The sequence below is a fragment of the Megascapheus bottae genome, chromosome 9 (genome assembly GCF_031878675.1).
Source record: "Megascapheus bottae isolate mThoBot1 chromosome 9, mThoBot2.hap1, whole genome shotgun sequence".
NCBI lineage: Eukaryota > Metazoa > Chordata > Mammalia > Rodentia > Geomyidae > Megascapheus > Megascapheus bottae.
Window position 1 is genome coordinate 60,519,608 of NC_143517.1, and position 288,358 is coordinate 60,807,965.

The 288,358-nt window shown below is 40.4% G+C and overlaps 1 protein-coding gene across 2 annotated transcripts; it reads right to left on the minus strand.

Moving 5' to 3' along the window:
• Positions 1-30,480: 30,480 nt before the first annotated feature.
• Positions 30,481-222,244, minus strand: Adcy8 (adenylate cyclase 8). 2 transcript variants are annotated; one of them, XM_090339405.1, is made up of 18 exons: positions 221,009-222,244; positions 177,262-177,411; positions 138,270-138,400; positions 133,676-133,787; positions 127,023-127,150; positions 116,987-117,145; positions 112,124-112,394; positions 96,083-96,280; positions 83,192-83,292; positions 74,502-74,703; positions 72,387-72,476; positions 63,243-63,415; positions 54,673-54,751; positions 45,734-45,892; positions 37,376-37,522; positions 35,871-35,963; positions 33,990-34,104; positions 30,481-31,053 (listed from the first exon to the last, which is right to left on the minus strand). In XM_090339405.1, exons 1-18 carry the CDS (start codon positions 221,975-221,977, stop codon positions 30,566-30,568), a joined length of 3,765 nt encoding a protein of 1,254 aa, XP_090195531.1. In that variant the 5' UTR covers positions 221,978-222,244; the 3' UTR covers positions 30,481-30,565. The 2 variants fall into 2 exon arrangements, with proteins under 2 accessions (XP_090195531.1, XP_090195532.1); XM_090339406.1 differs by lacking the exon at positions 96,083-96,280.
• Positions 222,245-288,358: the final 66,114 nt, after the last annotated feature.

The window sequence follows — 288,358 nt, forward strand, 5'->3', positions numbered from 1 at the left end:
TCACCATGGTGATAGTGCTTCGAGGTGGTGTCTGCAAGAGATGGTTAAGTCAGGAGGGTGGAGCCCTCACAAGTGATATTAGGATCTTATACACCAGATGCCAGAGAGCTCTCCACCGCTAATGTACAGGGACCATCCCGGAAGCAGAGCCATCTTTGCCAGACTCTGGATCAGCTGGTACCTTGATCTTGGACTGGATTCCAGCCGTCAGAAATACAAGTAATACTTTTTGTTACTTGTTAATTACCCAGTCTAAGCTAACCCAGTCTGTTAGTGTATCTGCACAGGGCAGTGCTGGGAAACATCTGATCAGCGAACAGGAAGGAGTACAGCCAGCACATTCATTTTTCTGTGGGGATTAGCATGCTGATCCTTTGTTGGAGGACAGGGATGAGATCCTCTAACTACAAATGCACAGGCCAGGGCAGGGCGAGACATGGCAGAAGCTGTTGCAACTGGGCATTCAAGATGAAGATGGCACCTTTGAAAGCTCAGGACTTGATTCTACCAGTTCATCCAAATGGAACTGTTTTCAGGGTCGACCTCACACCATCAAAACTGCCAAGCGCCTGCAGGATAAACCAATATGCCACATTAATGTTTTCCTCTGTGACATTTATAGGATTTGAGAACTAGGACAGAGAGTATTCACAAAACTCTTCCCCCAGGGGGAAATATCCTCCCCTCCCCATGGACCAAACCACTGACCACAAGAAAGCTGAACTCAGAATGAGAGAGATAAAGAGTCATCAGAGATATGTGCATTGAGGCACTGTGAAATGTATTTCCTTTTGCTGTTTTGCAAACATTTCTGCTCATTTGTCTATTTATTTGCTTATATCACATCTTCTGAGACTACCCAGGGCTAGGAACTGAAATGACTGTGAATATATTTCTCTCTCTGTCCCTAAAAGAGTCCCAGCGCAGTGGAGATGATAAAAGAAAAATAGCACACTTGAACCTCCTTCATCTTGAAATGCTACTGAATTTAAGATGCACCATTACTTTACTCACAGCTTCTGAGAACAAATGCAATCCTAGGTTAAGTGTACGCGATGCTAGGTTGCGTGTACACAGTGCTTGGAAGAGACATTTCAATGTAGAAGAATGTATAGACTTGAGGAAGCATGGTTCTTATGATAGTGTGTGAAACGCTGAGAAGGAGTGACAAACCTTGGTCCACCTTGGTGGTGGAGAGTGCCCTGCCACTGGGGTGGTGCCCTCCATTATCTACAGGAACTGCCATGGCAGGACTGTCTGTGCTCCCCAAATTTACATGTTGAAATACAATATCCACTGTAATAGTGTCAGGCGTCCAGGTGACTAGATGATGAGGAGCCAGGGACCCTCACGAATGGAACTGGTTCCTGGGTGGGATGAGCTGGGCAGAACACACAGCACCACATAAGATAGATTTTCATCCATGAGGGACGAGTCCTCACCACACACCCAGTCTGCTGACGTCTGGTGCCCTGACCTTGGGCTTCCCAGCGTCAGGGACTGTGGGTAATGAATTATTGCTGTTTATAAATGCCAGGTGTAAGGGTGTGTTTTATGACTAAGGGACATTCACATTTGTGCTTCTAAGAACGCTCTAGAAAGGCCCAGGTCTCATATGGAAGGGAAGCTACTCAAGGAGAAAAATGCAGACAACACTTTTTCTTCTTGGCATCTTCTGAACACACACACACACACAGTCTAAGATCAGAAACAAGTCAGAACACAATGAAAGGCTGCTTACGTGTGTTTTAGGGCAGAATTTCCACAAGTTCTTTCTTTGCCTTGACACTCGCTAGGGATTTTGACTTTCCAATGACTGTCTCAGAGGCCTGTGCCAAAGGCGTATGAGAAACATGTCTAGCACCTTGTCTGTCTATCTTGGAGTTTTGTGAACGTCGCACGTCATGCTTAGCACTGTGCTGGGTTCATGTGCTGTTTCTCTAAGTTGAGCTGTCAAGACTCACCCTTTCTCCCTGCAGGCATTTGCAGCACTTCCAAGGAATAACTTGGGTTCCAGTAAAATACTGTTTGCATGAGTCCCTGCAAACTGTTCCAGTCTTGCCCTTATATTTTCTCACCCTCCTTTTCTTTTTGCACATTGACTTGTCAGAATCAGAAGCTACATTGTTGTGACAGATTTACTTCTGAGTTCCAGGTCAATGGAGACAATGGCTTGAGGGACTCTGGAGCTTTCTAGAAATGATGAGAATCAAAGACTCTTAGGATTCCAAGGATGGAAGGGACTTTTGGTACCCCTGGGACTGGCCACAAAGAAAGATGCCCAGGTGTTGGCAGGTGTTTCAATCTCTTCAAAGATGGAGAAATCCCTGATTGTCTAGGCGGCTTATTCTGTTTGAAGACGCTAATGGTATAAAAATATTTTGTTTGGTTTTGTTTATTTTCACTCATGACTCATCCAATGGCACTTACTCTATAATTGGTCCCCATTCTGGGCATCAGATACTGTTTTGAACCCTAGGGAAACAACAGTGAGCAAAAAAAAAAAGAACAAAAATTCATACTGTGTGCTTTATATTCTAGCAGAGGGAAATCATAAATAAGAACACTGGAGTTTTAGTCCACAGTGTGGTAGGTGTAAAGTAATAGGAATACATGTTAAAGGGCTTGGGGAATTTTTGAGAAGTTAAATTAATGTGAAGATTTGAATGGAATAGAAAACGAGTCAGTTGTGCGAAAGAACTCCTGAAGCAGTTATGAGCCTGGTATGCTCAAGAAACAGTAAGGGAGAAAAGTTACTGGAATGAGCAAGAGGGAAATGAGATGTTTCAAAGCAAAGTAAGGAAGCCTTCACATTATATTTAGGGTATCATAAGGCTACAAGGGTTGCTTGGATTAAATCAAAGATTTAAGGGTTTCAATGATTGAAAGGGGAAGCTCTTAGTAGATTTTAAGCTCTACTAAGATCCTAAGAAGTAGAGCTGAGTCTTAAGGAAGTATCAAGTAGAGAAACATGGGGAAATTTAATGTTCCAGATCAGGTCAGTGTGAGAGAGACATGAGGTCACATGGAGTCAGAAAGAAAAGGTGCTTACGGAGTGAGGGGTGGTGAGGTGGCCCAGGAGCCTGGTGAGTTGTGTTAAGGAATATTTCCACACCGTTGGGGGTTAGATTTTCACTCAAATGAACCAATAGTGCACATAGATTTTTATTTCAGAAAGAATATTCTTTTTTAAAATTAAGATTGTTGTTATAAAAGTGATGTACAGAGGAGTTACAGTTATATAAGTCAGATAAAAAGTCCATTTCTTTTTCATAGTTTTATCCCTTCCCTTGCTCTCTACCTGCTTTCCCCTCCCATCCCTACCCACCAGTTGTGTGGTTCATTTCCAACTTAGTGTCTAGTGAGCACCACTGTTGAATTTGTTTACTTTTTGTCTCCCCCCAGTACTCTTAACTATATGTGGGACAGTGAAGAAATGATTACAGGGTGAAAGTTAGGAGTTATAATAATCCAGGCAAAACTCTGCAATCGCAAGGGGAATGGAAGATGGACAGGATGGGGATGTGGGATAGAAGAGCCTGGGGTAGGGTCGCATCAGGGAGGGTAATGGTGGAGGTGAATTTACAAGACTAGATTTTATGAACTTAAGTGATATGAAAAATGTCCCTGACACATGCTCCTTACGAATATTAAATCATAAAGAAATAGAAAAGGCACAAAAAGACCAATCAGAACTGATGAATTGAGGGCCGGGAGTTTGGCCTAGTGTTAGAGAGCTTGCCTAGCATGCACGAAGACCCAGGGACCCAGGTTCGATTCCTCGGTACCACGTACATAGAAAAAGCCAGAAGTGGTGCAGTGGCTCAGGGTAGAACACTAGCCTTGAGGAAAGCCCAAGGACAGTGCTCAGGCCCTGAGCTCAAGCCCAGGACTGGCAAAAAAAAAAAAAAAGAACTGATGAATTGAATCATAGTATCTCTCCAAGGAAAAGCCCTGAATCGGATGATTTCCCTATTTAGCACTCAAAATATCTAAAGATAAATGAATCTAAATTTAAAAAATCATTCAAAAAAGTAGGAGTAGGAAATTAATTTAAACTCACTTGATGAAGCCAGAATTATCTTGATACTAAAACCCATGAAATAAATCAATACTCTTGATAAATATAAATGCTGAAGTTGTCAACCAAATGCTAGCAAATTAAATCCAATGGTAAATTAAAATATTATTCATCATACTCATCCATGCAGGGATGGATGTAAAGATGGTTTAGCATTTGTACATCAATTAACATAATTCATTGTATCAACAGAATAATAGTTGAAAACCATATAACTATCTCAATCAATGCATATAACTATCTCAATCAATGCAGCAAAAGCATTTGATAAAAACCAATATGCTTCCATAGTAAAATCTTTTAACAAATTATGTATAGAAAACAAAATAAAGGCCATTTGCAACAAGTCCACAGTTATTCTATTGAAGTAGAAATGAAAGTCCTATTCAGAGCAATAAGTGATAATAAAAGCATCTACATTGGAAAGGAGAAAGTCAAAATGTTGGTTTTCAGATGCACGGGATTGAAGAATGTGTACATGCACATACACACAAGATGGAAAGTTATCTCTTATTCTCGATTAAAAGAATTAATATTTTAAAAGTTCATACTACATAAGGTGATCTACAGAATATGGAAGATATGAAAGAGGAATTCAATAAAGACAAAAACCAAATGAAGTGAACTCTAGGATATGGAAACAAGAAGTTTATCTTCGTGATTGTTGTAATGTACTATGTGAAGTTATTTCTTTTCTCTTTTTTTCCCTTATGGTTAATCTCATGTGGCTAATGTATCTGACTTTGTTATCTGGTATATTGTATATATGTTTATTTAAAATAGGAAAGGGAAGGGGAAAAATAAGATGATTGGGAGGGGGTAGGAGGAGGGAAGGGTTTACAAAAAGATGAGAAGGGGCATCAAGGTTCAAGAAGTAGTGCACCCATTTCCTGATGAATGTAACTGTAACCTCTCTATACTTTATTCTGACAATAAAACACAACTGAAAAAACCCTGAGTCAAACTGAAATTGTAGTTCAGTACATGAAATTTAAAACTATGCAAAGTTCTTCCAGAAGATTGTATCAAATTGAAGACAGAATATCAGTGATCAGGGACAGACATCAGAAATAAATAAATAAAGAAGCAAAAATGACGTAAAAAAACCCTAGTATTATTATTAAGAGACCAAACATTGGGATTACGGGCAAAGAAGATAAAAAAATGAAAGCTAAAGGGATAGAAATATATTGACAAAAGAACAGAAGAAAAAAATCCCTGAATCTTGAAGAAGCAACCATTATTGCTTGTAGTACACTGGACAGGCAATATAGGAAAAGAAGTACCCCAAGACATATCACATATGAAACATAAAATATGCAGAATGAGGAAAGATCTGTAAGAATAGAATTTCCAAGTCACATACACTCAAAATAACACATACACATTCAAAGCAAGGAGTTCAGGAAATGATATATTTATGAAGCAGTATGTCATCACTTGGGAAAAAAGCAATGGATATAAATGGATTGAAAAAAATCAATGTTCATATGTGAAAGGTATCAATGTATGGGAATTAATGCACCATCTATCTGGCAAATACCATGTAACCCTTCTATTAATTACAATAAAAATATATGAAAAAAATCAATGTTCAACAAGTATTTGAAAATCATTTAATATAATTTACCATACGTGAGATACAAATCAAAACCACATTGTAATATCACTTCATCCTGCAGACTAATACAAAAACATAACCAGGTCTGGTGGCTCACACCTGTAATCCTAACTATTCAGGAGATCCTCAGATCTCAGGAAAGCCTGTGAAACTCTTACCTTCAATTAATTACCCAGAAAAACAGAACTGGAGCTGTGGCTCAAGGGGTAGAATACTAGTCTTGAGCAAAAAGGTTTAGAGACAGTGTCCAGGCCCCGAGTTTAAGCCCCAGGGCTGACTCCCCTCCACCCCCAGACACACATACAGAAGCACAGACAGACAGACAGAGAGACAGCAAAAAAAAAAATAAATGCAGATAAAGATATACAAGGGAATCCTTGCATAGTTGGTGGGAATGTAAATTAGCACAAAAATATGGAGTTTCTTAAGAAAATAGAACTATTATATGATTTATCAATCCTACTACTGGCTATGTATCTAAAGAAATGACATGGCTGAGTGCAGTGGCTTATGCCTGGAATCCTATCTGCTCAGGAGACAGAGCTCTGAGTAGTATGGTTCAAAAGAGCCTGGGTGGAAAAGTCCATGAGACTTCTATCTCCAATTAACAACCACCAAAAGAAAGAAAGCTGAAAGTGGAGCTGTGGCTAAAGTGGTAGAGTGCTATCTTTGAGCAAAAAAAAAAGCCCAGGAATAATTCCCTGGCCTGAGTTTTAGCCCCAGAATCAGCAGAGAGAGAGAAAGAGAGGCAGAGAGAGAGAGAGAGAGAGAGAGAAAGAGAGAGAGAGAGAGAGAGAGAGAGAGAGAGAGAGAGAGAGAGAGAGAGATGATTCATATGTATATATGTTGAAGCTTGTCAGTATGTCAAAGACACTTGGAGTCCCATGTTTAGTGCTATTCACAATAGTAAAAAAAAAAAAATCAGAGGGCTGGGATGTAGCTTAGTAGCAAGGCACTTGCCTAGCAAGTGCATTGTCCTGGGTTTGATTCCCAGGGCTGGCTTTGAACCTTGATCCTCAGATCTTAGCCTCTCGAGTAGCTAGGATTACAGGCATGAGCCACTCCGCCTGACCAGATACAGATTTTTTTCCCATATATTTTTATTGTAATTAATAGAAGGGTTACATTATATTCACCAGATAGAAGGTGCATTACTTCACAAACATTGATACCCTTTCTCATGTCTTGGTCCCCATTTCCCTCCCCTCACCCCCACCCCTCATCTTGTTTTCCCCGCTTCCCTATCATATTTCAATTAACCAAATACACATATATGCAATATATCAGATAACAAGGTGAAATACTGTAACAGTATGAGATAACCAAGGGACAGCAAAAGAGATGAGAGATAACATAGTACATTAAGGACAACAATCACTCATTATATGGCTTTTTTTCCTATATCCTGGAGGCCCTTTCATTTAGCGTCATACTATATGGCCTTATGTATCTAGGTTTTGTTCTATTGTAAATCTCTGCTAGGAGAGGCCGAGGTTTCTACTGATTATTACAAATGAGGGAAACCATTGACCCGATGTTCCTTTGAGTCTGACTTACTTCACTTAATATGATTTTTTCTAAGTCTTTCCATTTCCTTACAAATGGGGTGATGTCATTCTTTCTGACAGCAGCATAGAATTCCATTGTGTATAAATACCACATCTTGTTGATCCACTCAACAACTGAGGGGCACCAGATACATTTTTTAATGACTATTTCAGCTGAGTTTCAGGAAATCACAGACAGCTAACCAATCAGAGCATATTCAAATGAGACAATGCTGAGCTGCAACTATTCAAGCTATTTCTTGCTGCTATTTTCTATCAATAAATATTTCCTGCTCACATTGCAGGGCAAAGCTCTCTTGGTTTTGAGTGCTGCCCAAAGCAATTCATTCTTTGTTCAATGACGTTCTCCTAAGTTTAACTTTCTTGAGTTTATCCTTTAACAAGGGGATGTGGAGCTACTGTTCTTATAGCCAACAGAGCAATTCAAAGGAGGAATTATTTATTTTGGTTCATGGTTTCGGAAGGTTCCATTCATAGTCACTAGGCCCGCCCCATGGGCTAGGGCAGAAAATCAGGGTGGATCTATTGGAGGAAATCCCTCAACTCTTGGCTGAAGGAAGCAGAGAGTGAAGAAGGGGCTGGGGTCAGATGTAATCTCTTGTGACCTACTTTGATCAACAAGGTCCTACCTCCTAAGGTTTTCAGAACTTCTCGAACACTATCAGCATTCAACAGGGGACTTGGGGGCAATTCACATTTAAGCAATAACTAGGAGGAAAGTTAGGCAACATACTGTATACTGTAAATACACTTTAATACATTAATCATTTCAATCATCATTAATAATAAGGGAATGCCCTATTAACACTATTAAATTAAGATGAATGTATAGAAAACATTATCTTGCTTCCCTCTTCTCTTCTATAGACCCCTGGGAAGGGCAATGCAAGGTTTTTGGGGATCTGGTTTGTCTCCCCTGCAGCTCAAGTGTTATAAGCTGGGACCTCAGGGTGGCAGTGTGAAGGTGTGAAGAAAAGGTGGCACCTTTAAGAAGTTGTCCTGGTGAAGGGCCTCATGTCAATTAAGAGCATGCCCTAAGAAGAAACTGAGGTATTTTAAATGAGATCCTAATTACTTCTCCCGAGAAGATTGTTATAAAAGCCTGAATCTGGATCCATCCAGTCTTTCTGTGGCTCTGAAATGTGATCCCCCTATTTTACATGCTTATGCAGTAAAGAAGCTATGGATGAGTTAGTACAGACATCAGGCCCTTGAACCTCTAAAGCTGGGAGCTAAGAAACCTCTAATGAAGCCTTGTTTCAAAAAAAAATGGTATTTGTTACACTGGGAAGAGTTCTCTTTATCGGAAACCTTGACAGACTATTGTTTGGAAAGGTGGTGATCTTAATTCCTTGCTCAAATGTAGGAGAGAACTTTGACAAATGTAAGCTATAGGCTAAGGAAATAACGAGGAAAATCAGAGTGTAGATGGGGGGTAACCAAATCTAACCCCCCCACCATGAAGGAAGTGCAGTATATGACCAGACTTAGGATAATTTATTTGCTTTTATCCTAATTAGGACCAGTTAGTGGCAAATAATGACTTTAATCCCACCGCAAAAGTGCCTTTCAAATATTTTTTTGTGTATGTGGAAATACTGCATGTAGGTTGTCAATGGACTGGAACCAGTGACAATCCGCTACTCTCCAGGTTTTGTCTCTAAAAAAACCTCCCAACTTCACAGCAAGTATTGAAGATGCAGAAGTTAGTTCTTTGCTGGGAAGCAGAACAAATTCCAGTGTCTTATGATACAATCAAGCATCAAACATCTGTAAAAGCTACGTACAGGGAATAAAAATAAACTAGCAATGCTCTACTTCTTCAAAAAAAAAAAGAAGTCTTGTTTTGTTATAAAGTTACTCAGCCACAGCCACTTCAACATAGCAATGAAAATGGACTAACACGGATGGTGAGACCTAGAAAGTGGTTCACTTACCCATACTGGTCTGATCTACAGCAAACTCTCAACCATGAGGTCCACGTTATGAGGACGACTTTTAGGGGAGGTACAATTCTGCACATTGGATACTTTGGGTTTGTATCCTGCCAAGATGCTCTATCCCCACAGGAACTGCTGCCAGTCAGGTGAGTGGGCACCCAGCCTGCAAGAACAGCTGGGAGGAGGTGGGGTGGAGGTGGTGCAGCAAGACACAGTCTGTATCCTTCCTAAAAATGACTCTCCTGGGAGAAAATTACTAATCACTGCCATTATTCTGCATGCGGTGCTAATTATTCCAGGTAAGGACACTATAAATGGAATGTTAAGTTCTTAATTTAGGATGTCTGGGTGGGGGACGTTGTTCATTTTATTAGTCACTATTCAAGACATTGAAAAGAGCAAGAAGTTTTGATGTTAAAGAGACTAGCTAACTTAGAAGGGCTCAAAAATTTGTCTTTTCAATACCCTGGTGCGCTATTAAAAGCATTTCAATGGAGCCTTTGCTGATTGTAGAGGTGTTTGGTATGTTCTAGGAGGGCAGCCGAGAGGAGTGAGGGTAAGTAACAAGGATACCATTGACCCTCATGGCTCTCCTGTTCCCACATGGTCACCGTCCAAGCCCATTCTCCACATGGTAGCCACAGTGGTCCTCTCAGAGCAGAGCTGACAATGATGTTCTCATGACATTGGGCATAATCCGTTTTTTTTCCCTTCATACTTAAGAGCCTAGACAGCTTAAACCTCTACCTCCATCATCTCTTGCATATTGTCTTAGTGTTCTAAGCTCCAGTCGTAGTAGTCTCTTTCTACCACCCGAACCAAGGTAATCTTATTTCTGTATCTGCAACATCCTCCCTTAGTCCTCCCTTAGTCCTTTAGTTCACAGCTTCAGTGATCTCCTGAGGGAGGATTTTCCTCCTCACCATTTAAAATGGAGGGTCTCTTACCACTTTCCATTTCAACAACTCATGTGTTCCTTCCTAAGTAGATGTGCCTCTCTACAAGCTCTAAGATGGAAGAAAGTATATTTGACCTTTTATTGTTTAAAAATGGGTCTCCAGGACCAAATACATCATTAGTGGAAGTAGGACCAGGCTTGAACAAATTCCAAAGGCAGAAGTAACTTAGACAAGTGGCCCAGATTTTGTGTCCGCAATTGCTGTGTAATCACCTCCCCTTCCATCAGACCTTTTGTTTCATAGTTCCCATGACCAGCTCCTACAGGACACTTAGGGGTTTTGGTTCACAGGTGTTTAACTCTGTGCAGATGCAAACCCAAAGTAAGCTATCATTGCATTACAATGTAAGAGAGGGGGTTCCTTCCCAACCACTCTATATGCAAAAGGAAGTGTCCTATGTTCAGTGGAACCAGAGGCTCAAACCCAATACTTCTCGCTTTCTGGCTCGGGGTGTCTGCCCACTGACCGGCATGAAGTCACGGAACTTCGCTTGCTGTTCTGTAATAAGCGTTAGTATTGTACTTGATGTCCATTAGCATTGTAAGCATTTTGTAAACTTTAGCTACCCTCACAATCTTTCTATCACAGGAACTCTTAAAAATGCTCCTGTGCTGTGGAGTTGATGAGTTGATTGAATCTGGTTGTCCTTTCTTGAGGAGGACGGAACTAATAATATTCTCTGCTGACATTTTCTAATGGACAAAAGCAGAGAGCTTTAGAATGGAGTTTGAAATATTTTCAGCATAGCAAACAGAGTATTCCTGTATGAGGCTCCAGGCATGATTCTGTTTGTGCTTTCTTTGGTCTAGTAGTACTATTGAGAGGCTACAACCTGAATGTAATTAATCAAAATGGAGAATGATGCAAAGATAATTTTTTTGGTGCTGGTCCTGGGGCTTGAACTCAGGGAATGGACATTGTCTCTGAGCATTTTGCTCAGCACCAATGCTCTACTGCTTGAGCCATAGCTCAACTTTCCGTCCTCCCTCCCTCCCTCTCTTCCTCCCTTCCTTCCTTCCTCCCTCCCTTCCTACCTTCCTCCCTCCCTCCCTCTCCTCCTCCTCCTCCTCCTCCTCCTCCTCCTCCTCCTCCTCCTCCTCCTCCTCCTCCTTCTCCTCCTTCTCCTCCTCCTTTTTCTTCTTCCTGATTGGAAATAAGAGTCTCATGGACTTTTCTGCCTGGGTTGGATTTAAACTATGGTATCTAGATCTCAGTCTTCTGAGTGGCTAGGATTACTGGTGTGAACCACAGGCACAGGGCAAGATAAATTTAAAAAAATATTTTATTCTATTTTCAGAGTGATTATAGAGGACTTACATTTGTCAGGTAGTGAGTAAATTGCTTCTTGAACATTGTTACAAGAAGTAACATGTTTCCCATGCTTTTCTTCCACTTTCCCTCCCCTCATACCCTCCCAAGTTGTCAAGTAAAATATACAGTAAAATATACAGGGCTTCCAAATAGGGCTCTGATCGCATCTTGTTCTATGCTTTGTGCCTCATTAATGAGGTACATCTCTGAAATGTAGGCCCCAGTTCTACTATTCCTACTATTACAGAAGCATGGAAGGAAAGACTAGAGACTAGCCCAAAGGCAGAACTTCCACCTACTGTGTACACTGATGCTTAATTTTGGGAGTGCAGGCCCTGGAGAGTTAGTTATCTTAGAATAATAGTCTGTTTGGCATATCCTAGTTTTAAGATCTCAGAACAGGAGATTCCAGAGAGCTACCTGTGTCTTCTATCATATAAACACACAACAAGAAGGTGCCATCAATCAGCCATGAATCATAGCCCATCGAGAAGCAATATATCAGAATATTTACCTTAGACTTCTCATCACAACTATGGGAATAGCTTTCTCTAAGCTCTGGCAACCATGGATCATCTAACTGTCTTTATAACTTTGCCTTTTCCACAATGTTATACATGTGGGATCACATGATATGTAGCTTTTCTAGATTGTTTTCTTTTCATTTAGTAATAGGCAGCTTCTTTTATGCCTTTTCATAACTTGATAGCTCCTCATTATTTTTTGCATGAAATAGTACTCCTCATTCTGGCTACATCACAGTTAATGTATTCATTCACGTCCTGAAGGTCATCTTTCTTGGTGGCTTCCAATTTTTCACACTGCTGAATCAAGCTTTACTAAATTCCCATATTGCAAGATTTTTGTGGAGCTAATCTTCCTTCTTTTCTTTGTTTCTTTCTTTTTTTTGGATATTGTTCATCATGTTTTTATTTTTTAATATATTTTTATTGTAATTAATAAAAGGGTTACATGATATTTGCCAGATAGAAGGTGCATTAATTCACATATATTGATACCCTTTCACATGTCTTGGTCCCCATCACCCTTCCCTCCAGCCCCACCCATCTTGGTTTTCCCCCCTTCCCTATCAAATTTCAAATAGTCAAATACAAATAAATCCAATATATCAGATAACAAAGTGAGATACTGTAACAATATGAAATAACCAAGGGACAGCAAAAGAGATGAGAGATAACTTAGTACATTAAGGACAACAATCATTCATTGTATGGCTTTTGTTTCAATATCCTGGAGGTCTTTTCAATTAGCTTCAATATGGCCTTATGTATCAAGGATTTGCTCTATTGCAGGTCTCTGCTAGTAGAGCCCAAGGTTTCTACTGATTATGACAAATGAGGGAAACCATTGAGCCTAAGTTCCTTTGAGTTTGGCTTACTTCACTTAATATGATTTTTTCTAAGACTTTCCGTTTCCTAACAAATGGGGCGATGTTGTTTCTTTCTTTTCTTTCTTTCCTTCTTTCTTCCTTTCTCCTTTCTTCTTCCTTCCCTCCCTCCCTCTCTCCCTCCTTCCTTCCTTCCTTCCTTCTTTCCTTCCTCCCCATCTTCCTTCCTTTTCATCAAATGTCCCATTTTGCTAATTATTGCCCTTTGTCTGTTTCCTGCTGATATCAGAGCATAATTGAGACTGGGTAATTTATTTATTTGTTTTTTACATATATTTTTATTGTAATTAATAGAAGGGTTACATTATATTCACCAGATAGAGGGTACATTACTTCATATACATTCATACCCTTTCTCATGTCTTGGTCCCCATTTCCTCCCCCCACCCCCACCCCCATCTTGTTTTTCCCCCTTCCCTATCCAATTTCAAATAACCAAATATGCATATATACAATATATCAGATAACCAGGTGAAATACTGTAACAATATGAGATAACCAAGGGACAGCAAAAGAGATGGGAGATAACATAGTACATTAAGGACAACAATCACTCATTATATGGCTTTTGTTTATCCTGGACCTGGTCATTCTAACTGGAGTGAGGTGGAATCTTAGAGCTGTTTTGATTTACATTTCTTTTATGGGAGACTGGGTAATTTATAAAGAACATAAATTTGTTAGCTCACTTTATGTAAATCCCAAGGATGGTAATACAATTTTATTGTAGAAAATTCAGAAACTTTACTAAGGAAAATGAAGAAAATCAAAATATAATCTAGCCTCCTGGAACACCATTTTTCAAATTTCTTTCTGATCTTTGTGGATAGAAGTAGATGGGGCATTGTGACTTCGTATTTGACAACCACTGTGATACGCTGGGTCACAGAACATTCCCTTCCCTTACTTTGTGCCCAGAGTCTGCATTCCCATTTGAAACAAGTGCTTCACTGAGTTGTAAACCCACAGGATACCAGTTGTGTTAAACACAATGCCCAAACGTAAATTACTGCTAACTGAGAAGAGTCCTGGATCCCAGCCTTCTCCTCTTACTGCTATCTCTCCCTGCCCTTTAATTCACCATCTTCCAGAACTTCCTAAGATAGTTTAGAACAGATTTAAGTGCTGGTTAGAATATGGAGAATCTTTCCTGACAGCACTGCTCAGAGGTGATATGTCCAGGGGGTCAGGACATTTTCACATCTCATAGCCCAAGTTCCCTTCCAGATGCCAGCATCCTTCATAGACCCATTGGCGTAAATCCCCCTCCACTTCTTCCAGCATCTTCAAAACATCCCGCATCTAATTATAGGTGGTTGAAATTTTAGGAAGAGGGAGAGACCACAGAAAGCAGCCAGCTTCATCTACCCAGCTCCCGCATACTTTCCCCTAAGAGATCCAAGCTGATCATTCCCAAAGAACTTGATGTACACATTGGACAGGACCTGAAAACTGGGCTGTGGAGTTAGAGGTGTTACTGATTTTCCTAGAGCTTTCAAGTTGCTCAGAGGCTTTGGATGCCCTTGAGAACCAGAGCGTCTAGATGTGGTAGCACACTGTGATTACATAAACGTGGTGCTGCAAACACAGGAAAATGACTAATCTCAGCTGTAAACATCTAAGAGAGGCTGAGTCCAGAGGAACTTAAAGCCCTCCCACACCATTTGCTTAAAGAAAATTGCTGTGTCTTATACTTCTCTCACTGTAGGAGGCACCCTGCATTTCTGTAATTGCTTGCCTTTGTTTTTTTTTGCCTATGTGTAGGTTGAGGAGAGATTGTAATTTTTTCTTCTACATTTAAAACATTTGCAGAGTTACTACGTATTTTTTAAAAATGAGTGAATGAATGAATGAACAAGTCTTGGGTGTGGTGACACAGCTCTAACTCAGGCCAACTATGGAGCTTTTGGAGCACTGCTTAGTGGAACAAACTGCAGAGAAGTGCAAACTAAAAGCAGAGAGGGAAGACCTTTATCACACTTCTTCCCCTTCCTTGATCACCTTCTCTTATGTCTACTTGACAGGAGTGATCTGGAGGATTGCTGACCAAAAGAAATTTACTGCTAGCTGAGAAAAGTGCTGTATCCCAACCTTCTCCTCTCACTGTTGTCTGCTCGCTGCCCAATTTTCAAATGGAAACACTGGCAATAGATCCACATTTTCTTCACATACATTCACATATTTTAGACTTTATATCACTCGGGTGAGAAGTATTTGATGCAGTTTGAACAAACAGTATTCTGCTTGTTATTTCAGGCAAAAGCAAGAACACACACACACACACACACACACACACACACACCATACACACACAGAATCAGTAGACAAAGTTACAAATAACTTATAACTTTGTGTTTCTAAAAGAATTTTGAGCCTTTTGGTTTGGTGGTAGGTAGAAGAGCTGGGTGGATACCTGGACAACCTTATCCATAAAGCAGTGGAGACAGTGGAAGTGATAGCCCCTGTCAGAAGCAGACTCACAGGGAGAGAGGGAGGAAACAGATGTCATAACAGCAACAGGGACAGATGTCACATTTTAGCTAGACTCTGTAGGTAGTACGAGGGACTGGAGAGTTGGCTCTAAGGAGATGCCATTGTAAGACATTGGCTGGTAGTGCTTTGCCAGGGCTGCTGGCTGGAGCAGGATGGGAATAAGGAGAGTGCTTTCTACTGACTGATCACGGGGACTACTTGAAGTCCTGAAGAATGGGATGACAGGAGGAAAGAGACAGACCAGAAGGACCTGAGCCAATATTTCTAAAGAGCAGTGTTTCATGGGATGAAGCATGAAGAGAACAAAGATCACAAACCCACGATCCCAACACAATGGCCACACATGCATGTGGTCAATAAATGGCGGAGGTGGAATAGATTGACCATAGGTATAAGATCTTGTTATGCTAAGACTGCAGTCTTCTGTTTATGGCTACACTGTCAAAAAGTAGGCCAAGACTTGATCTGGTGTCTCCAGAGTCCTGGCCCAGTACTCTGTCCTCTCAGCTTTCTTCTGTTCCCTTAGAACTGCCTCCTGGAACCCCAGAATCACACCCAACACCCCGGCTTCTTGACAGACGTATAGCAAATAAGACACCTTGCACAATGCAATCTCAGGTCAATTTCTACTTTTCCATTTGGCAGTTGTAAATACTGGGCTTGTTTAAACCTTGTCAAGTAGGAATGATTTTGCCTTTGCCCTGATGTATCTCAACAACCACCTATATTATAAGCTGCAGGAGGGCAGGACTCTTGTCTTATATTACCTTCTTGGTCTCCACCACCGGGATTGGGAACAGTGCCTACCCATTCTGTTGTGGGTTTTCACTTAAGACTGTTGTTCCTCAGTTGAACCACAAGATGGGAGCAAAGGAAAGCCTATCCTAATGGTCAGGGTATATTAGTCTTCAGGCTCTCTGGAGGGTTCCAGATGGCTTGTCTTTTGTATCAGGAAATGAAGAACTTTCATTGACTGTAGAGTCTTCTTACCTATGGGCCGCTGTGGAGACTACCTACTATACCTGTGGCTGCCCAAGTGGGAAGGGGAAGCAAATTTCATGAGGTGATTTCTGGACTCCATTCAGCTGGGGCCTAGGATGTCTTCACAAGAAAAGCCAATGGTCTTAGTTCCTAAATCATCCCCACTGGGGCACTGGAATGGAGATGAAGAGTCCAGTGGAGCATGGCTGTGATGTTGGCATTAGGGATGTTGGAATAGCTCTGTGAGCCTACACACAGCGATCATTCCCTCATTTAAATTGCTCCACTTTCTAGCTCACTTCTCAGAAGCATTTACCATGATCAGGAGTGATCCTAGTTGTTTATTCTGTCAGTTGCTTCTGTGTACTTGTGGTCTCCCAGTTGCTAGGATGTCTGGAATAGAACTGGTCAGGTTTCCTGGACCATCTTCAGAGGCTGAACACGGGCTGGCATCTAGGCCAATGCTTGGGCAAGAATTGATGAATATTGAAAATAAATTCTACTTCTTTGCTATTGTTCTCATTCATGGTATCCCAAAGTTTATGTTATAGGAGAAACACAATATATCTGGTGTTCATCTATTGGGGGTTCTTGTTAACTAGTCTGTTTGTTCCCCTGGGCTCTGAAAGATCACAAAGGCAAGGACTCTACCTGTCTTGAATTTGAGCATGGTGAATCGTAGAAGTAATGGACAGGAGCAAGTCACTCTTCATGTATGTCTACAGACGTAGAATTTACATTGGGTAAAGCTCAAAATGATCACTTTGCGGTCATTGAGATTTGGAGTCATGGACTGATCAAAGAATTTATCAAAACAGGAGAATAAGAGAGGAAAGGATCAATGGTGGGCAAATAGCTGCACTGTTGCTGCTGCTGAAAGCATGTGGGGTGGGGGAAGGCTTCCAAGTGGTTGGTGGTGCTTTTTCTGATTGACTGTGGTTTCTTTTCATGGACTCTGTAGATTTGGCTGTCTCCTTTTTTTCAGACCACAGTTTGCAGCTCACCTCTAGGAACATCTTGAGAGCTGTTTCCACATCTGTATTCCATCTGACTGTTTCCCAAGTTCTGCTCGCTTCTCATTGTCTGCCGTTCACTTTCTGTGTTTGGCTCACTTACACTTTCCATCAGGCCATGCATGTTTCTGTGTCCACCATGTCTTCTTATCTTGGAGTCTCCTCCATAACCAAGAAGCATTGGAATCCAGGAGGGCGCATTACTGTCCCACAATCCACAACCTTACCCTCCCTCATTTTTTATCGGTTGTGAAACTTGAACTCTGGGCCTGGACGCTGTTCCTGAGCTCTTCAGCGTAAGGATACCACCCTACCCCTTGAGCACAGTGCCACTTCTGGTTTTCTGGTGGTTAATTGGAGAGAAGAGTCTCAGGACTTCAGTGTCTGGCTGGCTTTGGATCGTTGATCCTCAGATCTCAGCCTCCCGAGTAGCTAGGATTACAGGTGTGAGCCACTGTGCCTGGCCTAACCCCTTTCTTGTATGCCTTCATTGGCCTCTCTCTGCTCTGAGCCACTAGCCTTGTGAGGGACCCATAAACCACTTGGCTCACTACTCTTTTTCTACATAAGTGGGACACTGAGACCCAGAGATATGAAATATATATTTGACACATGTTGGTTTAGAAAAGGTGGAGATGGCGGGGGGAAGTGGGACTCCTATCCTTCTGAACGTAATGTCATGTAAGGAAAGAGATAAGTGCGAAGATTCTGCCTTTTGCTGAATCTCTCTCTCATCTTGGTTCTTTTCCTGTGCTGCTTTTCTACCTTTCCTTCCCATTATCTGACATTTTAGCCTCCAAAGATGACTCCAATCATCTTGTCTCAGGGGCATTTTAAGCCTGCTGCTTGCGCTCCCTGTAATTGCTAGTGTTATACATATTTGAAACAGTCCCTTCTTCTGCCTTCTCTGCCTCCATTTTTGTGTCCTGCAGAAAAGCATTGCTAGTGCTTCTCAGCCTCTCAGGAACTGGATCCTGCTTTTAGAAAGGAACGAGCTTTACCCCTAGGCTTTCCTGTTCCTTAGGGGCCACCTCTCTCCTTGGCTGTGCAGGAGCTCAGCCAGGAGCAGATTCTAGCTTCCCTTCCTGCAGGATGAATTGAAAGCTAATGGCATTTCCTCTGCAGGCCTTGGTGATCTGCCACACAGCCCCCTCACAGCTTTGGCAGCTCCTCTCTCAGCCTTCACCAAAACAAATGGAAAAAGGAAATTAAAAGAAGACCAGCCAAGAATGAATCTAATGAGCAGGGGAAAGCCTGTAATCTGAGACTAAGGCTAGAGCTAAATGGGACTGTGGGATCTTTAAGCAGCAGAGAAAATCAACACTCCTGGCAAAGCAAAAATAGTCCCTGGAGGCCCTGGGTTTTAGCCAGAGGCCATCTCATAAACCAACGATTTTATCTAAAGAGATTCTACTGACCCTCACTTCTGGCAGAGGGCAGACGGAATGCTTCAAAGTCTATTCTCTTTTCACAGCCATCCCCATCTTCTTGCTAAGAAGCTTCCTCAGATGACTTTCTATTTGTCTTTGGTCCCTTTGGAAAATTGCAGTGGTCGGTGTTGCACCCCAGAAACAACTTCCGTCTAAGCAGAGCCTTCTCCATCTAGTGGGACCTCTGGAATAAAGTGAGCAGAAGAAAAGAGATAGTCAGGTCTCAATTTGGAGGTGGAAGGGGAATTCCTGACTTAGTTTACCACTTCCAGAAAGTAGAAGCAAAGAGCCCAGGAAGGTTTTCTTTCCACTGTGGTGTGGTGGTCCTGCCAGCTAGCAGAGAATGTCCTGAGCTGTCACGAGCAGCAGCCCTTCTCCTTCCCTTCAGGGAGAGAGCTCCAACAAGATTCTGGTTATTTCTTACTTCTGTCAAACTCAGATTGTCTTTATTTCCTGGGGCCGACTCTAGATTGTGTGAGATATGAGAGAACTACACCCTTGTTATCACTTAAGGATGCATTTTTCTACAAGTGGCAGAAATTTTAGTGATAAAGCCTTCTCATATGTGATAAGAAGTTATGTAAGAAGTTATTCACTTGGACTCAGTGACTTTATGACGGGACACTTGCTTTCTCAGGAGAAGATGGAGACAGTTGAGTGATGCTGGAGACAGACAGTCATCCAGGAGCATCTGTTCAGTCACCTTCTCCAAGTGGCCTCCACCCCTGCCAGTGGTGCTGCTTGGGAGTGCTTTATAATAAAGTTGTAGGTGAAGTGTGGGAACACACTCCTGTGTGTGTGTGTGTGTGTGTGTGTGTGTGTGTGTGTGTGTGTGTGACGGGGGGGGGGGAGAGATTGGGAGAGAGAGATTGGGGGAGAGAGAGAAGGGGGAGGGAGGGAGGGGAGGGAAGCAGAAACTGATGTGCAACGTGCAGTGTGGGTGAGAGGGACACAGGTGGTGTGCTGTTTGGAGGCTGTCACCGTGCCACCAACAGGACACCGTGGTCCCATGTGGTGTCACCATCAGGAATAGGACTCTAGGAGCCTTGGACTAAAGTTTTCCAGTGGGTAGGATTTTGAGGAGTTTGGGGTCTGATCAGGGAAGCCGTTGTGACCTTAGGTGTCAGAAGTCCACTCAGCTCTGCAGGGTGGCAAGGGTCAGAGGGACACGGGTAGCCAGGTCATGCCTCACACCCAGGGAGGAGGTGCTAGCTGGAAGGACCCCGAAAGGCCGCAGTGGCTTGAGTCTTACCACTCCGTGTCATCAGGGTTAGCTGGCGCTGGATGTGGATATGTGAGTTACACTCCCAGGAAGGCCATCACTGGTCACAGATTGGCTGATTGGGCCTGTTTGGAAAACAATCAGCTATGTAAAAACTTGAGTTTGACACTGACAGACTTTCTTTTTTGTGATACTAGAGACTGAATGCCAGGTAAGTGAGTGTTCTGGTACTTGACCACTGCCCCAGTCCTTTTGCTTATAGTTTGTTTTCAGTTGAGGTCTTATGTTTTTGTCTAGGTTGGGCATAGTCCCATAGTCCTTTGACTTTTATCTCCAGAGTGTCTGATGGAATATAGGCAGACGCCATCACATCCAGCTTACCGGCTGAGGGTCTCATTAACTTTTGCCTGGGCTGGCCTCACATCTTGATTTTCCCGTCTTCACCTCCTGAGTAGTGGATCTGGCTTCCTGATCTTCCTTTCTGCTGTTCTGCACTCCACAGAGTGTACACTAAATTCCAGCTCAAGCCTCACTCTTCTGGTGAGGTCAGTGTTTTGAGCCTTCATTTTATTTTATTTTTTTTTAAGTAGAATGGAGCTGATGCGATTCCCATGCATGTTTTCATGTGAGATAGTCCCGCAAGAACATTCTGGTGTCCAGCAGTTAGCAGATGCACAATCAATATTGCTCTTTTCCCTTCAGTGCTGTGCTTTGGAGCTGCCTGATGGACATGAGTGAGTAGAGGGAGAGTATGAAAACACGAGTCTGCTGCTGTGGGTGTTGGTAACACTTCTCATTCCACCAGAGCACAAAGTAGCACTCTTGCTCAGGGCAGAGATGGATGGGCACTCAAAAGTTAGTGTGATGGGATAAAGGGAAAAGGAGCGTGCAGTTGTGTAAGGAAACATGGAGGTGTTTTGTACGCCTTTCCACTGTTAGTTTGTGCTGCAGATTGCAGAGGAGGACGGCACTATACCCCCCTGGCTGTCTGACGCTCCTTAACTTGCAGAGACCTCAGCTGATGTCAGCCTGACTAAGTGCTGATAGCACATTCAATTACTGCTGTAAAGATCCTTGGATGCAAAAGGTCAGAACTACTGGAGTGTACCACCAAGTTAGCGCGGCATATCTCAAGCCCTGTTCAATGGTCTGAAGCTGTGGCTTTAGATGTATCAAATGAGGGAGAGAAATATTAATCAGATAGATCAAGCGTTTCTGCTAGAGATCCCTTCTGCTGGTCTTTGCTGCAGATCCAATCAGCTGGAGTCTAAATGGCCCTAGCAATGTGTCCACAGATATTCTTCTCCAACAAGGGGTGAACGAAGACAGATGCTTACATTAGCTGCTGTTTATGGACTCTTTGTCCTGTGCAAGGCATGTAGTTTTGCACACAATTTCTTGTGAAATCTCTCCAAGTTTCTTCACAAGTATTTTTTTTTACTACTTCCATGCACGCCTGTTGGAACAGAGACTGAGTCACTCTGACCCTTGTCTTGGGTCCCTCAGCAAGAAATGGCAGAGTTTAGATTCTACCCACACGGCTGTGTGCCAAGCAACTTGTGCTCACTGTCATGTATGGTCCGTTCCCACACAGCCTGGCAGTGGCTGTGGCCTCTATGGCTTGCTCGTTGGACCTGGTTAGCAGCTCTTATTTCTATGGGTGTAGTCTGCATACTTGGTGGGATGCCTTCATAGGACTTCCCTTCTGTTTATTTAGGACCCATAATGAATGTTCAGGAAGTCTGGTCCATTCTGAGTTTATCTTCTCTATAAAACAAGTGCCCTCCAGCTCTGGCTCATTTTAGTCTGTGGCTGGGCAGATTCTATGACACTAGCTTGCCCAAGTAGTCTATTTTTTTTTCCAACAACAAATGAAAGCTATGTGGTGTACAACGTGATTCCTGAAAAGAAGAATACATTGGGGAATAGCTCAGTTGGACTAATTATCCTGTGCATAAAGTCTAGGCCAGCCCGGGCCAGCTAGTGAAATCCCGTTCCCTTGCCCTCCCCAAAAGTGTAGTAAATTGCCCAGCATAACCGAGCTAGGAGATGGATTCCAGTCCAGCTCAACTTGCTTCTATAACCCACAAGTTAACCAGTAGATGACGTGGCTCTGTTTGATTCCAGGAAGGCAGGCCTCAACTCAGACAAACATTTCAGAAAGGAAAAATCAGGAATAATTTCTCTCTCTCTCTCTCTCTCTCTCTCTCTCTCTCTCTCTCTCTCTCTCTCTCTCTCTCTCTCTCTCTCTCTGTGTGTGTGTTTGTGTGTGTTGTTGTTGTTGTTGTTGTTGTTGTTGAAAGGGATCAAGAGCAGGAGGGGAAAAGAGAAGGAGGAAGAGAGGCTGGAGAATCTGCAAGTTATCCCTTAGCAGGACTAGGATGTAACCAGCTGTCCAGGAAACAGCAAGTTTGCAGCCACGGTGGTGCTTTTGACCGCAGGTTTAAAGTATATCCAGGCAGGGCCGTCCTGGAAATGCTTAGACATTTGACTTCCCAGGCCACTTCGACTTGAGAATTATCAGCAGAGGTGGTGATTGATGTCTGGAGGTACTGGGGTTGCATAGCACATGGGTGGCTGCAAATGAAGATGTAGGAAACCCCGTGGAGTGGTGTGGCAGACAGAGGGGAAGAGGTGTTCTGGACATCGTGACCTACAGTTGATGGAACCAGGAAGAAGGCAGTGCTTGCTCGGCTTGAATGCTCCCTTCAGGATCAAGCAGGTCAAGGCGCACAGGCTGCAGTGCAACCACTCACATCCAGATCAGCATCAGGCATCTGAGCTCCACTAATCTGCAACAAACCTCCCCTGGTCTGAAGATCATTTGCATTTGCTGCTCCCTTTGATATATGAGCAAGAAGCATCCTTCTAACCCTGAGACTCCAAACCTGGGGCCATCTCACCTCTTGCATCCAATTCACCTTCCAAAATTATGAGCTCAGCCTAGACTCTTACCTCCTGTCATCACTCCAGGCCTCCACTTTGAGGTTGAGTACATCTAGCTCACCAGGCTGCTCTCCAGATCCAGCTCAGCTCTGCTTCCGTGTTGACCTTTACTGCAGCATCATGATGTGGCAAAGAGAGGGTTGCTGCAAAAGGAATGGGAATCCTTCCGACCTGCACCTCCCTGTCCAAGCCTGGGGGTCCTCCTCCTCCTCCTCCTCAAAAGGTACTAACTGATCCCAAGGGCAGGTAACACCTGCAAAGGATTGTTAACTTTCACCGGAGCAGATGTTTATTTCAGAAGGAGGGCGGTGAAAGTGTCAGGGGAGGAGTCCCAGCAGAGGTGTTTTCCAGGATGGTAAGGTCTCCCTTGCTGTTGTGCAGTCTCAGGGGCCATCTGTCCTGCAGTTTCTCAGAGCTACCTTGAATGGGTATTGTCCTCATAGCTGGTACGTGAAGCATAGTGTCACAGTGGCCTATAGCCTGGATAGGTTCAATGGTTTTTTGGGTCATTTCTGCAGGGTTGGAATCTATCTCTCAAAAAGACCCTTGACAAGTTGTTCGATGATGATTCCAGGAGATCCAACTGCTCCCTTCCTCAATTCCTGGCGACCATTGCCCTGTGGTGGTGGGGCTGTAGCTGGAGGTGAGATGGCATTCAGGAGGAAAGGCGTAGGCCATCCGTCATTGGCAGTAACCACTGGCTTTCCCAGTGCGGGTAAGAGGGAGGGAAAAAAACGAACAAGGGAAGTTTCCCAGGGAAGAGCTTTTCTCCATTTTTCTTCGGTTGCTGAAATATTTCAATTGTGAAATTTCAATTGTGGTACTTCCTTGGTTATAGAGGAAGTGTGAGGATGGTGTAATAGCCCTCTCTCATGGCACACATCCCACACGTGTGTGCTTGAGTGTGCGTGTGTAGGATACTAAACCTTTGAAACAGCAGGCCTTATAGAATGCCATGGGGAAGCGGGTGAGGAGGGCCCAGGGAGGGATAGAAGCATTTTGAATGGATTCCTTTGCTGAGCTGTTTCTAAAAAATTTTGATGCAAGGAGAGAGCCGTGTCCCTGAAGGAATAGTTCTATGGATAAGGAAGACAGCATAGAATGTAATGCATTAAGGTAAAAAAAAAATTTAAAGCACCTTTATACCTTAAGTTAGAATTCGCTCCTTAAATGGAAATTCCTCAAGGGGATCACATCAAACTAAAAAGTCACTAGACTAAATAGTCACTAGACTTCAGAAACAGATAACAGAATGTGAGAAACTGCCAGCTACGCATCTGACAAGGAATTAGTACGAAGAATATATAGGGAGCTCTAAATGAAACTTCTCAGGGATCAACAGCGCAACTCATAAGTGGGCAATTGAACAGAACAGACAATTCTCAAAAGAAGTGAAAATGACCAGGAAGTACTCAAGGAAACACTCACCATCCCTGGACATAAAGGAAATGCAAATCAAAGGGACATTGAAATCCCGTCTCACTCAGTTAGAATAACCACCATTTTGGTGTTGGGGGAATGTGTATGTGTAAGATTACGCATGCATATATATGTGTGTGTGTGTGTGTGTGTGTGTGTGTAGGACTGTGAACATGTGAAAATGTGAATGTGGGTAAGTGTGTGAGTGCATGTGTGTGTTGTATATGAGCATACAAGTGTGTCATCAGTATATTGCGTATGAGAATAGGAACGAGGGTGCATGTGAGTGTCTAAGTGTAAAATAGAAGTGTGAACATATGAGAGAGTCAAGCTGTGGGAGCATGTGTGTCTATATCCAAGTGTGAGGTAGTGTGAGCATTTATGCACCTTTGAGAAGAGAGCATTGGCTAAGCTTTGTGTTATTTGTTGTGGAGACAGGACACTAGGCTGGCCTGTTTGTGGAAGCAGAGAGAAAGATCAGAGCAAGGAATCAGGGTCTCTGGCCTGTTATTAAATAAGATTGGACCACACAAGACCATCAACTTCTTTTCAGATTTAACAGTGCCTGTTTAGATAGAGCTTTGCCTTACAGTTTATTTTTATTACTTTTTATGAGCCCTGGTTTCCTGGAAAACTGGGATAATAATCTCTCTGTCTGAGGGCTTGTTATGAAGAGCAGTTGAAATCATACTTGGAAAATAAACGAGTTTGCTTCTGTAAACTCTGAACTATAAAGCACTCTGAAAATGTTAGTTCTCATGATGATGATAATGATAATGTCATAGTAGGGTTCTGCCTATCAAGAGAAGATCACGAGTGAACTGATTACTTCTAAACAGAAACAAGATTGCTGTTGTCATGTTTTCTATTATATAAAACGTCAAGTCAGGTTCACAGAGTCAACTAGAAATGCTTGGATGTTCCCCCAAGGAATGGCCATTTGATCTTCTGGGCTGGTGGGGTAGGAGCTGCAAGTGTGAGGCCAAGATACAGTTAATAATTCAAATAGGTACTCACTGTTAGTCTGCAGGGCATTGTGCCCTGGTAAACCATCAATAAAATATTGGGCTCAGTGGTTTGGAGCCCACAGCTAATGCGAGAGCAACATTTTCACTTGGAAATGATGGCAGACACTGGGCCAGGGTGTCAGGAAAGCCTATGGTCTGGAATAAAAATGTTAAGGGAGGAAATAAGCATCAACACCCTTTCTCTTACTGGATCTAGAAGGGGAAGGCTGCAGCAGTAACGGAGGCTCTGGAACTCCTTTCACACACCGGGACACTCTGTGGAGCTCCATGCCAGTACTTATTTGTGCTGGTCCTGGGGCTTAAACTCAAAGTCTGGGCACTGTCCCTGAGCTTTTCTGCTAAAGACTTGCACTCTGTCACTTGAGTCACAGCTCTGCTTCAGGCTTTTTAGGTGGTTGATTGGAGACAAGAGCCTCAAGGACATTCCTACCCAGGCTGGTTTCCACTGTGAGATCTCAGCCTCCTGAGTTGCTAGATTACAGGTGTGAACTGCCAGTGCCTCTCTTGGGAGGCTTTATTTTGAAGTTAAAACTCCCCAAATCCTGTCTCTGCACAAATGCCTTTGAGTACATTGCTGGTGCTGTAGCAGGGTTGGTTTTTACTATTTTGTCAACATCTTATAGGATACTAGATTCCCTATACAGGGTGATAAATGGCAGATAATGTCTATCAACCTGCATTAGTCCCCAAAGATTAAATCAAGAATGCAAAGCTATTGAAGGTTTTTTTTGGGGGGATCTGTGCATAGTTTTCTTACATCAGGGATACACTTGATTTCTAGTTATATCTTACCTCAGGGATACACTTGATTTCTAGTTATATCTTACCTCACGGATACACTTGATTTCTAGTTATATCTTACATCAGGGATACAGTTGATTTCTAGTTATATCTTGCCATTTTAGACTCTTTTCCTTCAGCATAAGTACTTTCTTGCTATTTCTATCCTTATGCCATAGGTCTTCCATGTAGAGCTTAGGAGACAGAGGGTAAAGTTGACATTCTAGGATGGCCTGGTTTCTGAGTTATACTGACTTTCTAGAAATCACTGGATATTTCCAGTTCTTTTAGTAAGTGATTTGAGCATACCAAAAGAGCAGGCAACCAGAATTATACCTCCAGTTTCAGTAAGATACTTTGCTCTCACTGCTTCCTCTTGACTGTACATGAAGCCAAAGAAGAGACTCGATCATTTGCTTCTAACCACAGTTCAGTTGCCAACCTGTCTCTTGTTCCTCAATATGGAAAGCTAGGGATTCAGCACTTTGGCATGGATGCATTGGCACTTACGCCAGATACCCATGTGGTAGGTTTTCATTACTCTAATGGAGAGTCTCAGCACCCTCTTGTCTTGTGTCTGTTTGATTTGTCCCTGAATGAAGCCACACCTCCCAGGATGGACTATCTGTCTCCATCTTTTCTATTTGGAATCTCCTTATCACTGAGTCAGGGAGAAGCTCAGGGAGAAGTGTCCCAGTGGCACCCCTCTAATCACCATGTTGGCAGCATCCATAGGCCTAATGTTTCCTATCTTAGTTTCCTCTGAATTCAAACTCAACTTTTCATCCAGGGATTTTTCCTAAGTCCCAGGTCAAGGTTCAGAAACCTTGCCTGTGCCTGGAAGCCTTCCTTCCTGGGCTGGCTCCAGCTCACCATGGCTTGATTGCTTTGGTGGAGCTTAAAGCTTGATAATTCACAACATTTTTTCTATGTTTGCTAAATCCTATGCCCTCAAAGCTGATGTGCTTTTCCTAAGACCTGCTTCTCTACTAGAGTTGCTTGTTGAGCTCATAACCTAGTTGTCTCAGCTCCCTGTCTCCAGGGTCCTGTGATGCCAAGTCTATATCTTGTTGAAATATCCTCATCAGGTTAGACTGAAGGACCCTGGGGATTCTCAGAACCCTGAACCCGAGATTCTCAAAGATGAAATTATAATGACTCTTGGTTTTGATAGAGGAGTTTTATAGATTACAGACATGTTGGACATGAAATATTCCCTTCCCCAAAGGCTTATATATCGAAAGCTTGATCCCCAATGCAGTGCTCAGAGGTGGAGGTCTTAGGGAAATGAATGGATTTTAAAGATGCTGATATTACCAATGTATGAAAACATTCATGGATTCAAAATAGAACAGATGTTTGGAAGGTAGTCAGAACACCTGTTAGAGAAAGTGGATCACAAGAGGGGCAAGTTTTGGAGGGTTATGTCCCCAACTAGGATGCTAATTCTATGAAGGATAAACTTTTTCCAGGGTTTCTTTGAAGCACAGGACAGCATAAGAACATTGTAGGTGTTAAACAGCCAGTCCTTTGATGAACATACAGGTATGAAAATTTCAAGAAGTCATGATTTAAAGAGTTTGTATTTGTCCAGACATAAGAAAAGTGCTGAAAATGGCAACTATTCCTTTAGTGTCTGACTTTGTTTGTTTCTCATTTTAATTTAGCTATAAATCTTTCAAAATCAGAAACTAGGTCATAATTATCTGTAATTCCCAACATATTCTGGATGCAAGTGGGGCTCAATGGCCAATTGACTTATGAAGAAGTGCTTAGCATCTCTGACCATAAAGGAAATGCAAATCAAAACAACACAGATTCTACCCTACCCCAGTTACAAGGGCGATCATTAAGAAATGTCAGTAACAAGTGCTGGCATCCTTGCCAGAAGGGAACTCTGTAAACTTGCTCAATCACTCTGGAAAGCAGTATGGAATTTCCTCAAAAACCACCACCACCACCACCAACAAACGAACCCAAACAACAACAACAACAACAAAAAACAATAATAAAAAACTACACAAGAACTACTCCTATGAGCCAGAAATTCTACCCCTGGTCACGTATCTAATAGAATACAAACAAGGTTGCAATAAAGCCAGCAACACAAGCATGTTCATTGTAATATTATTCATATAGTTTAGATCATGGACTTAACCTAGATGCCCCTTAGTAGATGAATGGTTCAAGAAAATGTGAAATACATATGTACACACACACACACACACACACACACACACACACACACACACATACACACACAATGGAATTTTAATCATTCACTAGAAAGAATGATATTGTACCATTCCTAAGGAAATGGAAGAAATTTGGAAAAAATTATGTTAAGTGTCCCTATAAATCTGTAAGTGTATGGATTAGGTGGCATGCAAGTGGTTGCAGGAGAATTCATTGAAGTGTATTTAATAGACTCCTAGCTGTTGGCATAGGAGCCCAGGCTGCTCACCACCTGTGCTTCCCTGACTCATTGCTGGACACTCAGTGAAGGAAGCAGTCCAGGGCCAGAGGACGCCTGGCCCCTCCCTCCTCGAGCAGGAGCTGGGGCGTGTCTCAGGACACCATTGACTGACAGTTGCATTTGAGAAAGACCCAATAACTGCCACCGCTCGATCTGGATTTAGTGAGCACGTTTTCTAAAATAAAGTTAGATTGAAGGGACCCCTTTCTTGACTTCCCAAAATCCATCCACTCTAGGCATTTCCCATCTTTATGACAAAGGACTTGACCTGAGGCAGGGGCTGCAGAATCTGATAACAGCTCAGATTCCAAGAACAGCTAAACCAGGTGGAGTTACCAGAATTCCCCCCCACCTCACCCCCCTTGGCCTGCCAGGGAATTCCCTCCCCTTCCTTTGTCGTCAGAGCAGTGTGCCAGAAGCCCACTGAAATGATAGGTCCGTTCAAACAGCAAAGGTATCAGTGGTTGCCCCAGCCATCAATCAACCATGTTGAATTCCATTGGCCACCTGTATATGGCCAGCCCAACCACATGGCTGGGGCCTATAAAAGTATGCTGTCTCACTCACATCTTAGAGGAGGCCCTGACCGGTCAGTATGATTCTCGATGCTAGGGGCGGAATAAAACTCTGTTTAACTTAACTTCCAAATTCCGCTTTTGTGTCAGACTCGTTCCTTTGATCACGGACCCTAACAAGATCTGCACCAAGAGTCTGGTCTCCTGAGTCTGTGTTCCCAGGATTATTCGTGGGTTCCATTGCCATTTTACCCCCCCTCGTAAATGCCTGAGAAGGACCCCAACACACACACACACACACACACACACACACACACACACACACACACACACACATATATATGTGTGTGTGTATATATATATATATAATTTTTTTTTTAGAAAGACCAGGTAAAAGCCCAACAAAGTCAACACCAGGAAATGCGAGCATCTAAGGGGGCTGGCACCATGGGGAGAGGGACAGAAAGGTGAGGGGGAAGGGGAAGAATGTGGTAAAGAATCCACTGTATATATCACAACATTAAGGAAAGTAAAGAAAGAGCTAGGTCGAAGGGGGGGTGAGAATGTTGAAGGGGTGACACTAATCTGTTAGGGTCCGTGATCAAAGGAACGAGTCTGACACAAAAGCGGAATTTGGAAGTTAAGTTAAACAGAGTTTTATTCTGCCCCTAGCATCGAGAATCATACTGACCGGTCAGGGCCGCCTCTAAGATGTGAGTGAGACAGCGACCCCGCCTGATCTTACAGGCTACTTTTATAGGCCCCAGCCATGTGGTTGGGCTGGCCATATACAGGTGGCCAATGGAATTCAACATGGTTGATTGATGGCTGGGGCAACCACTGATACCTTTGCTGTTTGAACTGACCTATCATCTCGGTGGGCTTCTGGCACACTGCTCTGACAAAGGAAGGGGAGGGAATTCCCTGGCAGGCCAAGGGGGGTGGGGTGGGGGGGGGGAATTCTGGTAACTCCAAATGGTTTAGCTGCTCTTGTAATCTGAGCTGTTATCAGAGATTCTGCAGCCCCTGCCTCAGGTCAAGTCCTTTGTCATAAAGATGGGAAATGCCTAGAGTGGATGGATTTTGGGAAGTCAAGAAAGGGGTCCCTTCATAATCAAGATGCGCTGTACTCATAGACTGTTTTGTTATGTGGCACTTCCTTTGTACAACTACTTGATGATCATAAAAAGTTAAAAGAAAAAAAGATGGGATTAGTGTTTGCAAGTGAAAAGAAAGTTATATTATCCATGACTGAGTACATTCAAAGACAAATGAAACCATTCTTGTTCTAAAAAAAATTAAACCTTTTTATTAGTATATTTATTTTATATATAAAAGAAATACAAAAAAAAAAGAAACACAATGAAAATGCTTTTATGGCAAATCAGATTTGTCAGTGCCTTCAGCTTGGGCTCCAGGCTCTGGTCCACTTGGGGTCAACAAAGTCCGTCGGTTGTAATGGCCCTTGATGATACCTGTGTTGTTGTTTTCATTGAGTAGCTGCTTCTGCCTTTGCCTGTTGAGGGACTGGACAAGGCCCAGAACGACTGCAGCCAGCGAGTACTGCCCGGGCAGTCTTCTGGGGGGTAAGATGAATGGGTTGGGTTGGACTCGTCCCAGGAGAAAGTACGTTTTGATTTTTCCCTCCTGCTCACTGATGCCCTTCACGTAGATCTCTCCTCGGTAGTCAAAGGCAAAGCCTTGATCTTTCAGGATCAGGTAGGTCTCCTCTGGGACTTGGATCCGGCCACTCACCCCTGTGCTGTCCATTCGGCTCGCCAGGTTCACGGTTTTACCCCAAATATCATACTGTGGTTTTTTAGCGCCAATCACACCAGCTACCACGGAGCCGTGGCTGATGCCTGTAAGTGAACCAAAGGAGCAAGCTATCAGGGAGGTGAGGGGGCAGCCTGGTGTCCTGTTCTACTAGGAGTTCATGCGTGTGAACTCTCTGGGTGCCTCCGTTCCTTATTTGCTGTGTGTCGTGGGCCAGTTACTTAACTATGTAGATCTCACTTTTCCCATGTAAAGCAGATACTGATCAGCCTAGTCCCTGATAGCCAGAGAGAGCTCGACACAGCACCTCAGCTTTGTTCCACAGGCACACTGGCTTCTCCTGGCCCATGAAGGAGAGTAAAGCCCTGATGGGATCTCCCCCTTCCGCTGACACTGCTTGAACAGCTCTGGCAGACCTTTTCCTTCTCTATTTCCACCCATCAGCAGCGACCCCTCAGTCCATGCTGATGGCTTTCTGATGGGGTTCTGTATCTCCCCCTTGTCCGTTTGAAGCCTGTGATTCCCACTGCTGCAGGGGGGCACGGGTCTTTTGGAGAGGCACAATCTGATCTAGTGACAGCCCACCAGGACTCCTTGCCCCAGGATTAGGATGGTGCTTCCTGGATCACAAGCCAGGAAGTCTCTGATCTGACTTTTGCCTAACTTGCCTCTCAGTTTCCTCTGCTCAGTGCTACACTTCTCTGTTAGTTGTTTACCTAACCTGTTGTCATATAAACCTTGGCACCTTAGTCCTGCCTCTCTTTCTGCATGGAATCTGATTTTCCCCAAGCCCATAGTTTTTGGAAAACCCATTTTTTGTCAATACTGGAGTTTAAACTCAGGGCTTTGTGCTTACTAGTCAGGGGCTCAACCACTCAGTCCCATGTCTAGATCTTTTTGCTATCTTGAGATAGGACCTCAGTTTTTGCTGGGGGGGGCAGTGCATGGACTATGATATACCTAATTTACACTCCCTGTTGTAGTGGTTGCACAGTTCGTGGTGTGAGCGTGGGTGTCCAGCTTCTTTTATTGATATGAAGTCTCAAGGAATTTTCTGTCCAGACTGGCCTAGATCCATCTATGTAGCTGACACAACAGGTGCATGCCATGGTACCCAGGTTTTAGTTGAGAAGGAGACTCATCCTTCCAAGTAGCTAGGATTATAGATATGATCGAGCAATGATTTGTTATTTGCCAGCTGCTGAGTGAATGCTTTCAAAAATAGCTTAAATGCCTTCTTCTTTAAGAAGCCCAACTCTTCTTTTAAGACATGATAGCCTTTCACTAAATGTGTCAGCAGACATGTCTGTCTCCTCTAATAGATTGAGAGATTTTTTTTATCATTTATAAACATTTACTGGGCCCCTGCTCTGTGTGGGAAATGGTGGGAAGACAGAGAGGTCTAAGCTGGCACTCATGGGGCCTGCTTTCTACTGATAAGAGACAAAAAAAAAACCCATAAAAGCAGGTAATATAGTATCAGTAAGTAAATGCAAAATCAATTAGGGTATAAGGATAGGGAAAGATGGATGGAGTGCATTTGGCAGGAAGGTATGCAGGAAAGACTTTGTGAGCAGAAATTTGAGGAAAATGATAGGAGCAGCGCGTGCGTGCGTGCGTGCGAGCACACACACACACACACACACACACACACACACACACTCTACAGAAGGCATGGCACCATGGTGGATGCACTTTGAGAACCATTGTCCTATTTGATTCTCATAAGGTAGGAAGGCAAGGATGCTGATAAATAAACAACATCCAACCTATATAAAAGGACACTGAAGCTCAGAGAGCTTAAATGTCTCCTCCAAAGTCATAGAGCTCGTTCGAGCAGACATGTAACATAGTTTGAGATGTTTTGGCTAGTTGAGAAACATATTTTCTAAGCTCTGAGATCAGTGAATCAATGTCAGCCATTGAGTACCATGCCAAAGACTGGATCCCAATGTCTTTGGACTTTACTTAGAACATCTCTTTCTTCAGGATTAAAGGCCTCTTTTTATTCCTGGCTCAATAGTGTTGTCCATTGCTTCAGAAGGGATATGCAGAGTTGAAGGAAGACATAGGAACAAGCCTGGAATACCTTACCAATAGAGAAAAATCATAAACTATAACTTATTTTATCCCAAAGAGCAAAAACAGATGGTATTCATCAACTCTAACCAGTCAGCTATTGGTATCTCTTGACATTTTTCTTGGAATTCACTAAAGGAAAACCTATTGAAATTAAATAGCAAGTCAGCCAGAGGACATCCGTAATAGAAAGACAGCAGAAAAAGTTATTTTAAACTGCTTTTTGGCAGCCAGAATACCATTCATCTCTGAGCCAGGAAGCTTGGAACAGCTACTGGCATGACTCTGGCTGTGTGATGCTAGGATCGTTAGTTCCCTTTTCTGGGCCTGAATTTACTTATGAACAAAACAAAAACGTGGACTGGAGCAGAAAGTTTCAGATTAAGTTTTCTAAGGCTCTAGAGACTCAGCAGAGACACAGAATTGGAAAATTATGCAAATTACAAGAGATGTTAAACTGCAATGATTACTGTGTTGCTACTTTGCACAAAACATCCCTGTGACTGAGTATGGTGGGCTGAATGGACAAGAAATATTCTGTAAGGCTCTCTGCTGGTTGCTTGCTATACAACACCCTCAGGAGTGGAATTCTCCTTTGGCCTGAGGTCATTTTATCTATAATAACCTAAGAATAATACACTGACTTTACCACCACTGATCATCATGGAAGGCAGAATTAAATAATTTTTGGCTTGTTAGTGACCACTGCACAGGTACAAAGGAGACTAGGTAAGGATCTTAGAAGCTATGTTAGCCACAGCCTAGGATTTGCTTTGTGTTTGTGCAACCCTACCAGATTTTTTGTTCTTGTTTTACTGTCATGAGTGAGCAGAAGCTTAGTAAGGTTATGCTATATCGCCTAGAAAAGCTTCTCTGGTTTGATGCCCAAGACATGGGAGGGACTGCTGCAGCTCTGTGGAGTTCTGTCCCAGCCCCTGCTTACCGATCCGAAGTTCAAAGTTGTTAAATGAATGCTTGTTGATCTCCTGTATGCTTTCAGTGAGGGCAAGAGAGAAGTCGGCCAGGGCACACAAATGTTCCCACTTGTCTTCACATTGCTGCAGCCAGAAAGAAACATGATCAATTGTTTGTAACCAATACTGGCATGTCTGCACTCAGAGTTTTCTATCCTAATCCCCCCTCCCACCACCTGAACAGTTTCCTTAGAAGAAAACAACCACATTCCTGAGCCTCTGTAAACCAAGCTGTCAGCACTCCAGATTCTGGGGTCACAGGAGAGCGCAGGGGGTGTGGCTCACGTCCTTCTTGCACAGCTGTTGCTATTGAGAATTCTTCTGTGGGTTTACTGATGTGGGCTGATGTGGTGGTGGTGGTGGTGATGGTGGTGGTGGTGGTGTGTGTGTGTATGATTGTGTACATGTATATGCTCTTCTGCTTATACACACTGGTCTTCCCCACCCAGGAGTTGTGTCTGATTTCTTCGCAAGTATTCCATTCAGGGGATGTTTCATATAAACATCTGTTCATGGAACTCCCAAGAGAACTTTGTGACCCTCCGAATCAACCTCAGTTTCTAAATCTATAGAATGGTGACAGGTAGGCTAGGCCTGGATATTTGACTGAGATTAAACATGCAAGGTAATTTTATGCTACAGTAGAACAGAGGTTGGGAAAATAGTTTGAGTAAAGGGCCAGAGTGCAAATATTTTAGGTTTTACAGACGACAGTCTTCATTGTAAGCAATTCAATACTACCCTTTGCTTTGAAAGACACAAAGAATATATTATAAATGAATGGGCATGGCTGTGTTCCAAAAAAATTTATTTCCAAAATCAAGAGGGTGGGACAGGTTCTGTCACGTGAACTCTATTCCTCAGACTTCTGCTATAAAGGCCACATGCATATACAAGCATGATGTCTCCTCAGAGCTTACTCTCGGAACATTCAAGAAACTTCAGCTGGAAGGTGAGCAGGAAGGATAAGAAAGATTTAATGAGGATTGAATCTCCCAGAGTAACTTAGATTTATATTTAATTAACAGTTGTTGAGGATTTGCTGAACGCAATGCTTTAGACGGAAGCACAAAACATCCAAGTTAACCCACCCATTAGTCCCAGAGAATAGACCATATAATCCTGGCAATTGGTAAACAGTCAGACACTTCACAAAGAAGGAAGGAATTATGATGTTGATGATGATGAATTTGAAGGAAAAGATGAATCTAAGCATCAGAAAATAAGCTAGCTCACAGTTTAACAAAATGAAAAGTACGAAGCTAAAATGTGTTTCGTCAAGAGGGTTGTGGGAGAGAGGGAAGATGAATAAACAAAAGAAAGGGTGGAGAAATATAGTCATGCTCTTCATGGGACATATGTGAAAACAGACCTGGTAATGTAAGAGGATAGGTGGACAGATAAATGGGAGATGAATGGAATGGGTAGCATTGATCAAGATGTATTGTACACATAAACCAACTAAAATCAAACCCCTTTCATACGACTAAAAATAATTTAAAAAGAGAAAAAAACAGCACTCATAAAATAATTGGAAAAGTAAAGATACAGAGAGTAACCTAATTTGAGGAGCTAGGTCATCTCTACAACTAAATCCTGATGGGAGTATTTCTTCGCTCAGACCTTTGTGAGTAAAGAATTTCAGTGAGCAGCCTAGACATTCCTCAGCAGAGCAGTAACATTTCCCCCAGCAGCCCTCCCTGCCTGGGGCCAACAGTACATCCCCTGACTGTCACAGCCCCATTCTGCCCAGCTCATCACTGCTCCCTTGTCTCCTGGTGACAGGGGCTTACCAGCTGCAGCCACATGGTATACCTGTCTAGACGTGACTGAGTGCAAGAGACCTGTACCTGTTTTTCGGGGGACAAGCCTGACACAGCCATGTAGGTGCTACCAATGGTCTTAATCTTCTCAATGTCTTGAAAGCGGTCTTCTCCAAGCAGCTGAAACACACCCAGACAGGTTATTAGTCCTGGTGTCCTGGACAATTGGCTCACCATGCAAAACAACAACAACAAAAAAAAAAAAAACAGGGATAACCCTAAGGACTGGGAACACTTGATCTGCTGCTTTTTTCTACAGTCAGGCATTCAGTCAACATGTGTTTGTTAAGCACATGTCAAGTTTGCTTTGAGCCTGGATGAGTGTGAATGGATACCCTTGAAAAAAGTGTGCTGCTGTGACTAAAATAAGTCTACTTGATTAGCTTCAAAAAGCAATCACCAATGTTCTAAGTTCAACAAGCATTTTTGGCTTTCTTTTCATCATGCATTTGGACTCGGTACTTGTGCATTTCCCTCTGGCACCCTAGCCTGAGCCATTCTCAGATTTCAGCTGGGCCTGCTCCTGCCTCTGCTCCCAGCATGGTGGCTAGAACGATGCCACTGACAAGTGAGTCAGACCAAGTCCTTGCATTGTGCAGAATGCTCTCATAATATCCAGTTCCAGTGAGGGTCAGAGCTGGTCTTCACTGTCATCTACAAGGCATGCTCTAACTTGTTCCCTCCCCATTCATCTCTGCTGCTCATGGACAGAAGAGCTTGGCCCATTCTTCCCAGACAACATATCAGATGTTAGTTAGCAGAAAGTGGGCAAACTGTACTTGTGTTGTGGCAGAGGGAGAAATGTGGACAGATGAAGCCAGCCCAAGATTGACCTTTCATAGCCAAAGTTCTAGTAACAGCTGAAAGGCCAAACATGAGGGATGTCTGAAGATCTGCATTGCATACCTTGCATACAATCTCAGTAAGGACAGAAGAGTTGCTTCTCATTGGCTCAAGATAAACAAATAGTGTGCATATACAAACATAGCCACAAAATGAGGAGCTCCAATTATTTGTTAAGAGAGAGAGAAAGAGAGAGAGAGAGAGAGAGAGAGAGAGAGAGAGAGAGAGAGAGAGAGAGAGAGAGAGAGAGAGAGAGAGAAATAAACATGGGTAGACCTGTATATACTATAACTAAATATCTGGTAAGAAGCTTGTTCATATTTTGGTTAGACAGGAGGAATAAGGAATCTGTTGCACACTCTGGTAGCTAGAGCTAATAATAATGTGTTATGTACTTGACAATTGTTAAGAGACTAGATTTTAGGTGTTTTTCCTCATTGAAATGGTAATAATGTGAAATGTAGTTTGATTTAATCATTCTACAATGTGCATATTCATCAAAACATCAATTAGCTCAGGTGGTAACTGTGATAGCAATAAATGAATCAGATATTATATAACCACATTTATAATGCAGCCAAGAATTCTGTAAAGGTGAAAAGCTAAGGTCATCCCTTCAATAAACAATATGATGCTCTACCACCAATGATGCATACTTGGAATTGTAAATTTGAGAGGCTGAGATTTACCTCATCAAAGTCAGCAATGATTTCATTCAGCAAGCGCAGGCATTCCACTCCCTGGTTATTCATTTCAGTCTGAGAGTAAAAGTCTGCAAATCCCGGAATGGAGGCAAACATCACTCCAACAGCATCATAGGACTGAGAATATAGCTCCTGGGCAGAGAGACAAAAGAGTGAGCCAGAATGATCATCATAGGTTAGGTTCTGCCGTGATGTTTCCTGCACACACGTATGTACCTGTAGATATATATGTGTGTACTTGGGTACACATGCACACACAGATAACCCATGAGAGGATGAAAATGAGACTCAGACACCATCACACCAATACTCAATATCTTAGCATGTTCAGGCTCCTGTAACAGCACACCTTAGACTGGATTGTTATAAACAACAGAAAATTATTATTCACATTTCTAGATGCTGGGAAGCCTAATATCAAAGCACAGGAAGATTCAATGTCTGGTAAGAATCCACTTTAGTTTTCATCGATGGCACCTCCTAGCTCTCTTTCCACATGGTAGGCGGAAAGGCCACTCTGCAGGGTCTCTTTCAGAAAAGCCCCAATCCCAAATTTACAGTCTGTCTGTGAAGTCTTCCACAATAGACAAAGGCATTGAAGATGTGAGGTCGGAGGTTGGATTCAGATTATTGAGCACAAACTTATCCTTTCACATTTTCATCAGTGAATCTGATGGGGATTTCGGCTATGATAAAATAATGAAGAGATAGCAGGAAGTAGAATTTGGCCTAGTGGGAGGAGGGAGATCACTGAGAGTATATCCTGCAAAGATTTCCCTGGTCCCCAGCTCTTTCCTGTCTGCTTCCTGGCTGCCATGATGTGAGCAGCTCTGCTCCACCACATTCTTCCGCTCTGATGCTCTGCCTTCCTGTAGGCCCAGACACAATGGACGGAAATCTCTGAAATCAGAAGCCCAAAGAAATGATTCACTTCTCTCAGGTGTTTGCCCAGATGCTAAAAAGCAAATTAACATACCTAGTCACAAGAGCTCTGCCCTTGTGACCTTGTCACCTTCCCAAGCCCCTACTCCTAATACAACCACGTGAGGGTAGGGATTTCAACACAGGAGTTTTGAAGGACGTAAGCATCCCATTCATTGCACTGTAATAATAGCATCACCATTCGTATGGATTAGGACCATCCAAGATAAATGGTTTCATCTCATCGAGCTCTGACTTCTGAATTCCAATTCATTTGTCCTTCACACCTCCTTCTTCTGTTTTCAATGGCTGTTCCAGCTCTTACCACTCTTCTTCACTTACTCCTCCACTTTTTCCCTCTTGGCAGATGACTTTACTCCTGCCTCACTGAGTGAGTTGTGTGGTGCCTTGCTCTGTTCTAAGCCACATAGTCATGCTATACACATGTCTACAGTCATGTTTTTGAATTTTTTCCTTTGACTCTACATCCTGTAGAGAAAGCAGAAAGTTGCTGCTTCTCATGGGCTCCTGAGCGCCTTAGCAATGTACTCCCTTAGCAATTCTTTTCTTTCTTTCTCTTTCCTTTCTCCTGTCCAAGAACCTCTCTTCTTTCTCCTCTTCTTCCTCTTATAAGAGAAAGAGAAGCATGTCCTAAATCTACATACTTGTGTCCATCAACCAGTCCTTCTTCATCCTTATTTCCTACCTTATCAAGTTAGTTTTCTCATTTTTTATTCCCATCTCAAGCTGGAATGAGATCATTCTATAAAACTGAAGCATGCATACCAATGCATATTTAACTGGCCGCTCTTAGTATATTGTGTACTCAGGGTCTTGATTCTCTTGATGTACTATGCTTGACCAAGTTGCTTTATTTTCTTTGCTTTCTGTCTCCAAGGATGTTTATTGCTTTTCCTCCATGTTTAATGTTGATGATTGCTATGGTTTTGACCTTGACCCAGTGAATACTTTTTTTTTTCCCAGTGAATACTTTACACAAGTATCTGTTCCATTTCAGCATTCTTACCATGTATGGCAGTTTCTAAATTTACATCTTCAGGTCAGTTTTCCTTGGTTTTTGAATATCCGTATCTGGGTTACCCTCACGCTCCTCAAATCACACTGTAAAACCCAGTGCCTCTTCTTTCTAACTGGTCTGTGTCTGCTCCTTAGTTCTATTGAAATTGGTAGTTTATCAAACTTACACACAACCTCAAAATCAGCTCTGGCTCTCCATCGTGCCCAGATTCAATACATTACCAAGTTCTTCTGGTTTGGTTTTAGTCTCCTAAAATTAAGTAATTTCTATTACGTTTGAAAACCCAGCCCCTCCCAGTTTCTTCCTTGAGCACAGGCAGGTATGAGAGCCTCCTACTTGAAGTAAAGACATGGGACAGATCTTGACTGGGTCTCTTTCATTCTAACAATCCTGCAATGGTCCACCTTGGCTTTTGGGATGAAGTGCAATGTGGCGGTATAGCATGTATCCATCCCTCACTACCACCTGCCTTTTTAGACTCATTAGTGATAATGAGTTATATATAATTAGCTATAATGTTATAATTCCCCAAGCTGGACCTTGGGTTCCAGAAGTACATGCTGCTGCCTCCTCCTCCTCCTCCTCCTCCTCCTCCTCCTCCTCCTCCTCCTCCTCCTGTTCCTCCTCCTCCTTCTCCTCCTCCTCCTCCTCCTTCTCCTCCTCTTGTTCCTCCTCCTCCTTCTCCTCCTCTTCCTCCTTCTCCTCCTTTTCCTCATGTTGGTCTTGGGGCTTGGACTCGGCCTGGGCGCTGTCCCTGAGCTCTTCAGCACAAGGCTACCACTCTACCCTTGGGCCTGGGAATTGTCCCTAAGCTCTTCTGCTCAAGGTCACCGCCCTAACCTTGAGCCACAGCATCACTTCTGCTTTTCTAGTGGGTTAACTGGAGATAAGAGTCTCACTGTCTTTAGTACTTTAGAGTCCTGGCTGGCTTGGAGCCGTGATCCTCAGATCTCAGCCTCCTGAGTAGCTAGGATTACAGGCGTGAGCCACCGAGTCCCGCGTGCCTACTTCTATAATAGAGACTATGGGCTCCCTTGACTACTACTCTCCCTCACCCAAGATCCAATTGTTAGAATGTTTGCTTCTCACATAGCTTTACTCTGGACATTAGAGGGCACTCTGCCCAAATGAGCAGCATCCCGCAAGTACCAGAAAATCAGAGCCCCTCAGATGCACTCTCAGTAACTGGAAATGTATAGCATCCAGCAACTTGGCACCTTTTCCTAAGAAATGGTGAGGTATGCTCTTGCAACATTTCCTAGATTTCCTCTGCTCATCAGTCTCCAGATGAGCACAGTGTAGACAGCGGATATGATGATACCTGGGTTGTCAGTTGTTTCCCTTTCCACTCCCTTACATCCCTAGACTTCCCAGTGGTGACACCAGCCACCATCCTCCACGATCTCTGCCTCCCATGTAGCTAGAATGACAGGTGTGGTCCACTGGCTCTTGGCTAAAGATCTCTTCTCATGCATCCCCTTCCACACCTTCTACTGGGTGCTAGAGTACAGAGACGGTTGTTGAAGTAGCCCAGGAAGATCAGCCCTCCCCTGCAAAGCCTGGGCAGGAGGATGAAGGGCACATGGAGGCACATATGGAAGATCTCCAGTCCACCCACCCATCCCTCCAGAGATGCTTTCCTTATTCAACTCACTCTAATTAACTACTTTCAGTATCCCATCTGTCTCCTGCTATTTTGGGCTTAAAGAAGATAAAAACACACTGTAAACCTGGGAGGGACTGATGAATATAGAAAGGCTCTCACTGTTTTATTTTCACTCTTCTTGGTGGAAAATGACAGTTTGGACTTTTATAGAGGATTTTGAACACGTGTATCCACCCCCCGTAGATGTCACGTGTCTCAGTGTGAGCAGTTTGCTCTCCTCTTTGCTCAGATACATGCAATCTGATCTTTCATCTGTGCAGACCTGTTTCATTCAAAGTCATCTACTTCTTATAACCCTCTCTGCAGGAAAAACCAGTACCAGAGATCTGTTAGCTTTACAGATATCCTTTCATTTCATTCAGCTCTCCGCTTTTATGATGGTGTCTCAGAACACCTTCCTTGAGACTGTGGTTTGAATATGCCTCCCAAAATTCATATGCTGAAACAATCACAATGTAACACAACTGTGCTAAGAGGTAAGGCCTTTAGGAGATGAGGAAGCCACAGGTTAGAGCTTTCATAAACACAATTAGAACCTTTAGGGAGATGATGAACAATGTCTTCCTTCTGCCATGTGAGAATTCAGCACTGAAAGTACCATCTTGGAAGCAGAGATTTGACATCACCAGATACCAAACATGCTGTACTTAATCTTAGTCTACTCAGCCTTCTGAATTGTAAGGAAAACAATTTTCTCTGTTGTATAAATGAGTCAGTCTCAGGTTTTTTTTTTGATATAATAGTACTAATAGACCACAATGCTAAGGTCTTTCAGCATCTTTCCAGTGTTTCATTATTTAGCTGTTTGTTTAGGTCATCCCTATAGTTTATCTTGACTGGCACTATTTGAGTATTTGTTTGGCCTTCTATCTTCTTATGAGAATCACTGCTTCATCATAGCAAAGACTTTTCCTAATCTGTTCTTTGTTTGAATCCAATTCTCTAGAATGACACTGGCATGTAATTGTCCCTTGAGGAATACAAACGGAATGAGTGGGTGTTGCTAGGTGGGGCTCTTATCAGGAAGGAGCAGAAACAATAACAGCACACATTACTCAAAGATTACAGTAGCTAACAGTGTGCCCTCCATATTTGCCAAGCTCTATGCAAGGGCTTTATGCACACAGGCCCATGTAAGTGTGGCCCCAGTCAGGCAGGCTGGGAGCAGGTGCTGTAGGGGAGGACCACAGAGTCCAGAAGGCTCATCACTTGCACAAAGTCCTTCTGTAGCTATCAAAGAAACATGGAGTCAGCTGTGTGACACTGAGGACTTACTTCAGAGGCGGACACTCACTGGAGCAGGGATCACTGCTCTCCTTCTTTGCACCTACTTAGAGTAAGGGAGAGGAGAGAAAAAAGTCTCTGGTGTACATGCCTAGGTCTGAAGTTCTGTTCACTCACTGGCTTTATTAACTTCAGCAACTTCTTTTCTGGCTCTAGCCTCAGTTTCCCATTCTGTGAAGTGGGGATCATAATTCGAGTCTCCCTCCTTATTTCGTATGGAATATAGCTCAAACTCCCACACTACCCTTCAAGGCTTGTTGGTTGGCTCTGCCTTTTGCCCTTCATCAGCACACGTCCTGCAGCACTGTGGCACTCTCATCTTTATTTGAATGTGAGTCTGAAATACTTTCCCTCTACTTCCTTGCCTGGTGAACATCTGGGTGCTAAAAGCATGGGTACATTTAGAGCCATTTTACAGTCCAGGAAACTGAGGCTTAGGGGAATTAACTAATATGAGTCAGGTCACACAGCTAGTGAAGGGCAGAGATGGGGAACTCATGTCTGGCTCAGTAGCTTGGGCTTCTCCCTCTAGCTCACACGGCCTCCCTTGGAATGCCTTAAGAAGGGAGAGGGGAGGGGCTTGCAAGCCCGGTATCTGTGATGTCCTAGCACTCCCCTGACTGCAGCTACCTCGTAGATGCACATGGAGGATGTGAAAAATCAGTTGGTTTTGCTGGACACCCGGCGTCTTCCCCTTTTCCATTGGTGATAATGGGTGAGGCAACTCCACATTCTTTCTGTCTTGGTAGGCCTGCCGAAAGGATCTCGTAACAAAGTTTCTTGCCTTAGAGGCCTTGAGAAAACTGGGCCTGAACTCAATTCCAGAGAATTCTATCCATTGAGGAGGATGGATAGTGCTTTGATTGGCACCTGAGAGAGGCTTCAAGACCTAAGTGCATGAAAATCTGATTATTCCAGCTGCCACTTGCTCATCCCTTTGTCTTCTATTTCACTTTTTCTTCAGTGGCTTGGATGCGACATGAAGCTCACAGGACTCTGCTAGTTCTGTACCCCAGGGTCCCAAGGTGAGCTTCAAGGTCTTCTGGGGTTGGTGCTTCTGTCAATTGGTTGAGAAGGGGTTTCATGTGTGTGCACAGCCTGGCTTCAAACAATAACCATCTTGATCTCAGCTCCCCAAGTAGCTCCACATCGGATTATAGCTGTGAGCCCTGGCACTCAGCTTTCACTTCCTCCTTTGGTAGCTTTCCTTCGGAGGTTACATAGTGAGCTCAGTGGTTTGAGATTTTTCATATCTCACTTTTTACGTCTACAACATTATTACATGCTATAGGGCATGCTCTACTAGTCTCTGTAGGAACCTGTCTTTATTTTCATTGCCACCATCTTCCAACTAACCAGGGTCTTACCTGAACTATTCTGGGGTCTGTAACTGACTTTTGGTCCTGTGAAATTCCTCTTCATTATTCCTCTTCAGTAATTAGCTGTCTTACCAGCAGCTAATTAATTAGGCTATACTTGAATTTTCTCCTTGCTCTCATTCCTCTTAAACATGCTCCTAAGCCTGCTTCCTGCCATAAGATTTGATGAACAGACTCTGCCAAGATTTCTGCTCCCATTACTTGACATTCTACCTTCAAACTTGTCATGGGTAAATAGTGTTTTATTAAAATTCATGCCTATCGGGAACACCAGAACACGGTCTTTGGAAATGTTGTCCTGTAGATATAATTTAGTTAAGATGAATTCATAATGGATGAGGGTGGAACCTAAACCTTATGACTGCTACCTTGAGAGGAGGGAAGAGAAAGCCTATCCTTACAAGAAGGACCTTAAAAAGATGAAGGTACAGATTAAAATGATGTGGCCATAGGCCAAGGAAGAGCTGGAAGAGGCAGTGAACATTTCTTTCCTAGATCCTCAAGGTCCTTGATTTTTATGTTACTGACAGTGAGTGGCCCTCAGTTATAAAAGGAGCAGTGTGTGTGGGTCTACTAAATGCCAGGAAATGTGTTCAGAATATACACATCTCTTTATCCTCCATATATATGTATGTGGGATATACGCATATATATATATATATATCATACGTCTATTTTTATAGAGTTCACTTTTATTTTATTTTGGTTTTGATGCCATTGCTGGAACTTAAACTCAAAGTAGGAACATTGTCTTGGAGCTTTTTTGTTCAAGGCTAGTGGAGCCACAGCTCCATTTTTTGGCTTTTTGGTGGTTAATTGGAGATAATAGTCACATAGATTTTCCTGAATTGGCTTGCACTGAACTGTGATTCTCAGATCTCTGCATAGTTAGAATCACAAGTGTGAGATACCAGTGCCTGGCCATCTGTACTGTAAAATGCTATACAATATAGGTAACACACAATTTACCATCGTTCATGGCCTTAAGTACATTTGCCTTATGGGTTAAATATTACCACATCCTAGAACTTTCTTTAACCTTCTAAATCTGAAGTTCACTATCCATGAAACAATCATTTCATTCATTAATCCTCCAGACCCTAGAAAGCACTCTTCTAATTTCTAAGAATTTGACTCCTAGGTTTCTCACACAGGGGGTATATTTTTGTACCTTTTATGACTGGTTTATTTCATTTAGCAAAGGCTTGTACACGCTATAGCATGTATTAGAGTTTCCTTTCTTTCTGTGGCTGGAAAATATTTAATGCATGTATACGTCATGTTTTGTCAACCCAAGCATCCGGCTGGGTTTCTTCCACCTTTTCCTTATTTTCTTCTCTCCCATTTTTAGTAGCATATATTAGTTGTATAAGAGAGTTCTATTGAGGTATTTTCGTATATAAATACAGTCTGCTCTAATCAAATTTGCTCTATGACTTCTGCTCCTTCTCTCTCTGTTTCTTAAAAAAATGGAGCGAGTTTCTGTTCTGTGCTTAGACATTTGCGTAGAGTGCTTCTGCCATATTCATCCCTACTGGTACCCTAACACTCCTTGGTGTGAAAATACTTCAGGTATATATCCAAAAGTGGAACTGTTGGGGGCGTGTGTGTGTGTGTGTGTGTGTGTGTGTGTGTGTGTGCGTGCATGCATGTGTGTGTTTGTGTGGGTATTATGCATGTGTATAGTGTATATTATGTGAGCATATATATATATATATACACATACTCACACGCATGTACAAATGTGTACATAGTGTATATGTATGATACAAATACATCTCGCTGTACACACATATACATATATGCACATATGTGCATAAAGTTTGCAATTGCAATTTGGCCTTGTAATTGTGATTTTATCTGCACCTAATAAATGAAATGAATGAGGTTCTGGAGCCAGGTAAGGCTGTGTGTAGACATCACAACTGACCAATTTGGTAGAAGACTATAGGTTTGATTCTCATATCCCCACACAAAGAAGGAGAAATTCTCCCAGAGTCATGTGAGCAATTATTCCCCCTCATCTTCTTCATGGCTGGGGAAGCCTAGCTCACCTCATTGTCTCGGTCTTTCTCCAGGAAATGGCGGGCCACATGACTGGGTAAGATGTTTCGGAGCATGTTCTCGTTGTGCTCTCTTAGCTCCTTCATCTCGTTGATCTCCTCTTTAGCCTGTACTCGCCACAGGAAGTCCAAGCGGGCTGTGTACTCCAGCTGCAGTTTGTGGGTGAGAGAGAGAAGCAGCAGTCAACGTCTGGGCCCCAGGCCTTAGGCACACATATCTGGAAGAGAGGCTCTGGGACTTCCCACAAATGAAGTAGAGCCTGATCTAAATGCCTTTGGGAGTGTTTGCTTCCAGAAACCAGGAGATCAGGGACAGCGGGACCCCACAAGAACATGTTCATACCCAACCTGGCATTCGTATATCTCTGATTTTATTCTCATTTCTGAGAGTGTCTGAGCCTATATCATCTGCTAGACAATAGGTATTCTGTGGTCTTGGCTTCTATCAGATGCATAATACTATGCCCTTAGCTTTAGGGACTGTTTGCAATTGCTTCTTCACCAAATTTGTAGGGTGAAACCCTAGTTCCTGATGTTATGGAATTTGGAGATGGGACTTGGGGAAGTAATTAGATCACAGAAGGCCTTAGAAATGGAGACTTTGTGATGACATGACTGCCTGTCATAGGAGAGACAAAGAGACCTTGCTTTTCTTCTTCCAAGTACACACTCTGAAAAAAGGCCATAGGTGCAGAATGAATGTGGGGGCCCGCCTGCTAGGAGAGCCCACCCCAGGTGCCAAACCTGGCTGGATCTTGATGGCAGACCTTCCAGGCTGCAGAACTGGGAGGAAATAAAGTTCAGTTGTTCAAACCACCTGGGCTATGGCATTTTGGTAAAGCAGCGTGAGGTGACCAACCTACATATCATGTGGTAACAGGTCTGGCATGGGGTAGGTGCTCAAATCAATATTTATTGTCTCTACTCCATCAATGAAAAACAAAGCTAGACAGCACTGGTGGTATTAGGTGAGAAGATGTGTGATATGCAGCATACGATTTTAAACGCTTACTCCAAACATGACTCCTGATAGGAAGATAATTGTGTCCTTGTCCCCTTCACTCTGAGATGAAGGCCTGTGGCCACTAAGCGGTGAACAGAAGCTATTTAGGAACTTCTAGATAAAAGGCACATGAAGAGACTCAGTACCCCCAGAGGTCCCTCTTGTCCTGGCTTTTTTTTGTGTGTTGCCAATGATCTTTTTCCCTTCCAGAGCAGCTCACAAATCATTTTCATCACATCTTTGGAGATACCATTATTTCAAAATCTTTAACAACTAAAGCAAACAATATACGACCCTCTGTTAAATGCATGGTTAGAAATCTTGAATTCAAGGTTCAAAACATTCAGCTACTTTCTTTCGTTTGTCTCTCGTTTCCACAATTCAGTAGCTAGCAAAATCAGGAAATGATACATGCCCAAGGTTATTCATTCAGCAGTATCTGTAACAGCAAAATCTGGAAGCAATCTAAATGTTTATTTTGTCGACTGAACAAACTATACTACATGCACACAAAAGAATATGATGCAGCTATAAAAGGAAATTAGAAGTATTGCTCTATATTCTGAAATGTGGGCTTCTAAAGGGGAAATGTCTGTAGCAATGTTATCCCTCTCTCTCTCCCTCTCTCTCTCTCTCTCTCTCTCTCTCTCTCTCTCTCTCTCTCTCTCTCTCTCTCTTTCATTTTCTCTGCATCTCTCTCTTCACATACACATATATACACTTACATAGAACTTCATTTTTAAATTACAAGTATAGACAACAAGTGCTTATCTAGGAGGCAAGGAAGGCGGTGAGCATGACCGTATTGGTTGCAGGTGTCCTTGACTTTAGAATCTGGGAAATGTTTTCTGTCAGTACAAAATTAAATGGATTTAAAAATTCACTTTCACTACAAGCAAATAAGGAAAAGAACCCTCGCACCGTGCCATGCAGAGATGATATGCATACCCGATGCCTTTTACAAAATTGTTTAATTAAAATTATTCAGTAGTTCAATTGATTATGTGATAGATAAGATTCTTGGTGTCATTTACCCTTCTGGTCCCCTCGGCTTTTTTTTTTATCACCATAAGGTGAGCAGTTTCTCTGGCACATGCCTTTCAGGAACTTCCCATGAGACACTGATTTGATAACAGGCCCAATGGATGGGGCAAAGTTACCAAGGACTCAAACCATCAGCCAGAAATACTCTTCTCAGGTAACATGTCCCAGCAGTGTATGATCAGTTTTAACATTCTGTTTTTTTTTAGTTTTACATTTTTTTGAATGGGTTTTATCCTTAAGGTATTTGATAACACATTTCTAAAGAGAAATACTGTAGGAATAAAAAGAACTGAAAGGGAAGTTAAAACTGTTTATAATAATAGCATAAGTAGAAATATTTACATACTAGCCTTATGCTATTGTCTTTTTTTTTTTTTGGTTGTGGGGCTTGAACTCTAAGCCTGGGTGCTGTCCCTGAGCTCTTCAGCCTAAGGCTAGCACTTTACTACTTGAACCACAGTGCCACTTCCAGTTTTCTGGTGGTGCATTGGAGATAAAAGTCTCCTGGACTTTTGCACATGGGCTGGCTTTGAATCGTGATCCTCCAGAACTCAGCCTCCTGAGTAGCTAGGATTACAGGCATGAGCCACTGTGCTCAGCCTAGTCTTATACTATTATATATGAATTCTATGGTAAAGCAAGAAGGTTGTGTTGCTGCCATTCATAATTAGCTTTTGGGGGAAGAGAAAAATGAGTCAATGATGTAGACTTGATGAGGTTTAAAAGCTTATGGCCTTCAGTATGCATAGGAATATTCTTATGAAGGTCTGGTATGTAATTATTAGTACCTGCCATTGAAATCAAGGCCTGGACATAATGATAATCTAGCAACAAGCACTTCCAGTTTCAGATTTGTGGCCTCAAGATGTCATTTTCTAGAAACATAATTCTTACAGGTAAAGGAATGATGGGTAGAGGAAGAGAGTTGAATAAAAGAATGTTCTGTTTTAGCAAGTTTCTGTGTGAACTTGGAAAGATTGGATTTCCTTTTAATAACTAAGTAAATGAGTATTAGTAAAGAACCCAAAACTTCCTTTTTGACTACCACAAACAGTCTATTGGAAGCTTCTGCTGTTACATCAAAAGGATCCCAAAGCCATCTGCAGTAGGTTCCTAGCTGTCAAACATGTGACAAATTGAGCTTTGGTAAGAGTAACAGTCTCAGTGAGTGGAAACACAGGAGATATGGGAAAATGTGTAAATTCACAGCGATGCTTAAAATCTTAGCTGTCATCTCTGAATGATGCTAGGGAACAAATTCATTGGAAAACTTTCAGGGAAGCATTCCACATTTATCTTTGCTTTAAATGTTGTACTTCCAGGTGCCAGATAGCTAGGAAGGAATAGCTCTCTTTTGTAATACTTAGGTTATTCTTGATAGGATTAGAATATCACTATCTATAAATTAAATGAATATAGGCTGATATTATTAACAGCTGTTAACCTCATCCAAAACAGAGTCCAGGAGACATTATGTATCCTGAATTATAATTCATAATTCAGCCAACTAAACAAGCTTATTGAAAACATTTGAAAATCTCACCATACTTCTAGACATATTAACTAACACAAGATAAATAAGAGAGAAGGGAAAGTGTTGCATGGTCCTAGAGAATGCAATGGACAAACTCTCGACTAGGAGACATTTTTGAAATCAGAGTTCTAATAAACAAAGATGGAGAGTCCTCCCAAAGATTTGAAGATAGATCTTTAGAAATAGATCAAATCAGTAGGTACACATCAACATAATGTGATCTCAATCCAGATCAACAAACTCCAAAAACACAGCAATAAGCCAATAAAGACATAGAAATACTGCCTAGAGCTTTGACAACACTAATGAATTGCTGCTTTCTCTTAAAAGTATGTTATCAGTATTGTGACTAGGTTGAACAGCTCCTACTTTTTAGAAGTGTTTATTGCACTGTTTAGAAGATGAAATAGAAGGATGTTGATTCAAAAAAATTGAATGGAAAAACGAAAAAGGATACGAGGAAAAAAGGTTGGACATGAGTTGGTGGTATTGGAGATCTGAGTTCATGACAGTATTTTATTCTCTTTTTTATGTTTGAAAGTTTCCATACAAGAAAAATAAAAAAGTACAAGTGGTAGCATCAGACTGTGTAGAAAGAAGAATGCATGTCTTGATGGCTTCACTAATCCTTTGTGTGACCTTGGGAAAGTCCTTCATCCTGTCTGACTTCTTTCTAAAAAATGAGGACAATTGAGCCTGTGTGTCTAATTTAGGATATACATATGTATATATAATGTGTGGCTCTATTACATGGACCAGGAGATATGATAATGCACAAAAGCATTCTGAAATGTCTACAATATAGATTCGCTAGGTATTCCTATCATTTAACAATTTGTAGATGACACCAAACCTAGGCTTTAATTTCCTCTATGTCAGGTTTTCATATGTCAGGCTCCAGAAAAATATTTTCTTATACACAACCATTTCCAAACAATGTCTTCTTTTCTCCTTAAAAATATGTACTCTGAAACACAGGCGCTTGTTTATTCTTTTCCTGAAATACGCAGAGCCAGAAGTAGGGAGATCTGCAGAAGGCTGAAGTTGACCTAACCATGGTTTTATTTTTTTTTGCCAGTCATAAGAGTAGGACACAGTTTACTCTTCAGCCTGGTGGCTCCAGGCGTCTGTAAACACGGTCCTCCAGGAGATAGTGATCTAGTCCAAGTGCAGCCCAAGGTCTTGGAAAAGCCAGTTCTTAAAGGCAGGTACCACACACTATGAACTTCCCCAGAAGAAAACATTTTTCTTCAGTGTTTAACAATCTGCTGTAGCTACTTCCTGCTGGGTGCCAGGCAAAGGAAGATCTATGAGACTCAGGCTCTGTCTCATTGCTGAGTGGTGGCCAGAGGGCACAGAAAGAAAAAGTCAAGAGTATGAAGGACATGGACATGGTATTTTTTTCCAGTCCTGGGGCCTGAACTCAGGATCTGTGAGCACTGTCCTTGGACTTTTTCAAGGCTAGCACTCTACCACTTGAGCCACAGCATGACTTCCAGCTTTTTTTTATGTATGTGGTACCAACGAATTGCCTTCAGAGCACTTACCCACCTCCAATGAGGAGGAAGTGCATGTCAGCAAACGTGCAAAAATGAAAGTCTCCAATTATTCAGTTACGTAACCTCCTCCGTCATTCTGGAGATGTATAATTACGCATGCTCTCACTGGACATGGTGGCGTACTAGGCATCAATGGGCATTGTTCAGCTTTTATTAAAAATAGAGAGCCTCTGACTCATAAAGGGAACCTGAAAGAGGCAGGGAGCAAGCCCAGGAGTGGGCAGACTCTATCCAGGCTGAACAGGCCCTGCTGGATGCTATAGATAGACATTCAAATGATGCAATTCTGCAGAGAGCTGCCTCTAACACAGCCAGGCAGCCACCATCTGCAGAGACAGAATACCACCCAAAGTGCATTTGGGTTCCTGTGACAGTCTGGCTTTTACTGATGACCTCAAGGGGGCTTGGGTTTTTGCTTTGATCTTTGAACAAGATAGGTGAACAATGCCTTCTCTGGGTCACTGGCTTTGTTTTAAAGTAAAATGCTAATATGTAACAATTTTGAGCACTTATTGTGCTAGCATATATTAGTAGTATATTCTTATATAAGATCAAATTAGCCCAGTAAAATAAAACCTGCTAATAGGATGTCCACTTAATAAATAGACAGGGAAATTGAGATTCAGAAAGTTAGGTAGACTGCTTAAAATTACTAACTCATAGAGTTTTGGTTGAAGATCATCTGCCCAAGTCCAAAGTCTATACCTGTGACAGCTACAGTTGTAGTTGCACTTGTGTTTTTTCAAAGCCCTTACAAAGAAAGAAGAACAAAAATATTGAATGCTACAAATTACTAGGCCCTCAAGAAACACATACTCTGGGCCAGAAATTTGGTCCAGTGGTAAGAGTGCTTGCCTACCATGCACAAAGACCTGGGTTCAATTCCTCAGTACCAAATACATAGAAAAAAAGCTGGAAGTGGTGCTGTGGCTCAAGTGGTAGAGTTCTAGCCTTGAGAAAGTCCAAGGACAGTGCTCAGGCCCTGAATTCAGTCTCCACGACTGGCAAACAAACAAACAAACAAACAAACAAAAAACATACTCTTACTTTTTACATAATCTTAAAACAATAAATCCCTCTGTTTCCTTCAGAAAAATGCTACTAGAGTATATTTAATCAATAAGCTATAAGAGCAGCATTTGAGGAAGAGATTGAAGAATGATAATTCTTTAAGATGATGGAGGAGGCAGAAACATGCTTATAATTATGGGAATGGTGACCCTCACCCTGAACTTGGCTTCTTAGCTTCTTCTAGGAATTTCTTACCTGTAATTTAAAACTGGGAGATAGAAGGCAGGTACTGGGATCCACAGCAGGGGTGGGGAGGTGGGGAGGGGAGAATGAAGAGAGGTGTGGCATTGTGTATACAAACTGACAAGTTGAATTGAAACCCCTTTGTACAGTTATTCTAAAAAAAGACCCTGGAGTCTGGAGTATGGAATGAGCATCTAGTTGTTCCATAGTGTTCTTTTGTTTAATTCTTTGTTCATAGCTCTCAAATGGATTGTAATTTGCATATGAGACAAAGGAGTTTCCCCTATAAATAGAAGCCTAGACACCTGTCTTTGGAGATAGCCAGGAAGACCTAAATACAGGCATTTTGGAAATGGCTGTGCTTTTACACTGTACTTATCTTTTTTTTTTAAATTGTATTTTATTGTCAGGGTGATGTATTGAGGGGCTACAGTTACATTGGTCAGGTAGTGGGTATATTACTTCTTGAACATTGATACCCCTTCCCATATTTTTCTCCCCCCACCCCCTCCCAATCAGCTTGTTTTTCCCCTTCCTTTCTGCTTTTAAATAAACAAATACTTGTATGTATATATATATATATATATGTATGTATGGTACTAAGGTCAGATATAGTAACATTTGATGTACCATAATGGGGAAAAAAGAGAAAAGAAATTACTTCACATAGTGCATTAAGAACAACAGTCACAAAGATAAACCTCTTATTTCCATATCCTGGAGTTCATTTTGCTTAGCCTCATCCTACATGTGCATCACTTTTGAGATATTGTGATCCTCTGCTAGAAGAATCGTAGAAGTATTCTAATGATTACAATCAGGCAAACCCTGGAGCCTATGTTTTGTACTTCTTATCTTATCATAAATTCAAGAAAAGCCATTCTTTAGAGCTGAATGCCTGGGTTCCCAGGTCATGGAGTTGATATGGAGACGGTAGTGGTGTTGCTCTGCTTTATTCTGATGAAGTATGAGCTTTGGAAATGTATCTGGATTCAGCTCTATTAGCTGAATAATTTCCTTTCTCATTTATAAGATGAAAATGATAATAATAATACCAGTCCAGGTTATCAGCAGGAATTAGGCACATAGTAAAAACTTACTAGCTGTTCTTTCCCCATTCTTTCCCATTTCCAAGATTTTTGCCCATTATTTTCTTGACTTCATCATCTTCCCTTGTTACAAATATATATATATATATATATTATCTCTGCATTTGTGGGAATTTTGACTGTTTCATTCCTAGTGTTCCAGGGTTTGGTACCTCTCTGTTTCCATGGAGATTTCCTAGCGATATGTTTCTATTTCTGCTCTGGCCAACAGTCTTCCTAACTTGTTTTCCTCTTTTTCTGCTTATGCTTTTTGGGATGCATCTAGACCAGAAAAAGATGGACTGGAATCTAGAGTAGAGCAATGAGACTGGCAGGACCTAGTGTCTAGTGGAAGTAAAATCTCAAGCGAGAAGGGGTGTCACTGTTCATGGTCTGGTGTGTAGAGGGATCTTACTTTTTTTTTTTTGAGAAAGCAAGCAATACCTCTTTGTGAAATCTGCCACGACATACCTATTAATTTCCTTTCTTGAAGAACCTGGACAAGCTAGATGCAGGTACCTCACACTTATAATCTAAGCTATTCAGGAGGCTGAGATCTGAGGATCATAGTTAGAAGCCAGCCTGGGCAATTTCTCCAGTTAACTACTAGAATTTTGGAAGTGGAACTGTGCCTCAAAGTGGTAGAGTGCTAGCTTTGAGCAAAACAGGGACAGTGCCCAGGATGTGAGTTCAAGACCAATGACTGACAAAAACAAACAAACAAAAAAACAAGCTTGGGCAAATGCATTTCATATACAACACTCCTGTGTTATTTGAGACTCTCCTAGGAATGCAGCTTTTGTTCAGTCCTGCTCATTGCACATCCTAGTAACTAATAAGATCCTAGAGCAAAAATAGAATCTACATAGTTGGTGCTTTATTAATGAGGACAAATCCATAGTAATGTTCTTATATATGTACATATATTATATACATATATTGAATATTGTGCACCATAATTTCAAATTATTCCTTAAGCTGGCTCTATTTAGATATTAGTCCGCTATTTTACAGTTGAGGAAACTGAGGCTCAAGGAGATAACCATCTTGCCAAAGGCCACAGACTGGAGAAGATGAGCTGGGATCAAGCCCTCGCATAGCTAATCTTCAACCTACTTATTTAGTACAACATATATATTTTCTATTGATATTTTTATCCAAACAATGGAATTGGTAAGGAGCCCAGTTTCTCTCAGGCAGAAGTTCAAAGCTCTTTTATTAGGACAAGGGTCTTTCTGAGAGGATAATGTGAAGGCTTTGACAGCTACGCTACTGACTCCCCAAGTCATCTTCTCCAGCTTACGTTGTTCATTATGTGGTCTTTATTAGAACTTGCTTCATTAAAAATCACCACTTGATCCACGCAGTTAGGACCTGGAGGAGGCCTTTCAGAGAAGGGCTGTGGTGTCAGGTAGCACAGGGTGGCCAGAGCAAACATGTTCCTTTACCTGCTGTCCGTGGTAGAAAACAGCCAGGAGAAACATGGTCATCAGCAACAGAGACGCCTCCTTGGTCCCCAAGAAATCTCTGTGAAAAGAAGGAAAACAGTGATACAGTTATTTATAACCATGGGGATTTCAAGGACATCAGGGTGATACTAGGGTTCAGAAAGGAGAGGGAGGAGGAAAACATTGGGGGCTGCTCTGAGGGGATGTCTGCCCACTCAGAAGCCAGGTGACTTCTGAGCATATGCTCCAATGAAAGAGATTCTAGATCTAGCCTCTAGACAATGTATTTACATGAATAGCAATGGCTTCCATCTGCACAACCATTTTTGTTGATCTTGAAGATTTTATACAGTCTCATAATAAATATCCACTCTTTCTCCCTGTTTTAGAAATTATTTTGCTTCATGAGACAGTATGCAATGTTGACTATGTGAAGGTTTTTATTTTTAGTACCTTCCTGATTTGATTCTTATATCCATCCAATGAATTGGATCCTGCCTTAGCTCTTAACATTAGTTTCTAAAGTATATTAATTTTGTGATTTGAGGAATGATGGTATGCTCATTTTCATGGAACAATGGCTTTTTTCCTCTGGTGCCATTCTCCTAAGAGTAAACCTACAACACTCAATCCACAATCCTTGTGGGTTAAAATGTGGGGCGTCATTGACATAGACTTTCTTGGGCTTTTTAGAGACCAAAATTAATTAGTAGTAAGGTTGTAAATAAAACCTGGGGATGACTATCAGCCATAAGAGGAATTTAGAAGACCAGAAATCTCTCATTTGAGTCTGAATTCTTTCTCTTTTCCATGTGGGTTCGGCTCCAAGTTGTCTCAGGTCATTTTTAGGCCAGCCAGAAGGTAAATAATTTGTGAGGAGCAACATGGGATGTCTAAGTTGGACATACATATGTGAAATGTGACAATCAAGTGCCCACTTGGCAGGACTATGGGCTGAAGAGGAAACCCCGGAGAGAAATATTCCAGTCCAGTCACCTCTCCACATGCTCAGGTCCCATGCTTCTTTCCCTTTGCTTCTCCATCCCAGGCAATGCTCCCTCTTCCACATTCCTCTGTGTACTTGAGTCAAAAGCAGAAAGAAAACTGGGCCTGGGTCCTCACTAACTCATCAACCCACAGCCAAATCCTGTCTTCTCTGACACTCATATTTCACCTCCACATACCCACTTCTCTTCACATTCACCTCTACTTCCTGAGCACATCAGCCATTACCTCCATGTTCCTCCCCACACTGCCTCCCACAATCTGTTTTCTATAATATTGCCAGACTGTTACCACATCAGTCCCTTTTTAGTTGTCTCCCAACCATAAGCACATGTATAGCTGGAACTCACTCTGAAGTAACCCTGATGTGGCCCAAAGATACAAGAGAGACATCATAAATGGGATGCATTGTCCAGAGGGAAGAACAGAAGGAGTCCCCCTCTGGCTCCAGCAAGATTTCCTCCAGTTGGAGGCTAGCAGGTGCAGCATAGGGCTCAGGGAAATGGGGCAGGAGTCTAGCTGCTAGCTCGATGTTTTCAGTTGAACTGATAAAACAGGCCTTCTTAGTTTAATGGGAGCCAGGCTTGGTCCAGTGTATCAGGAATGGCCACGCACCCAGGAGTGGTAACGCGCATTATTGTGAGGAAATACTGAGCATGTGAACAGCAAGAGGGTCAAAGAAGTGTGGAGGCTGGAGGAAGATTTGGATCTGTGAGTTCCGCGTTCTATCAGCTTTTCCTTGGAGATAAGATGCTAATAATAGAGCTCATCATTACAGTTCTTATCAATAGCTCCAGAGAAGCTCATAATTATTAAGTATCTGTGGTTGCCAGACATATGTAGGGAAAGGAACATTGTCTCTGGCCTCAAATTTGTCCAGTAGGAGAAAGAATGAAATAGAGATAATTTTATAATATGATGAACTCCATGGCACGGAGACAACCCTGTTGCCATGGAAATACTTGAAAGGATAAAGTAACTGAGGATGAGAGTTTAGAGGAGACTTACAGGATGGGATGACTTCAGATGCAGAAGGTGGGGTGAAGTTCTGCAGAAGGAAGCTATGTGTCTTGGTTATGTCATGGTTTACAAATCTCTAGCCCAGGGATGATAAATAAATGTCATAAACCATGCTTGAGGTTGCTTGAAGCCTAAGAAAGAGGCCAGCTGCATTTTCCTGGTGATCACGATTAGTGCTGAACTGAGGAGAGTAGCCTATTATTTATGTACTGTCACTTCTGCATTTAGGCATGGAGAATCCTTTGTTCTGTCTTTTATTTCCCACTGAACTTGTTCTGAGAGTCCAGGTACATTTTCAATACCATTCTTTCCTATCTCTTTGTTCTCTAGCCTTGGAAATATAATGACCTCTATAAAAATGGACATGAACTTTGAACTCATGCAGAACCTGGTTTCTTTCTCCATTCTAAACTGATCAGTTTTCTGATCTTGAACGAGCTGCTTAATTTCTCAGTTTCTTTATCTGTTATGACTCTAATAACCCCCATAGCTGCAAGGATTAAATGGACACTCAAGATAATGTGCTGGCATGGAGCCAGGCTGGTATCTTCTTTGCAATATCCTCTGAAACACTTGGCACATTATCTTACTTGTGGTGATATTGTTCAAAAAATAACTCACCAGTTCACATTGCTTAGGTAGAATGGGAGCTATCCTATGCTTAGCTCCACCAATGAGTCCATGCATCTGTGCCAAACTCCTGCTCTCCCTGGCACTTCTGATATTGTCTTCTTTGTGATGCTGGAAGATTTTTTTTTAAAATTTGCTTGAACTCAGGGCTTGGGCACTGTCCTTGGGCTTTCTCAAGGCTAACACTCTACCACTTGAGCCACAGCATCACTTCCAGCTTTTTCTATGTATGTGGTACCGAGGAATTGAACCCGGGTCTTTATGCATGTTCTGCAAGCACTCTACCACTAGGCCAAACTCCTGGCCCAAAAGAAATTTATTTTAAGGCGTGCACTTTATCATTTGAAGCATATTTTCAAGAGAAAACACAAATAGTCCTTGAATCATTTTGAGAACAGTGATTGATCAAAAAATATAGAGATGATTAAACTCTACCCAGAATGAAGGTATAAGAAAATTATGAGCAATTTCTGAGAGTTCAGCCATATTCCAAATGAAAAAGCATAGTCTGAGTAAGGACTGCAGAATCTGCATAGCTATTTGGCTAGGTTAAGAATCATCCAATTGCATCCAGTTTGCAATTGCCTTTAACTTATGATATTTGACTAGCTTCTAAGGAGACCTATGTGGCCAAATTCAAGTTGTATTATAATGTTTTATTTACAACTAAATATCAGCGACTTAGAACCAAGAACATTTTGAACTGATCTATTTTTGTTAAAGAAACACTGAGATAGCTGGATGGCTCATACCTATAATCCTAGCTACTCAGGAGTCTAAGATCTGAGGATCAGGGTTCAAAGCCAGCTGGGGAACAAAAGGACCTGAGACTCGAGATAATAAGACCATTTTTTTTTATACATCAGCTGATACTTGTTTGGCTTTAAGTTCCTAAAGGGAATGCCTTGAGGGAAATCAGTGTCTTGTTTTTGAAGCTGTAGACCTGGCTAGAACCCGCAGTGAGAGTTTTATCATATCTGTATCCTCCCTGGACTGATAGAGGTTATATAATGTTGAACAGATGCTATTTGGCTTTTACCCAATATGCGGGTTCTAGCCTGACTATTTGTTCCTCATCTCCACTGTGAGCTCTCATGTCCATGAATGCAGTAGTCAGACCTGGCTTCATATTTGGTGGTGGTGAGTCCAAAAAGAGAAATACTGAGATACCTGGATAAAAATAAAAAAATTCAAGGGACTGGCATGATGGTACATACTTGAAATCCCAGGAAACTTGGCAGGCAGAGATTAGATGAATTGTGTTTTAAGGCCAGTCTAGGAAAAAGGTTAGCAGGTCTTATTTCAACAAATAAAAAAATGGCATGTTGTCATATGCCTTATATCCAGGTACGTGTGAGGAATTCGCTAGATTCCCATCTGGGATCAACCTAGGCAAAAACCTGGACTTTATCTGAAAAAAAAATAGCCTAAAGCAAAATGACTGCCTACCTAGAGAAAGCCTTATGTTTAAACCCTGGCATTGAAGAGAGGGTGGAGGAGGATTGAGGACAAGTGAGTGAGTGAGAGCTAGAGAGCAAGAAAGAGCAGCAAGAGTGAGAAAATGAACTAGAATGAGAACGAGTGAGCGAGCGAGCGAGGGGAGAAGAGGGAGAGACAGAGACAGAGAATGAATTTCAAGACAGTGTCAGCAGGGCATTAAATTAGAAGCCTCTGAGTGCAAAAGAGGGATCCAAAATCACAAAAACAAGAGGATAACTGTTTGTATTCCACATGGCTTCTAGACCCTGCCAGCATCAAATTTATTTGGTTCTCACTAAATGATTTGTGTGGATTGTTCTTGACATTATCTCTTCCCATGCATTCTCACTTGTGAGAGATTCATCTGGCAGCACATTTTTCTATGTTTGAAATGTCTTTAATATCTACCACTATTGATATCACCTTCTCATCATGGTTTTTGATAACCATGACTTATTTGTAGCCTGGAGATCTCTAGAAATGAATGCTGTTTGGTTTCCAGATGCCAGAGAAGGAGAAAAGGCATTAGGATGCACAGGTGTGCCTCTGGCATGGGGTGGGAAGCAGGTTGGATAGCTGAATATGGAAATAACAGAGATGGTGTTCCTTCCTTTTGGAAGCACCTACTTTCTAACAATAGCTGTGGGGTGGATCTTGAGTAAGTTATTTGAATTAAATGTTCTTCTGGAAAGAAAGCAAAACCATAAATTTATCATGATCAGTTCCAAAATTCAGCCTGGTGCCATTACTTACAAAATGGGGTAGGTATTGCTAGAGGGGGAAAAGGAGATGCTCTTGGTAAGAATACAGTGTTGCTTTTTTACATTAATGAGGTGTTACCTGAAAAGTGAAAGCAAGAATCAGAACTTGTTTGTAAGTTTTTGGACCCCTAATTTATTCTATTGACTATATTTCAGGAAGTCCACAGGTGACAAAGAAATAGTATCTCCCAATTCTATGTTAGGATATACAGAAAATAAAGACTATGAGAGGATGAGGAGCATCAATGTACTGGAACAACCTAGAAAGGTCAGCCAAATGAAGTCATTAATTGTAAAGCTTGTCACTTAAGTGCAAAATCAAGTCGTGCCTACAGGATAGGGAAAAGATGTTGAAGGAAACTAGTAAGAGTTGTAGGAATTATGGATGATAGCTTATTGTGAATCAATAGTGCTGTATGATTCACAAGGTGCCAGAATACTCGCTCATTTAGTACTTCTTTTCACAAACTTTTCATTGGACACTTCCTTCTAAGATAATGCCAGGAATATGAACATGATTACTGATCTTTCCTTTAGAAATATTGTTTCTTCCTTAAGAATATAGATATTTCCTGTTTTCATGGTAGAGGAAGACATGGAACTTAATGACTCCAACATGGAAAGGTGAGTGCAATAATAAAAATTTACTTACATGGATTAGAGAAAGTAGATGATGTGGCCTTTTCTTTTTTACTCAAGGCGATTGTCCTTGAACTGCGTCTAGAAAATGATTGGTTGGATTTGGAAGCAAGGGACATCAGGCAGGGAAATGTATGGGCAGAAGGTCTTTTAAGAAACAGTATGTGATTTCCTGTGGCTAGAGTATGAGCCATAAAAGGAGTTTTAGGGGACAAGACTGAAGAAGCCAGCATGGGAACCGGGGCAAACCACTTGCACTTCTAGCTTCTTAGAGACAACAGGTAGCCTCTGAAAGGCTTTTGGGAGGAGTGCGCATGAGCAGATTTTGAGCTAGAAGAAACAAAAATAGATTCTGGGGTAACAGAAGACTGAAATCCTAAAATGAGGATTCACAGAAATACCTGCATTCATAGCATGGAAAAGCCCTGTCTACATGACAAATGTGGACAGTAATCAACTGCTTGTCTATGCCCGTCCTTGTGCTAAATTTCTATGAACAAGTTTGAACCATTTATACTCTTTCAGCATGGGACCTATTCAAATTCGCCCTTCGCTGATGAGAAACGCTAAATCACCATAAGTTAATTTGATCAAGAGCACACATCTAGTTAATGGAAGAACTGAGATTTGGTTCCAGGTAGCTAACTCCTAAAATATGCTCCTACACGATGTGAGATATTGACCTTCTGTAAGGTAAATATCTGCAAGGAAGGTTAATCCCTAGTGTTTGAGAAGACACTGGAGATGAGGTGTACCTCCTGTCTGGGACCAGAATTATCTATGAGCCAGGGAGTTGGCATGCAGAGGTGAATGAGAAGACTGGAAGATGCCAATCTGAAGTATTTGAGGCCATTCCAATGAAGAAGCAGCAAGACTACCCCATCCCAGCTTCTTTGTGGTCTTCACATTTTACATTTTATGTTTCCACATTACAATCAGGAGCAAGCTGAAGAGATCTCCCCCGAGCGTGAGCTCCTAAAGTGCAGATTAATGCTCACCAGCCAGTGACTGCAGAGTGGACACATAGTGACTTGGGTTGTTCCGTAACCACCCCAGACTGTATTGAGTACAAGGATACAGTGAGCTGGCTGACTGAGTGCTTTCACCTCTTATTAGGTAAATGCTGTTGACAGCAGAGAGTGAGATGGCACATGAGGCCTGATCAGTGACTGGCTATGGATAAGGGAAAGTCAAAGCGTTAGATCAGGTGCAAGTGTCTTTGGGATGATCTTTATATTTACAACACTTACTTAAAATGGAACTACAATGTTTTCCTGAAGGCGCTGAGTCTGAATTTAGAGCTAAACTTTTTAAAAGGGAAAAGATGAAGAATGTACATATATTAAATATCTACTATGTGGCAGACACATTATGGCCCAATAATTGTTCTGATCGACTGAATTATGTGAACAGTAAAGGAGAAAACTGACGAGATGCCTTTGAAAATCAGGTAAGAGGAATTCAAATGGGCCAATAAATAAACAAAAAGATTCATAAAGTCCCTCTACTCAGGGACTGGTATAGTGAGATAAAATATCCTCCCATAAGTTCAGCAGGATCTAAAACGTCTACAGCTGGTGTGGGCAGGAATGAGAAGCTATAGAACCACCGCGTACTGGAGGAAAATCATTTCAATCATGATGGAGAGCAATTTGGCAATATGATATTTTCTAAAGTAGTGAGGATGGGACCCCTACAATCCAGCAAAAGTGCTCTTTTCTAGTGCCCCGGGAGATGTGAATGGGGTGCTTCTTTAATGATAGGAAAACCAGACTGAATGTCTGTTAACACTTACATGATGAAATATATGTTCACATGTACAGAAAGTGGGGAAAATGAATTAAATTTATAGATATCACATTTTTACATATTTAAAAATAGCAATATTGTTTGGCAAAAAGTAATATAATGTATAGTCATAGACATAGGAGATATATATTAAACGCCATAGATGGAAGGGATATATATTAAGTGTAATAGGAATTGGCCCTTAGGAGAACCATTTATGAAATATTTAATTCTTTTATAAATGCAAAAGAAAAGATGAATAAGTTTATTGTTGCTTATTTCCAGGGGTTGGTTCTTAGAGGTTTATACATTATTTTTTTTAGCCATTTTGAATTATTGTGGCCATTATTTTTTCACTGTTGGCCATTATTCTGGTCTTGGCTAGACTTGTATGTTTCTCACCCCAGAACCCAGTCAGTCTGGCAATGGTGGATAGTGGGTTCCTCTTAGTATTTCCTTGTTGAGGTCTTTTTTTCCCTCAGGCTGTGGAATAGGACAAGTGATGTCACCTGCAAGTGTATCCAGAAACTGAATGGTGTCAGAGTCAAGAAGAGTGAGGGAGCCAGAAACACAGGCTTCTGCCTTCCTCTGTTCCTAGACATTCTGTCCATCCCCCCACGCCCTCCCAGCCTCAGAAGCTGTCCAAAGACAATCATATGACTGACTTAGTGGCTCTTCCAAGGTATGGGCTGAATTAATTCACAATTTCTGCTGCTGGCATCATAGGGCCTGAGCTCACATTCATCACCCATTCTCTTCTTACTTCCTCCCTTTCTCACTCCCTTGCACTGCCTTGGGTTAAATTAGCACTTAAACTTGGCTTTGTGCTCTTTTTTGTTCCCCCAAGAACTCTATGTGAAGATTTTCCTTTTTATACCTTCTCATATTTCAAAAGTAACATCATAAAAGCCGAGCTCATTCGACAATGACTGCTGATATTAATATTGCTATAGCTCCATTGACATTAGATCCTGCAAGTCTTGAATAAACGTTAACTTATCAGGTTTGAAAGAAATCTGAAGTACTATTCAAATACTATTTAAAAAGTCTAAATTACAAATAGTTTATCTATTTGCAATTCGTCTAAATAGTATAACTAAAAAGTGAGGATTTTGCCTGGGCTTGCACGCTAAACCAAGCCCAAGGTGAGACGTAACCCAACATCAAATCAATTGTTTTAATAACCCTGCCTCCCTTCCTCCAGGGGTTCCGTATCCCATGAAAGCCAAGCCCTGTTGGAACACTCACTCTCCACTGTGGTTCAGGTTGTCATAACGCAGAAAGAGCCCTGCATAGATGGTCTCTGTCAGTAGGGCATAGATGGCAATCATGATGAGAAGGACAGCCAGCTTCAGGACAGAGTTCAGTCGGAGGAACACTGCACAGGTCACCATAGCCAACACTCCCGTGAAGACGAAGTACTGTGAACAAAGAAGGCAGGCTGTTAGATTCCGTAGGGATCACAGGGCTCCCTCTCCTAGCTGTGGACAGATGTGTGCTGAGCGTTTCCCCTTGGAGATCAGACCCTCACGAAGATCAGAGGATTCCATGGGGTCCTTCATTTTCCTTCCCTCAAACCCATGCCTCTCATGTCTATGAAGGCCGTCACACATCACATCGTCATGCAAAGTGGAAACTTCACTTTGGTCTATGTTACTTTCTCTTATCTACATTCCACAAGCTAGCCATTCTAAGTCTATTAGAGCTTCTTCCTTAGCATCTAATGACCTTCTTCCTTCTGTCTTCTTTTCAGTTCTCAGGGACAATTCTTGCATGGTTTATTTGCAGCTGGACTAGTTAGTTGTTAGGCACAAGTCCCCATCCAACACCTCTGGACACTTTTTACGTCACGCCTATGTGAAATCACCGCATTGCTGTCTGTTCCCTCATATTGTTGCTTCTGAGTATCGGAGCTCATAGACTACTGGACAGCGACAGCCCTCTCTAGATGTCTTCAACTCTCAGCCATGTGATTAAGCCTTCTTCCTCTGACAAATGTCAACTCAGACGTACTTCTGGAAAGCCTTTGTGAGCATCTGGATCCTGCCTCATTCCCCCAGAACACCCTGGAAAGACCACAGTGACTTCTGTTACCTTATGGCTGAAGTAAATTTTCTACCTGAAAATTGGAATTGCCCAAGAGCTGGAAACCTGAAGAAACCTCCAGTCTCAGTCTACCCAGTTAGATTCCAGCCTTCTACATGAGGCTTGTCACTGTATTGTCCATATAGAAGTATCCCGATAGACTATGCTTGGTGATGGGTTAGGATTGTCACTATCCAATGGATACAAAAGCTAAAACTTACATGTCATAGCAATGCTTATGATCTTAATATTGCTCTATGCCTGTTCTCTTGTGTTATTCAGAATAAGTGGCTTGAAGGGAATCATTAATTCCCATTCGTAGATTTAAAATGTGAGGCACATCAAGTTTAAGCAAATTGTTCAAAATCTTGGAGCTAGACAGTGACATCTAGGCCATCTGAATATAGCCAGTTTGAGTGCATGTGACTGGTGACAGTATTGGCTGCATTTGGTAATATCCAAGCTGAACTCATTATTCAAGATATATTTATGACTTCTTAAGCCACATTGACTCATTCACGCACTTTTTTCACTAATGGTGATGTAAACAAAGGTGGATAACAGCTTGACCTAGTAGGATTCTGTGGTTTTGTGGTGGAGAGGGTAGTCGTGGATTGAATATTGACTCTGTGTTCCAGGAGCCTGTCTGGTACATCCTTTCCTTTAATCTCTTCTTTTACTAAAAAAATTCTGTAGGACACTGCATATGAAGTGACCAGGCAAAAGTAAGAATTTTTTCCCATCCAGAGAAACTTTCCAGACTTCATTTTCGCAGCAGCCAAATAAAAAGTAAGATCTAAAGATTCCTTGTTCCTTGTCACTTGTATTAGAACAAAGGTCCAAGCAAGTTGTAATCAGTGCAATGAGCCATGTGTTAGATCAAAACTTACCACCATGACTGTGCCTTCAATATTTATGGTGGCACAACAGTTTGAGTTAAAAATATTAAATAAGTGGGCCAGGAGTTTGGCCTAGTGGTAGAGTGCTTGCCTAGCATGCTTAAAGACCCAGGTTCGATTCCTCAGTACCACATACATAGAAAAAGCCAGAAGTGATGCTGTGGCTCCAGTGGTAGAGCTCTAGCCTTGAGAAAGTCCAAGGAGAATGCTCAGACCTTGAGCTCAAAGCCCAGAACTGGCAAAAAAATAAAATCAAATTAGCATTTTTTGAGTGCCTATCCTAACTAAGGCATGTGGTAGACACTGGAAATCCAAAGGGAAACGAGAGATGGTCTAAGCCTAGAGAAAATTCTGGTCAAGAATATAAACCAACATGAAAATGTCAACAGTAATATGCCATGGAAAGCCCTTTTCCATCCATGTGATCAGTAATAGGAAAGAGATCAAACATTCTTTGAGGAGAAGATGTGTCTGGGATAAGCTGGGCAGGTAAGGTTGATGTGACCAGAACTTCAACAGACACAGAGGATGTCACACAACAGAAAATGGGAAGACATACTAGCACGGATGCAGAAGTATTAAGAAGAAAGGTGTCAGGAGAATGAATCTCTCAAGTTAGACAGGGAATCATGAAATAATCAGAGCAGGCAGACAGTTTGTATGAGTCTTCTTCCTCTTTTTCCATCAAGCCTCCTAAAAGAGGAGCCTCTCTTTGGAGGAGAATCGCTTTGATGACTTTGGTGGGACCTCAAAGCTTCTACTTTAATGTGTGCAGTCAAACCTGTGGCAGTGCTAACAGCCAGGAGGCATCAAAGACAAGGACCTGCACAATTCTGGGACCATTTCTCCCCTGCCACTTACACTCTGAGTGAATAGTAGGAATGGGTCTATAAAGTTGGAAAACAGGAGGCTGTAGAAGGTTATGGTTCCATGAAGGTCTTTCTGTGGAACCCTCTCTTTCTATGGGCACAGATCCATCAAGTCTTGGTTCCTAGAACTTGGGAAGATTCTAGACCAGAAGGTACTATGGTGTTTTTGTTAAACAGCAAATGGATTGTGTATTCTCTATGTTATCTCAGGAAGACATGTGCTCTTGAGTTGCACACTTTCCCTTGGTACAGGTATGGAAGAAATCATCCAAACAGAAATATAGAAACAAAGCCAGAAGACCCAAAGAGTAAAATACAGCAACTACCATGTTTAATGTTATGTAGTGGGTGCTCAAAAACTATCTTCCTATAGTATGGATGAGAACCACTCAGCGATGTCAACCCCAAAGTCAGAAATCACGGTGCTTGTGGCTCATGCCTCCTCCTGAGGCTCTGAAAGGCATACTCTGCTGTGTGAGTTATGACCCCAGACTGAACACATCATCTTTGGACATTAATAATTTTGAATGCTACCATGTGCTTTAGCAATTTCTGCTCCAAATTAGGAAAAAGAGGTTACAGGCAATTTAGTAGCTAGGATGGTCTGTGGAGAGAAGATATACAATGACTAGAGGTGTGAGGCAGACCTGGTTTGTATGTTAGAAGAGATAAAGCTGGATGGGGCTTTAGCTTGAGGATGCTTATGCATAAGGGTTAAGGTGATAGAGAGCAGATGCAATCATTTCAACTAAACACTTACTCGTCATGTATTCCATGCAAAGTCCTCAACTTCATGTTCCTCATCTTATTAAGACCAGGTACTATTCTATGGCTGCTCTCCGCCTCCTCCTCCTCCTCCTCCTCCTCCTCCTCCTCCTCCTCCTCCTCCTCCTCCTCCTCCTCCTCCTCCGCCTCCTCTTCCTCCTCCTTCTTTTCCTTCCCTCCACCTGCTCCTTCTCTACCCTCCCTCCTCTAACCTCTTCTCCTCTTTTTCTTTTCCTTTCTTTTTCTGCTGTGGTACTGGGGTTTTGGAACCTAGACTCTCACATATGCTAGGCCAGCACTCAACCAGTTGAACTACATTTCCAGAGGGTTTTTTTTGAAAACTATTATATTTATTGTTGTTACTTTTAAGATAGCGTCTGGCAATTTCTACCCACAACTGGCTCAGTTGGAATTCTTCTGATCTTTGCTTCCCATGTACCTAGGATTCTAGATTCTGGATTATATGCGTAGCTCATTTGTTGAGACTAGGTTGGGATAAGGTGTCATGAATTTTTCACCCAGGTTGACCTTGACCACTGAGCCTCCCAATATCTGCCTCCTGAGTATCTGGAATACAGGAACGAACCACATCTAGCCTTTCTACCTGTTCTACAGAAGAAGGAAAGCACAGAGAACAACTTTCTGTTTCTAAATACTCAGTTTTCTTTTCTCAAATGATAGACTGGACTTGGAAATCACAAATAAGGCATGTTTTTTTCTAAGTTGGAAAAGGCACTGAAATTCCATGGCTTGATTATGAGTTGAGAAAAATAGTATCTTATGACATAGATAAAATTATTTACTTAAGAATCCGCAATGGTTAATTGAGTATTTGCTATGTACCGAAAATAATGCCAAGCTGGAGGTTACAGCACTAATATTAGGACAGTGTAATAATAGGCGATCAATTGCCTTCACAATATGTGTACATTTTCCCCTTAGAAGAAAATTTCACACAGTGATGATCAAAGGAGAAGTTGCACATCAACCCACATGGATCTCATGGACCAGAAGGTCTGTGACTATTTGGTTTACTATCTAGATCCTAGGCATCACAAAAGGAAACCAAACAGGCTGTTGTCAAAAGACTGTAGAGTTCAAAGAAAACCGAAACAATGATCAACTCATTCACAACCCAACTAGAGCAATCACAGGTCTCAGTGCAAGCAGCACACTCAACTTGGTGCATGCATGCTTAAGATGAGGCTACTTTTGTGGTGAACACAGAGTTGGCCTTCTCCTGGGTTCAACAAACCTTGACAGAACAGGGGTGTCATGATCCTGGGGTGTTAGGGGTAGATTGGGGAAGACTGGTCTGATATGCTAAGCTATGCAGTGAATCATGTTGTATTAGGAAAGGAACATTTATTTTATGTTCAGCACTCTGTATTAAGACTTTGTTTGGTTTAATCTAAATTCTGGTTCCCACCATTCATTTTAAAAATAATTTTCTGTCAGTATATAGCTTCTTCAGTATGTAACACATTTCCCCTGTTCTTATTTCCTTTAAGATTTTGGTCTTTATTACTGGTTTTAAGAAATTTGATTGCAGTGTGTGTGTGTGTGTGTGTGTGTGTGTGTGTGTGTGTGTGTGTGTGTGTGTGTGTATGTTTCACACTTTAAAGGCTGTGGATTTATAGTCTTCATCAAATTTTGAAAACTTTGGCTATGAGTTCTTTAAGTAAATGCATTTCCCATCTTCTTTCTCTTTTTGCTTTCGTGTGTGTGTGTGTGTGTGTGTGTGTGTGTGTGTGTGTGTTTGTGTGTGTGTGTGTGTTAGGGTGTGTGTATGGGTATGTATGTGGTAGGAAAAAAGCTCCAATTATCTATTATCCAATTGTTCTTAATTGTGCTTTATGTTGAATTTCAGCTTTGTTTTCATCTTTTATTTGGGATATTTCTATTGGTATGTCATTGGTGTCACTAACTTTGTTCTAGGATTTGAAACTTCCTGCCTATCACAGTTTTCTCATACTCAGGTATTCACTATGGACCATTTTTATACACCTTCCAAGTTCCTAAAGTTTGGAATATGTAGAATATTTAAAATAAATATTTTATTGTCCATATTTTATAATTATAGCACACAAAGCCATTTTTTGGTGGGTCACAGGGCTTGAATTCGGCCTGGGCACTGTCCCTGAGCTCTTCAGCTCAAGGTTACCACCCTACCCCTGGGCCTGGGCATTGTCCCTGAGTTTAATTGAGATAAGAGTCTTGGGTCCTTTTGTGCCCAGACTGGCTTTGAACCTTGATCCTCAGATCTCAGCCTCCTGAGTAGCTAGGATTACAGGCGTGAGCCACCACGCCTCCATGCCCAGCCACAAGGCCAATTCTTGCCTGATTGATGTTAGCTTATTACCTCACCATTTTCAGCCATATTTTCCTACTTTCAGTGTCTGGTAATCTTTGATTGAATGCTAGTTATTGTAAATTTACCTTGAGGAAATCCTAGATTTTTACTAGCCTTATAAAGTCTTGCTGGGTTGGGTGGCTCACACCTGTAATCCTAGCTACTCAGGAGGCTGAGATCTGAGGATTGTGGTTCAGAGTTCATGAGATTCTTATCTCCAATTAATCACCAGAAAACTTGAAGTGGCAAGTGGCGTTGTGGCTCAAGGGGTAGGGTGGTAGCCTTGAGCTGAAGAGCTCAGGGACAGTGCTCAGGCCCAGAGTTCAAGTCCTAGATCAACAACAACAACAACAAAAAACAGTCTTGAAATTTGGTATGGGAGATAACCAAACTCTATGGAAATAGCTTGATTGTTTTGGGTCTTAGAATTTATAATTTTTAGAAAAGCACTAAAGCAGGATATATGGTCAAGAAATATCTATGAATGAGGCAAGGCTTCTTCTGACTGCCAGGTGTCCCATGACTTGAGGTTTCTTCAGTTTAACTTGTAGAGATAGACATTATTTCCAGCCTTGTGTCTCCCAGGCACCGATTTCTTGGTGATTCTTTTCCTAGCATCAGTTTGTTTCCATGCAGATTTTCACCAACTGGATCTTCAGCAAATCTCTGAGTTTATCTCTGTGCAAGTCTTTGCTTTCCAGTAGCATGATCTACGGACTCTAGCGCTGTCCCCCAACCTGCCTGCACTCTCAGATAGCTATTTCCAAATGAAGACATCAGATTTATTTGAGAATCCCTTGGGAAGTCTCCATCTGGAAGACTGGGTCTCCTTCCAGATGTGGTCTGAAAATCCTCATATAGCCACAGTGGAGCTCAGGCAACCCCAGACCCCACTTCACTTGCTTCCTGTCTCCCAGGGCTCCTTGGCTTTCCTTGCTGGAAACTAACTTCCCATGGAACCTGCTGGAAACCATATCCAATGACACTCTGAGTTCACAGCTGTGTGATCTTCGTTCATGTCTTCTCCTTCCTCTACACTGCTTCTCACAATTGGAACTTGGCTTTCTTTAATCATTTCCTCAATCTTTACTCTTTTTCAGAAAATGACAGACTTCTGATTCAGAATTTAACTATTCTTTACAGATACCTACTATAATAGTTTCTTGTTTTTATCACATCATCCAATTTAATGATGTGGTTTTGGACTGGGCATGGTTTCTCATGTGGTAAGGCAGAAACATTTTGTCCACAGTTGAGGAACCATGGTTCAGAAAGATGGTATGTTTATTGGGACACACACACTAGTGAGGACAGAGGTTACTTTCCAGTGTGGTAAATAGATCTTCTGACTGAGCTATACCTGGTGGGCTGGTAAAGGGTCTGTCAAATGAGGTAGTTGTATCAACTGGTAAATTTATTCTGAGGCCACACTGTTCTCACCATTGAACAAGATGGCACTCTAGTTAGCTATGGGAGAAAATATTAAAAATTAAACTAGTATTTATTTGCTCCAACTTAAATGTTATTTCTCTTTTTTAAGTATGTTTATTTATAACATATATTGACAATGTGTGCTTAGAATTATATTAGTGGGAATCATGGCTTATATTCTTTTGTACTAGATGTGATCCTAAATGATTAAAGGAATTAATTCTCTTAACACTTGGAACAATTCAATAGTGGATTTATGGATAAAGAAACTGAGGCAAGAAACTGAGTAATCAAAGATTCCAGTGCTTTAGGACCAACAAATCTGTAAGTACTTTGTCCTGGGATTAGAGTCTCAGGTGTACAGGGCAAGGGTACACACTGTTGATTTAGAGTGCATGAGGAATAGCTGGATAGCAAGTTCACATACTTCATTACAAACCAGGCACTTGCCAACTCATCCAGGCAGGCAGCATGCAAACATTTTATTTAGCTCCAAAATAGGCATTCATTTCCCCAGTTTATAGATGAGGAAACTGACTTTCTGGGAGAGTAAGAACTGGCTTGATTGGAAATAAAAATCTATCTTTTCCTAACTCTGGCCTATTTACTTACATGTCAATTTAGGACATCCTCCATGCCCACTGAATCAAGAGGTTAGTGGGAAGCTGGCATCCCATAGAGTCCTCTACTCTGACCAGGAAGTTCCAGGTCACATGGTTGTGCTGTTAACCCTATGTATCCTTAGGGAGGGTCTAATTCTCCCTCCAGGGTCTGGGGACAAGGATAAGGCAGAAATGGCTTGAAATATAATACTAAGTCATGATAACTCAGAAGGAGAAGGAAGGAAGGACAGAAAGATATGAGGAAGAAAGGAAGGGAGGCAGAGTGAAGCTGAATGCCCTAAGCAAGTTACTTTCTAAGCCCTAATTTCATCTTTTGTAAGGTGAAGGTAGTTCTGCACGTACTCCATACACATAGGCAAAGTGAGGTGAGACTTAGCTCTTTTTCAAAATCTCTTCAGACCATTTCTCAGGCCTACAAGACACCACAGATTCTTTCCTCCTCTCAGATGATGGAGATCTTTGTGACGGTAGCAGTCTTTAACTAAAGGACAAGTTTATCTGGACTCCTCAGGGCACTGTAACCCATCAATCATTCATCTTGATCCCAAAACAAACATCTACCAATATAAGATGCCAAAGACCCTAAGATAGACCAGTGGTTGCAGAAACAAAAGAAGGTCAGAAATGTGTTGCAATGATAGGTAAATTCTCCTGACCCACCCAGTGGTACACTGGGCACTCTTCCTACAACTTTGATTTGTTTAGTTGTGATTTTTCCATCCTTGGGCCTTGCCTTGCCTTGCCTTGCCTTGCCTTTCTTCTTCTTCTTCTTCCTCCTCCTCCTCCTCCTCATCCTCCTCCTTCTTCTTCTTCTTCTTCTTCTTCTTCTTCTTCTTCTTCTTCTTCTTCTTCTTCTTCTTCCTCCTCCTCCTCCTCCTCCTCCTTCTTCTTTTTCTTCTTCTTCTTCTTCTTCTTCTTCTTCTTCTTCTTCTTCTTCTTCTTCTTCTTCTTTTTTCTTCTTTCTTCTTCTTTTATTTAAATACAGCAAATACAGTTTCAGAAACTACTTTGCCTGACAACAGAGAATCTGTCACAGTCTGCTGTAGGATTTTTGCAGGTAATCTGGAATATTTCCCCTAGTAGGGGAAGAAGAGATAAGGGAAAGAGATATAGAAAAAGAGGAGAAAGAAGGAAGTAACCAAAAAGGCAGATATGGGAAAGGAAGAAGAGGGAGCAGGAGAGAATGGGAAAGGAAAAAAGAATATGTAAGGGAAAAAGGAATGGCAGAAAAGGTGAGAAAGAAGAAGAAAGCAGAAGAAAGAAAATGGCTTCTGGGGCATTCCAGTAGTCCTTTGGCCAGTCTACACATCGGACTAGAGGAGTTACCTATGTTCAACTCTCATGAAGGGGCGCTTGTAAATAAATACCTCTGGGTAGGAGCAGATATCTGTAAACACAGCTGAGGAATTGAAAGTCAGGTTCTTCAAGGGTATCGACTTGTCAAAATCACACCACAGCTGCGGATTAAAAAAAAAAAGAACAACAACAAAAAACAAAAAGACACAGGAACAACAAAGTCAGTGTGAATGCTGGAAATGAAGCAGCGTGCTGTCAGCTGTGGGGCTTCCACAGAAGCCTGGGGCAGACAAGCTCTAGGGGGTCTCAACTTCAGAACAGAGGTGCCAGCTCTGATTGCCTCTTTTATTTAAAATAACAAGTGCTGGTTCAGAAAATACTTTTTGGATGCTAGTCACGAAACCAGGCTAAGACTGCTGTGTTCACTCTGTTGCTTAGGGTGGCTAAAATGCATTGTGGGACTCAGAAGAGAGAGTGAGATGTTGGGAGAAGAGATTGCAGGTAAGCTCGCAGTCTGTCTCCAGATCAATGGCTGGGAGGAGTGAGGGATAGGAATGGGCACGTTTTCCAGAAAGACTTTTAGCAGCAGGGTGATGAACACTTCGGGGGACAGATGCTGCTGCTGGAGATTACTTAGTACTCAGAAAAAATAAATAAATAAAAGTTTGCTGTGGGCTGAATGCCTCCTCTGTGCCAGACACTGTACAATCACCTTGGGATGTAGCTAAGATTTGAATCCCCATTTTACAACTGGAAAATAGGAAACTCTGAGAAGTAAAGTAACTTGTCCAGGATCACCGAGCTGGTGACTGTAAGAGCTGAGATTTGAACACCAGTCTATCTGACTCCAAAGTCTCTAATCTTCCTGCCATACCTCTTTGGTACAGTCACCCTGTCCAAGAGCCTTTCCAAACCCTGAAAATCAAGAATATCTGCTTTATGACTAAGATTTGAGATCCTGTCCACCACGCCCAGCCTGAGACCAGGAACCCTACATCTTCCTATTACAATCACCATGATGGATAAAATGTTCCTGAAATGGTGAGCTTTGTGAAGTGATGGTTTTCCCTTTTTTTTTGAAAATGTCATTTACCCCTTCCCTACAAGGATAGCCATTGAGCTTGAATAAGGTATCTTGTGTCTCTAATTTGGACAGTGAACTACAACCAGAATAAGTCTCCAAACCACAGGTCCAAAATTGTGGGAATTTTCTCCTCTGGTGACTGGATATTCAAGGACATTCCCTCACAATGATGGGTTCAACCATAAGATAATGCCTCAACTAGTATGTCTTTGCATGTCAAGTTTAAGACCTGAAATTAGAGCAAACATCTCTAGAATTTCACTGCCTGAGTCACAGACAATACAGTTTGAGTACACATAGAAAACACCTATCACTACTATATTGCAATTCTAGAGAGAAGACAAAATTAAAAAATAAATGGATCACCAAATGAAAAGCAATGAGGAGTATGATGGCGGGAGGAATTTCAAATACAAATCCTTAGAGAATCATAGGCAAGATACTCATCCTTCCTGAAATTCAGTTTCCCTTCTCCATCACATGGGGACAAGAATACCTACCTGTGATGCACAGTAGGTGCTGAGGAAATGGCAGATATTTCATTCCCATTTTCCCATCACCATCCCCTCTCCCAGTAATACATTATAGTATCTTAGAATGAGCATGGGGCATGGAGTCAGACAGATCTTACTAGCAAGTTATTTCATGTCTCTGAGCCTCAGTTTTCTTAGCCATAAAGTGGGGATAAAAGAGACTTACCTCACGGGATGTATGTGAGGAGTAAGTACAAAAAATATGCACTAATATCCCTTAGTGCATGGCACATAGCAGGTAGATATTGGCACGTAAAAACTAAAGAGTAAATGTCATTTCTTCTTACAATTGATTGGTAATTGACCATACAAAACGGGGTGGTGGGGGGAGTTGTTGGAGCTCCTCTGAAGCAAATATTCTCCCCTTCTGGGAAAGACAGTTTTTAACCATAACAGTCACACAGTTCTGACAGCAGCCACAATTTCGCACTTGGTCCCTAGGCTTGGGGCTGAACTGGCACACTGAGGTAACACATCAAGGAAGGGCAAGACAAACAACTGTGTGCTCCATGATTTACTTTCTCATTTTCCACTAGACACCAGAGGGCTGGAGGGTTTGAGATGCTTACGATATTTAGGACAGCACCCAGGAAATTAATCAGGATGGATGCGAAGATGACGATGTTCCGGGCCAAGTAGGTTTCATTAATCCAACAGCAAGTTTTCCGGAGGATGAGGGGCAGACACTTATAATCCTCAGCTGTGGTGATGAGGACCAGAGCTGTGTGCAGCATAATCAGGATGGAAAACTGGACGGTCATAGGCATCACTCTGCAGGAAACAGAAAATAGGGTCACTGAATGCCACTTGCTTAACAGTCCTGGAAGTCATGAGCGTGCTCGGTGCCCCCACTCAGTGTACTGAGTTCTGACTATAGCTTGGTATTAAGCTCAGCAATTTGACTGTAATACTGAGTGTGTTATTCAGAATAATTCTAAGAGGAATTTTGATCTCTTTTCCCAGGTGGAGACTGAAGGCTCGTGAGAAAGCAGTTTCCCCTGGGTCATTTAGTAGGTGAGTGTCAAATCAGAACTGCAGTTCTGTTCTTCTCATCACTTAGCTAAGTACCAATACTTGTATTAGCAGTAATCTCTTTTATGCTTTTGCTGTTTCATCATTCAGTTCTTCCATTCAATAAGTTTTCTTCTCAGGCACAAAGTAGGCATTGGGATACTAGGATCAAAGGTAGATTTCCTTATCTTCTTGGAGACTATATCCAGAGGGGAATGAAGACATATGAACGATGAACTAATCTATAATACACTGGTGTTCCATAGGGAGTTATGAACAGCCATGGTTTGGAAAACAGGAAAAGGAATCATGGGAGGCATCATGAAAGAGAAGACATTTAGAACAACCCTAGTAGGCTAGAGAGAATGAGTTTAATGTGCAGATGAATGAACAGTGTTAACAAAGCATCTAAAGAATGATGGTGGGGTGGCTACATTTCTCTCTCTGTCTCTCTCTCTCTGTCACTCTCTCTTGTCTCTGTCTCTGTCTCTTTGACTCTCTCTCTGGCGCGCTCTCTCTCTCTCTCTCTCTCTCTCTCTCTCTCTCTCTCTCTCTCTCTCTCTCTCTCTCTCTCTCTCTCTCTCTCTCTCTCTCTCTCATCAGTCATGGGGTTTGAGCTCTGGTCCTGGACACTCCCTGAGCTCTTCAGCTCAAGGCTACTATTCTACCATTTGAGCCACAGTCCCACTTCTGGTTTTCTGGTGGTTTATTGGAGATAAGAGTTTCATTGACTTCAGTGCCCAGGCTGGCTCTGAACTGTGACTCTCAGATCTCAGCCTCCTGGAGTAGCTATTTTCTCATTTTCATGAACATCTATCTGTTGTACAAAGAAGTTACATTGTGATATTTCATACATGTATGAAATATGCTATGTACCTTGATTGATTAAACAGTTATGGCCACGTTGCAGTTCGGAAGTCTGTCAAGCATCTTTCAAACTCACCTTTCCCAGGTTTATTTCTGCCTCATACTTGGAAACAAGACATGGTTGTTCTCCATGGATGCTTCACAATATTGAGACACATCATCCTTAGAACTGGCTCCTTCTCTCATGGGACTTCCTGACAAACTGGTCTGCTTGCATTCTTCTCCATTGGAGAATGAACCTCCCTCAGATACCAAGGGTAACGGAAGCTGGGAGTGTTCCTCTAGCCTGCTGTGGATGTGTGTGCTGGCAGACCCATCTGCCTAGAGCCTCAGGGATCTCACTGCTACTTCTTATCTACAACTCCTGCAGAGAATTTTGGTCAAGGTGATCTTTCAAATCAAAACTGTGCAAATATTAAAGAACACACACACACACACACACACACACACACACACACACAGTAGCTACAACTATGAGAGGAGTCTTCCTATTGTTTTAGAGGAAGTTTACAATCTTGGTTACTTCCTGACTTTACATTTCCTAACCACCCTCTCCCTGTCCCCACTGCAAGGATGCCAGGCACTCTTGCTCTTCAGCTTATCTGATCACATTTTCTAAATATCCTCTGTTGTTTTTGCTTCAGGTAACCCATTTATAGCTTTGAATCATTTTGCTTCTTTTTGTATACACCCTGATTGGACATGGTATTTCCAAATCTTTGAATATCACCTACCTGCTCTAGCCCCAAAGTTCTATAATCTTCCTTCAGATTGAGTAGATATTTAGCTATCTCCAACCAGATAATCCACGAATAACAGCTAGACTGTCCCTCGTATGGGCTCTAAATGGCAGCTTTTGGTTCTCTCTCCTGCCTAATATATCAAATAGACATGTCTTCTGCCCCACAGTTTTACTGCTTTCTCTGTGAGTACGTCTCTTGAGGTACTTCCTGTTCATCTTGTAGGGCTCACATTTCTTTTGGATTCTTCCAAAGAAAGATTTTTCTTTTCCTTGTGGTACTGAACACAGGGCCTTGAGCATGCACTCTACCATTCAGCTACATCTCCAGCCCATGGAATAGAGCCATGTTTACAGAAGGTGCTCAGTGAATATCCACTCAGACAGCCTTTCTGTAATGAATGAAGACACTGCAGCTCCCCTCCCTTGCCTGCTAAAGAAGAACTCCTACCAACTGTCTTAGACTCTCCACACTGGATGGTCTTCCCCAAAGAGGGAATGGCTGACGCAGTCATTTTGGACTAGTGGGTGTGTTGGAGAACTTCTACTAACATACTCAGACTCTCACCCCACTTGCCGGATTTTGTCCAAGAAGGAGGAGGGCTGATATTTTCATCTTGGCACTGGAGGGTGTGTCTTGTGCTGATCTATTCTAACATCACAGCAGTGAGATGGGTCTCAAACTAAGCAAAGATGGAGACCATGTGTTCTCTTGACTGTAGCCATAGCCTGTATTCTTCTTTTAATCACAACTTTATATAAGCATTTAGACATTTGTTTGGAAATCTATAAAAATAATTGCTCTGTTGCCCACTTGAATCTTGAGCTTTTCCAGAGGCTCTAGCAGGAGAGGGAAGATATCAGAGCATATTGAAGGGTGTATGTGACAATTTGCACTCAGAACCCCTTTGATTCCTGACAGAATTCTAAATGACTCCTTAAAAATAGAAAGAGAAGTGAAAGATAGGTAATGCAGTCCAGCGGAATAAAAAAAACTAAACCCTTGTAGAAAGTAATTTATCAGGTTGGGCATTGTTTTGGATTTGGGGGTCTGCTTTGTAAAGGAGGAGTCTCTGAAGTTAAATAAGGTAATACATTAGCATAACAATATATCAAAAGACATGTTAGCTCTCTTTCTCTATTCATGGTAAAATAGAAGAGATCAAAGGCATTAAAAAACACTATTGCAAGAATATGTGATACTTGGATTTGAACTTGACTTTGGTTGCTAAACATGATTTTGAGGTAAAACCATTTCTTGCAAATAATGTGCCATTTTTACTTATTTTATTTTATTTTATTTATTTATTTATAGTCCATAGTGTACATGTATGTATGTATATATATATATATACATATACCATATTTTCTTTTTCATTCAACAATTTTTGGGTTCTTTGCTTGATTCAATAGCTTGGCTATTACGAACAGTACTGTAATAAAATAGCTATTTAGGTATCTTTTTAATGTATTGATGGACTCTTCTTCAGATATGCATGCCCAGTATTTGTATAATGGGGTCATAAAGCAGGTCTGATTTTAGTTTTTGAGGAAGCTCCATGCTGAGTTTTCTAGTGGCTGCACTAGATTACATGGCCACCAGCCCCCTGTATAGGTCCCTTTCCCTACATTCCTACCAGTATTTGTGTGACGATTACCATTCTGACTTTGAGAAGATGAAATCTTGGTGTCGTTTTGAAGTGTATTTCTTTTATGGGTAAGGATGTCAAACATTTCTTCATTTACTTATTAGCTAGCTGTTTGTATCAGATTTTAATGTATGCCACTTCAACAATAATTTTAAAAAAACTTGATGAGAATAGTACTAATTACAAAATAGGCTAGCCATGGAAGGTTCTTGAACTCTGTTCAAATTCCTCTGGAGATTACTGCAGCAGGTCCTCAATATTCATTTATTTCTGCACATATAAAAATTACAACATGGGATTGCAAATTCTACCTAATTATAGAGCTATTTAGTCATCCGGGGGCTCTTGAATTTGCTTTTGCCTTGTTGGTGCACATAAAAAGGAGGAAACCTTTCATTTTTGAAATCGTGTCTCAAAAAGAATGACAAGGGATTTGCAAACAGCTCTATGCCAATCACTCAGAGATGTTAAGTCCTAATTGTTCTCTGTAGCATAACTTTGGGCTGATATCACCACGACATTTGCTATGGGAGCAGCAATCAGTGTAGACTAGAAACCAGCATATAGCAGCATGTGGGGTGACAGCGAACAGGAACTTAGATCATACCAAACGATGACATTTGGATGGTACTTTATAATCTGTGAAGAGCCTGTGAGCAGAGTTATGCATTTGATCCCGGTAGCAACTGTGAGTGGCAGATATTCTTGGCTATTTAAGCAGCTGAAAATGATGTGACTTATGAAGAAAGGAGTGAGGAGTTACCCCAAATGGGCCTGGTTAATGGAATTCTGTCTGTACTCCTGAGATGTGGTCATTATCATTCCTATATTACAGATAAGGAAACTGAGGCTTCAGAGAGGTTAAATGCATGGGCATAGTTAGTAAGATGCATAGGAAGCATCCAGCCAATTGATCTTTTCTTTTCTTTATGTCCTCCCTCTTTTAAATGCCTCTTTCTCTCCTTTCCCTTTCCCTTTTCGCTCCATCACTGTCTGTCTCTGGGCATTGTTCTATAATGGCAAGATGTATCTTCTCGTCTTCCCTTAGTCTCCCCTTCTGGGATAGAAAGCTAGGTAACTGCTGTTGTTTGCCTTTGCCAGTGTTCATTCAGCTCTGTCTCAGAGATTGGGAATTAACTGTGATCATGTAAATAGAGATTCCTTCATGTTCAAAAAGATCTATGACAGAAGCCATGTGAGGAAAAGGCATCATTCCTCTGTTTGGTTGAAGGCCTCAATCAGCAGCAAAATGAGTTGGAGAGAAAGCCATCCTAACCACACTAAAGAGAGTTGCTGTGTCCAGAGCAGATGGGTGGCTTTGGGCTCACAAGATGGGGATTGCCTGTTCAACTTTGCAGTTTCTGTTATGGCCAGGTTAAGTGACGTCTGAATGCTTGCTGAATTGAAGATCCGGATGGAAACTCAGGGCTTTTTTCCATGCTAGGTAAGGTCCCAGTTCTCTTTTCCTTAAACCCAGCAATCAGGATATCTTCGCTGGTTCCCTTTCTCTGGTTGTATCACTTGCAAAGGGAACCTCAGCAGGCAGGCTAGAAGGTACGCTTCCCAGAAGACAGTGACCTCTTCTACCAAGTCAACATCCTCAAGGTTGTGGAGGTCTTCCCACAAGCAACACATCATCAGGAACTCTTACCTCCCTGCCTAATACCTGGCCTCTCCTCTCCTGTCTATTCCACAGCCAATTTCTTATCCTTCTAACTTAAAGGTTCGCAACTCCAGATCTCACTTCCATGTCCTGTGAGCACAAATCAAATCCCATTACTTCTGTGCCAACCCTTTCCCATTTCTTCACAAGGCTTTCACACTGTGTCCAGTGTATCCAGAACACAGTTTCTAACTCTTTTTCCTTTAGCTCTCCTCAGTCCTTTATATGGATTGCTTGATCCTTCTGGAGGGTTGAATTGTCCCTGTTTCCACTTTTAGAAGTGTTGGCTTTGCCTCCAGCCTGTATCCTTATCCCACTTTACATCCTACCCGACTTGATCACAGTACTCACAGCCTTATTAGAGCTGCTAATTGTTCTGCTTTGGCTTCCAACAGGCTATACGTCTTAAAGTGCTAGTGGATCTCTGCAGTTCAACCCAGATGGGTACACAGTAAGTACTCAGAGTACTGTGTTTCAGGAGTCCAGAGGGATTATTCTGCCTTCCCTAGCTTCTACATCACTGACAGGAGTGAAGAAGGCTGTCTAGAAAGTTTGGATGAGTCTAGGAAGATCCCACCAACGCTTCCAGCTCATGACTCTGAAGCTGTAAAGCTATTAAGTAGTCAGGAAACCAATTCTCTCGTGCATTCTCTGGTGCTCCCCTCTGATTTGTTACTTATTATTGTGTAGCAAATACATATCTATGTATATAGATCATATATAGATATGATGTATATATACAGCCTAGAAGGAATGACTTATATAGCAACAGAGCTAGGTACGTGCTTATCAATTATTTCTTTGTCTATTCCAGCAGATTATGAGACCCATGAGATTAGAGATTTGTGCCTTTTATGATTTTTATTCTTCATGCAGAGAAGTGTTCCTATGATATATGTCCAGCAGTTATCCACTTAAGTGTTCATTGGCAGAATGGCAGAAGGTTTCTGTCTGTCTGTCTTTGTTTCTCTTTCTTTCTTCCCCTGTTACATCCAGAATTTTTCATAAGTTATATAGTGATGCATAATGAAAGCCACAAAGAATAGCCTAATTAGTTACTCTAATAAAGAATTTGTATAAACCACACAACGACTGAAGTGTACTGGGGGAACAATAGTCCTGTCTCAATCACAACACTTGTCCCAATCACATTCACCACCATTTTCTTTGCAGTTTTAGAATTCATTTGTTAATACTCTAATTTCACTGATTTTTAAAAAATCTATTTTAATTTGCCATTTTATTAATTTAACTTTACATCTTAGAAGCCTTTTATGTTTTCTCTCGATCCTTTATTTTACTTGTACTTTATTTATTGAAGACTAGCTGTCTTTGAAGTGGAACATTTTCTACTCTGTGTGTTAGTGTTACATACTCAAGCAACATCTTCTGAGCCTAGCAATTCCTGAAAACTGAAAAGTTTAGGCTTGCTGCTCTTTTTTGTGAGATCATAGGTGGTTCCATGGTGTTTCATCAGGAAGTGTGATGGTCTTTCCCTTTTGTGATGATACCACTTCTTAGTTCTCAGTTCCTAGATCCATTAATTCATTAGTGGTGGGAAAATGATACTTTAATTCTATCATTTATTAAGACATTTTAAGCTGGACTGATGTTTATGCTATTGCCCTTCTCTATTATTCAGTGACCATGTGGCAGAACTCATACAAGAAAGAAGAAGAAAAACACGTTTATCTATTTTTGCATGCTTCTAAGATAATCAACAATTTTCCTACTTCTCACCAGAGTATAGGTTGAAGGGAGTAAAAATGTTGAAGTGGAGTGACACAGATCACAATGCATTGTATGCTTTGTCACACGGTAAAAAAATTCAATTCATATCCTGCAAACTAAGAAGAGTCAAGGATGGGGTGGGTTGGGAGGTTTGGGTGAGAATGTTGATCAAGACTCACTGTATTCATAAACTGCTCAGCTGAATGGCAACTCCTTGACTTAAAGATAACAAAAACATTTAAAAATGCACAATAAACCCATGGAATCCAATGTAGTTGCTAGATTTGATTGTATTTAAAATGGTTATCCATACAGAAGCCTGGATTACCCCATCTTTGGACACTGGGACCTTCTGGAGTTCTTTCTGGTATGATTCTAATAGTGCTTGATGGTCTTCTTCTGCTTTCTCACAGGACACAATGCTGCAGACTTCATTAGCCAGGGTTCTCCAGAAGAGCAGAACTCCTGCTCTTGATGTAGTATAATCTTATCCTCCTCATAGGATAGATGTGAGTATAAGTGATCTATTAGTCTGATTTGGCTCATCACTGATCCAGTGGTCCCACAGTAGCTGTCTACAGGCAGAAGAGGCAGGAGAAACCAGTGTCCACTCTGTCCAAGAAGTTGGAGGCTTCAGAACAAAAGGGACTCCACATGTAGCCCCAGTCTAAGTCTGAAGTCCCAGAAGCCCCTTGGAGCACTGCTGGTGGAGTCTGTTTACAGACTGGAGCATCTCGAGTGTGATGTAGCAGCAGTGAAAACGGGGCTGCTGCTTCCTTGTTGTTATACGTGGGTCACTCTCCTGTTTGGGGATTCTGCTTGCACTCAGGGCAGTAAACATCTCCACTTCCCTGAGGGTCCATTTTCCTCACTGTCTCTGAAAATGCCTTTCACTGAAACACCCAATTTTGTAGGGTGGTCTCTCAATGCAGGCAAGTTGACAACTTGACCACTCATTCTAAGACTTATCTTGTGTGCTTCCTGCTCCAACTCTTGTCAGAAACTCAAAGCTAGATTTTCTTTATTTTTGAGTTTGAATCCAAGCTCTCACACATTTCAACTGTAAGATCTTGGCCAGATTATTTCACAACTCTGAGCTTTAGTGTCCTCTTCTTTCTAGTGAGGACAAGACTAGCATCTAGCTCAGAGGTTGCAATGGAGATCTCATTCTTGACTTATGGTAGATAAAGTATTTGGAAGTAACTGGTCAACACATAGGTGTTTCGGTGCTTTTGAGATGGCCATTTTATTGACCTAGGAAGCTACAATGCTTTACTTATAAATAACTCAAGGAAAAGTGAGCAAGTAAATACTCGCTAAAGCTCTTAGTCATTTTCTGCATTTATGGGTGTGATAGTCAATAAAATGACCTACTTGAATTTTAGTTTTATTAAGATTTGGGAAAAGAGTCTTGCTTTGGCAGTGCAATTAGATTTCATGCAGAATAGGACAATAAAAACAAATGTTAAGTTGTTCAAATATCCCAGACCCAATTATTTTAAAATCTGCTTCGTCAAAAAGGGCAACTAGCTAGTCCCAGGTGAGGGTTCATTATCACACAGAGACATTCACCCAAAAACTGGGTCCATTCATATTTACCTTGAGGAGGGAAGCAAACTTTGTATTGCTGTGATAAATAGAAGAACGATGAATGCGCAGACCAAGTTTGACTTGAATACTTCATCCCTCATTTGAGAGTACTGCAGTTAAAAAAAGAAAGAAGTAGGAATTACTTTACAGAAGAGTTTGGCTTTGGAGGAGTATAGCTTTAGCAGTGTTTAAGATAACGGGAAATAGTAAGAAGAAACAAGACCGTTAAATCTTCTTTAAAAATTTAAGAGGAATCCATCTAAAACTTCATAAAACCTTCATGAAGTGCTAACTCCATCACTCCCGCCAACTTTCCAGTCCAAGTAAACACAACTCCTTCTACTGGGAAGGGTTTGGGGGGAACTTTGCATGAGGTAATCCAACTCTCCTTTTCCCTGAAAACCACCATCATTTAAAAAGAACAGATGATCACATATATGCAGTAAATCAAATTCATATGGATTTTCTTCCTGACTAAACTTAATTAAGGCCCTCACTCTATTTCTTATCAGACTTGGGGACAGGGGAAATGTTTTACTAGAGAGCCTCTCCCTCCCTCCCTCTCCCTCTCCCTCTCCATCCCCCCCCCCACATCACCGAAAACAAACTCATAACTCTTAGACTAGAATGTAGCCTATGAGATTTACTTACAACCCAAACCAAGCTTTTCTCTCACAGAAGAGACTCCCAGATGGAAAGGTCAATATGTCTGCTGCTCTTCTGTTGTGTGCTTGAACAGCCTTGGGGTATGGTGGTGACTTTATTTTGATTACTCAGGGTACTCAGTAATTTCATTGTCTCATTTAAAAAGCTTCTGGAAGATTAGTATTGAATGTGTACTTGCTCACTCCTGCCTGGTCTCTCAAACCATCATGGAGCCACTAAGCTGAAGAATTATCTACTTTTAGAGAAGAGTTCATAAGAACTCTTTTGTTCTAAGAACAAAAGACACTAGAACTAACCTAAACCAGGCATTTCATTGTGACCTAATGCAAGAGAGGGAGAGTAACTTGCTATAGATCACACAGCATACAGATCATTTTATTTTGAGGTTTGGGAAGTGACAGAAAACCAAACCTGCCAATGGAACTTTGTGATACTTGATTTGAATTTCAGCATGAATTTTCCCTGAAAGCTGATAAACAGCCTTCCTGTAGTCTCTCAGGATCTGTTCCAATAGTTCAGGTGTAAGATTCTAGGCAAGTCATTTAAAGAAAGTTTAGCTTGTTAGGAAATTTACAATGGTACTTGCAGGATTTTTACTCTCTCACAGAGCACTGTATGCAGTCCAGGTTTAGGATGAAGTTTGATGTTGAGTGTCACAGCTAAAGTTTGGGGATGGACAGAAGCTGGTAGCTGCAGAGGCGAAGCCCCATGCCGTGCAGAAGCCACACATTCACAGTTCTTGCAAGGCAATGCCTTTTCCAAGCTTGCTGCTGTACTGATGCTTCTGGTCAGTCGCTGACAACCTGCTCATTCTCCTGAGAGAATGCAGGAAATCACCTTGAAGGGTCACCATAGACCCGCCTCCCTCCTGATGAGGACAAAGAAAACCCACACCACTTGTCATTATTTATAGTGCCACCTGAGAATGGGGCACAAGTGCAGACACAGCTATGAGCTTGGAAATAAGTTCTGCAACTACAAAAAAGTTAATTCTTTGAATAAATTGTACACTTATTAAAATAGTATTCAAATAATTGTGCCTGGCAAGGGTGATATTTTTTGAGCGAGCCTTTGCTTGAGATTAGAGTCAAGGTTACCTTTGAACTTAGAATCCTCCTGCCTCTGCTTCCTGAGTAGCTGTGATTATAGGCATGAACCACCAGGCCCAGTATGACAATGGGATTTCAAAATACATCAGCTATAAGTTTTGGGTCTTAGTCTTCCTCTTCCTTCTTATCTATTGTCATTATCACGCTCATCATCATCACAGGAGGCTGCAGTTATAATGAATGCTGCCTTCCTAGTTCTGGAATAATTTCCACAATATCATTAATATCTACTCAAATGACGCTGATAATCATCAGATGACCTGTCTCGTCTCACCTTCAACTTAAAACACACCCAGTTGCCTAAGCTTACGGGCTCAGTCTTTTCATAAGATTCCTTCTTGTTACTGGCTTCTTTCACTGGGAAAAGATCATTTATTATACATGTCTCTGTGACTCCTTCCCTGAATGTTTCTTATTGATGCCTTAAAATAACTTATATTCATTATCTATCCAGACTAAAGTTGCATAACATTTTGGTTTTCATTTTCTTCAGCGAGCAAGCTGGTTGAGGCAAATAGAAGGACTTCTAGCTCTGTCAAGGTTTCCCGGAAAGAGAATAAATCTCTTTCGATCTTACTCCTTTTCTCTAAATACCGGGTTTCAGCACAGAAGGCATTGTTAATTTGAAACACTGGGAAAGGAGTTCTGTGAAAATTCCTACTGGGTATAAGATGGTGAGAGCACCAGGCTTGAGGGAGTGATTCATTTAGCTTCTATTTGATTTGGGAAGACCTTCAAGACTAGATGAAGTTAATTGAACACAGGCCACATCTCCCTCTATTCTGTTCTCACCTGGCACTATGTGGCCATTCATTTAGATTTTAGTTGTCATTGTGGATCCCTCTAGGAGAACATTATCTGAATTTGAATCTCATCTTCAACACGTACAATGCCTACAACCTTGAACAGGTTTACTAAGCTTTCCATGGTTTAGTCTTCTCAGTTTCATAGGTGTTGTTGAAACAATGAAAGGTGAAGAATTTGGCCTAGTGGTAGAGTGCTTGCCTAGCATGCACGAGGACCTGGGTTGGTCTTTGTACCAACATAGAAAAAGTAAAAAATGGTGCTGTGGCTCAAGTGGTAGAGCTCTAGCTTTGAGAAAGCCCAAGAATAGTGCTCAGTCCCTGAGTTCAAGGTCCAGGACTGGAAAAAACAAAAGAAGGATACAAGTTACTAGAGAGAGCAAGGGAAGGGGTGACATGACCTGACTAATGTAACTGTCACCCTCTGTACATCACCATTACAATAACAAAATATTAAAAAGTTAATATTTGCAAAGTGCTTGCATCAGTCGCCCTCATATGACTCTGTAAAAGTACTTCCCGTAACTAAGCAATGAATTCTGTAGCACTGCTAAGTATTTTTTATCTTTGTAAACCACGGTCAACTGTCATGTGAGTTATCCTTTTCAACCCTGGTGTTTCCTTCTAGAATGTTGCTCTCTATCTCTCTGTAAAAATCTGTACCTCAAGCTCAGCAGAGACCCCCCCCCCCAAAGTGTAACTAACTGGTACACACCCCATGCTTACAAAGGATTCTTCGATAGGGATTATTTCTTGTGAGTGGCCTTTTTGATGGGAAATACATTGCTCTTATTTTTCTCCTTTCTTCCTCAAGTATTTCCTAGAACAGATGGAATTCTTTGCTTCTCGAGGGACCCATAGGAAAAATGTGCTTGGAAATGACCACTAAACCTTCATAACTCATAGTGTCTTTTGTTCTGAAAGGAACTGTGACTGGTGTGTGTGTGTGTGTGTGTGTGTGTGTGTGTGTGTGTGTGTGTGTGTGTGCATGCTTATGCATGTGCATGGACATATGTGTGTATGTGTGGTATATATGTCATTGTTTTGTTATTTTTTTCCCCTGATGAGAAACCTGAGGATCAAAGATGGGTAAAGGTTTGTCAAGGTCAATTTGCTTGTGGAAAGGTTCAGACAAGAAAGCATATCACTTTACTGTCATTATATTCCTTCCATGAGACTTCTGTATATGGGAGGCAATGGCCAAGGCAGTAGCTGAGCCAATTATAAAAAAATCTCATACAAATTTAAAGAACAAGTCAGCTGGACTTTGGTGGCCATTGCCTGTAATCTTACTCAGCAGGCTAATATCTGAGGCTCATGGTTCAAAGCCAGTGTGGGCAGGAAAGTCTGTGAGGCTCATCTCCAATTAATGTCTAAAAAGCTAGGTGCAGCTCAAAGTGGTAGAGCAATAGCTTTGCACATAGTTCTTTCAAGGCAAAAAGTTAAGCACAAAAATCTTGAGCACTAAAGCTCAGGGATAGTGCCTAAGCCTGGAGTTCAAACCCTAACACTGGCACGCGCGTGCGCGCGCGCGCACACACACACACACACACACACACACACACCTGCCCCCTATAAAAACCCCCCAAAATCTAACAAGGGCAAAATACTTGGAATGAATTATAAAACATCTTTTGAGACCTTAAATTCAATTGTTGAATAGTGTTTTCAGTCTCTAGAGTTTAGATTGGTGTATTGGAAAGGTCACTATCTAATTTAACATTTTTAAATAATAATGAGTTATATCTAGTATGAGCCAGGTGCTATTGCATATGCTTTATGTGGATGATCCTATTTGTCATTGAGGAAATCCATCCTCTTTTGCAGATAAATAAACTGAGGACAAACCTGAGAAACTCAGGTTCAGGTCCACAGATGCTAACTGAGGGCTCCAAACTATTTGACTCTGGAGTAGGAGATCTCACTGGTATAATATGGACTGGGATTTTTCTGCAGTCAGGGTAATACTTTGTTCACAGTGCACACAACAATATTTCTTGGTCTATTTCAGTGATGTGATTTATGATACAGAGAAAGGAAACATCAGAAAAGTTTGGATCTGTGTAAATCTTGGCTAGAATAAAAATGAATCGGTCTCTGGGCAATGTATAGCCTTCAGAAACATTGCATGAATTAGTTTAGTAAAATGACGCTGTTGAATTTCCATGGTTGATGGATGAATCCCCAGCATAGTGCACTATGAAAGAAAGATCCCTTTCCTTAGGCCTGATTTAATGGGTGAATTGGCATCAGAGAATATCAAAGAAATTTGTAGGTTTTATTTGAATGAAACAAGAGAGGGATTACAGGCTGAATGACTATAACATAATTTCAGAAATGAAATCTCTGAGTTGATTTAATGCAGTTGGACTTGAACTTTCCTCCATTGATATAATACGGGAAGAACTTTTATTCCATTTGTTTATGGTTGGAATGTTGGCCCTGCGTTCTCTCAAAAGTTATTTTCAGAACTGAAGCCAGAGCTGGGCACACTGGCTCTCACCTGTAATCCTAGCTACACAGGAGGCTGAGATCTGAGGCTCAAGTTTCAAAGCCAGCCCTGGCACAAAAGGACCTGAGACTCTTATCTCCAATTAACCTCTAGAAAAAGGGGAAGTGGGGCTTGGCTCAAGGGTAGGGTGGTAGCCTTAAGCTGAAGAGCTCAGGGACAATGCCCAGCCAAGATCAAGCCTTATGACCCCCCCCCCCCCAAAAAAAAAGAAGAATTGAAGTCAGAGCCAGAAAGGTCAGTGGGTTGTAGATCTGTCACAAGGAAATACCGAAGTCAGGTTGTATGAAGGAAAAATCCATTCTAGTTTCTCCTTCCACAGAGAGACAAGCAATCAAATTAGACTTCGAGGTGGTAGAAAGAACCTTCATCCTCTTTGTTCTTTGCCTGAACTGGCCCTTCCTCCATGAGGTAGGGGAACTCAACCCCACATTCCTGGACCTAACATTTCAACTATAAGCTAGAAGATGAGGAGTAAATCCTTACATCTCTACAAAATATGGCAGATGCTTCCATTATAGCAATTAGTTCACATTATAAGTAGACTGTATTCTTATTCAAGTCAGGGTGATATTATAAAAGCCTGAAGTAGAGTGGTTTGAATTTGATTTCCTGGTCCAACCTTTATTAATGCTATTATCACTCAATAATATTGCTTTGAAATAGGCCATCGAGTCAGGCTCAGATCCTTCCAATGACTATTACATCTTTGGATACATCTAGCTTGAAAACTCTAACACATCTTTCATTAGTATAAATTAATGTTGATTAACATAAAAAGACGTTTGACATCACTAATCTGCTCATTTTGCATAAGTGAAGAAATTTAATTGCTGTACTCTTGTTAAATTCATTCATTGTAAAGTATGTCAATGGAATACTATATAATATTGAAGTTAAATATATGTGAATAACATATAATTGCAATAAAAGAGTGAAATTTGTTATAGTATTTGAGTTTATGGAATCATTTTTTTTCTATTTTTATGTTATTTGCAATCAAATCAACAACCAGCGTAATTCTTTGAGTAACAGGTGAGTTTGTGGAATTTTCCTTCTCCCATACTTCTGTTTAAGTAGTCTAACCTTTGAATGAAGGTGCATTTCTTCATGTTTCATTGACTCACAAGGAAATGTGTTGACATGTATCTAGGATGAACAGGTGGGAAGACCTGTGACCCTGATGATAGAAGCCACTCTGAATGATGGTGTGTTTTCAAACATTAAACTCTTTCTTGGTTAGAAGGGCTAGATAGAACAGTTTCCAAAGCCAAGGTAAAGTTAAGGATCAGTGACTACTTTTCTGTGTTCTTTGTCTCAAACCATTTCAAAGGTTGTAGTTGATGATGAGCATGAAGCATGTTCACATACAAAGTATTAGAATGATTTCAAAGATTGGGCCAATGAATTTTATATTGAAACTAGCATGATTTTGTATTTCTGTTTCATACCTCTGTGGGTGAGGTTGGTCCTTCTGACTAAAATTGCTAGCTTTCTCAAAGTAGAGTGGATTAATTGGTCTGATAAAAAGATACAAAATAAATGGCTGTTGCAATCATTTTGAGGTTGATGTAAATGGCAGTCATTTTACAAGATAATATCTAGAATGTAAAGGAATGTCATAAAGCTGCTGTTTTAATAAGCAATGTATTTCTTCCCTGAGCCTCTTTGAAATCTCTTCTTCATACTTAAAGAAGACTTGAATATTCCTGCTATTTTAGCACTTACCAGGGCACCAAAAACTTAAAAGAAGTTTGACATTAAAACAGAATAAATTCTTCAGAAGCAAGCCTAAAAATAAGAACATGAAAATAACCAGAAAATATCTGATTTGGAAAAATGTAGAACATCTGAGAAATTTAGTTCAACTTCTCTTCTATCTGCACTTGAATAAGAAGAGTAGCTTAGTAATGTCTGAATGTTTCAAAGACAAGAAACTGTACATTTTTCTCATTACCCAATTCCATAGGGCAATATTGTAACCCAACAGAAAGCTACTGCATTTGCATTCTGTTCTTTGCCAAGTTCCTCCTTTATTATCATATCCTAACCATTATAATTCAAATAAGAGTTCATGAGAAGACCTCTTCAAAGTTTGTGATATATTTTTACTGGACTCTTTTAAAAGCTTTAACTTTTGGTTTTCTGTATAAAGGAGAAGAATTTTGAACAGAGATAAGAATGGCTTACACTCAGAGATAGGATCATCTAGGTTATTTTGGGACAAATTCTAGCTTTTATGTGTCAGAAGTAATATCAAATGAATGCTTTGAAAATATTCAGTGTAGGACTTATTCACAGTAAGCACAATGATGCTATCATTATTAAATAGGAAATGTGCAAAACAGATAGCAGATTTATACATAAAACACAAAGCTCCCCACGGTTTGAGTTAATGTATCTTTTATCCTTTTGGGAGGCCATCTCTGGTTTGGCTGTCTTCTCCAACCATGTAGCCTCATATCTAACTCCTTGACTGCTTGCACAATCTGCCTTTTTTTGGACACACAGCTCAGATTTGAATCTAGCAGCATTCCTATTCCCTTCATCACAAGAGCAAAGGTGTCTACTGTATTTACTCACTCGCTTATTTGATTTTCAACGATCATAGCTGACTAGGGGGATGGAATTGTCTTGTTATCTTTATCACAATTCTGGGAATGTGTGATAGATCATTTGTACATGTGTGTGCCTACATGGACATCTGTGTGCGTCCATTTATGTGTGAATAGGAGTGGGTTCAGAGAGAAAGAGAGAAATGACTATGTCTTTCATTTTGCTCTTTTATTTCCTCTAAGGTATTGGCCCCATGAATTTTCCTATGGTCTCCACTCCTCTGTCTGCATCATTAAAGAATGCTAAACTGCATGGACAACAGGCTCTAAAGAAATGGCTAGGGTTTCCAGGAAATATCGCTCATTGCGTGGCCTTGGAGAGCAGAGACTTGAATGAGGCCACATCCCTCATTCAGATCCCTTGAATGAGATCTGCTGCCTTCAAGTTTGTGACTTGGAAATGCTTTCCGAGTACTACAGAGCTTTTTCATATGAAAAAATAATAATATGGATACTTACTTCAAATAGTTTTGTAACCAAGAAATTGATTCAGTGAGTTAACCAGCCTAGCATATTGATAATATGTTGCAATCACCTGTAAGCTCTGAGGCACATACCAAGGATTAACTGCATCATCTGCAGTTAATGGATTCCCATTTTCAGGAAAGCAGGTGTAATAACTTGGTTGAGATCACAAAGGGAAATGCAAGTTTGAGGGAGCAGGGGCCGTGGCTTGCTGTCTCCCTCCTGCATGTATATGGCATCTGACTGGGTGCCCAGAAGGACAGCACAAACAGAGGATGGCAAATGTTCTGAGCCATGCCAGATGGACTTCCCATCAGAACCACAGGAGGAGTGGCTAGAAGTCACCTCTTGTTGTAGCATAAAGAAACCCATGTATAAAATGATAGGAAAATCCTTGGCTCTCTTGTCTTTATCTGAAGGAAGATATACTTTTGGAAAATGATTAAACAATTATAAGGGCAATGAATGCCTTCATCAGCCCCTTTTTTTTCTTATCTGGTTTGGAAGATGGTGACAACGGGAAATATTGACTGATCCAATCAGTTAGAAAAAAAGATGCTTACCTAGGAAAGCAAATCTCAAGGGTGCTGGCTACTTGTGTTTGAATTATCTGAGGGCATCGGGAATGGTTTTCTCCATGGTCAAAAAGTTCCACCCAATATGCTGCATGAAGGTTAGGGACTTGGTGCCCTTATCACTAAAATGCATTAGGATTCCTCTTTCCCACCACTTTTTATGAAGTAGGTTCTTTAAAAAAAGATTAGGGGCCGGGAGTTTGGCCTAGTGGTAGAGTGCTTGCCTAGCATGCATGAAGATCCAGGTTCAATTCCTTGGTACCACATACATAGCAAAAAGCCAGAAGTGGTGCTGTGGCTCAAATGGTAGTGCCCTAGCCTTGAGAAAATCCAGGGACAGTGCGCAGGCCCTGAGCTCATGCCCAGGACTGGCAAAAAAAAATAAAAATAAAAAAGATTTTTGTACTTACTCAAACACCTATTATATGACTATTATGTTATCTAAATTTCACACCAAACCTCTGTGGGGCAAGTGCTTGCTTGTCAACATCTGAGTGAGATCAAGTCCTTCAATTCTATTTCCTAACTAGTAAATGGCAGGAATTGTGCTCAAGTCATGTCTACCCAGCAAGTAAATCTCTACTCTATTTTTCTGTCCTTTTACAAAGACAGAAACAGCATGAAGCTATTGCAGCTGGGTAGAGATGTCTTTTGTGTGACAGAGATACCAATCTGTCACCATCTAGTACTGTAAATTATCCAATATTCACTGTACCCACTGTTATTTCCAAAGTAAGATTTGAACCAACATCTATTTTCCCTTTGGTCCACAGCAAATCTTAGAGACATCCTTTCCAGGGCTGTCAAGGGCCTTGTGGGTGCAAGTATGGGGTCTTCTGATGCGATCAGACCTTATAGAGTTGGGGGAAGTGAGAAACCTAATCCTATATGGTCAGCCAAGGACAAAGGCAGAGGCTGGAAATGCTCAATAACCTAGCCCTAAATGAGTGTTTCTTGGAATGCAGGACTCCTTCGGAAAACCAGAACCTTGGTGACAGATAATTTTCTTTTGAGCAAGATCTTCTGTCATCCTCAAGTCTGAAAGTTATTGGTCTGGGACAAAGAATGTTTATTGTTTCAATTTGTCCAAAGGATAAAAGGAGGGAGGCTTCTTCTGGAAGAAATTTCAAAATTTAGTAGGAGGATGAATGTGGAAAGACAGAGGAAAATCTGATCTTCATTGACATGGTTTGATTTTAATGTGTGATTTTTAGGATCTATCGTAAAATGTCTATACATTTCAATGGGATTTTGTGCTAATTCACTTGTACAGAGGCAAACAAGTTCTTACTCATATTGCTTCTTTTTGTTCAAATAGAATGAAGTCTTTCCCACTGTATATAACTTTGCAAGGGTTCAAGCATTGCTTCCATGTCTAATTTTTTTTTTCTTCAAAGAAGCAGAGTAGGACAGAGGGGTAAAAGGTGAATCTGAAGTCATAAATACTGCACGTATGTCTGTCCCATGTTCTGAGATGGATTTTTTCAATGAATATGGGCAGTTTTTGATAACATTGTGCACATTCACATTTCTGAAGTCAGAATGAATCTCTGTGTTAATGGAATCTTAGAACATTAAGCTCTTTCCAGTGAGGTATGTGATTGCTTGTGCTGGTCACCAGGTGGCAGTATTGACCCAGGCCCAATTTAGATTAAAGTCTTTGCTCAAGGCTTTTTTTATTTTATTTTTTCTACGATCAATGTATGTATTCAGTCTATAAACCTATTCAGAATCTATTTTGGAGCTTAAATGTCAAGGAGCTTTTTTTCCTACCTATATGTAGTAAATACCAGGTGAATGCATCCAGGTTTTCTTACTGCTGGTGGGTAGTGGATATTTCTTTCCTGTTCATTCTTACCTTGAGACTGTAACCTCAGGTAGCCCACTTTCATGTGCTTATGCATGTGTGCATGTGTATTTTTTTATACTCCTACTGGGAGAATATGATAGTGGGCTAATAATGTTTCTTGGAGGAAATAGCAAATGCAAATGTATAACCCCAAAGACTAGCTGCATTCTGACACTGCTTTCTGATTTTAGGGTACTGTGATTTGAGTGCCTTGCTTTTACTGTGCAAATTTAAGACTGCTTCCTAGCTTACTTCTCCATCCAGCCTATTCTTGGGGCCAAAGTTCAAAGAGGGTAGGATGAAGCTGGAAAGAATGGTCTTTTTCATGCCAGTTCCTGGAGGCTGTGGGCAGAGGCAATAATGTGATTGACAAGGGTTGGCTTTAGTGTCACAGATGAGTCAGCCCCAGGCCGTTTGCTGACAGCTTTTTGGACAGGCTTCAAAATTATTTCTGTATGGTTCTTCTCACCAAATGTAAGACAAGGCTCATAATAATATGTACTTTGTTCTGTTATTTGGGTCAATTTGTGCTAACAGCTAAGAAATGGTGCGTTGTACTTGGAACTCAGTTGATATTATTATATACTCTCTACTTAACAGTAATCTGGTTGTTACAAAGGGTCTCAGAGGAGTCCATGAGGAGTGCCTCGGGGCCATGAGGGAGGGGACTGAATGTCTTCGGATGTGACCATTACCCTTAGACCACACGGAACATACACCATGCAGAACACACTCTAGGTTGCACATAGCTAGACTGTCAATGGGAAAATCCATGTCCTTCCAGAATGCCATCCTCTGGTCCTGAGGAACCTTTCCTGGTCCCAGAAACCAGCTTCAGATATACTGTGCCTCCTGTACTCCAGTTCTTGTTTGACCATCAAGAGTCTATAGACTCTAGTCTATAGACTAGAAGTGGATCCTATAATTACATAACTCACACTAGAAACCTATAGTCTCGAGGAGTTAGGTCATTAATGAAGTAAGTACATTTTTTGGCCAGAATGAACAAAAGAATTATCTAGCTTTGAAGATTCTTTGTAAAGATACCCTGCTCATTGCTATAACCTTAGCTACTTCTACTTGGTATCCAGAAAAGAAAATGCATTTCATTTGGACCTTAAACCCTTAATAATATTGTGAATAAGTAAAGCACATCTGCTATTTTGTTGGGCACTGAATGAGGCTAAATATTTCTTTTCCTCCTGTGTGGTCGCTACATACACACAATGCAGTTCGAACTGGGAATTGTAAGGGAAGGTATGAAGTTTGGAATGTGCAATCTGTTTGTAGTTATCACAAAAACTCATTGGGAATGGTGCATGGGCACAGAAGTGTGAATTCTCCAAACCGAGGCAAGCAGAATCTCCCAGGCAGCTGAGCAAACCCAGGAAAGAATTGCTCACTGGAGCCTTACAAAGCTTTGGATCAAACCCCTGAAATTTGCTTTCAAACTCCCTGCTGTTCTTGCCTGAGGCTCCTGCAGATGCCAAACACTGCCTGTGTTCAGTCAAGGAAAGTCTGCTTTCATCAGTGTAAAAGAAAAAGCCCCATTAACTAGGGACAGAGACTTCCTGTTCTCACCTGCCCTGTCCCCTTTAGAGTTCATACGAAGAAGAGAGAAGGAAATGGAAGAAAAATCATCAATATGGTGATGGGTTCCATCTTTGTGTGTGCCACCTAAACAAGCCACATTCCTGGAGCTTTTCATAGTCCCCTGTGAAGGAGACACATTACTTGTCTTCATTGGACAGAAAGGAATTTGTGCTCAGCAAGGTTGCTTTATTCAGTGAAGTTGCATAGCTTATAAGCAGCAGGGTAGACCTGATGATGAATATACAAATTTTCATTTCTTTACTAGACCTGGATGGGGTGGCTGTGAACCTACACACCATTGGGAAAATTAAGTAACAGCTGTAACAGAAAGATGTGTTTAACCCCTGCTTACATAGGACTGTTGAGTGTTCTCTTATGTAAATTCACACAGGTGGGTATCACTGCCAATTGGCTTAATCATCTTAAAGAAGGTATAATTTTGGTTGTTTACTAAGTTAGGAACTCTTTGTTCTTTTAGGCATCTTTTTCTTAAAGTACAAAGCAAAGGCTCTTTTTCATTAACTAGCATCTCTTCTCATGGCCTTCAGTCTAGTCCTGGTTTTCAAGAACCATAAGGAAAGACAATATCAAACCAAACCAAACTAACAGCAAATAATGACACCAAAACCACAGCTCTTAGGTGTTCTTTCCAGTCCCACAAACATGAATAATAATTTGACTTCAGTAAAAGAGCCACCATGGAGAGTTAGCTCTACCTTGTGCTCCAGGCTGGAGTCTTTAAACATCAGTGAGAATGGCTTGATATGCTCTCTTCTCAATTTATCACCACTCCGCAAGTCGATGGTATGTTCTATTCTCTTGTTAATTTCCTCAGGCCCAGACTGGACATGCAAAGCTTGTGCAAGATGGTTTGGAAGCAGATTTATTGAATTTCTTGTTAGGGCAGCCAGAGTCTAGAGGGAAAGCACATGCAAACACAATAAACCTGCTAGTCCCCTTTGGATCAAAAAGAAATGCAATGTTTTTAGATCATGTGGCATTGCAAATAGTAATAGCATTCCATGCAGTTATACTCCGTGAAACCTGAGACATAGGATCAGTTAGCATTTGCTTTAGAGAGACAAAAACTGGCAAAAGCTCACCTTAGGGGGAACAAATCCCCTTTCTTCTTGGTAGGTACACTGAACCCCTTTGGTTGAGGCATTTGGAGAATTGTTGCCTTAGAAATGTTAATCATGACTCTTTCTCTAGGCACATTCCAAGAATGAGAGAAAGAGGACCAAAGAAGGTGCAGGAAAGCAATATATTTGAGAAGCCCACCAAGCAGATTCTACATTCTCAGATGGTCTTCCCATGAAAGATACTGGGACTTGGGAGTTGTCTAGGGCTTGCATTTTCTTTGTAATCATTCCTCAAGACAGACAGACAGACAGTTAAATGTGCCAGGCTGTGTGCTCTTTAAAATAGACAAATATTGTTAAGGTTTAGCTTTGCATAAATATGTCTCCTCATCTCAAGGATCATTATATATCTATATGTTTATATAGATATATGTGTATTGTTTCCTTTTGGTAAAAAAATGCAAGCAGTCCCAGTCTCTCACTGTCTTCTAGGGTTACACAGCATGAGGTGTGGAAAAGCACAATCCTCATGGCTGGTAAACAGGTGGTAAACACAGATGTAGAGGTTGCATTGGCTGCTGAGGATATACCACGTAGGGCTTTGAGACTTTGATGATTCAACAGCTAGTGATAAAAAAAAAAAATCAATGGCTGACTCTAGCCAATGCAATACTTGGTCACAGCTCCCATTGAAGACAGATTCTTTGAAGAACAACAACACACAGTCAATCAGACCTGAAGGGATATAGGGACAGAGAAGCCCATACTATCTCTTAGAGGACAGACAGAGGTTGCAATATACCTGTACAGTGAGGAAATGGAAACTCTTCCTCCGTGTACTCTCAAAGCCACCTTGGCTTTGCCATGCCAGCCTATCAGCTTGGCTAGGTTTAGAATTTCATCCAGACTGAGGATAAGCTTATGGAGCTACTACATGGCAGCATGTGAGAGGTGAGGAAGGACTTTGGGGAATCTTCCTGCCCTAGCTCTTCATGTGTCAAGGCTTGCTCAAGAGCCATGAGCTCACTGGGAACTAAACCAGATCTTGACTCTAAGGCCAGAGCTGGAGTCAAGAGCTTTGACCTCTTTGAATTATTGGGTGCCAGGAATAAGGATCCTTCCCATGATATTGCTAGACACTCCTTTGAATCTTCATGAGAACTGTCACTGTGTTCTAAGTTTGAGGTCTCTAAAAAAAAAAAATCACAGTAAGGCCTCATCACCACCAGGAAAATGAACTGAAACCTCTTTTCCAGCCCTAGGATAAAAGACAGAGTCAAAGTAAAATATATACCCCTAGGTCACTGAGGTGGTTGATATGGGCTCTGAGTCCCCAGGGGATGGTTACAGAGGAAAAGATAGATGTTAATGGGCGGCATAGCAGGCTGAGAGGCAAGGAGGCTGTAATGGAGAAAAGGATGCAGAGACCAATGTGGCAGAGAATTAGACAGGTGGATCCATGCAGGGCTAGAGGCCTAGAGAATTTGGGAATAAATGTGATTTTTTTTCAGCATCCCAGTAAAGCGGAGGAGTGGCAGCAACCCACTGGATTTCCCATGGTTTCTTGGGAAGAAATTCTTTCCACACAGTTTGAAACATGGCAAAAACTTAACCCTGTAGCTTGGAGGGGAGAGGGCAATATCTATGCATATCACATTCAGGCACCTCTAACACGCTCTGTCATTTTAATTTTGAATAGTTTTTAGGTTTTGAATTAAGTTGACCTAATCCAGTCTATAAATTCCTCTTGCCTTCAGTGGCTCTGAGATTTCTATTTCCCATAGCATGGAGGTTTCAAACATACTTTTTGGGGGACTGGTCTATATAAAGCATAGAAGTAGCAGCAGCAGCAGCTATGTAGCAGCAATGAGAATCATGGTAGCTCTAAAATAGGACCATTATTTCCTAAAAGGAAATCTGTATTTTTTTCCAACCAGAATGTCATAATCCCCACGTAAAAGGCAATCTTTCCCATTGAATGTATTCAATTGAATGAATCATTCTCTACTTTTCCTTTCACTTTTCTTAGGCTAGACAGAAGTGGACTGCTGAAAATGTCATCAGGGACAGATGTTAGTCTGCAGGAGACACTAGGAGAAGGACTGCTTCCTGGCTGCCAAAGCAAGTATTCACCAGAGAAGGATGCTTTGCTGCCATTGGCTGGCTCTGTAGGGCAGAGACCAATGGAACCTCTTTTCAGGCCACCCCTGGTATTTGCCCCATTCTATTGGATGACTGTGTGATTGCTTCAAGAGGGAATGAATTGGGAATCTTCCCTCATTCCTTTATCATTGCTGGCCAGGAAGGAGGTCGAAAACATACGGAAAATTCGTTCCCTAGCTAAGCAGTTATTTTTATTCCTCATAATTATATTACTGAGACTGAATAGAGTCGACTTTCAGTAATGCTTTTCTCCCATGTTTCCTGTTAATTCCATATGGCATTTAATGATAGGTGCTGTCTGACTAGCAATCTCTCTAGTACTTATTTCATCCTTTCTGGACACAGGCGTTCAAGAAGCTGCATCTGGTGATAGAGATCAGCTAAGGAGGCATTGTAAAAACACCAGTGAAAAGGGCACATGATCTCAGGGTGACAAGTTTGGAAACTCTGCGGTACTGTCCTACTCTTCATCAGTGAAGGAAAAAAATGGGCAGTGTTTATCTTTCTAGGATAAGGGATAATTCTGCCAACCTCAGAAATCCAGGCACCAGTATCTCTACAGTGATTTATTTGAAAGCAAGACTAGGGAATTTTATAAAATATTTTTTTGCCTATATAAAGTCATAATGTTAGGAGCTATTTTTAATTGAATAGAACTTTCCATTGTAAGTGTTACGGTATTACTATGAGCCAGATTTGTATCAGGTTAAAATAATTGCTTATGTTTTCAAATGTGACTTTTAGAGGTTTAAAATTGACCTTCAAACTGCTGAAATGGTTTATTCATATAAACAGTTGGCCAGAGAGTAAGAAAAATAAGTGCATAAGATGGAAGGAAATAAAAAAATTCCATCAGAATATATATATGTGTATAGCTACACATATTACAAATATAAATGAAGGCACACATTAAACATACATCTCAATACATAATTATATACACAATATGTATAATTATTTACATATATTAGTGCTTGTAGATTTGAGAGGTCAGATTAGAGTATCTATTTTATAACTATTCAATATTTATACTTCTACTATAATGTGATATATTATAATGTGAGAAATAATGTTATAAATAGTGCTATTTATTTGATTTAGCTTGTGTTTTAACTATTTGAGAGCTTATTAAAGAGCAGCAGAAATGTTAAAGGTTTTGGATGGGTTGAACTCTAAATGCTCTAAATGTAGAGCTTCTTTACAAAATAGCTAATCTTAAGTGTCAGAAATTACTTCTTCCCTTATAGGCGTATGAGACAAATGAAAGCCACGATGTGAACACAGTCCTTTCTACAGCCTAGTTTCTGCAGACAGTCTCAGGTTAGAGTCTAGGAGGGCTAATGAAAATTGCAATGACAGAGAATGGGTAGCTCTTTGCATTGAGTGGGTCAAGAAGGTCATGGATTCTGTAAGCTCAACATTAAAAAAATGATGTTAAAAATGCTTTTTTGGGCTTTGCTTTGTATCTATGTACCTACTGAAACCCTATTTTTTCAGGTATGTTCCATCACTTTATGGATGATCATAAACTGTACCACTCTCCCATCTGCTTGTTAGAGCCAATAACATCTTAATTGGATTTCAGGTAGAAGGTGTTCTAGGCAAATACATTCAGTTTTATTAAAACCAAAAATTCTGCCACACTTATGGATCGTATATTCCACTATCAAGGTATCTGCTACAGAATCCCAGTGGATGGTGTCAGTCAGCTCAAATGGTTTTAGTGCTGGAGGTTTCGTTTCATTACTAGGGTATCTTGACTCACTCTTTCCCAAAAAATGTGTTCTAAGAAACAAGAGTGTCAGAATACATCATTACAGAAAGGATCTGAGGATTCGTTAGTTTAGAAAGGATAAATCTCTCATTGGTTTGTTGTTTTGCTTCATTGATCCCCTTAAGGCAAGATACTGAGTCTCAAAAATAGAGAGAGAGACTTGGTCCCTTTGGTTTGTTTCTTTGGCACCAGTGCCTATGTTAAGTGAACAAGTTACTAAACTCTCTGCTGAAATATCACACTCAGGACTCAAGACAAAGATACTGATACATCCCACAAAACTGTTGTCCTACCTGCTCAGGAGGCTAAGACCTGAGGATCCTGTTTAGAAGCCAGCCTGAGCAGGAAAGTCCAGGAGGCTCTCATCTCCAATAAAATACCCAGAAAAAAACCCCCAAAGCGGTGCTCTGGCTCAAGTGGTAAAGTACTAGCCTTGAGCACAAAGATGCTCAGAGAGCCAGCATAAAAAAATCTGTATTGTAAATTCGCATGGTATCCTTAATATGTGCTATTAGATCCAAACAGTACAAGAGCGCGGACTCAATATTTGCATACCCAATGTTATGGACATGGTATTGGAAATATAAACACAACTGTATAGACATAAAAACCTATGACTCTATAGACATAATGTTTTATTACATAAATTAATAAGTATCTATGATATACAAACCCTTAGTCTAATTTTGATTATGTTCTAAAAACTAAGTGCCAGTGATTATACACAGAGATTCCCTTCTTGAACACTCATTTGTTAAACATGTCATTTGAAATATGATGTAAAACTCAACGTTAATAAATTCTTTAATAAAAAATCTGTATTGTGAAAATATTTTTCTTCACCATGAAGCCTCCTTTTCTTGAGTTACTTCTATGCTCCATGTTACATGAAATGCCATTTGAGAAAAAGTACTCTACAGCTCTTGCTCTCATTCCAGCCTCCAATGAGTAACTTGAAAGACTGGATGTCTTTGTAGGAAGAGTATTTCTTGCTAGTGTTTCTGCTGTTTTGCTACCATAAGTCTGTTGCTTTTCCCTCTGTCTCTCAAATGGACCTTAAATTTAGAAAGATTTCATTTGTTAAATTCTATTAAGTAAAATGTAGTCTCCAGCTGAGTATTCATCCTAATGGCAAGTTGTGGTCCAGCATGAAATCAAAGGCACTTCTATGCCAGCTGGTTTTCCAGCCAAGAGTAAGAATCCTTCTCCACGGCTCATGATGATTTTCAATGCAATGTTTCACTCGGATTCTTGGAATCTTGACACTGCTTCCTCCATGACAATCTCCCCCCACCACACACACACTATTTTTTGGCTTCTAGGTTACTAGAGGTCATGTATTAGAAAGTGATTACCATGACCCTTCAGCTTAAGTGTTTTCCATAAACAGGTTTGCAAAAAGTTCAAGCCATTAATGAATAGCTATTATCATTTTTCAGCTCCCCAGAGAGATGATCATGGAGGCCTTGGGAGGCTATAGGGAATTGTGACAGAGGTCCCAGAAAGAAACTGGAGAGAAGGCCAAGTTCAGGCATGCGGGTGCTATCCTTATATACTTCTTTCTTGTATGTGGAGAGGGGCTATACTTCCCCTATGGCCTATACATTCCTATTCCAAGTTCTAGGGTGGAGTAGAAGGGACAATGACCCTTAACTGATTCTCAGACCATGTTTACCATCCTTTCAGGGCAGCATCTCTTGGGCCTGACTTAACCTTGTCTGAGGCTTCTTCGCAAACTCACCACTCATGGGACTGAGTTGTAGAAAAGGCAAAGACCTTTACAGTTCTTTTGCAATTCTGTCATCCTATAGAACACAGGACTAACAATAAGGTTGAGTAAGAGCATCTCATCTGCATAGGAAACCAACTCCTTTCCAATATTGTTGGTGAAAATCCATATCCAATTTTCAAAAGAGAAGGGTCTTTGTTTAAGAAATCAAATTGTTTTGTGTTCTTTCATGACAATTTATAATTATACATAATTGCAGGGTACAGTGATGTTATGTATATAGTTGGATAATTGACTCAATCTCATTTACATATTCATCACCTTTGCTGATTATCATTCATTTTAAGAACACTAACTCTTTGGGAAGGTCTAGAGGTGATCTAGTTTGCAATGGCTTCCTGAGACAAAAAATGAGACTGTGTTTTGGGGGGGTTAGAGAGCAGAAATTTACTTAAACATGAGTATTAATTCTTTCATGGTAATAAAAGGCAAAAAGTGACATTGAGGTGACTCTTTGGAAAGTATCTGCATAGGGTCTTCAAGAACCTAAATACAACTTTCATTCTTACAGCAATGGAGGTGGTTTAAAAGAAAACATCCCCTATAAGCAAGGTAGTGAGACAAAACTGTTATGACTTTCCCTGTCTGATGAAGAAGAAAAAAATGTCAAGCTCAAATGTATTTTACTTTCTCTGTCTTTGTCTCTCTCTCCTTCCCTTCTACCCTCTCTCCCTGTCCTCCTCTTTTCTTCTCTTCCTCCCTTCTAGAGTCTTTTCCTCCATCCCTTTCTTTTTTCTTTTCCTTTCTTTCTTTCCTTTTTCTTTCTCTCTTCCTTTCTTTTTCTTTCTCTTTCTTTTTCTTTCTTTTCTTCCTTTTCCTCCCTCCCTTCCCTCTCTTTCTTCTTCCTTCCTTTCTTTCTTTCTTTCTTTCTTTCTTTCTTTCTTTCTTTCTTTCTTTCTTTCTCTCTTTCTCTTCCTTCTTTCTTTCTTTTCTCTTTCTCTCCCTTTCTCTCCCTTTCTCTCTCTTTCTTTCTTATCATCTATTTTGCAAGAAAGGACTGTATAATGAGGATCTGCTTTGGGAGGATATTCTATTACATAGGTATCTGTGCAATTTTTATGATAGTCTCATAGCTTCTGCAATGGGAAATGACATAATAAAGATCAGAATGACATGGCATTTGAACTATGATGTAAAAACCAGTGTTAATAAAATCTTTTAATAAAAAATTAAAAAACAAAATAAGCTTCTTTATCAAAAAATAAAATTAAGATCAGAATGCCTTGTCTGTTTTCTGAAAGAAGAATCCAGGTGTTTCTAACCAACTGAGTAAGAGATTCCAGTGGCCAAATGATCTAGGCTTAAGGCCCAGGTCTTTAGATCTATTGCTGCTCCCTAGATAAAACTAGGAGTTATCAAATATGGTCTGGATGTTTCAGTTGATAAGGGCTAAGAGACTGATGAACTGTGCCGGGTCATGTTGTATCTTGAGATTTTTAGTGTCTTTGTGATGAAGAGAAAAACATGCCGAAGGCAAGAATCTCCTTGTGCTTTCTGGCTATTTTAGCTGGAAGGATCTCTACTCATCTGAACTCCACTCCCTCGCCACTGATCCTTCAATTAATATTAGTAAGTTATATCATTAAAATGGTGTACCCTCCATTGTGTTTAAGCTTATGAATATTTAAGTATATGCTAGTAGGTGCTTTCCTGGCTGGCATCCCAATTCTCTCCTCTTGCTTCTGTTGATCCTACTTGAGATCATGGCTTGAGGCATTCACTCTGGTGTCATTCTTTTCAGATGTAATGATGGCATGTCTCCAAGATGGCAGAACTTCCAGGCCCAACCACGATTCAAAGTGTCAGGGTGGATATCTCAGGGTAGAGGATTAAGAGCCCAGAGGACTCTCCAATATCCTGGAATTTTATTCCCAACCCCTGAGCCAAGAATCTCAGCGAGGATAACATGGGTAAATAGCTTCTAATACTGGTTGGATCATTCACTTCCATATGAACACTTGGAAGTCACATGGTTGGAAGCAAAGTGTGAACAGAAGTTTTAAAATGTTAAATGTCAAATTGTGATGTACGATGGATACACAAAGTCAGCCTTACATTCATCTTGTGCCTAAGGTAGCTAAGACCCAGGTGGAAGGATTCCTCTTTCACATATGACTTGGAGTTGAGGAAAGGACATTGAGAATTTAATGATTTGTCTACAGGGATGCAGAATAGAGGTGAGTCAAAGTACTTGTAGCCCTGACATACTGGGTTAAAATGTCATAGGCTAGGGCTAGAGTGGGAGAATCATCTTTATCCCATTGAATGACCATGAGTGAGTTCCCAGTTTGGGGAATTTCAGTCCAGAAAGTGAGTAAACAAAGATACAGCAGAGAGTAATTTACTCAGCTTTCTTGTGAACCCCAAAGATGACCATGATATACATATAACATTCACTAAAACTGTTAAAAAGGGGAACAGAGAATAAGAAAAAATAAATGGGGAAATGGCCAAAGTACAATTACATGCATTCATAGAAATATCATAAAATCCCTTTCACACAATTAATATACACTGATAAAAATTAAATTATAAATGTTTTTAAAGCCAGAAATACCAATGCTATGGGAGAAAAGAAAGGCCATGTGGGTGTGCATATGTATATATTTAGATGTGTGCATTTTCTTAGTGAAATTTCAGAGAAAATTTAGACATAAGAAATGCATAAATTTAGCTCTTTTAAGGTTCAGAAGTAACTTTTTATCTAAACAGATGGGAAAAACATTCCATATAGAGTTACTGACCACATGGTCGTGGTAAATATTTTAAGTTTATCAGGATGAGTGGAGTCGGACTCCTATTATACAACCTGCTATCAGATTTAGATATTATTCCTTTCCTTAATTTCCTTCCAAAGGAGCTACAAATTTCTGGTCCTAAAAAAACCAGGTTCTCCCAATTTGTGCTGTTGTGGTATGCAGGGAAAAACTGAAACCAGAAGAAAAATCCATGTTGCAGTCAAACTATTATATTATTAGGACCTTCTGGCCTCCACTGCCAATCCTTACTGCTTGCTCTTCCTGTTCTTTCAGCTTCCAGTTCCTGACCTTGCAGTTTCCTCTTTCTGTTACCTTAACCTCTCAAACATTCACTTTTCTTTTGGAAATGTGTAATTAATTTAGCACTCTACATTGTTGTCATCCTCAGCATTCATTTCAGAGTTTATCTCTTAAGAATGAGCCAGCAGTTTGATACTACTATTGATTGGAATCTAGTGTGTGGGAGGGGGTGGGGAAGTGATGTCATATATTATGCATCCAAACCCCAACTATCTCATGGGATGGAAGATTCTTTAAGGGGCTAACAGTGACCAAGGTCACAGAATGAAAAGATACTTTAGGAAATTTTGTCGTTCAGAACTAGGCATTCACACTGGTAGCTGGGGACATTTGAGAAGGGTCAGGAATTTGAAAGGAGCTCCTTCAGGGCTGTGCATTTCTCCAAGGTAAGCCACCATCCTTCCTTTCTTTTTCCTATACTAATTAAAGTAAAACTAAGCACATACATATATAAGCCAGATGTGGTTGTTCAGGTGTCAAAATATGACTCATCTGTCAGGAAGAATAATATTAGGTCCTTTTAAGGGAAATAGATAATGCTCAATAAAGCTTGTTAGGCTCAGACAGACAAAGGGTTTATGTTTGCTGTTCTTTGTGGAAGACAGATCTAAGTTACAAACATACGTGAAAACATGCACAAGGTCATATGTATATAGCAACAAACAAATTAACAAAAATGAAATCAGGAAGCTGAAGCATGTGCTGTTGGGAGGGTAGGTAGACAAAAGGAGAGGAAGGGTGGACGAATTCAGTCATAACATTCAATATATGTGAAAATGGAAGTAGGGGCGTTCAAATGAATGGGGAAGAATGAGGAAACGAAGAATATTGACCAAGATTCATTGTTCTCATAAACTGATGCATTGATTTGTGATCTCTTGATACAACTACCTATATAAAAAAGAAAACCAAGGGGAAAATAAAGAAATATCAAGTGTTTTAGCTTTGATTGGAATTCAATCACTTGAGAGCATTGAGAAGTTGTGTGTGTGTGTGTGTGTGTGTGTGTGTGTGTGTTGGAGCGATCAGTAACACTGTGCTGCATGACACATGGTCCAAGTCTCCCATGAACAAAACATAATGCAAAAGTCAGCTATACTAATTACAATGTGTGTGGGAAAGAAACCTCTTGTTGATCTCAACTGCACTAGGCCAAAAACAATGTAAGGGCTCCTGGTACCAAAAAAAAAAAAAAAAAAAAAAGAAAGAAAGAAAAAAGGTGACGAAATTGTCCATCTCAGCACAGTGTCAAGATGGATACGCTTTATTAGTATAAAGTATATCTCGTTTCTTTGCTTTCAAATTGGAAAAAATAAAGCAAGATAATAAATAATAAGGATTTTTGCTCTATTTTTTCATATTTAAAAATAGTTTCTCTCCCATCCCTCCTCCTCCTCTCTCTCTTTGCCGGTTATGGGGATTGAATTCAAGGTCTGAGCACTCAGCTTTCTCAGAGCTAGTATTCTACCAGCTTGAGTCACAGCATCTCTTCTGGCCTTTTCTGTGTATGTGGTACTGAAGAATCAAACCCAGGGCTTCATACGTGCTCGGCATCCTACCACTAGGCTATACTCCCTGCGCTTCTGTCTCATTTTGAGAGCACTGTTTACATATTTGTCGACACCTGTTTGTTAGGGGAATATTTTTTGATTTTCAAGTAATCCTTGAGTCATATTAGTTTAACTAGAAAATTTTCAGTCCTTTAGTCGCTTCAGAGTTATGACAAGCTGCACATTGCAATGTTTGCCAATGAAAGAGGTGGGGTGGGTTCACAGAGAAATAGGTGGGCACATGAAGAGAAGCAGAGGGGGAGAATGCAGTCAACAATCTAATATATATTCCATAAAATTAAGAAGAGTGAGTGAAAGGGTGGGTCATGAGGGGAAAGATAGTTGAGAATGTAGAAGGGGTGATGTTGATCAAGATATATTGTATTCATATACTGCTTTCTTAAATGGCAATTCGTTTGCACAACTACTTAAAAATAAAAAGAAATTTAAAAAGCAGAATTCTACTGGAGATACCTACTCATATCTCCCTTTATCTTTTCCATCTCCATTTATCCCAGGAACCTTGCTGAAAGCAAGGATAATTAGTCTAAGTTAATAGCTCAAATTGCCTGCTTAATCTACTCAATGCTCCTTAGAAGGCTTCAGATCCATTTCCCTTTTTGAACAATGTGAAAAACCAGACTCCTCTAGTGAGTCTCCCCAGCTGAACTCAGCAGCTCTCTTCAGTGTCGGAGCTAAGAGCAGCCGAGGGAGTTGTATCATCAGACAAAATTATGACACCAGAAGAGAACAGACTGACTGCAGGGAAATTCCCAAAGCCTTTTGTGTTTTCAACCCTAAGCCCGCAGGTGTCTAATCCCATGATCCAATGCTACAGTCATTAAAAACAAATTACCTATGGAGAAATATTTGCCTCTAAATTTCTGCACCCTGAGACTGAAGATTAGGTATCACAGAAGCAGTAAACTCTAAAAATGCACAGTGCCTTTTAAGACCAGCATCCGATACAGGTTTGTGTTGCAACTAATATCCATTCTGAGATATTAGATCTTACAGTAACTGTGAGATCTAATATTGGATATCAGCTACCTAAATAGGTAATTTTTGTGCATGGATGGATATATACAGAAGGTTCAGGGTAAGTTGTGGTTGGGTGAAGTCTATGCTTTGGTTTTGAGTAGTATGGTGTCAGGTTCATGACAGAGTAATTTTGCTTTCTTCTGGTTTTCTTCCCTCCTTCCTAGCTTCTGTCCTCCTGTAACTCTGGGCTGAAGTATCCCTCCACTGTAAAGGTCTTCCCAAGTATCCTTGGTTCAATTCTAGATATTTCTCAGTGTTCCAGGCACTATTCACTAGCCACATAGGTCTTCTATTTTTCTAACACACCACACTCTACCTCGGGCCTTTGTACAAGCTATTTTCTTTATTTACAGTGTTGTCCACTGGGTTTCACATGTATGACCCTCCTAGCACTTAGCACCATCTTTGGGAAGGCTCTCTGACACTATCATCTGCAAGGATTCTGATCGCTTTTTGATCCTGTAAATCTATTTCTTTTGTAACACACATGGTTTGGTTAATTATCTGTGTCTTACTTTCCTAAAATTAAAGACAGGGACCAAGTTTTCCTTTGCATAATTGTGTCACCAGGCATCAAAAAGACTTCACCTGTAGGTGAAAATACGATTTTTAGTATGAGGACCATTTTAAATGTCTTCCTTTCATGCTCAAAGTTTTAGAGATACTAGGGTTAATTTTGTTCTTATTCTGAATGATCCTTGAAATTTCTGGACATCCTTTACCAATCTGTGAAATGCCCCTTTTGGTTACTTCACCAACCTATATTTGTTTCTGGGACCTGCAATTCCACTAGTCTATGTGTGAACATAAACTTGTCTTCTAATATTCTTTCTCTCCACTTGGAAGATCAGGGCCTGGGAGGCCAGGGTGGTGACTGAGCCAAGGTCTAGGAAATCAAGTCATCATTCCATGGGCAGAGAAACTGTGCGCATCTGGAGTGTCTCAGATGGACCCTAACACCCAGCCTGGCTCAACTCGGCAATCGGACCCACATAGAGAGGAGAGTGGAGATGCCCAAGAACTAGTGAAGGGAGAGGGCCATAGGCAGGGACCAGAAAACTCATAGAGGGGTCAGAAATGACAAGGACATTCTGTGGTCTCAGGTCACTGAAATACACATGGAGGAGAGGGCACAAATAGTGTTGGAGTTCTTGGAAATTCAGAGCCTTCTCTTATCCACCATGGCAACCTAGCCTGACTTCACCATGTTATCAACTCTTCCTCAGTTCGGTGGTACTCTTAAAATAATTCTGATTCCAGGCTGCCATGGGTATACTTGGCTTTGCTGAGGATCCCACAGTCTCAAAATGTCCCATTCCTGTGATGTCACCCTACCTCAATCTCGTCTAGCCACCGCTTTGTCAATGGCTCCTTGGCACCATCCATCTGGTGTGTCTACTCATTTGTGAGTTTCACATATTCCCTGAAGTGATTTCTGTCACTCTCCCGGCTTCTGGAATCACTAAAATTATAATGAGGGCCAAATCTAGCTTCCTTGCCCAGATCCTTTCTTCTGAGATTCCAGAAGCATGCATGCAGCCATCTTCTGACCCTTCTTCTCTGGATTCTCAGAGGCCAGTAGGTCCTAAATGAAATTTCTTATCTCCCCTTGTCAGTCAGTCTCCTTCCATTCCAGTATTGCTTGTTTTAAATCATAGATCCAGCATTCTTCCAGACACTTGAACAAAAGCCCTCGTTGGTATGCTTCCTGGGCTATTCTTATCTATTAGTTCACTAATTCATTCAAGAAAGTTCAGTCAAAGCATGAGATTTATCAAATATTATTTTGGGGGGGGATAAACCAGATATTATTCTAACTGTAGGTTGAACAGTGTCATTCATAGGGCGTGTTACACACTGGCTGACCTTAACTCTAAATGTTTCCTTACTTTCCTCTCCTACTTTCTTCCTCTCCCTTTCTCTCTCTTGTCTCCTTCTTCTCCTTGGAGTTGGCCTTAAATAGATGTTAAGTTAATCTCTAGTGAATGAGTGAATGTCATATCTGCACATCTGTTGTACACACAGCACAGAATGTTACACAACAATGCAATATAATTAAAATATTTCACAGCACACAATGTAAATAAATAGGAGACAGAACATCTGGCCAGTTTAGCTGGAAAATTGCCAATTTAGGATTAGTATATTTTATCTGTGTTACATACAAATATTCGGAAGGCCTGGGCTTTCATGGAATGAATTCACTTGCATGTTTTAGCACCAGGTAAGCTAGGCCAAGGATATGTCATGTATCACAATTGTGCACATGGTTTACTGACTTTTGGAGGGAAGCACAAGTATGAACTCTAAATGGCTGTGATCGTTTTAATTTGTTCTCTCGCTTTAATGATGTTATTAGTGTCACAAGGTTATTTGTGAATGTCAGCACACATTCACTGGCTCTAAAGTCCAAAGAAGTCAAAATCAATTGAGATTATTTGTGCAGAAAGCATCACAGCTCAGGCTTCATAAGAAACACATGCTATATTTAGACCCCAAGAACAATGAGCTTTGGCTAATATAACAACTTCTAGAACAACCATTTGATGACACCAACAAACATCTTTAGGAAACCGGCAAAGAAATACTTCAATTATTCTCATACAATTTTACCTGATGAAGTAATAATGAAATGAAATGGAGTAGCTGTATCTCTCTTCTTGACTCTTAATTATTAGTAGCAAGGGTAAGTACAAGTGAGATTAGACTCAAGGAATCATTTCAGTTCTCCAAATCAGCTTTTTAAAAATAAAAAATGAAATAAAATACCAAGAGTCAAGAAGGAGAAAATTATACAAAATTACTGAGGTATTCGGGGTAAAGCATACAGCTCCTTCTCTGTAAATAACCAGCCTTCAGACTCAAGCTAAAAGTAGGCAGAAGAAGCAGAGAGGACACTGTCAGCTGGCCATGCACCCACTCTTAGTGTCATGTGACCATTGTTTTATAAAATAGCAAATTGCTCCATGCACAACAATTCAGGAATGGAAAGAAGTAGGCCTGGAAATGGGTGATGACTTGTGTGGGAACAATATTGTTTTTTTGTATGAAAATTAAACACTCAGAAAAGAGCAGTCTTTTCCAAGACATGTAGACCTAGATTCTACTTGCAGGCTTTCTAGTGAAATCCTGCATAACTTCATTCCAGAGAACTGGAAGGAAAGACCAGTGAACCTAAATTCAGAAAGCTTCACCCATCTTTCAGATGCAGAAGAGAGAGAGAGAGAGAGAGAGAGAGAGAGAGAGAGAGAGAGAGAGAGAGAGAGAGAGAGAGAGAGAGCGCTTCAGCATTTTAACCTTTTCAACTTTAAATCTCTTCAAGACAGATGACTTTTGATGTACATGTTAATGAGAACTGTTCAGCTTTATCTTGGTAAATTCCAAATGCTATCGGTCTGTACTGTTACTCCATAGTTCTTTCCCTTTCCTGGTCTTGAGGCACATCAGAAAAGTGTGAGATAACTCTCATATATTGGCTATCCCCATTATTCTATTGAAAAAGTATACCACAGTTACATAATTTATGACATAAATTCAACAATATCTGCTCAGTTTAAAGGCCGGAAGGGAAGAGATTACAGGGCAGGGGAACTGCAGGTTCTCTGAATGTAGACATTGACTTCGCTCAGCTTTAATTTTCTGGGCTTCTCAGAATCTAAGCATGATCACTGGGTTTAATGTGATTCTGAAATTCAATGAAATAGCTTGAAATAATTTTGGTTATTCTCCATTTCTTTCTCATGTATGAACGTCACAGACTGTCCTTTATGTAAGAAATAAACCTCAAGAGGCACCTCATTCATTGGGTGGCAGTGGGAATGAATGCATGTCACTATTGCATCTTCTTGCCCTTACTTTGAGCATCTATTTCCAAATCAACAGTGGCTTCTTGATTTTGACCGATAGAGGGAAACTCACAATTTTCTGAGTGCCAGCTGCCTGAAAACCAGGTATTCGTACCTTCTCTTGACCTCCTCCCTTAGTTCAATAATATCACGATTACCTTTTTCAATACAGACGATACTTTTGATAAAAGTTATAATTCAGCTCTATAGGACACTTAAATTTAGCTCAAGAGAAGAGAAAGGGAGATTAAAAACACCCTTGGGCATTTCTTCCATTTCCTGAAATTATGTACGTAGGTTCGTTCTATCCCTTAAGAGAATGCTTAATCACTTGAAATTAGAGAGCTAGTGGAGAAAAGGTTAAAGACGAATGGGTTTTCTTTGCAATATCAGGTTGTAGGTGCACTCAGGCATTCATTTGCTGAGGAAGGAAAAGAGGAGGGGAGAGACTTACATTCTGTTTTCCCACGATGTTATCAAAGGGAAGCTCAGGACTCCAGGATCCTTCGGTGAATGTTGCTCCACTGTTACTCCGGTCTGTGGAGCTCACTGACTCCTTAACAATGTCCTCAGGCAGGGACAGTAAATTCTCTTCAGGTTGCTTAATCAAGTATGTCTCTATGTTATGCTTCCTCAAGAACTCATTCCTCTCTTTACCATGGCCCTCTTCTACATTGTAGTCACCATTGAGGCAGTCCAGTGTGGCTTTGGAAATGTGAATCCTCCTGTGTACATACAGAACATGGGTTACCTATCACATGATGTTTCTCGAACTGTGCAAAGCCAATATCAAGGCTGCACCTAAAAAGATACATCCTCAAGGACCCTCTGAAAGTAAGGATGTGAACACTGAGGATGTGTAGGCATAAATCTACCAACCAGTTAACATTGGCTACTCCAAGAGCCATTGCAGACTCTACCCAGCCCTACTGATCAGAACCAAGCATCTCTGTTGATTTTTCTTATGATTATCAGCATCCTTCAATAATAAAAACATCCTGTATATAAAGGAGCATCAAAGTGAAACTCCTCTGCAAAATGAATATATGTTAACACAAATGGGGAAAAAAGGAATAGAAAAGATCTTGATCTGCCCCCAAGGGTTTTGATCATATGAAAATAAATGGCATGTATCTGTACCTCCAAAACAATGACTGGCCAAATTATCAGGCAACAATAGTCTTCTTATTGTCCTGGAGCTTTATCTATCATTTCACTTTCATATCCAGCAATCTAATTTCTGCAACTGGGCTATAATCATCTTAAGAGCAAGGTTAAGGTTTTAAGTCCCTGGAGCTACACTGAAGGTCTTTTGGGAAAAACCTCAGTAAAATAAAATTCCCCCCCACCACCATGTGGCTTGCAAGAAGTACAGGGTCCAGTTTAGCTCACATGCATGCTGACAGGTGGCTAGACTTACAAGTTAGACAATTCATTTCTGCCACAGTAGCTCATCATTCAAGATGGGTTTTTTGAATGACGAATGCCTTAAGGAGCAAATTTGATTTGTGGGACTCAAGTACTTCTTTGTGGAGAAGAGTTTTTCTGTTTTCAACCAGGTAACTTGTGATCTCTACCATGACCTTGACCGACAATCAGGGCACTTGTGAGCATGGACTTTGTTGCTCCATTGCTTGGATTCAGATCCATGAGCTACCACTTACTAGCTGAGAAGTCTTTAGACAATTGCTTCTGAGATCATTTTCTTACCCACAAAATGGCAAAAACAATATACCTCTCTCATAAGTTAATTACGATAAGTAGGATTAGTCAATTTTCGTGAAGTAGTTAGAACAGCATGTGGTACATTGTGCATGCTATAAAAGCAGATAATTAGTGGTATTCTCAAAGATGCCACAGAAATCACATTATTATTGTGTATTCCATGCTTTCTGAAGGACTCACAGGAGACCATCCACTGTTTATTCTTTTCTTGAATATTTTTCTTATCTTTAAGTAGTTGTGGAGTTGCCATTTATTAAAGCAGTTTATGAATACAGTACATCTTGATCAATGTCACCCTTTTAATATTCTCACCCACCTCTCACCTCACTTATCCTAATTTTATGTTATATATTTACCTTTTTTGGCTTTTAAGAAAGCAATTTATGTGTACAATGCTTTTTGATCTGTGTCACCACTCCAGCATCTTTCCCTCCCCTTTAACCCACCCCTTCCCTTACATTTCTCAATGCTGTGGTATACACAAGGAATTCTTGCCTGCTCTGATTCCCCCTGAGACCATCTAGTTGCTGAATGGTGCCTTACTGCAATTATTCTCTGACCCTGTCACTTCAAAGCTCCGTTACCTGACAATCCTTCATTACTGCTCCCCATGCTTTGCTTTTTTCCCTAAATATATATTTTATTGTTATTGTAAAGGTGACATACAGAGGGGTTATAGTTACACAAGTCAGGCAATGAGTACATTTGTTTTTCAATGGTGTCATCCCTTCCCTCCCTGTTTTCCAGTCTTTCCCTCCTGATGCTCTTCCTCCACAAGTTGTATGGTTCATTTTCAACATAGTGTCTAGTGAACACCACTGCTGCATTTGTTCACTCTTTGTCCCCCCATTTCTGTGATCCCCTCAACGCCCTCCCCTCCAAAGACAGATAAATAATCAAATAAGTAATCAAACAAGACTAAAGGTAAAGAAAACCAAAACAGCAACACAGGAAAAAAACCGTCTTACTTCCATTCCTGGAATTCATATGAATAAACATTTTTTATATAATCATAGATACACGGTGTTTGTGATCCCCTTCTAAGAATACCTTCTTTTGGTCCCACTGTGTGAATGCCCAGAGACCTGCATAGTTTATCATGGATCAAAAATAAATAAACACAATGGAATTCTACTCTTCCATTAGAAAGAATGATATTGCACCATTTTTAAGGAAATGGAAAGACTTGGGAAAAATTATATTCAGAGAAATAAGCCAGATCTGAAGAAGCATAGGCTGCATGGGTTCCCTCATTTGTGGTAACCAGAATGTGCCTATAAACCTACAAGTAAACACAATGGATGGTAAAGGATTCAAACAAATAGACTGGGACACAAGAAATTGTTCAGGCCCCCATGCTTTTCTTTTAGCTATTCAAGTAATTAGTGCTGCTTTCAGTTCTGCACACAATTGTGTGCTTGCTAGCAGAGTCTGATTGTCTGATTCAGTTTAAAAGTCCCTCAAGCCAATTCTGTATTCCTTAGAGTGAATGAATGAATAAGGTAGATACCTAATTCTTACTTGGATGTTTGTGATTCTGAAAATAATGCTCAGGGGAAAAAAACCCGTTGAGATTCTTTATTTTTCTCTGGTTTTAAGAGTGACATTTTCAGTGTACTTCATTTTCAGTTTTTTGCCTACCTTTCCTCTCACTCTCGTAGCTTATTCTGCCAAATTCTTGCATAGAGAGAGAACAGTTCATTGCACCAAGGAAGAGAAAACTACACACAATGAATTTCTGTCCATTTAGAATAAATTATCGCTAGCTTCCTGATCAACAGATTTTAACTACAAGGTATTAAAAATAAATGTGTGAAAGATATTTGAGCTCTCTTGGTAAATGTGCTAAAGAAATAAGTATACAATATTCCTATAATGTATTTTGCTAATGATATATGTGAACTCTATCACATTGGCCTTGGAGAACTGTACATCATTTGACTTTCCATGGTCCTGGTCTGCCTTTTTGGTTGAAGATCACATTTAGGCGACAGAAGGCTGCCTTTTTGTCTAAGCAAAAAGATCTTCCTAGAACAGTTATATAAGTGGATGGGTAAGTTTCTTTAAAAATAACCAAATTAAATATCCAACCTGTTTGGAATTTCATTTGGATTGTATATTTTATTATGCTGTCAGGCATAGAAAAATAACACATTCAGGGACTTGCATATGCTAAATCAATATCATGTTTTCAGTCCTGAAAGACACCTTCAACTTCGTTCATTCCTGATTCTTCTGCTGAAGTTTTAATCAATATACACTGAAATGTTTTGATAGAAACTGTGTTTCAGATGTTTCTTTTTTATCTCTGATACTAACTTGAGCTTTGGGTTAAGGCATTTGCAAAGCTGAGAGTTGGGTGATTGCATTTCCCTCCAAGGAAATGAATCAGTTCTCAGCAAATATTCTCATATATTGAATCTCAGGTAAGCCTGGCATTTTCTGATGGCTTTTAAATGCCAGGATATAATAATGACAGCGACGGCAGTAGATAAGAGCTAACAACTGTATAATGCTTCTTTTGCATAAATGTTATTTTGCATCCAGAAATATAACTGTGTGTTTGGTATGGACACTTTCATATAATTTCCATTTTCAATAGCCTTAAGTAATATTCATTTCTTTTTCTATCTTGTTTTGCCCTTGTTCAGATGCTGGAACTGGTCCAGGAGTAATGAGGATGTACCTAGCCCAAAGCTTATAAGAATTTGATAGCGGTGCTGGCTAGACACAAGAACAGCTTAATGATCAAGACCATGCCACTGAATCATAGGGTAACTTCTATAACTAAAATTGTGATTAATATCTAATGAGCATAAGACAAAAGAGTCTGTATACATTACCTCACTTAACAAAAGCTCAAGAGTATATTTAAGTATGCAGGTATACATTTATGCATACATGCACAACTCATTCTTCCTTTCCTTCTCATCCTCCCTCCCTCCCTCCCAACCTCCCTCCCCCCTCCTGCCCTCCTGCCCTCCTTTCCTTCTTTCTTTCTTTCCATATATCTGCTTCAGGCTGAAGCAAGTCAGTATAACTCACTAGCTCATGCATATTTTCAGATCATGTTATTTCTAATCGTCATACTATGTAAGTTACTAGCCTCTCCGCAGGTTGCATATTAAGTCACCTTGACTGCCAAAGTAGGAGTGTGGATGAATTTTCAAGAAAAGCCCTGCATTTCTGAAGGTGAGCCCAGGATCACATTTACATAGATGATCAGAAGATCTTAACCTTGGCTTTCCATTAGAATTGGTTCAAGATCTTAGAATATATTCTATGTAGGTTTGGCTTTCGGTGAATTGCTGCGGAGTCTGAACCCGAGCATTCTTACAACCTTTTCATTCTTCTGTGTAGCCAAGTGTGAGAAGCACTGCTTGGCAGGCCAGAAACCTGAGCACCCCAGCGCTCTCTCACAATCCCTCCTGCTTCTGGGGCAACTCATTCAATGTTTAAGGGCCAATATCAATGTCAGCTCTCCTCCCAAATAATTGCTTCTTTGACTTTTATCTCTGGTTTCTACCCACAGGACATCTGCTATTACAATAGTAGCAAACAAATTACAAGCAAGAGAAGAGGCTTTGCTTACCCGGGGATTCCTCCTGATTCTAGCTTGTTCGCAATGTCCACATCCCAAGACCAGACGTCAAACTGCCACTTCCTCAGGCCCAGCACACCACACAACACTGACCCCGAGTGGATTCCGATCCGCATGTCCACATCGTGCTTGGTCCTGGACCGCACGTACCTGTTGCCATAGATGAATGGAGATGCACATTTGTAAGGGCGGAATGAGCATCCTTGGACTCTGGGGGAAATTCCAGCCTCGCCTGTTCCATATATTTGTCACCCGCTCTTTCTAATGTCCCTTTTTTCCCAAGGCCTTTTTTTCTCCTTGAGACACCAGTGGTTTTTGATCTGTGCCTTTTAAATGTTCTTCCATGCTCACTGATGAATACACATAGGTGACTGATTCTATAATATTTTGGACTTTGGATTTCCAGATAATGCAACAACAACAAAAAGAGAGAAATCCTTATTCTTTTCTTCCTGGTAGCTCCTCCATGGACCCTCTGGTTCAAGCTAAGTCCACACCTCAGGCTGGCATCTGTTTCCCTGGGCCCTGGCAGGCCCAGGGGGACCTGGGGACCAGAGGCTCCCTCTCCACACACGTGGGGCCTCATTGTCACTTCCTGTTTAAAATTCTTCCCTGACCTCCTAGCAGTGTTCTTTCAAACACAGGGCTCACCAATTATGGAGCTGAAGGAAGAAAAGGGAGGCCTTTTATTCACAACTTTCAGTTCTTAACCCTGGAGGGTATTTGTCAAAATTCAACTCCAACAGTCTAATGGGTTTCATACCAGACTGGCCTAGGCAAACTCTTCAAAAGAAGAGTTACTATCACTATTTCCACCCCCCCATATACCCAATAATTTTAGCTGGTGGTTGATAAATAACATTTATGTAGAGGTTCAAATGGCAGACTATAATACTTTGAAAGAGAGCAGCTAGAAAAATTACCATCATCACAAAAATGACAATAAATATTTTACTTCATAATGCTTGATGGCTGTCAAAGATGAGTTATTCTTTTTTTTCTTCTTAAAAAAAGATCCCTTGAAATAGTCCACAATTTCTGACTTTTGTATAATGGGTTGCTATTAATATTTACTATCCCTCTAGCTAATATTTGAGTAGGAAAGCCCAGTCAGCTTAATTTGATTCGCCAGACTCAAGATGATGGTGTAAAGTAATGTGGGAGAAAGTAACCCATTTTCAAAAAAAATTAATGCTCTAGAAAAGAGAAGTTTGGAAATATTTTAATGTTGGCAGGATTTTGTTTTCAAAGCTAAGTTATAGTATGCCATTTATCAAATCTGCGCACTTTTTAGGCTGCTTTAATATGTCTTCCAATGAAGCCATTTTTAAACAATATAAAAATATATTGCCTTCTAAGGAGTTGGTAAGACTGATAGATGACAAAGAAGAAAAGATTTACCAACTGGATTTGCACAGCACTTATATTAGCCAAGAATGCAAATCAGGTCCTACTCAGGGACAAATCTGTCTGTCTATCTGTCTGTCTGCTATCTATCATCTATCTATTTATCTATCTATCTATCTATCTATCTATCTATCTATCTATCTATTGTCTGTCATGTATTTTACTTCTATAAAGTGGTTCATTGTGATATTTCCACACACATATATAATTTACTTTGGTCATACTTGTCCCCATATTACTCTTTTTTTTATTTCCCTGCTTCCTTATTTTTTATTGTAATTAATAGAAGGGTTACATGATACTTGCCAGATAGAAGGTGCGTTAATTCACATAGTGCTTCCTTATTTTTAAAAATACTTTTTTTGCTAGTCCTGGGCATGAACTCAGGGCCTGAGCACTGTCCTTGGACTTTCTCAAGGCTAGAGCTCTACCACTTGTTCCTCAACACCACTTCCGACTTTTTCTATGTATGTGGTACTGCGGAATCAAACCCAGGTCTTGGTGTATGGTGGGCAAGCACTCTACCACTAGGCAAAACTCCCGGCCCCTTAAAAATAATTTTAACAGATTCCATTATTGTGTTTTCATAATACATATAATGTATTTAAATCTGTTCATCTCACTCTCTTCTCATCCCTGCTAATTCCCATTAAATAGTCCTGCTTTTATATTCATGTTATCATTTGTTAAAGGCGTGCATTCTGCATTTGAGAGAAAACACATCTAATCTTGATTGTCGTCCTTCCTTCCTTCCTTCCTTCCTTCCTTCCTTCCTTCCTTCCTTCCTTCCTTCCTTCCTTCCTTCCTTCCTTCCCTGTCTCTGTCTCTGTCTCCGTCTCCGTCTCCGTCTCTGTCTCTGTCTCTTTCTTTTTTAAAAAAACTTCATTATGAGGATAATGCATAGAGGCATTAGAGGGGTTACAATTACATTCATCAGGTAGTAGGTCCATTACTTCTTGCACACTGATACCCCTTCTCATGTTTTTGTCCCCGTTTCCCTCCCCCCAGCCTCTTTTGTCTCTGTTTCTGTCTCTTAGGAGAAATGAACATTTGAATCAGAAGAATTTGAATTAAACAGATTACCCTCCATGTGGGTTGGCTTAATTTAGTCAGTTGAAAACTTCACCGATGAGAAGATAGACTTTCTCTAAGAAAGATGGAGTCACGCTATAGCAGCAACCCTTACCTGAAGCTCCAACTTCCTGGTTAATTCCACAGTTAACTTTACAAGTCTCCACAATTATATGAAACAACTCCTTAAACTAAGTGTTTCTTCATAGGCACCTATCTCTTAGTGACTGGCCGAGATACCTTTTGATTAATGCAGTATTAGGTAATTTTTACCACTTTATGAGTGTTTTAATGTGGCATACAGGAGGGAAAATGCTCTAATCTTACCTCTTCTACTCTAGGCAGGAAAATAGTAGGCAATACCATAAGGAATATAATTTCATGGAAGTAGGTCTGTTTTGCTGACACACACACATACACATACAGCCTTTGTTCTATTTTTCTGGATCACTAACACAAATGGGCTCATCTTCTCTGTCAAAGCTTCTTTTATCTTTCAAATAACACATACTTTTTCTAGTTACATCATATACATGATTATTTCTGAAAAACTGAAAATACAGAAGAGAGTGAAGACCATCCATTTTTTCATCACAGAGCTGGATGACCTTCATTCTTCCTGTAAAAACAGAGTTTTTAAAAACCTGAGCTTTCCCTAAGTATAGGTGTACATTACCCATACATTCTTCTTTACATTTATATGCATTTTTCATGCCATTGAATATTAACCTCCCTGTTGAAGTCTAGGGGCTAGCCCTTTTTTAGTTCTACTTGGCCATCAAAACAGAATTTATTAACTATTCTCACACCCTGGCCATTTGTGGAGTCTAATGAACTTAGCTCAGGGCTTCCTTGTTCTGCCACTTTCAAGCTGCATGTCTTTGGTCACAAGTATGTCTTATCCTCCCCGAGCTAGCATTGCATCTGAAAAGGGGAGAAACCCACTTCCTGACAAGGTTCCAGTACTAAATGAAATAAGCCAAGACAATTATTCAGTATCATGTCTACCACAGTGGACATTTCATTATTATTAGCTTTACTAACTATTACATCTAGATTCCATCTCTAACAAGAGTGAAGACTTGTGAATGCTGTGTTGATATTGGAAGAGAGGGAGGAGAGAGTGGGGGAGAGAAAGAGGGGAGGGGAGAGAGAAAGGGGAAGAAGAGGGAGAGAAGGGGAACGGGAATGGGAGAGGGCGAGTTGGAGAGAGCTAGAAACAGAAATGGGGGAGAGACAGAAAGGAATAAGAAGGAGCAAGAAAAAGGGAAAGCATGGGCATTCTTGCCTTGAATGAAGAAAAGAGAAATAAAGCCTATTTTTAAGTCATTGCTCTGCCACTTTGATTAGCAAGGCATTCTTGCTACAAGATTAGGACTTTTGCTCTAATTAACCGCCTGGGAAAAAACCAGTTCCTACTTGGCATTCTGGTGTCATTCCTGTGACTTTTTAGCAATTGCACTGAAAGGACTTGGCTCTACAGTTTTCATTAAGATTCATCAAGGACATCTTGAATAGATCATTAATAAAGATATCGCATATAACAGAGCCCAGCACGGATGCTGGCATCTACTTAACTATCATGACTTCCCAAAATAGACCTAGGGTATGTTAAGAGGAGCCACTTTCCCATCTCTGTAATAGAAACGATTATCTAAGCTGATTTTAGATAAATTAATTTTTGAGACGATATTCAGAAATAAAGTTATAGTGTCTCTTTTCTTCATTTGTCTAGTTAATATCATGTTGCTAAAATCAAATATTCACATAGAATGAATGTACTGTGAGTCCTTGGATGAGGGCTTCTTCTTGTTATTTGCAGGTGATCACTGGATTTTCCCCCTTGTAGAGTTAGCGCCTCCTTTGGGGACTGATGAAAGATTCTAATCACTAGGGGAAGATGCATAAACCTAGAGCTGGGAGGCCAGGTTGCATATCTAATAAGACCAATGGCTTTGGAATCACAGTGCTCCATATTAGCAGCCTTCTGTGGCCACCGATGATATTTGCTGGGCACTTATGGTAACCAGATACCATTTTACCATCCCGTCTCCTTGTTGGAAACATGGAACTGATTTCCAGTGTTTTCATCTGTCAGCTGTCTTAGTTGTCTGTGATTGATGTCATTCTAATTGGAGGGTCTGGACTAGTCACACTGTAACTGTGCTTCATGCTCTAATATTTGCCTGCCTGCCTGCCTAACATCTAGAATTCTTATGGCCATTGAAGGAGGGAATGCATGTAAAGTGTTTAATAAACTTGCTACTACTGTTATCTTTGTAGCATAGAAAGGAAGACCTGATTAAAAATATAGGCCTCAAATTTAATTAAGTTACAGATTGAGTCAAATTTTCTAATATTCTAACTCAGTGCTATACTACTTGCAAGATTCTATTAAAAAATATTTCTGTGGGAACAATGTGTGTGTCATTTACTGTTGGTTTTGTCCATTGTGGGGCTTGAACTCTGGGCCTGAGTACTCTCCTTGAGCTCTTCAGCTCAAGGCTAGTGCTCTACCACTTGAGCCACAGTGCCATTTCTGGTTTCTGGTGGTTAATTGGAGATAAGAGTCTCACGGACTTTCATGGCCTACCTCGATTTGAACCGTGATCTTCAGATCTTAGCCTCCTGAGTAGCTAGGCTTACAGGTGTGAGCCACTGCGCCCAGCTTCCTAGAGTTTTTAAAGGAGTGGTCTGAGCGGGGGATCTGGATGTTCTTATATTCCAGAAGAGGCCAAGGAGGCTCCAAGTTGAGTCAGCCACCTACGTGAGGTACTTTTCAAAGGCAGAGGTGGGAAAACTGCAGCAGGCCAAGAGATCCCCCATTCCTCCAGCACAGTTCTCCAGGCACTCAGAAATAAGCCAATAATTAGCATGATCACATCCGACAACAGGTTACGTATTTAAGAAACTGGAGTTCCGACTAAAATTCTTAGAGGATTGCCCTTTGGAAAAACAAATAAATTTAATGCTATGGTAAATATTTGATTTGGCAAACATCTCTGTATGGCATGTTGTCTCTTTTATGACTTTCAGGATCTCCGTTCTGAACTACTTGTCTTCCGTCTCATGACTTCACAGCTGCAGTTTCTCTCTCTCCTATACTGGAACAACATTATCTCCCAACATTTCCTTCCAATCAACCTCAAGCTCGCGAGGCAAGTGCTCTACTAAATGTGCCACAACAGCCCATCTTTTACTTTTACTTTGTTTAGCCTATAGGGTTTAATGCTTTTGTGTCTGCTGACTTTGGACTCTTTCTACAGCACATGCATCCTCAGTTTCCATTTGAGTGGCATCACCTGGTATTGTTTTTTTCTCCTTGGCTTATTTGACCTAATATAATGGTCTGAACATTTATGCATCTTGTTGTAAATGGCAATATTCCCTTTATTTTGTTGGTGGAATTGTCTGTCTGTATATGTAAATGCCATCTCACACCTGTTGAAATGGCTTATTATCAAAAGGTCAGAAAGATAACAAGTGCTGATGAGAATGTGGAGAAAAGGAATTCCTTGCACACTGTGAGTGGGAATGTGTGTGTGCATTACATTTATGTGTGTTTTTATGCTTTTATCACATTCAGCCACTAAAGGATTTTTAGCTATTGTGAATAATGCTACAGTAAGCATGAGAGAGTTCAGATACTGTTGGCATGCTGATTTCATTTAATTTGGATATCTATCTGTCTGTCTGTCTATCTATCTATCTATCTATCTATCTATCTATCTATCTATCTATCTATCTCTATCTCCATAAATGATATTGGTGAGTTTGGTGAGTCATATGGTAGCTATATCTATTTTTTTATTGCCAGTCCTGGGGCTTGAACTCAGGACCTGGGCACTATCCTTGGGTTATGTCAAGGCTAACGCTCTACGACTTGAGCCACAGCAATACTTGCAGCTTTTTCTGTGTATATGGTACCGAAGAATTGAACCCAGGCCTTTGTACATGCTAGGTAAGCACTCTACCACTAGGCCACACTCCCGGCCCTATCCATCACTTTTTGAGGAACTTCTGCATATTCTTTTCCATATTGTCTGCTCATTTACAGTCCCAGTATATCTGAATTCCAGCATGCAATAATTCCCTTTTTTCACACCCTCACCAAAATTTGTCTTTCTGATCTTTTGATAATAAGCTGACCTGACAAGATGAGAGGACATTTCATTATGAATTCAATCTATATTTTCCTGTTAGTTGTGTGTCTTAGTTTGAGAAATGTCTGCGTGGATCCTTTGCTCATTAAAGAATTGTCATCAGTTAATTTTAGAAATGAATGTCATCAGTGCTATGTTTCTATTACTGTTTGTAGTGATAGTGTGTAGTGATCAAATCTAACCACAAACTTTCTACCCAGATGCCTCTATCTTTATTCACTTCACAGTTCCTGTTAGTCATGACTCTACTTTCAGCTTCATACTATTTTGGCTTCCACAGTGGAGGTTAATAAAGAGCTGTTTCTTGTGTAACCATTGGTTAAGATTACTGAATTTTTGGTTAAGCTATGTAAGTTGGATTCTTTTCTACATGTAAAAACCTGAAAATATTACCCACCAGTCATTCCTTAGACTGTAATGTATGTCAGCAAGTATGGATGTTTAATAAGTCAGAGCCAATTGTAATTACAGCTTGCTTAATCCCAGAGCTCTGCTTTATTCCTCTATGCTAAGCTTTCTTATTATCTGGAAGACTTAATGCTGGACCTCAGGTCTCCTACATTATAGACAAGAACTTCTGCAGGTATTAATAGACTCTGATTTATGCAGTTAAGCCATGGGTGACCAAATTGCCTTATTTTAAGGAATTAAATTTAGTTCTTAATAAACAGATAAAAGGCAATGTCATTTAACAGAAATCATTGTGTCTCACTATTCCAAGTTTCCAGAAAGACCTTCCATCAATAATAATGATACTAGAAAGAGAAATGATAAGGTTGTAAGTATCTTAAAGGATTTTCATAATGGGTGATCCATTTCTTTAAACAAAATTATCTCTGCAGTATAATTTCTGATTCAGATCAAGATAAAAGAACACCTATGGAAAGTGTAGAAAGTTTTGCTTCTTAAAGTTAAGCTTATATGATAACAACTTGTAGCTTCTTCATCCCATACAGGGGCATCAGAAATGGGCAGTCCAATTTCCTCACTTTATAGGTAGCAAATCCAGATGACCTTCCCAAGGTCAAACACGGGCATAGATCCCTGGAAAATGTGTTTGGTGCTGTATTTACAGAGCTTTGTACAGTTTCTTTCTGATCCAGGCTAACACCCAGAAAACCAACATTGACACCAAGGCTGATTTACTGGCTGAATAAATTTCTTATAGGTACTTAGTGGTAGCAATCTCTAGCCTACTGTGTACCCACTTATGCTGGGTAGCTTGAGGCTAAGACTCACAGAGGGCTAGGAAACTTGGCCAGATGATGCTTTTTTTAGACATAGCATTAAATGCAAGAAGAGGTTTTCAAGAATGGTTTTGTTTCCTGATTCTTAAATTCTTTTCTTTTTTAAAGAATAAAACAAATATTGTGTCCAGATAAGGCAGGAACACAAAAATTTAGCCTTGAAATATCTTGATACCCACGATGAGTTTTCTTGACCATCTATCTTCTCTGTACATCAGTCCTGGTGGATTCTTGCTTTCCTTTTAGTGTTTTGTCTGCTGACAAGTGCTCATTTGAGTCCAGAATCCTGCAGTTCACTAACAGTGTTCTACTTAAAGTTCTGTTAAATGACTACCTCTGTCACTTAACTTATATTTAGAGGGCATCCACTATTTCCAATGCTCATCAAATTATTCTTTCCAAAAAAAGGGGATATTTTCACTCGGGATGTTCATGACTGATTTGGAAAGAATCTAACATCTTACGTTCTCGAGCCCGTTTCCTTCGGGAAAACAGAGCTAGCTATAAAAATCTTTTACTATCACCCAAGTGGCACTGTTCAGGAATCTCCATGCTGTGCAGCTTCAGGTTAACCACGTATTTCTTTCCAGTTACTTTTGCCTCATGTGTTTTGATTCCACCTGAATAATTCTCTATTTTTTTCATTTTATTTTTTATTATCGAGGTAATGTATAGAGGGGTTACAGTTACATTCACCAAATAGTGGGTGCATTATTTCTCACACATTGATATCCCTTCTTATGATTTGTCTCCATTTCCCTCCCCATACTTATCCCCTCATCCTGTTTTCTCCTCTTCCCTTTCCTTTTTCAAATAAACAAATAAACTTATATACAATATACCAAGTAACAAAGTCATATACAGTAACAATATGAGACTAACCAAAGGGCAACAAAGGAGAAGAGAAATAACATAGTACATTAAGAACAATCACTCAAGATAAAGCTCTGATTTCCATATCCTAGAGCTCCTTTCATTTAGTCCCATCCTATATGACCTTATGTATCTAGGGCTTGAGCTATTGTAATCCTCTGCTAGAAGAGTCCTAGGTTTGTACTAATTATTACAAATGAGGGAAACCATTGAACCTATGTTCATTTTTTCCAAGTCTTTCCATTTCCTTACAAATGGGCCAATATCTTTCTTTCTGATGGAAGCATAGACTTCCATTGTGTATAAATACCATGTCTTCTTGATCCAGTCATCTACTGAGGGGCATCTGGGTTGGTTTCAAAGCTTTGATATGGTAAACAGTGCTGCAGTGAACATCGTTGTACTAGTGGCTTTAGTATGTCCTTGTTTCTGGATTTTGGGGTAAATGCCGAGGAGTGGGTTACAAGTTTTTTATTTTTTCTGAAGGAAGTGGTTTACAAAATACTAGCCTCTGCCTTAGACAAATCACATCTGATAATTTTAGACACTGATCAAGTAAGCACTGATTATCGATCTGTCTGTCTGTCTGCCTGTCTGTCTGTCTGCTTGTTTTTCTATATACTTACCTACTTACCTCCCTATCCACCTACCTACTGAATGTCAAGATGAAGGCTTTCCTGTCTTTGCATTTGTCTGTCACCTCTCACCTCTCTTAGCATTCTAGGCCTCACTACATGCTACATGCTGTGGTTACAATCCTGACCTCTACATATGTCCATCCTCTCTCCTGAAATCTCTCCATTCTACCTCCAGAATCATGCTAAAGTCTGCTCACATTTCAGGAAACAAATCAGACATCTCTATTCTGGAAGATTCTCCATCCATATCTGATGGAGTTAGCTGTTCCTCTGTGCTACCACCAAAGCATCACTGAGTTTTCCAGATTAAGATTGTTCATTTCCACCTCTCCTTTTCCTTCAGCCTCACTGAAGGCCAGGACTATGATCATCTTGTTCTTTGCTGTAAGCCCACAAGGACAATTATAATTAAAATTTCTTGCACTGATAATTGAAAGGGAAACATAATTGGATAATAAGGAATCTGGCTAGCCACTGGTTTACCTGAGGGAATCAATGGGTAAGTAGTTTTTGTGAAATAAATCAAAGGGCTTTGTCTTTCACAACACTCCACAAATTCCTTCCCTGTACAGATGGGGCTATGTGCCTTTCTCATCACACTCATATGGAGGAGGAGATGACGAATTACCTGATGGTTTTGATCATGCTGAGACCCATCTCGACGCAGCAGTGGGCATGGTCCTGGCGCGGCTCTGGAAGTCCAGACACGCAGTAGTAGCAGTCCCCCAGGATTTTAATGCGAAGGCAGTGATGCTCCTGGAAGGGACAGAAGAGAAAGGGTTGTGTCAGCGGGAGGACCAGGTCTTTAGAATGCCTGGCGAGAGATACAAGCGGGGTCAGGGCATCTGTACCATGGGGTCAGATGTGCTCACCTTTAAAATGAACTTCTAGTTTTTCTATAGTTTGGACCTGAAATAGCCCCCAAAGATCTATTTAAGGTCTATTAAAGGTTAGTCCCCAGGCTTGGTGCTTTGGTGAGTGAGGTACTGGAAACTTTAAGAGACAGGGTCTAGTCGGAAGTCTTCCAGTCTTTGGGGGATGTGCCATTGAAAAGGAGCTTGGGACCCTCCCCTTCCTCTTATTCTCTGTCTGCCAGCCACCAAGGGTTTAACAGTCTGCATCACAATCTGCATTGCCCTGCCACACCGTGCTGCTTTGCCTAAAGCAATGACACTAATCAGTCATAGTCTGAATCTTCCAAACTGTGCATCCAAACAAACCTTTTAGCTTTATAAGTTAGCTGTCTCAGTCATGTATGAAACAATGAGGGATTGCTGACTAAAGCAATCAATTGGATGAATCATTGGGGCTGAATGACTCAGATGATACTTTCTAAATAGAGTCATAATGAAATATGACTCTCAGATATTCTCAGGAAAATAAAGCCTTGGGCTTGGGAAGGGGAGTTGTTAATAGAAAGAAAGTCACCCCAGTTGTTACCCTTAAAGTGTATACTGAAATGTACTGACTTAGTTAGTTTTCTAATTTTAATAACAAATGCATCAGATCATCTTTTCAATGAAAAATAAATATAATGCAAGGAAGTGAGAACACACTGGTGGCTCCTAGTTTGTGTCAGATTTGTGGGACAACCTCCCTGAAGGAGCCCGGAGGTATTGAACAGGACTTTGTGGCTGCCATGCCCTTCCCAGGCAATCTGGACACTGATGTTTCTCATGAAGATGAAAATCTGGTTGGTGGGCCGGGAGTTTGGCCTAGGGGTAGAGTGCTTTCCTAGCATGCACAAAGACCGGGGTTTGATTCCTCAGTACCACATACACAGAAAAAAGCCAGAAGTGGTGCTGAGGCTCAAGTGGTAAAGCTCTAGCGTTGAGAAAGGCCAAGGACAATGCTCAGGCCCTGAGTTCAAGCCCAGGACTGGCCACAAAAAAGAAAGAAAGAAAGAAAGAAAGAAAGAAAGAAAGAAAGAAAGAAAGAAAGAAAGAAAGAAAGAAAGAAGGAAGGAAGGAAGGAAGGAAGGAAAGAAAGAAAGAAAAGAAAAGAAAGTCTGGTTGATAAGACAAGTCAAAGCTTTCCACTTCTTTATGAAAAATGTAGTTCTATTATTATTAGGTGTTGCAAAGAGGAACTACTATTTAGAAGTCAAATAATGAGTACATTTCTTTCTTTTGGACAACATCACCACTTACGTCACTCTTCCCCCACTTCCTTCAAGCCTTTTAAGACCCCTAGAATGTCATGGCTGACATGCTATTTAGAGATTACCTTTTTCACTGGAACAGCTGTGGATTTATGGTGTCTATGGAACCATTATTCAAAAAAAATAATTGAAGGGCTTTAATGACTGTCACAAGTATAATTATTTCAAAATCTTGTCAAAGGACCATGGAACAACCTATCAACAAACACCTAAAACAATAATGGGAGTATCTATTAGACACATCACTATATGACCCATGTCAAGGGCATTCTTAATATCAAAAGATAGCACGATAAATTCTTAGAGTAATTCTTTACTCGAATAAGTTCAACATTATAAAAACAATAAATTTCTCCCATCATGGTCGATCTATGCTCACAAGTCAAAAATGTCCCCAATTCTGCTTGTGTGAGTATGAGGACTAATGTTCTAATCCTTTGCTCTGTTGCAGGCCAGGGCAGTAGGGTGAATGATTTCCTCTCAAAATTGTCACTGAAGGTTGTCTGGTGCTGTCAGAAACTGGGAACACAGATAGACCAACTCGTTATGTGAAAGGAGAAAAGACAGAAAGGACTTTAGCAGAAAATGCTTTTGTCTAAGCATCTGAAATCTGCATATCTGCATTCTGGTTAAATTTACTAATTGTAAAACCTTGTCTAAGCCCCTAAATCCACTGATAAGTTTCAATTTTCTGTATGTCACAAGTGTCAAAATAACCCATCTTATTAATGCATAACTGAGTAGGTAAGCATGTCTGTCATTTAACAATGATAATGAAAACTGGTACTTGGAAAGTAGCCTTGTCTGTTTTCAACAAGATTCTCCTTATCTTTTTTTTTCTTTTTTGGTGAGTCTCTCATTACAGCCCTGAACAGTCAGGACCAGTAGATATGATACCTATTTTATGGATATGTAAATCCTACTATGAGAGGTTGAAAATACTTCACATGCCTCAGACAAGCTAGCTCAAGTCACACAGATCTAAGGGAGAGATAAAACTGACACTCTTGAGCACTAGCAAGTGTCAAGCAAGGTGTGGCATGTATCTCATTTTCTTTGTGTCTTCTCCCAACCACTCCTACGTTATGTGATATTTTATGGACAAGGAGTTGCAGATGTCAGGTGGTGAAGGCCAAAGTGCAAGTGAGAGGCAGAAGAAGAATGAAACCTATGTCAGACTGTCGTAGGGGCTCCATCTTCAGTTTCTTCTAAAGCGTAAAAATTATACAAAGTCCAAAATGTCAGGCCTCTTGACAAAAACATGTTATGCAAGGAAACTGTATAAAGTAATTTATTATCCTACCGGGTAGACACTGAACAATGATGTGAAAATGTTCATGTCAAGTATTTATTTTCCTTGTCAACAAAAGATTAAGCTGGTAGATGTGGTAAAAATCTATGCTTTATAAAATGGAAATTTCTGTCTATCTATCATCTACTTATCTATACATGTACTGAGATACATATTCACATATTAAACAGAAAATATTTTGGGTATAAATTAAAACATATATGATTTATTTTATATATATATATATAAACATATATAAATATCTAAATTACTACCTCTCTCTTTTTCTTTCTTTTTCCCTTTCTGTAAGAGAAAGGCCTTGGTTCTTTTCTGTCAAGTTCTGTCAATTTGCAGGCACATTCTTCATATGAATTATCAAATGTATTCACAGAATTTTTGAAGTAAGTTCTTTCTGCCACAGACTGCTTCAACATGATCATATTCAAGAAACTAGATTGCTTTCGGAAAAGGTATTTTAAAAAAATAAAATAAGGTGAGCACCTTTTTGTAAACTCCATCAAGTTGGTCTTATACTAATCCTTTCATTCTGATCTTGATGACTTTGATAGTATACTTTATGATAAATCAAAAAAGCATATTAAACCACTTATATAGAAAGTAGGTAAAATTGGGAGATATATGCACCAAGTTATTAAAGATGGCTATATTTAGGGGTAGGTTGATATTATAAGGGTGACTGGTATGTTATGTATGTCTTAAATGTGCCAGTTTTATAATGAATATCTGTTCATTTAATAAGCAGAAGAGCATCAGCAAGGAAATGTTCTCAAAGCAAAATCATTAATGCCTCTAATGTACTAAAAAAACAGGCTTAAAACCAACAAATCTTATAGTGTATTATCTAATTATACTCATACAAGTAGTATATGACTACATTTTTCTAGTTAAGATTTAAACTTTAGATAAGGTTAAAAATCCTCTTGTGCATTTCTGGGCATCAAACCAACAGTGGCCTGGAGGCCTAGAGGCCTGGCTGCTTCTCACAGGCTTCCATGTAGTTACAATGTACACAGCAGTGTCAGGTTCATACTTGGTGCCTATGGTACATCAAACCATACTTATAGACCTCAAATAGACTTTCACGCAGGAATACATCATGGAATCTATCCATGTCTATACATGGAAATGTGGTCTCATTTTTGCTAATCTCTTGATCAGCTCTCCATACCCTTGGGTTTTAACGAAGCAGTGAAAAAATGGTAGGGTGAATGCCATATACATGTGAGGTGGGTTCTCTGCTCTTTGTTATGGAAATCTAGAGCAAACCGTTAAGACAAGTACGATTAGACAGTATTACAGAACCACTGAACATTAGTGGTAGAAGATATTCCTCAAATGCAAATCCAATTTCCTTTTATTTGTGAGCATAGTAAGATCCCTGGTTACAAACACACAATTAAGGCTGGTTGAATAACTTGCATCAAATTTTACTTTGCTACTTTTTCTCTGGGTCAGTGACATTGACTGAGACAAAAGAAATTGACTTTGAACACATCTTTAATTTCTCATTTGTGGGCTATTTTTATCTTTCCATCTTTTAGCAAAACCATGTAGAACTGCGATACAAAGGGGAACAATTTCTGGGTGCAGTGGCTCACAACTCTAGTACTAGCTTCTCAGGAGGTTGAGATCTGAGGATCATGGTTCAGAGCCAGCCTGGGCACAAAAGTCCATGAAATTCTTATCTCCAATTAACCACCGGAAAACCAGAAGTCATGCTGTGGCAATAGCCTTGACCTGAAGAACTCAGGGAGAACACCCAGGCCCAGAGTTCAAACCCCACGACCAAAAAAGAAAAACAACAAAAACAAGGGGGGAACAATTAAGTACCAACCAGTGCTCTTCAGTGACTATGTAAATGGAGATAGCATTTCCCACAATGGTGAGTTCCAGGTAAATCTAACCATTCTGTGGGGAGGAGACCTCAGTTTTCTCCTCCTGCTGCTGTTAGTTTTTTCTCTGACAGTGTGTCCAGAGGCTACAGTTCTCAGTTCAGCTTCCATGTCACTCCCCTGTCTGCCTGTGTCTCATCACCACTTCCTACCTTTCTTTTTCTTCTCTAGCCATCTCTCTGTTCTGTATATACAGAATCACATCTATATTTTGGTTTTCCCTTCCACATAAATAGCCTCCTTGGTTTATTTGGCTTGCTAATTAGTGTTTAATGCACAGTAAATTTTCCCTTGACAAATCCATACCACTATGCAATCAGCATAATTGTGATGCAAAGCAGCCATGTTTCTCCTCAAGCTCCTCAACCCCATGCAACTGTGCTAGCCATTTTCCATTCCCATCCCAGTACTCCTTGCAACTTCTTATCTGATTTTACTCTGTAATTTGTCTCTGTAATTTTGCTTTGTAAGATGAGTTATGTATAGTGTCAAAACACATCTACTTGTGTGTGTGTGTGTGTGTGTGTGTGTGTGTGTGTGTGTGTGTGCATGCGCTTGTGTGCTAGTACTGGGGTTTGATGTGATGGCCCGGGCACTGTATCTTAGCTTTTATACTCAAGGTTGGTACTCTACCACTTGAGCCACAGCTCTGCTTCTGGATTTTGGTAGTTAATTGGATGTAAGTCTTATGGACTTTTGTGCATGTGCTTGCTTTGAACTGTGATCTTCAGATCCCTTTGAGTAGCTAGGATTACAGGTATGAGCCAGCAGTTTCCAGCTAAACATAACTAGATTTTGTGCCTCACATCTTTCAGTTGGCACTGTTGTATTTAGGATTCATTGATGATGGATACATCAGCGGATCCTTCATTCATTGCTGAATAGTACCCTGTTGCATTCATTTATCACATTTTAAAGAATCAGTTTAAGTCACTTGCTCTAAGAAGCCTTGTGATGGAGGGTTGTGTGTTATGGTTTCCCTTGGCTCCCAGACTTATCTTCTGTGCTGCGACTATCCATGGTTGTATCCCTTATCACACTTAACTTTAGGAAAGGAGGACAGGTGATATCATCATTCTCATATGCCAACATGGAGCACCATGAAGAATATGGAATAGATGCTCAGATTCAAGCATAAATAGATCTCTCTTGGAATGAAGTCACTTTAAAGTTGGACTGACTTGCTTTAAAGTTGGACTTACTTGATATATTTGATACAGTCATAACTAGTCTCCCGACAACCTGTAAAGTTGGCACTACTATCTATTTTCTATAAAGCAGGAACTTAAGTCATTACTATTTCAACCCAAAGTCCCTACTAAAACATAGTGTGGCATGGTATCCATTCCTCTGTAGCTTGAGTAGCGATGATAAGAATATACATCAGGGTTTTGATAACAATTGTCTGTCTCCTTTCCTCTGCTCTCCGGCTGAGCTCTGATCAAATAAGGTTAGTGCCAGTAAGATAATGGTGGGATGGGCCAAAGATTCCTGCTTCCCAGGAGCAGGCTAATTCACTGCAGATGGCTGGGCTTGGCTAGGAAACAACATGCAGCCATCTTTGTATGTGTGTGAGCCCCATGAGCACCAAGCTTGCAGCTGGATGGCACCTGGGTATGTGCAGGAGGAAATAATGATGGGCCAGTGGAAAGCAGAGTAAAAAGGCTAGTTTGACTGCCACTCAACTAGCTCTCTCTCACTTCTGAAAATTAATCTGGCAACGTCCCACCTGAGACAGATAAATAACCAACATCAGCCCCCAGCATATGAGAGTGTCGGGGGGAGGGTCCATGATTAAGGTCAAGATGGAGGATGAAAACAGCATTGATAATGAAGACTGTATCCTTTCCCTTTCTAATTCTACATGCAGCAACTCACTTCTGCAAAAGACCATAAGGGAATTAAATTCGACTCACATGGGCCAGTCGATCAAATCTGGCAAAGAGCTCGTTGAGCATCCTGACCAGCTCCTGAGCAGACAAGGTTGTAGAGAGGTTGGTAAATCCTTTAACATCTGCAAAAAGAATACTAAACAACCGGGGAAAGGGGAGGGGTGGGAGAAAGCATATTAATATTTTAATTCATTCTGAGAGACACATCAACTACATTCAAATAAATCAACTCTATCTGTAGTCTGAGATTTTAACATTCTTTGTCGTTAGCATCCAGAGAGATGTCTCAGTGTTTAACAAATAGTTCAGCAGGGGATCCATCCAGAAATCAGACAGGACAAAAAGACAACTAAAGGCCAGTCTTCCTGTGCAAGACAGTGGAGTAGGTAATACAAATCACTCCAAAGGGAACTGAACAGATCAATGAAAGGTGGCTGATGAAAGGTTGTGAAAGGTGGCTGAAACCAGGAATGAGCTGTGTATTATCCCCATGAATAGCAGTGTAGACGCTGGGAACAGACAGATAAACAGGGAGAACATCACAAGCACAGGGACTTGTGCTGGACATGGCAGACTGGATTCAGGCTTTCTCAAAAACTCAGAGACTGGGTGGCAAAGCTCAGAGGCATCTGAGCAATGCAGTCACTACAATGTTCCAGTAAGGTGAGGTCTTACACTGCACATGGCTTGGTATCTGGGAAGGGGCAGTCTTTGAAACTCTGGGCACTGCATGGGTACTGCACTGGCACTTTTTTTAGTTAATGTGGCCAGTAATCTTATGAGACTGGGATTCCTTATGGCCATTCACCTTGCCATGCCTTCCCAGGAAGTTCTGAAAGGAAGGGAGGAATAGGACGCCATAGGATACCACATCGATTGTGTTTCAGCTAGAAAAGTCAGAAGGGTACATCCTACACCGGTGTCTTCACACATGCTATATTCACTCCCTAGCATCACTTTGGTTCCTTTTACCGCCTTGCAAAATCCTCTGTCCTTCATGGTATTACCAATACATAATGGCTGTGCTTTTAAGGGAGTTACTCAGGCATAGTCAGGCACCCCTCCTGTGGGCTCTGCCCAACCCGTGTCCATCTGTTGTGGCATTTAACAACAGAAGAGTCACAGGGATTCAGGAGCTCCATCTATTAGAAACAGTCAACTCTGGGGTCACTGCCAAGAGAGCTCATTATACATTTTCTCAATCTACTCAACAGAAATCTTTCAAATAAATAAATAGATCCTCCTTCCTCTGAGTCTAGTGATTGCTAGAACTGCCCCAGCTTTCTTCTAGGCCTGCACTGTTAGCATTTGCCTCAGCAAGGGCACTTGGTCATTGGAGCATGCCTTGGAGTTTGAGAAACGTGGGTGGAAGACACAGCTGCACAACAGTGGTTCTGTATAGTGACATCAAGATAGAGGCAGAACCCAGGGCTCTGTTCTCATTTTATTGCTCATTCTACTTCTCCTAAGTGCTGGGCTCAAGGTTATCAGCATGACCTTTGAAGACTTCTGACATGGGTAAATCATACCCTTTATGGATAGAAGGAGGGAATTGCATGGTACATTATTAAGACTGAAAGGTATAAGATGCAGTTTTTATGGAAGGTCCATCCAAAGAATCAAGATGCAAAGAAACAAACCCATAAAGTTAAATTAAAAAAAAGTCAATAGAGAAGGAAGAATGAGCAGGGGTGTTGGTGGGATCGTTTGCCATGAAGAGGATGAGAGGATTGGAAATAACTTCAAAGATACTTGCAGCACTGTTGTGGGTTGGCTTCAGGGCTAGAGAGGGGATGTAGCAGCCTGGTTTTGTTTCCACACACAGGCTAAGAACAGTTCTTTGTCCTGTTTTTCTTGTCTCTGGTCTTATTTTAGCACCTGGAATCCTTAAGGGCATGGTAGATATGGGGTGGATGCCGGGGAGACTATTCTGCCCCTGATTAACTCCATCCTCCCATATGGTGAGAGCCTCAGGACATGACATCTCCCAATATGCTGAGAAGAACTGGAGATGCCTGTGGGTTACTGGGATAGGGATGGAGCTTGGGGATGTACAGAGTTTTATCTCTTAGAAACTCTGCCCAGGACACTGAGAATGTAAGGCAGGAAGCTATATGTTAATTTGGAATGGTGCTAACTTCTGGCAAAGGATCTCCAGTTGACAATGATTGAAATGAGGGGACAGAGAGCCAGAGGGCAGCAGCAGACAGCCAGTAATCAGGACTGGACTAAAAGGAGCATAGGAAAACAATCAGCACAGGCCGTAAGCCAAACATGGCCTTTTCTGAACTTGAGGCTCCCCAGTTGTGAAGTTGTGGGTGCATGGGTTTGTTAATTGTGTTTTTCCTTAGCTTTTTTCTTTTTTTAAAATAGCTATATTCTCTTCCTTCTTTCTCCCAGGTGACAGGTACTTCATATGTATAGAACTGTATCTATCTATCTATATATATATATCTTTGTGTAATTCACATATATTTATATGCTAATGTGTAATGATTTATTTTCTTTCAGAATGTTCGCCTAATTTCTGCTGTCTCTGAACCAGCTCTGATGCTCAAGCCACTTTGCCACCCATGGAAGTAACACAGAGGACAAATTATTGTCAGCCTGGACCAAGACTCTCACTTCATTACAGCAAAGCCTTTGGTCTATAATTGATATATTTGCATTCTCCCTTGGCTGACACTACCTCAGAAAAGGCCAGTAAGGGTCATTCATTCTAAAAAGCCTTCTGACCACCCACAACTTCCAACTCTTAAATGCTTCTTCCTGTCTTTTGTAGTCAGCTGTTCACTTTGCCTAGAATTTAGTAAAAACGTTCCATAGTATGTTGATGAACAGGTACTCTTAGCCTAGACACAGCATGGGTGAGCTCTTATCTTCTGTTACAGCCTTCCTACCTGAGGGTGGCATCTCTTACTGAGTTATATTACAGCGAAAGGCTACTGAGGGTGCTGCCATGCCTGCTGAAGTGCTGTGTCAGCATAATCAGACTCTGCTGAACATGGTATTGAAATGCACAGGTCACTGCCTGCAAGGCAGACAACACGAGGAGAAAAAGGCTTGCACTTCTTACCAAGCATGGGGAAAATTTCACTTTAACTCTGTCTCTCCCTCTCCCTCTCCCTCTCCTTCTCTCTCTCTCTCTCTCTCTCTCTCTCTCTCTCTCTCTCTCTCTCTCTCTCTCTCTCTCTCTCTCTCCCTCCCTCCTCCCCCTCTCCTCTCTCTCTCATACACAAATACCCTCATTTATTTCTTGATGGCAATGGTGTTTAAACAGCTTCATTTGCTCTTCCTCTTGGTCCATATGGTATTCTGCCACCTGAAACACACGTTCATGGGGCACTATGACAGGACACAGCTCTTGGTAGCATAGTTCTAAGATAGAGGCAATGAGGCTCCAACTGGCCTAGTGGCTCACTTCATTCTAGTCCATTTCCTCAGTCAGCATCTCCAGTCTCCCTATGAGTTGCCACATAGCTCTTCACTACATTCCTTTTGAGTCAGTGGTAGTTGGATTATATTGTTTACAAATAAAAATCATGTCAGTGTAGTATGCTTGGTACTCTCCTACATGTCTAGACCTATGTTTTGTATATAGCTTCATGCATACAATCTATAGAAAATCCCACGTGGTACCTAATAAGATTCTTGTTTTAAAAAGTAGGACAGGCTGGGAGCATGGCCTAGTGGTAGAGTGCTTGCCTAGCATGCATGAAGCCCAGGGTTCAATTCCTCGGTACCACATACACAGAAAAACCTGGAAGTGGTGCTGTGGCTCCAGCGTTAGCCTTGAGAAAGCCCTAGGATAGTGCCCAGGCCCTGAGTTCAAGTCCCAGGACTGGCCAAAAATAAAATTAATTAATTAAAAAGTAGGACTTACATAAAATTCAGATAAGTAAACTGCCCAAGGTTCCACAGAAGGGAGGGCAAAATCATGACCCTAAAGCTAGCATTTCTCACCATGGAGTCAGAGCTTTGAATTTTAGTATAGTGTTGGGCACAAAGTGCACACTCAGGTACAGATGGAATGGTAGGTAGATAGGTGAGTATGTGGAAAGATGGATGGGTGGGTGGACAGTGAGTGAACAGACACACTGATAGGTGGGTGATTAAGACCGGGTAGATAGGTGAGTGTATGGATAGTGGGGGCAATGGATAGATAGGTGTATGAATGGATGGGTGGATGGATGGATGATTAAATGGATGATGGGTAGATACATTCATGAATGGCGGATGGTTGCCTAACAAAGTTTGCAAAGGGAAAGAAACTGTAGTCCTTTGTTGGATTGTTTTAGACATGAAAGGAGGAAAGCTATGTGTATACTGAAGACTTAAGATCTCATTTTGGGATTATTTTTCCTTTCCTACTGAAACTATAGCAAGCCAACAGTATTACTGGAAAACTGTAAGTCAACAAGAAAACATAACCAATTCTCTGCCATTCTCCAGTATCTGTTTGGACGTGCAGAACTCGGTGATGAAACATCACGAGTTCATGAATTCATCAGCCAAGTGAAGAAAGGCATTGCTATCCACGCGGACAGCAGTCACGGTGGTGAGATATAGGTGGCCAGCGGCTGGATGGTTACAAGGTGACTGGGGCAGGAAGGCTCACCTGACGTTCTCATAGCGATGGATGTAGATCCGGTGAAACTGGTGCTGCAGATGCTCATCCTCTACGTTAGTCATGTCATTGATCATTTCCAGAACCACAAACCGGGGGAGCACGGACAGCACGAGCCGCTCCTGGGAGACACAGGGGAGATGGGAAGTCTCGTTAGCCTGGTCCAGTGAGTGCCAATGGATGTGGGGGAGCCCGTGAACTCTTAGGTGAACTTCTCAAGGAATTCCTAATTCCAGATCAGCCTGTGGACTTGTCCGACGTCTGTGGAGTGCTTGATATTTTTCACTGTGGACTGGTTGTTGGGTATTAAATGGTGAATTAAGTGAATGTGGGTCCTATTGTGAAAATTTACATTCTAATACACAAGAAACTTCCTATCACAACCAACCAACACACACACACACACACACACACACACACACACAAAGTGTGACTAATGGTATGTAAACACAAAGCATGATAAAAGTATAACGTATCTTTGTTGGTGACCTGATTTGAATCAGAGCTTACGAGTGGCATCTCTTTGGAATTATGTTTAAACTGAAACCTGAAAATGAGCCACACTGGTGTAGGTCAAGAAATCCAGGAAGTGTGAAAAATGACAGCTGCAAGTGGCCTGAGACAGAAATGAGCAATGTGACAGGTGGGATGTGGTAACCATGAGGAAGGATAGCAAAATGGATCTTGTAGCATAAGATGTTTGCTTGTAATTTCAATTATCATGGGGGACCACTAGGTGGTACTAAGCAGAAAGGTGAGATATAGGGATCCACATTATATTTTAAACTATGGATTGTGGGGAGATGTCCACCAGTGGGGAAGTTCTTTCAGTGGTCTTTCTGAGAGTCGTGCTGGAGATCAGATCCACAGGGTTGGTATCCAATAGAGATGTTAGGAAGGAAAGAGGGCAGCTTCTGGTAGGGAAGCTGTGATATGAATGTGGAGCCAAGTAATACAGGCTAGACACACAGTTTAAGAGACATTAACTCCTTATAGTAGATGAGAAGAAATGAGCCACATGCAGCCTGGAAGTGGGACCCAAACACCAGACAGGACAACCTTCTTTAGAAAGTAGCTAGTTACCTAGCAACACTAACTAAATCCCAGAATCCCATCCTGTTGAGATCATCATGGGAAAGTCCAGCTTCTGACACATGGTTTTCTGTGGAGGTGAGCTGAGGTTAAGGCAGGTATGTTCTAATTGATGTAGTTTCTCCTACCTCTGTAGTTACAAGTGGATGTTAACATTGTCATTATGAAACAGGTTTCATACAAAACTATGAAAATGAACATGGGAAAATAACTTTCACTGCATGGGATTGATGAGTCTAGATTAAACAACTTTGCACAATTGGAGAAGAGAATACAACCATGTATCCTGTTATTCCCTGCTGGGATTCTTGGTGAGATGAAAAAACCCTGGATTTTGAGTCAGATGGTGTCATTTGAATCCCACTTCCCACCACTTAATAGAGATGCAGCATTCAGGGAGGGACAGGAACTCTCCCTGCCTTTGTCTCTTAAGGTGGCAAATAGCAAAATAAATAAATAAATAAATAAATAAAATAAAATAAATCATCTGCTTTGTGGAGTGGTTATGAGAATTTAATGAAATGAAAGATGTAAGGGACATAGCATTGTTTCCTCTTTCCATTTTCCTCGACTTAATCTTGCATCTCAAGCAAAGAGTTTTATTAATGAAGTGTTCACTGAGTGTTATATGATGGTACTTTTCTCTCTCTTGAAAGCTGTCCATTCTGGGTCTCAAAGGTGTGTATTTTGTATGTGCACCTACAACGTGTTCCTTGTGTGATCACTCATGCCATTTACCTATTTCCTAAGTCCTTGTGACTGTGGGTACCCCCAATGCTTCTGAGTGGGGTCAGGTGCAGACCACGGCTGTGAGGGTCTCTGTACCTTGGGGGATGTATCATCAAGACACCATCCATAACACTATGAATAGCCTGCATAAGCAAAGCCATGAATGGGAGTACAAAGTTTGTGCTCCACCTAGGACTCTGAGGTCAGATTGTAAAAGTGTTTAGTTGTACCTTGTGTTTTCACCCATGACACATTAGGGGTGGTATCTAAGTAAGGCTGAGGCAAATATAAAGAACAAAGGGCTTGTGCCAGTAGGAGAGCCACCCCAGAACATGGCGAGGTGACGATGCTGAGCATTAAATAATCTGGGAGTGGGCAAGAGAGGAAAGGCATTTGTTCCAAGGCATGATTAAGAAGAAAATGTTCCCTGAAACCCAAATGTGTTTATGTGGTTCTCTTGTGGATCTTACACTCTAAGCATCCAGCTTTGTAAGAATAAAGCTGCACAGGCATCCAAGACCCACTGAACTGGAGTCCAGGGAGAGGGGTGAGACAATGGTGAAGATGGTTGAGACACGTAGGCAGGATCAGGAACAGTTGGCCTACTGTGAATCAAGTGTATGACCACTCAGAATTTACTATAATTCATACAAAGAATGTGAAGATAATATTGCATGGCTTTAGGTTGCAAATAGCAGAGGATTCAGCTCAGATTTGCCTAACTTCAAATAGTAGCTTTCTGCTATACCAGCTATAGTTCCTGCAAAATATGAGCTCTCATCCTCTCTCACCAGTCTAGAGCTCTTTCAAATAATAATTTGTGGTTAAGAGTTAAGCAGAAGGGTCAGTTATGGATTAGAGGCCCCAGAGAAAGGAAAAAGATAAAGGAGAAATTCTTACAAGGGGGAGAGGGGGTCCAGAAAAATGGATGAGGCATTTGTTCACTAATTTTTATGTTCATGTATTCTTACATTTAATATGGTTTTATAATTATTGTATTTCAATAGTTGTATGAAAGTTGTACCGATGTTTATTGCTAGAAGGATGTAATAGACAAAATATTATCAGGGGGAATTAACTTGAAAGGGTGCCTGGCCATTTCTTCTTGCTAGCTACCATTTACATGGCTTTGAGAATACCCACTGTTGTCTGGGTACTGCATTTAGGGGCATCATAAATAACTTCACATACTAGTCCTCAGCTTTCTAAAGCAAGGAAATCTCATGGTGACCTAGAAATGAGAGGTAAAGACACTTCCCGTGGTCATACAACAAGGAAGGGGCCAGTGTTTACTCTGAAGATATTGTCTAGATGGGCTCCTTGAGAGCTTCCCCTCACCTTACCAGAGAAATCTGTTTCTGAAAAGAATTCTATCCCTCAGAGCCTAATTCTCTGAAGTGGAAAATGTGGAAAATTTAATTGCCATTGAAATTGCATGAACGCGTCCATCATTAAACAAAGCATACATGTGATGCTCAATGTTTCTTTTACCGAACGCATTAAGCAAAGAAAACCAAAGACAAGCACAGAGGACAGTGAAAACGAATCAACGACAACTGGCCAGAGATATTTGGAATTTTTGCCACCGCATATTCTGAAAGCTTAAAGCAGTTCATAAGAAGCTTGACAATGTCAAATATGTGCCTGTGGTGGGTTTCCCCTTATGGAACTTGAAACACGGGGCTCTTGAACCTCCTTGTGTGAAGGGATGCCTCAGAAGCAGCTATTGAAAGTATCTTGTGCTGTGTTTCCAGTGTAAATGATGCAGATTAGTGACATGGAAAGAGATGCAGAACCAATTGCTGAGAATAAGGTCCCATTCATGAACTATGGGCTGCACACGGCATACCTAGAACCAACCTGGGGCTTGAACTCAGGGCCTGAGCTCTGTTCCCAAGCTTTTGTGCTCAACAAAGGAGAATGCTTTGCCACTTGAACCATGGCTCTGATTCTGGTTAATTGGAGATAAGAAATGGAAATTCCTGCTGATACTGGCTTTGAACTTCAATCCACAGGCACTGTGCACTAGTTCATTTCTTGGTATTGTTTTTCTTTTCTTCTATGGTTCTATAGTTTCCTCTATAATAACAATAATAATTACAACAATAAGAATTATTACTGTTGCTATTATTATTATTTTATAGCAAACACACATCGTCTGTCCCCCAAAAGCCTAATAAAATGGTCTTGGAGTTATTAAAACATGAGCAACTCTTGTGGTGATCAATCCTTGGAAGTGGGCAGCTGTAACTTCGGGTGAGCCAACACAGCTCAGCCTCACTCCCTGACTGGCCACTGTTTCCTCCCCCTCCCCTGGACACTGCCTGTGTGGCTATGCAATCTTGTCTATCACGTGTCCTCTATGTGGGGAGGATCCTAGAGCTTGCAATGCTGCAGGACCTAATGCTGCAAGCTCTGCCTTGAAAGCACTCTCTCCCTTGTTTCCCTCCATGAGCACATGGGGGTCTGGCTCTCTTTCAAAGTCTAGGACAAATTTCTTTTCTTAGTGTAGGAGATTCACCTTTTTCTTTAATACTAGGCTTCTCTGTGTGGATCTTCCTTACCACATTTATCTCACCACATGGTGCTGGTCTGTTTGAATGCCAATGGGTAAGCTGAGCTCTTTGAATTCATTATTTCATATCCAAGGCCTGAGTACAATGTTTTGCATGAGAAGACTCCAATAAATGCACAAGTAATGAATGAGCAAGCAAACCACTGAATATGAATATGAACAGTGGAATAAATCAAGTATGCCTATGGGAAAAACAAAAACTGATAACCTCAAACCCTAATAGACTTAGCAAGTTTGAATGTCTCCAAATGCTAGGCCAACATTTCCATTTCTGAACTCCCCAGGGCTGAGCTGTTGTTAGAAGGTGCCCAAGGGGTGAGAGGGAAACCCAGTCTTATGTTGCTTCAGTGGAGGCTGCAGCTGCTTTCAAATGGGGTGTGCCTTGTTTTGCCCTGAAAACCACCATAGGCAAGAAGGCTTAATCTTTTGACGGTAACATGCAGGGATGATGCACTTGAGAGGGAGCAACAGCAGCCTAGAGATACCCTGTGGAATTCCACAGAGTCCACAGCAAAATATGTGAACAGAGAAGAATCAGATGAGGAAATTGACAGAAGATGGCGGCGGTTCAGTGTGAGTCTTTCTGAGCTCTCGCCAAGATACCAGTTCTAGCACCGTAGGGGAGAGTTCATAGCCAAAGATCCATCCTAAGTAAGATTTAGCACCACAGAGATCTCAGTCAGAGAGGAGAAAGGCAGAAAACTGGTGCAAGAAGACAGTGTGGAGTGGCGCCAGCCAGAGCCACCGCGAAGACAAGCCTCCCTCGGGCACCTGAGCACACAGTGTTTCTGGGCAGCGCAGACCCACCGGCTCCAGACAGAGCCAGACAGAGCCTGTGCGAGCCCAGAGCCATCACCCCGCCGAGCGCAGGCCCGCCAGCTTCACGGAACCAGAAAATCCAGCAATTTGTGAGTGCCTCCATGGAGAAGTTTCCACTTCTGCTCGTGGGAAGGCATTGGGAAGGAATCCCCTCCCCCACCAGCCGACAGCAGTGCCATCTTGACTGCTGGCCAAAGCAACTGGAGCCTGAGAAGTGGTGTTGGCAGCGACATCATTCAAAACAGCAAAGGTTTTCCCAGCGGCAGCTTAGCCGCATGTCCCCCCTCCCATACTAGTGGAAGTTCCTCCCCCTGGGCGGGGCCCAGCTCCTGGTAAACAAAGCAGCTTGCAGCAAACTGATCAGAAAAACCACCAAGACAAATCACAAGAGAAAAAGACTTTTTGAAGTGTTTGGATCCCGAATTCAGTGGAGACAAAAGTTTCCTATCCTGTCCCCTGCCCCAAAAAAACCAAACTGAAGAATACCCTTTTTTTTTCTTTCATTATTTTCTCTCCTTTTTTATTTGCATTTTTATGTGTTCTTATCTTTTTTGCCATTTTACCTCCACCTTTTTAAAAAAAAATGATATGATTTTTTCCATTTTCTTCCCTCCCATTTTCATTTTGTAATTATGGTCATCCCTAGAAATACAATAACAGCACTGGGTACAGACTGCATGCAAATGATATTTATATTGATACAGTCACCTGCTTTTTAATTTGTTGGTTCTTAACCCTAGTATTTCTTGTCTAAGAACTTACAATTATGTGGGATCTAACCCCACCTTTTTTCTTGTTTTTCCTTTTCTTTTTTTTTTGTTTCTTTTTACTTTTTAAAATTTTGTCACTGAACTCTCCTATATATACCTTCCTCTTTTCTTTATATAGTCTTCTTATTACTCTTCTTATTTTTATAAATTTTATCTTGTATTTTCTAAATTTTGTACTCAACTGTTTTACCTTTCTCTCACCTCAGGTCAGTTATCTTTATGCTATCCCTTTTCTTCATTACTATATGTATCTTACATTCCTACATTACTCTTTTCTTGTCTCTCTTCTTGTCTTTCATACTATTTTTCTATCTCTGGTTCTCTGTTCATCCTTCAACTTTTATAACGCATGGATCAACAATTGATGGTTGTCGAGCAATACTGCATATCAAGGTGTTCAATTATACTGTAGGTCCAGAGGGACTTAAATACAACAGAGGTCATAAAATGGTGATCAGTGGTGGTATTAGATTTGTCTGTACGTACACAAAAAGAGACAGAGAATGATACCAATCTAAAATTGTGAATATCTATTGTCTGGCCAGCTAAAGAGCTCTAGGTTGGTTATTTCTTAAAAATTGTATTCTTGTGCAGTATTAATCTTGCTCCCATTTTCAAATGGGCAGAACAAGAAGCTCAAGAAAAATGGCAAATCAAGGAACAGCATCTCCCACCCAATATAAACAGTCAATGGAGCAGTCAATGGCAAAACTAGAGAGAGTCCTCTAAATGCTATACAAATGCAATTGCTAAACATGATTAATGAAAAGTCTGAAAACATACAGAAAGAGATACGTGAGGAAGCCATATCCAAATGAGATGAAACCATAAACAAGGTGATATGACATGAGGAAGCCATAAAGGGGGCCATAATAAAGGATTTAGAAAGAAAAATGGTCGAATTCATAGAATCTACAAACAAAATCTGACCAAACTTCAACAAATGTCCAATGAGAATAAGCTGCTGAGCTGACCACTCAAACGTAAATCAAGGAGTTAAAGAAGTCTACACACGATCTAAAACAAAAGATGCGAGGCATCGAAAATGAGCAATTGGAAGTGAGAGAGAGGAAGAATAAAGTAGAAAGTATTGATAGCAGGTTAGACAATGCAGAAGACAGAATCTTCAGGGTTGAAGATAACCTAGTTGGCATAAAGAACAGAAAATGAGTCAAACCAAATCCAGGAAATATGAGGGAATGCGTCAGGAGGTCCAAGATACAATTAGGAAGCCTAATTTAAGGCTAATTGGTATTGAGGAGAGCCTGGAGAAAGAGGTCAATGGTATTGGAAATATACGTCAGGGAATCATCTCAGAGAACTTCCCAAATATCCAGAAGGGCAGGCCCATCCAGATACAAGAAGCTTTTAGAACCCCAAACAGACCTGATCAGAAAAGAACATCCCACTGCCACATTATAATCTGTACAGGATCAATAGAGACCAAAGAAAGATCCTAAAAGCAGCCAGGGAGAAGAGAACAATCACCTACAAAGGAAAACCAATCAGAACAACCACAATTTCTTGCAGAGACCATGCAAGCAAGAAGAGATTGGAAGGATAAATGTCATGCCCTTAAGACAAATAACTACCAACTATGAATACTGTACCCAGCTAAGGTCTCATTCATAACCGACAGAAAAATAAACATCTTCTATTCCAAGGAAAAGTTGCAACATTACATACCAACCAAACCAGCATTACAGAAAATTCTCAAAGATGTTCTACACATTGAAAACCAACACAAATGTGATACTGACAAGGAAATGGTACCTAAAAATCATACCAGCTAAGTACCTCAAGAAATGTCAAGCCACAGGCCCTAAAGAAAGCTTGTAAAAATGGCAAGAACTAGTAAATACTTTTCAATCCTAACTCTCAATAGCAATGGACTTACTTCTCCAATTAAACAGCATAGAATGTCTAGTTGGATTAAAAAGCAAGATCCATTGTTCTGCTGTCTTCAAGACACACATCTCGCTCCCAAAAAACAAACATTTTTTGAAAGTGAAAGGCTGGAATAAAGTTTATCAAGCTAACGGCCCCCATAAACAGGCTGAAGTTGCCATCCTCATATCAGATAAAATAGACTTCAAACTAAAATTAATGAGAAAATACAAAGAAGGTTACCATGTACTAATAAAGGGATCTCTCCTCCAGGAGGACCTAACCATCCTAAATATCTACACACCTAATCCTGGAGCGCTGAACTTCATCAAGCAAACATTACTTTCACTAAAACCACACATAGATTGAAACACAGTGATTGTTGGTGACTTTAACACACCACTCTCACCTATGGACAGATCAACCAAGCAAAAACTCAACAGAGAAACTTCTGAATTGAACAACTGTACAGAACAACTAGATCTAACAGACATCTGTAGATTATTTCACCCAGCAACATCGTAATATGTGATTTTATCAGCAGCACATGGAACATTTTCCAAAATAGATCACATTTTAGGGCATAAAACAAACCTGTGCAGATTCAGAAACACTGAAATGATTCCCTGTATTCTCTCAGACCACAAGGGCATCAAATTGGAACTGAACACCAGTCTCCACCAACAAAAACCCTGTAACTCATGGAGATTGAACAACAAATTGTTGAATCACCAATGGGTCATCAAGGAGATCAGAACAGAAATTCAACAGTTTATGAAATTTAACAAAAAGGAGCACACAAAATACCAGCTCCTTTGGGAAACAGCAAAGGTTGTACTAAGAAGAAAATTTATAGCTCTGAGTGCCTACATTAACAAATTGGAAAAATCGCAAATCAACAATTTAATGTCGCACCTTAAGCTATTGGAAAAAGAGCAACAAACTAAGCCTAATCCCACTGGAAGGAAGCAAATTATTAAAATCAAAGCATAATTAAATGAATTGGAGTAAAAAACACTATAGAAAGAATCAACAAAACAAGGAGTTGGTTCTTTGAAAAAAATTAACAAAATTGACAGACCCTTAGCAAATCTTACCAAAAAAGGAAGGGAGCACACCCAAATAAACAAAATCACAGATGAGAATGGTTGTATCAGGGCAGAAATTACCAAGATCCAGACCATCATGAGGGAATACTTTTCAAACCTTTATGCCAACAAATTTGAGAATCTAGAAGAAATGGATGAATTTCTAGCCAATATTAATATCCCACACTGAACCAAGAAGAACTAATCCAACTAAACAGACCTATTTCAAACACTGAAATAGAAATGCCAATAAGAGACCATCCATCCAAGAAAAGCCCAGGGCCAGATGGATTCACAGCTGAATTCTATAAGGTCTTCAAAACAGAGCTCACACTAATACTACTCAAGCTCTTCAACGAAATTGAAAATGAAGGCTCTTTGCCAAACTCATTCTATGAAGCCACTATAACTCTCATCCCAAAACCAGACAGAGATTCATCAAATAAAGAGAACTATAGAACCATTTCTTTGATGAATATTGTTGCAAAACATCTCAATAAAATACCAGCCAACTGTCTTCAGCAACTCATCAAAAAGAAATTATACTACTATGATCAAACAGGATTCATCACAGGGAGGCAAAACTGGTTCAACATATGCAAGTCAATTAATATAATTCAACACATCAACAGGAGCAAGGACAAGAATCACATGATTGTCTCAATAGATGCAGAAAAGGCATTTGACAAGATCCAACACCCCTTTATGTTACAAGCTCTGGAGAAACTAGGAATCCATGAAACATTCCTCAGTATAATAAAGGCTGTATACGACAAACCCACAGCATTACACTTAATGGCGAAAAGCTAAAGCCATTCCCTCTAAAATCAGGAACGAGACAAGGATGCCCACTCTCTCCACTCCTCTTTAACATAGTATTAGAATTCCTAGCCAGTGCAATAAGGCAAGAAGCAAGCATAAAGGGGATCCAAATAGGGAAAGAGAAAGTAAAACTTTCCCTCTTTGCAGATGACATGATTCTTTATTTAAAGAACCCTATAGACTCCACTCCCAAGCTCCTTGAGCTGATTCAAAACTTTGGAAAGGTAGCAGGGTATAAAATTAACCCTCAAAAATCAACTGCCTTCCTCTATGACAACAATGAGAAGAACAAGGCAACAATCAGGAAAGGAGCTCCTTTTTCAATAGCCTCAAGGAAAATAAAATACCTAGGCATTAACTTAACTAAGAATGTAAAGGACCTTTCTGATGAAAACTTTAAAACACTGAAAAAGGAAACTAAAGAATAACTAAGGAAATGGAAAAACCTACCAATCTCCTGGATCGGAAGAATTAACATCGTGAAAATGACAATCTTGCCAAGGGCTATCTACAAATTCAATGCAATACCCATCAATATCCCAATGTCATTTTTTCAAGAAATAGAAGAGGCAATCCAAAACTTCATATGGAATAATAAAAGACCCCATATAGCAAAAACAATTATTAGTCGAAAGAACAGCGCAGGAGGAGTTTCAATACCAAAATTTAGACTCTATTACAGAGCTATAGTGACCAAAACAGCTTGGTTCTAACACAAGAACAGGCCTGAAGTCCAATGGAATAGAACCGAGGACTCAGATATTAACCCACAGACTGATGGCCACCTAATCTTTGATAAGGGAGCAAAAAAAAAAAAGAATGGATGAAGACAGCCTCTTCAACAAGTAGTGCTGGCAGAACTGGTTAAGCAATTGCAGAAAACTAAAGTTGGATCCTTCTTTGTCACCCTGCATCAGGATTAACTTCAAATGGATTAAAGACCTTGAGGTAAAAGCAGAGGCACTGAAAACTCTATAAGAAGGAATAGGAGATACACTAGGTCTCCTTGGCACAGGTCGAAACTTTCTTAATAAGGACTCAGAAACAGAACAAATCAGAGAAAGTCTGGATAAGTGGGACTGCATTAAACTGCAGAGCTTCTATATGGCAAAGGACATAGCTAGCAAACTAACTAGAAAGCCTATAGAGTGGGAGAAGATCTTCACTAACCATACAATGGACAAAGGCCTCATATCTAAAAACATATCAACAGCTCAAAAAATTGAATCACTCCCAAACTAATCTCCAAAGAAACAACGATCCCATTAAAAGATGGGCCAAAGACTTAAAGAGAGTCTTCTCTGAAGAAGAAATAAGAATGGCCTATGGATACATGAAAAAATGCTCGACATCTCTGGCCATAAAAGAAATTCTCTGCAATGATGGTCTTGACCCGTTGCATATCCGATCTACCATTCCACAAGTAGTCACTATAAACGAAGAGTACATCATATTGCACAGCGAAAAAGTAAATCTTATTAGAGTATTGATTGCTGAAGCATATCTAATATATGGGCATATATATAGCCATGTATTCACCTGCCATTCTTTGTTTCACTGGATTCATGGAAGATTTCACTGTTGCTATGATTTAGTAATTACAATGTTGATTCATTGCCCAGAGAAACATGCATGATGATTTTTATTTCTAAAGGCAAAATATACACAATTCATACATTCATTTCGCTTTCTTCCTCATTAAATATTTATATCTGTGTGACATTTGAAAGGCAATAAGGCATCTGTAAAGCTGTAACTCTAAAATTTCTATGTTTAATGCCAAGGACTGCAGAGGTTATCTGTGTGTGTGTGTGTGTGTGTGTGTGTGTGTGTGTGTGTGTGTGTGTGTGATATCATAATATGTGTGTTGTTCAATGGGGAGAATTAAGACATAAACTATATAATCACAGAAAAACTTGTACAGCTACATCAGTAACAGATGCAACAAAAGAGATATACTTAGTGAGTTGAAAATCCTTGGTGGGGTGTGATTAATTTTGATAAGCATTTAATTAATTGGAGTGTTCAAGTACTCATGTGTACCTCAGTGCCTGTGGGTGTGTGCTGGGAGGTGTGAGAGAATATTGTGTACAAGGCTCAGTAGATACAGATAGCTTGGTTGAGAGCCCACAAGAAGGACCATGGCTAGTGTCCAGTAGAGTGAAACAGAATAGATCAAAGTGAGATGATGAAAAACACACTGGGCCTAGCGGGTCTTTCTCTCAAGGGTACTGAAAAGAGTTGAAGGGTTTGTTTAGGAATAAGATATATAATCAGATTTGATAGCTTTTTCCCCCCAGAGACAGGTGTAAAGCTCTACTCTGGAGTGACACATGAAAGCTGCAGCTATGGATGTATCGCCTACCTTCCCTACATTTGTCAGCTTCAGGCATTGCTATCTAAGTGGAACACTGACTTCGGCCCAGCCTTTCAAAACACTGGTAGGAACTCCCTGCTGAAGGCTCCAGCTTGCTGTAATCCCATTTGTCTATTTTCACTTGTGCTTCTTATGTTTAGGATTATATCCGAAAACCATTTCTATGTATGCTTTCTCTAGTTGTTTTGTCCTTTGGGATTTTACATCTATCTAATCAGCACAGAGTTTTTGTTGCATGATGTGAGACAATGGCCAAATTTTATTCTTCTGCATGTAGATATTCAGTTTCCCCGGCACCATTTATTAAAGACTGCATTCTTTCCTCATTTTCTGCTACTGAAACTTATGGAAGATGAGTTCAGGAATAATTATGTGGATCTACAAAGTCAAGCTAAATCTATTTATTCTTCTTGTTTGGATGATCATCACCAAGCCAATCAAGATCCTTGTCTGACCATCTGGCACCTACTTGCCTAACTTGAGGCTGTATATACACGGATGAGGTTTCTACAACTGCGTACGTGCAGGCAGGAATCACACAACTCAAAAAAGCGTAGCAATTGTCAGGATGATGCTGGACATACTGAGGGCCTTGTCTGGCCAAAGGAAGCTGAATGCAATGGCTACTCCCATAAGATGTACCAACAGTAGGAACCTGAATGCAGACAGAACTGAAGCAAAGGACCAATGAAATTCTAGGTACCAGCAAGCTGGGATTGCAGGTGGTCTGACAGTGAATGAATGGGAGTCTGGGAAGGCGAGTATTGACTCCTGTATGACTGTATGACTTGCTTTGCTGCCAGCTCTCAGTCATCACTCTGTAGGCAGGCTACTCCAGAGACAGCTGACTTGGCTCTGGTTCCATATAGCCCCCAGTTGTGATCATAGCACAGTCCAGTTTGAACACTGCTGTTCTTAGGAGGCATGCCAAATCTCTTATAGTACCCAATGACTGCTCCTTGAGCTCCAGCCTTTTCTTTCCCCACTCTCCTCCCCTCTCCAAACAGTACAGTGATTTCCAATCACATTCTTGGCCTTCTTCACAGATACCTCCTTGGTCTTGGGCTGAATTCCACATGTTTTCTGTGTCATTTGATAACCATTCACAAGGAGAGCTAGATCCTACTGTCGCATTATACACATCCTTTTGCCTCCCTGTCCCCTTTTGCAAAGCTCTTCACACAAACTGGTTGTTTACCTAACAAGACTATAAGTGCACTGAAGACAGCAGGCAATCAGTTATGTTCAAGACAAGATTCTCTACAACTGTTGCACTTGAAAGTTAGTAGGTGCTAAATAGATCTCGCATTGGCAAACGTGTTAAGAGTGCATCTGTAAGTGTTCTAGGAAATAGGAACTGGGTCTAATTCCTGACTGCATCCTCCAAAGTTGTTCATACTGTCTCAATAGAATGTTCAAGAATTATTTAAGTAGAGTTTTAAAGTGGCAACACCCTTTCACTCCTTAAATATAACGTGGTCTATGCTTTCAGGGGAAATTTTGCAAATAAAAATTGCAAAGCAAAATTCTCCAGCAGCCAGGCTTGCCGGGCTCTAGCCATTTGTACCACTGGCAAATTTCCCGGACCCTCCCACTGTGAAGCATTCTCTTCAAGACATGAGAGTTTGCCCGGAGTCTGCTTAGAAAAGCCTGTTCCCAAGACTTTTGTTGCTCTTGGATTTGCTCCCTGCTCCAGAAACATCCTTCAACTCTCCTGAAAACACAATCTGAAAGAAAATTAAAAAAAAAAGTTTGTCCTTGATCACAATTCCCAGCTCTTTCTAAGGCTCCATCTACACTTTTCTGTCTTTGGAGAAGACAAGCCTAAAAGTCTGTCCTGGAGCCAGACTGTGGCCCTGAGTGGCCTGGAGTTCTCATTCAGCACCACTTCTCTTTCCTGGGATTTCCCATTTGCATGAGAAGAGACCCTGGGCTACTTCAGAGTCCACCAGTGTCTCCTGTCTGAATTCTGCCTGCTTCCAGTCTTCCATCTCTCACATCACATCTATTCATGGCCTCAAAATGGCTTCATGGAAGACACTGGCACATATCACCCTGAGGAAAGTCAAGATGAACACTGTGGGAGACTTAGGATTGCTATTTCATTCAATTTATTTTTGTGGATATTTAAGCAGGGAGAGAAGGGAAGCAGAGCCAGTCCTGTGATACTGGCCATGCCACTGGACCTATATGCAACCACAGTGCTTCTGACTGCTTTCAGGAAGCTATTTCTTCCTTATAGTTCTTACTCAATGGAGATTTCTGCTGGACGTCTCTCATTCACTAAAGGGAAAGCCATGAAAACTGTAGCCAGAGTCCAGGCTCTGGAGAGATACTTGTTTTGGAGAAAGAGCCAATATCTTATTTTTATTGATCATGTGCTGTGTAGCATGCCATGTGCTTCACATCCATTGTCACATTTGATTATTGCAGTGGCTATTTTCCAGGGTGACTCTGATCACAATGCACCACAATGTATATAAATGGACAGATCAAATCATAACTCCCCATACAGCTAAGAGAAGATAAAATTTTTTTTAATTTAGTATTTTTAAGAATTTACTTTTTTGTTATTATGGAGGTGATACACAGAGGGATTAAATTATATGACCAGATAATGAGTACGTTTCCTTCTGACCAGTGTCTCTTGTCCCCTCCCTCTCACCCAGGCCCTCTCTCCCATGCTACACTGTTGAACTTTTCACCCTTTTCCCCTCAAGTTCTGTGCTCTCACCCCCACTCTTCTGAAGATGTACACATGAATACACCACACATAAGATAAAGAAGTCAGAATCATCAAAAACTCAAAAAAGAAAAAAAATATTTTGTTTTCATATCTTGGAGTTCTTTTCAGTAGTATATTATTTTATTTAACTATATAATATAGAGTCACTTAGGCATTATACCTTTGTGATTCTCTAAAACTAACCTATTTTGGTCTCATTGCATGTGAGTATCTAGAATCCTGTATAACTTATCATATCCCAGGGCATTTTAGATCTAACTTCAACGTATCAGGGAGAACATGCACTGTTGGTCCCTCTGAGCTTGGCTTAACCTCACCTAACACGATCTGTTCTAGTTCCATCCATTTCCCTGCCAATGATATTATTTTATTCTTTCTAATGGCTGTGTCAAATCCATTGTATAGAGGAACCACGTGTTTTGGATCCATTCATCTGTTGTGGAGCATCTGGGCTCTTTACCTTCCTCAGTTATTGTGAATACTTCAGCAGTGAAAATTGATGAACAGATGTCTTTCCAGTATCTTGGCTTACTAGGCATTCTGGGCAGATGCCTACTATTGGTATGGATGTGTTGTATGGAGAATCTATGGTTAGTCTTTTTGAGGCACCTCCAGACTGCTGTCCAGAGTGGTTGCACTAGTTTACATTCCCACTGATAGCAGTAGGGTACCTTAATCCCCACATACCTGCCAATATTTGCTGTTGCTTGAATTCACAGAGTTGGCCAAACTTACTGGAATCTGAGTTGTTTCGATTTGCATTGCCTTTATGGCCAGCTATGATGAGCAAAAAAAATCTTAATATTTTAAAAAACAAATTCAACTAAGCTAACTCATTCCTTCCTAGTTCTGACTTGAAGCCCTTACATTTCCCCGTTCATAAGTTGATGATGTAATAGCTTCTGTTTTGTAGAATTGGTGTGGTGTTAAATGAGCTAATATCTGTCAAAGAATTAGACACATTAGAGCCACAGTCCAACTGTTCAAGTTCACTGGTAAGCACACTCAAGCATTGTTTTACAATACTAATTGCATATTGGTGCTAAAGCTTCTGAGATTTAGAGCAGGAGCATTGCACAGGAAATAGAGGAAACGTGAGCAGACATAACATATATAGAGAAAATTAATTGTACCACATTGTGAAAAACCCCCAATGACATTATTGATCATTTAAATAAAATAAAATCAAATTTTTTGCTGTCAAAATTTTGACTGTGGCATTTGAGTTAATCTTTCAAAGGTTTTATTTTATGGATTATTTCTGGAAGCTAAGTGTGAGCACAGCTGCACAGAGCTGTGTCTTAATTGGCTTCTGAAAGCGTATTCTGAGTACATTTCAGATTGATTCAGCAAGAGGTTGAACGACTGACTCACAATACCCTGCCCCATATCTGCTTGTTGTGGTCTAAGCTCCGAAGTGGTTCCCTTCTGCTCAGACATGTAAAGATTGAAGATTTCTGGAGACAGGCAAGCTCGAGCTAGCTGTTGAACCGCGCTGAGACTGCTGTGATTTAGATGACCTGAGGGAGCTTCTGTTTCTTCATCTACAGAAGGGAAATCATGACTTTTCCTCCCCAGATAATTTACACTAAATGATACAGACACAGGTCATGGAACACAGTGGGTGCTCACTCAGTAGCTTTAGCTATCAGAGGAACTTTCACTCATCCCTGTGCCTGGATTATACTCTTGCCTATATTCTATATCATGGAGTGGAATCATAGGAAGAGAAACAAAACTTAGATTTCAAGGATTTCCTATTTAAAAATATTTTCAAGATAGTAAAGAATTTTGAACCCATACTGAAAGCTTTTTCCTCATTCATTCAATTGTTCAGCCATTACTGAACTCACTGACAGCCAAGAGACCCCCAAGGACAAGGAAGAGCAAATCACTCTGTCATAAACCACAGCTCAGATTCTAGAATTTAACTGTGTGACCTTAAGCAGGTGACTTAATTTCTCCAAGCCTCATTCCTCATCCGTGAGTTGATAACATTAGGACAATTGTCAGAATGTGACAAGGTATTAGTTTTTAATTTCCTTAATGTTATTGTAAAGGTGATATACAGAAGGATTACAGTTACATAAGTCAGATTAAGAGTACATTTTTTGGACCATGTCACCCTTAACCTTGTGAGTTCTCTCTCTCTCTCTCTCTCTCTCTCTCTCTCTCTCTCTCTCTCTCTCTCTCTCTCTCTCTCTCTCTCTCTCTCTGTCTGTCTCTCTCTCTCTCTGTCTCTCTGTTTTTCCCTCCCATTGCTACACACAAGTTGTAAAAGTCCTTTTCCACATAATGTCTAGTGAGTAGCATACTGCATTTGTTCATCCTTGGTCCCTCAATTTCTGTGTCTCCCTTTACCCTCCCAAAGACAGATAAATGAACAAATGGTACAAAAGGAAAAGTAAATCAAAACAGAAGGAAACCCCCTCCTTGTTTCCATTTCCTGACATTATCCATTTTGGGAAATATTTTATAACATCAGATACACATAGCTATTGCTCCTTTGGTTTCATTGTATGAATGTCTAGAGACATATAATTTATCATATTCCAGCCTAAGACTAAACATAGACATTCCTTATGATCCAACAATCCCACTACTGGCCATTTACCTAATAGAACACAAACAAGGAAACACCAAAGCTACCAGCACAACCACGTTCATTGCTTACCATAGCCAAGATATGGAATCAACCGAGATGCCCTCAGTGGAAAAATGGATCAAGAAAATGTGGTAGATATACATAATGGAATTCTACCATGGAATTGTACCATTCATAATGGAAACAGTTGGAAAAATTATATTACATGAAGTGAGCCAGACCCAGAGAAATAGGTTGCATGGTTTCCCTTATTGGTAGTAACTGGAATGTACCCCTAAAACTACAAATAAACACACTGGATGGTAAATGATATGCATTAGTAATTCCCTTAGTTAGCAGCAGGGGCATATGGTAGAGCTAGAGGCTAGAAGGTAAGGAGAAATTGGGGAATGGACCATATCAGGTAGGGGCAGCAGGAGGCTCTTTGTCAGTCAAGAATTTCACACAATAAATAACATTATTCTGTTTCCTAACTATCACCATTCATTGGTGGTTTAAATAATATAAAATGAAGAGATAATGCCTCATCTCTTCCCAGATAACTGCTGGATAGATGACCTGGCAGAATGCACACCCCTCTCCCTTCACCCACCCCTCTCACTAGTGTGGAATGCTTCATGACACCGCCTCATGGGCCTCTGCCCTCAGTCTTACCCAACCCATGGCAGCCGCTATTTGATGTCCAGTGTGATATAGTAATATCTGTAATACCACATAAAAAGAAGAGGGGCTGGGAGAGCAGCCTAATGGTAGAGTGCTCACTTAGCGTGGATGAAGCCCTAGGTTTGATTCCTTGGTACCACATACTCAGAAAAAGCCAGAAGTGATGCTGTGGCTCAAGTGACAGAGTACTAGTCTCGAGTAAAAAGGACAGTGCCCAGGCCCTGAGTTCAAGCCCCAGGACTGGCAAAAATGGAAGGCACTCTTTACAGTAATAAAATGATAAACCATAGGCAATGTGAACTCTTCTGAAGGAAATTAATCAAATGTGAGAAATAACGAATGCATTTGCTGAACCCACATCACATCCAGCACGGAATCCACCATTACACAGCTCCTGGTGCAGGAAAGGGAACCTTTCTTTAAGTACTTCTTAGGGCTGAGGGACTTCAAAGTCTTTTTAGATAATGGTCAAAGGTCTTTCTGAAAGACAAGTTATGCTACTTTTCTTCTCAGCCTCAGAAAACACTCCCAGGCCTTATACCAGTAAGACCTAGGATGAGAGGGAGTTTTACATGCAGGGTGTGTTGGTACCCAGACACTGGATTAGACATTATTTGGGGTGTTTCTGGTTTGGATAGAGATTAACATTTAAATTGGTGGACTCTGCTGCCTGGCTAAGAGAGCAAAACTATATGAGGGAAGCAGGGTATAGGAGATGAGGTACGCACAGAGCTGCAGGCAGGCGAAGGTGACTACCACAGTCAGATCATAAGAATATTTGAGCACTACACTCAGGAAAAACTGTCATCCAGAAAGCTTTGAGAGTCCATTTTCAGATCCTTCTTTTATGTGGAAATGTATTGAACACAGGAAAAAAATACAAGTTTGATAACTGCACGGATTTATGATTTTTCAAGAACTGAATACATTGTTCTCTGTAGCTTAACATTAAAAGTAGAACATGTCAGCAGCCCCTAAGCTTTTGTTCCTTCATCTAGTACTACTCTTATTAAAAGTAGAGAAGGGCCATGAGCCAGTGGCTCTGGCCACTGATCCTAGTTACTCAGGAGGCTGAGATGGACCATTCAAAGCTAGCCCAGTTATTAAAGTCTGTGAGACTCTTATCTCCAATAAGCTACCAAACAACAACAAAAAAAAGCAAATGGTACTGTGGCTTAAGTAGTAGAGTATTAGTTTTGAGCAAAAGAAGTTCAGGGAAAGTGTCTAGGCCCTGAGTTCAAGCCCTAGGACTGACAAAAAAAGTAGGGGGAGGAATCATTTTACCAAATAGAGGGAATAGTGATCACACTGACTTACTCCTTGACAATGAGACAGTACTTACTATGTGCTTTGCCCATGTCCAGATCATTCATCTAGTCTTTGTAACAATTGATGGGGCCAGTTCTTGGATTTGCCATTCTTTGGGTTTTGTTGTAGTTGTTGATATATTTTCTGATTTTGGTGACCATTTTTATTTTTGTAAAAACAAACGTGATTTTCTTTAGTCTTTTCCTTTGTTCATCCCTTAAATTGAGTTTAGTACTTTAGCGTCTTTTTTATTCCTTTGTCTACACAGCCTCCCTTGATTTTTTTCCTCCCGGTACATGACATAAAAATGTTGATATGTTCCACAGATCATATTGTGTGTGTGTGTGTGTGTGTGTGTGTGTGTGTGTGTGTGTGTGTGTGTGTGTGTGTATGTGTGTGACTTGAACTCAGGGCCTGGGCACTGTCCTTGGACACTTTTTGCTAAAGGCCAGCGCTCTGCCACTTGAGTCACAGCACCACTTCTGGCTTTTTCTGCATATGTGGTACCGATGAATCAAACCCAGGGCTTCATGCATGCTAGAGGTGAGCACTCTACTACTAGGCTACACTCCTAACCCTGTTCTTGAGCTTTTCTACTCAAGGCTAGCACTCTATAAACATTTGAATCACACAGCTCCATTGCCATCTTTTTTTGTGGTCAAGAAGAGATAAGTGTCTTGCAGACATTCCTGCCTGGACTGCTTTGAACTCAAATCTGTAGCTCTTAGGATAGATACTAGGCACCAGCTACCACTCCTGATGAGAGAGAGAGAGAGAGAGAGAGAGAGAGAGAGAGAGAGAGAGAGAGAGAGAGAGAGAGAGAGAGAGAGAGAGAGAGAGAGGGGGGAGAGGGAGAGGGAGAGGGAGAGGGAGAGGGAGAGGGAGAGGGAGAGGGAGAGGGAGAGGGAGACTTTATCTCTCTTAATTTCTGTGTTGGTTTCTAAACTCATGCAACCATTGAACAATTTGACAACTTCACAAGGATAAAGAACAGGAAGTCCAATGTTAACATGAGCAAATATACCACCAATGTGTTCAGATTTGTTCCTTTCTACACTTGGAAGCCACTCATCTTCCCATGAGTCCATGGGAAAAGGGTGGAGATAAAGACAACAGAGATCATGTTTAACATACCTGATGTTCTTACTATGCTGGGACATACTAAATGCTTAGTAAATATTGGTTCAATGACTGGAACACTCAGGCTGAGTTATTGGAGGTGGATTGGAGGAATAAGAACAGCAGACAGACATTCTTTGGCTGGCTGAGCACATCCAGTTTGTAGGAAGAGCCCACCTTGGCAAGCCAAGTAGTGCTCAGAGTCTCTGGGTGCCTAGAGATAATAGTGAAGAACAGTAAATCCCTATGGTAACAGTCTGTTAATTGGAGTAATCATCTACCAGAACAACCATCTTACTTATTCACCTTTCTTGAAAAACACAGCAGTGATATTCGCTAGATACTGTGTTGAAAATGAACTATATAACTTGTGGATGGGGACAGGCGGGAAAAATTGGCAAAGCATTAGGGAAGGGGGGGCATTGTATCCATTAATTGACTTATGAAATGGTAACACCTCTGCACATCACCTTTATAATAATAGTAAAGATATTTAATGATAAAAGACCACAGAGATTTTGGTGTAGTTTGGTCCATTGATACGTATATATGTCAACAGTTCCCTACTGCCTGTCATCATGTGAATTTCCCTAAATGTCTGTGGTCCAGTTCTCAACAGAACTGGGATCAGTTTGCAACGTACATTTATGTATACACAGACCTGTGCACGAGCATTCACATCGAATGAAACATCAAAATAGACCTGACTTACCAGGAAGAAAACAATTTGCATGGCAATGAGAATGAGAGCAGAAATCAGACATAGTTTCTTAAAAATTAAAGAAGTTCAAAGAATCTGTTTAGAAATTGCTTCCCAAACCTGAAAAGTAACATTTTTTAAATTACCATTGGAATCAAAGTACTTTGATATTCTCTCAGGGGGGGCCAGTTTGTATTTATAAACTATTTTGTAGTCAGTGTGAAAGTGCTTTGTTCATTTTAAATGAGTTTTTTTCTGGTTGGCATTTGGGAGGCCATGGGTATAAGGCCCCAGTACATTTATATCTGCTCTTCATGTGTCTGGTAAGAAGAATCAATTTTGTTCTGGAGTAAGACAGTGGGTTTCAATTTGTTTTATCGTGAATTGATCTTGGGTTCGCATCAATTCCTTTTGCCTTTAAAACAAGAATGATATCCAGCCTCCCTTAGAGTGATTCATGTGACAGGGACAACTGGAGTCATGACATAAAATGGAGCTCAATAAATGCTAATTGCATCTCCACAGTCTTTCCTTTTGCAGGTTGAGTGCTTAAAATGAACCCTAGAAATGGTTACAAGTAAAAGCATCCTATTTTATCTTGTGCCTTTTGGAGAAATCATAGCCTAACGTTCTCCTTTTTCATGTGAGCTGGATGGGAGGGAAGAAAAAAATGGTGAGGTAAAAGGAAAAAAATCCTATAAAGCATTTAAATAGGAATAAGACAGCCTGAACCGTCAAAATGCTTACAAATATGTGCATTAAGAGCTATGCTTGAGTGGTGTCTTTCCATTGATTCTGGGCTTGGTGATAGGTCATTTGCTATGACATATGGGGCAATAGAAAATAATATGTGAGTAGAAGCTTGAAATATGTTTGGTTTCTGTGTCCCATGTCCTCCCCACCCCCCCAAATAATACTTGCAATCCTGAGATTTTTACCTGTGAGTACACCTGAGAGCACTTCAAAAATACGCCCAAGACAGAATATGGGAAGATTGGGGGCAACAAGGAATGCCTTAGTCCACAGTCTGTGAAATGCTAAGGCGTCCTAGATTACTATGAAGCCATCAGATTCACCAGCCAACTGAAGACAGATGAAAGAGCCCAGAAGAGAAAAGCTGGTCTGACCAGACCCGAGGAACTCTCTAGCCAAACCACAATAGTGTGAGCAAACCTTTACTATCTCAAGCTCTAAGATCATGTATGACAAAGCAAAAGATAGCTGATACACCAGGTTCATAGATAGAGGAAGAGACAGTCGTTGGTTAGGTGACATGACAAGGAAGGAGGCCTGGCATCCACTGAAAAACTCTTATGAAAGGTAATTGTCACTTAGTTTGTCTTACGGGACCTTCCCAGAAATGGAAAATCAAAGTGTATGTCATACTAAGAAAAGTAAATCCAGTGAGATATCAGATATTGTTGGAAGACATACCACAAGGTGGGTATTTTTTATCCTGTTTCATAGGTGAGTATATTGGATCAAAAGTGAAAATCTTTGCCAAGACATTCAACAAATGCAAAAGGCAAAACTGGATTGGAAAGCCTGGTAAATTCGACATAGAAGTCAATGCTTGTTTGGTTACTTGTGTGATAGATGCCAAAAGCTTCTCAAGTTGTTTGTCTATCTGTAAACAAAGCTAACACTCTGTTCATCAAAGAACCATTCATTTGTTTGATGGACTCTGTATCTCCCATATTTTCTATATACTTATTAGCTTTTGTATTGAAGGGGATTCTGGGGCCTGGATCTCAAAGAGTCCAATTTATACACAAGCTAACAACCCCAGTCATGGAAACATGATTGCTGAGATGGCGCTGAGATAGCTGTCTTTTCTAAATTAAAACTTATAATAGATTTATGAGCCACAAATCAATTGTAGTAGCCCACACACCACAAGTAAAAATGAAGTAGATTAAAATAGAAAACATCAGATGCAATTGATTAGACAGGTAAGCAATGATTGCCTCATATAGGCTGTCTTTGTTTCCCATACATGCTTTTTGTACATGCTAATTTATAGCACCTTCTTACAGGGAATTGTGTTGAAAATCAAAAAGGTGCAAGTATCCCTTCCTGAACTGAAGAGTAGGAGAAAGGTAAAGACTATGCAAATCCAAGGGTTCTAAATATGATTTCGAATTTTCCTGCAGCCATGCAAGACTGAGAACAAGGAGGCCATATACAGACCACTCTTCACTTACTTCTGCTTTTTCCTTAGTACCTCTAAAGCTCAGTAGAGCTTTGTGGCTGTTCAGAAGGTGGTGACTGTCCACCTTGTGTCAGGGTGAAGGTTGTAGCCTTGAAGCTAATGGTTGTGGTGATGGAGGCTGGCACTGGTCCCTGCCCCCATGACTAATGGAAGGTACTTCTTCAAGTCTAGAAAAGGAAAACCAAACATCTTAGCAGCTGACAGCCACCTCCAAGGTCAACGGACAAGAACAATGTCAGCCTATTAGTCTAATGGTGACACAGGTGCAAAGAGAAGGAAGAAGGCATTTTTAAATTTCATCAACCTTCTCAGGAATCCCTTTTCAAATGTATTAGGACCTCAGAAATTATGTATGTCCTGAATCTCATTGTGAGTGTGTATTTGCAAATGCCACCCCACACCTTTTTTTCCTACCATTCTATGACACATCCAAAGACTCCATTTGATTATTAATTGGATTTCCCTCAATAAACCATCTTTATGCCTGATATAATCTAAGCTCTGTGTATATGGCTGAGTGCTGAATACAATTATAGTCCTGGAAAACATATGGCCTGCAGGGAATACAGAAGACTACCAAATGCATAATATTCCATCATACAAGCAGACCCCAAATTTGGGACACTGGGAGTTCCCTGAGGGTGGGGAAGGAATGCTTGTGATACCAGGTGAGTGGGTAATTTCATTTGAATGACTAAGAAAAAGGGGACGATTAGACCAGAAGCTGGAGGGTCCGGGCATTCTGCAGCTTCATCACCAGGTAGATGGCCTAGAGAATTAGCTCTGTCAGCTATGAGCTGTGGTGTCTGCAAATTTCTTCGCTGGACCCAACCTCTAAAATCCACTGGTTAATGAGCTGAATCATCACTTTTTTAATCACCTCATGCCACTGTTTATGCTCATGCAGAGAAAGATTGCCCATCAAATCTTTCAAATTTGCACATCAAATACGATAAGCCACGCTGACCTAGACATTGTATGTAATATTCATGAATTCAGACATTTTTGCTTCTATTGTTTTAACTGACAAGCAGTAGCCATCTCTTGCAGCATAAAGTGTACTCCAATTTCCTTTGATTTTTTTGACAGTTTCACACACACACAAAAAAGTATTTAAAATCAATTCACCCTCTGATGATTTTGTTTGTCAGGATTTTGTTTCCTCAAAGATCAGCCTGTCCCAATCTTTCCCAGGACTTCAAAGTCCATTATACAATATCTTCTACCATACATCTATGCATCTGACACAATATTATTTAGCACACATGTAGGAAGGAAGGAGTTTGTGGCAGATATTGTGTTCTGTTCTGGGAAGAATTGTGGATAGATTTCACTCTGCCTTCACTATGCTAGCAGTCTAGTAGCACAGGGACTAAAGACTGCAATAGTGTATTAATAGTATTAGCATAGACGTCCACACAGAGTGCTGTGTGTGTCTTGCATATTTCAAAGAGATACTAAGAAAACAGTTGTGAAAAGTGAAATGTTTTGAACTGCTGTGGAGTCAGGAGTTGCAAAGAGGAAATACTTCCAATTGATAGTCAAAAGCTGTGTCTCTCACAGAGCTGAACAAAGATCTCTGTTGAGCAATAGGAATGGAAACAAAGGAAGAGATATAGGACTGAAATCAATAAGAACACCCTCTATTGAATATGAAAGCTATAAAATCTAGAATATATTTAACTGTAGAGATAAGGAAAGGGATTTTGTAGTATTTTCCAATAATACACATATTTATGTAGAAGGAGTTTCCTGGGAAACTCTCCTTAATTTAATAATTCTGTATCACTCAAGTGATGTAGAATCTTTGAATGCTTAAATATCAGGGCTGACTTTACGAAGGGAAAACAAGTCAGCATGAAAATGAACATGAAATTTAGCAAGGCACATTTACACTTGGTCACATGAAATTCTAAGACAAAGGTGGGAAGTATCAAACATCCAACTCCAGTTTACTCTGACAGCATTCTGGTTGAACATGTCATTGTTCAACTTCAGTCACTTAACTCAAGACTTGGTTAAGAGTATGTTTTCTGTGACATACTTAACTTAGTAGTGCGTGAGAATGCAGACATTACTATTCTGAATGATCTGCAGGAGGAGAAAAGGAAGGGATCAGAAAAAATTAATTATTGTAGAATTTTGATTAGGCACTAGTGCCTGATCAGAAGTCCTGGATATGATACAAAAATTACAGGTTTACAAAATGAGCCTGGACCAAACCTGCTAGGAATGGAACTGTAACAGATCTTCAATTGACTGTAAGGGAACCTGATTTTAAAGGTAACATTCTATTTGTCAAGACCAGCATGACTTGAGTGTTTCGGCATTTGAGGGTCAAAAAAGGTCTTCAGTAAAGAAGAGAGGGCCAGGAAGAAGAATATCACAAGCTGTAGATGGTGATGACCTGACATACAGTTGTATATGGGCTCTGAAGCCTAAGTGCAGCATTGACTACAAGGTTTGAAACTTACTAGTGCCACATAACCTTTCTTCTTTGTGTTTTGTGGTGTAGCAAGTGGTTTCAAGGCAGCTTGAACCAACAGCAACACATTCTGTCATAGTTTCAGAGATCAGAAGCCTGAAATAAAGGCGATGGCAGACATTTTATTTTTTTCTTGCCAACAACACTATACCAGAGGTGTGGTATGTTAGAAAGGAGAGGTTTAGGTTGGTTCAGGTCCATGTTCTATATGTAGTGACGGCCTTTTGGCTAAAAGAGGTGCTCAGTAGATCAGGGTTGCTTATTTGAAAAGACTGGGCATGGGCAGGGATATACATTGGCTCTCATAGGAGACATACTTTTGGGATTAGCCCACTTGTCACACCACTGGATTAATCCATTCATGAGGATGGACCCTAAATGTCCAATGTGGCCCTGCCTCTTAACAGAGTACATTTTAATATGGTATATTTCATCACAAATAGAGTATATTTAATGAGTTTATTTCATCATGACATTGGAAGGAGACCAACCACATTCAAACCATAGCAGCGGGGTGGGGTCTTTCTGGGTTCTTTGGTGAAGATGGCCCATGGACTGAATTCTCCCAGCTTCTGCTAGGAGCACTCACGTATGCCTGTGTCTTCACATGGTTCTATATTTGCATCCCCTTCTGTCTTTGGGTTTCTGATCTTTGAAGACGTAATTCTTACCAAATGAGTACTCACCTTAAAACAATAGCAATTCATTAAACGAGTAGTTTAATGCAAAGGACTATTTTCAAATAAGCTCACCTTCAGGAGTTGACATGAATTTTGTGTTTAATCTTATTTATAAGCAGATATAGACTTTTTACAAACATGGCTATGGCTGAAGGTTGGACAAATCTAAGAGAGTGTAGAGCCTCTGAAATAATCCAGGTAAGAAATAGTGAAGCACTGGAGTCAGAGAAATAGAAAAAAATATAAAGTATAATCAGAAGTAGAAGCAAGAGGTCATGATTATGACAGATGTCAGAGGGGACAAAGGAGAATATGAACAGTGGGTGGGCGTGTGGTCATTTTTTCACTAAGACAAGAAATACTGGAGGGATAAGAGCTTTGGGGAAGGAAAAATTGGTACTTGATGAGCAAACAAGAGCAAAATGATTATCTCACCCTTTGCCAAGTTTCTTCTTGCCTAGAGAGCAGAGTCCTCACCTCTCTTTTAACTTTGGATATTTCAACTGCAAACCAAGAACAATTCCCATACATTTTTTTTAAAGACCAACTTGTAATTTTTGGATTTTCATAAATAACTTACAGAATCAAACTGCATTATATTACAGCAGCCACCCACTTATCTGACTCACTAACTTTACCCAATGAGGGAGTCTTTCAGCCTGTTCAATATTCATAGTGAGATGGTCTTTTCCAGTCCACCCCTAACATCTGCTCCATCAGCTGTGTCCATTACCAAGAGGCAGCAATGTTGGTTTCCAAATTTGTTTATGTCAGTTGTGTTTGCTATTGCATTACTCAAGTTTATGGGAATATTGTGTGAACAACAAAATGTGAGTGTGAAAAGAAAATAAGCTTTCTTTTGTATAAAGAAAACAAGTTGAATGCACTGAAAAAATCCTAGTAACTTTATTCTAAAAAGCACTGCTTTCAAATAAGACAGAGACAAAACATTTATAGAAGACTTGGAGAAAGGCTTCTAGAATAGATTTGCAACAGGATTACCCTGCATTGTTTCCTCCTTTTGATGCCCAAGCTCTTCTGGCTCTGGCTTATGCTAAACAGAATAGAGAATTCCCATCAATAGACACATACTCAAATTCAGCTACCATGAATTATTTTAGGCTTCTGTCATAACAATTACATATTTTTTCCTGATCTATTACTCTACTACCATTTTGGAAATATGCCTTTATGTGTGTCAAGGAGACAAAGATCTTCTATTCACATTTCCTACCTCCCTCCCTCCATTCTTCCTCTCTTTTCCCCCCTCTTCTTCCCCCTACTCCTCTCCCCTCTCTTCCTTTCCCTTCCCTCTTTCCTTCCTCTGTTTCTTCAGTGTTGGAATTAATTCTTGCTAGACAAACCATTTACTGCTTAAGCCACATTCCTATCCTTTTTGTTTTTATTTACATTTTGATGCAGCATCTCCTAAACTTTACCTAAGCTGGCTTCAAACTAGTTATCTTCCTCTGTCTGCCACCCAAGTGGCATACATCATTATGTTTCTTCAACATTTTCTAACTTGGCTGTATTAAGCCTTTGTTCTAATTTCTTTAGTCATAATTCTTTGTACCATTTTTTGAGATAGAAATCCCTCAAAGTGACTCTCCAGCTTCTCCAGGTTGGGTCAAAGGTATTGAGGGCCCTGATGATGTTTTATTTTGATGGTGGAGAGGGAGGGGGCTAATCTGCCTCTGGATATGCTAATTATATGCAAATAAACATAACATGATGGAATTGCTGTGTCAAGGGTTTTAAAATTAGTACTATTCAAGGATGCCAAGGCTGTATAACACAAAGAACAAGAGGAAAATCTGTATTACTAGATCAGAATGTTTTCTAGAAACTCAGAAAATGACCCAAGTGATCCAACAGTGAAGGATCAACCATGATTCCTGATGCTCACCTGGTATAACACAAAATATTGTGTGCTAGCCATTTGTCCAGGCACTTTTTAAAAAATAAATTGGCTGATTTTTTTTTTTGCCAGTCCTGGGCTTGAGCTCAGGTCCTGAGCACTGTCCTTGGACTTTCTCAAGGCTAGAGCTCTACCACTCGAACCTCAGCACCACTTCCGGCTTTTTTTTATGTATGTGGTACTGAGGAATCAAGCCCGGGTCTTTGTGTTTGCTAGGCAAACACTCTACAACCAAGCCAAACTCCTGGCCAAAATTGGTTGATTTTTTTTTGTAGAAAACTTGAGATGTAGGGCTATTATCTTTGACAGATGAAGGATTAAAGGGTCAGAAACTTCAGATAAAACCATGGAGCTGACCTCAACCCACAGCAGAATGTCAAAGGCCTGTATGAACTAACAATTTCTATGTACTAAGGTAAGAGAAATCACTTTTAAGTGGAACATTAGAGAAAGATTTCTAAAGGAGGGATGGATGAGCATCAGGTTGGTGAGATGTTCACAGAAATAGCCCCAACATTTGTAGAGTTGCTTACAGTTGAAATAACACGTTTTCAGACATTATGTTATTTGTCTCTCAGAACGCCCCCGTTAGGGCAAGAATTATCACTTTGAATTGAGAGATGAGGAGACTCACACATGAAATGGTTCAATGAGTTGCTGAGAATCACACTAGCAAGTTAGAAATAGAAATAGGACAAGCATCTAGGCCAGTACTACCCAGCAGAAATATAATGTCAACCACATGCAGAGTTTAAAAATGTATGACATCTAAACTACTTTTCTCATGTTATATTTCTGTGAAAGATAGGGAGTCACATGAAAAAAATTAAACATAGTTCCTGCATTCTTTGTCTTATCATCACAGAGATGACTATGAAGATAATTTTATCCCCTGAGGTTGTATTTACTGTTCTACTGACTGCTCCATATGTTCATTTTACAGCTGAAGTATGAAAATGTGAGAAAAGTCACCAACAAATATATGGTCCATTGTTGTTAGATGTGATCTAAGTAAACATCTATCAGAGACAATAAAAGCAATCATTATGTCCTATTAAATTTAGAAATGGCTGAAATTTTGCTTGTAAGTAGCATGTTCTACTTATCCAACATACCTTAAATATCATGCCAATGTATAATTAATATGCAATAATTATGAAAAATTACCAACATCTTATGTTTCCTTTTTTATTGTTTTCAAAATCTTCTAAATATCAATTTAGACTAAGTATATTAATGTGATAGCTGCTACCATATTAGACAGAGCAGAGATTTTTCGGACTTCAAGCCCAGCATCCTGGTGCTCTGCTAAACTAGCTCACAAAAACAGACAAAGCAGGATGCATAAAGAGGAGGAGGGTTTGTCATTTACAGTCCTGGCAGAACAAAACTGGCACCTCAGAGAAGGTGATAAAGTAAAATGGTAAATCTACTTGCATAGTTTAAGATATCCAACAATAGATGGTAAAGTACCCCAAATCCAGGTCAAATGGGCAGCCTCTAGGAATAAAGCCTGGAAAAGCCTGCAGTATGAGGGGGGTGCTGGCTAGGAGCTTGGCCTCTGGTGAAGGAGTAAAGAAATTGCCATTCCTTAACCCAGCATACAAAACATGGGCATACTAATGCATTGACCTCTATTGGTAGAAAGCTCTCTACTCTTACCCTTTAACTGTTCTTTCAGATCCTCTGACTGACCAAATACCACTAAAATCCCAGTGATGCAGTCTGTACAGGTTATCCTCCTGGGACAGAAAGAAAAGGAAGAGACGGAAGGGAACTGGATATGGAAGGCAAATGGATGACCGGCAAAGAATCACAGGTGCACAACTGAGGAGATTTTGGGGTGGTTTGAATGGAACTCTGCGTACGGGAAAGATGGAGCAAGTGGTCTGCGGTCGAGTAGAAATGCACTGAAATATGAGGTTTGTGGTCTGTCTGGGATTGGTAGCAATGCAAGGACTTTGGGGTGAGCTCTTGAATGATCAACCCTAGGCTTTAAGTGTTTATCCTGACAGAAATTAGTGCTCTAGACTAGGTTTTGAGATGTGGTTTAACTATCCTCACCACTTCTCAAATGAGCCGGCTGAGAAATAGTTGTACTTATTTTCATGGCTCCATTTTAATTTATTTCATATAGTTTCAGGGAGAAAGCTACAAGTCATTTCAGTCACGCCCTTTCCCCAATATAGAACGCTCTACAATTGCATTGTCTAATAAAACTTCCTATGATGATAGAAACTGAATCACATCAGTGTTAGCCAAAAGCACTTTGGAGTAGTGAATATCATGTGAGATGCACACCTCCCATCTTAATGTCACATCATGTGAGATGTGATTCCTATCTGAGTCAGATAGGGATCGAAATTAGTACTTTATTACTAGTAAAGGAGTAGTGACTTGACATCGAGTACATATGACTTTCCTTTTGTTCTGCCAAAGTTCTTTCTAACTGGCAAAGAGGCTCGACAACCTTTAATCCTGATCACAACAATCTCAGTCACTAGAAAAATAATCACCATTGGAGGCTTGCCTTATCATGTCAGTATCAGGTACAGAGGGACAAGATGAGTTGAAAGAAAGTAGTGCTTCTGGCTTTATTGTCCCATATACTTCCGCAAAGACTGATACGTTTGTGCCATAGATCCTAATAAAAATAGAATGAAGGAATATATAATTTCTTTTTCAAAAATAATTGTAGGATATTGCGACTTCAAGTAGCTAGGCCAATTCACTGGGGGTGGGGGGGAGGGGGTAGATAGGATTCACCAACACTAGTTAGGAAGGTATGTTGTGGGATAACTTTGTAGAGACTCTTCTCTAGAAACCATCAAAATAGATGCGAACTTCAAAAGTTTGCATTTCAGCCAACTCCCACCATGTACCCTGAATAACAGAGAAGATTACTTTAAAGTAGAGTGAACCAAAAGACATTGGGAAAGAATGAAAGATGGACCAACAGGTTCTTAGACTTGTAATTGCTCTTAATTTTCTGGTTCAAGGCCCTTCTTAGATCAAAGTTATTTCTTCCAAGAATTTTCTGATATTCCTTTGCAGCAATACAATAAAAATTTCCACAGTTTTTTTCTTAAGTAAAAGAAAGTGGTTATTATTATTTGTAATTAATACAGTTTTATTTATTTATTTATTTATTTATTGCCAGTCCTGGGCTTGGGCTCAGGGCCTGAGCACTGTCCTTGGACTTTCTCAAGGCTAGAGCTCTACCACTTGAGCCTCAACAACACTTCCGGCTTTTTGCTATGTATGTGGTACCGAGGAATCGAACCCAGGTCTTCGTGAATGCTAGGCAAGCACTCTACCTCTAGGCCAAACTCCCGGCCCCTAATTAATACAGTTTTAAGGAAAAAAAGTCTAGATCATTGAGAAGCTTCATCTAATAGGGATCAACTAGCAAAATATGGGTGTTAATATACATTAAATTAATTGAAATTAAAAATATAATTCCTCAGTTGCACATTTCACATGAAATTCGCTACTTTTGGCTAACACTGATGTGATTCAGTTTCTATCATCTTAGGAAGTTTCATTAGACAATGCAATTGTAGAGCGTTCTATATTGGGGGAAGGTTGCGACTGAAATAACTTGTAGCTTTCTTCCAGAAAAGATATGAAATAAATTAAAATGGAACCATAAAAATAAGTACAACTATAAAAAAAGTGGGACAGGGAGACATGTATGCTTGTAGCAGTAGAATGACCAAAGAGTTAATCCCCAAGTGAAGTTCCATTTTTAAAAGTTTGCTTGGACAATATTCTTTGAATGCTGAAGCATCTCCGTGAAGACTTGTTAGTTGAGGTGGATCAACAGAATGTTGGTTGGACTGATAGAGAATGAGTTAAGCAATGTCCTTTCCTATTAAGGAGAGATTGAATCCTGGTTTTAGAGGAAAAGATCTCTAGAAATCATACCATAAGAGATGACAGGTTTATCAAATCAATTCATTCATAAATGTTTGGGATGAGAGAATATTTGGGAAACAATGGTTTGTAGGCACTTTATGTCTAGTACTCCTGTTTTTCTTCCTGATTTATGTTTTCTCCTTCTGGGACTCTAGTTATTGTGGAAAAATATGAACTAAACATTTATCCTGTCCCCAGAACTCCCGGTACTGAAGCAAGAGTGCAAACGAATGTGGACAGTTTAATCCCCAAATTGAATTTTCACATAGGCCACAGCTCAAGGATCAGAGGGGGCCGGAGAGGCAACAGCAGCTGAGCGAAATATTCAGATGGCATCAGAGGTGGAAGGTAGGTCACAAGGCAAGAAGTCCACAGAAAGAAGAGAGAGGGTGGGAAACTGCAAATAATGTGTAAGGAACAGTGAGTATCTAGTAGAAGCTAGAAACAATGTACATAAACCATGCTAGTAACAGTTTAAAATTAACATGGCACTGGGCACAGTGGCTCATGCCTGTAATCCTAGCTATTCAGGAGGCTGAGATCTGAGGATCAAGGTTCAAAGCCAGCCCAGGCACAAAAGGACCTGAGACTCTAATCTCCAATTAACCTTTAGAAAATGGATTTGGCTCAAGGGTAGGGTGGTAGCCTTGAGCTGAAGAGCTCAGGAACAGCGCCCAGGCACAAGGGTGGGGCCATAGCCTTGAGTGGAAAAGCTCAGGGACAGCACCCAGGCGAGTTCAAGCCCCATGACCCATAAAAAAAAAAACAAAAAATAAAAAACAAAAAAGAACATGGTGAGTGGCTTTGATTTGAGAGACAGAGAATACTAGTCAGAAATGATTGAATAACAAGAGGCTAAAAGAAATGTAGACTAGGATGAGAAGTCGCATCCAGTTGAAAAATAGAGAACAAATATTCAAGGCTCAACCTTGATTCTACCTTGAATGAATGAACGAATAATGAAAAAATTCTACCTTATTTGTTTGCTGAATCTATAGCTTCAACAACCCCTAGATGCTTTCAGGTGCAAATATGAACTTAACCAACTCAGAGCTCAGAACCCAGTGGGAGATGCCCAACTTTCTCATTCAATCTATCAACCTATCTATTATCTCACACCAACATTGTCTAACAAAGATATTTAAGCTAAATGGATTTTCTTTAATACAGCTAAAACATCTGCTGCATTTAAAAATAATCTCCCGCTGCTGTAACATATGGTGTCATCAGAAACTTTATTCCAGTGCCCTGGAGCTTTGGAGACGCCTTGAAATGCCATGATTACCATAAGGAGGTTTATGCAATTCTCAGAGCTGAGAGAAAAACAATTAATTCATTTTAATATTTAAAATAAATATGAGCCATTTGGGTCATTTGGGAGGAGAAATGGGATTACAAAAACTGCAATAATTAGAATCTAACTCCCCTAAGAGAAATGTTCCGAGATGTAACTTCCAGCTGGAAAATTCCAAAGCAGGTCTGTTTAAAGACACATGCTCAGCATGATCCAGCGTCTCCTGAGTTGGCCATTAGTATTTTCTGAACCATGATTTTAGTTGTCACATGCATGTTCACTTTTACAAAAGAAATGTTTTATTGCAACCCTTTGGTAGGTAGAAATGAAGTCAGGAGCCAAGATTTTAGTCCTATATAACTCAGTTAAATAGCTATGATCCAAAGATTATATTCCAACTACTGTGCTTTGGTAAGTCCCACAGAAACAGATGATCTGGAGAAAATAGAGAAAAATAACTGTCTTTGACTAATCTTTAATGTTCATGCAGAGATAAAAATGTAAATTTGTAAATATTACAAATTATGACACATTTCATACTAGTTAGCTTTCAAGTCACTGTGAGTGACAGCACAAGAAAGTGATTTCCACTCCACCTGGAGGTAAAGACAATTCTCACAAGAAATGGACGCTGGAGAAGAGTGGTAGAAACACAGGCAGGTGGACTGTCTAGGCTGAGAGCACCATATGGCCCAGAGAAATGCAGTAGCAGCTTGGGGGCGGGCATGGGAGGGGCTGAATCACAATCATTTGGTTCTATGAGAGAAGAGGGAGGAAGAACTTGGGGGACAGATAGAGACCAGATTCTAAAAGCGTGAGTGGGCCATGTTTAGGGGCTTACTGATGTGAACTAGTGTTTCAGATAACATTTTGAATGAGAAGGCTGGATTTGATCTTGTCAACAGAGGGTCACCCTACAGAGATACTGACAGCAATGTCATTATTTTCACAGGATCCTATTATGCCTACAAGACTTACTCCACCACAGGATAAACAGTGTTCATGTTTAATTCATACTACAGCCCCTGGAGGAAGCCATCCTGAAGAAGTTTATCTTATCGCAAAATCAGGGTCTCCAGAGAGAACAATTAACAGGGAAACAGACTAAGTCCCCAGAGCTGGGAAGTACTGGAAGTGGGATTCGAATCTCAAATCTTCCTGATACTCAAGCATCTTCTTTTAATACCTACGTGCATGGGCCATGAAGTTGGCTAGGGGTTTTGGAATGGTGAATAAGCTGAAGGGATGGAAACTAGAGATCAACTGGGAAATGATTACCATGCTTCATGTTAGTTCACTGGGTGACAGGATTTAAGAAAGAAAAGAAAGAAGAGGAAGGATGAGAAGAATGACGAAGAGATGGTAGAGGAAGAGATGGAAGAGAAAGAAGAAGAGAACGAGGAGGAGGCAATGCAGTTCTTACCTTCCTAAAGTAGGAACCCAGTATCTACTCAACTTTTCACTTGATCACCTAAATTTAAATTGTTAGCAGTTAGACCCATCCAGTAGTTTCTACTTAGTGCTTTGGTAGCTGTGATGGGCAAGGAGAGAGGAGAGAGATGTTGCAAGGGAGTTTTAATATTTGCTAGTTCTTGACCTCAAGAAGTAGGCACACAATTTCAGGTCACCAAGAGGAAAAGCTTGTTTACCAGGACCTAAGCCATCTATCTTGTTATGTGATGAGAACCACCAAGCAGGACAGCGCAACATGGTAATGAACCACTCACTCTCTTTTAGCTACTGCTTGAAAATTTTTATTTGGAAAAAAACTATTAGTATCCATCATTAGTATCCTTTTCATCTATAACCATATATTCCACAATAGTTTCTATATTTCTAGATAGCATATATTGAAGAATAAGGAATATATTTCAATCCAGACCACAAGGATGAGTAGCTCACAAAGGGCAAACACATGCACATATTTTTGCTTTTTTTTTTTTGCCAGTCCTGGGCTTGAGCTCAGGGCCTGAGCACTGTCCTTGGACTTTCTCAAGGCTAGAGTTCTACCACTTGAGCCTCAGCACCACTTCCAGCTTTTTTCTATGTATGTGGAACCGAGGAATTGAACCTGGATATTTGTGCATGCTAGGCAACACTCTACCGCTAGGCCAAACTCCCGGCCCCTCAGTGTGTATTTTTAATTGGCTGAAAATCACAGGTGATCCAATGAAAAGTACAGAATTTTCTGAAAACTTTAGGAGGGTATTAGAAACAAAACCTACTACTTTACATGTTTGTCATGTATAGTGTATGTGTGCATGGGCCCATGTGTGTGTGTTCACGTGTACCAGTCCTGGAACTTGAACTAAAGACTTAGGCACTGTCCTTGAGGTTTGGTACTCAAGGCTAATTCTCTACCACTTCATCCAGTTCAGGCTTTAAAATAAATAATGGTAGGAGATAAGAGTCTCACAGTTTCCTGCCAGGATGACTTCCAACCAAACTATGATCCTCAGATATGAGTCCTGAATAGCTAGGATTACAGGAACCAGCCACAGGTACCTAGCTGACTATAGAATTTTTAAGAGTTGTAGTAATTAATTTGCTCTGCTATGAGGTAAATGGAATCAATTTTTCAATGGCATAATATTCCAAAACAAATAAATGTAATGCAATGATTTCTGTATACCTAATTTTTGAATACCCAAGGAGAGGCACCATCTTGATATACCTCCATATAAATAATCTTTGGTTATTTAAATGGAGACAAGCCAATTCATAATGTTTTCTCAAATGAGTCCTCTTGAGACTGAACTATATTGTCTGACTCACATAAGTAATTACACACAATAATGCTAATGGAAACGCTTCACTGAGTTGCAAGGGCATTGCACACACTATTGCAAATGTTAAGGAGACTTTTCAGGCAGGGTATTATTATTCCCTTGCTATGGATGGAGAGATGAAAATGCAGAGCTTGCTCAAGTGCACCAAAATAGTAACTAAGCAAAGATTTCAAATCCAGAACAGTCTTCTTTAAAAGCCCGAGTCTTCTCTGCTAGACTTTACCGCCTGCCTACCACCGAGGAATTCTCAGGGATCTTGTAGACCCACAGCAGTGATCGAATGTCACTGGAAAGTAACTTTAGCAGTGAGTAGTACAGAGATAACTATTTTAGGACCTAGAAGAAGGAAAAGTAATCATAAGACAGAAATATTTGGTCATAGTTGTGATCACTGAACTAGGAGAAACCTACAGCATAAGAATCTTCCATCAGATGAAATCATCCATGAAAACAATGAGATTGACTTCTAATTTCTATTTCTATTTCTTTTAACATATAACTTGAGGCAAATGCAGTGTGGCAGAGGAAGATACTTCCCCAGGAATGGTTGAAGAGCTTAGACCTGCAGGTTTGGTGGCATATGTGGCCAGATAGGAAGTAACAGAACCACCATCTTTCACTGACTGCATTCTAGATGTAGATTCCTATCCCTTCTATATTATTGAGTAGTGAAAGATTACTCCTGTGAGTTCAAATTACAAGATTATGGGGATTCCAAGATCATTTAGATTCAGAACTTAAATAAAATGAAAACAGGAACATTTATATGAATATAAGGAAAGGACTGTTAGTGTCATTGATATCTTGAAAATACCGCCTAAGAGGTATTTGGACAGCTCTTGTTGTGGTAGAGCAGCAGGAAAAGTTGGATACATTATTAATAAGTTCATTCTCCTAGTTGGCACACATCCTATGGAAAGAGTGATGGGTCAGTCTGGCGAATGTTCTGTTTTGCACAGGAACATAACACACAGTCCTGGGAGATACTCATGCGTATTGCACAAAGTGTTTTCTTTTCTATGAAATTATTCTTGTAAATTATTCGAAGAGCTATTCAGAGGACCTACAACAAAACTATTAATGAGGTCCCATAATTGTTTTAGGCACTAACTTAGAAATACCTCTTCTGAATCCTGGGAAACTGAAAGCGGATCTGCAAGTTCAGTAGTTTCCTCTGGGAGATCTCCTCCAATGCTCCTACTATGGCAGAGGAAAGTGAGTCCTGGCAAGTGGCACCTGACATGTTTGCCTCACCTATTGCCACCCAGTCCTGGCTTCACTTACTTACTTGACTTCTGTTTTCCTGATGATCTGATCAAAACAGTCAGAAAAAAAAATGTCAAGGAAGTGGCACTGTGGCTCAAGTGGGAGAGCGCTAGCTTTGAGCTGAAGAGCTCAAAGACAGTGCTCAGGCCCAGAGTTTAAACCCATGACCAATAAAAATAATATAGTGAGTTTTTCCTGTTCCCTACCCCTACTTTCTCAAATGATTAGTGCATAAAGTTTAAAACTAATGTGTTCTTTACAGTATTATGTGCAATAAGATATAGTCTTAAGAAACAGGGCCTGGTATGACTTAACTAATATTTTTACTGTGCCTAGAATTCTCCAAAGCATGTAAAGTTAGGAGGTGACATGTTGATTCTGAAACCAATTTCCAACCCAATATGGATATTTCTTTTTAATAATCACTTTCAGAAGCAAGGGTAGATATGACTTTGAATATATGAGTAGCATTTTCAGGAGCAAATCATTATCATCTGAAAATTCATTTCATTTTGGAGAAACTTATCACTGGAGAACAAAGCTATTTTTAACTTCCTGTAATAGCCACTCCATCAACTTACTCAAGATCATTTTTTATTTTAACCTTCTCAAACTGGAACTCACTGCTCCCCTCTGTCACCCTATCTTCATCCAATCTGTGTTGCCCACTACACCTCTGATTCTGAGTTTGACAACAAGTCTATAGCATTCTTCTTGTACAAGAATATCTCTCCTGAAAATCAGAGCAAATTATTAATGATGAGACAAGTATATTCTTCCATGAGTCTACTGTGTCATTTCAATTTACAATGTAGTGTTCTAAAACGTAAGGCCAAAGATGAAAATATTGATGATTTTATAAACGACAACTTTATCACAAAGATGTGAGCCAAAGGTGTTAGAAAGACATTTGGTGATTGCAACTTATTTCTTGTAAGAAACAAATAATTAGTAGAGAAGATAAGACCAGCTCATCTTTGCCTAGGAGTTAGACAACTATTTTAAACTCCTGCAAATCAGAACATGTTTGAATGGAAGAAACACACACACACTCACACACACACAAAAATCTCTGTGTTCTGGAGACTGACTCAGGGATGATAAAGACACAGGGCCTTTACCTGTCTTTGGTTCTCTGTCTCCAGGCGCAGTCGAGCCTCCACACACCTCCGTGTCTCCAGGAAGGCTTGGCGCTGGGCCCGGTCAGACAGGTAACTGATGAAGACTCCAGCCGTGTTCATGCACATGAATAGAACTGCCTGGGCAGCAACCTAGAGGAGAAGTTCAAGCACAACCTAGTCAGCAGTCAGTTAAAACAAGACCTGTTTGTTAGGCAAAGAAAGAAAAATCACAAGAGCAAATAGATAAACTTCAGAGGGAAATTTTAATTAGGAATTTGGATGTTTTTGCAGCACATTAGTGGAACCCTTCATTCAGGTCTTCAGACAAAAGCTGGCCTCTCTTAGAGACTTTTCTTAAACATGCTGTCCAAGTTTCTCCCCAGGTTAGGCTTGAACCTGGAGTGGAGCCCTGAGGGACTAACAGGAAGGTCTGGTTGGCTGGTTCTCTTTTCCTCAATTCGCCACATGTTCTTCCTTCACTAGTTTAAGTCTGGAGCCTTCACTCGGCAGGGAATGGGGTGGGAGCAGGCAGAAGATGCCAATAAGGAAAAAGAGAAGGTATTATTCAGCGAGAAGCACTGATGTCGGTATGTTTAAGCTCTCTTGCATAGAATCCAAGCCTTGTTTCCAACTCAAGAAAAGCTACCACTTTCTCTATTTCTTTTGATCTCCATTTCTGATGTTCTATTCCTAAGCATGAAAATCTACCTTGTCTCTTGAATCAGGATTCCTACTTTCCTTTTTGACATCTTTTGTACCCCAATTCCAGTGAAAAATGCAAGGATGATTCTGGAAGAACATAAAAATATAAAGAAAAGGACCAGCATAGTGTGAATTTCTTTTTTTTTTCTTTTCTCTTTTCTTTTCTTGTCTCTCTTTTTCTCCCAGAGCCAGGGCTTGTACTTAGGGCCTGAGCACTGTCCTTGGGCTTTCACAAGGTTAGAGCTTTACCACTTGAGCCAAACCACCACTTCTGGCTTTTTCTATGTGTGTAGTACTGAGGAATCAAACCCAGGGCTTCGTGCATGCTAGGCAAACACTCTACCACTAGGCCAAACTCGCGGCCTCTCATGTGCATTTCTTTATGTACATGGGCATGGTAGTTAAAACTCAGGAATCCCAAGGAAAGCAAAACACAGACATGACCTCTTTCTGGTGAGAGAATTCTCCAAACGAGAAGTCAGTGGGAGGAACCCTAGAATTCTCACACAAGCTCTTCCCTGAATCACACACCCACAGAGTAGATTGTAAGCTACTGACTCAGGCAGGTCATTAGAAATGAGCTGATGTTTGAATGATTTTCTTGGAGTGCTAGGGATCAAGTCAGGGCTTTGTGTATGCTAGACAGGAACTCTATCATCGAATTTCATCCTCAGCCCTTGGACTGAGGTTGGAAATGCAACCGAAGGCACAGAGATGTTCATTAACTGATTATATTAATCACCTGCTAAGATTAAACAAAAAAAGGCATCATTTTAGTCACAGAGCATTCACAGTGTCTTCAGTATAACACAAAAACATATGTCACAGTACCAAACATTAAAATGTGATGCATTCTAAAGGAAAAAGGAAACCAACAGACCTATTTTGGTGAGTTGGACATTGAGATTAGCAGACACAATTATACCAGCTACTATAATTGCTCTGTGATATAAAAGTAAGAGAAATGAGCATAAAAATAGAAACAAGAGCAGGCAAGAGAGAGAACAAGATTAAAGACCAGAGTATAATAAGATATATGTGGAGGCAGTATATAATGATAAAACTATTCATTCACCAGGAAGATATAACAAATTCTGAAATTGAACACATTTAACAATAAAGACTCAAATTATGCAATGCAAATTATGATATAAATCTAAGTAAATCTATGTAATTCTTTATAAATTCATCAGTATGGAGGTCTATTTTAATATAATTTTCAACAGTTCCTATATCAAGTAGATAAAAATATCATTGAAAACAAGAGGCAATTTGAATGTTCCTTCAGTTAAAAAACTGGAAGGGAATAGAATGTCAGCCAATATGAATAGTACAAATTTTTTCTACATGCATATCAAAAATTGTAAAGCAAGATCTCATGATAGAACCTGAAACTATCTTCAGGAGATCTTGAGAAACTAATATAATATAGGAATATCAGAGGGGCACAATGTAATTAAATTACAAAGCAATGTAGAAAAGCATCACATGCTTAGAAATTAAAATTTCAGTAAATAATGATCTAGAAATACATCACAACGGATAGTAAATATGACCCCAAACTAATGAAAATGAACACAAGCATGAAATTTTGCAGTCCTCATAGAAAACAGTATAATCACAGATACTTCATTATTTACGATGAAGTGTGTTAGTTAATATGTTAGTAAAACCAAGCCAAACTAACAGAAACAAGACTCCCTAAGCCAAAATTATGAATAAAGAAAAAAATAGAAGCAACAAGTAATAAAATAGCAATGAAGAGAATCAAAAGAGTCAGTAATATAGTCTGTGAGAATATTAGTGAAACAAACATTTCTTACAAGTTAAGAAACAGAAAAGGAACAAATAAGCAATAGTAAGAAAAGATTGGACAATTAAAGACACTGCAAAATTCAATAGAGAATAAAAGTGTGTTATGCAGTTTAATGCTAATAAGATCTTAAATAGAAATGTGGTTTCTGAAAAGCACATCTTTACTGAAGTTGATTCAAAAAGAAAAGAACAAAATTAAACAAATACAATCATAATTAAAAATCTTTCCAAAAGTGAAGCAATAAACCCCAATTCTACCATCAGAGTACTCTACAAATTACTGTGAGATAAATAATTTAAGCATTTTGTCTCTCCTAGAAAACAGAAAATATTAAAGGCACTCCCTAATTCAGTGGACAACCTTAAGGTGTTTTTCCCCCTTTTTGTTTGAGATAGGGTATCACTATATGGAGCAGGCTGGCCTTGTACTTATCAGCCTCCTGCCTCAGCTACCATCTCAGGTTATCATTAGCTTGGTACCAAAACAACAGAGAATGCTAAAAATAAATGTGGGGAAGTGGTGCTGTGGCTCAAGTGGTAGAGCAGTAGCGTTGACCTGAAGAGCTCAAGGTCAGTGCCCAGGTCAAGGTCAATCCCCACGACTGACCCCCCCAAAAAAAAAGAAGAAGAAAGAAGAAATGAGGTGTATATACACAATGGAATTCTACTCATCCATCAAAAAGAATGATATTGTATCATTCTTAAGGAAATAGAAAGACCTAGAGATGCATAGGTTTCATGGTCTCCCTCATGCTAGAATGTGCCTATAAATCTAGAAGTAAACAAGTGGTTACAAAAGAATTAACTGAAGTAGAATAGACTCCCTAGGAAACACAAATACCTAATTCTTTAAATAGCAGAAGTCGAACTCCAACAAAATAAGTACCAGGAAATAGGTAATTGCAAGAGGGGAGGGTGTGGCCGATACAGGAAGGAGTAGCAGAATGAAAGGGGAAGATGGGAGAATGCAGTCAAGGATGTCTTGTGTTTACCACAAATTTAAGAACTGTAAGGGAAAAGGGAAAGGGTGAGCTGAAGGGGAAGGGATGACACAGGTCAAGATGGATTGTCCACATAAACTGCCTTGCTGAATGGCAAAAAGAAACTCAGTACATAACCTAAAAATTAAGAAAAGTGAAGGACGGGCTGGGGGAGTAGGGGTGGGTAAGAATGTTGAAAGAGCTGACATGGATCAAGATGCACTGTACTCATACACTGGCAACTTCTTTGTACAACTACTTAAAGATAATAAAGTCTTCAAAAGAAGTAGATAACAAGTAAATATTACTTATAAATATGGAAGGATATTCTTCCACATAATAATTGTGCGTTAAAGCCAATTAAACATAGAAAAGAAAATTCGAATTGACATACTGATTTTCCCAAAAGAGATCAGCATTGTGAATTCAGGTGCAATTCACCACATGTGTAGCTTAAAGAATATAGATGATCATACCATAATGTTAAGAGGACATACTGAAAAGTTGAACGTTTTTTCCTTTTTGAGAGTTCATGTGATTAGAAGTCAATTTTCTTAACTACGCTGCAGGATGTCCACATAAAAAAGCAAGAAAGCAAGAAAGAAAGAAAGGAAGGAAGGAAGGAAGGAAGGAAGGAAGGAAGGAAGGAAGGAGAGAAAGAAAGAAAGGAGAGAAAGAGAAAGGTAAGACAAAAGACGAAAGAGAGAAACACCTAAATTAATATGCTACTCAATTATTAAAGGTTGAAAGAATTTACATAAATATGAGGATTTATTTATCATCAAATACATTCAATATATTCTCAATTCCTGGCACATCATTAAGACAAAAATTCAACAAACCCTAAATCCACTAGCACAACAATGTTCATTGTAGCATTATTCACCATAGCAAAGATATGGAACCAACCTAGATGTCCCTCAGTTGATGAGTGGATCAACAAGTTGTGGTATTTGTACACAATGGAATTCTATGCTGCTGTCAGAAAGAATGACATCACCCCATTTGTTAGGAAATGTAAAGACTTAGAAAAAATCATATTAAGTGAAGTAAGCCAGACTCAAAGGAACTTAGGCTCAATGGTTTCACTCATTTGTCATAATCAGTAGAAACCTTGGGCTCTACTAGCAGAGATCTGCAATAGAGCAAAATCTTGATACATAAGCCCATATAGTATGAAGCTAATTGAAAGGACCTCCAGGATATTGAAACAAAAGCCATATAACGAATGATTGTTGTCCTTAATGTACTATGCTATCTCTCATCTCTTTTGCTGTCCCTTGGTTATCTCATATTGTTAGAGTATCTCACTTTGTTATCTGATATATTGAATTTATTTGTATTTGGTTATTTGAAATTTGATAGGGAAGGGGGGAAAACAAAGACGAGGGGGGATGGGGGATGGGTAATGGGTACCAAGACATGTGAAAGGTATCAATGTATGTGAATTAATGCGCCTTCTCTCTGGCAAATATCATGTAACCCTTTTATTAATTACAATAAAAAATATAAAAAAATCAACAAACCTCAAAATAGATGAAGTGCAGAAGAATATACTACCATTATTTGTAGTTGAAATCATTATTTACAGAGAAAAATCCCAAAGTCTTACAGAAAATCTGTAAAGTGACCAAGGACTCAGCAATGATGCTGATGCTGAGTCAAAACAAAACAGCACATTTCCCCCTCAGCACTTATAGGCAAAATGCTCTTCCACGGAGCTAAATCCTAACCCCCCAAAACAATGCATTCTTATGTCCACAGAAGCCACAAAATAAGCTTCCATGTACATGAAGGTTAATGACACATATAATATATATTGCTATGTTACCAAATCATGAAACAACTAGAAAATTCTCCATTAAAGTAACATGAACTTCTTAATTAAGAGAGCAGTGAAATTTATTTTAAAACCATCAAAGGAAACCTAAACAAATACAATGTTTATACTATGTTATCGGTATGGATTACTAGAATAGTTTCAAAATCTCAGTGGGCATCTTTTTTATCCAATAGAATTTGACATGATTCTAAATTCATATGAAAAACCAAAGGGCCAAAAATATACAAGATATCCCTAAAGAAGAACCACAGAGGACTTTTTTTTACATTAAATATTTTTTCATATTTTTTCTTGTAATTAATAGAAGGATTACATCATATTCACCAGATAGAAGGTGCATTACGTCACATACATTGATACCCTTTCTCATGTCTTGGTCCCCATTTCCCTCCCCCCCACCCCCACCCCTCAGCCTGTTTTCCCCCCTTCCCTATCCAATTGCAAATAACCAAATACGCATTTATCCAATATATCAGATAACAAAGTGAAATACTGTAACAATATGAGATAACGAAGGGACAGCAAAAGAGATATTTATTTATTTTTTTTGTCGGTTGTGGGGCTTGAACTCTGTGTCTGGGCGCTGTCCCTGAGCTGTTCAGCTCAAGGCTAGTGACTGGAAAAGAAAAAAAAAGAAATGGAGACACTATTCCTGCGTGATTCACAGAGTGGTGACTATAACCTGAGAACTCAGATGTACAAATACACCTATCTAACAATTGAGCATTGCAGCACTAAGAAGGAAAGATGAATTTTTCAACAGAAAGCGTTGAAAAGGTTTGTTGTCTTCTTGATAAAAACAAAAGAAAATTCTTGTCAATCCCCCAAATTGGAACATTACAAATGGACTAAAGTCTTACATGAAATGTAAAACTGTAAAATTTCAGATGGCAACCTATGAAAATGTCTTAACTACTTTGATGAGTTGTTCAAAAAGAGCATGAAGAACAGAATTCATACAGAACAGATGAATATATTTCTTAAAATTAAGAAATCAATTCCACCAAAAGACAACATAATTAAGATGGAAATACTATTAAATATAAAAATGACAAAATTATTTGTAGCACATACAATCAACAGAAAATTAAATTTTGCCTACTAACATGAAATTGTATAAATATATAAGAAAAGATAACAAATAATGAAAAACAAAAAGATGTAAACATGTTTCAATATTCAGAAAATAATAGTATTAAAATAAGTGCAACGTTATGAGATAAACTGAGAAATAGAAATTGAAAACCACCATTTTCACTTATCACATTAGTTTTTTAAAAAAGGGAGACAAAACGTCAAAAAATCAAGAATGGTGGTGGGAATGTGTATTGATACAGTTACTTCAATTGCAAACATTAATGTCGAATTTCACATTTCTAAAACTGAGCCTGCCCTCTGCATACCCCGAGCTGACTTTGCACAAGTGTTCAAGGAAACATTCCCAAGAATTCCAAAGGACTGTTTTCCATATGGATTTGGAATAGAAATCTAAATTTCAATCAACAGTAGAGCGTATGAATATTTTGTCTTGTATCAAAACAAATGCTCATCAGTTTAAAGATGTAAGCTATCGGCATAGGCATAAAGACGTGTAAGCTATTATATATTATATTTAATATAATTTTGAATAATTAAAAAGCATAGTTCCAGTGATAAAGTTTAATAACAAGCTATACTAGACTACATATTGTTTATAGATATCTGAGAGAGCATACTATGTCACTTTCAACTTATCAAATTGCCAACTATCAAACATTAAACAATATACTATTCTGGTTAGATTCTTGAGAAAGCATTCACTTCTCATACCTAGTTGGAGAAAATATGAGTTTGATGATAGCTATAAAAGTAAGACAGGGCCAGGAGTTTAGCCTAGTGGTAGAGTGCTTGCCTAGCAGGCATGAAGACCTGGGTTGAATTCCTAGGTATGACATACACAGAAAAAAGACAGAAATGGTGCTGTGGCTCAAGTGGTAGAGCTCTAGCCTTGAGAAAGCCCAAGGACAATGACCAGGCCCTGAGATCAAGGCCGAGACTGGCCAAAAAAACAAAAAACAGAAAACAACTCTTGGCCAGGAGTTTGACTTGGAGGTAGAGTGCTTGCCTAGCATTCAGGAAGACCGGGTTTGATTCCTTGGTACGACCTACATAGAAAAAGAAAGCTGGAAATGGTGCTGAGGCTCAAGTGTTAGAGCTCTAGCCTTGAGAAAGCCCAAGGACAGTGCTCAGGCCCTGAGCTCAAGCCCAGGACTGGAAAAACGACAATATTCATACTTATAGCCCAATAACTCCACTTGGAGTTTGACAATATTGGCCACTCATGTGGACCACTCATGTGGCCACTCGTGGTGCAGAGTATTGTCATAATAGCACACTACTAGAAATTAACTTAATAGTTATAGGAGAGAGTAAGTTAAATTATAAACTTACATGATTGAGTTGCTTCTTAGGAAGGAATGTAGCAAAGGGTTATCATTTATTAGCATTTCACTGATGCTAACTCATTAAGCAAAGTGCTGGATAATTTTGGGAGCAGACACTGAAATCTCAGTTTATAATCACCATCATTACATGCTGTGTACATGCATGTAATATTCATTAAATTCATACATTTGAATAGATATATAGGTAAAGAGATTGCTGAAAGCAAGTAAAATTCCAACTACTCACCATGACAATACAGCCTGCTTGTCTTTTTATTATTTTGTCCCAGCCAATCCTGTTTACTTCTGTTCCTGGCTTGGGTCTTCCCATCTCGGCACCCCTGAAATACTGTTCTCAGTACCTTGGCTACCCTTCCCTTTCTCTTGTCTGGTGATCCCTCTTCTTTTCCGGTTTCTGGCTCTATTAGGTTTTTCCAGAAATGTTCCCTGATTATTACATAAAAGTGTTTCTTGTCATTTTTTATTCTTGTACCCTGTGCATTTATCACCAATCGCAATTAGGAATTTGTTTACTTGTTTGATTGATGTGCACAATCATACTGGATTTTTAATTCTATTTAGAGATGATGTCTTTTGTTGCCACTGACACCTAGTTTCTTGCACAGATGATGATAAGTCTTCTGCAGTGTGCTGATAAATTGTTCAAAATCTCATAAGTGATATGCATCTGATGAATGGATGAATGAATGAATGAATGAATGGCTTTCCTGTGATTCACACATCCTGAGTAATGGGATTACATGAGAAAGTAATGAATGCCTTTCTTTTTCTTGTCATATATGATCATTTTATACCTTTCTTTCTATATATTTGGAATTAAACAACACCTACTGCTAAGACATTAGTATGAAATAGAACAGTAGAACTTATTTGACTTCTATCTTCTACCATTCTACTTGGAATTTTTTGAAATAAGCTTGTTTAGATTTCACATATGCATGAGATCTTTGTGGTACTTCTCTGTGTTTGGATTCACTACCAAGTGAACAGGATTGCAGATGACAGGGTTTCATCCTTAGGTGATCAAACAGTAGCCCATGACACATACAGATCACATTTTCCCCATCCATTCCTCCACTGAGGGGCATGTAGGCTGTTTCTACATGTTAGCTATTGTGAATACATTGCCATAAACATATGAGTGCAGATATAACTTTGACATTTGGGCTTAATTTCTTTTCCTCTGTATCCAACAGTGGAATTACTTGATTACATGCGAGTTCCATTTTAACTTTTTTTGAGAAGCCTCCATATCATAATGGTTGTACCAATTTACACCCTAACTAATGATTTTCCTTTTTCTCCCCATCCAATATTTGCTGTCTTTTATTTTCTTTCATAATAGCTACTTAACAAAAATGAGGTAGAATTTCACTGCATTTTTCAGGTTGTTTTTTTTGTTAGTGAAATGGCAATGGTAATTATTGTTTTAGTTCTCTCTTCTGTCAGTACAGTGATCCATTGGGTAGCTCGATCAGGCCCATGAGATGTAGCATGTGGAACAGAATTCAGCCTCTTGAAGGAGTCAGCCAAGGGAGAAAAGGCTGGAGTCCAGTGGGAGGACAAATGGTTGCTGCCAGTATCCTCTGCCAGGGTCGTGGGCTCTTCCGGCAGCTGTCAGCTCGGAGCCCACACTTCCTGTCTTCCATTTATAAATAGCATATGGCGAATTGGAAAAGGAATTATAAATAGTACATAATGAAGTTTGTGAAATGACAAGCAATAAAGTGGTAAACAAATAAAAAAGTACGAAATGTATACAGAAGATGAGACATATTGAAGACAGTGGGCCAATCACAATGAGTGACAGTGAGTGATACAGACCCACAGGAAGGAACACCCAGACTCCACAGACTGACATCTTAGGAAATGATGGGGAAAGGAGCAAGGGCAGTCTTTTCAAATGTTACCAAAAATAGAGGACGCAAAAAAGTAGAATGGAAAAAAGAAAGAAGGATAATGGTGATAAATGTTATTTTTATAGTTAAAAAAGAATGCAAAATCCTGAGACATCATGAAAGAAGTAGGAAAAAAATATTAAAGGCTAAAAATAAAAGCCTAGAGATCAGAAGAAATAAGAACCTAAATCCTTTAAAACTAACCAAGGTTAAAAGTGAAGTTAAAAGATATTATAAAGATATGAGAAATATAATAGATGGCATTACAAATTTTATAAACTAGATTAAAGAAAAACACACCTGATATTAATTAGTCTTAAATGCCTATGCTTTTGTCTTCAGAGAGGTGGACAAAATAGTAGCTATAATTGTCCACAGAGTCTCTCTGGCCTGAGCTGATGCTAACCTTTGGAGAGGCTGCTGCCAGCATCTCCACAAAGGGGCCTCAGCACAGCCTGCACACTCCAGCTGAGATCTGCACACTGTGCGCTGACCTTTTCTCATGCTATTTCAGTGGACAATCCAGTCGCAATCCTGTTTGGTCTTATTAGTTTCATATCACAGAGATTGGAGAGGTTAAGGAAATTGCCCAGGCTTGCAGAGGTTAGAAAGTAATATAGCATAGTGGTCAAAAGTGTGAGTTTGAGGGGAGCACAGAACTTTGTTTCCAAATCTGGATGAGAGTTTGTACCGTGTTATCTGTTAGAGGCTAGTGAATGACGGACAAACCAAACTAGCCAAAACCTGCTTCCTTGTAGCGCATCAAAACCAAGATATAAAATCAGATGGTCCTCAATGGACAAATGGGTCAAGAAAGTAATATATATATATATGTATATGCAATAGAATTTTACTCCTTGTGTAGAAAGAATGATATTGTCCTATTGGTAAAGAAATGAACAGACTTGGAAAAAAATTATGTTAAGTGAGGTAAGACAGGCCCAGAGAGACAAAGGATACATATTTTCCCTTTTATGTGGAAGCTAGATTTAGCTTACAAACTCGTAAGTAAATATGTTGGGTGATACAAATGTAATAACCAAAATACGGTGCATTCAAGGGAGATATCAAATAGTGTTTCTTAGGAAGCCAAAGTAAAAATTCAGCAAAATAAAACACCAGGAAGTGGTACTGGAAAGGAGTGGGGCAGGATTAAGAGGAAAGGCGCAGGTAAATGAAGAGGAATCCAAGAATCCAGTGTGTATCCCACAAAACCGAAAGAGTGAGAGAAGGAATAGGTAGGGGAGAGATGAGGGAGAATGTGGACAGGGTGAAAAGGATCAAGATCTATTGCATTCATAAACTGCTTGTTAAATGGCAACTCCTTTGTACAGCTACTTAAAGATGATTTCACAAATGGCTTTCAAATTTTTTTCTATAGACTCTATTACAGAGCTATGGTGACCAAAACAGCTTGGTACTGGCACAAGAACAGGCCTGAGGACGAATGGAATAAAACTGAATACCCAGAAATCAACCCACAGACCTATGACTGCCTAATTTTGATAAGGGAGCCAAAAAATAGAATGGAAGAAGACAGCCTCTTCAACAAGTGGTGCTGGCAGAACTGGTTAAGCACCTGCAGAAAACTAAAGTTGGATCCTTCTATGTCACTTGCACCAGGATTAACTCCAAATGGATCAAAGACCTTGAGGTAAAAAAAACACCCTAAAAATTTTACAAGAAAGAATAGGAGATACACTAGGCCTCCTTGGCACAGGTCGAAACTTTCGTAATAAAGACCCAGAAACACAACAAATCAAAGAAAGTTTGGACAAATAGGACTGCATTAAACTGCAGAGCTTCTGTATGGCAAAGGACATAGCTAGCAAGCTAAATAGAAAGCCGACAGAGTGGGAGAATATTTTCACTAACATACAACAGACAAAAGCCTCATATGTAAAATATATCAACAGCTAAAATAATTGAATCACTCCAAAACTAATCTTCAAAGAAACAACCATCCCATTAAAAGATGGGCCAAAGACTTAAAAAGAGTCTTCTCTGAAGAAGAAATAAAAATGGCCTATAGACACATGAAGAAATGCTCAACATCTCTTGTCATAAAAGAAATGCAAAACAAAATAACTCTGAAATTCCACCTCACTCCAGTTAGAATGGCCAGGATCAAGAAATCTAATTACAACAGATGCTGGAGGGGATATGGCCAGGAAGGATCACTACTACACTGTTGGTGGGAGTGTAAACTCGTTCAACCACTATGGAAAGCAGTATGGCAGTTCCTCAAAAGACAAAACATAGAGCTCCCCTATGACCCAGCAATTCCACTTCTTGGCATTTACCCAAATGTCCAGAAACAAGGACATACTAAATCCATTAGCACAATGATATTCATTGCAGCACTATTTACCATAGCAAAGATATGGGACCAACCCAGATGCCCCTCAGTTGATGAGTGGATCAACAAGATGTGATATTTATACACAATGGAATTCTATGCTGGTGTCAGAAAGAATGGCACTGCCCCATTTGTCAGGAAATGAAAAAGTTGGAACAAATCATATTAAGTGAAGTAAGCCAGGCTTAAAGAAACATAGTTTTAATAATTTCCCTTATTTGTAATAATTAGTTTAAACCTTGGACTCTCCAAGTAGAGGATTACAATATCTCAAAACCTAGATACATAAGAACGTATAGGATGAGGCTAAATGAAAGGACCTCCAAGATATGGAAACAAGAGTTATATAATGTATGATTGTTGTTCTTAATGTACTATGTTATTTCTCATCTCTGTATCCCTTGGTTATTCTCCTATTGTTACAATATATTACCTTGTTATAATTGTATATACAATTATTTGGTTATTTGAAATAGGAAAGGGAAGGGGGAAACAAGATGAGAGGCGGGGTCTGAGGAAAGAAATGGGGACAAAAACATTAGAAGGGGTGTCAATATATGTGAAGTAATGCTCCATTTATCTGAAAAATATAATTGTTAGCCTTCTATTAATTACAATATTTTTTTGCCAGTCCTGGGCTTAGGCTCAGGACCTGAGCACTGTCCTTGGGCTTTCTCTCAGCTAGAGCTCTACCATTTGAGCCACAGCACCACAGCACCACTACTGCCTTTTTTTTTTTTGTATGTATGTGGTACTGAGGAAACGAACCTGGGTCTTTGTACATTCTAGACAAGCACTCTACCACTAGGCCAAATTCCCAGCCCTGGTTTGCAAATTTTTAAAGAAGGGAGAGGAGCAAGAAAGAGTGGGAGGCAGAGGAGGGCAAAAGGAAGAGGAAGAGGGGAGGCAGAAATTAACTATGTGCTTTGGAAAGCCCAAAATAGTTACCTTTTTTTTCTGTTAGGTTCTCAGTGCAGAAAAAAAAACTAAACATAACTTATTAATGACTGCTTCCATATCATTCTGGAATAACAGCAGAAAGAAGGTCCATTTTTTTTTTACTCTTGAAAGGCCAGAGCATAGAGCCTGTTCGTGTGTGTGTGTGTGTGTGTGTGTGTGTGTGTGTGTGTGTGCACATGCACACAAATGCAGGCTCTTCTCTCTTGCAGCTTATAGACTAATGGTTTTGCAGGCTTCAGATAAACTTGCTGAAATGAATAAATGCATGAATTTGGTGAGGAAAAGCTAAGGATTAGCAAAGGCTCCTCCTTAACCGAACAGATTCTTGTGGGCACTCACAAGGGAGAAGGGTTGTTCTTACACTTGGCTGTTCCTTTTCAACCACGCAGGATGGTTTTGTGGTTTAGGATTTTAGAGTTTGGTAGTGAGAATTTAATCTTGATTTTCATCTTCAGAGAACCTCTAATTGACTCTCGATATAAGTAGTTATTGATCACCTCTTGTCAGGCGGCAGGCACTATGCCTCTCTATGGGGATAGGAAACCAGTCTCTGTCTTTCTGGAGTTTATATTTCCCTGGACTAGTATATCTTAACGAGAGAAAGATTAAACATGCAACCTAGTGTTATTGTGAGGATGCAATGAAACAGGGCATGGAAAGTCACAGTGCAGAGGTATGGAACTGTGAAGCCAGGAAATGATGATTCTTCAAGGGTGATGCTAAAGATTAAATGAGGGATCACAATTGTGGTTTACCCATGTCCCAAGTACTCAGTGGTTGGTAGCTCTGCAAAATGGCAGCCACAAGCCCTGATGCCTTTTGCATTGAGGCACTGGAAGACCAGGCGGGAGCAAAGAGGTGTAGTGCTCTCTTTATCCCAATCTGCTTCCTCACCCAGTGCTTATTTCTCCCTTTTGTTTTTCATGGCTTCTGGTTACATGAGTAACTTGGAGCAGAATCAACTTCACTGGGAGTTTAAATAACTTTGCTGTGGCTAAAACCTTCCGTGCCTTTTCCTTGTCTCAACACTTGACTGCTTCATTTATTCCTCATTGTTTCCTGTTGTATATTTGAATGGTGTATGATCCAAGACCTCTTTTGTTTCCAGGTTCCCTCCACTATGTGACACACACACACACACACACACACACACACACACACACACACACACACACACACACACGCTGTTGCTTTCCTGGCATTCAAGATACAGAATCATCCGGTCTCAGACTGTCCCTTGTTTCAATTTGCTGTTAGCACTTTGTTGTCCATTTTTCTCCTAGCTGCTGTCAGTTCCTGAGTCTGTCTATGCGGTCCTGAGGGCATGGCCGCAGCCTTCCTTTCCTGTCCCACTACTTGACACACAGCAGTCACTCAGTAGATGTTTGTTGACAGGATACTCTAAAGTAGTCTCCAGAAGCAGCTGGGAGATCTGGCAAGATAGTCACTGAAGAGGCACAAGTGACCTCTGTGTGCTTCTGACTGCAAGGAAGGGCATTTCTCAAAGGAAAATGTGTGCCCTTGTCAGGGGACTGATTTTCAGGGAGTAGGTCTTCTTCAGAAGTTTATTTATTCTAACCACCCTGTTTTCCCACAACTTACTTTTATTAGTAAAAGTCTTAGGTAAATGGGCCAGAATTCCAGACCTTGCATTTTTCCATTTGTACATAGAACAGTAAGTCCTGGGAAACTTGCATCTTCACACTGGCACCACTCCTTGGTGGTACCATAGAGAAATCACTTCCTAGGTCATCAAGAATGGTGATCAGTATTGAACAGCAGAAAGCAAACTCAGAAAAAAAACAATCAGTACTAAAAACAGTTCTCTTACCAGTTCTAGTCAGATCCCCCTAAGAAACACTGGATCTGATGGTTTCCAAAAGAATTCAGGATAATTATGTGCCAAGGCCAGATCATAACCATGCATGGGCATTTTGCTCACATAGGGCATTTTAGTTTCCTTGTTGATACAGATTTCCTAAAACCAATCACTACTCTTGATTTTCAGAAGGTAAACATATGAGAATCTTTGTTAGAAGGGAAGAAGGAAGACAAACTCTAATATGGAAAGCCAAGTCTGAAGAACATCAGGCACACAGCCATAAATGAATGTACATAACAATAGATATATATGAAATATTTCATGCAGAAATATCTTGAGCTGATTGATTAAACTCTTTCAAATAAAGAAAGATCTTGTTACTGAATTAGGTATTAGGAGTTATTAATGGCCCACGGTGGAAATCATGGACATTCGTGAACTAAGTCAAGAATGTAGAGGACTGGGAGTTTGTCCTAGAGGTAGAGAGCTTGCCTAGCATGCACTAAGACCTGGGTTCTATTCCTTGGTACCACATACTTAGAAAAAAGCTGGAAGTGGTGCTGAGGCTCAAGGGCTAGAGCTTTAGCCTTGAGAAAGTTCAAGGACCATGCTCAGGCCCTGAGCTCAAACCCAGGACTAGAAAAAAAAGAGTGTATTGATAGTTTTGTCATCTGAAACCCACAATCACCAAATTTCCCATCCTCTTATCACTATTTCTAATGTGAAGAAGATAGTTTCTACCCTTATAAAAGTGGTTCCCAAATAAGAGCTGCTTTGGCCACCACATTGATACTGAGGAAATTCAAGAAGCAGGTACACATTGGAAAAGAACCTTGTTTTGTTTCTGATCTTGGATAGGTGTACACAGCTCCTGGCGGCAATTAGCAATGAGAGGGGCATACAGAATGTTTGTTGGATGAAATGATGAGTGAATGATCTTTCCATTGCTGGCTGTCAGAAAAGAATCTGATGTCTTTTCTGAAAAAAGCTGGTCACATGGACCCAGGGATATTTTCAACAATGCTTTGGAAATGAAGTCTATAAATATTCACAGTCAGGCAAATCAGATATGCTTTGAAGACCAAAGTGGATGTTGATTCAATTCTCTTCCCTTTTTATTCAGGGCCTGTCAGACATTGCATCTAAAATGCTTTATGAATGGAGCTGGAGGGAGTAAAGGGCCCAAAAGGATTGGACTGTTCCTCTGATCAGGTCATGCACAGGTCACTGATAAAATTGCCATCTTGACTGCACCCTCAGTTCTGGACACACAGGCATGGGACAGTTGGCGGTCTGTTTTGGCCTCACAAATGTTTTTTTTTTTTTGCTAGTGCTGGGGCTTGGACTCGGGGCCTGAGCACTGTCCTTGGGCTTCTTAAGGCTAGAGCTCTACCGCTTGAGCCACAGCACCACTTCTGGATTTTTCCTATGTATGTGGTACTGAAGAATCGAACCTGGGTCTTCGTGTATGCTAGGCAAACACTCTGCCACTAGGCCAAACTTCCAGCCTTGGCCTCACAGATGAGTGCCTTGTCAGAGGCTAGGAAGTGATAATGTGTGCCCAGAAAGTTTTCTATTGCTTTGGGGGCAGATGCAATAGAATATGTGGTTTGGGGAACATCCCATGGGTACTTCTAAGTCTAGGTGTCAACTTAAGAAAATATACAGTAGAGGGGTGGAGAGTTAGCATGAGGCTGCACCATCTACTGGCTCTATCATTTACTCTATGGAGGGCACTGTTGCCTGAAAGAAGGCAGGAACACCCTGGTGAAGATGGGGGAAATAATCCTGTTGTTATTGTTGTCTAAAGGGTGGGGCCAGTCTAGACACAAATCAAGGATCTGTACATGGAGATGTGCAGCAAACATAGGACATCAGTGGTGGTGAGTACAGGAGGGACCTCTCTCATCATTACTTCCACAGGTCTCCGGGGAACTGTGAAAACCTCGGTTCTGTATCTGTAGAACTTCAGTTGCCAACATGGAGTACCTTTTCTCAGTTCCCATATAACAAACACCCCACTGAAGTCTAAATGGTGAGTTTTCACACGGGCTGCTGGACACTTAATGCCAAGAGGCCAGCAGATACAGGAACACCACAGGGAAGGGATTTGATTCTGATTTAAGAAAGGAAAGGTAGGCAGGGATTTGGCCCTATCAGGGTTTGGCTACATAACTGAGTATGACATCAAGGTGCTCACTGAGGATGAGGAGAATCTAGGGCAAGGGGTAGAGAAGAGAGACAGATGAGGCTCTGAGAAACAGATGTGACAGTGGTGATTGTAGATGGTCCCATTCATCTTCTATTTCTTTTTTTTTTTCTTTCTTTTTTTTCTGGGTAGTGGGGCTTGAGTTCTAGGACTTGGCACTGTCCCTGAGCACTTCAGCTCAAGGCTACTCTCCTACCCCTTGAGCCACAGTCTCACTTCCTGTTTTCTAGTGATTATTTGGAGATAACAGACTTTAGCGCCCAGGCTGTCTTTGAAATGTGATCCTCAGATCTCAGCCTCCTTTGTAACTAAGATTACAGGTATGAGCCAACACCCAACTCCTCTTCAACTTCTAAGCTTCTCACAGAAGAGAGGCCTCCTGGAATGCTAGGAGAATAGCTCTCACAACTGTGTGGAACCAGTGACATAAGAGGTAGATTGTGGCAGAATTTGTGGTGATCCCACCAAACTGCCCTTCAGAAATAAGTTCTTCACTCGGGCAGAAAGTTCTTAGCTATCAGTCTCCTTTGAGGATCACTTGGGGAAAACAGCCTTCTCAGCCAACTCCTGTGCCAAAACAGATAAGCATGGAGGTAGGAAAGCTCATGACTCCAATAAACAATGTCCCAGAAAGCTCCATAACTGCCTGTAGGACTGAGTTCCTGGTTGAAATTACATCCTAATTCATTGTGCCCCTCTGTCTGCTTCTGATTTCTCCACTTTACTTCCTTGGATACTGATCCTAGCATCAACCCTAAAAAATCTTCCCACACTCATATTTCCCTCTCTAAATTGGTTTCATGTAAGATCGATCCTGTAACAATAACTAGATGCTCCTTGCTCAGACTAATGTAGTCAGCCTGCAGTATTTGTTCAGAGGTGAATCTGTTGAGTGAATGATATAATATTTAGTACCATTTGGATAGTTACATGAATGACAGTCTCAGAGATAGTTTTCTCCTATCTCCATTCATTTCACAAATATTTGGTGATTCCCAGATAATATCTAGGCTCTTAGATTCCAATGGCAAAGAGGCCAAAGGTCCTATTTCCAGGAGTCTCCATGTGAGACATGAATATAGGTCAGGTAATCTTCTTTGGGATGAAATATTTTGACGAAACTCAAAGAAATTGGAGAAGAAAAGAGCCAAGCAACAGCATCCTAGGCAGAAATGGGCAGGAGTGGTGATGCTGTCTATATCAGTGTGGGGTAAGGGAAGGTGAAGCTCTGTGCAGTCACACTTGCATTTTGGCCTGAAGCTCCTGGGTTGAGTGACTTCAAAATGAGCGACAAACCCAATAAAGGTTCTTCTACCGATCTAACTCTGCCTCCAAGCGCCACCCCCAGTGGCTCACACAGTCACCTTTTCCTTGCCAATCTTCCCTATGTCCGTCCCCCCCCCCCCCCCGCCTCCTCTGTCCCCTCTCCCTGAAGAGCAGATGGCCATGTCATGGAGGTGGTGGCAGCAACTCCCAAGGAAGATTTTAGTGCACACATGAAGGATATGTGGTGGAATGTAATGGTTACTATGGAAATTTTTATTGGGTAATTGGGTTGGAAGAAACATTTTGATTCATCATTAGTTACTGGATTAAAAATAGTAACTTACCAAGGGCTTGTTTTCTCTTCAGATTCATCTGTTGTTCAGGGTTGATAACAGTGCTGTTAGCACCCACGACTAGAGCAGTTCTCAAGTCACGTAAGTTGTGATACTAACTCCTACTGAGAAGTCAACAGTGCCCTCTCTTTAATTTTACCAAAAAAGGGGGCTTATCATGACAAAGCAGTGTACTACTGAATTAAAAAAGTAGTTTGCTAAGTCCAAATCGAGTAACTGAGTTTAGAAAGAAGATGACTTCACATGCAATGACCTTGCAAAGTTTCTCAGTGTTATTGTTTTACTTTATGGAGTGGAAGAGATGAAGTACTTCCCCAGCACTTCTCTATGTCGTGAACACAGAGTAGAGTAGTTTAAAAAAATGACGGGGCTATGGTCCTATCTAATTAGACAGGACTCGAGGCATTCACACACAGTGAGACCAAAGGAGGAGTCTTTTCTTAGGGGAGGAGCATAAACGTGCAATGCCTCTGTGCCTGATCATATACAATAATATTAATCAAAATGAACTCCAGGAAATGAAAGAAAGAGGTTTTTCTTCATTATATTTTCTTTTTTAACCTTGTTTGTTTACCTTTTTCGGGAGGACAAAGAAGGCATAGAAATGGAGGGACAAAGGATGAAGAAATGCAGCCGTCTACATTGAAAATGAGAGAGTGAAGGAAAGGGGCGACATTGTTCAAAATGAAATGTACTCTCTACCTGATTTGTGAAAAAAACCTGTAACCTTGCTGTATATCACCTTTACAATAACATTAAAAAATAAAATTAAATAAAAAAATGACCGAAGGACTACCGGCTAGGTTTTGGTACTACTGGCTAACATCTGTAGTATAAGGAAATAAACATTAATCATCAAATCTATTAACAATCATTTTAGTGTACATTGGCTTTATTATATTTACTCCTTTGATGCATGAATTAAGTAAAATGTTCTTTTGAAATTTAAATGTAAAATACTCATGAGTAAGTGCTATGTGTTTTAGTCTCTAGTGCTGAGCAATATACCTTGTGACACATTAGGTCTTAAAAATATAATGGAATCTAGGAACATAAAATGTCTTCAGCCCACAATGACTCATAACCAACACCACCCTCTTCACATTTTTTTTAAATAAGCATGCTTATTCTGGTTTTGAAACCTAATTGCCACTTAACACAGTGAAGCCTATGTTACCATTTTTTAATGTGAGATAATTAACAACTGCCTTCCAGGACTGCCACAGGATGAGAGGAGGTCACATATAGAAATGCCTCCATAGTGCTTGTTACTCTAGCCTCATGGCTTACAAGTCTGTTCCTGGAATCTGGTTCTATCTCTTCCTTGATCTAGCTGTGACAAGACACAACTAGTCCTGGGAAGATACAACTTTTTCGAGCCTCAGGCTTCTGGTGTTAAAAGGAGTGGGGAAGGGGGTGAGTGATCACAGGTCCCTATTTCACAGGTCACTGTAATTGGGAAGAGTAATTATACAGAGCTCCTGGCAGATAACAAGCATTGAACACCCATTGGCTGCTACCATCCACAGTAATTTCCCTCTTTTCCTTTATTGTGGGATCATGTGTCATAACTAATTCTTCTGGCTTCCATAACCACCATAGTGACAATAAGTGTACTACACAAAATGGTCCATTTCTCAGAGGAAAAGTAGACAGTCATAAATCTCTAGTGTCCTGGGCACAGGCTTTAGGATGAACACGTAGCGTTCTAGAATTAGGCCAATCGTGTAAACTGTTCTCTTCACTCCAGTTAAGACAGGACAGCTCTATACTCTGAATATATTACTCAATGAAATCAGCTAAATCCTCCCATCTTAGGGGGACACAGAGCGTAACAAAGACAGGAAAAGCAGTAACATTTTATGGGCATTCCCCAATGCACAAGAAGTTATAAAATCTGTGTCCATGCTACCATGAGAGACAACATCAGGGAAGATATTGACAGAAATCCATTTCTTTGTTGCCTCCTAAACAAATATCTTCCCAATTCCTACGGTGTGCCAAGACTGTTGTGTAATACTAAGCAAAAAAAAATGGGCACAATTTCTAATCTCTGTGTTGTTTCTCTAACAACAGAAAATAGAGTGGTAGAAGATAAGATTTTATCTTAAAAGGTGAGTGAGTTAAATAAGATGAGGGGTGGGGGGGAGGGAAATGGGGACCAAGACATGTGAAAGGGTATCCATGTATGGGAATTAATGCACCATCTATCTGGCAAATATCATGTAACCCTTCTATTAATTACAATAAAAAATATATGAAAAAAAAGGAGAGTGAGTTAAAGAGGAGAGTAGTAAGGGGTTTGTGTGAGGATACCGGAGGGAGGGAAGGTCACAAATTTTAAACAGAATGTCAGGCTAGATGCTCTCAGTAAATTACTTCCAAGCCAAAGCTTCTTTGGGTCATGTGGCTATCTGAGGAAAGGACAGTCAGGCAATACCATCATCCGGTGCAAGCCCCAGGTGGTGTGTTTAAGGAGCTTCTAGGAAAGAGGTGAGGCTGGAAAAGTGAATAAGGGAGAGATGAGAGACAAGGCCAAAGAAGAGACAGAGGGGCAGAGAAGATTGTTGTGGATTACATCTAGGACACTGCCTTGATCCAGTAGGAAATGGGGAATCATGATAGGTTTAGAGCAGAGTTTGGGCCTTCATTCACATCAAAAAGTATCCCTTCCTAGAACTTGGGAGGGAGAGGGGGAGGGGAAATGGGAGGAAAACATGGGAAGGACAACAATGTTCAAGAAGTGGGTAAATTTAAAACCACTGGACCACAAACTAGAGCAATAGAACAGCAGAGGCAATAGAACACAAGCCAGCACATGGAATAATGCCTGAAGTTCGTTCCTTCCTTCCTTCCTTCCTTCCTTCCTTCCTTCCTTCCTTCCTTCCTTCCTTCCTTCCTTCCCTCCTTCCTTTCTTCCTTCCTTCCTTCCTTCTTTCCTTCCTTTGTGGGCCATGCGGCTTGAACTTGGCCTGGGCTCAAGGCTATCACACTACCCTTGGGCCTGGGTGCTGTCCCTGAGCTCTTCAGCTCAAGGCTACCACCCTACCCTTGAGTTAAGCCCCACTTCCCATTTTCTAGAGGTTAGTTGGAGATAAGACTCTCATGTCCTTTTGTGCCTCTGCTGGCTTTGAAGCTTGATCCTCAGATCTCAGCCCCCTGACTAGCTAGGATTACAGGTGTGAGCCACCACCCCAGGCTTTTGAAGTTTCTTTAATCCTTGCCCCATTCAAGATTCTGGTGAGAAGATTTCTGCTTTGATTAGAAGGCCTCCAACTTGGAAGGCCTATGACTTTTACAAGTAGAAAGGGTAGAAATCTGAGCTGTGTGATTGGCATCTTTCAGACTGGGATTCCTTGCTACCACCCTGAGTCCCTTTTCTTCCTTCTTTCCCCCCAGGCAACTATCTGACCATCAGATGGAAGAGCAGGAAATGTATTTACATAACTGATGTTTATGGCAAGGAATGAGGAGATATGGGGAGGCTGAAAGCAGTAGAGGGTGGACATGCTGAAAACTCTTCCTGCACCCAAGGGCCCTGGGCTCCTGTGTAGCTGGGAGGACAGATGCTATATGCTGGACCCAAGCAGCCATTGAAGATATCATGGTCCTATGGCCAATTTTCTTTGCCACTCAGAAATGGTGACAGAGAAATACACTATGTAAAAGATGAAGAAGGAGGAGAAGAGAAGAGCAAGGAGAAAGAGGAAGAGAAAAAAGATCACAAGAAGATCAAAATCCTACTTGGACAGAAGCAATACAGCACTGTACTATGTCCGGTATTTTGATTTTGATATTCTAAAACCTTTCATAACCTTGTTTCCTTGTATGATGAGCAGCAGAGCTAGTGATGTTTTCCCTAAATAACCAAGTTATTAAACCAACTGGTACGTTAAAACTCTAAATGGTCTGATGAATGGCAGGTATACATTGTGGTATGAGTACTCGGAATGAATGGGCCATTTAGAGCAAATGTTGATTGAGGGAAGCAAGTGAGCTTCAAAATACGTTCTCGCCTTCAATATTTAATCAAAATAGTGACTCAATGTTGTTCCGATGCTGTGTCCTTCGGCAATGATTACTTTTAAAGGTCAAAAAGAATGTGCAAAGAAACATGTAGCTCTTTCTGAAATCCCTTTTAGCTTTAGACACCATCTTGCAGGAGTGATACTTGTGCTCAACATCTTCTTTCAGCTTTCAGCTGCGTGATTCAGACACATGAGTTAAAAGTATCAACAACATGCACTACTGTCAGTGAGGCTCTTTGGGAATGCTTTCCCAAGGCCTATGCCAGCATTTTCTTTGACTAGATAGGCTGTTCTGAGGGGCCCTGTTCATCCCTCAATAAAAACCCATGGGCATCTGCTGTGTGCTAGGCTTTGTTTTTGAGACTGGAGATATAACAGTGGCTAAGTGAATCAAGGTTCCTTCCACCACAAAGCTTCCACTGCCAGCTGTGTGATACCTAACATTGATGGGACTATTGCAGGACTTTACCTGCCTCAAGTCTGTTGATGTAGAAACCATAAGTATTCCCCTTTCCTGAGAGTTCATTGTGTCTGAATAACTTGCCAGGCAGGCAGCTATTCAGTGGTGGTTTAGGATCCAAATCTAATTTCCTTTGGGCCCAGGGTATGTTATCCGTCTTTATGGTAAGCCATCTTCTTTTTGGGAAGAAAATAGGAGCATACAATTTCTCAAGTTTAAGATGCACAGAAAGGCATGAATCTGTGCATCTTATTTTTTTCACAGTGGACGTAGCACTTTATGATCACTGAATTTTACTAGTATTTCTAAATATTATCCCGAATTCATGTTTCCCCTATCACTATCAAGGTGAAATCTTCTGTTGCGCTCACAGAAGGGAATAATGAGCCCTTCCTTCTAGTTCAGAATATTGCGAGAAAATACAGGGGTCGTGTGCTGATGGTGATGAGAAGGGAAAAAGAAAACAGTGGTGGTATGAAGGTGATTTAAATGATGGTAATTCCATAAAAGAAGATCTTGATGTCTTAGGCAGTACTGAGCTTTTGCAGGGCACAAATCCAACAGTTGTTTATATTATGTCAACAGTATATCTTGATTTTATTTGTGCAAGGAGAGTTGTCACAGCTACCTGGTATGTAGTGAAGATGAAAGATGGTAGATGATTTTTAAATTAAGCATATTAATCTCTCTTCCATTTTCTTTTACGGTTCATCATTTTTCTCCATCCCATCTCTCAAAGTTACAGAACAAATAAATGAAAAATAAACATTCCTAAGCAGTGTGACTAGAGGTGTGTTTGTGTATTTATCTACTCATCTACTGATCTCCACATAAACCACTATGAGCCTCGATTCCCTCTTTATAAAGTGAATAGATTCCATTCTCTCATTTGATAAGTCAGCCTTGTTGAAGGCTAGCACAAAAAAAATAAAAGCAGGAAGATAAGAATAAGAATTTTTAATAAGATTGATGTTATCTCTTTAATGATTCCATTTACTTAAAGATGTAGAAACCACAAGTATTTTTTTTACCATAACTTCATCTGAACAAATATATTACCCTGGCATGGTGACTTTGTGGAGGCTCCTTGGAGTTACAATTTGGCATATCCATTTGGTTGTTTTTGCTTGGTACAATTCCTATTAAGCTCTGGGTTCTGAAAATATTTTACATGCAAATTTAGCCTTAGGGTTTGAGACACAGGAACATGTAGAAGCTCAACTGAAGCACTTTCTGAACCCTGACCAGCTCAGGTTGATATCACCTTGTACATCCAAATTCTATTGCCAATCAGGTGGGGAGGCACACAAGTGTATGCTCTGCTTCTCTTACCATTTGGGAGATAGAGGACAGAAAGATCAGGAGTTCAGTGTTAGGCTAGACTATTGAGAGACCTGCTCTCAAATACATACACACACACACACACACACACACACACACACACACACACACACACACACACACACACTTATAACCATACATCCTAAGTCTTAAACATTATCCTTGGCTATTCTCTTTCACTTTGTCTTAGGTTAAATATTTATTAAACATAGCATGCTGAGGATATTTAGGAAAGCACAAACAAACAAACAAAAACTTGGCACACTCCCCATGTACTCATCGAATGTACTGCCTTTTGAGAAAACCAGACAAGGCCCAAATGAGAGATGGGGGGGCGTTCCCCAAGAAAATCATCATGGGGTATTCTAAAATGTAATTAAGTTGCGAATGAAAGATGGGCAAAAAGATATTCAAATAGAAAATGAAGAAAGAATGTTTTGGACAAAATGGATTGGAATTCCAGGGTGTTAAGGGAAGAAAACATGGAGCTGAAGAAACAAGGTTACACTGTAACCCTAGAAATGAGAGCAAGAATGCCATCCTCTAAGGAAGGCAGAGGCCAGATCTAAATGTTAGGTGCCAGGAAAGAGTTCAGCTCCTGTTGTAAGAGCAACAGGAAAGGATTGACATTTTCTGGAGGATGAGAAGCCACCATTATAGGAAAAAACCCATTGTGGAAACACCAGACAGTAGATTGGAAGGGACAAACATGGATGTGGGAAGCCCAGGGTGAGTCAGGGGGGAGAAGCCAGGGTCTTCTGCTCCCTAGTGGAAAGAGAAAGGAGCAGAGGTCATACTGGCAAGCAGGAAGCTTCTGCAGAGCTGTGTCTGTGAGGAATGCCCGATGGATTTGCTTCAGAGAATGAGACAGGGGAAACTTTGGGGTGCCCACTGAGCTTTCTAGCTTGGGCAACTGCAAGGGGTAGAGAGAGAAACTGGATTTATTGAGAACTTGGTTTAGGAGGAGGATCCAGTTGGAGAACTAGCTACATTCAAACATCTAGTGTTTCTCAGAGATAAAGGTGATTTCTTGAACTTTTTTTTTTTCGCAGTCAAGTTCTGCACCTAACCAATTATTTATAACTTCAAGAGTCCCAAGAGCCATAAGCTTCACATTTCTAAAGATGTTAAAAAAAGTATCAAATTTAAGCCTTTCCCCTTTTGCCCCAAATCCCTTGTGACGGGTATCTGGCTGCTGCTGAGCACCTCGAGAGACAACTTTCTAATCTCTCAAGGCCTGGTGTACTTTCAAAGATTTATAAATAGGAAGGCATCAGTTTCTTCCCTTGGGAAATACTTCCACATGTCTTCTCCAGCCAGGACTGTTGCCTGGCATTTATTCCAGTGATATAAATTATAGATCAGATAATATAACATTTGATCTGCCTCCTTCTGTTCCCCAAATCTCAAGTACGGGTAGGGAAAAAAGAAACCAAAAATAGCCATAAAATGAAAATGGTTCTATGTGTTCTATTTGTTTTAGGGATCAGATAGCCTAGATAGAAGAATTACATTTGCAGTTTATTTCAAGGAGTGGTCAATGGCCATTTATCAGAGGATATACTAGGAATATATTTTGTAGCCTGTGCTTTTTATAAATAATGCTTGGACATTGATATGGAGAATTAAAGTTAAAATGCATTAAACAGAACTGCAGTATATTTATATGACCTTTAAAAATTATGCAAGATGCATTAAACAGAACTACAGTATATTTAATCTGACTTTCAAAAATTATGCAAGAACCAGGCATATGTCTATAATTGCAGTACTTGGGAGATTGAGGCAAGAGGCTCATAAGTTTGAGGCTATCCTAGGTTATACACCAACAGCATATCTCAGGTGAAACAACACACACACACACACACACACACACACACACACACACACACACACAAATCTAGGAACCTGTAGACTATGACTGGTATGGTGAATTAATATTTTAATTGTGTCCTTGTATTTCTCTTTGTCATCTCCTATCCTCTGTGTGGCTTCCATCTCTCCTCATGGTCTATGATGGCCAGTGGATTTGACAGGATATCTTCCTAGGCAGAAAAAAGTATTTATTGGGGGTGGGATGGGAGTAAAATGGTGAACCACAGACATGGACCAGGCATTTAAAAATGCCTCCCCAAACCCTCCAGTAGTATAGCTGGGTATATTATATCCCAAGATTCAAATATTGGTTCTATTTGCAAGGAAAACAGGACAGTGCATATTATTAGCCAGCTAGAAGTCTCTGAAATATGGCCAGGTGGTTAAGCATTGTGTCCTCAAGGGGCTTACCAGTTTAAAACTCACACAGAAACATTTAGGTAACTCAGAATTATATGAGCAACTAAGTCTGGATTACTTCCAAGAGTTTAAGCAAGAAAAAAATAAAGAAATGCATCTTGTTGTTGAGAGTGTGAGTAAAAACCAAAGTCTTGTCTTTAGATTTTGATTAATTATACATAGCTCTTTTCCATGTGGGATACTCAGTACTTGGTCTAGAACGAAGCAGACCTGTGGAGACATAAGAAGTTTAAACATTTCTAAGGCTGGATTTCTTGGCTTAAAGTAAGTTTTCCTGGTCATGTTTTTGTAGCAACGAGGTATGAAGTACATCCTGGTGAGTAACTCCATGTAGCTCTTTCAAGAGGCAGTTGAGGTACCAAGAGACAGACTTTACCTTCTTGCCTCTTGTTCTAATAATATATATGACTGGAAGGTCACAAACTTCCTCTTTTGCCATTGTATCCTTCAAATCTAGGACATTTTAGACACATTGGTATACAAAAGGAATGTGAATTACTAAACGTGAATGCCACGTTCGTACAAGGAACCAGTGGGAGCTCATCTATACTTAAGCCAATGTGACTTGCGTTAGAATCTGAACTTCGAGATCTTCAGTTTCAAAGTGGATATACAATACTGTTGTTCAAGGATGTCAGTAGGAGTAGATAGGATGTGTGAAGATCATTGAACACAGAAACACAGACATAGTAGGTGTATAGTAAATGATAGAAATTGCAAGTAATGCCCTGTAATACTTCATACTCTGGACCCAAAGGGACCAATACTTGCCCTGATAAACACCAACCAACACCAACACAGCCCCAATACCCACAAATCACAGTCAAACCCAAGTGTGTCTTGCTGCCTTAATTCTTTCCTTAAGAAGATGGAAGCTAAGACTTTAGTGGCCAAAGATCTACAAGGGGATTTCTAAAAGAGAGGCTCTTAAAAGTTGTTCTATTAGCCAGGTGCTAACACCTGTAACACCTGTAATCCGAGCTACTCAGGAGGCTGAGATCAGAGGATCAGGGTCCAAAGCCAGACTAGGCAGGAAAGGCTGTGAGACATTTATCTCTAACTACCAGAAAACCAGAAATGGAGCTGCGGCTCAAAGTGCACTAGCCTTGACCAAAAGAGCTCAGGGACAGTGTCCATGCCCTGAGTTCCAGTCTCATGACCCCTTCCCCCACCAAAAAAAAAAAAAGTTCTGTAAGGGCTTGGTAGAACTGGTGCTTCACAGAATGGTGGGTGGAGAGAGGCAAAGGGGATTTCCCTTCATTCAACACAAGAAAACTAAATTGAACTGAAAGAACTTTAGCTTCATCATGTAGTGCTTGGTTCAGTTTCCTAGAGAATCTGCTGTAATTCCAAGTCCTCTGTTCATTCTGTTTATTGAAGAGAAATCGATATTTACCATACTATGGGCTTTTCTACTAATCTTATTGACAATGGATTAACTCTGCAGTCATTTAATGGTTGTCAATTACAAAAGAGTCATTGTTTCAAATACAGCTATGTATACACAATAAATATAAAGAAGTAGGTTTAATCAATGAGCATTTTTAGCACCTTATTTACACATAGAGATTCCCTTCTTGAATACTTGTTTGTTAAACATGACATTTGAAATATGATGTAAAAATCTATGTTAATAACTTCTTTAATAAAAAATCTGAATAACTGTAAACTGATCACTATTTAGGCCTTTTCAGGCAGGAGGGGTAGGATTTTGAATGGAAATTTGTTATCTGTCTTCCACAAAATTGGGAAGGCCTTTATATAAGGAAGGGATTCAGTATAAGAAGATCCAATCAACACTCAGAGTAAATTAGTTTCTCTTCTTTTGTAAGAAAGCTCTGAAAAAAATGGCCAAGGATAATTTCTCATGACGGGTAGCTTTGTACTCGTAGAGTACACTGACGAATGTGTAGCCTAGCTCTCTCACCCTGAGATTTAGGCCTGGCTTCAGCATGTGATCATCTTGCCACCACAGTGATCTAGGAAGTAGAGCTCTCCTGTTCTTTTCATCCTCACTCAGGAGATTAACAGGCAGGTTCACCTTATGGACCTGCATCCTTTGTTTAGCTGAGTTTACTGCTAACAGGAGGAGGGTAGTCCACTGCTGTACAATCAGGTCTGATGTATCACTGCTATGCAATAGTAATAGCTGCACCCAGAGCTTCTTTACTACTCTCTCTGTCTTGGTTCTAAGCCCTTTCTCATTATCCCTTCACTCCTTTATAATCAGTGGCCTTGTGACAGTAGGACTCTTAATCTTATCTAGTTATGAATGGACTGACTAAAGAACAGAAGGATGGAATGAGCGTCTTAAGGCTACTGCACCTGTTTCCTGGGGTCTCTGGACCAATCAGGAGGACTCCATAGAAAGCAGACTCCCAGCTGTAGCTATTCAAGTCATGTAAGTGCCCTGATCAATCTCTGTTCAGTAATGTTGGCATAAAGTGGTTTGTTGTCACCAGCTAACATGAATTTTTTGAAAACGCCAGACAAGCTATCCTGACAAGTGCCATCAAGTCACTAATTATATATTCAAAAGAAAAAAATGACTGTCAGTTAACCACCACAGTCCCTTGTCCCTTTGAAATAAATAGAATGACGAAAAGGACACACAGTTTTACAAAGGATAGCGCCAACGTAATTCATCCAGTAGGGAAAATTAAGTATTGAAAAACCATTTAGTAAGTAAGTCTCTCAAAATTTCTAAATCATTACTTCCAATTTTTTTCCTAAGATTCTCAAAGGTCAAAGACCATGACAAGATTATATTTTTCAGTAAAATGATTATAATGTGATACTGGGAGCCAAACAAACCAGGAAGGCATCAAAATTCACACATTTATGTTCCCTAGAGCTCATTAAAATAAATGTGTGTGGAGCTGTGAGGGAACTTGGCAACCATATCACAGTGCTTGAAAGCATTTTGTAGCCAAGGCAAGTTGATGGGTCTGCAAAAAGTTCCATTGCACTGGAAGTCAACATGTAAGGAAGCGCTTGTGATTAATTATGGGTACTATTTTCAATACAGTATAGTGGGTTTTATTTATTTTTTTGCTTCAAATAACAATAAATATCATTTTATGAGCCTTGCAAAGTTTGGAATACAAATTTTTCATTCTTCTCTTTCCTATTTTTTACAAGTCACTGTGGCTGAAACTAAAGTAGTAAAGTAGCTATAACAAGCCATCAAATCCAGGGGGCAGCTTTGCAAATGGCCAAATGTGTGGGCTGACATATCTTCTTAGTCCTAAGCCCAAAGAGAGAGGGTATTACTCCCCTGAGCTCAGCACCCTCTTCCATAGAAAGGGAGGCAGAAAGCACTGAGGCCAAAAGCTTGATGCTGACACCATTGCCCAGGTGTTTTCTCAGAAAGTCTCCGCCACGGATTCCTGCTGGGTGTGCCAGATACATATATCAATTCCAACCTCTTCCTCAAAGCACTGAAACCTGGACACACTCTTATTTTTATCCTATTCCTTCTTCTGGCTCTAAGATCAAAGTGATGTATGTGTATATTTGGGATAGCACTGTGAAACCCCATTCAACAATTAACACATACTCAAAATTTTCATGGATGACAGGGTTATGAAACAGTTTCTCTCCAGGATATGAATATTGATAGGAAAGGGGGTGGTGAATGGAGAGGGTGAAGAAGGGTGGATGTGGCTTTAAGATGCTTTAAGTACATGTGGGGAAATGAAGCAATGAAGCTTTCTGAGATTGGTTTTAGAAGAAGAGCAGAGGGGGCTGAGTGATGAAGGGGCTGAGTTGGACTGAAATACGTTGGATGCAGACACAGACATTCAGAATACAGCCCCCTTTCAAAAAATTAATTTATAAGGTGAATTAACAATAAAAAAGGATAGCCTTATTTCAGTAGTGACGAGGCTCTTCCTTCTTAATGAGAATGACAATCAAGATTGGGTGAAGTGATCTTTCTGCCCAGAATAAAGTATCATTCCTATCCACTGTCATAATGTCACCTTCTGAAAGCAGGTGCCCAGTAAGCTTTGCAGGGTGACATCTTGCTTCTTTGCTCTCATCCATACCTGCACCAAATCTGACCTAACAGGACTCCACTCAGTCCAAACCCATCCACTTATCTAGGTCATTACTTCTGGATGTCTTCCATCACCTCTCTATTATCACCTCTTAAGTAGCAGGATCCTGGATGACTTTCCTCACTGTAGTATCCATACTGCTTGTAGATCATGGTATTATCAAAAATATTTCTCACATGAAGGTCCAGATAAAGGAATGAATTAATGAGGGATAGAAGCATGTTTTTATGGTCTGTGTGACTGGGTTTGTTCCAAATTCATGTTGAACATTAGCTACTCAGATGATGATTTCAGGTGGCAACATTTGAGATGATTAGATCACAAGCAAGGGGCTTTTGTGGATGGAAATCATATACTATACTTTGCAAAGAGGCCTCGGAGATCTGCCTTATGTGGACACAGGGTAAGATGGTATATGAACCCTATGAGTAGGCCTTCACCAAAATCTGATGGTAGTTACTTTATGTCAGGTTTCACAGCTACCAGAAAGGTGGTGAATAAATATTTGTTACGGATAAGCCACAAATAAATGGAGACTGAAAGAACTTGAGGAAGCCTAGGAGAGGTAGACTTGAGAAGGGCAGAATGAGTAGAATAGAGACCCAGAAGCAAGCACTACCCATCAGAATTTCCCACTAATGTTGGAGACTGAGTTGAGATTCAGCTTTCTGGGGACACTCCAGTGGAGATGTTCACAAGATCACCATAGTGTCCGGGTTTATGCTTAATGGAAAGGACTAGACAAGGACGCAGATCTAAGAGAGAGTGGCACACAGACACTCATTTGTGAACTGAAGGAAATGTGTGATTCTTTAGGAAGAAGTATGGGATGATGGGATGGAAACTCGAGGAAATGCAACATGAAGGAGGGAGGTTACACAAACTCCTAAAACACCAGGGAAAGAAGAGTGTATGTAGATATAGGTGCCTAGGTAATGAAGAGAAACATGGTTGCTAAGAATGGGGCAGTACTAGGCAGAAGAGATGGCAGGTAAAGGGCAATGTATTCAGAGAATGATGTCTCGAAACTCTTTAAAACCCTTTATAATCACACACACACACACACACACACACACACACACACACACACACACACATTAACTATTCATGGAACCTTTTGAGGGATGAAAAACCTTGGAAGTTTGAATCTCAAGAAGCCAAAGCAATTTCTTTGGCCAAAGTCACAGAAAAGAAAAAAAAAATTCCATAGCAAAAAAAGAGGATGATTTTTGTGGTTTCTCTGTTTTTAAAGAAATGTACTTGCATGATTCCAAAAATATCTCCACTTGTGCATTAGTCTTGTTCCTCTCCGACTGAGATGGCTTGGGCTAGACCCCAAGGGCAACACATGATGCCGTTATTCAGTTGGGAAGAGACAAAGACAGTCTCCTTACCTCATCAGTAGTTGAGGAGAAACTTTGTACTCTGCCCACCCAGAGCCATTAAAGCATTCCCAAGTGAGCTGCCCACTACCCACGGGCAGAAAATCAAACCCAGTGAATGCCGGAGATTTTGACTTTGACCTGAGAAGATAAAATGGACGCCCTTGTGTGTGTGGTTTCTTGAACTAGTTGACAATAGAAAATTGAATTAAGTGGGACAGTGCTTTACAAAACTAAAGACTTTCTCAGAAGCTTCTGGAGTTTATGAAGACTTACTTAACACCATTGAGTTCTAACACAGAAAATCAGGATTAAGTTTGATGTTCAGTGCTCTATAGATAAACTTGTCTAGAGTATCCCATGGTCTTTACATAATAGAGTTGAAACTGGGGAAGACACTAGACAATTATCTGTCTTTTCTTCAATGCTCAGTAAAGTCACACTGCTTTGTTCAGTGTCCTGCCAGTACAACTGAGACACCCCAGCCCCAGTGTATAGAGCACTCAGAGTCAGGTGAGAATTTGAGAGCACTTCCTTCCCAGAGCTGTCCTTCCTTGAGCCTGAGAAGCATATCCATCAGAAAGTCTCTATCATTGAGATATCAAGCCATATGAGAGATGTCAAGTGGGTCCCAGATCCAGTTGCATAATAGCAAAGAAGAAAGAGAATGAGACTAATAAGTGGTCGGCATTCATGAGCTACAAGAAAATGTGAAGACAAAAATGTAATAAAATTTCTCATCTCACAGGTAGCTTCAACCTTGTAGACTGAAGAGAGGCATAGGAATTTCTCACAGGCCATTTCAGGGAACATTCAAACCCCCAAGGCAATTGCTACTGTTATTACCCTAGAGACAACCCACTTTCAGCCTAAGAAAAGTGTTCATGTAGCAGGTACTTAAAACTATATATATATATTATATATGTATATGTATATGTATATGTATATATATATATATATATATTGCTGTCATGGAGTAACTAAAAGCAGGAGAAAAGCCTGGTGCCTGCAATTCCATTTGTTTTTTTGTATGTAATTGTTCTAAGCCATTCTCTTCAGAGTCACTTTGTAATCACCTTGTGTTCCAGGAAAGACAGGATGGATGAATAACATCTTTATGACAAGGACTGAAAATTCTCTCAAGGAACAGCACAGCCTTTCCAGGACAGACCACCTCCCAATGTGGATAATTACCAACAATCACCAGACTGCATCCTGGAGCTGGAGAAATCATCTCAAAGGAAGCAGGTTTCTCCCAACGTGAGTAAGGAGAGTGGTAAGAACTGTGAAACTCAGGAGGACAAGAAGTGACAGACTAGCCAGCCAGGCACTATAACCACAACTTTTAAACCATACTCACCCTTTCTTCTATTTCACTCTTGTGTAGCTCATAGCCTAGCTGGTGAAAAGAAACATGGACATCAAGCATGGGGCAGCATGAGACAGGGTAGAGGGCAGATGAAGGGCAATGTGGTCAAAGCAGGATGTTCTCCTGCTTGCTCAGGTCTGTTTCTGAGCAAGGATGGCTAAAGATGAACTAAGCTTTCCTAGGCCTTTGGTATTAGACCACCCCATCTTTTTCTCTGCCATATTTCTTTGCTATTATTTTGACTACATCCATGTCTTGAGTTCTCATGCTCCATGGAAGGGTGTTTGCTGCGCTAAATTTTTGTTGACAAAAATTTTGTGCCTCTATGTTGAGCCGATGGGCCTGATCTAGTCTAAATTTTTGAATAATGGACTGATATTCATGGCTGGCTGATCCACTCTGTGCTGTTTAATTAGACCATCTGGATAATGTATTCACATTTTCTTCACATTATCTTGTAATTTTTCTTCTGTATACAAGTTCCAAAACTAGGCTTGTAGAACTCTGCACAAACCACAATGGCAGGAGAATTACCAGGGTCATTTTATCGGTATTGAGTAGAGAGACTGAGTTCGGTCATTGGATTTTTCATTCCCTATTGAAACTTAGGTGACTGAGTATATAGGTGGGTACCATCAGTGGAAAGGAGACCATATTTATTCATTCTATTCATTTACAAAGTTGGTATTCAGAACTGCCCAAGTATTATGTTCCACCCCTGACCTGGAGGGGCTCACAGTCTCCTGAGCACACTGGAATATTATGACAGGTATCCCCATGCACCAAATAATGAAACTTACACCTAACTAAATTCCTTGTCTGCCCTTCCTTGTACAGGGATGGTTGTCAGGAGCCCCGGGGAAGTTTCTGAACTTTAGCAGGAGTTACTGTGGGTCGATTAACCACAAGTTCCCAGAACTAGAGGCCAGCCTGACCTTGCCTGACATGAAGCAGATGCTCCTTCGCACCACGCCTTCAGTGCAGCTGGCTGGGGCTGCACCAGATGATGTGTGCATAACTAATCTCTCAGCCCTTTCCCAGGGCCCATTACACTGTCTCCAAAGAGAAGAAAGATGCATATCCATCTACTACTTCCTCACCATCTGACCTTTCCTCTGACCTTTCTATAGGTAATCTACTGCAGCTTTGGTGTTTTATAATTTAGAGTTCTGCAATAACATGCCTACTGAATTGTGTGTTCTAGATGTGTTCTAAAAGCCAGGGAACAAATCTCTCCATGGTGGAATACCTGCTCCATTACAGCTACAACCTGGTCTGCTTCATAGGCAACTGTTTCCCAGGACCCAGAATCCAGGAGGCTGTTAACAAATGTTTGGTGAGAAATTTGCCTTCCCAATAGTCATTCTTCCATTTTCCCCAATGTAATCTTGATTTAATTTTAATGGCAGTGATTTAAATTTTTTTTCATTATTTTTTACTGACCAAATAGCCATGGGTCAGAATTTTGGTCCTTTAATGGGCGAGGACCTCAGAGGTACCCTGCCTTGCTTTTTTCCCTTCTTGTCTTGTGCTTTCTTCCCCACCCCTGGTTTGTAAAACATCCATGAAAGCTTGTAGATATAGCCAATGGCTTTCAACTGACCTTGAAGAAAAGACTTCCCTACCTAAGAATCTACTTTATTACATCCCTGATGGATTACTGGAGAACTTTCTCTTGAAGTATTCCTACAACAGCAATCATGCCCTTTCAAGTCACAGCACCCTGGGGTTGCTGTTTTAAGCCTCACTGTTCAGGGAATCCAAATTTCTCATAGCCTTCTACTGTCTTTATTCCATCCCACAGGAGATGGACAGAAAATAAGCAGTCTTTTTGTCATGGTAGAATCCCAAATATTTGAAGACATCTCCTATATTCCTCCCGTATCCCTTTATGCTCAGGTCTTCCAGTGGTATATTCTTGTTTGTTTGTTTTTTTTTAAGCCAGTCTTCTGTGTTTCCTACACTGTGAGTTGAAGAAATGCATTGGCTAATTCTTAGTAGTCTTTATAAGCAATCATGTGCTTTCGGAATGTAATAACAGAGGCATACACACACATACACACAAACACATACACACACACACATACACACATGAAAAAACAATTCTGAAATGGTTTACTCCAGTCAACTGGAAAGCTAACTGACACAGGACAAAGATGTGTTGTTTACAAAATTAAGTGGTTATTGTTTTTGTCGTCATGTGAAAAACACACATGAATATGGACTTCATACAGAGATAGTATTCATTTGAAATTCACTCATTCAAATACCCAAAACATTGATGTGATTTATTTTTATAGATAGCTCATATCTTTGCTCCATATAAATTTATAATTCTCAGACTTAGGGCCATTTTGTGCCTTAAAGACATTTTGCAGTAGCTCAGATATAGAAGTTGGTAGGTGGAATCAAAGGCTAGAGACCCCAAGTGATTGATGGAGACATAAAGTTCTGCACATATTAAAATGCATGATCCATTGAAATGTAATTCAGTTTACAGGCATCCATTCAGAGTTCAACAAATAGATACTAAATAAATAGACCCATGATATCCTGATAACACATGTCATAAGCTCAGTTCTTTTGTTGGGAAGGTGGTCACATGAAGGCATTTTGGGGGAATGTGGCATTTGTTCGGATCAGGATGGAGTTGAGCCTCCCATGGAATGTCTGGTATCTTCATGGTTAATTAATCTACTCAGCAGCCTTCCTCTTCCCCATAGGGCTGACTGTGAAAAGTCTCCCAGTGAGAAAAGCTGGCTTTCTGAACAAGTGTCGCTTAAGTGACCTGACTTCTTAAAATAGTCCTTCATAAACAAAATTCACAGGATATAATTTGAGTGTGTAAATCCAATTATACTTGGTGGGGAGTCACGGGGCACATATACTAGCCTCCTCTGCTATGTACTGGCTGTGAAGGCAGCAGTCCTGTACCTTACCCCCAAGAAAATCCGGGGGAGATATATTACTTGCATAACCCATTATCTGGCTGAGATTCAAATCTGTGTGCTACAAGCATTTCTCAGTCTTCAGTGCTACTGCTGCTACTTTCATTCTATCCCAGAAAAAGAATCAAGGGCAGGCTTGAGAAGCAATCTGTCAAGTGAATTGCTATGTAGTCCAACTGTATTCTGGGCCCACTGATCTCTCCTAGAATCAATATTATGCCCATTTGTGGGTGAAAGGAAAGGTTTGAGATGAATATTGCAGTGTCTCTTATGTTCTGGAAATAAACACATGTAGGATCAGCTCAAATAGACACACTTGTGAAATGAATAAATTAGCATCGTAAGAAATATTTAGACAACAGTGAAATGTTACATCAGATGATCATAGTACTGTCCTCTGGTTACATCTTGCTAACAGCTCTGAATTTGGAACCAAGTGGAGTTTAAAACATCTTTTGGTTTTTTTTCCTGCTTGGTTTCACTTCTTTCTGATAAGCTCTTAAAATGCCATCAGACATCAGAGTGTAAATACGACTAATGCATTCATCCTACTTAGCACGACATTGCAGCAGCAGTTCCAAAAGCAGGCTCCTTTATTCCCCCCCCCCACTAATCTAATTATACTCTGATCCACTAATGTCAGTCAGGTGATATTGCTGAATATGAAGGAAAACAAATTCATAATTCAATCTGGCAAAGCATACACTACACAATCAGTTTACAACTCCCTCTAAATACACAGACCCAAAATCTATTTAGAATTCCAGGGCCATGATATCCACCAGACAGGGGGACTGAAAGGACATAATTGCTCATTGAAGAATTTATTATTTAAATATATTTTACAAAATCTACTCTTTATTCCTACAGAAAAAGAAGAGGTGAAGAGAAAGTCAGAGAGAGAGAGAGAGAGAGAGAGAGAGAGAGAGAGAGAGAGAGAGAGGAAAAGTCTCTAGTACATATCACAAGGAAGAGAGAATAATATCTCTATTTCCTGACATTAAAAGGAATCTCTTGAGAAGTTTTTTTCTCAGACATGCTGGAATCTTGCAATTGTTTTAATGTATTTTTTATTTTATTTTATTTTATTGCCAGTCCTGGGGCTTGAACTCAGAGCTTGAACACTATCCTTGAACACATTTTGCTCAAGGCTAGTGCTCTACCACTTAAGTCACAGTGCCACTTTCAGCTTTTTCTGAATATGTGGTACTGAGCAATCAAACCCAGGGCTTTGTGCACACTAGACAAGTACTCTTCTACTAGGCTATGCTCCAGGCCCTATTTTTAAAGCTTACATGAGTTTTCTGCATAGAAATGTGCAGGGATGTACAGAAATGGAGATATTTGAAGCCTTAAAATTTCTAACTAGTAAGGTACTTTGTATTGGAGCCCAGTCAAATTCATTTAATAGCTATTTATGTGTTCAGAGTGCAAGTTTACTTAACAGCTACCAAGTTGGGGCAATTTAAGTTATATGCCATTTATTGTACACTAAAGGGTCATAGGACTCTTTATTAGACTGGAAGTTAGCTTCAAAGATCATTAAACTTGGATAAAGAATATATAATATCATATCTTATGTTCAGATTGTATAAGTGGTGAGAAACATGTTGGTAATTCCATTATCCTTGCTTTATTTTTATTTGTTATGTACTTAATTCTTTATTTAAGGGGCTAGCACTGCATATTTAAGTCACACAAATTCTACTCTTCCCCTAACCCCTACCTGCTCAAACCATCCATTGGTATTTTATGTTGCACAAAAATACATTTTTATCCTGAAAGATTAAGGACCAACTAGAAGGCTAAATAGGACTTGTTATTAGACACGTTTAAGGATCATTACTTAATTAACACTAGGTGGTTGGTCTCTGTTTGATAAGATGTATGTCAGACAGGAAAGGCAGTGTTGTATGAGAAACTTAAACAAGACAGTGTGACCTTGAGCGCTGGCCAACCTGAATTTGCATACCTGGCTGCCTTTGTTTATAGAATTATTGTGAGGAAATCACCTTTACGCTGACACTTCTGCTTATCTGCTGCACCAAGAAGCACGGAAGACTAATTAGCCACAGTGGCTGTACCATTTTAGAATTCCCAAGAGGAAAGAAGCATAATGCAGCAATCTTTCTAGTTAAATTATCACTGCCTCCCAGTTTTCCAATAACTAAATGATTTCTACCATCTTATCACTCATGAGCTGGAGAATGAGATGAGCTTTAAGCGTTAGGTAGTTCCTATTCTTATTCCCAGCAATTAAAATAAAGTAAAAGGCCAATTATAGCAACAGTGCTTAGAATTTATCTGTCCTGTCAAAGTGATGAACAAAAACAAACCCTATTGTGACATATTTTATTCATTCATGTACATGATGCCATCATGTAATGGCTTTTCTGATGGATACACTGAACTGGCAGGATAAACACTTGGTTTAAGATGTGAAATAATATCATTGTCTTAGAATCTGGATAAGGCATTGGTTGCAATCACATCTGTGAAGCTGGTTGTAAGTTGAATTGGGTTGAGTTTCTTAAGGGAGAGATATCTACTAGCTCTCCTGCTACCTATGGCTGAGTTTTGTCAGAACAAAATAAAAGGACCTATTTTATCTGGTTGTGTGTGTGTGTGTGTGTGTGTGTGTGTGTGTGTGTGTGTGTGTGCGCGCGTGCGCACGTGTGCGTGTTGGTATTGGGGCTTGAACTTAGGGCCTGAATGTTGGATGTTTTTCACTCAAGGTTAGTACTCTACCACTTGATCAACCACTCCTGCTGTTTTTCTGATTAACTGGAGATATAGACAATGCTAAATGAAAGGACCTCCAGGATATAGAAACAAAAGCCATATAATGAGTGATTGTTGTCCTTAATGTACTATGTTATCTCTCATCTCTTTTGCTGTCCCTTGGTTATCTCATATTGTTACAGTATTTTACCTTGTTATCTGATATACTCTATATATGCTTATTTGGTTATTTGAAATAGGATAGGGAAGGGAGGAAAACAAGATGAGGGGTGGGTATGGGGGAGGGAAATGGGGACCAAGACATGAGAAAGGGTATCAATGTATGTGAAGTAATGCACCCCCTATCTGGTGAATATAATGTAATCCTTCTATTAATTACAATAAAAATATATGGAAAAAAAGAATTTCTTGGACTTTGCCCCCTAGTCTGCCTTCAAACTATGATCCTCAGATTTCATCCTCCTGACTACCTAGGATTATAGGCTTGAGCCATAGATGCCTGGCGTGTACCTTCTTGATACCAATCTAAGTCTTTCCAGTGTCACTTGACCCAGATAATAGATAAGTGAACATATATGTCCACTTTTTGTTCAGGTGGGAAATCTGTTTGTTTTTAGTCTGTTAATGAAGTGGAAAAAATTATAAACCATCTCCTTGCTGGTAAGGAAGCTCCAGAGAGGTTCTTTTTAGGTTCCATTTTATGGCTTGTTTATGACTAAACAGGTTGTGATACAAGTTAACAAGGGGGCTTTGTTCTTCACAATACAGGGTCTATAGAGAAAGATTTTCAGTGTGGTTGCCAGCCTGTCAAGCCACAAATCTGATTTCTTTCAGGAGGTAAAGAAGAGAAACAGACAGGCATGGACTGGATTCATGGGAGGCAATCTTTGGCTGATCCGTTACTTTTGCAAATGACATTTTTACAGTGAAAGAAACAGTGTGCTGACTGCACAATTGCATTTTGGTTTACTGAGGCTTGGAAATGTTAACTTAAACCTCAGCTGTCCTCTTAAAAGGAATTAAGACTAATTTGGGAGAGATGATATTCTAGGGTTTATGGCCTTTCGTTGGCAAATTTGATGCAACTAAGCAGAATGACAAGCTTGTTACAGAGAATCTATGCCTAGCCTGTCTGTCATTTTCCTCTCATAATTGCCTCTGGCTTTTTCATTAAATGTTCATTCATGTGCTATATGTGATGTTACTGCCTTGATTGGTGAAACAGGTACTCACCATTCTTCAGCAATTTCCAATGCTAGTTTACAAAGATGATCCTTAAAAGGCAGCTGAATAATGATTGGCAGTGGAAATAGGGTTTGAAACCTGTCCTTGCCTCTTGCTAAAGCCCTGATCTTCACAAGGCCCCTTGGTTTCACAGAACCTGCCATTTCTTTGAAGTTAATATGAAGGATGGTACCATCCATTTGTCATTATGAGATACGGTATCACACAGAAAGGCACTTAATTATGTAGAAAACGTACAAATGTAATGCATCGAGCTTTGATTTCTCTAAAATATTTGTGTGTAAGAAATTGCCTTACACACATTTAACCTATTTGTGTGTGCACATACATGTGTTTATACATTTGCATTTTAGCATGTGCAGAGAAAGCTTTCACCAACATAGAGCCAGAGGACCTGAATATTGTATAATATGTCCAGGTTGAGTGCAAAGGGCATAGTGGTAGATATGTCTTTATGGTATTTAGGTTCTTATGAGTGGGTAGTACTGCAGAGAGATGCAGTAAATTAAAATAAGATAATTTCAGATAGTTTATGTGCTCTGTAGGGACATGAATGTTTGCACTAAAGAGAATCTGGCTTTTGAGAATCTGGAACAGCAAGAATGTGACAGTTCCATGGAGACCAGGGAAAAATTTCTCTAGTCATTAGGTACAAAGGCCAAGAAGTAGAAAAGCTATGGGAACAACGGGAATATGGACAATATGTAGTGCTTGAGGAGGAGCAGAGAAGTAAATCTATCAGATTTGAGAATGCAGTCGGCTCTGGAAAAGAGCCAGGTTTCACTCTAGTTGCTATGAGAAGTCAGGATCAGGTTTTCAGCACACCAAATATAGTAGCAAACAAGGAAAATTAATAAAGAGATTGTCTAATTCTGCAAGATTTACGAAAGAAATTTAAGCCTGTAGGGGGCGCCAAAGGAAAATTCTTAAAGGACTTTCCAGCACCTAGATTGAGCAGAGAGAGCCCAGACCAATGGAGCCTTCCCTTGAGGCCAAAGGTGACTTGACCAATGACAGGTAGAATCCTACCTGTACAAATAGAGGGTAGAATGGGCTTGGTTTACAGGCCTCAGGACCTTGGTTTTCATAGGGGAGGGATGTTTATGATGGCACGGGAGTGGGAAGACACTGGGGGTTATTTTTAATTTTCTCCCATCTGGTAGTATTTGAGTAGAATATGAAACAAATATGAAGCCAAAATTTACTTTCTGGATTCATTTAGCAAGAAAAATATCTCTATACTTAGAACTTTGACAATATTCAGAATTTGCCACTTAGTATGTGTTATTCTAAATACTACTCCAAACTTACTTGATAAAGTCTTTTAATAACATGAAGTCTACAGCTGGAAGAGGTCTGGCTTACAAAGATGGGATTTTGTGCAATAATGTCTGTGATATATTCTAGAAACATCTTATTCAAGTTAGATTATTTTCTTAAAGTAAGGAGAGGAGCAGGAAAAAAAAGAAGAGTGAGAGGGAGGGGAAGGGGAAGAGCCAAAAGGAATGAAGTGTTGGATGTTCGTGTATATAAAAACAAAAATGATGAACAAAAGCAAAGATCTTGGAAGAAGATGTGTATGCATGAGAATTTAGCATGTATACAGAACTGAAAAACAAAAATAACATATTATATAAGCTTAGACAACCCCAAGCAAAGAACATAAGACCTTTTCTTCTGAATGAAAACTCTATTATGTGTCACATATTAATGTTTCATGACAGTTTTGAAACACACACATTCATTCTCTCTCTGCCTGTCTGTCTGTCTGTCTGTCTTTGCCTCTCTGTCTCTTTCTGTGTGTCTGTGTGTCTGTGTGCCTGTGTATCTGTCTCTCTCTCTCTTCCTGTCTGTCTGTCTATCTCTCCCTGTCACCTTAACAAGGAAAGGTTCATCTCCCCAGTTCATCCCTGATGGTTACTATAACACAACATATGCATAGCATTTGGTTTACCAGGGAACATGATAAAAGCACAGTCAAAGCAGCCAACCAGGTAAACAACCCGAGCAATGGATACAGAGCCATCTGAAAATGGTCAGGAATCCAAATTCAGTTGACTCTCAGAGGTCAATGAGGGGAGAAGCAGCACTTGGGTGGTACAGGGGATCCTCAGTCCATCGGCCATTTTCAAGAAGCAAGGATGCAAACTCCACCATCAGGCAGGGAAGTTTGAAGCTTCTAATGCAGCAAAATTGCCAGAGGCTGAAGATAGAGCAGGTGCAAGCAGGTACCTACAGAACAGCCCTCTGTCCAGACACATCTCAGCAGCTTTCTATCTGAAGCAATTTGGCTGACATGTTACTTTTCTAATCGAAAACTCGCCCACAGCTCACCCCCCTCCCCTGCCATACCTACCTGCCAGACATTTGGTAAAGAAAGTGCCAGGTCATTAATTATCAATTTGTTTTGGTGGATATAAACAATGGAGTCCTTTTCTACTTTCTCACTCACAGACAATGTGAACTTTGTTCACACAAACACATCTATATTTAATGAGGCAGGGGAAGGAAAAAGGAGAAGACAGAAAATAAAGACCCAAAGAATCAGATTCCACCCATTTCAAACCCTCTACATCAAAATGCCTCTTCCCCACCCCCACCCCGAATTCCTCAGAACTTCTGTTCCTTGTCAATAACCCTGGCATCCTTCTATCTGTGAGGATGATTTATTTAAAGCTCTGTGGTGAGAGGCAATATTATGGCAGGTCTCCAAGGCAATACAAAATTCCCAAGTAAACAGGGCTGTTTGAAGGGATACTCCACACTGGCTATTATGTAGTTAGCAAAAGTTGTTCCTTGCAGAACTGAGGACGGGTGACAGACATCATCTCGACAAGCAAAAACTTAACTCTGAATCTCTGAGTCCCTTACAACCACCTGCGGTGCCCTTTACGAGTTAGGCATTACTAACGTGAATGGGTCACCTAAATCTGCAGGCTTCTGTCCTGCCCTACACTGGTTCTGAGACTGCCCACCCCGAGGGGACGAGTGTGACTACCTGTCACCCGGGTCCTGGCTGATGTCACACAATCATTCTCAGAATGATGGGAGGAGCAGTTAGTAGAAACTTTTGGAGGTCATGTGGTTGCATTCACTCCATCCTAACCAGCACCCAAGGGTGCAGGGCACGGGGCATGGTTGGGGGAGGGCGAGGGCTCTCCAAGGCCCAGTCTAAATAAAGCCGGACGCGTCGAGGGAGGAAGCAAGGCAGGCAGGAGTTGTTACCTGGTTGACGGAAATGACTGCCAGCCGGGGAATGACCACTTGGAGAACTACCTGCAGCAGGGAGGTGCCCAGGCCGGCCGGGATGGCCCAGGTGAGCGGCAGCGGAAGCATACTGTAGGTGGCAAAGAGGGTGAAAAGCACGTAGCCTATGCCGTCGCCCAGCAGTCCATAGCCCAGGCCCGCTGCCAGGACCTGGGTGGTCATAGCCACCCAGGTGACCACGCCGCTGTACTGCAGGTACGTGTGAGAGGTGGTGTCCTTTCTGACCACCACCAGGGCGCAGACCACCACCTCGATGCCCGTGAAGAAGCCCAGCAAGATGCCCTTGAGCGGGTCCATGGGGGCCGAGGCCAGACTCAAGTGGAGGACCAGGAGGGTGAGCTTGGTCAGCACATCCAACACGTTCATCACCACCTCCGATTTGCGCCTTTGGCCCAGAAAATAGCGCTGGTAGAGGCGCTCGAGATCCCGAGACTTGAAGGAGTTGCGCAGGGTGGGGAAGATCACCCCCCGGTAGCTGTAGCCCCCGCTGAGGAAGAAGTCGGAGTTGCTGGGGGCGCAGTCGAGGTGCAGGAAGCCCAGGTCGCCCCCGCCGCCGCTGCCACTGCCGCCGCTGCCGCTGCGCTCCGGGAAGACTTTGGTGCCGCCGCTGCCACCGCCATGCGCTCGCTCCCCGGGGCCCAGCGCGTACAGGGGCAGCGCGGCGTCGCCCGCCAGCGGCGGCGGCTGCGCGGGGTGGGTGGGCCCGCTGCCCGCGGGGTTCGAGGCTTTGCGGGAGCCCCCGCCGCCGCCGCCACCGCCGCGGTGGTGGCCGTGGAGGAAACGCTGCTCGGTGATGTGCCGCACCGCCGTCTGCCACAGCAGCCGCTGCGGCCGCGAGCCGCTCCCGCCATCGCCCGCCGGGGGCGTCGGGTGGATGGTGTAGAGCTCTTCGCTGCCACTTAGGCAGCGCACGTCCGAGAGCTCCATGGCGCCGGGCGGAAAGACGCACGAGCTGGGAGAAGACAGCTGGGGACCCGAAGGTGGCCTGCTAGGATGGGGGGGGGGGGGCAGATCTGGTCTTTCCAGCGATGCCCGCGGGCAGGGGGACCCCGGAGGGTCAGGTCATAGTGCGCCCCCCGAGGGCAAAGCGCTCTCCAGGGCGATCGTGGCGGACCCCGGCGTCCCTGCGAGCCACCCTCCCGCCGACACGCGCGGCGTGGCGTGGGTGCGCAGCCCTGGCGATTCCTGGCCGCAGTGAAGCTGTAGCGCTCCGAGCCACGCAGTCTCCTCCTGGGGCTCGGGCGGGGGGGGGGGGGGTCCTTGGCTGCTTCTAGGTGCAGCGTCTGAGCGCAGCCCCGGCTCTTCCCGAGGCGCCCCAGTGCCTGGGCACCGAGCTTCTAGCGCGCGTGGGGCGGGTCCTCGTTGCGGCACCGGGCTTCGGACGCCCACGGCTGGGCGGCTGCGGAGGGACTGGCCGCGGGTCACCAGAGGCTGTCACCGGTGGCGCGAACTTCGCTGCTACGTCCCCAGTCATCGTCCTTGGGACAAGTCCATCGCTCCGGGGCACGGGGAGCTGGGGAGGAGCGGGGACCGGGGGGGCGACGACACCCCAGGAGTGGGGGTGGCGGAGTGGCCGGGCGCCCCCGGGCGCTCAGGAGAGGCGGCCGGCCGCGCGCTGAAGCTCCGGTTCTGGTTCCGTCCTGGCTGTAGCCACTTCCAGTGCCAGGACTGGCGGCGCGGTGCTGGCCCAGGCCAGAAGAAGCCTCCCTCGGGGGAGGAAGGCAGAGCGACGCCGGCCCCCCGACCCCAGCCTCGGCCGTCACGCGAGCTCAGCGTTCCCAGCTGAGCTTCGGAGGGGTCGCAGCCCCCCGCTCCCATCCCCTTCACTCCGCTCCCTGGAGTCCATCAGGCCCCGAGCACGGAGGAGTGGGAGATGCCGAAAGACCAAGTGGGAAGAGCTCCGAAGCCAACATCTCTGAGCGCGAACCGGAGCCACGGGGGCCCTGCCTGCGCCGCCCGCCCGAGGAGCGCAGCTCGGCGCGGGGTGGGGGTGGTGGTGGCGGGTGCGCGGTTTTGGGGCGGGCAGCGAGGCCTCTCGGGTGGCGGGGAAGTGGACGCGACGCCTCCTGGTCCGGGAGGCAGCGCGGGGAGCGGCGCGCTCGCCCGCAGGACCCGAGGAATTTGGAGACCTGTGAGAGCGGGCAGACGCCCGCGGCGGCCGACCCCGCCCCCGCGCCAGGCCCCGCCCACACCGGGCTGGGGGGGTGGGGACCCCGCGCCGACCCTGCCGCGCGCCCACTGCGGCGGGAGAGGACGCCCGCCCGGGCGCGGGCGCGGGGGTCCGGTCCTCCCCGGACGCCCAGCGGGCGCCGCGCTCCCGCGGGCCGCCCCCCCTCGCCCCCGCTCCTCCTCCGCTGTGAGTGTTTAGGCACCGGCAGGTGCGGAGCCAGGACCCGTAGGCCGCTTTGCGCCACGCCGTGGTGCGTGTCCTCTTCCCCTCCTCGTTTCCCCCTCCAGGCGTCTTTTGGCAAAGCCAACTTTCCGGCTCAAAGCTGCCTCTCCCGGGGAAGCGTCATCCTCACCAAGGCAGGCGGCTTCCTGCGGGACTCTTTACTCCGGGGCTGGGCGGGTGGGTGGGGGACGTGGAGCGTTCATGAGTGGGGCGGGGGGCGCACACGCGGATTCCCCGCGCTGACACCCGGGGTGGAGAGGACGTCCTGCACAGAGACGGTTCCAGGGCCAGGAGCGCAGCTTTGCGCCGTGGCGGACAAAGCCTGGGGCGGCGCTCACCTTGGATCAAATCGCCACGCAGGGAGCGAGCGCTCACTGTCGGTGCCAGAGCCCGGCGGAGCGGTGGCCCCGGGTGCCAGGTCCGCCGGGAGAGCGCGGCCACCGCAGTTCTCAGCCCGCCAGCAGGTGGTGAAGCCCCGGCAGCCACCACCTCTGCCACTGTCACTGCAGCCCTGAGAGCCCAGGCCTTGAACACAGTCAGCTGATGGCCGATGACGTCAAGCCCTGGGCGCTTTCGCGGCTCCTGGTGGCGTCCCCTGAAAGCCCAGATGACTGCCCGGCCTGGTCTCCCTTCCGGTGAGCCATCTCCCCAGCTCTTGCGAAGAGAAACGCTCCTGGGAAACTTGTCTGCTCTGAGCAAGAATAGCTTTCTATGTCCATGCCATCTCCCTAAAACCACACACACCAACCATATCCACTTATTTGGGGCAGTTGTATCCCAGAAATATGCCTTTATGCCTTCTGCTGTCCCCCCCCCAGGGGTCAATCATCTGCCTTGCACAGGTATTTCCAGAATGAAAAGGAAAGAATCGTTTCACTTAGCTCTCATCTCTCAGAGCAGTTTTCTGGAAACGGACAGACAGGTGGGAATACAGGCAAATGCTCAATTCTCAGTGAAAGGAAAGTGGATTCTGTTTTCTTAACCCGGTTTGCAGATAATTAATTTGTTAACTGTGAAGATACCTCAGAGAAGGTTGCCTATACCACAGCACCTGAAGTTAAGGGCAAAAGCATCTCAAAACAACTGGTAATTCTACCTAGGCCTTAATGAAATTGCCCCCAGGCTTCACTCCTGAAGACTAGGTGCTTACTTCTCTCTGATTCCTGGAAATCTGGAGTAGCAAGTCTGTTGGTTTGAAGATGGAGCCCAAGGGAGGGGCACCATGCAAGAAGGCCTTTGCTGTGCACTATGAGCCGCAGTGAGCTTGGAGCTGTGTCCTCTTTCCGTGGGCAATGCCCCAAGTCTTCTGTGCTAATTTCCATTTTAGCAAACTTGGCAGAAAGAGTCACCTCTTCATTCCTCAGTCCTTTCTCCTTGGGCACCTGAATATTCAGCCTCGAAAGATGAGGGGTTAAATGTTGATGGAACTTTCCTACAAAAATCTTCCAACCTGAACATCTGCGAGGACAATTTATCCAGCAGCAAAAGGAGTCCAGGGGAAAACTGACTTCTAGTAGCATAAAATGATTCAAGGTGATGAATCACCACGGCATATTACAGAAAGAAACTCCAAGGATTTCATAAACTCAGAGATTGCAGAAAATGAGAGAGGGCGATTTCCGCCAACTCTAGCCAGTCCTTTGCTGTGGGACTATCACAGTTTAGAGTAAGACTGCGGATGGCACAATGAAATTCAAATAGCACTTTTCTGTTTGGGATGACATAGTGCCATTTAGCCCTCAAAGCCTTCTGTTTTTGAATGACAGCATTGGCTCTGCATAAATATTAGGCTTTTTGGAGTAAGCACACCACCCGATGATTTCCTGTTCCATAAAACAATACAAGTCTTGTGTGGAGGCTGGGATGTGCTGTTCATCATCTTGCTGTCATTTATCAAGTCTGGGCTTCTGCTGTGATCTAAGAGTAATATTTTTGATAATTCGATGTCTTTTTGTACCCAGTTCCCTCCTCTTGGATTGCCCTCAGCATCCTCTCACTAAAAACACTATTGATCCTTCAAAATGTGAGCAATGTCGTGTATGCATGAAGCCCTCCTTTATATCCTGAGAGAAAGGAAAAACTTCCTTCTGTGTGGTCTAATGGTCTATTCTGTTCACTTCATTGGGCTTCTACTGGTGAAGCTACCTTTGCTCATGTAAACTCAGCATCCAATACTTCTCCGGGTCAACAAGTAAAAATCTTGAAGGAGTAGAGGGGTGAGTAGGAGAGGCCTGCCCATTGTCTCTGGCTTCTAACAACTGTATACAGGAACAACACTAAACTAAGTAGCAATTTTTCAGGATCCATTGGCTCAATTCTTAAGATATTTTATGAGCATCACGTTTAATTATCTTAAAGCCCTTCCAGGAGTTAGGCTGTTTTAATGGGTCCCAGCTTACTGATACTGAGGACTGGAGCCTCTTGTAGGCTTGCTTCTGGTGGCTAACTAAATGCCTTGCTTAGCATGTCATGATTAGTAGGCAGCAAAACTGCTATCGTTAAATCCAACTGGTGTAGACCCAGCATCCACAAGCTTAGTAAAAATATTGTAATAATCACTCAGTGATAGTTTAAGTAGGACTATAGAAGTGGAAATATCAAAAGGCAGTTTGCATTTCCAAAGGAAAGTTACAGACTTTGGAGACTGTTAGATGTGAGAAATCTGTCAAGATGACACAGATGGCAGATGAATGCAGCAGAGCTCATTCTTATATGGATGGGGGCTGCTTATTAATTTTGACTCAATTCAAAGCATAGATCCTATTTTTATATTATGTGGAAAATAGATTTTACATATTAGATTTAGCAAAAAATAATTGGCTTGGTCTACTTTATTTCATTCAGGTGGTTATGGTGATGGGAAAACATTCTCTTTTGTGATTAGAAAATAATGGATTTGTCCTGTGATGTTGCTCCATTCTATGGCCACAAAGGCAGTTTGAGAAGAGCAAACCAGTTTCCCTTTCAATACATCTTTGCCTTGCTAGGCTGGTTACATTATTGCTTGAATTTAAATTCTGTATGAGCTGTGTCCTATTCAGAATGCCCATTGAAACCCTGACACTTACTGAAGCCATAAAATATTCACATGTAAAAGAAAAGATGGGTTCAGTTCAGGAAGGGGCCCTGAAACCAGAGCGATCCTGTTTCCAGTGGGAACGAGGGTGAGTATGGTAGGGAGCTTCCAATGTTGAAATCCTGGAAACCTAATGACATCCGTATCTCACCTGGATCTCTGTTCCAAGAAAATAGCAAATGTATCAGCTGCTTTGACAGAACTCCAGGAAAATTTAGTGTTTCAAGCAAGCAAGGCTAGTTAATGAGAAGCTCCATGAATTAAAACTGCATCTATAATGCACAATGAGAAAAACAAGACATCTATTTTATCCTAGTGTTTTCTCTGCATTGAAACATGCAGGAGAAGGAAAAAAAAACAGCTTTGGAGATATGGAGATATTTCAGGTCATTACAGAGAGATCTAGTTTAAATTAGATTCTGGGGTCTGGAAGGAGAAAACAATTCTGTGAGTTAAAAAAAATAATAAAGTTGTGCTCAGCAGACTGGCAAGTCTAAAGCAGTCCAAGGGACATAGACTTCAACCTTTTCTTTTTGCTCTAAAATGATTGTCTTGTCTGTGCCTTAACCAGCGAATGAGGTAACTGTGATATCACTACGACTGTGCTTGGTGAGATTCTCAAGGAACAAGAACACACACACACACACACACACACACACACACACACACACACACACACACACATCTGTGAGAAAAATGACTAAGAAGCTAGCTGAAAGAACTAGTTAAGAAAAAATAGGACAGTGCTAGTTCACCCATATCAATAAACCTTTTGGTGATGACTTTTATTTTTAATCTGACATGCTTATGAATTCTGGAGCAAAGAGTGCAGTGGGAAGGAAATAAATCGAATTGAATTCTTTATTCCTTTTTTAAAAAAAATCTATACCAGGCATGTTACTGCATGTGTGTAACATCAGACACTTGGGAAGAAGAGATAGGAGGATGCCAACTCAGCCGTGCCTAGGTAAAAGTGCAAGATCCCCTCTAAAATCAGAACCAAAAGCATGAAAGGACTGGCAATCTCTCCCGCTCAAGCAGCTGGAGTCATGGGTGACATAGGGTCACGTTCGCTTTGGCCAGCGCTGGCCGTGAAGGACAATCTTCCTGTTTCCATCCCTGAGGCAGATGAGATTCTAGGTTTGTGCCACTACGTGCAGCTCCTGATTTTCACTTTCATATTGTGAAAAAATTTCCTTTCCATAAACATTTCACCCTTTCGCTGCGTTCTTTTTGGAGGTCATCAGGAGACTGAGCCTTCCTCCAAGTCCCCGTTTGTAGGCCCCCATTCATAGGACACAGTGCAAACCCCCCCACCTGAGGCTCCGGTGTCCTTTCCAAGGTACTCTTCAGAAGCCATTATTGAGGATGCAAAGGAAGGTGTTCCTTGATCAAACAGGTTAAGAATACTTTTTTTAAAAAAAATGTTATCCTTGGCATTCAAGGTCATCTTATTTTCCATGTATGCCTCTGTTGTCTTTGCATCTGGTCATTTCTTCCATCTCTGAAACCACTCAATTCTATGTTGACACTAAGATTCTTGGAAAGCAAAACCCAGAAGGATGGAAATGTTGTTTTTGATTTCTGCTCTTCCTTTCAGAAAGTGATTTATATAAACTTAAATGAGAGAGAGAGAAAAAAGAGAAAGGCACACTCGAATATTTGTCATAAACTCACACTAAGCTTATGTGAGCAGAAGAAAGAAAGAGGGTATAAAAAGCCTACATTATAAAATCCATCTACCGATTGCATTTGTAGAGCATTTAGAGAACTTGGGTTGCTCTTTGATTAATCTCATATTGTTACAGTATCTGACTTTGTCACATGGTATATTATATATATGTTTGTTTATTTGAAAAAGGAGGGGAAAACAAGATGAGGTGAGTGGGTGAGGGGAGAGAAATGGGTACAAAAACATGAGAAGGGGTAGCAATGTGTGAGAAGTAATGCACCTCCTGTCTGGAGAATATAACTGTAATCGCTCTATATATTAAGATAAAAAAATAAAACCATCTACCCACAATCAGAGGTATGGGATTTCCCAAATGAGTGCATATATATATATATATATATATATATATATATATATGCACACTGTAGGGTTTATGAGCTTGCAAACCTAACTTAATGTGTTAAATTTGCATTTAAAATAAATACATAAAATAGAAGCACAGTGCTAACTATAATTTTGGTATCCCCTGTAAGGCCATCTTTTTTCATTTATTTTTATTGTAATAAATAGAAGGGTTACATTATATTCACCAGATAGAAGGTGCATTACTTCACATACATTGATACCCTTTCTCATATCTTGGTCACCATTTCCCTCCCCCAACCCCCGCTCCTCATCTTGTTTTCTCCCCTTCCCTATCCTATTTCAAATAACCAATCAAGCATATTTACATTATATCAGATAACAAGGTAAAATATTGTAACAATATGAGATAACCAAGGGACAGCAAAAGGAATGAGAGACGACAGTACATTAAGGACAACAATCACTCATTACATGGTTTTTGTTTCTATATCCTGGAGGTCCTTTCAGTTAGCATCATACTATATAAGGCCATCTTTTAATATAGAAATTCTTCTTCTTTGTCCAGAAACAAGGACATACTAAATCCACTAGCACAACAATGTTCATTGCAGCACTGTTTGCCATAGCAAAGATATGGGACCAACCCAGATGCCCCTCAGTTGATGAGTGGATCAACAAGATGTGGTATTTGTAAACAATGGAATTCTATGCTGCTGTCAGAAAGAACGATATTGCCCCATTTGTAAGGAAATGGAAAGACTTAGAAAAAAAATCATATTAAGTGAAGTAAGCCAGACTCAAAGGAACATAGGCTCAATGGTTTCCCTCATTTTTCATAATTAATAGAAACCTTGAGCTCTCATAGCAGAGATTTACAATAGAGCAAAACCTAGATACATAAGGCCATATAGGATGAGGTTAAATGAAAGGACCTCCAGGATGTAGAAACAAAAGCCATATAATGAGTGACTTGTCCTCAATGTACTATGTTATCTCCCATCTCTTTTGCTGTCCCTTGGCTATCTCATATTGTTACAGTATTTCACCTTGTTATCTGATATATTGTGTATATGCATATTTGGTATTTGAAATTGGATAGGGAAGGGGGAAAAACAAGATGAGGGTGGGGGTGGGGAGAGGGAAATGGGGACCAAGACATGAGAAAGGGTATCAATGTTTGTGAAGTAATGCACCTTCTATCTGGTGAACATAATGCAACCCATCTATTAATTACAATAAAAATATATGAAAAAGAAATTCTTACTCTTTGAAATAAAGAAAATTTAATTTCTGAAACATTTTATTTTACTTTTGATGATATATTATCTGAATTCATAAAAGATGACTATGGCTTACCATTGTGTTGCTGACAGTCCATCTTAGTTTGAACTATCATCATCCAATTGTGAATAGATTTTGATAACATGAAGAACACACACCTGCTCATATACATATGTACATGTATTCTAGGCACAATATAAATTGCATTTCTTAGTGTAAGAGTTGTAAAAGACATATTATGTATCTTTATTGTGTGTACAGGTCTTTCAGATATATGTCCAAGAGTGGCATATAGCTGGATCATATTTTAGTTTCCTGAGAACTTGCATACTGATTTTCATAGAGGCTGCACTAATTTACATCCCACTAACACTAATATGTGCTCCTTTTCCTCTGAATTCTCACCAGCATCAGTTGTTATTTGTTTCCTTGATGTTGTTTAGAACAGAACTATTTACAATATCAAGCAATGGAAATAGTTTAGGTACCAACAAATAATAATTGGATAAAGAAAATGTGATCCATATTATGGAATATTATTTGACCATAAAAGAAGAATTAGATTAGGTTATGTGCAGTAAAGTGGATAAAACTAGAGATAATCATGTTAAGTGAGATAAGAGAAGGTCAGAAAAAAACAAACATCACATGTTCTAAGTCACATGTGGAATCTGGAGCTAAAACGGTAAAAAGAGCTGGGTGCCAGTGGCCCACACCTGTCATCCTAGCTACTCCGGAAGCTAAGACTGGAGGATCGTGGTTCAAAGTCAGTCCTGGCACAAAAAGTCTGTGAGACTCTTATCTCCAATGAACCACCAGAAGTCCAGAAATGGTGCTGTGGCTCAAGTGATAGAGTGCTGGCCATGAACTGAAGAGCTCAGGAAAAGAGCCCAGGCTCAGAGTGCAAGCCCCAGGACTGACCAAAAAAAATGTAAAATGACGGGATTGGGAGTCAACAGGAGGGGAAATAAAAGAGAAAATGGTGATGAGGGGCTGAGTATGATAATATTGATGAAAATGTCAGAGTAAAATCTACTGGAAACACTTAAAAAGGAAGGAGAGGGTTATGAAAGTAATGCAGACAGGGTGAGCTTGAACAAAGCACATTCTATAACCATAAGTCAATATCACCACAAAGTTCCTTTGTACAATTAATTTATGCCAGCAATAACTTTTAAAAAGAAAAGATTAGAAGGTATTGGAGGAGTTTTGAGATCTCTATCCAAGTCTTTGAAAGTCTTGCTTGATAGAAGCCCTCAGTGAAATGACTCAATTTTGTTATTTTTGAATTCTCACTTACAGTTATTATCTCTGTGATGGGGATTGAGTTATCAGTTCTGAAATTTGAAAGCATAAGGGAAAACAAAAAACCTAGGTGTTACAAAGACTACCTCAGGTCCCTCAGGCCTAGCAAACAGTCTACAAAGGCTGATTTCCGTTCACACAACCAAGAATGCCCACTGACTGCTGACAGTGGTTCTCCATCTTCTTCTGTTTCCCCTAAGTAGAACCACTATTGGATATCACCCTCTCTCACTTAGATCATGATAATAGACAGAGAAGGGCAAAAGGGAGGGAAGGAAGAGGATAATCTATGGTGTGAATCCGATGCTTTGAAGCATTTCATTGGTCTGAGGTAAGTTCACCAGTCCTGCAAGGCGAAGGTCACCATCCTTGTGGTGAAGATGAGGAAACCGAACTGCCTTAGCTCATGGTGACTCATGAAATCTAGTCAGAAATAGGTCTTGTGCCAGTAGAAGCCTCAAGTTCATGTACTTCATACTGAATCCCAGGAGAAGAGAAACAGCCTAAGGGGCGTTGGAAAACAAATGAGATGGAGAGGAGTCAGGCCAGCCTGCCACCGGGAGGGATAAGAAGAACTCCTTTGAGTTCAGGATCAAAGAGGACAGCTGTCTTCCTTAAACCTGTGGTTACTCTTTAACGACTGTGTACACTATTAGTTGGGTTGATTAATTAGATTGGAGTGTACTTCTTCCAAACCCCAGGAGAGTTGCAATAAATAGTGTTCAGACTTTATGGCTACAGCACCCGGAAGAAGAACATCATAAACAAAGCAGAGTTCTTAGCTTCAGTTCCTGGCTCTGAGACAAGATTTGGTAATGAGTTCTCTGTGTGCTTAGAGCCTACCAACCCAACCAAACTCACCATGGTAGATGATCCTCTAAGTGGAGGTTCCAAAATAGTGGTTGCTTTTTAGAAGTGGGGTTATATTTCCAGAACACTTCCCTAAAAAAAATACATTTCTGTTGACATCATCTGGTAAAGTCTAGAAAATTCCCAAGTTAAAAACTTGAATTTTAACATGAGCTACATTGGAAGACATTTCAATAGACAAGTGCAAAGTGTTTTAAGAAATGAAATGGTACATCTTAATTGCATAGATGATGATATTTGAGAAAAATTTAGAACATTGATGACTTTGAGCTAAAAAAGCTATTCAAAATCTTGAGTATATTTACCAAGTTTATTTTTCATGATACATCCAAATATGACACATAATGAGAGGTTAGCTATATTTAAAATTTATTTTTGGATAGTAAAAAAATCGAAGTGCAAAATGATAAAAGTATAGTTTTCTAGCTGGGTTAATATCATTCTTACTACCCCATGAAATAATGGAGTGTCTCATAGTTAACGATGTTATGTTCTAAGAAATGCAGAGGACAGAACCATGTTACTGACTTACAGCAAAAAGGGTTCTGAGGGACTCACACACTTTCCTTTCACTGGTGAGGAAACTGAGCTACAGAGAGGTCAAAAGAGTTTGTTGCAATCATGATACCAGCTAGTGGCCAAGTGGCACTGGATTTCATGTCCACCTTGGACTTGTAAATCCATTTGAGTGTGATCAGTACTGTCTCAGATGAGTCTTTGAATCTCCACAACTTAGTGTTCTCATATACAAAATGGGGATAACACTCCAAGTCCTAAAATGTAGCTAGAAAACAAAGAAAACACTGAAATCCATCAACCATTTAGTGGGTCAGAGAGGTCAGGCTGCCTATACAATAAAGCTATTGGTCATGGGTTTGTTTTGGACTTCTTCCCTCCCTCCCTCCTTCCCGCCCTCCCTCCCTCCCTCCCTCTCTTCTTCCTCTCTTTCTCTCTGTCTCTGTCTCTCTTTTTTGGGTGGGGTGTGGTAAGAATTCTGGGCTTGAACACAGGGTTTCAAAGCTGTTTTTGCTCAAGGATAGTGCTTTACTACTTGAAACATAACTCTACTTCCAGATTTTTTGGATGCCAATTAGCGATAAGATTCTCATAGACTTTCCTGCCTGCACTGGCTTTGAATTCAATTCTCCGATCTTAGTCCTTTAAATAGCTAGTATTACAGACTTAAATCACCAGCACCTGACTAGACTTCATATTTTGATAAAACTTTTCATACTTCCTTCACTTCCTGTTTTCTGTTTCCTTCTCTTTTACCTTTAATTCTTCCCATCTCTACCTCCATCTTTTTTGTTGCAAAAAAAGCAGTCTTTTCTTAAAACAAATTCCTACCTATTCTTGGGAATTCTTGAGCACAAGGTGAATCAATATAATGATGACATTGGTGATGATAATAGTAATAATAATGCCAATAACATTTTTACAAGAATATTCTGGGCTGGGAGTTTGGTCTAGTGGTAGAGTGCTTGCTTAGCATGCACAAAGACCCAGGTTTGATTCCTCAGTACCACATACATAGAAAAAGCCAGAAGTGGTGCTGTGATTCATGTGGTAGAGCTCCAGTCTTAAGAAAGCCCAGGGACAGTGTTCAGACCCTGAGTTCAAGCCGCAGGACTGGAAAAAAAGAGAGACTATTCTGGTCTCATATGAAAACAGAATGATTTTCTTCCCCCTGTCTAGGGAAAGAAAGAGGCATTTTTAACCCCAAACTTCATGGAGAAAAGTTTGGACCGAGGAAGATTGCTCCAAATTTGAGAAGGAAGGGTACCACGTGTGCCAAGAGTCATTTATCAAGTCATGAGCACCTATCTATGCCAGGCAGGGGACCTTTTTTATTTTATTTATTTTTAATTCTTTCTTGCTCAGTAGAGTTTTGTTAACTATCATCATCTTGTCTTGATTGGTCTTGGCAGGAATTAAGGGGAAATTGAGTGCCCATGTTTAGGGAGGAAATTAGCAGTTGGAGAAGGAGCTAGGGCTAAAGCAGGTGACATGTAAGGAAATGGAGCCACCAGAGGAAGTGACTAAAACGATAAGGAACTCTGAGGTGGAACAAGGTGGTCAGACAAGTGTCTCAGAGCATATAATACTGTAGTGAAGATTAGACGGGCCAGAAAGATTAGCCAGGAAAAGATGGTGAGGGCAGACATCCAGCAGTAGCCAGGGCATAATAGAAAACTTGACGAAGGAGCTGCACAGTGAACAGAGTGAGGGAAGGAGGACATGAGGCCCAGGAAGCAGAGAGGATGGAACGTTCAGGCTACAAAGATCTTGATACGATGATAATAGGTTTGCATTTTAATGTCCGGGCCACCTTTTCTTCAGGAGGGTTATACTGTTCTCTTGGCTACGAATGATAAGAGAAGTCTAGAGTGCCACATGAGAAAATTGTTCATCAGCAAAGAAATCAGCACAGCCAGTACTCTCTGTAAAGGAATAGGTGGTGAGTATCCTCAGGCTTGGTGGCATGGTAATCTCCTTACCTCACAGCTCTGCCTTAGTGGCACAGAAGCAAGTTTAGATCGTAGGTGAATGGTCTGCGGATGCGGGTGGCTGAATTTCAACCAAACCTTGTGTATAACATCGTGCTGGATATAGCTGGCTGACTGCATTTTAAGGGGTTCTCATACAAAGATTGAGGCCGAGTGACCTCTGCTATAGGATGGTTATTTTTCTTCTCTTCTTTTTATTTTTAGTACAGCCTATTGAAGGAAGTATCTCTGTGCCTCTTGAGTTTCTTACAGCTGTTATATCCTCCTGAGGGTAACAAAGATGCAATATCTATGTGTATCTGACCATATAAACTAATATTAATTGAAATGAATTCCAGGAAATGGAAGCAAGATATTTTTTTTCTTCTTTGTCACTGTTTTTGTTGCATTTCCGTTTGTCTTGTTTGTTCATTTATCTGTCTTTAGAAGAGTAAGGGGCACAGAAACAGCAGGACAGAGGTCTAGTGCAGCAGACACTATGTACCAGACACTATGCTGAAAATGAACTATACAACTTGTGAGTGGGATGAGAAGAAAAACAGGAAGTGAGACAAGGAAGGGGGGATATTGTTCCATTTTTTTCTCTTTTATGACTTATGTAACTATATACCCAATGCAAAAATCAATGTTAATAAAATCTTTAAAAAATAAAAATAAAAAGGAAAATATTATAGGTTAACTAAACTGGGTGTTTTAAGCCACAGACACTCTTCTCCTCTTATTCATAAGAATGAGAAGTCAAACATCTGGATGTCAACGTGATTTGGTTCTTAGATGGAGTTTTCTTTCTGGTTTGCTTATGGTCTACTGTGTGCTGTATATTCATACAGGGTTGGACAATAATCTCTCTCATGCTTCTTCCCATGAACACATGAATTCGATTTTTGAGGATTCTACCCCCAGGCTCTGCATCTGCCAATGCTCACAATTCAAACCAGCATCCCTTTGGTGGTTAAGGATTTACCATGTGAACTTAGAGAGACAGAGCACTCAGTCCCATAGTCCCTTTTTAGATGGATAGCCAGTCATTCATTAAAGGTTCTTTGTGCTATAAGGTATAGGAAAAAAAGAACTTCAGACAATTTTAACTAATAAAAGTGGTGAAGGTAGGATTTCATGGTATAAAATTGGTGCTTTGCTGAGTAAAAGGAAGGAATGGACGACAAACCTGGGAAAGATGAAGACAAAGGTGTATCTATCTTCTCTCTGTGTTATAGTTATTAGCATAATTCAGATCCAAGGCCTCTGAATCTCTGAAATTCCATGTCACAAGAAAAAAATGAGTTAACCCTCTGCCTGGATCACCAGGAGGTCATTCCTGGATGGTAGCATCTTTGGCCTGGTTCCCGTGTGAATACTAGTACCGTGAGAATACTGAGGGACAGCCAGAACACCACCTGTCTTGGTGTTTACCGCACATATCAAGCACTGATTTCATCTCTACAGTATACCAAGGAGGACAGAAGAACTCAACATGGCTCCTGTGTTCAGTGGTTTATAGAATATTCTTAGGTAATTCTTCTTTATGTTTTATTGACTTGCCATGTACCTGTTCTCTGGAATTAGATAGATCTGGATTTGGCTGTAGGCCTGTTACTTACCTTGTTTGTAGTTCGATCTTCTTATTTGTAAAATAGAATAACAGTGCTGGTATAGTGAAGTGTGTGTGTGTGTGTGTGTGTGTGTGTGTGTGTGTGTGTGTGTGTGAGAGAGAGAGAGAGAGAGAGAGAGAGAGAGAGAGAGAGAGAGAGAGAGAGAGACAGACAGACAGACATACAGACAGACAGACAGAGACAGAGATGGAAATAGAAATAGAAACCGAGTGAGGAAGAATTAAATAATATTATCTATGCACACAGATGACCAATGTATATGCATGGCTGCTGCTTTTATTATGGTCTTTGTGCCATTATCTAGGTTCCGGAAAGATTATATAGCTTAGTCATATCACAGATTATCCACTGATGGAACCTAGTTTTACTCCAGATGCAGGTTAGGAGTTCTTACATAGGATTGGCTCTGAATCCACACTGCAAGCCAGCAGAACTGCCAGGAAGGCAGAGAACCCAGTAAATCAGCTCTTACTAGAACATGGGTTGAACAAAACTGATAACTACAGGAATTTTACTTCTGATGGCTTTTCTGATATTGTTCTTGAATATTGCATAAATGTCTACTCATGAGTATAACTGTGTGTGTATGGGGCAGGCAAGCACATGTGCAAAGCTTTCTACCCCTTTCAACCAGTTAGCTCTTGAAATATATTTAAAGGTGCAGTTCTCATGGAAATTCCTGCCAAATGGAAACTGAACATTTCATGGGAAAATGGAAAGAGGGCCTTTGAGAATCCTTTAGACAAATCCTCTCAGATACATAGGAAGGTACAATGTTTTCAAAAGCTGAAAATGAAAACCAGAGCTCTACACAACCTCTGGCACTTTAATCATTAGTATTCAAACAGTGATTTGCTGTTGAATCAGTTGAGTTTTGTACACACTGAAGGTGAATACATGCTGGAAAGGAAGTGACTAAAAACTGAGAGGGATTGAGTCCTGTAAGACACACGTTTCTTTGATTTTCTTTTACTTACCTAATCAGTGCTTGGGTTTTGAGACATGAGCTCACCATTTAGTCCAGGCTGGTCTTGAATTTGTGATCCTTTTCCTTCTACCTCTGGAATGCTGGGATTACAGGCATGTGCCTGTATGGCTGTTTATTTATGAATTCATCCATTTGCAAAGTAATTCCAATATTCATGCCTAGCAGTTAATGCTTCCTAAACAAAGGAGTATTCCTGTTCTATCAGGCATCTTGATCATTCGAATGTTTAAATTGGAGATGTTAAAGGAATTCTCCATTAGAGGGAAGAGAAGTGTTGGGGCCATGCAGCTATGTACTATAACCTGAAACAGAGTGGATGATAATCCCATCTATCATGAGAGCACCTTCGTTCCTATTGAGTACCACGCTTGAGTATTGTGAAGGTCAAGCAAGGAAAACTAAGAAATAAATGAGAAAAAAAATCTCCCAACATCCTTGAGCACAATCAGGAAAGGTTATACTTTGAATTCATCAAATATCCATTCAGCCCTGTATATATGCCAACCTTGGAGGAAGGGAAAAATGCACAAAGGCAAGGGCAAAATTCTTACCTCTTTAGGGCTGTTATTTTATTTTCTTGACTTTCAGAAATAATCTGAATCATATTTTGTATTGGATAAAGCGCACATTTCCTGAGGGAAACAGTCCAAACAAATTGAGCACTATGAGGAAATAAATTAAAGGCAACATTCTAGAATTTTAGAGTTATATAACCTCAGTTCAGATCTTTGGTCTTAGATAGAAAACTGAAGTACGGTTGTTAAGTGACCTACTTAGTGCTATGTAAGATCATTGAGAAATTTAGTTCTTATGATTCCTATTTTAGAGTGTCTCCTGTGCTGAAAGATAACACTTTAACAGAAGAAAGAAAAGGAAAAGGAAAAGAAGGATGTCTGTTCCATTCCAAAAAAATAGTAAACCACTTTTAATCAACATTATGGGTAGGATTTGTATTGAATCTTGGTTTCCTCTTAATTATTCAACCAAACAAAAACCATCAGTTGAGTTATGTTAAATGCTCTTATCTAGCAAGGTTGGTGGAATGTGAATTAGTTTTATTCCTGTTAATTTGCTTCTGAGCTGCTACTTGTCTGCAATTGCAGCTTCAGTTGCTATTATCAATCTACATAGAGAATGTTTTATTGATTCTTGTTCACCTTTAAATTTAAAGTTCGGATTTGTTCTCACTAATTAAAATTCCCACAGTGCTTAGATAAGGACTGTGAGGATGGAGCTGTAATCTTCACAAGGGGACCACTTGTGAAAGCACCAGGGCAACTGATTAGAATCTGATTACCAGAGGGGCAAGAAGAGGCTCTGTCTCTAGTAATCTCAAGGATGGAGAGTTCAAGGCCATTGTCTGAATAAACTCCAAGGGATTGTGGAAAAGTGTGGATCTGTCCATTGAGGCCAAGTGAGGTAAAGGAGTTATGCTCAGAGAAGTAAGTCAGGCTCAAAAAGACAAAGGATGCGGAAGCTAGAACTAGCTTATAAACTTATAAGTAAATAGAGTGGTATGCCAGTGTGTACAAATGTATTAACTGCAATATTGTAGATTCAAAGGAAAACTCATATAGTATAATTCTTTGAAAGGCAAAGTTCAACAAAATAAACATCAGGAAGTGAGTTCATGTAAGGGGTGGGGTGCAGTTAAAGAGAAAGGGACAGACAAATGAAAAGGAGAAAAGCTGGAGAATGTAATCAAGAATTCAATACATATCCTAAGAAATTAGAAAGAGTAAGGGAAGTGTGGTTGTGGAGGGCTGGGTGAGAAAGTTGAAAGGGGGTGGCATTGATCAAGATGTACCATGTTCATAAACTGAATGGCAACTCCTTTTGACAATTCACTTAAAGATTATTTTTAAAAAGCAAAAAATGCCATCTTAAAAAATGAATTAGGCATGTGTGGCTCTTTGTACTCTATTGGGAATGTGAACTGACTCAGCTTTGATGGAGGAGATTCATGTTGAAACCAGGCAAAAGTTCATGTTCCAGGTATCCCTGGAGTTTAGAAAAAGCTGGAAGACAGGTTCTGCAAATTCAAGAAGCCACACTCTAGAAATCTATGATGACAAGTACTGCATATTTCTATTATATTTATAGTTGATGAATTCTCCTATTTATAGTTCTTTCATAGTTTTGCCCAAACTATCTGTCCAGATAGTTTGACAGTTCCTGTGTATTTATTTACAAATGAGATTTTCCTCATAGTTTTGAAATAATCTGTGTGAAAGCAGTTGGTAGGGTTAGAAATCCATTGACTCTACCATAAGAAAAGCCCTCATTGTTCTCCTCAGTGAAAAGATAGAAAGGCTTCGGGATTCTGTGAACTTAATTTTAGTTGTTGTACTTTTTGAATGACTGTGAAGACAATTTTTATAATTTATCATCACCTATTCATACAAAGACAGCTTTTACTTGCACTTAGCATGAAACTTGGAAAACTTCATTATAATAATATCAATCGGAAATTGCGTGTGGCCAATTCAAGCATAAAACCCATCATAGAAGTAAGTCTAAGCTACCAATTAGAACTTTGATGGTATTTTATTTGGCTGTTGCATTCACATTTAACATTTAGCACCATCTATAATACTTTGTAGTTCATCTTTTCGCATCATAATTGTATTTATAAAAAATAATGCTTTTTCTTCTGTTACTTAGCTCTTTGATACTAAGAAATATTTTTTATGCTTCCTATGGCAGTCAGAAAAAAAAATCTGCACTACAGTCTCTTGTACTGCACCAAATAATATCTTTACAATTTCCCATTATGGCCACAGTAATGATCCCTATTATAAGTGATTTACAGCTTATTTGAAAGAAAAACTCTCACCAGCTTATACAACAGTCTGGTGAGAAGGTAGATTGTTTTCTTTCTTTGCAAAGAGGAAGACAGAGAAGCAGTGACACTGAGTCTTACCAACAGGCATTCATAACAGAAACTCCTTGTCTCTTGTTCATTCTGTTCCTGTGCTTTGCATACCCATGCAGAAGTTCTCAAGAAGAGAAATGGTTCTCTCTCCCTTCAAACCACAGAATAAAGGCAAAGTTGGTTATTACAAATAAACTTTTGTTACATTTGAAAAATGTATAATTCTAGAAAATCCATGAAAGATTTCGTCTTAATAAATTACTTAACAGGACAGGAGAAGGAATGAAAGAGAAATCCTCGCATATGTAGATAATGAAGGAAGAGATTTGGTAAATAGGAAGAAAGTGCTTCTCTTTGTTCCTGAAAAGGGGATGAAAACTATCTGACTTGAGAAGATGTAAAGGAATTCACCCAGGAGAAAAATAACACAAGTGTGTGAGTGAGCCACAATTTTCAGGTCATGTGAAGCTCATAGTAAAATCAGGGTTGTTTGCTTCTAGATTTGTCCCACTGCTACTGCAAGGCAGCTTGTCAGACTTTACCTTCTCACCAACTTGTTTTATTTCAACCACTCCTTTCATCCTTTCTCTCTTTGCTTATTGTGTTCTCCATGATCTTTCAGCAACACTATTTTGGCTAATGATGAAATGTACAACAGGTATCCTAAATTCCTCTGGAAGTGTCCTAGAGTTTTTATTGTGAAGCAGAATTCCACAGCACAGAGTTTGTGGCCTCCTTGAATACTAACGCCACCTGTCTTCACCTGACCCCACAAATCATCATCCATTCCATACCTCGTAAGCAAATGCTGTTCATTATCATGGTATTTGCTCACTACTGCCACACAACCTGTCTTTTCCTTCACCCTTCTCATGACCATGAGAAGTTTTTTGCATTCTGATATCTTCATTTTGCTGTATGTCCTCAGATAATCTCATGTTGAGCCCTTGGGTTAGTCAAGAATTCTCATAATAGGCTGCAAGAAGATGGCACAATTTTACCTTCATTGAGCTCTTCACATTCACAGTTTTTCACCTATTAAGAGAAGGTGGTTACTGTCTTTTTTCTTCATCACACCATGTAAGCTCTATGAAGAAGGTAATAGCCTCAGAATTCAATGTTCCACTGGCCCAGTGGGGAAGAGTACATCTCAACAGCTATTTGTTATTGATCATTGTTCAGTGGATTCTGTTAATGCACTTTTGTTGAACTGCTGGTCGTTGTCACTTGTTCTTTTCCCAAGTGGGACTCTTATCATGCATACAGTAGCAAATCGGGATATTGTTTTTCTATTCCCTGTGTCTAAACTCTCTCCTCTGGGAACAAGAATCCAATTTAGCATGGTCTTCATGGAACGCTAGCACTGAGAGAGTGACAGAGCTTATGTTAGACTCCAACAGACCTACACATCTCCAGTTTTCCCAAAGGCTGCTTGTAAGAATTAAGTTCAAAAGAGGAGTTAATGCCCCATGGGGTTTACTTGGGTGGTGACACATAAACGACTTCTTCCTCTTCTCACTATCCAATGAAATTTGTGGTGGTGGTCAGTTTTTCCAGGGACATCTTCCATGATCAATCAATTCCCTACAGTTTGGTTTGAAATTCAGCCAGTTTAATGATTCCACTCTGTATTTGTTTTCTCTCCTACCCATTTATTTTGCCAGTCATGGGGCTTGAACTCTGGGCTTGGGCACTGTCCCTGAGCTCTTCAGCTCAAGTCTAGTGCTCTACCACTTGATCCTCAGAACCACTTCCTTCCCATTTCTTGTATCCCTACTGTCCCTTTTGGTTGTACATGGATGTTGAACTTGCACTGAAAACTAGCAGTTAGTATTTTCTCTGGGCACTTATCTTTGAATGCTAGACTTCAATATTTTTCCTTATTGAATTAAATATTCTTGTATTTTTCCTTGAGGGTCTTCATCTAAACCACTATAAAATACTGGACTTTATTCAAATTTTATTAGCTAAATTGTTACTGAGGTCACATTAGGAGACAGTCTGTTCTATGAATCTCAGGTAAAAAGCAAACATTGGCAGGTTTCTTTTAAAGTGTGGGTAGAAGGACTCAGATATATAAACAAACTGGAGACTGCAGTTAGTGTTCAATAATGAAATTGACCCAAAGAACCAAAGAAACTTCTTGCCTTGCCCAGAGCCATCAGGTCGGTTTTCTCAGGGGATACTTATGCAAAAGACAAATCCTAACGGATGAGGTGGGATTTTTCCAGAAGACAAGATGGAGAGGGTGGGAGGGCTCTGTGGACAGAGGAGGAACAGGCACACATGTGTCTGTATGGAGTTGGAGGGAATCCTGGTATAGTTGATGAAGATCTGAGAGTTTATTTGCATGAAATGATGCTGACATTATGCTCAATGCTGAGGAAAACAACTTTTTTGTGGTCTGGTACCACATTTCTAAGGAACATGGATAAGAAGACGGAGTAAAGCATTGGAAGAAATAAAGAAGGGAGATGACTGAAGGTACTTGTATGAACAAACCCTGTTTACTGTCTCATTTCATGGGAATGAAATGATTTGATCTAGCCCTTACACACAGCATCTGAGATATGAGGCAAGATGTAGCTGACATGCCTGGAATTGGGAATTTTCTGACTTCTGCTTCATCATTGGAAAATACACATGCATCAGTTTATAATTATATACATATATTATTATACACACATCAGTAATATGAATATTTTATTATATACCCAACAATATATAAAGCCAACAGTACTACAGAAATCACTGAGAACTTGAAGCACAATAAATAATTTAGGGGACCATGAATTTTGTTCTTGATATTATTTAGGATCTCCAGTTTGTGGTGAGAATAATCATAGAAAGGTTGGCATTGGGCGGAGTATACTTTTATTTTGAAATTCCCGAAAACAATGTGCTTTTCCCATATACAGAGTTGACTGTGGGCCACTGAGACATTTCTGCACTGTTGCAATACATTCAGATCTTATCTCCTTCATGAGGTGAGCAAACTTCTGAAACTTGATTAATTTCTAAACTTAACACTTTAAAACATTATTTAAAGATATTTACAGCAATATTTTAAAATATTAGTAACTACTTCATACAAATGTAGTGAATGTTGTAGAAACTAATATATGAAGTGCTTAGCTGCATAGTTGTGCATAATAAACATGATTACAAATCATGTAATTGTGATTACAAATCAGTCTTCTAGTGATTTGGCTCAAGAGTGAAGGTCATACTGAAGGCCCTTCTTTTCATTTGTCATAGTTTACGCTATATACCTGTCCAGGTTCATTTCATGGCCCTGTCTCTCTTGTAACTAGAAAGTTGCCCACTGTATTGCAATTGTTAGCCTAGTCTTGTTTTATTTTTTGTTTTTTGTTGTTGTTTTGTTTGTTTGTTTGTTTTTTACTGTTGTGGTACCTGACACCATTTTTTAATTAGCTTCTCAATCATCATTTGGAAAGAAACAATTCTTGAGTAACATCATTAAAAACAGCTCTGATAAATCACAATCACTACTATGTATCATAAAGCAGGTACAAGGTATTTTATATTCACAGAGGAATGATACAATACTGTCCTACCTTTTGGTTCTTTTTTTTTTACTCCTAATAATTTTTGCTTATTTAATTTTGTCACATTCACTACTTCTTACTAATAATTTTGAGAAGAATAAATAACACATAAATGGCAGAGGTAATAAAGCATTCTGAAAAGCACCTCTTGCTGTTTAGAACATTAGACTGAGAGAACACAACTTCATGTGAGAATGTGACTTTGAGTTGAATATTTGTACAATAGTTAGTAAACCTCAAACTTTGTGGAGTCAAAGATTTTCAGAGCGTGGCCAGCTTGAGAACTGAGAGGTAAACAAGTAGACTCCATTGTTTTAATGGAGCCTAGAGAAGTATAGCAACTGTCTTCAAGGCCTCTACACAGTTCATGGTAGGTAGAGTTGCCTTCCTCACAATAGAGATGCTTCCTCAAGCTCCATTTCAGTAAGATTCTCATGAGCTTATCTTCAAAGAGTCAGCTGATTTTTCTAAGACATTAGTATAAATTGTTTAGAGAGGCTTAATTGTGAGATGTGTAACATATTATGCATTATGATCAGATTCACTCTATCTGTCCTACTGTAGGTAGACTGAGGCTGAGGCAATTTAATCCTTAACCTTTGCTGGAGACTTGCGGTTGCAAAGATGTATCTCATTTTCTGAGGACAAACTGTGCTAGTCCTGGTTGATCTATCCTGTGAACAAGTCTGGGTTTTCCATCCCAGATAATAGAATCATTACTTATGTGAGATGACACTCCCCTGGAACTGTAGATTATGAACGTTGGTTTTCATATTTGATAAAATCATGACCATCATAATTGCTGAAATTATTTAATATAATTTGACATCAGGAGACAAAGCAGACACTGTCATCTACTAGTGGAAAACTAGCTTAAGCTTTTTGAAAGAACACTTTGAAAATGTAAGTCAAAAGCCTTAAAAGAGTATATCTTTTGTTATGTCTCCATAAAGCCTCTGCTTGCATATTTACATTATTTACATTATGCAAGGTACTTTTATTTTTCAATGCTGTGATCAAACTTAGGGCCTCATTTATACTAAGATATGACACTAAATTATCCCTCGCCTCTGACATCATTCCTGATTCTTTCCAAGGTCTGGAAAGTTTGGTTGGACCAATGGAACCCATTTATAGCTTAAGGAACCAAGAGATGACAGTTGTAATTATTACATTGTAGGCACACAACTGGTAACTAGAGGAGTTTGGAGTTTGGATTCAAATGCCAATCATTTTTTCTTTTCTTTTTTTCCCCTTTCTTTCTTTCTTCCCTTCTTTTGTCATTGGTGGGGCTTGAAATCTGGGCCTGGGCATTGTCCCTGAGCTCTTCAACTCAAGGATACCACCCTACCCCTTGAGCCAAGCCCCACTTCCTGTTTTTCTAGAGGTTAATTGGAGATAAGAATCTCATGTCCCTTAGTGCCAGGGCTGGCTTTGAACCTTGATCCTCAGATCCCAGCCTCTTGAGTAGCTAGGATTGCAGGTGTGAGCCACTGCACTCAGCTCTCCAATTGATTTTCAAATTCAACACTTAATACACTGCACTGAGTGCTCCACAGTAATTTTCCTCTATTCAAAATATGTTCTATGTTAACTTTCCCAGATAAAATACAGAACTTCCAGATAAATATGAATTCCATCCTGATAAGGACGTTTTTTTTCCCTTTACGCTTCTTAATGTGTGGTTCTGAAATACTCGGTACATATTTGTCTTCAAATTTTACTTTTTGTTTCTCTACAATTTAAATTTAAGGGCATGTGACATTTTTATCTGCTAACCCTGCAGTCCTAGTCTGTGAACATCACAAGTCTGAGATGGATAACACTAGGTATAGTTTGGCATGGTCATAGTCTTGGCCCAATAGAAGACAATGTGAGCTGAAGAAGTTGGAGCAGTTGGAAGTACCAGCTCACTCACCTGAGCCAAAACCTGTGTCCAGTCAGATTGCAATGAGTAGCTTCTATTGTGTTACCATGCAAAGTATATTCCCCCCCTAAGAGAAGATGTTTGCTTGGTTGTAGAGGAAAACATTGAGATCAAATAATGAGAGAGGAAAGTCTGTTGGTTCTTACATGAAGTTTTATGAGGGTATAAACAAAGTCAAATAATTTATAAGAAGAGAAAACATTTTTATGATGGTGAAGAGGAATGGATGGCCTCATAGATCCTAGTGACCACATCTACTGCACATATAATTAAAAGTGTGGGAAAGGAGAAAAGGAGTCCTAATTGTAATTGTTACAGCTAGGAACATGCACCATGTGCATAGGTGAATCTTGCTGGATTTACTGGCAACCCATCTGATACACATTCAGGAAGTTGATTGCGAGAGTCACTGTACACGAAGACAGGATGGGGCAGAGGGAGACACTAATGCAGCAAGTGGTGAGAACTCAACTTCATGTATTATGGTTCTGGAGCTAAGAGAGCATTTCTTTACTAACACAATTTGAAGCAAAGGGTGTGATTTTTGTATGTCTGCATAAATCAGTATTCAAGTAAGTCATCAAATGGCTCTTGAAGCAAACACTGTAAAGCAATTCTTAGTCATGAAATTAGAAGAAATGGAGAAAAAAGAGAAAAGGGAGAACACAACTTCTCTAAGTGATCCTTAAATACATTTGACATAAAATGGTAGATGAGAAGATGGATCTCAGACCAGGTATTAGTAAAAATGTTGCCCACAGGCCAAGGACATTTTCTGGGATGCTTCTGTAGCAATGATAAGAAGTGAGAAGACCACTGATTAGCAGAGGCACCATCCTTCACTAAAGAGCCTGACCTGCATTCGACTGACATTAACATTCAGTGGGATATAATGCTTTCCTTTTTCTCATTTAAAATGAGAAAATTATAGCTAATGTCTAGCTTTGATTCTTTGGAACCATATGATTAAGTTTTACAAGAGTAGACCCAGAGCCAACCTGATTTTTAAGCTCATTTTATTGTTGTTATAATTTTATTAGGAAATAGTTACTTGCTTTGTTTTGTACTGGGGCAGAGGCTGAGATACACACAGGAGAAACAGGTTTCCTACATGGCGCAGCAGTACCAAGCCAACCCCACTGTTTCATGCTCCTTCACTCTAGGCCTGTGGGTTTTCCCTCTGTGATAATTTCTTTTCATAAAGATCTTTAAGAAATGAAACACGTTTGCAGTCTACTATGTGCTCAATGTCTGAGTCCTCTCAAAATCCACATGTGACTTAAAAACTCTAAAAGGAAGGTTTTAAGGAATGAGGCATTTGTGAAAGGATGAGCAGTGACGGTGGGGCCCTGACAAAAGGTATCAGTGCCCCCATAAAGGTGGTGCAAAAGGAGGCGTATCTGTGCTAACAGATGAGGACACAACCTGAAACTGCTGGCATTGAACCAGAAGGTGAGTCCTTGTGAATAGCACCTTGATCTTGAGCACCCCAGATTCCAGATGTGTGAGAGGTACATTTACAGTGTTAAAGGTGATTAGACTTAGGAAGGGGACAACTACCGTTTGAAGAGGTAAAAACAGGCCTGAGATTGAGTGCCTTTTAGGAAAATGAAGTGTTAGACACAAACTAGAGCTCCAATTCCTGCTGTGGGGTGCACTTCCATGGTCTTGGTATTAACGTGGGGTGTGTCACATATGATTAATGGGGTTGTGTAGGCAGCACATGCTGCATGATCTCAAGGCCCTGGACCCAGGTCTTGAAAGCTGCAGAGTGAATTCCAAGAAGCCGCGCAGCCTGGATAGGACATGCCTGGGGATGGAGAGCCACAGGTATTGATGTGGATCAGTTCACTTCCGCTCTGGCAGGAGAGGGGCTGTCATTCAATTCGAATTGAGTGTTCATTTGATTTTGCTAAGGAGAGTTAGGAAATGTATTCCAGGGATAGTCCTAGATACTTCCGTCTTGCTCTACCTCATAATTCCTGAAGGATACAGCTATGGCTTTCATTCATTAATTATAGACTGATTTTATTTATACTTTATTTTCTTAGCTATTGTAGGCAGTCTGTCTTTCAAAATCAAAGTGGTGTTGGGTTTGGCAGGTGTGGTCTCAGAAATGAAACCTGGGTTCAAACTCTGACACTAACACTTTGTAGCTGGATGATTTTGAAAATGTTATTAAATTTTTTACATTCAGACTTCCCATTCATACAATGGAGTTAGTAGTATTTCCTTTCAACTGTAGGGTTATGAAAATTTAAGTTTATATGCTGACATGCATTGTACAGTGCAAAGTATTAAGCACATGCTATTTTTTTCTCCTCCTCCTCATTAGTACTGTTGTTATTTTTAAAAATCCTTTGCTGTAGTAAAACAAATGTAGGAGGAAAAATGCCACAGTGGACCTTTCTCCAGAAATGGTGTTCTGGGCGACTTTGAAGTATACAATGGGTTTTCGAGGTCAATTGGTGGCTCTCACCGGGCATTCTACATGGCACAGAATGGAAAATCACCTTTTCACATTTGTTAATGTTCTATTCCTTCAAGCTATCCATAGAGAGAACATTGTTATCTAGTGAAAAATTATCTGAGACCAAAGGGAAGTCAAATGCTAACAGCTGTCAAATGGAAATGGAGAGAAGGATAATTTGGAACCCATTAGCCGTATTTCTCTGAGATGAAAGGGTGTAGACTTATGGTAGAGCCTAAAAACTTAAAAGTAAGGAAAAATAAGCACCTATATAGTATTTTTAAATCTTTTATTATTATCTTCAAGTAGTTGTACAAAGAAGTTGCCATTTAACAAAGCAGTATGAGTACAATGCATCTTGAGCAATGTCGTCATCTCTTTAAACATTTTTATCCCTTCCTTCACTTTTGTTGTATATACATTGGGATTTTTGATTGCATTCTATCTTCTCCTCTTCATTCTATTTATTTCCTTTGACCCCATCCTATCCCTTTTGAGTGCACTCCTAATATATTTGTATATGTGTATTATCCTTTAAGGTGACATCAGGGAAGGAATGAAAGTACCAAAGACAATTCTAGACACAGTGCAATTGGGGTTCCTGATCTGGAACTGCCTTTTCTTTGCACAAGAAGACAGACTGAACTACTGTGCTACACCATGCCAGGTCATGTGTGGCCCATTTCAGAAATCAAGCATATAGTACTGCAGCCAGAGGAAAAAAATCTCAAAGGCTATTTTTCCTTTTTGAAAAGACTGACTCTAAAAGTGACTGGAGCCCCTGACTTTAATTTTGAGTAATAAGCTCCTTGAAAGGCCACAAACATACATTTCTCTGGATCGTTTTAGCTCCTACTCAAATATAAAGTTATCCCATTGGGATAACTCTTGACAGCACTCCACAGAAAATCCTGCACAGAAAGAACGACCTTGCCCCTTTTGTAAGGAAATGGAAAGACCTAGAAAAAATCATATTAAGTAAAGTAAGCCAGACTCCAAGGAACATAGGCTAATGGTTTCCCTCATTTGTCATAATCAGTAGAAACTTTGGGCTCTCCTAGCAGAGATTTACAATAGAACAAAACCTAGATACATAAGGCCATATACTATGACGCTAAATGAAAGGACCTCCAGGATATAGAAACAAAAGCCATATAATGAGTGATTGTTGTCCTTAATGTACTATGTTATCTCTCATCTCTTTTGCTGTCCCTTGGTTATCTCATATTGTTACAGTATTTCACCTTGTTATCTGATATATTGTATATGTGCGTATTTGGTTATTTGAAATCAGATAGGGAAGGGGGAAAAAACAAGATGAGGGGTGGGGTGGGGGGAGGGAAATGGAAACCAAGACATGAGAAAGGGTATCAATGTTTGTGAAGTAATGCACCTTCTATCTGGTGAATATAATATGACCCTTCTGTTAATTACAATAAAAATATATGAAAAAAAAGAATTAAGATATATCTTGTGCTCTTGAGCCTGGCTTCTGAGGAGGGGCTTTTACTCTGTTACTTGCTAGCTGAATGTCATTGGCCCAGCAAGCCCCAGTTCTTGCCCCTCGGTTGCTTTGTTTGTGAAAGGGGAGAGATAGGGGGAAAAAAAGACTTTATTGGGTCATTAGGTGGCTTGGTGAAATGGTGCATTGAAATTCTTTGGAATAATATTTAGTGCATTTCATCAATAATGGTGTTAAACAATTGGTTTAATCAATAATTTTGGCTATTTTTGTTGCTGAGGTGGTGCTATCCTTCCACTCAGGTATATACAAGTGCAATTCTGTGTGCAAATAAATTAACTTAGTTATCTTGCTTCAAAATAGCTTTAAAACATCAGTTCATGATTGATTCCATTCCCAAGCCAACACACATGAAATATCACCACTATTTAAAATAGCATAAGAAGTAAGAATGTGGATGACTTGCGTGGATTTGAACTCTCCTCTTCAACTCATCAGTAGTGAAGCTGAAGGGAAATCACTTAAAATCTCTTGTCCTCTGTTTTTTCATGCATAAAATGTGGACGTCTTAATCATACCCAAAGCAAAGGATTATAATGGGGGCAAAGGAGGTGACTCTTCATTTGCAGAAGCCTTAGGATAGAACATTCATGAGAATGTTTAACAAGACAAAAAGAAAGCAGAAAGCCAAGCAATGATGTTGCATGCCTGCTTCCTGTGCCTCCCCTCCATTCTAGTTAAAAAGGCCTCTCCCAGGAGGACATTGTCTGCTACCTAGCTTTCTACAGGCGGTTCTGAGATGACAGCAAGACATCGTCATCTCAGTCATCTCACAGGGATGAGTTTGTAGCAGAGCAGCTGCTTCCTGTGGTCTAGTTTCATTGAAGCCAGTCTGGGCTCCTCCACTGGGCTTTTCTGACAGAACTACTGAAAAAGGCTACCACTCACTGGTATGGCTAGACCAGCCATCACAAATTTGGAGACTCTTATAGCCATCCACTGTGATGATGACATTTCATGCCTCCAGATAAACTGACCTTCTCATAGCCCTGATCTACTCTAGTCACATTTCTCCTTCCTTCTATCCTTACGAGTTTCTCAAACATCTCACCTGTCCCACTCACTCTACACTATCAGTGACTTCTCCTGTAAGCGTTTTCAAACATCTCTAGATGCTAACCCTGCTCACTATTTCTTCTGATAGCATCCTGATAGAAGCTACTCAACAAGAGCTCTCAATAAGAAAGATATAGAAGGCTCTTGAATGTGGTCTAGTGGTAGAGTGCTTGTTTAGTATGCATGAAGCACTGGGTTTGACTCCTTGGTATACAGAAAAAGCTGAATGTGGTGTTGTGGCTCCTTGAGAAAGCCCAAGGACGGTGTGCAAGCCCTGAGTCCCAGGAGTGGCAAAAAAAGGAAGATACAAAGCCTCTCTCCATTGGCATTGTTGCCAGCCACCTCGAAGGGATATTTTGTGATACTTTCAATAAACAAGGAGATTGAGCCGCTCTTCCATTCAACATTTTGCATCTCCAGGAGTAAAAGCCCAAACTACTGTGAATTTGTGATAGTTCCTCTGTAACCTACTCTTCTGCAGCCTTCTCTAAGTTCACTTCGTTCTCAGTGTGCCACATCTTAGTTTCACACTATATATCTCTACCGTTTTCACACTGACAATCATATGAGGGAAAACACTGAGTTCTCCTGATATTGTTAGAAAACAGGGTTGATATGCTTTGCAGATATTTTTTTTTAAATTTAATGCCTACTAGCCTATGATACTTGGAATCCAATATGAAAGAAAAATTCCTCCCTTGTCTATAATATCTGGAATATGGTGTACATTCAATAAATACACATCTAGTTTCAAATATCAGTTGGCCTTAATGCCTTGTGATAATGTATGAGTGCTACATTTTAAGGATTTCTCTCACTTAGAGTAGACATCCATATCCCTACCTCTTGGGAAAAATACAAAATCTGGAGAAGGAACTATTTGTGCTATTTTTGCATGAATCTTTCATCTATTTACTTGATATAAAAAGCACAGATGATCTCTAGAGTGTCATTATTAGCGCCCAATGCTATTCAGCTTCCTTTTCTGACTGGGGTCTTTAGCTGGATGAACCTTTGCAGAGGACAGGATCATGGGTAGAATTCTGTCCCATAGAGCAGGAGGGGAGAATGTTGGGCTGGTTCTCTGCTGGGAAGGCAAGAGCCTGCCACCCATTTTCCTGGTTGGCCTTCCTTGTCTCCTGTGGTGACATTCATGGAAAAGGTCTCATGGTAAGAGCCTACAACAGCTGCTCACACCCAGGGCAGCATTGCAAGAATAAGAAAGAACGATTCAGGAAGTCTCAGATCTGGAATTTTCTTTAAGGAATCACTGTGTAGGCAAGTTTGGGGCACACAGGAGATGTACATGCCAACTCTAAAACATACTTCACTGTCTCCAGATGTCAGAATGTTTTCAGTGCTTCTTTGATTTACTGCAAACATATCTTGGTTCCTGGGAACCTTTGCTAAACATGGTAATCTCCCTTAGTGATTCTGTTCCTAAGAAGAAAATAGTTTTGAATCTATTAACACACAGTTTTAGCACAACTATTATGAAATATTTTGCCTTCTTACTGTTTCCATTTTTCTCTTTCTGTCTCTCTCTCTCCTCCTCCCCTCCCTCCCTCCCTCCCTCCCTCCCTCCCTCCCTCCCTCCCTCCCTCCCTCCCTCCCTCTCTCTCTCTCTCTCTCTCTCTCTCTCTCTCTCTCTCTCTCTCTCTCTCTCTCTCTCTCCCTCTCCCCCTCCCTCCCTCCCTCCCTTCCTCCCTCCCTCCATCCCTCCCTCTCCCCCTCCCTCCCTCCCTCCCCCCCCCTCTCTCTCTCTGTCCTAGGGCTTGAACTCTGGGCCGGGGCGCTGTCCCTGTGCTCTTCAGCTCAAGGCCATGGCCCTACCCCTTGAACCACATTGCCACTTCTGGTTTTCTAGTGATTAATTGAAGATAAGAGTCTCATGGTCTTTAGTGCTGGAGCTGGCTTTGAACCCCGGTCCACAGATCTCAGACTCCTGAGTAGCTAGGATTACAGGTATGAGCCACCACACCCAGCTTCCATTTTTCTACTATCTCCAACACAGGATTTCTTCCTTTTTTTGAATGACAATTACTTTAGAATTATTAAACTCTTCCTTTCACCGCATATATTACCTCTCAATATTTCACAACATTGGTTTCCCATTGTTTTTATATTCCTGGATTGATCAAAGAAATCACTTGGTTCATTTTTATTCCTATGTTTACACACTAAATATGTTGTGTCCTTCTGGAATTGCTTTTCTTCTTCATAAAACATTTTTAATGATTTTTTCCCAGTAGAGGTTTATTAGTGATTATTTCTTTCAGATTTTATTTTATTCATCTAAAACACAGATTATTTAAGTGGGTGTAAATTTCTAGCTGCAAATTCTATGTCACAAAAGTTTTTTTTTACTTTTTTATTAATTTCTTTCTCTCTCTTATTTTTTTGCTGGTACTAGATTTTGAGCTCAGAATCTTCTGTTTGCTCAGCTTCCTTGCTGTACTACCTGAGCTCTGTCTCCTGCTCTCTCAAAATTTTGATCATATAACTTTATGTTAGTTCTTTTATGTTAATTATTATATGTAAGTTTCTTTATACTGGTCTGAAAGAGGTAACTTTGGTTTAACTCATATGTTTCCCCCTCTCCCCAACCTGATTACTTTCAAGATCTTCTCCTTGCATTTGGTTGTCTGGATTTTTCATTAGGATTAGTTAACTTGGATTTTCATTTTTATTGTTCTTAGGAAGGAACCTCGTGCTTTTCTTCAGTTCTGTACAGGATTCTGTTTGGGACATCTCTACAAGATAGCTTTCTATTTGTCTTTCAGTAATCTCTGAATGGTCTTAAGTCTGGAGTAAGTTACCTTTCCATACATAGAGTATTATGCTGCTGAATTTGAGATCATGTAAATTGAGCCCTCAAATCAGATGGTCAGCATTACATATTAAGATGTGAAGGAGCTCAATACCAAACAGAAATGCCAAGTACATCCTGGAGGCTTGCCCTCCTGTCTTGCTTTTCTGTGTTGTTTCTGTTCTCTCCTTGTGAGTTTACTAAACAATATTGGAACATCACAATCCATCTAGTTCTTATCGCTCTTGTTTTCCCAGTTGCATTATAGCTGTTTCCCTCAGATCTATTTTTTTAATACATGGCTTTCTCTAATGAATAAGAGGTCTTAATTTAACTTGCCCATTGGGTTTTCAGTTTCAAGCACTGTGTGCCTTTACTTTCTTTCACAGTGTTCTTTCCTGTGTTTCTGATTTCTTCTTTTATGCCTATAAAAATCAGTCAACACATACATTTTATGTTCTTGATCTTATAAACCTCATACTTGAAATACTTGGTGTTCTAGATAAATTCATGTTTTCTTTTGGCATTGTTATAAATTTTCTGCTTGCTATATGTATAAACAATTTTTTTGATGTTCTACAACTTTTGAGGCCAGAAGGCATGGTTTTGAATTTTTAGAATTATCTTTAAGTAGTTTTACAAAGAAATTGCCATTTGCTAGAGTAGTTTATTAATACGATACATCTTGATCAATATCTTGATCAGTGTTACCCCCTTTCAACAATTGTCAGCCTTCCCTTCCTTCACTCTTCTTAATTTTGTAGATATACATTGAATGTTTGACTGCATTTCCCTTCTCTACTTATCTCACCCTTCTTGACCTTGCCATTTATCAGTTAATTGGTGGTAAGCTACATAGAAAAACATACATTCCACATTCCTTTTTCTGAAATGTAAACATTAATAAAATTTATTAGCTAAGATATGCTGAAACATATAAGTAAAAAAATTAGAGTCTAACATATAGTAAGTATAGCAAGTGTTAACTTTCATCATTAGCAATAGCAGCAACTTACCTTTTTTTTGTAGGACTGGGTCTTGCATTTATTAGGCAAATGCTCTACCACTTAAGCTATGTACAGTGCCTTTTTGGCTTTAAGTATTTTTTGGATATGATTTTATGTTTTTGCCTGGGATAGCCTCAAACAGAACTATAGTACAGTCATATGCCACCATGCCTAATCCTGAACTTTTTTCTTTTTTTGCTAGTCTTGGGCTTGAGCTCAGGGCCTGAACACTATCCTTGGACTTTCTCAAGGCTAGAGCTTTACCACTTGAGCTTCAGCACCATTTCTGGCTTTTTTGTATGTATGTGGTACCGAGGAATTGAACCCGGGTCTTCGTGCATGCTAGGCAAGCACTCTACCTCTAGGCCAAACTCCCAGCCCTCCTGAACTTTTCTTTTTCTTCTTCTTTTTTTTTTACTGGGACTTTCTCTTTGGAATACCATGAGTCCTAGTGCAGGTGATTTCTCATGCGTTTATTACACTTATTTTTCAGCAAACTCAGGAGGTCCTTCAGTATGACCTTATGCTTTATTTTGATTTGTAGGGAGTTGCACTACTGAGAAAAGAGACAGTACAGTTTAATCAGTGGATCTGCAGGTCCACAATCTGATTTGAAGAGGGCTCATAAATACTAACAGTAAGCAGGAATGGAGAATGTACTGGATGAGCTTACCACAAGATGAGGTTAGAGATGTGTGTTAAAATTATTTGAATAACTTTAAAAGAAATCTCAGAGATGAGGTCACAGCAGACTTTATCTTTATAAAATGTAACAATATGTGTAGACCCAGGGAATTTCCTGTGCTCTTTGTCTTGGTAGATCCTGAAAAATAAAGAAGAGAGGAAATGCTTAAGTTCAACATACGCAATTCATTTCTCAAACACAAAGATAAGATATTCTTCCTCTCACAGAAAGAATGAGGAGTCAAGAAAGGACCTTGAGTGTAACTCAAGGTTATCTCTTCATAAGGGAACATGAGGCCTAGTGAATGATGGTTCCCTTAAACTATTGTGTATCTACCAAAAGCTCATAAAAAATTCAGTTACATTCCAAGCCAATTTTTTTGTGCATTCTATTGTCTGGCATGTGACAATCTAGGCTGGCAGGTAGTTTTTATATATTTATAAATTTACCTAGGGTGTGGTTCCAATGCCTAGCAGAGGCCTCTGTTTCAACATACTCTTCATTTGTTTATACCCCAAATCCCTAGGACCTAAGAAGCGATATGGATTGCCAGTGAAGAGCTTTGCCAGTGATAATCCCCGTTCTTGACTTGAACGTTCGGCTTTATGGAGAAAGGAGTGTTTTGTTCTTTTCTTTTCATAATTATATGACCTCATTGCAAAATTTTATTTATTTCAAGTCTGCCACAAACCTTGATGTACTGAATATCTATTAAATAAAGTAATATATTTCCCGTTTTCTAGAAGAGGCAATATGTGCACTTTGGGATTAAGGCTGAGAGCTCTAGCTATTATAGGATACTGCCATTATTGTATTATTTCCATCTTTTTTCTTCCACTGTTGCTACTGATATAAGATCAGTTGTTCAGATGCCTTTAACACATATTTTCTGCCAGAGAGTTTTCTGCAATGCATATATCAAGTCATAAAATTTACATAATCACTGTAGTGGAAGTTACTAGATACGATCCTCACTTCCCATTTACCAATGGAGGAAACTGAGAAGCTAAATAAATTATTTTCTCTATTTCCAAACTGGGTCAATTTCCTTCTTTGCCAGAGACATTTGGCAATATCTGGAGCTGTTTTCAGTTTTCACAATTTGTATGTGTATAGGCCTGCTGGCATCTTAAAGGCAGAGTCAAGGGATGTTGCTAAACATAATATACAAGAAAGCCAGTTATAATAAAAAAAATGTAACCTTGAATGATAATATGGCTGAATTTAAGAACTGTTGGGTCAAATATCTCATTTTTCATTGTATTTAACTTCACAGGGACCTTATTTTACTTACTTTTCTATGTTTAAATTAGACTAAATATGTATATTATTTCAATTTAATCTGCCAAGGTCATTTGATGTGGCTCATGCCTGTATTCTGATATCTCTCAGAAGGGAAAGATTGTGAGGATCACAGCTCAGAGGCCAATTTGGAAAAAAAAATTAATTATAGCCAGACACTGGTGGCTCACGCTCGTAATCCTAGCTACACAGGAGGCTGAGATCTGAGGATCAAGATGAGAAGCCAGCCTGGGCAAGAAAGTCCATGGGCCTCTTATGTCCTGTAAGTCAAAAACCAGAAGGGGAGATGTGATAGATCATTAGCCTTGAGCAAAAAGAGAGCTCAGGGATAATGTCTTGACAAAAAAATAAAACTAAAAGCATACCATCACAGCCAACAAGCTGGGGTGTGGCCCATTCCTAAGAACACAGCTCTGAGGGAGGCATAGATGGAAGGCTCACGCTCCGAAGCCAGTCCCAATTACAAAAACAGGAGACACTCTCTAAAAAATAACAGAAACACAGAAAAAACTGGAAGCATGGCTTGAGGGGCAGAGCACTTGCCTAGCAAGCATCAGACCGTGAATTAAAATTCTAGACATCATTTGGAAATAAGAAAATCTTTTTAGATATGATGAGTGAAGATGTTATAAAATTAGGTCTTAAATCCAATATGACTTTCATGCTTATGAGAAGAGAAGGAGGTGTTTAAGACACAGGCAGAGAGAAGGCCGCATAGAAGCAGATGAAAAGGTGAGAGTGACGCTAACAAGCTCCCCATTGCCTGCCTTAAGAAACACAGACTGCTTTGATACTTGTGGACGGAGCTGGTCACTGCCTCTGGATAGAGCCTCTCTTTTAGGGGAAAAAAGGTCTGGGATCTCTTTTTTTGCACCTGACTGGCAAGGTTATTTTAAGCTTTAGCATGTGAAATTCCCATTGGGAGATTTTTTGCACCTTTCAGTAGCAGTCAGACATTACACCTCAGCATGCAAACTTTTTAGATGGTGGCATTATGGAAAGGACTCGTGAAGACACCCAGAGGGTAAGAGCCACCTTTCCTCTTGGTCATCTCTGGGGAATATCCATCATCATCATCATCATCCTCATTAACACATTTTCCAACATTGATCTGTGAAGTACAATGCTAAGCACGTCCATTAAATGGAAAGACTAACATAATCCCTTATAAATCCTGAGAAGACATTGTTATTATTATCCCATTTTACAGATAAGAACCTTAGTTTAGACAGTGGACATCACGGTACGCTAGAATGATAATAAATTCCTAGGTACCTTATTTTTAAGGCTATTGTGAGGTTCATTTACTGAAATGTTGTCCATCTTGTCATCGTTGATGTATAGAAAAATGACTGGCTATTTTGTGCGTTGATTTTGTTCCCTGCTGCTGAGTGTTTTGGCTGCTTTTATGGAGTGGCGGGGCCTCAGCGATGACGAGGCTGAGTGTTCTGTCTGGGTTCTGATGGACATGTCAATTGTCAGATGTGTGAAATTGTGGGTGGGATGGATGGTGGGATGCCCCACAGACATAGGGGATCAAGAAGCACTCTGTTACTCTTGCATCCCATGCTTTTCACACCTTGAAGAAGAAAACAAAAGAAGACAGGCACTGAGAGCTCTTGACTGTCAGAGGATAGTGGGACTGGAGAAAGTGGGAATAAATGAGAGCAGCATGCTGGTTAAAGTACTGTATATGCCTGTGTGCAGTACCAGCATAAAACCCCTTGAGCAATTACCACACATTTAAAAAATTAGGCACATGGGGCCGGGAGTTTGGCCTAGTGGTAGAGTGCCTGCCTAGTATGCAGGAAGACCCGGGTTCGATTCCTCAGTACCACATACTTAGAAAAAAGCCAGAAGTGGTGCAGTGGCTTAGGGTAGAACACTAGTCTTGAGGAAAGTCCAAGGACAGTGCTCAAGCCCTGAGCTCAAGCCCAGGACTGGCAAAAAAAATTTAAAGGCAGGTCTGTAAAACAGATATCACTGATGATGGGGATATTTGTGGGAAGGGAGGGCAGATGGCAAAGTGGAAGTATAGTCAAAATATTTTATCTACATGGGTGAAAAAGTAAGTAAACTTCTTGAGCTCGGTTGGTGACAAAAAGGGAGGGAGAGGAGAAGTGGGAGAGGGCGAATCTGATCAGGGGACACAGTACGTATACATGTCTGATCAGGGGACATGGATGTGCCAACATGAATTGTGCAGTGATTGACACTGGAAACAAGATGCATACCTTTGCAGGGAATCTTGTGGCCCTCCCAGATCTGTCTGATGCTCTGTGACCAGCGCCCGGTGATTTCACCCACCTATGAGTCCAGACCTCACATGTCGGGGTACTTTTTTTTAAGTAAGCTACTTTACTAAAATCTGTCCTGAGCAATTGCACGCATTGCCACAGGCTAGACTCAGCTGAGACACCCCCTCAGTTGCTTTGTGTTGTGATGGACTTGATCCAAGCTCAGGGACACAGGAGTCAGTGGTTGATGTGATATTCACAGGGTGGCCCACATGAGTGGCTCTTGTCAGAAACACACACACACACACACACACACACACACACACACACACACTTTTATAGACATCCTCCCTTTACTAACTTTTCTGCCTTTCTTTGTAGCCATGCATCTGTGGTTTTATTTCTGGTGCAGAAAGACACAGAAAAGTGATACAGGTCAGCCACCTGCTAGCCTCTCTCCCAAGCCTCAGTTTCCTGTCTGTGAATGAGGAATGTCAATGTTTCTTTTTGGTATGGTGCTTGCTGCTAATCAGTGGGGTGGTTAATCAGAGTCCTTGCTTCCTCTTAACTTGGCTGGTATCATTGTTTTGCAAGAGCAAGGTAAAGACTACATTTACTGTTCTCCTTCTAATGCCTAGCACAGAGTCTGAGAATTCAAGCAGCAGGACTTGTGACTTACAGCTAGGGACTGTGTACTTCTGGATTTTCTAAGTGTTCTTGTCCCCCTCCCCTCTCTTCCTCCTTGCTGGCGTCCCTGTAATGGCTCCCCTGGTGACAGAAAATTAAGGTAGGCACAACTCAGGTGCGGGGAATGGGGCACAGGCCACACTTGAGGGTACGTGCAGACTTAGTCTTCAGTGTTGGTGTGTTAATTTCCTGTTTCTGTAAAGCAAATTACCTCAAAATGAGTAATTTAACACAACACATATTTATTAGCTCAGTTTCTGTGGGTTGAAATTCTGAGCACAGCTTATTCTGATTTGCTTCAGTCTTACAGAGGTCTTGCAAGGAGTCACTCAGGGCTGTTTTCACCATAGTTTGGGAAGCAATCTTCCAAACTCAGGTGCTCATGTGCTAGCCAGCAGCATACGATGTCTATTAGTTAGTGACCAAAGGCCTCAATTTTTTGCTGGCTTTTGGCTAGAGAACATTCTCAGTTCTAAGAAGCTATCCTCAGTTCTATCCTGACTGGGTTTTATTTGTCCCCAAAGATCCCATTTCTACAGGCTCTGGACCATAGGAGGCTGACTTCTATGGAGAATGCCAGTTCAGTGATTTTCTTCCACTTCGGATTAGTTGACCAGTGAGAGGCACTGGTAACTCCTGGGAGAAGGGTAGAGGGAAGCCTTCTCTTTTGAAGGCCTCAAGTCGGTGTTCTTCTTTTTATTTATTCATTATTTTAATTGTATTTTATTGTCGGGGTAATGTATACAGAGGTTAGTTATATTTGTCAGGTATATTATTTCTTGAACATTGATATCCCAGTGCTTTTTTTCTAAGCAAAGATCACAGTTATTTTTTCTTCATCCCAACATTTTTCTTAAAAAGAAAACCTTATTTTCAGAAGAAAGAAGAAGTGTCTATACTAATCTAGTATAATAGTTAAAAAGAACTATTTTTGTAAGGTGATGTACAGAGGGGTTTCATCTTTTTTCTAAGTTGCCTTCGGGAATTCCACAAAAAGTAGATTCATGTTAGATATCATCCCTTAGTGAACTTCTCTGTCACAGTAGTTGAGGGTTGCTTTTGGAATTTGTGCAGACCCAGGATTCAGCACATTCTGCAGAATTGGGTGAATTCTGATAAAGAATATTTCTGTCACCAAAAATATTTTTAACAACTTCATCATTCATCTGAGTGCAATAACCAGCTAAAGTGATAGAAGTCTAAAATCGAACTTGCTTTACATAAAATAGTTTTTGCACCTTATTATTATTATTATTAAAATTTATTAAGGCTGTTCACTACTTCAAAAGTCTCATCCTTGACCCCAGGGCTGCCACTTAGCTGGGGTCCATTGCTTTTAGTCTCTGTTGCTAAATCAATCGGATGACAGGATCTACCATTCATTCTAGAACTTCCATGTGGATGCAGTAGACATTCATGTAGATCTTACTGCAAAATTCAAGTAAAAAGGAAAAATACAATCAATAGTCAGTTAGATGGATTGCCTCTATTATGTCTTTGCATTTTCATAATAAGTAAGGGTAAGCACTTAACAAGTTCACATCTCTTGGCATAATTCATTTTTAACTATACTTGGTGCATACTGTTGCTTTTTTTTTAGCCAGTCTTGGGCTTTAGCTCAGGGCCTGAGCACTGTCCCTGGACTTTCTCAAGGTTAGAGCTCTACCACTTGAGCCTCAGCACCACTTCTAGCTTTTTTCTATGCATGTGGTACCAAGGAATTGAACCCAGGTCTTTGTGCATGCTAGGCAAGCACTCTACCACTAGGCCAAACTCCCGGCCTGATACTGTTGCTTTTATATTAAGTGTTTAGATGATGTAGGAGAGTGCCACATCACTTTGTTTCTCCATAGTAAAGGAATCACAGAATATATTTGCACTGACAGGGGAACAATGGAGCTAAGAATTATTTAGATAATTCTTGTAACCTTGATGCTTCATCCAGTAATGGAAGATAGCCTACAGTCAAGCATAGTGAGTGTTGAGGGACTGAATGAATGAGTAGAATTAGTTGTACTCTAAATTGCTTGAAGGGTGCCTGCTGTGTATTGCTTGAATGATGTTTCTTTAAACAGTTGTCACAATCTTTAAACCCATGACTTGTAGATTGAGGATAATTTATACAAAATCTTGTCCCCAGAATAAGGATAGTTCCTTCCTGAAAGAGCCCTTCTTGAAGTGACTTTCTTTTAAGGAAATGAAGTAGTTTTCCGTTTGTTCACTGTAAATCTCCTGGAGACAATTTCAGCATGATATTAATGAGTTTACAAAAGAAAAGGCAAAAATGTCCTACTCAGGCTGGACAAAGTTGCTCATGCCTGTAATCCTAGCTACTCATGAGGCTGAGATCTGAGAATCAAGGTTCAAAGCCAGCCCGGGCACTAAAGTCCATGAGTCTTATCCCCAGTTAACCATTAGACAACTGGAAGTGGTGCTGTGGCTCAAGGGGTAGGGTAGTAGCCTTGAGCTGAAGAGCTCAGGGACAGCACCCAGGCCCAGAGTCCAAGCCCCACAACGCAAAAAAAAAAATCCTACCACTATTCAAGAGTATATTGTTCCTGAGGTATATGGATTTGACCAATTCCTAGAGGCATTTTCTTTGAATTTTTTTTTAGTTAGTTCATTTCTTCTGCTCTGTTAATAATTTTAACTTCTACATCTCAACCAAGTGTCTAAATAGTCTGCTTAACTCTTCCGCATTTTGGTTCCTGTTCTTCTTATATGTTCAATGATTTGTACTAGTTGGTAGTTGTATAATGATTGCTTATAACTCAACTTGTAGTCTGGCTTGAGGTTTCAATCTTTCATTTCACCAAGGAATGATCAGAGATTCAGAAATGTGACGGCTTTTCTCAGGTGGTCAGTGATATAGAGCTGAATAAAGAAGCTTTGATTTGTAGATTGCAGAGAACTTTGTTTGAAAAGGATAAAATAAAATGTTATTTTATACTAACATATAATGATTCAGTTATTCTAGCACAAAATTTATTACATAGAAAATTTATTACGTACATAGCTTCCTACAAAATACATATATAATTATACCATTTGTTGTAAAATAATGGTCAATTGAAATACATTATCAAAATGTGGAAAGACCTCGCATAAACTATACCTATGCAAGCATGAAAAGAAAATGGCAAAAACTAGAGAAAAATGGGAAGGAACTCAATCTGCCAAGTAATTTACATACCAACAGTAAGTTTCTTTTGAATGGAACCTATAAATGTATGTAAATTGGCCTGCCAATGAAAAAAGATATGCAAATAGATGTCCACAGAAGTCTGCTGCCCTTCATGTTGAAGTCAATGCAGGATACTGAATTTTCACTGATTATTTTTCTTCATTTCAGAATGTCCTCTTCCTCAGGAAACTAAAGAGACAAATTCTTGCATGGCGAGAATTTCAGCCATTTGTTCAGCCACATTTGTCTTACATTGTATTTTGAGTCAGATTCTTTTGAAGGGTGTGAGAGCTACAAATAATATAGAGAAGGTATAAGTTTATTTTGGAGCTCAGAGTCTCTCAGGGTACAAGAGCTGTATAGGTTCTCTTAGAAAGCATCATTGCAATCCTGGGTGCCTGGCATCCCTCACTCAGTCACAGAGGGTTTGATAAAGTGGATTACAGTTACACTTGTTGATACACCTGTTATCAGTGATATACAAAGCAAGGGCTTTCCTTTGCCAACTCTCCCAGGTTTTCTTGAAGGTCTCCAATACCTATCTTCCATTTTTCCTCAGATGTCTTTGGCAGTTCAGCATTTTCAGATACGGTTCCCCCGCCTTCGTAGATCCATTTTATTGACCTACTACAAACTGAGTCAGAGCGATAAAATTGAAAGAACAAAGAGGGAAAAAAGCAATTGAATTCTCTTGAGGAATTTTCCTCCAGAAGGCATAGACTGTGGGAGGGAAGACATGAATTAAATATCCTACCTATTTCTTTCATAGTTATGTGATTGTGAGTAAGGCTCAACCACTTTGGAACACATCAGAGGGAATATTTCTTAGCTTGAGGGATTGTGAAGAGAAGGAAATGAAATAGTATTAAGTAAGCATTTTGTATTTCTAAATCAGAGCCATCCATCAAACTCCATACTCATACAAGTAACTAATCATATTGTATTTCCACTTGTATGTTTAATATTAGCTTCAAACCAGGTCTGCACCTGAACTTTCAGTCTCACCAAACTGCTTACCTATAGCACCAGACAGCTACTCAATCCGTTCTGTTGCTTAGTCCAAATCCCTGTTTCATTTTGTTACAATCTCTCTTTGTTTTTGCTTGTTGTTCTCCATCTAGTTTTGTTTCTAGCAGAGAAGACAGGTGATACTTCAAAAATCTTAAGTCCTCAACTCCTCAGTGGCTTACTATGTCATCACAATTAAAGTCAAAGCTTCATATTGACCTGGGGGCCCTGTATGCAATGACTTTTCCTCTTCACCATCCAATCTTCTTGGCCTTGGAAATTCTTATTTTTTGTGGGTCATGGGGCTTAAACTCTGGGCATTGGCACTGTCCTTGAGCTGCTGACATGGGCCTTACAAAGGGCACAGTGGGCTGGTTGAAACTTGCATATTGTACTACAGATCCTAGAGGTTGACATATTCATTTCTGTCTGTCTCCGTCTCTCTCTCTGTCTCCCCACCTCTTGCTTTCTTGGTATTGAGTCTTTGAATTCAGGACCCTGTGCTTTTTAGATACGTGCTCTAATGCTTGAGTACTGCCTTAAAATCTTGCCCATAAAATTTCAAAGGAATCAATCACTAGAAATTTCAGTAAGCATAGCACGAATGACTATTACTTGAAGAAAATTAAATAATATTTGTCTGAATAGTATTCGATCAGCATATCTCAAATTAGTGTCCCCTAGAGTGTTTATCCAACAAGATTCTCTAGGAGAAAAGGTCATAAGATGATGATCACATGTGAGTATTACTTCTCCCACCCAAAGCTTCCTATTGTACCTCAGAGAATCCTTCCATCTCAGTGACAAAACTGTTTACTGGTGTGAAGCATGGCAGCTTTTTCATTTATTATATCTGCATTCCTCTCTAATTACAATTCTTTTGGGGCCTGGACTTTGGCCTAGTGGTAGAGTGTTTGCCTAGCATGAAGGAAGACCCAGGTTCAATTTCTCTGTACAGCATATATAGAAAAAGCCTGAAGTGGATCTGTGGTTCAAAGTGGTAGTGGACGGTGCTCAGGCCCTGAGTTCAAGTCCCGAGACTGGCAAAAAAAATAGTTCCTTTCCCAACAATTAATACCTCATTGTTCCAGTGCTTAGAGGATGCACAGAGAAATACTGGAGGGGGAATCTCCATGATTCTATACTTTTTACTGATTTATTGCAAAAGAGCAGCTGATGTCCTACCTAAGGAATACTGAGTCAATACCATGGGTTCCTGTCTCACATTTGAGGTATATTATTATTATTATTATTATTATTATTATTTACAGCTGTGCTAGAACAGATAATTTAGAAAATATGACTCATTCTCATCAAAGGGATTTCTAGAGCGATCTTCTCTAGGATGCTGTGGGAGAGGTGGGCCCTTGATGAATCCTCATCACAGGGAACAGATATAAAGGGAATTGTATGTGGAGAAGCTCCTAAGATACAGGGTTTTCCTGTTCTAGCCTCTGCAACTACATGTTACTCATCACCAGGTGGTTGAGGCTGAGGAGAGTTATGTTTGGAATCTTGTTCATAGCCTTTGGAGTTTCTGTACCCTAAGAACTTCTATCTAATAGGAAAGATACAATGCAGAGCAACCATCTACATTCCAGGAGGATTTACCTTCTTTTTAATTCTTTTTCTGTTACACACCATTTTCTTGTTTTATATATTTTATTAGCATCCATTAGTTGTGCAGATTCCCCCCTCTTCATTCTCTTTTCATTCTCAGTTAGTCTCATTATTCTGTCTTCACACACATGTATGTAAAGTATTTTAATTGGATTCATTATTTAAATAAACTATATTATGATTCTGTAAAATTGCCTTTATATCTTTGAGACATTGCTGTGAGGCGTTAGGGGTGCCTCAGGGCTCAATGAAGAACCATAGCAAGAAGAAAAGAATAACTCTGGCTTTTGTTCTTTCCTATCAGAATCTTTCTTGTAGTTAGTGAGCTGTATGTAGGGAGGCTGAGCAGCAGGTGCTATGATTTCTTACCTTTGCCAGACACAAGACTCAGACTTCCTGCACTTAGATCCAGAACTGTTTGGTAAGAAGAGAATTGGCGATGGGATGCTGATTACAGCAGGACACAGACAGATGAGGCTCCCATATGAGCAGAAGGAGAGGCTATGGATTTAGATAACACCTTCTTATAGATCTTGGACTTTTATGGCTAGAGCAGGAAGGAAGAAAGAGGAGTGAGAAGCAGATAATCCATAAACAACAAAGAAACAAGATAATTTCAAATGGTTGTAAATGTTGTGATGCAAATGAAATGCAAACAAGAGAAAGTAATTAGAGGTAGGAACAAGATGGAGGAGGAGTCTTGAGTGGGCAAAGAGGCTCCTTGATGAAATGACATCAGAAATGAAACCTGCAGATAGGAACAGCCTCATGGCAAGTGCTACCAAAAGAGGAAGCAACAGCACATGTCTAGCTTACAGTTGAGCCTGGAAGCTTCAAGAAACAGAGGGGTGGAATTGCAGCATGGCAGGAATTGGTAAGGTAGATAAATAACATCATTGCCTTCATCTGTGATCAGAAGTCACTGAGCATTTTTAAGCAAGGGCGAAACAGAAAGTGAGTTATGTCTTTAGGTATACTTGCAGCTATTTGAGGATGGATAGCAGTTGAGAAGGCATGGCAGAAATGAGATCAGAGATGTGGATAAATTAATCCAGGTGAAAATAGACCCGGTCTGGACTTGTGGTTGTCAAAACAGGATAATCCCAAGTCAGTAATTCTGCGTTTGTCAGTACTCAGTAAATGCTGGTTGGCCATCGCTAATGTTTTTATTTGATGCTCCACACACTGCCACCTTGCCTTCATATCCCCTGTATTCAAAAGCCATGAACTGTTGTCTTTCTGAAATGGAGTCGGAGTCAGAGTGGGTTGGAGGGCATGGTACTGAGGGATGGGTTAGGAACGCTCTGGGAAACCTAATGATTAGTGTAGGAGCAGAGCTGGACTTAATGAATGCCCAGGAGCTGCTCACTGGCTCAGAGACGCTATGAACATTTTCTTCTTTCTATCATTCTTTCTGTTGGGAATGTGCTTATGAAGAAACAGCTTCCGGAACTACTCCCATGGAATAAATCATTTTACACTACCTCTTGCCTCAATTTATTAATGAAAGATGGTTTTCAAACACTTCTTTTACGTATCCCCAAGTCACATGGGTAAAAAGTAACTTTAATATTCTTTTCCCTTGATTTAGCTGCAAATGATGGAGGCTAAAGCCTTTTAGGTAGCCAACTGCATTCTCCACCATCTTCCTTTCTTTTTTTAATTTTTATTTATTATTATTATTTTTTATTTTTTTCACCATCCTCCTTTCTATAGACGGATGACAACCATGTGTTGCCACTTGGATGTCATTTCCCACATTCTCTCTTTTTTCAAATTTACTTGTAGAGAAAGATTAAGAGGACAGAGTGCATTAGCTTAACCAAGGAGAATAACATTCAACACCATTTTAGCACACATATAGATGCATGTACACACACACATATGTGCGCACACACATTGAAGCACACACCCAAAGGACCAGTTGACATTCTTGAAAGGATATTGATATACATCAAATATCTTACACAAGACCTTCTACCCTCATCCATTCCATTTAAAAAATAAAAAATTGGCCACAAGTCCTTTCTATTAGTAATTCGCAATATCTTCTTCTCTGGTGGTTCCTAATTACATCAGTCCAGTGTCCTGTTCTGGCTGGTTGAGAGAAAAGTCTGTGTGCCTTTTCTGTTTCTCACTAACAAATTGTTTATTGTGGTGTGAGAGATAGAATATTTTAGATGTATGTTTTCAGTATTCAGAAAGTCTAAGATGTTCATTACAAGCCCTTGAATAAGTCAACTGATAACTGTGCTCTATTACTGGCATCAGGTGAAAGTTAAGAGAGAAAACTTACCTCACTTTAAATAAGAAGAAATGAAATGCAGAAGGAGAAAAATGCATGCCCAATTCTCTGCTGTTTGTTGAGCAATAATCAAAACCAAAGCTAAGGTTTTCTGTCTTAATGGTTTATTTCTTCTGAATATCTTACTGTTTCTCTAGGTTAAGCAACCATAACATAATAACAAGTAAGACTCCTTTAAATCCTTTGTTTATTCACTGCCAGACTACTTGGCACATTGTAGCTCCTTAATTTCAGTTACTTAAACAAACCATTGAGTGCAGACTGCTGGACTGGTTTTGATAGCAAAATATACATTTTCAAATAACTAACATATCTGAGGCCCATCCAATATTCTTGCAAGAACGTCATCTGGTAGTTTTGGATACAGGAGCTGGAATTCAAGAGGGGGGCACGTGTGGATCAAAGGATGCTGAGGGGGGTATAGTGGTTCCAGAAGCTTTTTGCTGTGCTTTGCTAACCTGGATTTGAAGCAGAGGAAAGCTTAAATAAGTGGTTCAGCAGTTTGGGGAGTTTGGGGGTTGACTTCCACACTGCTGGCCCATGCTTGCTTGGCAGGGGTTCACAACCAACTGAGTCTTGCCTCCTTTCCTTGGTAACACTGGTTGGTTGAGATGAAGTCTTACTCTAAGCCCAGGCATACTCCTATATAGTGATCTACCTGTTTTAGACTTCCTAGAGTAGCTGACATGACAGGAACATATCAATCAGCACATCCAATTTCTTTCAGTCTTAGAAACATTTTCCTTTGCCAAGAAATGGCTAAAATCACAATCCTTCTGATTTCAAATTCCCATGGAGCTGTCACCATAGTGTCCAGCTATTGGTTGAGAAGGGGCTTTCACACATATGCCTGGGCTGCACTCGAACCAGAATCATCCCGACTGATCTCAGCCTCCTGACTAGCAGGATTGTCGTTCAGAGCTTATGACTCAGGGACTCAAACCAAGGGTTTTCAAGTCCTAGCAAGCACGCTATCACCACTGAACTATGTCACTGGCCTTACAATTAGTTCTTTTAAAAATATTTACATTTTGTCCCATTCAATGCTTAATGAGCTGCCAATGTAAATAAGTGGAATAGCATTCTATCAATGTTAAATCTAAGCTTAAACATGTACAATTTTAAAAAATCAAGGACCTTATTTTCTGTTGCTAAATGTCAGGGGACATTTACTGATTCTGAATGCTGCCACAATTTGGAATAAAGATTCAAGAGAACCATACAGCACTCCTGGGAAATTGATACTTTATTAAGCCAAATACCTATTGCATTCATGGGAGGGATTATCTTTCCATTTTTAATTATTTTCAACATTCAGGTTGTTCATGCAAAGCTTTGTCTACCTACAAAGGCAGGGAAAAATCCATTTACAAACTTCTTGCATTTGAACATGATTACCTTTTATTTCATGAATTGTAGCACTCAGGAGGCAGAGTTGGGAGGACTGGGAGATTGAGGGTAGCCTGCAATAAGACACATGAAAAACATACCAATATTTTGGTCAACACTTCATTGCGGGCTGAATAGTGTCTATGGAGCTGATGTTTGGTCTGAGAGACGGATGTGCATATATGGTTAGCCATAGGTTTTTGTAAAAGATTTTCAGAAAATTCATTTCCATGTCAAGGTCCAAAGGAGACAAGTGAATCACCAGTCTCTCTCTCTCTCTCTCTCTCTCTCTCTCTCTCTCTCTCTCTCTCTCTCTCTCTCTCTCTCTCTCTCTCTCTCTCTCTCCACACACACAGATACAAGGCTTGTTTAACATTCGCAAATCAATTAATGTAATACATCATATCAACAGAGCTAAGGATAAGAATCATATGATAATTTCTCTGGAGGCAGAGAAGGTATTTGACAAAATACAAAATCCATTCATGTTGAAAGTACTAGAAAAAAATAGGAATAAGAGGTACATTCCTTAAAATAATTAAAGCCATATATGATAAACTTACAGCCAGTATTATACTAAATGATGAAAGATTGGAACCATTTATCTTAAAATCAGGAACTAAAAGGGATGCCCAATCTCTCCACTTCTCTTCAACATAGTGCTGGAAACCTTAGACAAAGCAATAAGGCAAGAGACAGACATCAAAGGGATCCACATGGGGAAAGAAGAAATTACACTATCCCTATTTGCAGATGACATGATCCTCTACCTGAGTTACCCAATAAGCTCCACTCCCAAATTCCTAGAATTAATAAACCACTTTAGCGAAGTGGCAGGATACAAAATTAACCTTCAGAAGTCAGTAGCCTTCTTGCACACCAACAATACACAAACAGAAGGCCAAATCAAGAAAATGATAGCCCCCAAAAGAATAAAATACTTAGGAATTAACTTAACCAAAGATGTAAAGGAATCATTTAATGAAAACCATAAAAGCCTAACAAAAGAAATTAAAGAGGACTGCAGGAAATGGAAGGACATCCCATGCTCATAGGTAAGGAGAACAAATATAGTGAAAATGGCCATACTGCCAAAATTGATATACAAATTCAGTGCAATCCTCATCAAAAGCCCAAAGACATTCTTTACTGAAATAGAAGATGCAATCCAAAGGTTCATATGGAACAAGAAAAGACCTAGATTAGCCAAAACAATTCTAGACAAAAAGAGCAATGCAGATGGTATTACAATACCAGACTTCAAACTCTACTACAGAGCCATAATAACAAAAACAGCATGGTATTGGCACAAAAATACACCAGAAGATCAATGGAACAGAAGAAAAGATCCGGAAATAGAACCACATACCTAAAGTCAACTTGTATTTGACAAAGGAGCCAAAGATATACAGTGGAACAAACACAGCCTATTCAATTATTGGTGCTGGCAAAACTGGGCAGCCACATGCAGAAAATTGGCCCTAGCCTTTCACCATGCTCAAGCATTAAATTAAAGTGGATCGAAGACCTCAATGTCAGACTGGAAACCGTGAAACTGCTACATGATAGAGTAGGAAAGACACTGGAACTCATAGGCACAGGCAAAAGATTCCTGAACAGAATCCCAGGGTCACACAGATTAAAGAGAGACTCGATAACTGGGACTACCTAAAAATAAAATTTTCTGCACAAATAAAAGAATAGCTGCTAAAGAAGAAAGACAGCCGACCAACTTGGAAAAGATATTTACCAATAATACATCTGACAAATGCTTAATGTCCAGTATCAACAGGGAACTCAAGAAACTAATCCGCCCCCCCTCAAACCCAACAAACCAATCACTAAATGGATAAGGGAACTAAAGGGAGACTTATCAAAAGAAGAGATTAAAATGGCAGAAAAGCATATGAGAAAATGCTCATCATCCATGGTCATAAAGGAAATGCAAATAAAAACAACCCTAAGATACCACCTTACCCCAACAAGAATGGCCAAGATTTTGAACTCAGACAATGACAGATGCTGGTGGGGCTGTGGAGAAAAAGGAGCCTTACTGCACTGCTAGTGCGATTGTAAGCAAGTTCAGCCATTCTGGAAAGCAGTGTGGAGGTTTCTTAAAGAACTCAAAATAGACCTTCCTTACGATCCCACCATACCACTCCCGGGCATCTATCTGGAATATCATAACCCAGGATATGATAAGGATACCTGCTCAGCTATGTTTATCTCTGCACTATTCACAATACCCAGGCGATGGAAACAATCCAGATACAGAAAATGTGATACACACACACACACACACACACACAATGGAATTCTACATAGCCAACAGACAAGATAAAATCCTGGCATTCACAGGGAAGTGGATGAATCTAGAGCGAATCATGTTGAGTTAGAAAAGTCAAGACCTAAGGAACAAAAGGCGCATGGTATCCTTAATATGTGGCTATTAGATCCAAAGAGTACAAGAGTGAGGACTCAATATTTGCATACCCAATGCTATGGACATGGTATTGGAAATATAAACACAAGTGCATAGACATAAAAATTTGTGACACTATAAACACAATGTTTTAATACATAGATTAATGTATCTATGAATACAATCCCTCAGCAAAATTTCAATTGTTTATTAAATATGTCATTTGAAATATGATGTAAAATCAATGTTGTTAAATTCTTTAATAAAAAAATGAAAAAAAAGATTTTCAAAAATTTGTTTCCATGTCAAGGTCTAAAGGAGACAGGCAAATCACCAGTCTCTTTCTCTGTCTGTCTGTGTCTCTGTCTCTGTCTATCTCTCTCTCTCTCTCTCTCTCTCTCTCTGTTTCTCCCTCTCTCTGTATAAATATACATATATACACATGTATACATACTTTTATTAAAAATTTATTAACATTGATAGGTGTTACTTCATCTTTAAATATCTTGTAGAATTCTGCAGTGAAACCATCTGGATCTGGGCTCTTTTTGGTTGGCATTTCCCTGATTGCTTCCGCAATTTCATTGTAAGAGATTGGCTTGTTCAGTTTGTTTACCTCTTCATTGTTCAATGTGGGTAGCCTATATTTATTTTAAAAATCATCCATTTCTACTAGGTTTTCTTGTTTCTTTGAATATAGACCCTGGTAGTACTTATTCATAATGGACTGAATTTCTTGGATATTGATTGTGATTGTTCCCGTGGGGTGTCTAATCTTGTATATTTGAGTCTCCCCTCTCTCTCTCCTTCTCTCTCTGTATCTATACATACACAAATATACATATATAGGTACATATACACATGTATACATATTTTTTAACCTGCCAAAATAGAAATTACATTTACCCAACTCCTTAACTCCTTTAAAACTAGAACTCTGGCCAATTTTAGTTTTAGCCACAGGTCACACAGCATGAGATTTTTAAGGCAGACATTAATCAGCAGCTATCTTTCTGTGGCTATTGTTGCAGGTAGCATGCTGAGTAATAAAGATGTCAAGTTTTATGTAGATAACGTGCCAGACTCTGCTGGGGAATTCGTCTCTGGATTTTAGTAATGCAGGTCTGGAATGCATGAAGTGGTCAGGGAAGATGTCAACCTGTCTATTCTCAGACTAAAGGCCAGGAGATGATTTATTTTAATGGGTGAGTAGAGTAACAGCTATACAGAGGACCTTTCCTGGTATTTCCTATTTTATTTGCTCAACAAATATGTAGTGAAACATTTCAAATTATTTATCTTGATGATAAGTGAGTAAATTTAGACTCAGTAAGATTAACATCACAAGGTTAAGAATTATTAGGCTTCTTGTCTTTACTATCCTCAACTTCAAAACCCCATCTCCCATTATATGGGGGATGATGACACAGTTAATATGGACAATTCAGTTGATTCAGTACAGAATATGAGAGAAACCATGTCATAATTTATTTTGAAAATGTGTCTACTCTTGTCTATAAAAAGAAGCTATAACTAGGTATGGTAACACATACCTGTAATACCATCCATGTGAAGAGCAAAAATATAACCAATACAAAATCATACATGACCCTATCTGGAAAAAAATCTATTTTTTAAGACTCAACTGTTAGAGCACCACGAGTCAACTCCAGTATTACCCAAAATATATGTGGTTGTATATCATCCTTAAAATGCTCCAAAAATGCTCCTAATGGAGGAACTAGGGGAGAGTATCCTCCTTAATGTTGTTTAATGAAGGGGGAATGCTACTTAATATTGTTTAATGAAGGGGGGAATCCTATTTAACATTGTCTAATGAAGGGGGGATAGTATTTAATATTGTCTCATGAAGGGGGGATAATACTTAATATTATCTAATGAAGGGGGAATCCTACTTAATGTTGTCTAATGAAGGAGGAATCCTACTTTACGTCTAATGAAGCAATTTTCAAAGTTAATAAATCCTTATTGATTTTATTTTGAAATAATGTTTACTGTTAAATGTATTTAAAGTAGCTTGGATAGCATGAAGAGATCTTGATATATTTTCATCCTATTTGGCATTTATTTTTTTTGTGATGTAGGCAATGATACATAAGTGCATTTATATAGCTCATACTCTTAATAGCTTACTTATTTTATAGCATGCATTATAAATTTCTTTGTCATATATATATATATAAAATCATCTTTAAGTAGTCGAATAAAGGAGTTGTTATTTATCAGATCAGTTTATGCGCACAATGCCTCTCGATCAATGTCATCCCTTTGAACATTCTTACCCAACACTAGTTCTGGAGTATGCCAAATATGATTCTTTAGCTGAAAAGCCAGTCTTCATGAGACATTTAAGAGCCAGATTTCTCATGCCCTGAGGAATTCCACAGGCGCCATCTCCAGTCATTACCACAGAAATGGGAAGGCTTGCTCATAAAGGTAGCATGGAAACTTCTGCAAAGCTGATATGAAAGTAGGGGTCCTGAGCTCATCAAGTGTGCTTGGAGCTCAGTGTCCTCAAGGGTTTTGAGTGAAGAGTGGTTTCTACAAGTGTGTTTTGGGTTAAGGTAGATGGCAGAAATTTCAGAACCACAGCCGTTGAAGAAAGCGGATGAGATGATCTAGACGTGTGAGGCCCCCAGACATGTAAGATATGCTGTTCACACTTCATAAGAGAGCTTACTAAATGAGTTGTAGTCCAAGCTCCTACCCTGCAAACAGTGAATGTGAAGTTCAGCATGTTGGTTCACACTTGTAACCCTAGCTATTCAGGAGGCTGAGACTGGTAGGTTTAGGGGCTGAGGTAGTCTAAGCAAACCATTCCTAGGATTCCTTCTCAACTAATAAAACTCTGGGACTTATGACACCCAACTCTTATTTATGATCACAGGAGGTTCAATAGTCCAAGGCAGTGTGGGCGATATGTAAGACCTGGTTGAAAGAAAACAAGAGTGCAAAGGGCAGGGGGCATGGTTCAAGTGGCAGAACGTCTGTGTAGCAAATCCAAGGCGCTGAGTTTATACACAATACTGCCAACAATGACAAAATAGCGTAAGTAGATTGACCTTTGAACTCTATGAACTCAATTCTCATGCCCTCTTTTTCCTGTGCAACCAATTACTGGGATAAAATGTTACTTCAGGGAAATGACTTTGTAACTAGAGCTTTATGAGTACTAAATTTCAGGATATGAGGAAGGTGCTCAAATAATGTTATCTTGATTAATTATCTGGATTCTTTAGGAAGGGGAAATCATGATAGATTTGGAATTAAGCACACATAAATTTTGAGAGAGATAGAAATATACTCAGTTATCATAAGAGAGCCCAGGTTGAAGATACGAAGGAGATTGTCGTGTTCCCCATCCATGAAGAATTCTTCTGTGAAAGATTGTGAAGAATCAGACATCAAGAGATGTTTTGCCTTGTTTGGGTTTTACTTTACCTTGTTTTGAACCTTAAAGTTCACTTTAAAATGACAAGTGCCACTGTCATTAAGCAATCCTTCCTGAAAAGTTGTCAGTAGAGGAGGCAGAGCCATAGGTGGATTTTCGTTGATAAAGTATTTAGGAATAATGTAGTAGAAAAAAAGTTTTAGCTATAGAATGGCTTTGAAATTAATTTAACTAATATTTGATAGTGAATATCTGTGGTTATCTGATCAATTCTGGAAGCAAAACAGTCAGCAGGAGATGTTAACAATGAAAGAATAACTTCAGGGAAATGGAAGCAACAATGGCTTGATTTCTAATCTGTTCTAAGGAGCTGGTTTCACCTTCAAGAACTTTCTTGTGGCTTTCTGCTTTCTTCATTATGACAAAATCTCTAGCCTCTGTTCCATCCTTTGTATCCATCCCCAAATTTACACGAACTACAAAAGTATTTCTATGTGACTGGTAAGTTTGGGAGAAGATAGTTGGCATAAGTGGTTTACCTTACCCCAACCTCTCTACCAAGTGATCCCCTTAGCAGATTCCTCCTCAGCGTTCAACACTAGATCTATTTTGAATCTATGAGGTATCTCATGTAGTTATCTTCCCTGTCATCTCCTTAGTCTTCAGTTGGTTCAGTGGCACTGATTGGAATTTAATGTGTCGAAACAAGGATGAGGGATGTCTGGCTCTAAATGTAGATTTTGTCACCGGCTCGCTTTGGGATACTTGGATAATGGTACCTGCTCCCTGAACCCAGAGCCTCCCTGATGTGCAATAAACTAGTAAAAGGCAAGAAAATCTGTATGGATTGTTCTCTAGAGCCTCAACATAGCATGATGTTCATGGGAGTATCTTGGTGAGGCATTCAGGTTCATGATGGAGCAGTATTTTCACTAATCATTATTTATCATTGTAGTTATTTAGCACTTATTATGGCTACTTTTATGGAAAGGAATTTCCAAACTGTTTCCATGAATCAGGACAGCTGATCATTGTTGCAGGTTCAGCCTAGGCATAGTTCTGTGGAACAGAATCTTTTTTTTGGGTGGGGGGAGGGAGTCTCTGTTGTCTAATGTTTAGAAACTGGAAATAACTATGATTCTGATCATAGAGGCATTTTTTTCTTTCTCTGGGATGAAAATAGACCCAAACTTCTAATTTGTCTCACTTGAATTTGGATATATTTAAGAAATATTTCTATAATATTCTTTCCTTTATCCCTCAAGATTTTGTGTTTTTCCCTTCTGGATTTGAGTCATTACTTGTCTCTCGGTTCCATTCCATTTAGATTTCAAATCTCCATAGCACCTTGGTACCTTGGCAATCAGCTTTTTTCTTTTAGTATGAAGCAGAGAAAAGGAAGCCAATGAAAGTTCAGTGCTAAATAAATACTGGGCCTCTGTGGTTTTGAAATTACTGGGAAACTGCAGTAAGAATAAGAGCTGGGATTTTGAGAATTCTTCTTACATGCAATTTTTCTAGGAGGTGGAGTTGCTCATCCTCACAAAGACAGGACTGTGACAAGGAGATAAATGCAACTTCACTGATAGAGCAGTAGGAAAAAAGCCCCTCCAGTATATACTGGAGGTATATTCTCAAGCAAAGGAGAAAAAAGAGAGAAGAGGAAGGTGAACATTAGCATTCAGAATATCTGAATGTGATATAGGACAACTTTTGCATACATTGGAAATCACGTAAAATAAAGATAAATTGGGAGAAAATAATGATTCTTTTCTAGGTACAAAGCTATTCTATTGTTTTAAGAAAAGTGCTTGCAGTGGCATAAGCAGTGGAACCAGTTAAGGAGTGTTATCTCTGGGTTGGGATAAGGTTACATCAATTTAGTTTAAGGTAATCAGAATTTCTATTGAATATGATACTTGGCTTTTGTTCAATAGATCCAAGGAAAGGACACTGGAGTTGTTGGCAAAGAAGGGTGAGGGATAATGACTTTCTAATTGTATTTTTTGTTTGCTTAATAGATCTACTATCCTCCAATCACAGACAACAGCACTTGGCTGGAATCTTTTTTTCTTTTCTTTTCCTGTTTCTTTTTAGTTTGCTAGTGTTGGGGCTTGAACTTTGGGCTTAGCCACTGTCTCTGATCCCTTTACTCAAGTCTAGTACTCTCTCACTTGAGCTACAGCTCCACATCTGGCATTTTGTGGTTAATTGGAGAGAAGCATCTCCTAGGTTTTCCCTATGTGGGCTCTGGGCTTTGATGCTCAGATCTGAGCCTCCTGTCCCACTGGGATTCATCGCTGTGAGCTACTTGAACCTCTGGCTGGAGTCATTGTCATGTCTTTCTACTTACTGATTCCTATAAACATCTCCTAGGAGTATTTTAGGTTCTCCTCCATCTGCCACTCATCTCTATGGTGCAAGTCTACTGTTCATCCACTATCATGCATATCCTTCTGTGTGGACTCCAGGTCTAGTCACACTGGCTAATAGATACAGCTCTAACACACTCAGCTTTCAAACACCTGTAATTCATGGCAGTTTCATAAAGTGTCAGTGAAGTAACATCAGAGGCCATGACATTCACTATATCCCATAATGTGACCCCAAAGTTGTCCAGCAGCTCTTCTAATCCTATCACCTGTGTAAACCTAGGTTGTGTACCTCTTCCTTCTTCTTAACATGTTGTATCTGATTTTATTTTGTACTGTATTAATGACTGAATTAATTATTTTGTTCATAGATATTCATTCAGTCCCTACTATGTGTCAACCACTATCTACCAGGGATGAGAACAGGGTTTGATTGGGAAGGGGTGGGGGGAGGGAAATGGGGACAAAAACATGAAAAGGGGTATTAATGTGCAAGAAGTAATGCAATGCAGCCACTACCTGACAAATGCAACTGTAACCCCTCTATACATTACCCCGACAATAAAAAAAGTGTTTTGAAACCTTCCCTCCTCTTAGAGCAATAGTATCTACAGTCTTGTGAGATTGTAAAAAAATTTATAATTATAAAAAACTGTATAATTATAAAAAGATCTGCTACTATTTATATGTATTTATATCTTTATATCCTCTCCCCAATATTTTCCTATCCTCAATATATCCACATTTTCACCATCTTTCTGAGTTCCTAAATTTATCTTCTTAGATAGATATGGCCATATGACTGGTGTAAGGTCTCTCATCTTTCAGCAACACCGCTTCCCTCTCGGAACCTTTCCTCATCACTAGGATAATCTTTTATTCTTTAAATCTTCATCTTACTTGACTGCATATTCCATGATGTTTTTTTTTCTCTGCTACCTTTGGGTAAGTATTTTAGACAGATTTACTGAATGAATAAATAAGTTAACTCATAGGTAACACTTAGAGATACATCATAAAATTATCCTTCCCTTATATATAAGTTGTAGTTACGTAATACCCATTAGGATTTTTTAAAACCATTGATCTTCAGTTGAATGTAATCTTTGCATATTTTTGGAATGCAAAAAAAGCAAGATTAATTCATTTTAGTCTAGGTATAAGTCTGGGACTCACATTCAGAACCTACTGCTTTCCCTTCATTGGGTAGCACTATACAACTGAGCCATGCCTCAAATCCCAGCATTTATTTTTAGAGACTCTAGAAAAAATGTTAAAAATATTTATATATGACAGTCAAATCTGTGCATAAAATATTGGAGAAATGGTACGCATTTTACACCTGAATAAACTTAGTGATTTCTCAACTAGTGATTGTATGTTACTTTTATTTATTGTTATAATCTTTCTTTGTAATCCCTACTGGGGCACAGCTATTTCCTGTCATCCTTTCCTCTCTCTACTTACTGCCATAGCAAAGAAACATATTGGAGCAAATGCAGTTAGCAACAGAAGAGGAAGTTTTTCTTGTCATGGAATTAACATTTAGGATCTTTGGGAAAATAACTTCACAGAATGTAGAGTAGCAAGGAAACATTTTTTTCCCTCCATAATTTCACCACAATCTAATTGGAAGAAGAATCATTGGGAGTCTAGTTCAACTTTGGTGAAACCCCAAAAAAACCTTATCCAGCCCTCTTCGGACTAAGCCCAAATAGGGTTCAGAGATCTCAGGAAAGGTTTGTGAGTCCCTAAGAGGTTGTGGATTCTGATAAGGACACTAGAGTACCACGGGTGGTCAGCCAGATTTCCGAACGTGCATGCACTACATTGGACCAGAGTTAATAGACTTCTTTGGGGAATGTTCAAGAGAGTAACCCAGGAGGATGCAAGAGATGGTTATGTTTAGGGATGGTGACCTAACTGAGTCAATGGCAAAGGGCACGTGAGTGTTGGACCCATACTATATGACAGTGAATACTTAGTTACCAGGACAGACTGTCCTGCACAAGTATTGCCACCATTTAGAAATGCACACTTCCCAAACACGGACACACTTTCATGTCTTCTTCTACTAAGAGGTGACCTTTCAGATTCATTTTTTCCCTGGTTTAGTAAGCAATGGATTCAGTTTTTTTTGTCTCAGATCTTGATGACTTCTTTTTTTTCCCCAAATGTACTGTATGCATGAGTTTTCAGGCTTTATATTCTATATACAAACAATATCAGTTTCTAAAAGCTCACTATCTATTTTTCACAATCTATTTTCAGGCACTGGCTGCAGGACTGCACAATTTTGGAACAGTGACATACAATGTGAGAAACACACATAACTTAAGCCCCATGGAGAGAGTTAAATGAATTGCCACTCCTTTGGTTTTAGAGACACAGCCGTGGAGGTGAGCAGGAGGCTCTCCTAGCTATGCCAATATCCTGTTTCCTCACAGGCCACAGTCTTTGCTGCTGTATCTTGACTGAGAGTGAATGGCCTGCAGTATTTTTTTTCTTTAGAACTTTTTTTAGGAGGGAGGTGTCTCTTGTACATTTGGGTTACCAATAATCACATTTTAGAATCCACCACAATCATTCACCAAAGGGCACCAGTTGCAACACAATTGATGGTGATCCCAACATCACCATCTGTGTTTCTTTTCTTTTTTGTTGTTGCTGGTTCTTCTTAAAAATTTTTATGTTCTAGATTTTAGAGGGAATGGCTTTAGCTTTTCGCCCTTAAGTATAATACTAGCTGTGGGTTTGTCATACACAGCCTTTATTGTATTGAGGAACGTTCCATGGATTCCTACTTTCTCCAGAGCTTTTAACATAAAGGGGTGTTGGATCTTGTCAAATGCCTTTTCCGCATCTATTGAGACAATCATGTGATTTTTGTCCTTGCTCCTGTTGATGTGTTGAATTATATTAATTGATTTGTGTATGTTGAACCAATTTTCCCTCTCTGTGATGAATCCTGTTTGATCATAGTGTATAATTTTTTTGATAAGTTGTTGTAGACGGTTGGCCATCATTTTGTTGAGAAGTTTGCATCGATGTTCATCAAAGAAATAGGTCTATAGTTCTCTTTCTTTGATGAATCTCGAGGCGAGGATGCTCACTCTCTCCACTTCTCTTTAACATAGTATTAGAATTCCTAGCCAGTGCAATAAGGCAAGAAGCAAACATAAAGGGGATCCAAGTAGAGACAGAGGAAGTAAAATTATCCCTCTTTGCAGGTGACATGATTCTGTATTTAAAGATTCCTATAGGCTCTACTCCCAAGCTCCTTGAGCTGATTCAAAACTTTGGAAAGGTAGCAGGCTATAAAATTAACCCTCAAAAATCAACTGCCTTCCTCTCACCAACAGTGAAGGGAGGAGGCAACAATCAGGAAAGCAACTCCTTTTGCAATAGCCTCAAAGAAAATAATGTACCTAGGAATTACCTTAACTAAGAATGTAAAGGACCTTTTTGATGAAAACTTTAAAACCCTGAAAAAGGAAATTAAAGCAGAACTGAGGAAGTGGAAAAACCTCCCATGCTCCTGGATTGGAAGAATCAACATTGTGAAAATGAAAATCTTGCCAAGGGCTATCTACAAATTCAATGCAATACCCATCAATATCCCAATGTCATTCTTTAAAGAAATAGAAGAGGCATTCCAAAATTTCATATGGAATAATAAAAGACCCCGTATAGCAAAAACACTTCTTAGCAGAAAGAACAGTGCAGGAGGAATTTCAATACCAAACTTTAGACTCTATTACAGAGCTATAATTATCAAAACAGCTTGGTACAAGAACAGGCCTGAGGACCAATGAAATAGAACTGAAGACCCAGATATTAAACCACAGACCTTTGGCCACCTAATCTTTGACAAGGGAGCCAAAAAAATAGAATGGAAGAAAGACAGCCTCTTCAACAAGTTGTGCTGGCAGAACTGGTTAAGCACCTGCAGAAAACTAAAGTTGGATCCTTCTTTGTCACCCTGTACTAGAATTAACTCCAAATGGATCAAAGACCTGGAGGTAAAAGCTGACACACTGAAAACTTTACAGGAAGGAATAGGAGATACACTAGGCTTCCTTGGCACAGGTCAAAACTTCTTTAATAAGGACCAAGAATCACAACAAATCAGAGAAAGGCTGGATAAGTGGGACTGCATTAAACTGCAGAGCTTTTGTATGGCAAAGGACATAGCTAGTAAATTAATTAGGAAGCCTACAGAGTGGGAGAAGATCTTCACCAACCATACAACAGACAAGGGCCTCATATCTAAAATATATCAACAGCTCAAAAAATTGAATCCATCCAAAACTAATCTCCAAAGTAACAACCATCCCATTAAAAGATGGGCCAAAGACTTAAAAAGAGAGTCTTCTCTGAAGAAGAAACAAAAATGTCCTATAGACACATGAAGAAATGCTCAACATCTCTGGTCATAAAAGAAATGCAAATCAAAACATCTCTAAGATTCCACCTCACTCCAGTTAGAATGGCCAGGATCAAGAAAATTAATAACAAGAGATGCTAGAGGGGATGTGGCCAGGAGGGATCACTACTACACTGTTGGTGGGAGTGTAAACTCGTTCAACCACTATGGAAAGCAGTATGGCAGTACCTCAAAAGACTAAACATAGAGCTCCCCTATGACCCAGCAATTCCACTACTTGGCATTTACCCAAATGTCCAGAAACAAGGACATACTAAATCCACCAGCACAACAATGTTCATTGCAGCACTATTTACCATAGCAAAGATATGGAACCAACCTAGATGTCCCTCAGTTGATGAGTGGATCAACAAGTTGTGGTATTTGTACACAATGGAATTCTATGCTGCTGTCAGAAAGAATGACATTGCCCCATTTGTTAGGAAATGGAAAGACTTAGAAAAGCTCATATTAAGTGAAGTAAGCCAGACTCAAAGGAACTTAGGCTCAATGGTTTCCCTCATTTGTCATAATCAGTAGAAACCTTGGGCTCTCCTAGCAGAGATTTGCAATAGAGCAAAACCTTGATACAAAAGGCCATATAGTAGGACACTAAGTGAAAGGATCTCTAGGATATAGAAACAAAAGCCATATAATGAATGATTGTTGTTCTTAATGTACTATGTTATCTCTCATCTCTTTTGCTGTCCCTTGGTTATCTCATATTGTTCCAGTATCTCACTTTGTTACCTGATATATCGGATATATTTGTATTTGGTTATTTGAAATTGGATAGGGAACGGGGGAAAACAAGATGAGGGGTGGGGGTGGGGGGAGGGAAATGGGGACCAAGACATGTGAAAGGTATCAATGTATGTGAATTAATGCACCTTCTATCTGGCAAATATCATGTAACCCTTTTATTAATTATAATAAAAATTATTAAAAAATTTTTTATTCTAAAATCAGGTGCCAGTTATTGTATATAGAGATTCCCTTCCTGAATACTTGTTTGTTAAACAGTCCTTTGAAATATGATGTAAAAAATAATGTTAATGAATTCTTTAACAAAAATAAAAATAAACATTTTTATTGTAAATATGATGTAACTCAGATATTGAGTACATTTCCTTCTGAACAGTGTCACCTCTTTCTTATCACTTCCAGATTTTCCCCTCCACATCCCCTTCCTCCACTAGTTGTGTTGTCCATTGTTAACATAATGCCTAGTAAGTATCATGGCTATCTTAGTTCATCCTTTCTCCCACTGTTTCTGTGCTCCCCCTTACCCTCCCCAAGTCAGATAAACTTTCATACAAGAAAGAAAGGTACAGAAATAAAAAAAGTGAGAAGATTCTTTCAGCCCATGGCAAGGTCAAAGGATTTGCACCAGCAGCAGCTTATCAGGGGAGACTGACACTGGTATGCCACGAATTGCACTTCAATCACCTGCACTGTTGCAGGTGTTCTAAAACTGAATGGAATGAGCCCTGAAGTGAGACAGAGGAAGGGAGAACACATGAGTTGACCATCCCCTGCCAAAAGGCAAGAGGAAGGGAGAATACATGAGGAGACCATCCCCTGCCAAAAGTTCAAGAGGTGTTCTTGCACCTCTCATTCTGCTCACTCTGCTCTGACAGCTCCTCATACTTGAGATAATGTGTCTTGATTATGCCCAGTACTCTAGATCTGAAGGTTCCTGGGTCTGGAATTGTATCTGCTTCATTCATCACCGTGCTGAAAGTTCTAGTACAGTACTGTGAACAAAATATATACGCATCAAGCAGTTATTTATTGAATGAAGAGGGGTACTTGTTGATGATGAGATCCCCACTCTTGGTGTTTTTTCCTAATTGAAGGTACTTTTCACTACAGTCATTCTGAGGCATCTGTTTACCCCTTTCTTCATTTTAATCACAGGAGGAACACTCACTTGTTGAATAAGAGCTATGAAAGTGTACACATAGCTCAGTCTTCTTCCTGGAATCCTCCCCAAACAAACAACTTACTGTCTTGTGTTCTATTTTAAAGGTTATATCTGTTACTGGGACCACCAAGACTAATGTTCAGAATTATGAAACTAAAGAAGGGAACATATTTGTAAGAGATTCCCCAAATCTTAAGAGAAGATATGAACTTTTCATTTCATTGTGCATTATGGAATTTTAAAAGCTAGAAATAATGCTATAGTTAATGCAGGACTTCAAAAAGATCCTGTGAAAGTGCCTAACATGTTCAGATCAGACAACAGCACACATTTATTGTGTGCTGGATTCTTGGGAGAGCCCTGGCATCACACCTTTGAATCGTTATGGGAAGCTGATTTTATAGGATGAAGGGAGGAGACATTGAGTTAGATCTTAATTAGCCATATGAAATTTAATATCCCAGAAGATGGAAGAACATTGGCTTTATCCAGGGAGGAAACTGAGATGACCAGATAGAGTTCAAGGTCATTTCTCTCAAAAGGAAGGACAAGGTTAGAGTACACACATGTGGCTAATTTTCTAAGAGACAGTATACTGAGAAAATTTGTTGTTTGATTCTTTCGCATGCTTTTTGGAAGAATACTAGCCATTTATCCAACATACAGCACAAAAGAAGCATTGTAAAAATGCATGGTAATTTAAGTAAAACCAGAGATGACTAGTGAATGACGTCTTGGTTGAGTGGAGTGATTTACCCGTGGAGTAGTGGTATTCCAGAGCTGAGTACTGTTCTAGACCATTCTGACGAGAAGATGGCTCTCTTCCAAAGGAACACATACAAACTGGAGCTTTGGAAGTATGTTCTAGTGTTTTATTTGTAACATCATGGCAGAAAATCTTACTGAAAAATATCATGGGTAATATAGATTATCAAGAAAAAAGACAATGCTGTCAGACAGAAGAAATCACTCTAAAAAGTTATTCACCATTAAATTCTTTCTTTCCCCTGAATTTTAATGTACATCATTTATGTCAAATGTCCTTTGGAATAGTTTGCCAGCTCATGGTCCTTGTGAACCTATATGTGACAAATGACACTAGGCAAGGACAGAATTTAGAAATGGTTTCATCTTCAGGCTACACAGATACAAACAAAAGAACACTGGACCCAGCTGGTGTGTGGTGTCTGCAGTAAAGCTGATGCTCTGCCGCAGGCAATGATAGCAAAATCCCCCAGTCTCTATTGCCAGAAATGGTTTTCTCCCAGGAAGTGGTAGTTTCATGTGTGGTTTGTGATACGACATAAAATGAGTAGGAATTTTCCAAAGCACTACTAAAGTACTATGGGGATAGGGTAGGATGGGGAGGCATTCCAGGTAAGGGACTGAATTTGAAAGTATTCCTTTATTAATTCGTTTATTCTACTAACACTAATTAAAGACATAGTACTAGGCACCAGGGATACAGATACAAATGAAATATACACAAGGCAGCGGGTTTTATATTTAGAATCCATTTTCTATGTTCCCAAAATAATGGTCTTACATATTTCTGTTTGTTTCTCTTGGATCCCCATTTCAACTGACATTTTCTGGAAATAAATATGGACTATTTACGTTTCTTAGGAGAAAATATTGAGTCCTTTTTTTGTCATAAGCCTACATCATAGCACAATAAGGACATTGTTCGGTGGAGAATTTTGTTCATATTTTTGGAAACTAATTTTCCACCTTATCTCTCTTCTTTAGGAAGCCAGGACAATCCAGGAGGGTTGTTGTGACTCTGGATAGTCAGAGCAATTAGAAGTCCCCCTTAACCCGCTGCCTGGAGAGATGTCCTGATTTCAGAGCTGTCACAAATAATCCTGCAATGGTCAAGAAGAAGCAGTGTCTGAAATGACAACAGAAGCTTCCTGCCCCATGTGGCCGTCGTAATCATAGACACAGTGCTGCAGGGAGAGCCACCGATGTGTTGCTCCTCTTTTCTTTCTTAGGTTCTGCTTTTTTTTCCCTAACTCCCTCCCTGCCTCTCTTTATGAGCTTTCAACACATATAAATAGGAGACACGAACCTGGGAAAGAGAAGTGCTCTGTGCTGGCAGGTAAGAGGTTCTATTGTCTAGATTTAGGTTGAGTAAACTGTGTTGAAGAAACACCATGAAAGACTTGCTCTGCCCTCTTGCTTCCCAAAGAATCAGTAACCAACGGTTGGGCTGATTTGAGTGCCAGTGAGTTAGAGCAAATTGAGTTGATGTAACATTTGTGGACCCAGGTCCCAGGTGATTGGTAATGCAGAGGGAATTGAAACTCCTCTTGTCCTTCATTTGTCAACTTTGTAAGGAACTTCCGAGCCCAGTGATAGGGACAGATCCCTCTTCTGAGTGTGAACTTTCACTAACCAGTGTGACTGTCTTCTCAGCCCAGAAGGCTTCCTTTCTTTAGAAAATGTGATGTTTAATGAGTTTTCAGGTTCTGTTGCTTCTTTGCCATTTCTGTCCCATCCAGTGCTACTTTCCTACGTTGAATCCAACTATTTATGATATTTACTTCTTGTGTGTCTCTTAGACACTTTCAGCAACTCATTTATCCTCCTGTGGCTTTCCGTGTACCTTTTCAACAGTGCTTTGTAGTTGGCATTTTCTTATTCAAGGCAGTCCAAGGATCTTTATTCAGGTCTACTCTTTGGGAAAAGAAGCAGAGCTTTTGTTTTTAGTATCTCTTCTCCCATGGCTCAGCATCCAGAGCTTTGGTGTTGTGCTTTCTCCTTGGATACAAGGGAAGGGCTCCAATCCATCCAAACTCACTTGTCCACCTTCCTCTTGTCTTGACCTTATTGTACCCTTGGTGGAAGCTCAAAGGTACTGTCAGACTAAGTCCCCTTAGTCTTGAGAAAAGGTTTCCACCACATCAGTGTGACAGCATGTTTGTTTTCCAGTGTCACCCATCATCTCCCGAAGGCTCATAAGGTGACATCTAAGCTGCAGGCGTTTTCCCTGTTCTAGATGCAGGTTTTTCATACGTACTAGGCAAATAGCTGAGAACTTGAGGAGGAAACAGAAATACTTCTTGGAGGAACTAGTATTGATAAAGTCTCTACTGTGTGCCATCTTCTGGCACTATTCTGTTTTATTTAGTTCCCACAGTCGCTGGCCTCACCTGTTTGCGTAGTGACTCAGGATGGTTATCTTTCATCCAGGAAGATCTTAATGTTGAAAGATAACACGGGACCAGTTACCTAGTCAGTATGTTTCCATGGCAACACATATTGATTTTAATTTTCTGAGATCCCTATGACAATTCCCAAGTATCACAATTCCCCAGAAATACTAGCTAGTAGCCCTCGGTTGCTAGTAATTCCCCTGAAATACTAATTCACTGCCTGCAAGTAAGGCTAACCTAACATAGATTCCAATCTCCTTATGGAAAAGTGTGGGAACTTTACAAAGGTGTGTGTGTGTGTATGTGTGGGTTCTTATTCCTGACGTGTGTGTCACACTTCCCTCTACTGACTGGTACATACGGGTGTGGAAGAAATGTGATCATCTTAAATGTGACCAGGCTAGTTTGGTAAGCTATAGGGTGTGCACTGATCGGCAGAGAAACCTCACTTCTGCAACTGCAGATCTGGATGTTACTAAGAAAGAAAAAATGAAGACTCTGGAATCAGAGATAAGCAAAATCAGAAGCATACATATGTATGTATGCTTGTACCTATCTGTCAATCTATCTGGCTATTCTCCATCAGCACCAGCGAATATTAACATTTCTTGTTTTTCTTGTTTTCCTGCTGGGAGAGGGGCATTGATTTACTTGTTGTTGCATCTTTCAATTTCACTAGCATTTGCCTTTAAGCCTCTCCTTTTTTTACATTCAAGGAATTAGAATAAATCCAATGGGAGCACACATCAGCTTTAATTTTAGAAGGCCCCTAAGACAGTATTGGCTGCTTGTGAGAAGCAGATTTTAATTTCTTTTCAAAGCTTGAGTTCTACTTGTATACTTCTGAGAAGTTAAAAAAAAACATTTGGAGCTGCTCCTCTTAACTATCCTAAGTCATCTTTCTCCTTTACAATCTGACCTGGATGACAAAAGTATAGATATTTAGGATTTCAGAGCTTGAGTGGAACTTGGAGATCATTTCCTATAACTGCTAAGATGCAAAGTGACTTGCCCAAGGATATATAACTACAAGATGGCAGTGCCTGAAATGATTTCTCTCCATTTTAATTCTAGGTAGGGAACTCTGAGGAATGCAATTGATACCTTTCCTTATTCTTCCTCCTTGCCTGATGTAAAGCTATGACTTCCTCTCATCTGCTAAAACTTCCTCATGAATCCTTCCTCACTCTCTCACTTTCCCTCCTTCCCTCCCTCTTTTCCTTCTTTCTTTTCTGCTTCCAATTTTTTAATTGTAATGTATAGAGGCGCTACAGTTATATTCACCAGATAGTAGGTGCATTACTTCTCACACACCGATACCCCTTCTATTGATTTGTCCCCATTTCTCTCCCCCTACCCCCTTCCAATCATCTTGTTTTCCCCCTTCCTTTTCCCATGCTTCCAATTTTATTTTGGCATTAATACAGTTTGAACTCACCTTCGTTATTTATGCATTCTCCCACTTAAGCCATATATCCACTTCTTTTTTGGCCTTGAGTGATTTTCAGATAATATCTTGCGCATTTTCCCCAGGTAGTCTTCAGATCAATCCCCTTTCCTCTGCCTCCCTTGTAATTGGAATTACAGATGTAGACAACGTCACATCTGGCTTACTTGTTCAGACAAGGATCTTGCCAACTATTTGTCCAAGCTGGCCTCAAATAATGATCCTTTGTGTATGCAGCTTCCATTACCACTATGCCCTACTACACCAGGCTCCTTCTTTCCTTTCACTATAGAGACGAAAGGAGAACAAAAATTGAGGACAGGAAGCCTTCTATAGTGTATGGCGGGAAGTGGTTCACACATATTTGCAGCTGGGCAATGCCAATGCCTGTTTACTGGACACAGACGACACTGCAGGCACAT

What these genes read in the sequence shown, in the direction of transcription:
- Adcy8 (XM_090339405.1), bottom strand. Translation starts at nt 221,977, where the DNA reads ATGGAGCTCTCGGACGTGCGCTGCCTAAGTGGCAGCGAAGAGCTCTAC. An exon ending in AGTTTGCTTCCCTCCTCAAG is followed by an intron (nt 74,704 to 83,191) that starts GTAAATATGAAT and finishes TGTTTCCTGCAG; the next exon opens with AGTGATGCCTATGACCGTCC. An exon ending in TGGGTGCTGTCCTAAATATC is followed by an intron (nt 72,477 to 74,501) that starts GTAAGCATCTCA and finishes TTTAATCCGCAG; the next exon opens with CTGTGGTGTGATTTTGACAA.